We start from the raw sequence: 288358 nt of genomic DNA on the forward strand, positions 1-288358 counted from the left end.
TGTAAAATTCTCGGGAATTTAAAATCAAGGAAACATTCCCACTATTCCCAGGGAATATTGCCGGCAATATTCCCAAAATTCATAAATTCCCAGGAATTTATGATTAACTAGCAAGGTAGGTTTATAAACTGTTTAAGAGGTAAAAGCCGTAATTATATGGTTAAATCAATCTCAAAAACTGAAATATATTTTAGTTCAAAATTGTAATTGAAATAAATAACTGGTAATTTATCATTTTATAAGCTAAATTAATAGGTCATTGTGGTAGTTGTATGATTAAACAAAACTCTAAACACTCTTATGTTAAAAAAAATATTATAATTGATTTAATACTCAAATCAGAAAAATAACCTAGTAAATACCCAGTAGATAAAAATAAAAAAAATAATAAAACTGTTAATTTAACATATTAAATTAAGACTACGTATTATAAACCAAAAGGTTTTATGGGCCCTTCAACCCTTAAAAACTGCATCACCGCATTGAGAGAAATAATTTGCTATTGGATCGATCCATCTCACACTATTGATGCTGCACCCTAATATGAGAGGCAGTTTGCTTGTCCCTATCGAGCTACTTGATGCCATAGGTTTTGTTTGTGATTGTGCTCAGCAGTTGCATTTAGAAAGTCAAGCGTAAGGCTTATTCTCAAGAAAGTTTCTTTGGGGAGGTATAGAGGATGAGGATAAAATTATCAGGCGGAATACGGAATATATAATTATACAGAAAGCAAAGATATCATATAAGTGTTATTCATATCATATAAGTGTAATGTAAAAAATATAATTTAAAAATATATATATTTAATATATATTGTTATGATTATGTTTGACCAAAGGATGTTTGTTTAAACATGAGTTCTAAAAAATATATTTTGTTTATAAATACCTCAAGTTTTTGATGATAGTTCTAAGAATTAAAATCCATTGAGTTTCATAAATTCTAATTTGTGTATACAGGAAATTAATGCATGGAATGACAACTCTTAGATTAAAATGTATGAATATACTTAGGTGACATAGTTTTAAGGCTCTTTAACTTTAAATAAGTTAATGTTAAAAACGTTCAAATCTATACAATTTTCATAAATTCCAATAATTTTGGAATCTTTCCGGTTTTGAGCCAAAGAAATATTCCTGGCAATATTTCCATTTCATAAGTTCCCTCCCACTGGGAATATTCCCGGCCCACATCACTAGCTGCAAATTTGAGTTCAAAATAACATCTGGGTAAAAAATGGCAACACTTTAAAGATTCAAAATGGCAGATTCTAGAAATTCTAGAATGGCTGTCATTTTTTACTCGGTCATCCGTTTGAGGTCGGGTTTGCGGTTCTGTACTCTAAAGACCTTTTATTTGGTATGCATATCAACCTATGCTTACGTTAGGGATTTTCTTCTGACTTCTAGCGGGTCGTCCCCCTGAGGAAGTAGCGGATCACTGAATATGTGATAAAATAGATTTTTATGTCCAGTAACTCTGTGAAACTTTTGTAGCTTTATTTGAAATATTTCAAAAAATATTCAACCGACCCGGGACTTTTTGGACACCTGGTATAGTTTGAAACAAGTTTTGTATTAGGAAGTGATGGAATAAGTTAAATATTTAAATTTGTTCTAATATTTCTTGATTTTGATTGGTCGATATCGACTTACGGTATACCTGGAAAAAGTATAATATAGTCTGGAAAAGTCAGGGAATTTTATTTTCTAAATTTAGTACCAACCCTGTATTTAATTATTTAGTTTTCATTGACATAATTGAATTCTTTGTAAACTAGGGTAATTCCTCATTCTCTTTAAGTGTGAATGTAGCCATTGTCCATAATTTTGGTTGCATAATTTGCCTTTGTATTATTTATCTGTTGATTCTATATTATACTCAAGTTTAGTTTATACGCAACATTTGGTGCTATTAAAAGTAAGTACTGTAATAACAATCACACAGTATTTAAATTATTCAGATTTTGGCTGTGCTGTTTAAGATAGTGTTAATTTTCTTTTCCTACAGTTACCTAACAATGTACATGTTCTCTCACTGATTTGAGAAAGCAAAGTGGCCAATTCGCTCATCAGTGAGACAATTTTAACATTGTCTCACTCTAATTACTTTGTCTCACTCCAGATTTGCAACGTGACGGCACGAAATAGTGAGCGCGTAACATGCAGGCAACGTCGTATGCGCGCGAAATACGTTGGCAGCACTGGCTGTAAATCAGCTGGTCAGCTGTTGTACTGTTGTTTTTGTCACTTCACATTAAATGTTATATTAAAAGTTCACTTCTGTGTAAAAATAGGTTATGTTTCTTCACAAATTTATTTGTTTTATGGTAACTGTAGGAAAAGTATAATGTGCAACTTGAGTTCAAAGTACAATTGCCTCACTCGAGAAACCATTCCTCACTCGCCTACGGCTCGTGAGTAAGGATTTCTCTCAAGTGAGTCAATTGCTCACTTTTCTCACTAGTTGCACAAATAACTATTTATACACTTTATTTTTTTATTTTCTATAAACAGGGTGTTTTTCATAAATCTATACTCATACTGTAATTGAAATTATTGTAGAGCTGCGTTTACACGAGGCCAGTAGGGCAGGCAGGTTACTTGCCTTTAATGTATTTCAAATTACCTAAGGCAAGTGGCCTGCCCGCCAAATAGCTGTGTGTGAACGTGGCTAAAGGTAGTTTTTTAAGATAAAGCATTTTAATTCAAATAAATCTAGTTTTAATTATTGACTTTTTTACTTTGTTTATCATTATTAAATTAAGACATATGCAGCATTATGCTTTATTGCATTTAACAATTTTTCATGACAAATAGGTTATATTCTGCATTCATATATTTTATTGTTAAAAGACAAATTTAGGTACAAACAAATAACATATCATTATAGTTAAGTTTGTTACAGTACGTATTTAATTGTTTTCTAGTTTTAAGGATTTTAATAAAAAGCCAATGTTAACAAAAATAAATCTAGTTTTATTCACATTTTAACAATGTTAAAAGTTGTTCAAGATACAGGTTTTTACTTTTAACTAGATAACCCGTTGCTCGAAATCGAGCAAAACTGAAACTTGTATTAAAAAAATAAACAAAAAACATAAACAGCAAGACCTTAATCAAAGAGTCACTCTAAAAAAATTTATATTTATTATAGAAAAATTATATTTATTATATTTATATTTAAAAAAATTATATTTATTATAGAAATATAAAAATATTATAATGTTAAAAATATAAAAGTAATCTACAATATTTAAATTTACATTTACTCTCATACTGCTTTGGTTATCTCTTATGTATAGTAGGCGGGTGCACTCTATGAGCACGTAGATGTCAACCACAAAGTGAGCTTTTGACCTAATGTGTAGCTCAATTCCTCTCTTGACGCCAACCATCGCTACTCTTATTCTAGCATTGTTAAATTATTTCTTTGATGTGTTCTGTTTTAGGCGTGTTTAAGTTAGGGGCCCCAACCCAAGTCTCCGGTTGGGAACATAAGAGGGTAAGCAAGTGGATCTAACGACAGATCTAGAATGGATTCGCGTTTAACATTATTAGTGTTGGAAAAAACTATACGATTTATTTGGCCAGGTGGGGCTTTGTTTTCAGCTTTAAAAACTGCTGCGACATCTACACAGGTAGCGCCATTGTAGTGAGGGAAGACACTTCTTCTGTCTCTTATTATGTACATAAGCATCTCACTTGACTCCTCGGAGCTCTCGTCCCTACATAATGTCTGCCACAGTCTTCAAAGATTTGCAAATGGGTTGGTATTGTGACCCTATTTCCCGCATATTTTTTCATTGCATTTTTTGTTTGAATTGTGCTTAATTCTCCTTTGGTTCTAGTGACATTCTCGTACTTACTTATATATCTGTGCGTATTCAGGATCATCGCCTTCTTGAGGAATTAGAGGACCCACTCGGTGGTAAAACGTGTCCCGGATCTTAAAATTATAGATCCCCTGTGGAACTTTCTCATCTTAATGAGTTTCGGAGCTGACCATGGTAAAGGCAGAACTGAATTGACAAACTTTATCCAAATAATTTCTGGATATAAGTCTCACTGTCCTTTTTTTTCAGATTTGGAGTTTCTAATAAGAACCTAAATGTAAGGTGAATTGCACAAATGAGGTAAACGAACCTTTCATTTATGGCAACAAAGAGTAAAAACTTAACTGTCTCGGTCAGTCTTTTCTTGCTTAAAAATATGTAAGCCACTACAATTTTAACATTTAACGTTCATTTGTCCGAGATTGGACTATCACAACGGTGGTACTACCACTATGTACCCAACAAATGTTCAATTGAGAGGTTGATGCAAGCGGTCATGTTTGCGTTCCCTCCAGCCATTCACAGTTCTTCGTCGTACTGGCGGCATTTGATTTTAAATTGAAATGAAATAAGAAAGTTAACCAAACAACAGAAAACACTATAAAATGTGTCGCTCGTAAAATAAATAAATAAACTGATATTGCAATCAATGGAGTTGTCGGAGACAGCCCACCACACGCCTTGCCCACCACCAACATACACCCGAGGTGGTGGATTTTTATTTTTTTATTTTGGAAAATCTGAAATAACTGAAATGTTAGTTTTTTGTTGTAAAATGGGGTAGAAGGGAGGCTTGCCTAATTTTACAACTAAAAATCAGTCATATTTCAATTAGTTTTAAGTCAATCCTTTTTGGACTTGGATGCTCACGTCTTGGTGCCGGTGGCCGGTGCGGTGGGGCACACGGGGGGGAAACATAGAGTCCGCGTTCGCCACTAGAACCGCTAAGTTGATAAATTTAAATTAAGTTAATTTTATAATTTTTAGTTATAAAATTAACTTTTTAATTATAAAATTAACTTTTTAATTATAAAATTAAACCGTCATAACCTAACCTAACCAACCAAACTTGCTGATAATATTAAAAATATATAAGATAAAAATGAAATGAATGTTTACTTATAATTTTAGCGAATTTCCCTATAGGGAAGTAGCTATTACCATAGATAAAACATACTCCTTGAGGAGTATGTTTTATCTATGCTATCACCGTAGGTGGCACGGTAAGACCTAGGCCCGGGACCGATTAACTTTTTCATTTTGATGTCCCCAGAGGTCAAAAACACCATTCGTTCAAATTTTTATATATGTATATATATATATATATATACGTCCGTGAACGCGATAACTTGAGTAATTTTTGTCCGATTTTGATGAAATTTGGTTCTAAGGTGTAAAGCAGGATAAACTTTAATCAGCTCGCGAACCAGCATGATCGAAACATGGGAACGGGGTTTTACGGGTGGTTTTATGGGGTAAAAAATGGTTTTTCTAATTTTTGACCCTCAAAACACAAAATTTCCCAATTTCTCTCTAGACCTTTTTAAAGAGCTAAAAAAAAAAGCAATTTAGTATATCAAAGTGTTTTTGCACTGTTATTAATAACGGAGAAGATTCAAAAAATTATAAATTTAAAATTCCAATGTTATTCTTATTGAGAATATTGTAAAATTTTGTAGTTTGCTTGTTTATGGATATATTTTGATAAAACTTGGCAAATTATTTATTTTACTAAGCTATTACTGTAGTATTTTCTAAAAAACCCCACAGTAGTTTCCTTGAAGCAGCAAACCTAGGTACTCGTTAAACCTAATGTTATTTAAATAGATTTAATTAAAAATCAATTCAGAGAAATGAAAATTCGCTTAGTCGGCAGGTTTGCTGCGGCGGGGGTATTTAATTATAAAATCAATTTTAAAATTTAGTATTATAAATTTAAACTGTCATAACCTAACCTAACCAACCAAACTTGCTGATAATATAAAATACCCCCGCCGCAGCAAACCTGCCGTCTAAGCGAATTTCCATTTGGCTGAATTGATTTTCAATTGATCTATTTAAATAACATTAGGTTTAACGAGTACCTAGGTTTGCTGCTACAAGGAATCTAATAAAGTGTGTGTTTTGAGTAAAATAATCATTGCTTAGTAAAAAATGCATATATTTGCCAAGTTAGTGTTATTATCAAGAAATAAGTCCATATGTTTTATTTATAACATCTGTCAGATGACTGTTTATATTATTATGTTTTGTTTACTTTTTGGTTTAGTCTGATTTGTGAGTTCAATAAATTCAGTTGTGTTAATTATGTTTTAATTTACTAAACTGGCGACGAGGATAATTGGATAATGGATCTCAATAAGCCTGATCGTTTTGACCCCCATACAAATCCTGCAAGTGTCGCACAGCGTTGGGGTACATGGATTAAGCAATTTGAGAGGTATGCTTTAGCTGCAGACATTACCAGTGATGTAAGGAAAACTGCACTAGTACTTAATCTAGCTGGTGAGGAAGTGGCTTACATTTTTGACAGTTTACCACAACCTAATGAAATAACGTACAAAAATGTTATAAAACTATTAACTGACTATTTCGCTCCTACCAAAAATGTCCTTTTTGAAATATTTAATTTTAGGAAGTGTCATCAAGCAGAATCAGAGTCGTTTAACTCTTTCTATTCTCGACTAAGAACATTAGCTGTGAACTGTGAATTCAAAGACTTGGATAGGGAATTAATTATGCAAATTTTGATTGGATCTAGAAGTGATGAGTTAAGGAATAAAATTTTGAAAGAACCTACTATTAAACTTCAGGATGTTGTTATTGCAGCTAAGTCAAATGAATTATTTCAAACTCAAAGTAAGGAACTTTCTTTCAGTAGCTCAAGTTTTGCTAATGCACATAAAATTGACCATTCAAACAAAAAAATTTGTTGCATTTAACAACAATCCAGCTCACTCTGTTACACCTAATGTTTGTCTTGGTTGTGGACTAAGACATTTTAGAAGGGATTTGTCCCCATCTTCAGACTACTTGTAATATTTGTAAGAAAATAAGGCATCTAGCACGAGTTTGTAAAGGAGGGAAACCACGCCCCAAAGAATATTTTAGCCAAAAACACGGATCAAAGGGACAGCGGGCTCATGAAGTTTTGTCAGAGGAAACCAATTATGAACAAGAAGAAACGTTTCCACCTCAATCTAATAACGAAACAACTCAATACGTCCAGGAAGTTAACTGCACTAAAGTACCGGAACTGTATACAACTGTCAACATAAATAATCACAAAGTTCTAATGGAAGTTGATACTGGTGCAGGTGTTTCTATCATAGGAGGAGAACTATGGAATACAATTTCTCATAAAAACTGTAAACTGCAACCTTCTCCTTGGAAACTCAAGGATTACAGTGGTAAACCTGTAAGTGTTTTAGGTCAGACTAATGTTTATGTGAAATACGGTAAGTTCAATGGTTTCCTTCCGTTAGTCATAACTGAAGGTAATAGAAATAGTTTATTGGGGCGTAATTGGCTAAAAAGTCTTAACATTGAAGTAAACGGAGTACTTTCAATCAACTGTCATGAATCTGAAGTTCTTAGTAAAGCTCAGCTGGATGTTCAACATCTGAAAAGTGAATTTTCCGATGTATTTTCAAATTCTTTAGGGTGCTATAAAGGACCTCCAATCGAACTGAAAATTGACCAGAATTATAACCCAATTCACTTAAGAGCGCGCCCTTTACCTTATGCATTGCAGGCCCCAGTAGAAGAAGAGCTGAATAAGTTAGTTAATCAGGGAGTGTTAGAACCTGTTCAGGTATCGGATTGGGCCACACCAATTGTTGTTTCCGTAAAAAGCAATGGTAAAATACGAATTTGCGGTGATTATAAGGCAACGTTAAACAAAGCTATCCAAGATCATCTGTACCCTATTCCACCAATCTCTCAGCTCTTAGCAAACTTAAACCAAGGGAAATATTTTGCTAAGTTGGATTTAGCCCAAGCTTATCAACAACTGGTTGTTGACGAGAAGTCGGCACTAGCTCAGACACTAATTACACACAAGGGTGCTTTTAAACCAAAAAGACTACAATTCGGTATTAGCTCAGCTCCATCTATATTTCAACATTTTATTGAGGGTTTGCTTTCGGGCTTGGACAATGTAATGCCTTACTTTGATGATATTTTGGTTAAAGCAGGAACAATACACGAATTGATTACCACATTAAGACAAGTATTCACTCGTTTTAGAGATGCAGGGATTACACTCCAAAGCGAAAAGTGTTCTTTGTTATCTACATCAGTTGACTTCTTGGGATTTGTTGTGAGCTCTGACGGAATTCGTCCTAACCCGGACAAAGTCAAATCCATTCAAGATGCTCCTGAGCCGACTAACAAGGAACAACTGCAGGCATTTTTAGGTTTACTTAATTTCTATCACTGTTTTTTACCCAACAAAGCCAATGTTGCAGAACCTTTACATCGCTTATTGGACAAAAATGTTAAATGGCGGTGGGAGGAAAAACATAAACTTGCTTTCAATGCTTCAAAGAAGCTCCTTTCTTCCGATAGTATACTGGCTCATTACAATCCCTCCAGCCATCTTATACTAACTTGTGATGCATCTCCTTATGGTATTGGTTGTGTGCTTAGTCAGGTTCGAGGGGAAAAGGAAGTTCCAATTGCGTTTTATTCCAGGACAATGAGTCAGTCAGAACGAAGATATGCTCAAGTAGATAGGGAAGCACTTTCCATCATTGGAGGGGTTAAAAAATTCCACAATTACTTATATGGGAGGCATTTTGAAATTAGAACAGCTCATAAGCCACTTCTGGGTCTTTTCACTGTGGATAAACAAACACCAAACACACTGTCACCTCGAATGATTCGCTGGAGTATCCTTTTAAATGGATATGACTTTGATCTTGTATACAAACCGGGGATTTCTATTCCGAATGCTGATGGTTTGAGCCGTCTTCCATGTTCCTCCAATGTTGTTGATCAAGAGATAAAGGAAGTCTTGAATGACGTGCTATACATTGAATCCGATGAGGTTAAACCAATCACCGCTAATATAATAGCAAAAGAAACAGAAAAGGATCCACTTCTATCTAAAGTACTATTATGGACTCAACGTGGTTGGCCAACTCATAACTCAGATCTCAACCTTACGCCTTTCATTTCTCGTCAAAATTCAATTTCTCAATACAAACAATGTTTACTTTGGGGAACTAGGGTGATCATTCCATCCACTCTCAGGCAACAAGCTCTGAAGCTTCTACACATGGGACATGAGGGCATTGTTCGAACAAAGGCGTTGGCTCGAAGCTATTTCTGGTGGCCAAAACTTGATCAAGACATAGAAAACATAGTGAATTCTTGTCAAGCATGTCAACAAAGTCGTCACAACCCTCCAAGAGCAACAGTTCTTCCCTGGGAGAAAACGAAACAACCCTGGTCTCGTCTCCACATAGATTTCGCTGGGCCCTTCCAAAACAAGTTGTTTTTTATTGTTGTCGATTCTTTCAGCAAATGGTTAGAAGTAGTTTTGGTGCCTTCTACAGATTCAAGATCAACTATAAAGGTCCTCAGAAGCCTTTTCGCAACACATGGTGTTCCAGACACAATAGTATCTGATAACGGGTCGGCTTTCACTTCACAAGAATTTCGATCGTTTAATGAAAGCAATGGCATCCGCCACGTCGTGGTTGCACCATACCATCCGTCATCGAATGGTCAGGCAGAAAGGATGGTCCAAACGACAAAAAATTCTTTGCGACGAATACTTCAAGGAGATTGGCAAAAAAGATTGGCTCAGTTCCTAATATCATCTCATATAACGCCAAATTGTTCTACTAATATGTCACCGAGTGAACTGCTGTTCGGAAGGCGTATTAGAACCATCTTAGACAGAGTTCACCCAGATTATTCTTCAAGTGACAAAGAAGAGAAATTCTTGGATAAAGAGCTTCACGATTACCAACAGTCACCTCAGAGGAAATTTAAAGAAAATGACTCCGTATTTGCAAGAAACTATAATCAGCGAGGACCAAAGTGGATTCCTGCTAAAGTCACTAGAATACCCGGGCCCCTGAGCTACCATTTGATAACAAAAGAAGGCATTGAAATACGACGTCATATTGACCAATTGAGACCTCGCTCAGAAACATCAAAAGCATATACTAACTCACACTTGGATAATCCTGAATCTCCAGTAAACCCACCATTCCACCCACTACTCCAGAATCCTATTCAAATGAGAACACCAGAAGCACATCATATCACTCCAGTGCAACCACCATCAATGGTTCGCAATCCTATTATGATGAGAACACCAGACATACAACCAATGCGACCATCAGTGATGCAACAATCTCACAATTCCTTTAGTGGTATAGAAGTTTCAATTAACCCTCATCAAGAAGATGCTGGTTTCAACGTTTCTGGTTTAATTCAAGACTCCACTAGCATGAGCACGAGTCCACAACCTGTTCGGTCACGTGTCTCTAGATCAAACTCCCAAAACACTTCAATGAGCATGAGTCCTCGACCTGTTCGTATCCGTCGACCACCGGCATATCTGAAGGACTACCTAACGGGGGGAGGAGTGTTATGTATCAAGAAATAAGTCCATATGTTTTATTTATAACATCTGTCAGATGACTGTTTATATTATTATGTTTTGTTTACTTTTTAGTTTAGTCTGATTTGTGAGTTCAATAAATTCAGTTGTGTTAATTATGTTTTAATTTACTAAAGTTAGATCAAAAGATATCCATAAACAAGCAAACTACAACATTTTACAATATTCTCCATAAGAATAACATGGGAATTTTAAATTTACCATTTTTTTAGTTTTCTCCGTAACCAATAACCGTACAATAACACTTTGATATACTGAATTGTTTGTTTTTTTTTAAGCTCTTTAAGAAGGTTTAGAGAAAAATTGGGAAATTTTGTGTTTTGAGTGTCAAAAGTGAGAAAAACCAATTTTTACTCCATAAAACCCTGTTCCCATGGTCCGATCATGCTGGATCCGAACTCATTCAATTTTATCCCACCTTACACCTTCAAACCAAATTTCATCAAAATCGGATTAAAATTACTCAAGTTATCGTGTTCACGGACACACACATAAATCTATAAATAATTGAAAACATTATACAAAAATTAGTACCCTTTCAAATTCATTTTTAATTAATAAACGACATGTTTCGACACTTAGTTCATAGTCATGTTTACATTTAGAAATACAATAACAAAAATAATGAAAGGAATAAATAGTCATATGTTAAGTTAACTTAGAATTTAGAGGAGAATCATACTTAAAATCATACTTAATATAAATCTATATATATATATATATATAAATTTGAACGAATGGTGTTTTTTGCCTCTGGGGCCATCAAAATGAAAAAGTAAATCGGTCCCGGGCCTAAGTCTTACCATGAGACCTACGGTAATAGCTACTTCCCTATAGGGAAATTCGCTAAAAGATATAAGATAAAAATCAAATAAAGTAAAATCTTTGACAAGATTAGTGTCCCCAACGGGTTTCGAACTCGAGACCTGCTGAACACTAGTCCGATGCGCTATCACATCGTCTCGTTACGGTAATCGTGTTGCCTCAAGAGAAGACATTAGCCACCATGGATATGACGTCACCACACCTTTAGCCATCGTCCCTCGCGTATGCCCATTCCGTGACCCGGTGCCACCCTAACAATAACAATAAAACAAATACATACTAATTTGAGAGTTACAATCAGCAGGTGATCTTTTGTTTGCAATCTGAGTGACGTAAGAATATGACGGAATAGCACCACCTATGTATTTTCCTTCCACCATGATAACAATCAAATCAAAAAAATATATACTTACTGTTACTAGAAGTCATACCCGTCCTTTGTACGGGGTTGGCATATAAGTATAAAATGATTATTCCAGTTATACTCAAGCTTTGCGTTTGCAATGGGGGAGGACACAGTTTGATAAAATTTGTTTCTTTAAATTTACAGTATACTATAGTATGGCACAATAGTCCTAATGTTCTACTACTTCACCTAAACAATTGATAAAAACAAATTATAAAAAATTGCTAAATATCACTAATTATTCATGAAATAAAGAAATAAACATAACTGTATACAATCCTACTTTGACAGTTCTCATCGCTTATTAGAGTTTTTTGCTGCTTCTCAGTTCAAATTAGCTGTTTTCATAAATGCAAAAAAATAATAGTGCTGCACCCTTTTGGTAAATATTATAACTTTTTAACGCTTTTGCAAATCATAGAAATATAAATGAATACCCCCGCCGCAGCAAACCTGCAGACTAAGCGAATTTCCATTTGACTGATTGGATTTACACTGAAATGTCTACTTAAAAATATAACATTTATTCCAGATTTAAATAGAACTAGTTTAACAAGTACTTAGGTTTGCTGCATCAGGGAGGGTAAAACTGTTTTTTGTCAAATGTGAATAGTTAGTAAGAAATAAAAACATTTTTCAAATTTGATCAAAATATGTTCACAAACAAGCAAAAACTACAACAGTTTACTTATTCTCCATAAGAATAACATGGGAATTTTAAATTTACAATTTTTTGGAATTTTCTCTGTAACCATTAGGCGCATAGTAACGCTTCAATATACTAAATTATTTGTTTTTTTAAGCTCTACAAAATGGTTTGGAAAGAAATTGCTAAATTTGATGTTTTTTGGGTCAAAAATGGGAAAAACCTTTTTTTACCCCATAAAACCCTCCGTAAACCCCCGTTCCCATGGTCCGATCATGCTTGATCGCGAACTCGTTCGAATAAACGTACGTTTACACGTTTATACCAAATTTCGTCAAAATCGGATCATTTTTGCTCGAGTTATCGTGCTGACGGACACATATATATATATATAAATATATATATATATATGAATTTGAACGGATGGTGTTTTTGGCCTCTAGGGACCTCAAAACGAAGAAAAAAAATCGTTCCCGCGTCCAGGTCTTACCATGAGTACTACGGTAATAGCTTATTCCCTATATGGGAAATTCGCTAATACTCATAAGGTTAACATCGGGAACTACAGAGCCACTGGGGTGGAGCCCGAAAGGATTTTTGAGATAAGAATATGCCTATATGTTAACCGGGAATTTGAGCTATCATCATGCCAAATTTCAGCCCAATCCATTCAGTGGTTAATGCGTAATTGAACTTCAAACAAACAAACAAAGTTCACATTTATAATATTAGTAAGTAAATATGGTAATACAATCAGGCGATTTTTTGTTTGTAATCTGGGTGACGTCAGCATATGACGGCAATAGCAGCACATCTAACCCAAACCTATGTATGTTCCTTCCACCATGGGTGCCACCCCTATGAGATTTAAAGGTAAACTTAAGCAATACTGATCTTGTTAATTTCTCAATTGCTCACAATGTTCCAGCTCTTGCATTGCATTTGAAGAAAAATATGACTCTGGATGGTCGATTTTTGTAAATTTCTTGGTATATTTTTTGACAAGCATTTTACATGGGGCAAACACATTGATCATGTTGCTGCTAAGGTGAAAATTTCTGGAAGAGTGGAATTTCTCTTTTAAGAAGGCTGTCAGACTACTTGGACAGTGAAATTTTAAGGGCTGTTTATTTCGGAGTGGTACATCCATATTTAGCTTATGGACTTGTCTTTTATGGGGAGGTTATTTTCGTTCATATTCCAAAAGAATGTTTGTGTTACAGAAGAGAGCTACGTTTAATTGCAAAAATTAGCCCGAATACTCCAAGTCAAGTTATTTTGATTTCACATAGTATTAGTATGACTTTGTACGCTATGTATACATGGCGGAAGGAAACATTTTCCTTCTATTAGTTATTAACACTATTTAGTTAAATTTAGCAGTTGTTCTGTTAATTTGGTTTATTGTAGGACAAATACATGACCATGACACTTGACAGGGTAATGATTTTTTCAGAGTGTAGAGAAATTTCCAGAGAACAGAAAACAGCCCTTATGTCAAGGGAGCTATATTTTCCATAAGTTCATATCGACCTATCAGTCTACTTCCAATAACATCCAAATTGTTTGAGAGGCTCTTCTTGAATCGTCTACTTGAAGAAGTAGAGGACAGAAGCTTGATTCCAAATCATCAGTTTGGGTTTCGACGGGAGCATTCCACAGTTGAACAAGTACATAGATTGGTTAATACAATTAAAGAAGACCTTGAGAAAAAGAACTATTGTACAGCTGTCTTTATCGATGTAAGTCAAGCCTTTGACAAAGTTTGGCACACAGGCCTACTTTATAGACTCAAACTGAATCTTCCTCATACATTTTATATGACAATTAAATCATACCTAACCGACAGATATTTCAGAGTTAAATTTGGAGATAGCATTACAAAATTGTACCCAATTCAAGCTGGCGTTCCCCAAGGAAGTGTTCTCGGACCTGTACTATATACTCTGTTTACAGCCGATCTACCTGAAAATGTGAATACTTCTGTGGCCACTTTTGCTGACGATACAGCTATTTTAGCGTCCCATCCTGATCCAGTGGTTGCTTCACTTAATCTTCAAAATTCCCTAGATGACTTAGAAGAATGGTTGCAAACATGGAAAATAAAAGTGAATGAGAGCAAATCTACTCATGTGACCTTCACTACCAGATTAGGTACTTGTCCTCCTGTAACCTTAAATAATGTCCAAATTCCGCAATCCCACGATGTGAAATATCTCGGCATGACGATTGACAAAAGATTAACCTGGAAAACCCATATCTGGAATAAAATAATGTACCTAAATTTAAAATTTAAAAATCTTTCCTGGCTCCTAAATAGTAAATCAAAATTGACCATTGCAAATAAATTATTACTATACAAAGTAATACTGAAGCCAATTTGGACTTATGGAATCCAACTGTGGGGAACGTCCAGTATGTCGAACATAAACATTATCCAACGATTTCAGTCAAAAGTTTTAAGGTTCATTCTGCAAGCCCCGTGGTATGTTAATAACAATATCCTTCACAAGGACAGTGGAATTCCTACGGTTGAAGAGGAAATAACAAAATTTAGTGCAAAATATCTAAAGAAACTTGAAAATCACCCTAATCACCTGGCTCTAAACCTCTTGGACAACAGCACCAGTATATACAGGCTAAAAAGGATTCATGTTTTGGATCTAAGCACACGTTTTGTTTGAACAATTTAATTTTCCCTTGTTTATTTACATATTTATGTTTTCATTGAAATATTTTTAAGTTAGCTCTGTCAATGGACAGAGATTAACTAACGTTTTATTAAAATTTGTTATTGTATTTGCTAAATGTTCTAAAAATGAACAGATTGTAAATAAAATTGTGATAAAAAAAAATATTTTCCATAAATTACCAAAAGTCAATAAAAGAACTGTAAGGTAAAAGTTAAAAATGTTTTTTTTTATTCGTCTAAGATGTCTAGTCTGCCTTGAGGATTTCGATTAAAATAGGTATGTTTATTGTGAGTAGACCATAGATAAAACATACTAGAACTTTAGAGTAGAGCAGATAACAATGTTTAATCTATGGTAGAACGCATGGTTTTGTACTCAAATCTGTATTGTTGCATGACTTGCTTTGTATGATATGTGACTATAACATTGACGATTGCAATGCATGTTTTTCATGTTTAAAGCAAATAATGACATTAATGAGGAGCCACCATACCAACCACCTGCGAGGTGGTGGGATACAAATTTTTCATATAATAAATTTACATGTGCTATACATTTATTTACCTTCGTTTAGTTATAAATTAAACTCTTCCCGTTGCAATGTTAAATTAATAGTAAATTGTTCAGGGTTTACAATCAAACAATCATATTTTCTTACGTATGGACTAATTTATCTTCTTTTCTTTTATCTGCCTGTGGCGTGGGCATATCATCACCGACGTTTAATAATGTAGGGGCTATGATCGTGACGTCAGTTAACGTCACAGCAGCACGAACAGACATACTTCTTTTGACAATATGGCGAATATTTTGTTGAATATTGGGAGTGTTATTTGTCATTTTTTGGAAATGTCACTGTAAATTTTTGTGTTGGTGCTATTCAGAACACTATTTAACCAAGAGTCCTCTTACGAGGTAGGTGATCCTTACTTTTTAAGCACCGCTAATGAAATTAATTTGGGATATAATGGGCGTTCTAGCTCTCTGAGCTTCTTTCAATCCAAATTACGTAAATATTTATTAACTTTACTAAATTTACTTTTCTATGGAAATGTTTAACCTGTCCCTTTAGTCCTTATGTAATTAAGTGTGTAGTCCGTCAAAATCAATAATCTAGGCCTATTTCATGATACAATAAAAAATGCTTTTAGTGTTAAGGCTAGTTATGAGGGGGCAATGACAATTTAATCATGTGATAAACTCTTTAGCCTCAATGGAATTAAATTTGAGTGAAAAACGAAATATCTTTGATGTAAATTGGAAGTTAAAAAACAAACTGACCTATGATTAAATGATGAAATTAAGTTTAGCCTATTTTTTTACTTTGGATTTAAGTTAGGCTAGTCTTGTTATGACATGACCTATGTTGCAACTGTAACTGTATATTAGTTTGTACAATACCAAATGTAAATCCTAAAAATAAAGCTAACTGATGCATGTAAGTTGTACGCTAACAAAATTTTCACAATAGGCCTATGTTTAAAACTCGTAAATCATTTACTTAGGCTAACTTAAATTAGGCCTAACTTAAGTGTAGTGCTTAAGTGTTAAGGCAGTGGCCTTGGTAAAACTCTTACCAGGCTAATCTAATGTATAAGTTTATCGTACTTCTAGACAGGTTAGAAACAAGCCAATAAACCAAATTGATGGACTCTTGTAGCCTTAATAATTCGAACTACTGTAATATAGGCCTAAGGAAAGAATATCACTATGAATTTTAAGCAGTAGATTAGGCTGGGCTTAATTAGCTTAATGCACCTTATGATTGATGTTTTTGTTCTGTTTCTGTGTAAGGTTTAAGTTACCTAAGTGTAATTTCATTGTTTGTTTGTAGGCCTAAACTTATTTACGTACATAAATAAACCATGGCTTTTTCTTTTTTTAACTTGTATATATGTATATATATTGTTTTATACATTGAACTGTTGTACACGTTGTGAAAATTTTTTTTTTTTCTTTTGTGCGTGCATAAGAAATGTTTTATTTATTTTTGACGAGACGCAATCTATCCCTATTTTGGGTAAAAGATGAAGAAGGAGTAAGTAAGTAAGTAAGTAAATACTGTTTAGTCAATAACAAATGCATTAAGCTGAATCATTGTTTGAGTTGAATTGGTGTTAAGTTAGTCCTAATGTTTTCTGTCTTAACATGTCAAGCCATCTTGGCAATCATTCCGTACTATTTTACATCCCCTGAATATAACTTTACATAGACTTGCTTTTACCATTGATAAGTACTTCTAGTACTTTGGGAAAAGATTTAATTTTGATAGGTATGCCTACTTACAGTTTTTTTCATGCTGAATCCAAAAATGTATTTATTTATTCCAACGGGAAACCCATTACATTTATACATTAAACTTACAAAGAAATAACAATAAAAATCAGGCAAGATGTTATACAAATACTACAAATAATCAACAGCAACAGCAGCAACGTATTAATACAATAAGTCTAATAATAAAATAATAATTTATAATAATAACTTATATAATAATAATAATAAAATAGGCCTAATAATAAATAAAATAATAATAATTAATAAAAAAATGCAATCCATTTTGTTGGAGAGATTTCTAAGTGGCTGTAAAACGAATCAATTTGTTCTGAAACGAAATAATCAGCTCTTATTTAGACGTTGGGAAGGTAGGTTGGGTTTTATGCTGATTCATGACTGTATTAAGTGTTTTGAAGTTAGGTTAGATTAGGAGGGTAAACTTTAGGTTATAAAGAACCAACTCATTAATTTATGCTACCTTCAGACTGTTTTTGCACAATTAAAATATAGGCTAGTGGGTGAAACACAATAAAATAAGTTTTACAATATCTAAAATACTTGCACCCAAATTGATTACATCTTGACCCCCAAATTTCTATCTCCCCCCCCCAAACCAGTTTATTGGTGTACCGTACCTAATTAGTTGGTTTCAATTTCATTATATTTAATGAGAGCCACAGAGAACAGACTGATGATCAAATTCTGTAGGCCTTAACACACTTAAGTTAAGTATACTGTAACATCTTACAATGCACAAAGTTCAATGAATGGAATGCTGTCACTATAATTTTAACTTAGGTAACCTTTAAAAATAAGTTAGGCCTACCAACCGTACCTTATAAGTTAAGTTAAATTACCCATAAAACATGATGTTTCAGCATGACTTGTTCAATAGAAGTTTCCTATTTGTTTATTAGGCTTACTTGAGATATAAGTTTGTATATTTCTAATAGACCTTTAGGCTTTTACACTAAGATGTAACTTATTATACTTACCATCCTGTATAACATATAAGCTAACTCATTTGTGTGCTTCCTACTTCAGGTTATTATAATGATTTAAAAGATAAGTTACGTGGTCATGTCTGGCATATTATATTTTTATAATCACATAGCCTACCCTATTTACATTTTGTCCTTAAAAGGACTGATAGGTTATTTAAAATAATTGTTGATTTTTTTTGGCATTGATTTTAGGGCACGTGTAATGCAGAGGTAAAATACTTCTAGCTTGATGTACGTTTTACTCGCAGAACTTTAAGCAACATGGCTGAAGCAGCTACAAATAACTCTGGCTTCTATCAGCTTAGTGTCACAAGTAAGTTTTTGATACGTAAGAAAATTGTAGGTAGTTGACTTTGAAAACAAGGCAGTGAAAAAATATTACCTTGGAACTAACTTTAGTCATTACCATTGACTTTTGGATGGATTGAAGCTGAGGATACAGTTCCGCAGAGAACCTGCGATACATTAGGTTATCAGATCAAATATCGATATAGCCTACAGTATATCAATTTTAATTTTGTTTTATATATATTGCTTCTAAAATAAGCTATTTTTATTCTAAATGTAGGTCTAATTATTAAATAGGCCTAACAATTAGGCTATTGTATGTTAAAAACAATAACTTAATTCAAGTTTAGATTTACTTTACTGAATTTAAACCTAAATTCAGGGCATTTTATGGAAACTGGTTTGAGTCGAGCTTTTTGTCATCACAGAACTTATCTGTGAAGATTTGGAGTTAGAAAATTTCACGATTGCGGAGGACAATAATGATTAAACCGCTGGTGGGAATGATGATGTCTACAAGACTGTAGAATGCTTTGAGGTTTTGCCAAGATTAGGGAAGATGATGATATTTCTGTTCTGTGACCGGAGGACACGATGATGATGTCTTCATCTATAAGATTTCGAGACGATTATGATGTTTTCTTTACCGCTGGAGACAATGTCTACACTACGGCGATAAATTTATTGGAATTATGTTACTAAAACATAAATGGGTACCTACCCACTGATAAATACTGACTCTTTAAGGATATTGCCGTGATCACAGATTGTGCCTTCTTTAATAACAATTCTTACTGCAGTAGATTTAAGTTTTAAAATTCTTGCTCTAAGCAATTTAGATTATTTAAATTCAATAAATTCTACTATAATTTTAATATGTTATTTAAGATTTTGTGTATTTCAGTTGAGTGTGCTCATCTTCGCAATGGTGGAAGTTTCCTAAAGCCCAATCCATATGTGGAGCTGTCAGTGGACGAGAAACCACCACGCAAGACTGAAGTCGTCAAGTGCACTTACCAGCCCAAGTGGAATGAAGAGTTCACTGTGTAAGTTATATTATTTTGCTTAATGAATTGATCTATCTTATAAACTTATACAAAATCTTTTTGCTAGCCTAAAGTGAGGTTTTAATCCTGGAGAACTCACATGTCAGACAAAAAAACAGCAGAGCTAGCACTTTTTCTTTCAACAGAGTTAGATGCTATGGTACCTCAAGTACTTATTACCAGAAACAGAATGCTTTACTTTCCATACTCGCCCTACTTTCATATTCAGTGCAACAAACATTTAGCCTACCTATATAAAAGACTGGGTGATAAGGCCTACTATACTGAATGTTGTAAATTTATTAATAAATTTTAATTGGGTCAAATTCATTGTTTTTCTTAAACTGTACAAACTGGTTTTCAACATTCTAGATTTTAAAATGGTAAACACGTTACAAACACTAACTGTTTTTGTTTTTATTTATGTGAATGCCTTATTTTGTGTTTTCACTGGTTGGTAAAAAATTTTAGTGATTGTGTGGAAAATTATTCTTTTTAGCGAATTTCCCTATAGGGAAGTAGCTATTACCGTAGGTCTCATGGTAACACTTAGGCCCGGGACCGATTTACTTTTTCATTTTGATGTCCCCAGAGGCCAAAAACACCATTCGTTCAAATTTTTATATATGTATATATATATATATGTGTCCGTGAACACGATAACTTGAGTAATTTTTATCCGATTTTGATGAAATTTGGTTTAAAGGTGTAAGGCGGGATAAACTTGAATGAGTTCGCGATCCAGCATGATCCGACCATGGGAACAGGGTTTTAGGGGGGGTTTTATGGGGTAAAAATTGGTTTTTCTCACTTTTGACCCTCAAAACACAAAATTTCCCAATTTTCCTCTAAACCTTCTTAAAGAGCTTAAAAAAACAAACAATTCAGTATATCAAAGTGTTTTTGTACGGTTATTGGTTACGGAGAAAACTAAAAAAATGGTCAATTTAAAATTTCAATGTTATTCTTATGAAGAATATTGTAAAATGTTGTAGTTTGCTTGTTTATGGATATCTTTTGATCAAACTTGGCAAATATATTCATTTTATACTAAGCAATAATTATTTTACTTAAAACACACACTTTATTAGTTACCTTGTAGCAGCAAACCTAGGTACTCGTTAAACCTAATGTTATTTGAATAGATCAATTGAAAATCAATTCAGCCAAATGGAAATTCGCTAAGACGGCAGGTTTGCTGCGGTGGGGGTATTATTGGTAAAAGAGGAATTGTGTAAGCTGAGCAAGTTGTCCAAAGCTACACAATCAAAGTTGACCACACAATCAAGGGGATGAAACATGTTGCCATACAGTAATGTGTAATGTCTAACAGTGATGTTAAAGTGTATGTGATTGTTAACAGGCTGGTCACACCTTACTCCTTTCTCCACTTCCGACTGTTGGATCACAGCACGTTCCGTAGGGATGCGATAGTAGGGGAGAAGCGACTCAGCTTGTACGATGTGCTGGCACACTACAACGGCCGCTGTGAACATCTTGAGGTTAGTTTTGTCACTAAGGTATTGTTAGGTACATTTTAAGGGCAAGCCAAGTGACTGACTCGAACAAGTATATTTGAAAAGGGATAGTGTTCAGCTTTGTTACAGCTAGGGAAATGAATGCCCAGGGCTAATAAATGCACAATGAAAGTTTGAACGTAGGTTTTCAGGTAAGTAAAAAGCCTAACTCCAGACACTAGGTTTATGGGTGGAAATAAAGGAAAAATCAATATTTAAACTTTTCAAAAAATGCTTTGTTTACCAGATACTCACAGTTTTGAATTTTTTACTAAAAAAGTTCTTCTTTAATCTTTATGAAAATTGGCACGTGTATTAAGGTAAAAAATGCCTATTGTGGAAAACAAATCCAACTTGGCTCAATTAAAAATTTTACAATAACGGCCTTTAAAGTTTTCATTTTTCAGTTACATAAAACAAGCAACTCAATCAAAATTTTACACAGTATTATATTTGAAGCTCTTTAAAATCCAAATCCCATGCAAAGGGTACATTAATTGTAAAAATCAGTAACTGTAATAAATAAATAAACTAGTCATGAAATTTCAATGTAAAATTCAAAATGGCAACCATTTTGTTTTATGTACGACATTCCAGATCCTCAAGACACCTAAATTTATATAATCGAAATGGACACTTGCTAGATGAAGAGGTGAACTAGGCCTACATGTACTATGAAATTATGTAGCCTATATGTATTTACGTAGGTATATGTCCCTTTGTCTTGCAAGCGACAACGTTTTGCTACTTATTTGATCACTTATAGTATCTTTAGGATTTTAAACATTATAAACATGAAGAACAAAATGGCCGCTATTTATACCTACTGGACCCTGTATAACACTATAATAACATTAGCTTGCTTTATTACAGGTTACATAGTTACATAGGTTACTACTTTTTTCCTAGTCAATGCAGTCACCTGACAAGCAAATGTTATGACTTTCATTAAACCTCCTGTGTTTATTTTGCTTAGGTGACTCTGGATTTGATGTCCGAGGCCAAGAATGATCAGACCCCGGTTAAGGTGGGTGACCTGATAGTTCTGCTGGACGGTCTAAAAATAGACATGACATCATGTCCACCCCCTCCCCCCCGCCACATCACACCGTTAGGTATGTACGGTACCAAACTTTATTTGCCTTACAATATAAATTGTAAAATTATAAGTTAGAAAGTTCTAATCTAAAAAGCACTGATGAAGTCGTCAATTTTGTAGTGCGCGAACGCTCACTATCATGTAAGAAATTCGAGATTCAACGGCAATGGCGAGGAATTGATTTTGCCAAGATCGCGGCAGTCAATGGGGTATTCACGACTGTGGGACCCAACCGTTAGAACATGTTTACGATTTCACTGTGATTGCAGGAGACATTTATGAATTTACCGTGGCTAATTGTTAAAATTTTTTTCACAATTGTTGGAGATGTACAATTTATTTTGGCTCTGTTGTCGAGTAATGATTTAGAACAGGGTGTCCACCGACCTGGAAAACCGGGAATTATGCTTGAATTTTGTCTTTTACCGGAAATTTCAATTTGCCATGATCGCATATGAAGGTGACATTTCCGTGACCGCGGGAGACAGTGATAATGTCCAAACAGCCGTGGGATTTGTTAGTGATTTTGCAGCAATTGCGCATGACGACGACGACGTTTCTGTGACCGCGGGAGACGATGATGATGTGAAAACTCCAAACAGGGGTGGAATTTTGCTGTGAGTTTGCTGCGATCGCACGCCAACAACGTTTTCATGACGTTTTCGTGACCGCGGGAAACGATGATGATGTCCAAAAACTATTGCTTGACAATGATGACTGCGGGAAATTATTAGAACTAAGCTACGACTCGCGGAAGATGATGATAACTTTTCTGGGATTGCGGGAGACGATTATAATGTTTCTGTTCCCCCGGAAAGATACCAGGATTTTGTCACAATCACGGAAGACAGTGGTGATGTTTCCGTTAGTGAGGGAGATATTCAGGATTTTGCAGTTATCGCTTACTATGTGAAATCGGCTATGTGAAATTTTTGTAATAGGCCTACCTGCATTAATGATTTATGTAGGCCACTTGAAAAACAACCCATAACTCCAAAATTGCATACTATATGAAAGTACATAAAGACAGGGGTTTGTGTAGTAATCCTTACAGAAAATTTTGTAAAATCAGTAATATACAGGGTGAGTTTGAAATGAGATCCCCCCTACTTTTTCCTACATTTCTTAAGATATCAACTCCGAACCAAGTCAGATCATTGTAGAGTAGTAAGTACTTCATTTTGACTGGGTTTAAATTTTTGGCTTCCATCTTGGATCCGCCATATTGGATACAAAGTTATTTTTTCAAATGTAAAGGTAGGGTTGTGACCCACCGTTTCAAACTAAATTTTTATGCTGAATACGATGCTGCAATCCGTTTTTTAAAAATATTGATCTATTCAAAAGTTATGAGAACTTTTTATAACTTTATTTTTAGCCCATTATAACATTGTTCATTTACAAACTAAGGCCATAATCTCAAAATAGTACTAGATAAAGATAAGTGGACACCACCATTCATTGTTGACCTATTTTCACGTGGTGAACGGATGTATTTATTTTCAGCCGCCATCTTGGATCCACCATTTTGAAATGTGATAAATTATTTTAATACCCCCGCTTCAGCAAACCTGCAGACTAAGCGAATTTCCATTAGCCTGATAGGATTCACACTAAAACGCCTCCTTAAAAATATCATATTTATTCCCTATTTAAATAGAATTAGTTTAACGAGTACTTAGGTTTGCTGCCACAGGGAGGGTAAAAAGGTGGTTTTTTAATGTTAATAGTTTAGTAAGAAATTAATGTATTTTCCAAATTCAATCAAAATATGTTCATAAACAAGCAAACTACAACAGTTGACTTATTCTCCATAAGAATAACATGGGGATTTTAAATTTACAGTTTTTTTTTAATTTTCTCCAAAACCATTAGGCGCACAATAACGCATCAATATACTAAATTATTTGTTTTTTATGCTCTACAAAATGGTGTGAAAAGAAATTGTAAAATTTTGTGTTTTTAGGGCCAAAAACGGAAAAAACCTATTTTTACCCCATAAAACCCCCCATAAACCCCCGATCCCATAGTCCAATCATGCTGGTTCGCGAAGTCGTTCGAATAAATGTAGGTTTACACGTTTGTACCAAATTTCATCAAAATTGGATCATTTTTGCTCGAGTTATCGTACTAACTGACACACATATATATGAATTTGAACGGATGGTGTTTTTGGCCTCTAGGCACCTCAAAATGAAGAAATAAATCGGTCCCGGGTCCAGGTCTTACCATGAGTACTACGGTAATAGCTTATTCCCCATATGGGAAATTCGCTAAAAATGAAGGTGGTGTTGTGACCCATCATTTAGAACTACTTTTTTATGCTGAACTTAATGCCGTAATCCGTTTTTTGTTATCAAGCTTTCTTGATAAAATATTACAATCATTTTATTTAAAATGTCAATATTTTAAAAACCAAATATGACAATGAAAAACGGATTGCGGCATTGAGTTCAGCATAAAAAAGTAGTACCAAATGATGGGTCACAAAACCACCTTCATATTTAAAATAATTTATCACATTACAAAATGGCGGATCCAATATGGCGGCTGACAAAAATACATCCGTCATAACCAAGTAAAAATAGGTCCACAATGAATGGTGGTGTCCACTTATCTTTATGTAGCACTATTTTGAGATTATGGCCTTAGTTTGTAAATGCACAATGTAATGTTAATGTTAACTTTAAATATTTTTAGCCCATCGCTAAAAATAAAGTTATAAAAAGTTCTCATAATTTTAGAATGGATCAATATTTTTAAAAAACGGATTGCAGCATCATATTCAGCGTAAAAATTTAGTTTGAAACGGTGGGTCACAACCCTATCTTCACATTTGAAAAAATAACTTTGTATCCAATATGGCGGATCCAAGTAGGCCGTTAAAAATTTAAACCCAGTCAAAATGAACTACTTACTACTCTACAATTATCTGACGTAGTCCGGAGTTGATATCTTAAGAAATGTAGACAAAATTAGGGGGGGATCTCATTTCAAACTCACCCTGTATAAAAATTGCATACTTGTGTCAGGAAATAAAGTAATCGTAAATTTTGTTTCTTTAACTCTAAGAATGTTGTTTCTCTCATTATTTCCGATAACTAAAATAGCGAACTGTGTTTGGCTAAAACAACATTGTGGGAGTTGGCGCAAAAGTGCGTTGGAATGTTAAGTATGAAAAGTACGACCAGAACTACCTGTAATTACTCATGAATTTTTTCTGGTTGGCCTGGTGGACACTCTGTAGAAAAAAGCGACAACTAATAATAACTTAGACTTAACAGAGACGTATGCAGGATTGAGGAGTTTATGAACTGTGTTCAATGCAGAACACTAAAACTAATACCTCACAATTTCAGAGGTTAGTATAACACAGATAGGATAATCAAAGCATTATTGTAATGTTAGGCCTATCTAGTTAAATTCCAGCATTGGTAAAGCCAAGGGTTTTGACTTTTTCCATATACAAACTAAAATCCCTAAACATTCTGAGATTTGATCCCTGTCCTGTCTATTTTTCATTCCAATTGTAACTTATATGTTGTATGTCTACTGTATTGTAGCCCCCACCAACACTGACACGACCAACCGCAGTGTGCTAAACGGAGGTGTGAGAGCTCGCAGTCGCCCCCCTGGAACGGAGAACACCCAGCCCTCGGCTACCCAGGGCTCGGTGGTACTGCCAGAGCTTCCTACACGGCCTGTACCCTCTGGTGAGTTGACCAACTGCGTTGTTATAGTGTTGCAATAAACAAGTCTGGACCCGATATACCCCCTTATGGCATCCCCATTTTAAATTGTGGTAGAATGGCCATCAGAGGTCAGATTAGCGAGGTTCTACTGTACCTGATAAACAAATCAGTCATCCGTATCCTACACGCTCAAAATATTTTCAATATCCAAGACATTGCCTATGTTTATATGAAAAATCTCCTTATTATATCGGATTAAGGCTTTACAACAGTCTACCCACTAATTTCAAAGAAATTAACAGTATTTCAAAATTTAAAAATGATTTCAAACAATACCTTTTACAGAAAAATTATTATTTGATTTCTGATTATTGGAATGATAAGTAAATGTATTTTAGCTTAAGCTATGTAGATTTTAGTTTTATTTTGGAGACGTAGGAATTGGCTAACTCAGGAACTCGCTAACTCGGTCGTGTGTCGGAACTGGCTAACTCTGGAACTGGCTAACCGTCTCAGTCAGGAATTGGCTAACTCCGGAACCCGCTAACTCGATTTTGTCTCCCGGCAGAATTCGCTAACTCTGGAAGTCGCTAACCCGGCCGCGCCCACTGCACGGAGCGTTGCCAACCTTGTACGACCAAATAATCGTACACTGCCGTATTTCAAAATGTCAGTGTCAATGAAGATACAGTAAATGTTATTGTTTTTTGTTATCAATTCCACTTTTAACAGATAACTAGCCCAAAGTAATTCAAATACAATAAAAAATCAAGAAAAAGTGTTTTTCTTTATTTAACTGTACAATGACCAGTTAAATGTTTATGATTTCGATCTTAAATATAAATGCCATCAAGAAAATAATAGAATATGAAAAATATTGAAAATTCAGTTTAATTGGTACTCAATAATTAAACCTCTACGAAATCAAGCTAAAATACACACAAGTTCTCAAACACGGAAAACAGATTTAATCGTAATGGCGTAATAAACCAAAACCATTAATTAATACAGTCATCAACCATCGTAACTTTCATAACTAATTTATAGATTTTAAATTAAATGTTCGTCGTTGAACCGTCCAACTTACGTGTACAAATATGATGACATAGACTAAGTTTTTATCCAGGCCTAATAGTTTGAACCAAAGCATTGTTTGCCTACTAGTAAATAGTTGCCTAATTCTAAAATGTGTTGAATTTTTTTAGCAATAATGTTACATGTTTCAACCCCGTTTTTAGATTGTACACCTAAGCACCACTAGTAAAAAATAGGAGAAGATATAATATTCATATAATAAAACGTGACAGGGTTATTTTAATTCACGATTCTTAATAAACGAATTGCCGGATTTTCTCGATTTGAGTGTTGGGTTTCCTTTATATTGCTTTCACAATCGATATAAACTACAGTATACCAAGCCATTGCTCGGTTCACCGTTCCCCGGTACTGAGCTTCACAATAGACAATAGCTTTGTTTTGGATAAGATCAAATATTTTAACTATAGCCACCATTCATAAGAATTGTAACAAACAAGAACGCCTGGGTCCATTTAGAACCAGCCTGGAGAAAAACTCCAGACTTTAAAAAAGTATAGGCCTACTGAAAGACGTAAAATTAATATTAATTCAAAACAATTAAGAGGATGACCCGGGTTCTACACTAATAGCCTACGATAAAAGAAATTTACAAGTTGTATTTATGCATGGACTAATTTTTAATGCAATCCATGAATACATTACCACTTTATAATGTATCTATACATTTTATTTAAATTCAATAGCTCTATTTAAAAATACATTACCACTACAATGTAATTCTGTTATGACGTTTAGCGTGTAAATTGTATTATGATTTATGATTCAAGGTTACAAGCCCAGTATATAAAATACGAACTCAATAATTTTATTTGCAGAAGTTCACAAAATAGTATTTATTTGAATAATAGAAACAAATGGCGGACTACGAAAATAGACATTTCATAACATGTAATAGATCCACATTAAATGTGCATTTTTATCTATGCTACAATTTAAGTAAGAAACCCACGTATAAAACATACTCCCTTATATTAGTACATTTTTCATCCTTATGGATCAGCTGAAGACAGTTTTATTGTTAGTTCTGTCCGGTGCACTGTCTTTAGAGGTCGTGTTTTGTTTACAATTGTTTCTTGTTTTCAGTAATTTAAAACCTCGTTTAACCAAATAAAACGTTCTAATCACAACTAATAACACGTCCCCTAGTTATATAACCAAACAGTAAAGAACAAATCATGAAGTTAACTATAAAATAAAAGAAACACAATTTTGTTGACACTAGCGATCAGTGTCACCGGACATGAACTAGACACGAAAAACGAGCTTCAAAGTTTACAATGGGATGTAAAGTTTACTTGTGTTGGTTAGTCTATGGTAAGACTATAATGCATTTTCCACCCTAATAATCATAAGAACAATGTTAAACATACTTATAAATATATTGATTTTATCGTCTACGTTGCTCTTACTCCTAATTAATCGTAGGATACGACATTATGGTACCGATACGATATAGGTACTACACTTTCGGCAACACTGGCCAAAAATATTCGTGCTTGGCTCCCATTGGACGGCCCGCGAGGCTTCTGATTGGGAGTTAGCGAGTTCCGCCGAGGGACCGAGTTAGCGACTTCCGTACGAGGACGGAATTCGCTAACCCGGCTCTAGAGCGGGTTAGCGGTTTCCGGAGTTAGCCAATTCCGAAACCGAACAAGTTAGCGAGTTCCTCTCATCGACCAAATTTGAAGATAGGGCGTTTAACATGGGGTTAGCGAGTTCCAGAGTTAGCCAATTCCGCGGACCCTTATTTTGTAGTGTTTAAGATCTCTGACAATATCACCTGTTTCACCAGCTAACGCTGGATTTGTGAAATTTTTTGTGACATGTAATATTTCATTTAGTATATTTCATTTCAAAACCGGGAAAAAGCCGGGTTTTTATTTTAGCCCCGGTAGAAGATTGCAATTGTAAAACCCGTATTTGCCCCAATCGGAAGACTATGATGACGCTTCCGTGACCATGGGAGACGACGATGACGTCCACACGGCCGCAGAAAATATTCATGATTTTGCCACGATCGCTGACGATTGTTAATCTTGTGGGAGAAAACTCAACTTTGATGGAAGATCCTGCCCAAACTAATAAAGATTTCAAAAAATGAAAAACACTTTGCAAAACTACAGATCAGGGCCATTTTTTGACGCCTTAAGAATTAAAATCGGTTCAAAAATGTGGAAGGAGTTCTGTTTACAAAAATCGGCTTAGCGTATTATATATATAGATTCTTTATTAAAACCTTTACCTTACTTATTTTTTATTAAAAAAAAATAAAAAAAAATTGGGACAAATGTGTAATGGGCCAACTGTTACAGTGAGGAGTGTGATGTCCAATGCAGCTCCCCAGTCTGTTGTGCCTTCAATACAGAATGGTGCTGGTCCCCCGCCCCCGCCTAGCTCCACCACTGAGGCTGCCCCCGCCAACGGGGAGACTAATGCTCAGGAGGAGCCACTACCTGCTGGGTGAGTACCTACATCAGTGGTCTGCGGGCCACACTTTCTTACTTTCTCCTATTATGGTGAAAGTGTTTTTTCCAACATTTTAACATTTGTTTTTGGTTGTGCATGTGCATGTTTGTGTTCAGTTTAAAAATCTTTAATCAAACTGGTTGTTCTGCCCGTGCCTCACCACGGGGAGAGAACGCATTCTTTACCGCCTCATCCAATGCAAACTGCTGGATTATTAAGCGCTTGTTCTTGATGTAAATTAATTTTATCAATGTCCATGTTACAAGGTAAATGTTTTTTTTTCCCAGTCGGGCACATAAAGCTCCTTCCAATTTCTCTAGTTCTTGTGTCACTTAATTATTATATACACAACATTTGCTTTCAAAATCAATAAATTCTAATTGCTGTGTTTTTAAATATATAATACTAACTAATAAGTAAACAATTGAAACAGAATTTAACACGTTCGCTACCGAGCGTCGCATATATGCGACGTCGCGATCATTGCCACGGACCGAGGTATTCAATATAATCTCACATAGATCGGCTGTCACTTTGTTAACAGTACACGCAGACCACGGGAGAAAACCTGTTAAAACAGTGATAATTTACTTTGTAATACGCTGCAATTGTGTTTGTAAATAATATATTCTTGTTTTTTTATATTTTTGATAACCTTTTGTAATATTGCATATATGCAACGACAGTCTATGGGTAGAAACGGGCTGTCGCATATGTGCATCGCTTGTGATATGCAGAAAACCCCCTCACTCTTCACAGGTTATCCTGCATATACACATGGGAGCGTAGCTTTAGTGAAAACCAGATCTTTAACTTTATATAACTCTAGTTATGAGCTGGGTGGCTGTTAAATGAGAGGACCATATTTAATTCAAAGTACTGAACCTTTTATTATCTTAAATCAATCAACTATCCTATACAACAATAAAACCATTATTGACAACAACCCCACTAATGAATGGCTGCTAGGAAACGTCCTGGAGGCAGCTAGAAAATCCCTATAGAGGAATCTACTTCCTCGTAATTTAATCAAACAAAATTTCTGACCCAAAAGAATTTCCCTTATTAAAAAAACACAAATCCTAATTAACTTATAATCCCAGTAAAACAAAGTTTCCCCTTACAAAGACTCGTGACTAAAGAGCCTAACCCTAAGATAGAGCAACCAATACTCACCCAACTCTTCTGGTCACCCTGCCCTGGGCGACTGACCCCTTTCTCTACCTCAGGTGGCCTATTTATTCAACCCAATAGCTACGGAGTGCAAAGCCCTCGGTGTTTACAAAACAAACCTCCAGCACGCTTCATAGCAAGCAAGGCCTGACCACAGGTCATCGACCTAACCTTGCCTAGGCTACCCTCGATTACATGCTGGTCTATATGAATGAAAAATTTTGTACTATTGCGGTTGCAAACGTGTTAAGGGTTTGAACACTTATCTCATAGTATCAGAAAAACGTACTGCCACTTCTCTTTAAGCGTTTATCCTAAATAATTTTACCCATTTCACCATTGTTTTCCAATCTGGAACAGCGCCATGTTGACCAAGGATGGAATGTGGTCCAAACAATCTCTGGGTTTTGCACAAAAATCACTATTTTTAAAATAGGTTTCCACATCAAAATCTCAGTCTTAATAGCCTCAGGCATAATATTTACTGTAGTTTATTTTTGTAAAAAAATACAACCGACTTCAAACGCTCTAAAAAGAATGAAATAATTTCAATAAAGTAAACTTTTGTATTAGGCAAGCTCACGTATTTTAAGTCGGCGCGGCTCTATGATGATTTTTGATACAAAATTGAAAGAGGGTGTCCACATTGCAGGTGACTATCTATAACTAAAGGTGTTAATCTGCATGTCTTTTTCATAGTTATGCGTTAAGTGTTATTTTATTACCGTAATCAGAGATCGGCATTATAGTGGTATTAACGAGTATCTTTAAAAAGATTATAACGCATTTAAATGTTTCTAACTTGGAAAAGTAACGTTTTAATACTAAACTAGCTTCTTTTCCCTATCATAATATCAAACTAAATTATTTTCCTATTCATATAGAACATTTGTGTGTGTTCATAATGCATTTATTCTGGAGTAAACATAAAATACAAGAAAATATTTCCTTTAATATATAAACAAAACAGTTCAGTATGTTTTTTATATATTTATGTTATCCAGCTAAAATTTATTGATTTTCACACACAATATTTAATTTCAATCATATTTGCAGTTTGAGCCGCGCCGACTTGAAATACGTGAGCTTGCCTAATACAAAAGTTTACTTTATTGAAATTATTTCATTCTTTTTAGAGCGTTTGAAGTCGGTTGTATTTTTTTACAAAAATAAATTATTTCATGATTTTTAGTGACTGTATAATTTTTTATATATTAATTACTTGAGGATTTTTGATAAGCAAAACTGTTTGAAACAATCAAAAGTTCCACCGAACAATCATTATTTTAAAACTGCTTGAGTCACCTGTTCAGGTTACATAATCAATGGGTATGGAAATAAACATCTTTAGATATTCCTTAAGAAAGAAAGAGTTGTCCATTACATTAGGCCTAATGAAAAACTAATTGTCTTTTCTAGATAAATTTAAATGTCAGACATCATCGTTTCCTGCAATCGGTGTACTTCTACATTATAAAAATAAATACAGTAACGTCTCATGCCTTTTGGAACAATATGAAAGTTATTCCTCAGCTACCAGCACTAAAAAATCTCTCAAAAGTGGAAAATTGGTCGTTAACACCATAGTACCTTTCGTATAGTACCTTTGGAAAATATTATATGAAAGATTGGTTCAGCTAAAAGTGGTGTAAGTCATGTAGGGGGTTTTTGTTTGCTCAAGATATAGCCTAGTCGACATTGCAAATCATCTTCCTCTAGGACTTTCCGAAGCAGGCATAATAGTATTGATATGTTATAGTAACTGGGTAGAGAATATTAATAAACATTCCACATCTGCAAATGAAATATATATATGAAAGATTGGTTCAGCTAAAAGTGGTGCAAGCCATGTAGGTGGTTTTGTTTGATCAAGATATAGCCTAGTCGAAATTGCAAATCATCTTTCTCTAGGACTTTCCGAAGCAGGCATAATAGTATTTATATGATATAGTAACTGGGTAGAGAATATCAATAAACATTCCACATCTGCAAATGCATGTTTAGTAATTAAAATATTTTAAACTTTTAAGACAATTGATGATTATGCACTGTCACACTTCTTAGGTCGTGTAAGGAATAATTGCATTTGATTTATATTTAGACCTGTTTTATGAATGCTTCGGTTTTCACAATACACCTTTATTTGTCAATATCATACAGCTATTCACTGAAACATATATGTTTTTGTAAGTCAGAATATTCAATACTAAACACAGAATATACACAAATCAGGTCAAAAGTTAAAATACATTTTTTATAGTAACCAAAACAAAATGCATTTTTCTCAATGTAATTCATTAAGGCTCCATGGCAAGAAATAGTTTATTGATCAATATGAAGCAACTGTTTCATGAAGAATTGTCTGTAGCTTCATTTAAATGGTTTCAACTAACAGCTGTAGGAATGTTATTATTATTTATTGCCTTCTCTGCACAAATGTAAACAATCTGCACAAATGTAAACAAAATAAATGTTGAATATTTAAGGTTTTCAGAATTTTTCACTGAAACAAATATTATACTTAAACATAATATATAAGGTACCAAATAGAAACTCTCCTGGTTATTCTGGTGGTGGAACCACACTGATCGGTAAAAGAATCACAGAGAAATTGGTGAACATACATAGAAAAAAAAAAACATCGCCACAAACAAATTGAGAACCTCCTCCTTTTGTTGGTAGTGGGGAAGTCGGTTAAAAATGGCATAGTTTAATTGACATTATAAGCACAGCTGATCATTCGTTGTTGCAACAATTAACATGTGACAGCTAAAACAAATTGTGGCGTTCTCATTGCCTCACCCTATAGAAATGTATGGTAAAAATTAAAAGGTTAGCTCATGAAAAAGTAAACAAACTAACTAAAACAAAAACAAATATAACAGCTGATGTATCTCGAATATTTAAAATATGATTTAAAATGCATGACATTTATTGACAATCTTGCCTTTAGGAGAGGGTTTATCGAAAAACTGATATTTTGTGGGGTAGTTTCACATCAAGACCTTTCATTTGAGTATGGGGTCGATAGGTATGCGGCTTACGATTTTCTCAAAAGTTCAAAAATAGATAGAAATGCTTTTAAACAATTATTTCATGTTCAACCATGTGTTGCAACAGTTGAAAAAATTTTATCTACATACTATAATATAATTATTGTCTCGATTATGATATGCAAAATCCACTCATCAAAAAAGTTCAAAACAATACAATTTATTGACATTTAAACTAATATTTTTATTTTTATGCTATAGTCAAAATAATTACTAAATTTCATTCAAGTGTTGGCAGAATAAATTTTTTCTTTGTGATTTTTGGTTATCAGAAGTAATAGTCTTTACTTTTCGATTTCAAAACACAAAATTATTTAGTAGGCCTAGATGTTTGACAATTTTTTCAATGCATAGAAAGGACTAGCAGATAGTGTTAAGTGATTTATTTACAAGGAAACTGTAGAAGTTTGAGTGTTTGCAAGTTTACGTAACTGTTGTCAGGTGGGAGATGAGATATGATGTGTACGGACGACGCTACTACGTTGACCACAACAGTAGAAGTACCTCATGGGAGAGACCCCAGCCGCTGCCCCCCGGCTGGGAGATACGGAGAGACTCTAGAGGTAGGATGTCTTTTAGCCTGAAACTGTTTTACATGTTGCTTGAAGCTTGTCGCTAGAGAGTCGTGGCATCATCACATGGCTAAAATTCATTGATAATTGGCTGATTTTGAACATGGAGAATAATATGATAGGCTACGCATCTTTTTTATTACCTTTTAGCGAATTTCCCTATAGGGAAGTAGCTATTACCATAGGTGGTATGGTAAGACCTAGGCCCGGGACCGCTTTACTTTTTCATTGTGATGTCCCAGAGGCCAAAAACAACATTCGTTCAAATTTGTATATATAGATTTTTTAATATATATATGTGTCCTAACTTAAGATTTTTTTCAAATTTTGATGAAATTTGGTTTTAAGGTGTAAGGCGGGATAAACTTGAACGAGTTTGCGTTCACCAGCATGATCAGACCATGGGAACGGGGTTTTACGGGGGGGGGGGGGTTTATGGGGTAAAAATTGGTTTTTCTAATTTTTGACCCTCTAAATTTCTCTCCAGACCTTTTCAAAGAGCTTAAAAAATAATAATAATAATTTAGTAATTCAAAGTATTTTTGTACAATTATTGGTTACGGGGAAATTTTAAAGAAAATTTTATTTTAAAATTCCCATGTTATTCTTATGGGAAATATTGTCAAATATTGTAAAATGTTGTAGTTTGCTTGTTTATGGATATATGGATCAAACTTGGTAAATTTATTTATTTTATACTAAGTTATTAATATTTTTAATAAAAAATACACTTTTTACTCTCCCTGTAGCAGCAAGCCTATGTACTCAGAAAACCTAACGTTAATTAAATACATTTAATTGAAAATCAATTCAGGGAACTGGAAATTCGCTTAGTCAGCAGGTTTGCTGCGGCGGGGGTATTTTATTTTATCATATTATTTGTACATCAGTCTTGGTGGTAAAAATGTTTGAACATGGAGACTCTGGGACTGAAGCCCTGTGCTTTACTACTAAACCCGCTCGCTCTTAGAGATAGGAAGTAGAAAGAATGTGGAAAAAATTAACCTCAAGAAAAGGTGCACAACTAGTTTAATAGAGAACATTTTTTCTTGGGAACTAGATGAACTAAAAAAGATTTATTGGTTTCATTTTTATGAATCTAGCTTTTTGCAAAAGATATTTTTTAAGGAAAGACTCTAGGCCAGGACATCTATTATTATAACAAAGGGAAAATATTAGTTAGCGTATGGTACCTGATAGACCATTGCTAACACTGAAGACACAAAAAAGTATGGCATTCCTAGTGATCTAGTAAAGTGAGTCGGTGGCTCAGTCGGTAGCGTCGCAGACTCCAGGCCCAAGGCAGCAGTGTCGTGGGTTTGGATCCTGGTCACTTCCGAAAACATTTTTATCAGTACAGATCACCTTTGTACTGTACTGGCTCACTCCTTGCTTTGCTGTATACAATCCTCGCACGGGCGGTTATTCTATGTAGACGGGCAAATTCAAAGTTTAAAGAGGCCGCCGACCTCTTAAAAAAAAATATATTACCATAGTAGGCCTACAATGCCTATATTATTTTGTTATGCTCTTTGTTAATAGGAATCACGCTGCGATCCGTGTTATTTCTCTTGCTCGTTCAAACAGCCCAGACTATGTTACAAAATGATATGGTATTCTTAGAAATCTTTTACAAAGGTCACATCTCAGTAATAGTATTATTTATCCTATTGTGATAAAAAATAACGACCTCTTCTAACTAAAGTGTTGTGTTTCTACAGGTAGGATATACTATGTGGACCACAACACTCGCACAACAACATGGCAGCGGCCCAACACTGAGAGGCTACAGCATTACCAGCAATGGCAGGGAGAACGGGCACATGTGGTACAGCAAGGCAATCAGAGGTTCCTCTACCCTCAGGTACAATAGGCAATACACAAGCTACATAAACATTATAAAAGGCTTAGCTTTGTCTTTTAAGTACATGTTGAATCAGCCTTTTTAGTTTTCCTTTCCTAAACAGTAACAAAGCTTGAACCAACTGAATTAAAAACTAGTGATTGGTCGGTACCACTTTTTCAATGTTGGTACCGGTTCCTAACCAAAATCGATTCTCGGTTCCGGTACCATAGGTACCTTATTTTAAATTACACTACTTCATTGTTTTATTTTTGAAACAAAATACAGTATCCCTATTTCAATTTTTAAAAACTGATTATTTTTCATTAGTGTAGGTTCGTTATATTAAGATACTAAGTAAAATATAAAGTCAAATTTTAGTAAAGACTGATTTTCACAATAGGTTATCAACGTTTACAAATTTTACTAGGGTTTAAAACGAGCTACTCCGACTTTTTCAAATTTTAAATCAAGACTAACTTTTACCGATCAAAATCAGTTGCGTTATACATGTTTGTTTGTTTTGTCAGCAGCAGCCGAGCCCAGCTGTCAACTCTGGTGCGGCCGCCAAGGTGGAGGAGGAGGATGCTCTGGGACCGTTGCCCAAGGACTGGGAGAAGAGAGTACAACCTGACGGCAGAGTGTACTTTGTCAACCACAAGAACAGAACCACTCAGTGGGAGGACCCCAGGACACAAGGGTAAGTCACCTGTCTGGTAGATTGTAGGATGCTCTGGGACCGTTGCCCAAAGACTGGGAGAAGAGAGTACAACCTGACGGCAGAGTGTACTTTGTCAACCACAAGAACAGAACCACTCAGTGGGAGGACCCCAGGACACAAGGGTAAGTCACCTGTCTGGTAGATTGTAGGTTGCTCTGGGACCGTTGCCCAAGGACTGGGAGAAGAGAGTACAACCTGACGGCAGAGTGTACTTTGTCAACCACAATAACAGAACCACTCAGTGGGAGGACCCCAGGACACAAGGGTAAGTCACCTGTCTGGTAGATTGTAGGATGCTCTGGGACCGTTGCCCAAGGACTGGGAGAAGAGAGTACAACCTGACGGCAGAGTGTACTTTGTCAACCACAATAACAGAACCACTCAGTGGGAGGACCCCAGGACACAAGGGTAAGTCACCTGTCTGGTAGATTGTAGGATGCTCTGGGACCGTTGCCCAAGGACTGGGAGAAGAGAGTACAACCTGACGGCAGAGTGTACTTTGTCAACCACAAGAACAGAACCACTCAGTGGGAGGACCCCAGGACACAAGGGTAAGTCACCTGTCTGGTAGATTGTAGGATGCTCTGGGACCGTTGCCCAAGGACTGGGAGAAGAGAGTACAACCTGACGGCAGAGTGTACTTTGTCAACCACAAGAACATAACCACCCAGTGGGAGGATCCCAGGACACAATGGTAAGTCACCTGTTTGGTAGATTGTAGGATGCTCTGGGACCGTTGCCCAAGGACAGGCAGAAGAGAGTACATCCTGACGGCAGAGTGTACTTTGTCAACCACAAGAACAGAACTACTCAGTGGGAGGACCCCAGGACACAAGGGTAAGTCACCTGTCTGGTAGATTGTAGGATGCAAACAGGTAGCTGCTGGAGTTTTTATTTTATTCTAAGCTTTAGTCTGTTTGATGTGTCACACAAATAAAATTTCACCAAAGTTTGAATTTTGTATCACAAGTTAGGAATAGGAAATAAGGCAAGATTCCTGAGGCATAGTTGCTTTAGGTCTTGGGGTAACATTTAATAGAAATAGTAGTAAAGTTGCAGATATTGAGTATTAATTAGAGATGGGCCGATACCAAAAATTGTCGATACCGATACAACCAAAGTCCTCTCAATGATACCGATACTTCCGATACCTATCAAAATAACAGCTGGAATAAAATAAAACAATAATTTTAATATGAACATATTTATTGTCAACAGTAAATAACCAGAATATCTTTGTTCATACATACACATTTTTGTATATGTAGGCCTATACACATTTATGGATCGTCATCACTATATCAGTTTTCAAACTCGAGAATTAGGGGATCAAAATAAGCCAATCATCAAACTCGAGAACACAGAGATTTTAAGTAAGGACAACATTCAATTCTTGGGATTGGAAATGGATAAAAATTTGAAATGGAACAGTCACGTTGAAAAGTTACTTGCCAAAATCACATCAGGATTATATGCTTTATCTAGATTGAAACCCTTATGTGAAAAACAAACTCTAAAAGTTATGTATTTTTCATATATCCACTCAAGTATATCTTTTGGGATTTCACTTTATGGTGCAGATGCAACTAGTGATAACAATTTAAATTCTATTCTAAAAAAGCAGATGAAAGCTATTAGAATCATCTGCAATTTAGATTTTGAATTTTCTGTTAATAAAGAACATTTTAAATCAGAAAATATAATGACAATTTACGGAATGTACGTTTTTGAAACAATTTTATCAGTAAAGGACAGACTTCATGATTTGGAACGAGTTGGGGATAGTCATAATTATTTAACCAGAAATCGGGAAAACCTTGCAATTGGCCACCATAGTCTAAAACTTTTTGAGAAAAAATCCATATATGCGGGATCAAAATTTTATAATAATCCCCCAATCGAAATTAAATCAGAGAACTCCAAAACAATATTTAAAAATAAATTAAAAAGATTTCTCATCAGCAAGGCTATTTTTTCTTTTGAAGAGTTGAATAGTCTTTGAGGTCAAAAACTAATTTAGGATATGTATTTTTTTTTACAATTTATAAAAAAAATGTAAGTTTGTGAAATTTTGTTTTATTTTCTTGTGTTAGAAATGTATTTAATAAATATTAGGCCTACTTGCAGCTGAACTGTTGACACTATTCAATGTATTTTGTACAAGAGATGAATAAAGTAGTTTTGAATTGAATTGAATATCGTGGTCTAGGCCTATATTTTCTTCCACGACTGTTGATTTGTTCAATTTCCTCTGAAAAATTCACATAATGGTGAAGTTTCAGATGTTTAATGAGGTTAGAAGTCACACAAGACTTACCCCCACGAGAAATATCTTTTTGCACAGATTACATTTTGCCACATCCACTACTTTCACTAATAATATTAAAAAAGGCCCACATATAACATTTACGCTTAAACCTACTCATATTAAATAAAAAACTATATCATTCATTAACTAAAATCAAAAGAAATTCAATTCCAATGTGAAATAACAATAACATAACCTCAACAGTCAACATACGGATGGATCGTACGACATACACTGTAACTGCAACACCTCGATCGTGCATAACGGGACTACTGCATCTCTAAAATGCTAACCGTAATTGGTTTATCGTCTTCCTCCGATCCAAAACCAGCCAATGAGAAAGGTTCTAATAAGTTAGTAAATACACTAGCACTCGGTGCGGCGTTCAACAACAATACAAGTTTCAATGTCGCTAAAACATAGCTTGTGATTGGTTGATTGTCGTCGCAGGGCAGTAGGTGAGCCAATGAGATTGTGTCTATTATAAAATGCCAAGGACACTAGCGCTTGCAGTGGTGATCAACCAAACCTAGTATCCACGTCGCTATAACATGACACGTGATTGGCCGAACATCGTCTCTAAGTGGCAAACTAGCCAATGAGGTTGTGTCTATCAAATTGCAAGGCCAATAGTGCGCAGCAATATGCCGCAGTGGTGATCAACCAAACCAAATATCATCCCTGGAGTTGAAAACTAGCCAATGAGGTTGTCTCTAATAAGTAGGCACTCTAACAGCTAGGATTCGTAACAGCAATTTACCCGCTCTGAACTGACTTAATCCGCACCGATTCGTACCGTTCAGTGGTTCAGTGTCAGTATCGGTATCGAACCCAAAACAGGTAAGTATCGACTATACCTCGATACCGCTGGTATCGAGAGTATTTTGGTATCGAGTGTGACAGAAACTTACCAGTCATGTGACGAGTTTTGGGATTGATTATGAAAAGCTAGATGTATAGTGTTAAAAGAATTAGCCAAAGATGCCTAAGACAAAAAATGAAGACATATTGAGCAAGCTCATCAATCTATATATTAATTTGAAACTGTTTTTCTTTGTGACAGCTAATTTGAGAGAACGGCTGGGCATAGAAACTCGGTAGAGGTGTCTAAAGAAAGGGCTTGGTCTGTAGATGAGCCATCAAAAGAGAAACGTGGTAAATTCCCTTGGGGCTCTGCCCCAGTGGCCTTTAAATTCCCATCCCATGTTATTCTTGTGGGGGAAAATCGGGTTTTTGTCACAGCAAATTTCAAAAACGGCTGGGCGTAGAAACTTGGTAGGGGTCTCTGAAGAAAGGTCTTGGTCTGTAGATGAGCCATCAAAAGAGAAACGAGGTAAATTTCCTTGGGGCTCTGCCCCAGAGGCCTTTAAAGTCCCCTGAGCAGATTTGTTTACATTATGACCATATGTATAATTTTACACGAATTTTTAATGAAACAGCTGTTAATATTTAAATTGTGATTTACTGAATTGGTCAAAATGAAGTATTTGCAATGGTTTTTTTTCTGATTTTAAAATCGATTTTCTTCTGCATCGTGTCATGTTTTGCAATATAATGTTCTATTGCCAAATCAGTGGAAAATCCTAATATTACAGTAACTCTTAAAATTATTTCTTATGAAGTTAACTTATGTCTATTGTCAGAGTTAGTTTCTGCCTTTTTTGCCACTTCTTGGAGATTGCATGTAGGCGTGTTGCACGTAGATGATATTCTTTGGCGTATTGCATCTGTAGACGATACTTGGATTGGTGTAGTTATTACAATGAAAAATGTGAGTAATCCTGGACAATTTGATGTAGGCCTACTAAAAATAAAACTGAATTAACACTGTGCTACATTTCTTGAGCAATCATTGAAAGAGCCGATTTGTAAACAATGGAAACATAAGAAAGTCATAGAACACAACCAAGTGGAAGAAATAGAAATAATGTTTTTTTTTTCTTAATTTATAATCATTATTATAGAGAACCTAATGCGGCTATGAGTGGGAAACATTTGGAGAAAACTCTAAAAAACAAGATCAGCTTTTGAAAAAAGATAAGATATTTACAAACAATTTTGATTATATCTAACTGTTGTGTACATCGTGAGTATTTCCATAATCTTTGAGTCGACTTTTATAAAGTCATCGGAAATTATGATTGTTATTCGTTTGAAAATAACTCATGTAATGCTTCGCAATTGCTCGAATTTGAGCAACAGGTTCACTAGTTAATACTTTAATCTAAAACACCATCTGGTCTAAATTTGAAATAGTATATACAAAATTTTCTTAACAATTTTTTTCACTTTTTCAATATTTAGTTTTTTACTTCCCTATGAATTATATATTTTTGATTTTTCCAAGACCCTCTGATATGAGTGATAAACACATTATTTGTTTTTGTTATTGTTGAACTGTTAAGCCAAAATATAGAATATTTTTATAAAAAATGTGTTAATAGTTCATTTATTTACTTGAAAAAGCCGTTTGGTAACACCATGAAAAAACAATAAAAGAACCTTTTAAGGAGACTACTGTCATGCAGACAACACAATTTAATTATCTCGTAGGTTGTTTTAACATTTGTATTTACACAGTGTTTGTCTGCAGGTTGGAGGTGGCACCTGATGAGCCTCCGCTGCCGCCTGGCTGGGAGATACGACTCACTGAGGACGGTATCAGGTATTTTGTGGACCACAATACGAGAACAACCACCTTCCAGGACCCCAGACCTGGTGCTCCTAAAGGGTAAGTTACAAACAGCTCACAGCATAGTGTTGTAGTTAGTGTAAACCTAGCAGGTTGCAACTTGCAGAAACATTATTTTGATTTTTTTAGAAAACCGGTACATTTACACAACATTTTAAAATTCCTCTAGTATTTTCATACATTTTTATAACTTTGACACTACCATCATATTCTCCATTAAATTCTATGTAAGAAAAAACAGCTTTTGGTGAGCCAAAAGCTTCAGAATTACAATTTAAATTGATTAGAACTAAGAAATTTAGATTTTCCCAAAAAAAGGTTAAAAATAAGCCTACAGACACTTTTTTAAGAAAAGTACTAGAGATTAGCAAATGGCTACAAAAACTGCTCTAAAATCTTAGGTTTTAAAAGATATGATGAGGCATTTGATTTGCTCCCTTTTAAGTACAGCTATTCCAGTTATAACTGTGGAAAACATGGTTTAAGGAAAACAAAAACACACCATAACAAACCAAAAAGACACAAATGATAGATTTTATTATTATAGAAACAGCATGAGGCTGCAACAAAATTTGTATCTAGACAAGTTCAAAACAAATTCCAAGTATTGGATTGATAACCAGACCAAAATGCAAATTCATTTTAATTTATTTTCAAAATGTCCTCCATTCTCTCTGATGCAGACTCTAGCTCTCTTCCGCAAAGAAATCTATGAGGTTCAGATCAGGAGATCTTGCGGGCCAGGGCACTGGACTTCCTCGGCCTATCCACTTGGGATAGTTAGCACTCAGCCAATCTCAAATGTCATTCGTAAAATGAGAAGGTGCTCCGTCGTGTTGATAAATGATATCTTGACGATTTTGTGGTTAGATGAAGCTCTTTTCACAAGACAAGGTGTAGTTTATGAATGACATTCGAGATTGGCAAAGTGCTAACTATCCCAAGTGGATAGGCCGAGGAGGTCCAGTGCCCTGGCCCGCAAGATTTACTAATCTAAACCCCATAGATTTCTTTGCGGAAGAGAGCTAGAGTTTGCATCAGAGAGAATGGAGGACATTTTGAAGATAAATTAAAATGAACTTGCATTTTAGTTTGGTTATCAATCCAATATTTGGAATTTGTTTTGAACTTGTCTAGATACAAATTTTGTTGCAGCCTCATGCTGTTTCTATAATAATAAAAACTATCATGTGTGTCTTTTTGGTTTGTTATAGTATGTTTCTGTTTTCCTTAAACCATTTTTTCCACAGTTATAACTGGAATAGCTGTACTTAAAAGGAAGCAAATTAAATGCCTCATCATATCTTTTGAAACCTAAGATTTTAGAGCAGTTATTGTAGCCATTTGCTAATCTCAAGTATTTTTCTAAAAAAAAGTGTCTGTAGGCTTATTTTTAACCTTTTTTTGGAAAAATCTAAATTTCTTAGTTCTAAACAATTTAAATAGCAATTCTGAAGCTTTGGGCTCACCAAAAGCCGTCTATTCTTACATAGAATTTAAAGGAGAATATGATGGTAATGTCAAAGTTATAAAAATGTGTGAAAATACTAGAGGAATTTTAAAATGTTGTGTAAGTATACAGGTTTTTCTAAAAAAACAAAATAATGTTTCTGTAAGTAGGTGTATGGTATAAATTTTTTTTGAATTGTGGATTTGAGTCACGCTTGTGTTGCTCTACCACCCGAAAAAAAGTTTAACGCTTGGTCCAGACCTCCCTGTATATATGGAAAATACACATCTCAATTATTTGTAGACACCGTCACTAGAACGAAAGACTAAAGTCAGACTAGCTTGGAGGCTTTCCAGTAAGTATAGTTGTAGTGTTTAGTTTTAATTTCACTGATTTTGTATAGCTTATTGTTTTTAGGTTAAGTATTATATATAGGCTAATGTAATCCATATGTGGAAGAATAAGGAGGTTAGGTTAGATACGTAGGGTGTTTAGGTAAATGTAGATATTAAGGCCACTTGAAAACAGAAGGAATTCTATTCTCCCCCAAAACATAGTACAGTCAAAACACTTAGCGTTAAAAAAAGTTCACTTTACCTAAACAAATAATCGTCCTTCGCATTTATGAACTTTAAAAATGTGAAAACTTGAAATGATCAGTTACGAGGTAGTTGTGGTTCTATTGATGTTGTGTTGTCGCAGCCCAAAGGGCGTGTACGGAGTGCCAAGGGCTTACGAACGATCGTTCCGCTGGAAGCTCAGTCAGTTCAGGTACCTGTGTCAGAGTAACGTACTTCCGTCACACATCAAGATCACAGTCACTAGACAGACGCTGTTTGACGACTCATACCACCAGATCATGCGATTGCCTGCGTACGAACTCAGACGACGGCTCTACATCATCTTTAGAGGGGAGGAGGGACTGGATTATGGAGGGGTCTCGAGGTAATGTCTTGGTGGTTTACTGACTATTAGTAAATAAGATTTAGATAGATAGATTTAGATAGTAAATTAGATGGTAAATAAGACCCGCACTTGATATTCAATAAATGATCAATAAATCCCACTAGATATTCACTGGAAATCGGCAACATTTTTTTTCCAAAATTAGTACCTATACCACAGTAATAGTATGAAGAATAGTGGAATGTTCCAATAATATACATACGTATCAAACAAAACTACACAAATGGGTATTTGTATAGAAAATGGGTGTTTGTTTAAGTTGCTACAGTTATGTACAGATTGCCGTTGAAACCATGCTAAGAGCGAACCAATTGGGCACAAGATTTGACTACTTATACAACTATATATTCCATCCCCATGTTAAAGTAGTCACCTGTTTTTTAACTAAAACCGTTGTAGTTGATGTGAGCCACCAACAGATTGTGCTGATGTAAATTACTGGTTTCTGTCGAATACACCAACTTGTTTACCAAGTCAAATTGATGGAACGACTTATAGAAACTGTTATGACCCATCAACTATGTCATTATCTACAACTAGGTTCTATTTTAATAAAAAAATTGGCGACAGCTGGTCCATATGAATGGGATGTCTACTTCAGTATCCAATAGTCAATGATGCAAGTAAGGGGCTCTCTGTTATGATATGAGTATTTGTCGTTGGAATTTAGTTTAACCAACAAAGCTGTGTACAATTTTTGGAATGATAGCTGCTTAAATCACACTGTCAACTTCCAGTATTTAAGACTTTTATTTTTAATTATATTTTATTAGGGGTGGGCGAGTAGTGATTTTTCAATTCAAGTCGAGTAGTTGCGCGTAAAGTAGGCCTGGGCCCTAAATATGTAGTTTTTAATAGCTTTTTACATTTAAGTGTACACCAAATTTTCTAATTTATATAGTTACTAATTACTATTATTAGGCCTAATAGAAAAATTTGGTCTAGCCTATGCCTACTTGTTGGCTGCAGCATTCAATTTACACATCACTTGTTATTGTGTGTTTTATTTATACTTATTATTATTTTATTAATATTTACCTTCTCTTCCTACTCACTTACATTATAATCAACCTAGGTCTACTACCATAACTTTTAATAATTTTTAAAAATAATGTCAATTCAATTAAAAGAAATAGAATTTGTATAAAGAAATTAATTTATAAAACAAATTACTTAATAACTACATTTAAGTTATCTTAAGTTAAAAACATCAATATGCATTCAGGTATTTTAAAATAATCACTTGGAATGAAGTGCTGCCTTAAATTGTTGAAGGTTAGTGGTACTTGGGCTATCCTCTTCACTCATTACATTTATAAGAATGATATAAGTCACTCGTCTCTGACCGACTAAAAAAGTCAAACAAACACGTAGTAGGCCTATTATCTTGAAGTAAAATCCCAATTTAAACTCTTTCTTAATTTAAAATTAAAACACATTTCACTGTAGCCTGGTATAGCCTATTATTGGTCTTTACTAAACTCACCACTTTCTAGGTTATGTTACAAACAATCAACTTCAAATTGAAGTTGTCATGTTGATGCCACCAGATTGAAAATTGCACAATCACAAACAGAACTTCTTCCTGGTGAATTAACAATATTGTGCCGGTTTGTTGCAGAGAATGGTTCTTCCTCCTCTCACACGAGGTGCTCAATCCCATGTATTGCCTTTTTGAATATGCCAACAAGAACAACTATAGTTTACAAATCAACCCAGCCTCATACGTCAACCCAGACCATCTGTTGTATTTTAAATTCATCGGTAGATTTATCGCAATGGTGAGTAGGTTTTTGATGACATGTACTGGTTTTTAACTTGTAAAATTTAATTTAGCATCATTACTATCCTCTTATCTGTAAATATCAAACTTACTGGACAGTTTGCCACTCAAATATGGCATTTTACTGTGGCCTACTGATTTAAAAAAATCCATAGCCTAAAACAGTTTCCAAATGACTGTTTTCACATTAGAAAAATAGCTAGGTAAGCAGAGTAAGAATTCAGTAAAAGTTCAAGTGTTAGCTGTGGATTATAAGAATATAGTTTTAAAAGCATTTTTACGTAAGAGGAGTGAGCTGGGCTAGTGGTAGATTCAAAGGACTTCGCTCCTTGAGGTCCTGTGTTCAAAACCCACTAAACACCAATAGATTCTCTAAGTGCTAATGCCACAGCCCCATAGGCTTAACCCTGAAGGAATGTGATAAACAGTTCCAGGCTATCGTTCATCCTAAGGTGTGAGAGTGGAACAAAAAATATATTTTTACATAACTTTTTTAAGCGTAAAATAACCATCCAGTAACTATTTGGCTTTATACCCTTAATACTTCTGCATCCCAGAAAGGATAAAATATTATATAGGCTATCTTTCTTTAATTTCAGTTGATTAATTGCAATTATTTCCTCAGGCGTTATACCACGGGAGGTTTATTTACTCCGGGTTCACGATGCCTTTTTACAAGAAAATGTTAAACAAGAAGTTGACGATGAAGGACATAGAATCGATAGACCCGGAGTTCTACAACTCGTTGGTGTGGATCCGGGACAACAACATTGACGAGTGCGGACTCGAGTTGTTCTTCAGTGTCGACTTTGAGGTGCTGGGCCAAGTGATACATCATGAGCTGAAGGAGGGGGGAGACAAAGTCAGAGTAGACGAGGAGAACAAAGAGGAATACATGAGGTGAGATTGTTGGACCACAGAAATAATAGCTATGTATACGTTAGGAAGGGTTTCCACAGCTCCCTAAAACCCCCAATCTGCTGGAAAAAGCACTGCCAGCGTTGCCATGCACTCAGCATAGCAACGCTGGTGGCGCTGCCTGCGATTGACAGGCAAAGCTCTCTCAAAACACTTAATGCTTTTTACCATGCGGTTGGCATTCTGGGTTATAGTAGTATGTTTTCTGTGGTTCCGGTTCTTTTGCCAAGAACCGGCGGAACTGACATTTGACGTGAGGTACCAACCCATCACTATGAGTAACGTTAGAGGTATCATAGAGTTTTGCTGCTTTCATTGCTGGTAAAATTATTTTGTACTCATAAGATTATTGTAAATAATGCCATTGTCTTCTAGCTTAAATTCAATGTAATGGGTTCTTCCAAACATTATAACGCAAAAGAAGTATAATGTAGTTTCTTGAAGCTACTTTGTTTACTTAATTAAAGCTCAACTTCTACATTCAGCCAAAACCAAGGTCCATACACTTTTCCACTAGACCTAGTAAAAAAAAACCCTGCAATACTTGCCCCCTACTAACTACTATGAACGCTTAGGTTAATGACTGAGTGGCGGATGACTCGGGGCATCAAGGACCAGACGCAGGCATTCCTGGAGGGCTTCAACGAGGTGGTGCCGCTCGAGTGGCTGAAATACTTTGATGAGCGGGAACTGGAGCTGATGTTGTGTGGCATGCAGGAGATTGATGTGGACGACTGGCAGCGCAACACCATCTACAGACACTACACGCGGAACAGCAAGCAGGTTCTCTGGTTCTGGCAGGTCAGTAGGTCAATCAGCTTGGATTGTTACTTTGATTTTGATCCATCTCAATACCCACATAGGTACTAATGATAGCCAAAATAAGAAATTTCATCTCAAAAACATAACACCAACCTCAAGGTCACAAAATTAGCAGTGGACTAACTATAAGATGTTTATTTTTCAATCAAAACTGAAAGAAACTAGACTCTTGACCCTGAAATAATCTACATATTTGGTTATTATATGGCTAACACTTCAAACACAAAATACGTTTTTAATATACAACAAGCACCTAAATTACGAACACAGTTTTGACACATCACTTGTGGTGCAATTATTTTGATGAATACCATGACGCTTGATAATCTGGCAGGTTTGGGATTATATGTGCCATATTACTGAGCGCTACAAATGCTGTAATGCTAGTATAGGTTTGGAGAGAAAGGGCTTATTGCTTGAGAATAGGTGTGAGAAAGGAGAGGATAAGCAGGCTTACCTTAAGAAATGTAGGCATCTCACTTCATTCACTACAGAACACAGAAGAAAACACAAAACAAAATAAACACTGGATATTTCGAGACCACTGGGATGCCTACATTTCTTAAGGTAAGCCTGCTTATCCTATCCTTTCTCACACCTATTGTAATGCTAGTATATTACTATTACTTACGAGGCAGTTTTTGTGCCCGAATGCATCTAATTAGACTGTTAAGAAACAATAAACGCATCCTTGCTGGATTATTACTTAGTTTTGGTGTTAGCTGTATTCTTAATGAGTCTCCATTTTAAAAATGTATGCCATAAAATGTTGTTTTAAAGTTATTGTGTATGTATCATGCAATTGAACCTCTTTAAAAATGAAACTAGGAGCCCTCAGCAGCAATTGCTGCCCTTCACTTCCAATGTAATTTGGCCTTTACCATTCCTTAAGCTGTGCACCATTCCTAAATACTCTCCTTTGTAGTCGTGGTCTTCCCCTAACACAATACATTTCAACACTGCATTACCATTCTAACCTATAAACAGAACACTATCATCAATAAACAAACAAATACGCAAAGAACACTTGCATAGACTGAGCTTTAGCTTTTTCACATCAGCTAGTATATTTAAAAATATATAATAGAAACATTGTAGCAATGCTACTTCCATTAGAAAATGACTGGATCTTTGACGGCCCTTGGGGCAGAGCAGGGGTAATTTTTTACACTTCTGATATTTTTTTTAACTGTCCTTGGACCTTAAGTTTTTAAAATGAATACTCAACAGCCATGCTAAGCTTTTTCCTGGCTCAAGATATTTCGTGGGGACCGATTCGCTTACAGAATTAAATATATGGATAGAATATGCTATATCTCTCAATTGTAAAATTAATCAACATTTGCAGTTATTGGTGATTGTGGTGTGTTTGTTGCAGTTTGTGAGACAGACAGACAGTGAGAAGAGAGCGAGGTTGCTACAGTTTGTGACAGGCACATGTAGAGTGCCTGTAGGAGGCTTCGCAGAGCTCATGGGTAAGTCTGACCCCACCACACTACACAGCGAGTAGTTGGTTTCAGTATTCTTGATGGACAGAAAGTTGTCATTTACAGAAAGAGACTGGTAAAATCAGCTGGAGTCCATTTAAATGTACAAAATGCATAAAGGTTAATATTGAGTGTCTAAAGACTAGATTTGTTTACTTTGGGTCAAAAATGTTGACTTTCGGGTCTTGGACCAAAATTGGACAGCTTTTGACCATAGTAAAGTTTGTAAAATTCTACTACAATTAAAAATTATTAAGAGATTATTCCCACAATGGATATTTTGAAAGTGCATTTGAAAATGCACAAATAAACACATAAACTCATAGAATTTAAGAGCTACTAGCTATACGCTCCTTCTTCAGTTGCGGACTGTGTTCTTTTAGGTTGTTCTGGTTGTATGAGGAAAAAGAATATGCTGTCTATGGTTGTTGGTCAATACCATTAAGTCGTAGACAGCATGTTCTTTTTCCTCCTTCCACAACCAAAACAACCTTCAAGAAGAAAGACTACTACTAAAGAAGGAGCTAAGTAGCTCCAAAAATTCTTTATTTTATTTGTGTATTTTCTATTTACGTCAGTTAGGTTGTAAACCTTCCTTCTGTTAAACCTATCGATCACAAACTGCTTGAATATCATGGCCTAAATCCAATTTTTATTGAGTTTCAACGTTTTTATTGAAGCCATTCACTCTTTGTCCACTCAGGGAGTAACGGGCCGCAGCGGTTCTGCATTGAGAAGGTAGGCAAGGAGACGTGGCTGCCCCGATCTCACACGTGTTTCAACCGTCTGGACCTGCCCCCGTACAAGAGCTACGACCAGATGGTGGAGAAGCTCAACTACGCCATCGAGGAGACTGAAGGGTTCGGCCAAGAGTAACACCATCATTCTAGGAACTTACCTCGCCACATCCGCTATACAAAGTGTTATTTTTGCATATAGGTAAGAGTTGTATATTTTTATCTCGAGAAAATCTACAGGAACCCGTATATATATATATATGCCGTACAAATTATTTTTTTACAGTGTTAATATTTTGTTTTATCCGCCGCAGTGTATAAATATATGTAATCATTTTAGTTGTTGAGTTTTAAGATGTTTATGGTTATTTTAGCTTTAATATACATCGATTATTTGTTATCTGGTTTGAATATTTACGATTGTTTGATTATCATTTTGACTGTTTGGGATCAATTGAGTGTTTTTAATCATATTTCTGATTGTCGCTGCCGATTTGTCAGGTTCACAGATTCTCAAGTTATGGTAATGTCAGGGATATTTGCCTAACCAATAATGACAGTAAGCTGATAAGTACAGCACAGCTCTAAAAGAAGACTATAAGAAGTCTATAATGATTTTATCTCTGAAATATTAAAAATGGCTTTGGTTATACTTTGCTTTTAGCAAGAAATTTGATAGTACAATATACAAATATGTCCCTTTAAATACAAGTGGAAATTAATTATGTATCCACATATTTTACCGATTGGGCGATTGATTTATACAATGATTTATATTAATGTTTTAAAGTGTGAAATTGTTAAATGAGTTTGAAGTTGCCACCAACACTTAACACATATTGGCAAAATGACATAAGGATATCAGCGCTAAAACGGATCTTCTTGGTTCCAAAGGAACGGTTTTGATCCACTGTAGTGGGATACTGTGTGTTGCAACAGTACGGACGGATGAAAAATAAAAAGTAAGTTACATGATTACTTTTTTAAAGTTCTTCACTTAATTTGGCTCAGTTTAAACTATTTTATTTTATTAATTTGAGTTCAACAAATTTTCTGGCTTAGTTTAGTAATTACTGCCTACTTATTTTATTTTTCATTTATATTAGTGTAATAAATGCTAGAGGAACTTTACATTTGTTTTTTTGAGGGAGCATTCCAAAACTCAGATATTATCACTTTGTTGTAATTAGTCCAATGATAAAGTATCAATTGTATCCGAATCAAAGTTTTCAAATTTTTTAGTGATTATCTGGTATTGTTGTACTATTGGTATTTTAGCCTTATCTTTTCTAATTTGCCACTGTCCTGTATTCTTTCAAATTATTTAGAAATGAAGTGTTAACTATCCTTGTCCTACATCTTATATTTTCATTGACACGGTTTTAAATGTCAAGATACATCATTGACTTTGGATACACAAGTAGATAGACTTTTCGTTTGAATTTAGCTATATAAAGTTGTTATTCAGACAAAAGTTAACTTTTTTCTTTTAATAAAACAAACCGCATATAGCTCAATTGAGTGTAGTTAAATATTGGGCCTCTCTCTGTGTGTGTGTATCTTAAGAAATGTTTACTTTTTCTTTTATATTTTGATGTATGGTTGTTAGTTTAGCTTAAAAGTTGGTGTGTAAAACACAACACTATTTAACACAAGTACACTGTCAGCGGCGCTATTCAACTACCTTTTATGTTAAAACTGGCTTAAATGTGGCAATGTGATTGCTGTGTATCCATAGTCAATAGTTCTAGGTGCTCAATGTAATATATTACAATATTTTATCGTCCTTATAGATGAACTGAAGACAAAATTCTGGTTAGTTTTGTCCGGTTTAGGTGGAAGGCAAACTATTGTTTACAACTTGTTTCTTTGTTGTTTGAACAATTTTAAAGATTTTTTATAGTAAATTTTAGGTATAGCCTAATGAATAAAACAACGATTGTAAAAATGGACCCCTTAAAGAAGAGGGAAACATTTAGTGCAGCACCCTCAAACATAACCAAGATGAACCACACATAAAAAATGAAAAATAAATAAATTCACACATGAATGCAGATTTTACTGGAGGTTGGGAAGTCTTCTTGCAATAACAAAGTCAATGTCGATATTCACACTGGTCTAACCTAACAGCTCACTTCCTTTCAATGGATTAGTTTATAAGATCACTGTTTTATTATTAATTTATATAGAAACAAATGTCACGAATGATTTTTGCAAATATTTCAAAAGCTGCATGGAATAAAATAGTAGTAGCCTAAAGTGACTCTTTTCATCCTGAGTTGAAGTATAACGACTGAGGTACAGTAGACTCCCTATTTGCATTTACATCATCAAAATACAAATAATAGTATTGCACAATGGTGATATGTTAAGTCATTAACCTTGGTTCAGTAATAAAAACTGTACAACAATAAATCACATAAAGAACAGAAGAATAGAAAGTCTATAGTAAGCTACTACTACCGTAGTCAGCATAGGCTACTACTACATGTTGTTTCAGAACAGAAGAAAGTCGATTAAAACATTAGATAACTTCATTATATTGAATTTTAGCCTCCTGATCACATTTAAATACTAAATTACCTCAAAAACCTTGTTCTCATAGTCCGATCATGCTGTTTTGCGAACATTTGAATAAATGTTGGTTTACAAATTTCATCAAAATCAGATGATTTCTACACGAGTTATCTTGCTAACGGATATAAATTTGAACCTTGCCTTAAAAATTGTCAAGATAAGCCTGCTTATCCTGTCCTTTGTCTCTGTAATTCTCAGGCAATAAGCTCTTTCCAATCAAACCTATAAATTTGATCGGATGGTGTAGCCTCTGGGGACATCAAATAAAAATTTTCCCGGGTCATACCATGATACCTACGGTAATAGCTTATTCCCTATATGGAAAAATTGCTGATATTCCCTACATGGGAAATTCACTAATAGCTCCCAAAATAGTTCTCCTTTTTTGCTATAAGAACAGCTGTTACTGTTACATAGTAAACAATTAATAATATTTTTTACTGAAATTCTACATTTTAAAAATAGTTGTTTAGCCTCCGGATTACTGTATTATACTTAAAATGGTTTACAATACCTGCATATAGTAATCCTTTGTTGCTGATTTAGGCAACTAGTTTCGGTTCTTGTTTTGAACCATCTTCAGGCCTCAAGGTGTCAAGTGATCACTTCATTCGAAGGTCGTTAACAGAGTTCAATAAATAAAACATATACAAAACACGATACACGGAACGGACACACATTACAAAAAACATGAAGGGACATTGACAAACGATCATGACCGGGCTGAGGTAAAGTCTAGACTGTTAACAACCTTCGAATGAAGTGATCACTTGACACCTTGAGGCCTGAAGATGGTTCAAAACAAGAACCGAAACTAGTTGCCTAAATCAGCAACAAAGGATTACTATATGCAGGTATTGTAAACCATTTTAAGTGAAATTCTAAATTGGAAAAGGGGTATATTTTCTTGGCTGAATAAACAGACAAAATCAGCCATAAAAATAACTTACTTCATCTTGATTATTTTATTACCCCAGGGAGAAAAAAACTACTTAGCCCCTCAATGCATGTATTGATAGCTATTTTTGCTACAGTATAAAAAAAGTTTATATATAAGCTAAATAACTTCTTGATCAGCATTGTACGTGTTATTAAATTTACGGAAAGTAAATAAAAGAAACGTCTTATAACACTTAAAACATATATTTACGCTTATACTGTTACTCACAAGACGGTAAATATAAAAAAAGATGGTAAGAGGTGATCAATTTCGCCTATTGTGTCTGATGATGATTGGAGTGTCCAATCAAAATCATATGTTTTTATAGGAAGTTTCTTTTATTTACTTTCCGTATGTAAGCTGTAAAAGCTAATATTCTTGTGCTCGCTGGCTTGAAATATTTTGTTACGCTAAATAAAATGATAGAACTTAATGCAAAACGAGGCTTAAGTGACAGTAAAGTTTTCAGCTTTAAAACGTTCCTTACAATCCCTACATTTACTTTTAACAGTCATGATCAGGTCTATCTATTAAGCCGTGTTTACACGAGGCCAGTAAGCCTCTAGTGTATTTTAAGTTATATGAGGCAACTAGCCTGTCTGCCAACTGGCTTAGTGTAAACGCAACCTAAATGTATATCTATTATTCTTAGCAACCTAACAAATTGTGTCTTATTTTTAGGGAACTTTTTAACTTTGTTTAATCATGTTGTGGAACCGTATAACAGCATGTTTATTTTAGACATGGCCGTTATGGACAATTTGAATAATAATTAAGTACACAGTCAATAAGTGAATTTGGAATAAATCTTGAGAACATAATTGTCTACTTAAAAACAAAAAATGTAATTTTGAGCCTAATTGTAGTTATTTAAATTAATTTTGTGATATTGGGTGTACTTTCAATTTTAAAATGTATTCTTTTAAATATTTTTAGCATTAAAAGATACATATTTATATTTTCCACACATTTGTATATCAATTAATAAGCAAATCAAAAAGACCAAAACTGCACATATTGTTTATTTTTGTATGAATATTTTATCTTTGTTTTTATGTTATTACTGAATGTACTATGTATATCTCGGTTGGCACGATGAGTTGTTGTAGCCACAAATGTCTTATCAAAATGTGTATATGTAAAAATAAATTGTATATTTCATATCCATCCAAAGAGAAATTGTAGATATCCTCTCTAAACCTGCTATTTTAATAAAATGTAGGAAGGTGTAATAAACTATTTATTACAAGAACTGTTGATGTACAGTTAATATTGAATACTGTTATGTACTTAGAAATAAACACATGAAAACTCTGTTGCTTCTGAGAGTAATTTTTATCACCCTTTTTGTCTTTGTCTACATTGAAACCCCCTTTGTACCTTGACTCAGTGATTTTCTCAACCATATTATATCTCTATTGTACCTGAATTTTTGAAATGTTCAACATTTCTTTTACCCTCATTTTAAAAGTTGTCAGTCTTACCAACTCGCCGAACCACAACAAAACCTCCAACCACTCTACCATCCGCAATATTCGACTCAATACCAAGTGCTAATTGTAATCACTAAGCATCAGTGGAAGTCCCTACCTTATCCAGGGCGGAAAGTAGGCACAACCTATATAGACTACAGAGTTTATTTAATCTGTGAAACTATTGTTTTCTAATCAATTGATCCTTTTATTAGATGAGGTAACGGAAAAGTATTTATTGGAAGTCAAATATTTGTTTTACTAAATGCTTGGTGGTAAGACAGTGTTACTTTTTTCAGATAACTGGTACATGAAGATACTCCAAAAAGGATTTAAATTGTTGTATAGATACAACGGCATTTTTCTATAAAAATTTTCCAAACTAAAATTAATGCTAGATTTTGTTGTTAATATGTCATTCTGGAGTAAAATATTGGAGTAATAAATACACTTAGTATTACAATTCTTGGTAAAAACTTTTATTCTTTTAAATATATTATTGGTACAATATTTCCTACACAAAATCATTACAGAATAGAATCTGAAAATGTTACACAAATTTTTACAATCGATGGCTGAGGATGTAACATAGAGCAGAAGGGATTCGGTTTTTGGGATTTAGGTGAGGACAGAACTTTTACTTTTCCCATTCAAGTATGGTCTGCAGGCTTTGGCTGAATTTAATAAATACAATTTTGTTATTTTGTACCTATTTTAGTTATCACTGGAAACTGGTTAGTGTTGTTAATGAATTAAATACATTGAACTACAAATATTATTTCTCTTAAAATTCAGAATTGCTAATAATACATTTTACTTTTTTATTATACACAAATTGAAAAAATAGATAGTTCCTGTCATACTTTTAATTTACTAACATAGTAAAATACAAAGATGTCTTTTCATCACAGTACATTTACAGACACTCGTTTGAATAATAAATAGTGAGCACACATGATGTGAACCTATGCTGGATCTAAATTTGAATAGGGCTCCTTCTATTTCTCCAAGCCTTCAGCCATCGTATCAGTCAGTGTAGGGTAATGAAAGGCATTAGCACAAGTTGATTAGGTAAATGGATCTGAGTTGGTACCTCAGCTGGAGATCTGCTCCAGAACACCTTGCCTTATCAAAGGCTCACACAACGACCTCGGGATCAGATGTTGACTGTTCTTCTTCAGCACAATTACATCTCCGTCTTCCAGTTCAAGCTTTCCATAGTCCATCAAACTTCTAACCTAGAATAAAAGGGACGGTTCAATCTCCATGTAAACCAGTTCTTACACGATTAATGATATCTAGCTACCACCTAAGGAAGTAATGGAAATGAAAAAAACTCGTAAAATAAATAACAAAACGTTAAAATAACTATTTTATTAATTATTTTCCCGGACTACAAGCCCTGTTGCCTATAGAAAAGACAGGTTTTACAGTAATTAATTGTGCATTGTAAGTGTTTTCACGCTAGTATAATCTATGACACATACATAACTTGTACATGTCAGCCAGAATGTACTTTTAGATACATCCAACAATCAATAATTTACAATATGTTTCAAGCAGTTCACAAAAGGACTTAAACTAAATCCAACATAATGATAATGATCTGGATTTAAAACATACAACCAAGTTCCAGGAGCCTGTAGTTTATGTGATAGTGAAAATAAATTCGGAAATAGTTTGAAAGCAGATAAGATTCTGTCTAGAACCTTAAAATATGCGTTCCCTTCACATTTACATGTTGGAAGTTGCCATATAAAACTGTCATATGGCTCTAGATATCACATGAGAATTTCGGGGATGGATTTACATGTTTATCCAATGTAAAAATACTCAATTTAGCTAAGTAAATAAGAGGGATAACCCTCTGCCAAAAAAAATATACAATCTGTATTTATACAGGGATATAACAGATTATGTTGAAAATTCACATTATTTTAGTTTAAAACATTTTCGATAAACTACTTAAGTATGGCTCACTGCTATATTGTAAAAAGTTTCTCTTACCTCTACATAGAGTGATTTTGGAGGCTTTATGTCCTGTGTAAGGTTCAATCCATAATTGTTTCCCAAAGATTTCATGTACTTTGCCAGAGATTTAGTGTAATTGTTGAACCATCTGATCTGAAATTTAGTAATGTTATAAATTGTGTGGACAAAAATCTGAAAACTGTTTTATCAACTCAAAACTGTTTTATCAGTTTTAGCAAGTGACTTTGCTGAAATGGTGGTGATCAGAAACCATACACAACCTAATAGCTTCTGTATCCAATAGTCAATGCTAATAGCCTCGAGACCAAAGACCCAGATGGTCACCTCACTACTTGTGATTGGTACATGCGCAAGATGGGCTTGGTAGCCGAGAAGGATGTGTTGGTGTAGTGAAGGTTGAACCAGGGTCGGCTTCACAAACGCTTAGTCTAGAATAATCATAGTTTACTAAATTAAATAATCCCAAAAAGGAGTTAATAGAATCAATGATGGATGAGGAAGGGGTCAGGAAGAACCAGCTGATTTCTATTTAGAGATAGTATTGTGTAGTCATCCACCTGTTGGGTTTCGTAGAAAATTTCACAACATTTATGACAATACAAGTCTTAGTCGATACGAAAAAAAAAACAATTAGGGTTAAAAACCATGGTTTTTATAGTGTCAGATAACCTCACTTTGGTTAGAGAACCTGTTGCGAGCAACTGTCAAAATCATCGGGATTGCAGGTTATATGACTATGACTTGTATTGTCTTAAATGTTGTGAAATTTTCTACAAAACCCAACGGGTGGATTCTAATATAGATAAAATTTGGTCTACTAGATTCCGACTGATGATGGACCTTCGGGCCCAAAATTAATTTGGTATCAATAAAACAGGATTGCTAAGATAAGGCCTTATAATATCAACCAATATTATATTGTCAATTATTCTAGTCAAATAAGAATAGTCAGTTTTTCAGTACAACATTTCAATGGTAACTTTATTTACCATTTGCTTCATCATATTAACAATATTAAAAACATGTGATAGTTAATCTTAATAAATAGATTATACAGCAGAAATATAAAAGATTAATCAATGGACATATATAGTATATGAAATTAGTAATTAACAGTAATTATTTACTAAAAAGGACCACAGAGGTGTAGTCTGTAGCTCTGTACACATACAGACACACTCCTTTGAAAACCACTTTTTGGGCTCAGACTTCAGGGGGGCCCAAAATTTATACTGTATTTCCAAATAAAATTTAAACTAAAAAAAATTTGACATTTAAAAAATAATTTCTCTTATACAGGGTGTCCCGGAACTCTCTACCAATATTTTAGGGCATTGCTTCCGGGTAAGAAACATACCTAAATATCATATTTAAATTGTCCGGAAGTCCTTAGTTACTCACACAGCCGCCATTTTGTTTTTTTCAGTTATTAATTTTTTGCTAAAGAATGGTTAAACATACGAAATGGAAACTTGGCACACTTGACAAAGCTACCAAAAAATTTTGAAGATTTTTCAAATTCATAAAACAAAATGGCGGCCGTTTAAAATTTTGTTTCTTAAATAACTCGAAAACCATTGATTTTACAAAAATTTTAAACGGCCGCCATTTTGTTTTATGAATTTGAAAAATCTTCATATTTTTTTGGTAGCTTTGTCTAGTTGTCATAAATGTTTGTGCAAAGTTTCCATTTCTTATGTTTAACCATTCTTTCAAAAAAAATTAATAACTGAAAAAAACAAAATGGCGGCTGTGTGAGTAACTAAGGACTTCCGGACAATTTAAATATGATATTTAGGTATGTTTCTTACCCAGGAGCAATGCCCTAAAATATTGGTAGATAGTTCCGGGACACCCTGTATAAGAGGAGAAGATCCCTCAATATAAAGTATGAAAATCTGATAAGTAGGAAAATTGTACAAACCTCTGACTCACTCAAGTTTTCTTTAATGTCAGGTGGCAGAATACTTCCGAACTCCCATCGCATTTGTCTGATAAGCTGCATTCGGTTCCAACTGTAAATAAACGGTATCAGCATTCTGACACATACTTTCTCCCATAAGTTTGTCAACAACCCTTATCATGTGTAAGCGGTGAGAGTAAATATACGGAATTGGGATTAGTACAATTTTGTTCAGAATTTAAAGGACTACATACAAAATTTTTATCAAAATCGTTCGGGCCAGTTTTGTGAAAATCAGATTTTTCCGTTATTTTATGGGAAAATAACATAATTTACAATAACTTTTGAACCGTAATTTTTACAGAAATGGGATTTGTACCATTTTGTTCAGAATATAAAGGACTACAACATACCAAATTTTTCTCAAAATCGTTTGGGCCGTTTTTGTGAAAATCCTATTTTTCCGTTATTTTATGGGGTTTTATGGGAAAATTCCCATTAAAAATTAATTTTTTTTTTATGAAAAAACTATCAAAACTTTAAGGACCATAATATACTATGATAAATTAAAACCGGATTTTTTTCTAAAATCCTATTTTTCGTTATTTTATGGGGTTTTTATGGAAAAATAACATAATTTACCATAACTTTTGAACCGTAATTTTTACAGAAATGGGATTTGTACCATTTTGTTCAGAATTTAAAGGGCTACATCATACTAAATTTGTATCAAAATCGTTGGGGCCATTTTCGAGAAAATCAGATTTTTCCGGTTTTTTATGGGAAAATCCCCATTAAAAATCAATATTTCAAAAAAATGAAAAAAAACGCCTGGAGATACCATGGATTAGAACCTACATACCAAATTTCATCGAAATCGGACCACAGGTGTAGTCCCTAGCTCTGTATTCATCCAGACACACAGACATCACTTCGAAAACCACTTTTTTGGGTCCAGGGGGACCCAAAACGAATATATCCACTCAAAACTCAAACTCGAAAATGTTGACGAAAACAATACTTTCTCCATATACTATGGTATAGGGGGAGAAAGTAAAAACTCAATAATACAGGGTGGGGCAGGGACATATCCCTTCTTTTAAGACTGCACTGTGAGTAGTGGGGGTGTGCTGGAGGAATGGGGTTAGGATCAAGACACTGATGCTTTGGGATTTTTTTTACAATATCACTTTCAGTGGTAGACAAGCCAGTTTGAGTGAGCAATGTGCTTTTGCACTCAAGATGTATTTTTTTTTTATAATTAAATAACTTACATCATCAATCCATAAATTGCTGTGGAGTACGCGTTTCAACCATCAGGTCATCCTCAGCTTCACTGTCACTTGGTTGAATCTGTTTCTATGTTGCTTTGATTTTGTAGCAACAACGTCGATATAAGCGAATAAATAGGCTAAACACATTTTACATTCATCACACATACACGACACGTACGAAACATTTAAATAACGATAAAACTATGATTATAACGCCGTGCGCACGGCTGGACGGGCTCAGGTTTGCGGCTACACTCAAACCTTGTTGTTGTAGCCACAAACCTGATCCCGTCCAGCCGTGCGCACAGTGTTATAATCATAGTTTTATCGTTATTTAAATGTTTCGTACGTGTCGTGTATGTGTGATGAATGTAAAATGTGTTTAGCCTATTTATTCGATATATCGACGTTGTTGCTACAAAATCAAAGCAACATAGAAACAGATTCAACCTAGTGACAGTGGAGCTGAGGATGACCTGATGGTTGAAAAGCGTACTCCACAGCAATTTATGGATTGATGACGTAAGTTATTTAATTATTTGATAACTCAATCCGTTGAGCTACAATCTCAACATTATTTTTTTTTTATCTGTCTATTGTTGCTGTGCAGCTAGAGTGCGCTGCGAACTTGTTATCGGATGGCCTGCCGCAAATCTGTTACATTTTAGTGTGGGTGAAGTACTTCTGTGTAAGGGTGGTGTATTGGGAAGGATATTTGGAGCTCAAAGAACCGTCCAAATTCCTGAAAACATTGACCTTGTCAGAAGATCAATTTTGCAAGTCTCCTCAACGTTCTGCTTGTTAGCATGCATCCGCGCTGGCGTTGTCTAATCATACTGTGCCTCGTATTCTCCATGAGGACCTACACCTCCATCTACACAAGATGGTAGTTGGTTTGCTCATGAACTCACATAACGGGACTGGCAACAACGAATGCAGGCATGTGAAATCTTAACTGCGGGTCTGTCTCATGTTGCTCGGGTTTTGTTTAGTGGTGAGGCACACTTCCATTTTCTGGGGCCGTAAATAAGCAGAATATGCTCTATTGGAATGATGCTAAGCCTATGGTAGTTCACAAGAGGACCCTAGATGCCTTGAAGGATGCAATTCTCATTGAAGTTGGCCACATTCCACAACAAATGCTTTACAGAGTTATGATGAACTCCAGAACCAGAAAACAGCAGTGCATTTAAGATTAGGGACACCACTCGCAGGATATGCTGTTTAAAACCAAGTAAAAGTTATATTAAAATAAACTCCCGGATGTAACCTTTAAATCCCAATATAAAGTTTGGTTCTAACATTTTTGGTTGTCTTTAAATGTACCTTCAAAATTAAGGATACTTCCCTGTCCCACCCTGAATATACAGGGAGCAGCAAAATGATCTGACGGTTTTCTTTGCCGCCCTGTCAAGCGAGTGAGTGGCGGAGGGTGGTGGTAATAGAGGCGTTACAAAGCCAACGTGTGGTCATTTTTAGTAGCCACGGAGCCGTGGGACAGCTGAGCACCATGACTTTGTAGTAGAAGTGTTTTTAAAAGTGGCAATTCCTGTGTAGCTGTTCAGTACACGTTTCAATGTGGGTCAAAGAAGAAAAGTCCCAACTCGAAACACCATTTTGCTGTAGGTGGGTAACTTTAGAGCTACTAGTTCAGCATTGAAACTAAAATCTGACTACGTGGTGTAAAACTAAAGAGAGTGAGAAAGACTATGTGGTGTGATTGAAAGTGTGATTCATAATGGCAACTTTGTCACGTGTAAGAAAATCAATCACTAATTGTTCTGAAAAAGAGATGCGCTTTGCATAACCACCGGGCTTCAACTGTTGCAGTTGCACGATTGCCATTTTGTATGAATGAAAATGCAGATCGTATTGTAATACTCTTCTCCTGTGCAGCCAGACAAGTGCAGAGCTGCAGCTTATTTACGTTTAGGCTGCTGAGGACTAACATCCACAGCTTATCTCACTCTCTCGGCGCTCTCTGTTGTCTGAGCTGACCTTGGACAGCCTGTTGACTTTTTTTCAATGCTATATTAGTAGCTCTGAAGTAACCTACCCACAGCAGAATGGTGTTTTGAGTTAAGACTTTTCCCCTTGGACCCACATTGAAACATTGAAATGTCTACGGTACTGCCGCTGAACAGCTACACGAATTGCTACTTTAAAAAAACACTTCCCATACAAATGCATGGTACTCAGCTGTCCACAGCTCCATGGCTACTAAATATGTCTGCATGTAGGCTTTGTAACGCCCCAATTCCCACCAGCCTCCGCCTCTCACTCACTTGACAGGGCGGCAAAGAAAACCGTCAGATCATTTTGCCGCTAGCTGTATGAATATAGGGTTGATAGATTTTTTATTTAAATGATGCAAGATTGGACCTGTCATTGATTGGACAAAAGACACTCGACTAATTTTTGTTAAGAAAATTACTAAACAATAATTTTTTTTTGCCATTGATGAAATAAACATTAGATGTTGCTTTCCGATTAAAATATTTATTTGTTACATCACTACCTATTCTTAAAAATAATAAATTCATAGTTTAGTGCCTTAGTAGTCATTCAATATTCATAAAGAAATACAGAGATTAGATTACTTTTTATGTGTTTATTTGTTACTACTTTTTAGTACCTATTATAGATTGTTTCAGTTAGGCTATATTAATAATTTCATCTTACAGGTAAGCAAGAAGGCATCGCTGATTCCTCTCCAAAGCAGCCTTTTCTAATTTTACTTCAGGAAAGATTTCATTAGCATCTGCGTCAGTTGTAGAATTCCTAAAAAAATATTAAATAATTACTCAAGACAGTTTATAAATTACTTACTACTGCTTACTTACTGCTTACTGCTGTTCTTCTCCTCCGCAGTCATCAAGATTGGGGGTTCAAAAATTAGCCTATATAGAAAGAAAATGAAGGAAACATCACAATAATAGGGCCTAATCCGTGATTAAGGCACTATTGTCAATCTACCCTGATCGCAGGTACATCATCATTGTCACCCGCCATAGCAATAAAATCAACATTTTCTGCCATTGCAAGCACATCATCTCCCGCCACAAAAATCTCCCCGTGATCGTGGCAAATTCATTAACAACTGTGATCCTGGAGACATCATTGTCTTCAGCTGCAAAATCATGAACATTTCCGGTGATCATCTTTATTATGATCACGAAAAAAAATTTTAAACCCCTTGTGATTGGATTTCAGATACAAAATTATTTTGCACTATTATTTAATCAGCAAAAAATACAAAGTTTTAAACATTCAACTTCTGTTGCCTATTATTAATTTCTTCTTTATACTCACATTGCCTCTGAAATCTGCTCACAGAGAAGTCTCATTTCTTCAAACACCAATCTCACATGATCATCCTGGAAAAAGAAAATACGGCAGTTTACTCAATTGCTCAATTTTCAAACATTTTTGATGGGTAGTAAAAATACTCTACATTAAATAGGCCTAATTTAAAATAACTACTTTTAAAAGTGCCAGTACCAAACTTAAAGATAGAATGTTCTATCTTAACATTTTATACACATTATAATATGCTATGAATAATCTAGGTAGGTAACTTTAGATTATTCTTAAAACCACAGTTCGGGTGGCTATGCAATACAAGTGTGCTTGAAAATAAGTGGGCAACAATTAAAGTTAGTATGACTACGATCAGTTTTATAGTATTTTAGTAACTGCAGGGAAAATATAATGTGTAACGCAAGCGCAAAGTGCTGTTTCTGCACTCAAGAAACTTTCCACACTCACCTGCAGCTTGTGTGTAAACATTTCTCTCATACTGCAGCAATGTGCCACTTTGCGCACTAGTTACACAAATAACTATTGTCACATATCTCAACCTAGGATGCAAACTTAGGATTTCTACACTTGGGCTTGAGGTTTACCACTTTTGTTGGTGTGGTAGACCCTTAGGACTGATAGGTGGCCAAGAGGTCTGTGGCATTGTCACTCTGGTCAATAGGCAACATTGTAAACCAAGGGGACAAATCTCATCTAGATAGGATCTGGTTGCAACTGAGGAGATAACCTAAATGTAGGAGAGGCCCACCCAAAGTAAATTATGAGCTCTGGTGGAAGTTTACGAAGCGGATGATTTCTTTATGGGACACTTGTCTCATCGGGTGTTAGGTTGGTATTGACTATATATCTGTAGTTCAGTGATATATCCCCTATTTCGTAACAATATTTCAATATTCGGGAGATATAGGCTAAATCCTAGATTTTGTATGAATTTCCCATTCTTACGGGCTAATTACACTTTTCTCCTGATGATTAACCATGTTGGATCCAACGTGTCCCCTAGTGAATTGGATTGGGGATATTGCTTATTATTTAAATTATACTAGAAGGACGACATATCAGTAACAAAAAGTCCTTTAACCCATTGGGGAAGGAATTAATGCGCTGCCTTCAGTGCCCTCTGTCGGCAATTTATTTTACCGAATATGTAGACTTTTACTCTAATAGTTATAGAAATAAAACCTTGAGTAATAAATTAATAATTCTTTTGCCATTTTGTTCACAGTAAAATTGTCTACAAAAAAAGGGATTAATTTGATAGTCAAAGTGTAAAATAATATTATAAAGATTATAATATAAAACTTTTTAAAAACAAATTTTTATAGTTAACTTGGTTTACAAATTCCAAGATTAATCCAGTCACCAAATGACACTAGGCTATTGTTATAAAGTTTAATTGATTCCCTACATAGAAAAATCACAAGTTGTTTACGTTTATAAGTAATAACATAGAAAAAAATGTTTGTTTTACCTTACCGCAGCTGATTTTGGGTGATATCTGGTTTCCTTGGCAACACAACCTTGTTTGTTATTCGCAAAAATAAATGAGTACTAAATATGCAAAACAAGAAGCAAGATTTTTATAAAAATCATAAAAGTAAGAAGAAACAAAAAGGGGGGAAAATAATAATAATTAAATAACTAGTGGCGCTGCGTAGTGGTGACACAAGCAGCACTCGGAAGTCAGCCGCCGGGCCTGCAGCGGCCATACGAATAACGCTCATAAGTTGGCGCCAATGGGAAGAAAGTTGTTGAATTGATGTCATAGAATAGTTTTAAAATGTTTTTAGGATGTGAGTTGGGGCTATTTAAGAAGTACTCAATCCATAAAGTTCCATGGTGTTCATAAATACAAAGACTGATCAATGTCAAAGTAAAATGAAATGATAGTCTTGCCTATCTTAAGACGCTCTTTCATATTCAAACAATATTTGCCATCTTGTAAAAATTAAGGTGTCTTTCTGTAATTTGGCTGCTTGCTGTTTTACATAAATAATTGAGACACTGACACTACCATACTGATATCTCCCTCTCCAAACAGTGGTGGGGAATCGTGGTTGCAATGCAACACACATCAATGCAAATCAAGTTTATCAATAATCTAGGAAACAATCGATTAGGAAACATACATGTAGGCCTAGGCTTGTTTACTTTTTTTAAAGCAAGGGAAAAATGTAGACTAGAACAGCTTGTTTCCTGATCAAAAAGAATACTTAGTACAGGCCCAAATTTGAGAAGTAACTTGAGCCTATATGATATGATTAAGATAAGCTTCCAACAAGAGTTATTAAAATTAAGTCATTGTTCATACTTACATCAAAAGGTAACAAGCTTCCTCTACTTCTATCCAGTTCTTTGATTAATTCAAATGCTTTGTCCCCGATCATGTTCAACAAAATATAAGTTCTAAATAGTAATGATAGGCCTAGGCCTGCTCTTGTTTTGCCTAGGCCTAGTTATCAAATTGGTATTGGTAAGAAGGAAGTCAATAACATTAAATATAATTGTATTTTCTTATATGGGTTGAGATAAACGTGGTTAAAACAGGCTTATGTTAAACTTTGATTCAAGTTCAAGAAAATACTTCATTATCAAGTCAAAACTATTACATTAACACAATCGCATTCAATACAAAAAACATAACCTATAAATCCGTTTGTTTGACTTTTCGTTTTAACTCAAAAGATTTGGTTATTCCCGCTCCACAGCTGTTTATATTTGCAACTCCTAATCTAAAACACAGTAACGGGTGTCTGTGATGAGTTGGTTGATTTTAGCCATAAAATAATAATATGTCTAACTGTTTACGTCCATATTTTGTTTGTTTCTTGTATTGTAAAATGCATAAGAGTATATAAATAATATAATTTATCAATCTCTAGAAGGTGGATATTCCCTACTTTAAGTAATTCTGGTTTGAAACGAGGTCAGGTTAAACTGGAGATACCTCGTGAGACAGGTATGCGTCAAGGTCAAGGGCAAAATGTAACTAGGATTGCTTTCAGAGCAGTGAAAGCCAGTTGAGCGGACCAATCATGTTTCGCGGTTATTAAAGTAGTAAATGAAAAATGTTTATAGATATAATTCAAAATACATATGTTCCCACACTCACACTCTGCACTGCTAACCTATACTACTTCTTTCACCACTTCCTACGTCGTGGATCTGTTTCCCTCCCTTCCCAGAGCATTTTAGATTGCATATACATTAATATGTAACTGCCACAGATGGTTCCCAGCCTCCGGAGTGTTCGCCTTTACCATTTACTTCACTACTTCCTACGTCTTGGACCGGTTTCCCTCCCTTCTATATTCTGTTGTTTTTTCCTTGTCTCTATGGTAATATTCCTCCAGAAATTAGGGACCTGCGAGTGTCACTGAGTGTATATAAGAGGGTTATCGCTAATTGGCTGATGGAGATAGGCCTCGACAATACAGAGTCGCTTATCAGCCCAGAATATCTCGTTTAGACCTAACCAACTGATAACTGGACTATCTTTTGTACCTTCTACAGCACTCTTACTTGACGGAATCCACGCCTCAGTAAAATTGGGAATCGAAGGAAAAAAATTAATGTGTATTGGTAAACAGGTATTGGATGTAATGCAAGCAATGAGCTCCCCTACTATTGAGTTACATTTGCATATGGTTGTTAGGTTTCACAGTTTTTTTTTTTTTAATTATAATTAAATCGTATAGTAAATTAATTGTTATGCTTATTTTACTAAGTTAGTGTTCTATTTTTTTTTATGTGAAGTGTGAAGAACTTTTATTTTGATTTTAAGCAGCCAAATAAGGACTCTATCACGCACAGGTCATTGTGACCCATGTGATATTTTTATTTGGTTCATGTAATGCTGCAAAATAATTTGTAAATAAATAATTTCTCTCTCTCTCTCTCTCCCTCCTTCCCATAACATGTTAGTATTGTAGATACATCAATGTAACTGCCACAAACGTTTCCCAAACTCCGCACTTCTCGCCTTTTCTACTTCCATCACCACTTCACTACGTCGGACCTAAGTTTGCCATTTATGAGATTGATCCATACGATGATTCAGATTCACCTATGAATCGTTTAAGATCAAATGTTATTTGTTATAACCTTATTAAGCTACGTAAATCAAATCTGTTAAATACTGTACCTAAGAAAGTATGATTTATCTATGACTGTACCTATTCGATCAATGGTCGTTTCCAAATTGCGACTTAAATGTAAACCTAAGACTCTCTCTGTATAATTTGATCATAGTTGTCATCATGCAATTTTTTTCCTTTTTTCCGACCCAACAAGAAAACAACTGTAGAAAGTGTAGTAGTCACACAACAAATATGAGTATTTCAAGTAGGCTGTTGGTCAACACATACACCTAAATACTTAGTACTGACAGCTGTTTCTATAGCTAAAGATTTATGGTCATAAGGCCTCAAAAAGAATACTATTTTTTCAATTTTATTTTTAACTAGCTGTAACCCGCGGGCTTTGCCCCGTTTAACTTCTTAATTTTCAAGATTATCTCGTTCGCATGGATCAATCACGTCCTGGTTGAAGTTTGTTCGCTACGCTCACTCACCTTTAGGTTGGAGCTCGTTCGCTACGCTCACTCACCTTTAGGTTGGAGCTCGTTCGCTACGCTCACTCACCTTTAGGTTGGAGCTCGTTCGCTGCGCTCACTTGCCTTCAGGTTAGCTCGTTCGCTACGCTAACTCGCCTCCAGGTTGAAGTTCGTTCGCTACGCTCACTCACCTTTTGGTTGCAAATTAGCTGTTGTCATAAATGTAAAAAAAATAATAGTGCTGCACCCTGTTGGTAATTTTTGTAACTTTAATGCTATTGAACATCACAGAACAGAACCAACTTGTTTAATTGAAACAGCTAAGATTCAATAATTTCATTTCTCATAAGGTTAACATGGGAAACTCCAGAGCCACTGGGGCGGAGCCCGAAAGGATTTTTGAAATAAGAATATGCCTATATGTTAATCGGAAATGTGAGCTATCATCATGCCAAATTTCAGCCCAATCCGACCAGTAATTTTCGCGTTCACTTGTCACAAACATACATCCATCCATACATCCATACATCTAAACTTTCTCATTTATAATATTAGTAGGATTAAGAGATAGTCATTAGCTCTAAACCAAGATGAAACTTCTTCTATTAAGTTATTTACCAAATAACTTAAATGCAGAAAGTCACTGGAAGTGTTAACAAATGCTGATCGTGTCATCAGCATAAAGAAGGGTTCTACATTGTACATTATGAGGTAAATCATTAATACCAATTAAAAATAACAAAGGACCCAAAACAGATCCTTGGGGAACACCGTATTTCAAGTAAACCTCTTGAGACTGAACACCATTAATATACACAACTTGTCTCCTATCCTTTAGGTAAGATTCGAAAAGTTACAAGGCAGCACCGTGAATGCCATAGAAGTGCAATTTTGAAAGAAGGTCTGAATATCTGCCGAATGTTATCTTTAAATTGTATACGTCCTGTTATGTCCTGTTATGGATTTGTCTTGTATTTTTTTAATATAAAAACATTATAAAATTCTGGATAGCTACAATATCCCTTGACCCTTGGAATTTCGTTCTCACTTCTGAAATGTAATATTTATGCAAATATATTTATGTATATTTATTTAAAGCGCTCACACCATGGTGATGGTGGAAGGAAAAAACATAGGTGTGCTATTCCCGTCATATTCTGACGTCACTCGGATTGCAAACAAAAGATCGCCTGATTGTAACTGTCAAATTAGTATTTGTATTTGTTTTGATTAGTTTGTTATTGTTTTTTATTATTATATGTCAAATTATCATGACATGATTTTATTTGGTTTTTATTGTTTTTATAATAATAAAAAACAATAACAAACTAATCAAAACAAATACAAATACTAATTTGACAGTTACAATCAGGTGATCTTTTGTTTGCAATCCTAGTGACGTCTGAATATGACGGGAATAGCACACCCATGTTTTTTCCTTCCACCATGCGCTCACACTCTTATAGTATAGAGTATTGAGTAAGTAAAAATTTTATGTTAATGTAATTGTAGTGGCAGCCTGTAATACCAAGTTCTTTCTGTTTCTGTTTTGAGTGTTTTGTTCTCTCCGTCAAACGCAAACTCTGCTTGAGGAGGTTATCGTTAGTAATTCATTCTCGTGTAATTCATTATTGACACCATCATTGTGAATTTATAAAAGACTTTCTTCTCAGATAAGTTTAATTGATAAAATCATGGTCAAACGTAAAAATCAAGTTTTACTTGATTCAGAGAGCAGCAACAGTGAATCTAGCGGAAGCGATTTGGAGACGGTAATATTTTCTTTTCATAAAATAACCTAGCCTAGGGCCTAATCCACAAATTCAAGGGTGTCATTTCTTTTTGTACTTGATACTAAACTGTAAAGTATTAGTCCAACCGAAGAGTTCATAAAACTTAAAGTAAGAATGAACACTCAAAAATGTAAACAAGGTCAACAGTTGTAGACTAGGCCCATCCAAAAATAAGAGTTTGATTATTGAATTTAAAGCTGAAATCATATTAAACCATTACTTACCTATGTGGCCACTCAAAACTCAAACCTCAGCAGGTTTTTGGCCTCACCAACAAGTTGCCACTTCTCTCTGTCTGCCATCCATTATGTCTCTGCTGCTAATTCAATCTCTGCTATTGCTAAGTCAATGCTATTAACCATTGACTTAACAACCCAAAATTAGGTACCTAACAAGTCTGAGTAACAATTAAAAAGTGTTCAAAACCTTTAGGCCACTGTTTGGTTTAGCCTAAATATTTATAACTTAACCACAATAAGCTAAGTATTAACTTGTGATCTTCAAATGAGGGTAGGGCCTAAGTTAATTCACTTGCTACTGTATAGGCTACAAGTTAAATTGTTAAAGTGGTTATTTAGGGATTAGTCGTCTACCATAATTTAGTCATATAGATACCGGTAGTTTATACAATTCAATAAGACGTTTTTAAAAGACGATCAAATAACTTAGATCTTAGAGCGCTTGATAGTGTGATCAATGTGTAGGTTATAACTTATGTTACACTTCACGGTGGCCATTAAATGAGAAAAACTAAAACTGGTCAAGCAAACCTAAAACATAACCAAAAAAGTACTGTATCCCGAATTGAGGAGATTTTTTTACATAGCCTATACCATTCCACCTGTTAGATTTTAAAAAGAAAGCCCAGACATAATGTAAGCTTAAGTTTAAAACTTACTTCCTTATTAATTTCAGGAGCTCTTGTCCCTTGCTAAGAAAAAGAAACTGAAGAAGAGTGATGATGAGTCGCCCACAGAATCAAATACAAAAAAAGCAACAGCTGCATATTCTGACTCAGACACTTCATCTGGCTCTGATGATGACTGGGATGCAAAGGGAAACAAAAACACCACGAAAAAGAAGAAGAAAACCAAAACCGCTCCTAAAAGAACTGTATCCAAATCTACTGATGAAGAGTCTAGTGATGAGGAAGAACCTGAGAAAAACAACAAAAGTTCAGAACCAGAAGAAGGTAGCCTGCACTTTATTTTTAAAGTAGATCCTTCACATACTGGTAGGAGGTTGACAACTCCTACTTTGCATTTTCTTACCCTCTCAGGCCTTTTCTGAGGATTTGTAACTTTCTTCTTGCCAATATAAGCTTATGTTACTGGTATGCAAGTTTATGCATTTTCTTTTTATGATCTTTGATTAAAATTGCTTACAAAGTGGTTTTTTTTTTAAATTTAATGTGTAAATTTAAGTTTTGTCTTTGGTTAAGTTATTTGTATAAGCCTACCCTTATTATAGGTTACAGGTATTTGTAGGCCTAAGGCCTATTGACAAGGCCTACAGTGTTTTGAGAATTACAAGGTAGGTACAAGGTAGTTCTTATAATCCTGCTACTAGGAGGTCACGAAAATTGTGGATATTTATAGGCATGCAATGTGGGTGCGATACTCCCTGGTGTGGATTAACGTCCGCACTAGTAATGACTAAGACGATCCTCAGTAGGGTACTATCCCGATAATTAGACCAATTCGTTAGACCTAATTACAAGGCAAATATGTGGTTTGGATTTCACTAAAAACTGTAGGCCTAGGTACATCAGTTGCCATTGGCTGTATGGGCTATTAATTAACAGCTGTGTCTAAGGAACATGTTGGCCTTAGTCACCTTGTCTTGTCTACCTATGTGGACGGGCAAATGCAAGGTTAAAGAGGCCGCCAACCTGTTTAGTAAAAAGAAGAAGGCTACTAAAATGAAGTTCACCTTTAGTTTGAAATTTGCAAATCATCCAATAGTTTTACAATAATTTACCATTCTAAAATGAATTGCAAACATGTTCAATCTAAGTAACTTTGATGTTTAGGCTATTTAATTACATTCACCGGTAAGTTAGCTATGAATTCTTTACCCTTAACATTTTTTTTGTGTCCAGGTGAAGTTTCTGACTCGGACGAGAGTGATTCAGATTCGTCAGATAGCCAGGAGGAATTCAATGATGGTTATGATGAGAACCTGATGGGTGATGAAGAAGATAGACGTAGGCTTGAGCAGATGACTGAAAAAGAAAGAGAGCAGGAAATCTTCAAGCGCATTGAACAAAGAGAAGTGATGAAAACGAGGTAGGCTATAAACAGTTCAAAACAGTCAAAAAAATATTTTTTTCTACTAAAACTTATGATTTAACAAAACTTTACTGTCTACATCTACATTTTTTTGTGTTTTCTGTTGTCTAGCTACTGTGCACTAAAATTGTATACTCTTTTTAGGTTTGAAATAGAAAAGAAACTACGTTTGGCGAAGAAACAGGAAATGAAGAAAAAGAAGGGTGGCACAACAATAAAGAAGAGAGAGGAAAGAATGGACCCAAAAGAGCGTAGCAAAGAGAGGAAAAAGACTGTTGAAGAAAACCGAGGAAAGGTTGATAAAAAAGCACAAGCTATGAATCTGTTGAAAGCTAGAAGAGAAGAAAGGAAAGAACGAGGTTTGTGCTTTATAGTTTTGACTTTGACATCTTTGTAGAATTGTTTTGCTGAACCGAATAAAAACTTAAGTTATTGCTTTAATAAATTGCCTTAGGCCTAGCATGAAAAAAATAACTGACCATAAAACAAACATATTAGGTCGAGCCGAGCTTTTATGGTAATTATATCGACCTCCGGACCTCACGCGAAATTAAAAATTTCTTTTTTCAAAATGGTCGAAATTTCACGCTGATTTCAAAAATGATTGTCGTTTTTTTCGGAAACGTCCCGTTTTCCCGGAAAATGGGAAAAACGGGAAAAATATTTTTTGCTCAAAACCCATGTTGTGGGTACTCAAATTATGCGGAATTTCCTCCTAAACAAGAATATGTAAATTGTATTACGATCGGACCACTTACGAAGTGTGGTCTTAAAAAAAGCCACATTAAGTAAAATGATATTAAGTAAAATATCACCGAAAAACAGGAAAACGGGAAATTTTTTTTTTGCTCAAAACCCATGTTGTGGGTACTCAAATTGTGCGGAATTTCATCCTGAACAAGAATATGTAGTTTTTATTACGATCGCTTTTAAGTAAAACATCACTGGACAGGTTAACTAACCTAACATAACCTAACTTAGGTTTAAATTAGGTTAGGTTAGGATAGGTTAGTTTAGGTTAGGTTAGGTTAAGTAAGGTTAGGTTAGGTCAGGTTAAGTTAGGTTAGGTTAGGTTGGTTTAGGTTAGGTTGGTTAGGTTAGGTTAGCTTAGGTTAGTTTACTTACAATACTTACCTATTCTAACCTAATCTAAACTAACCTATCCTAACCTAACCTAAGTTCGTAAGTTAGGTTAGGTTGGGTTAGTTAATCAATAACATGAGTATTGTAAGTAAACTAACCTAACCCAACTAAACCTAACCTAACCTAACCAAACTTAATCTAACCTAACCTATCAAAACTCGACCTAACCTAAACCAACCTAACTTAACCTAACCTAACCTAACTTAACCTAACCTAAACTAACCTATCCTAACCTAACCTAACCTAATCTAAACCTAAGTTAGGTTGTGTAGGTTAGTTAACCTGTCCGGTGATATTTTACTTAAAAGCGATCGGTTAGGATAGGTTAGTTTAGGTTAGGTTAGAATAGGTAAGTATTGTAAGTAAACTAACCTAAGCTAACCTAACCTAACCAAACTTAACCTAACCTAACCTAAACCAACCTAACCTAACCTATCTTAACCTAACTTAACCTGACCTAACTAACCTAACCTAACCTAACCCTAACCTTACTTAACCTAACCTAACCTAAACTAACCTATCCTATCCTAACCTAAACAAACCTATCCTAACCTAACCTAACCTAATTTAAACCTAAGTTAGGTTATGTTAGGTTAGTTAACCTGCCCGGTGATGTTTTACTTAAAAGCGATCGTAATAAAAACTACATATTCTTGTTCAGGATGAAATTCCGCACAATTTGAGTACCCACAACATGGGTTTTGAGCAAAAAAAAAAATTCCCCGTTTTCCCGTTTTTCGGTGATATTTTACTTAATAGTGGTCCGATCGTAATACAATTTACATATTCTTGTTTAGGAGGAAATTCCGCATAATTTGAGTACCCACAACATGGGTTTTGAGCAAAAAATATTTTTCCCGTTTTTCCCATTTTCCGGGAAAAAAGGACGTTTCCGAAAAAAACGACAATCATTTTTGAAATCAGCGTGAAATTTCGACCATTTTGAAAAAAGAAATTTTTAATTTCGCGTGAGGTCCGGAGGTCGATATAATTACCGCTTTTATTATTGTGATCGCAATTAGCATCTGTGAAGATGTGAGATTGAAAATTAACGATTTCACTACAATCCCTGATGATGTTCACAGTATTGTCACAATCGTGTGAAACGATGACTGCAGAAGATGTTCCAAATGTCACCGTGACATTGGAAGTTCAAGAATCTTTATTGCCATTGATCCATGCATTCAGACATTGGCATAGTCATTAAATTAAATAAATACATAAAGATTCTAACAATTACAAATACTTCTAAATTTAACAGTTTCTATACAGAGGTGAACAAACAATAACATAACATTAAATCTTTAAGGTAATCTGAGGACATGATAAATATTCGTCAATTGTATGAAATGGATTGGCAATTAGCCACTCAAATAATTTAATTTTAAAGTATCTCATAGAAAGTTGGGCAGTGTCAGGCAGTTTATTAAAAAATCTCACATAAGTTAGTTAATTTTGAAGCAGTTTCCTGTGTTGGCTAAATGGTGGCTGTAGAAGGTCAATTTTGTTTAGGCTATTCCAAAAAGAAAGGTAAATTTTTTAAGATGATTACAATATCAGTACAGGTTATGGGGGGGGATTAAGTACAATATTATTATTAGCCAATTGTACCGTTAGTATGAGTATGACAGTTGATATCTTAAAAAATGAATACCCTCCAAATAAACTCAGTTTTGGCCAGAGACTCGACCCAAGTAAAAATGTCTGGCCTGACAACCCCTAACGTCTACTACAGCTGACAAACAATTTCAAAGACAGACAATAAGCAAGGGGTTAGCATTTGGATCAGCAGTGGCGGTTCTATAAGCTTCTCAGGGGGGGCTAACAGGGGTGTTCCAAGGCAAGAGGTCTGGGGAAAGCTATTTGGTGAAATTTTAAACCCATTTTAATGTCTACAACTCTGTCCAAATATCTCTGTTGAGTTTTCATTAGCCTATAAATGTATGTGACAATTTATATTTCCAGGGTCCAATTACTTATATGTCCAGGGTCCCCCCCCCCCCCCTTGGAACTGCCATTGTGGATCAGGGAAAGTTGTCGGGTTGTAGTTTCGGATTTCTACTTTAATAAAAACAAGTAAGATAGTATTTCTATATTTTGTGTTTTGGCTGTTTTGTGACACACTACATAATGCATCACAATCTCGACTTAACATTTTAGGTAGGGAACGAATAGTCACGAACGTGACGCTTAGCAGTTTCAAGGGTTAAATAATTTAATTTAAATACATCTTTGATTTAGGCTATCTAAGAGCAATTTTTAGTAATAGGGTCTTTACTGGTGTCACATATTTATTTGTTAACTAGGCCTAACTCATATTTTTATTGTCAATGTTCATCAAAATGTACTGCTTATTCGCTCATAGTCCTCTTAAAATTTTGCAGAGGAAAAAGAAAAACAACAGAAAATCGAGCAAGACAAGAAGAAAGAAGAAGAAGAAAAAGAAAAGGAAAGAGAAGAGGGGGATAGAGGAGAAGAAGGTGATGACGACGACGCAGCTTCAAGTAAACCTAAACTTAAGGTGAGCTTGCAAAGTGCTTGATGAAACGTCGTATGAAGTGGAACTTTGTGACATGAAATGGTAAACCAATATGGATTGTATAACACCTCCAGTCTAAAAAATCCAAGCAAGTTATGATAATAACCATCCACACAGATGCAAATGTTGCCAATCTGAATATTGGCCGCCAGGGTAGAAATGCCACACTACTGTAATCTGAAACCACTATTCTTTGGTAAATAATTACCAAACTATGTGGTAATAACAACCAACACTGGGTTTCACACTGGTTGTGTCATGATCACACAGATGCAATTAATTGTCTAAAATTTCAACAGAAGTCGGTCGCTTGGACATGGTCAGGTTGGGGGTTCTCTACCGGTACACAAAAACACATGTACGACATTGTATACATATATTATGATTAGATGTAATGTTCTCGCGGGCGGAAACAAGTCCGTATTGTTTAATTGTACCGTTGCAGGGGCCAGCTGGGGAAAAAAACATGTATATATTTTGTAATATTTTGAAGGACTTATTTAATTAAAAATCCATGGAAGAATGCATTTTAGTCATTTTTAATAATTAGTTAAAGAAAAATTTTTTTATTGGCGCTATTTATGTCACTGGTTGAAACAGGATAAATAAAGATTTTTTTATTTGTTTGGTTATATATGTTATTCAAATTTACACAAACGTAAAACTGTTATTATTGATTCAGAAGCTTGAATGTCAATGAATCATAACCATGACATGTTCGGTAGGCGTCTGACATCTACAGTGACGACAGTGGCAGTGGCAGTGACAGCGAAGGGAAGGAGAAGAACAAAGCAAGATCAAGAAGCAGCTCCAGCTCGTCCCATAGTGATTCTGACTCAGACAGTGGCTCGGACAATAGGTACATACGGTATAATTTAAATTATATCAAATTTATTTTTAAATTTAGTTCCCTAATGCATAAAACTCAAATAAAAAAAAAATTATAAACAGTTTTTTTTGCACATTAATTACAGTTAAGAAACCCATTCACTATTTCTTATTTAGTCCCCAATCGCTAGTGGTTTGTAACAAAAAATAATTTCCACTTGCAGGTCTGTGGCCAGTTCAAAAGTCAAGAAAGTGCAGTACATTTCAACAAAAGAGGAACTCAACAAGATTAGACTTTCCAGGCACAAGATGGAGAGGTAATTTGTATTTTGTACCACCACAACCACAAATTTATGCTGCACTCAGTACGATTAACAAGTAGTAAGAAACAATGTTTGCAGGCTTGGAACAAAGATTTAAATTTACTTATTTACTTACTTGATACTTGATTCTTGGTGATCTTCCATTGGTAGCGCAGCTGCGCCGTGGTCGTCAGTTTTTTATGGCCTATCTTTCTCTCAGATATTTTTCAATAGAATTATATGGCCTCTTCAATAAATATTCTTTGAATTTCCTCTTGAATTCATCTTGATCTTCAATGTTTTTGATATTTAGAGAGATCAAGTTGTAGATATTAAGCTTAACTTTGGTCCGCCCTTTACTAAACTTGAGTTGACTTGATTTAGATGAATGTTGTTTTTTTTTTGCCTTGTTGAGTAGTTGTGTATTGTATTGTTTTGTGGAAACAAGTTCGGGTTCTTCTTAACTATTAGGGCATATTGCAAAATAAATATTGCTGGCGCCGTAAGGACTTTTGCTTCAACAAAAAGGGTTTTACAATGGGCAAGGTTATAAGAGTATTGTATATAAAAATATCCCAACTTTTTCTGCAAACTCAATAGCTGTCTATTGTTAAGTAAGTATCATAACTAATTATTTCAGATTTAATTTTATCCTTTTAACATTTATTATATTGACCTCCACATGATCATTCAGTTTTCTTAGCATTGAGTTGTTTTCTGCTTTTGTTAGCTTTGCCCTAATTATCCTAATGTCGGTTTTAAATTAATTAGATAAAACAGGTTGTAAAGTCTGTGTTGTTTGTACTTTTTACAGGTTTGTTCACCTGCCATTCTTCAATAGGGTTGTAGAGGGTTGTTTTGTCAGAATTGGAATCGGCAATCATAACGGAAAACCAGTTTACAGGGTGAGAATCTTACAGTATTGATAGTTATTATGTGTTTGTGTGTTACTCTGTTTTTTTTTTTTTTTTATAATTACAGATCTATAAATAGATCCAACAATCATTACATTCCATAATGGTTTTCCAACAAAACAATTCTTCTGTCCATCCAAAGACAGGATTATTTATTTATTATCTGAATTTTTATTTTGTTTCTTGTGTTTTATGTTGTTATTTATTTTTGTTAGTTTATGTTGTGGTATTTAAAGATAGTGGATAAAATTAAGCAAAAAGGTCAGAAATATCCAAATAAGCTGTTTAACTCATTTTGTTTTTACAAACAAATTATGGTTATCATGGGACCTCATTAGTTGTAGCCAACATCATGCGAATAATCTCCTGTCAGTACTGGGCATTCTCAGCGATACACACACATTGTATCCTCCTGATAGATGTGAAAGCAACCTAATTAATACCAAGCCATTTGGTACACATTTTACCTTTATTTTATGGATCTGGAATTAAATTAGTTTATTATTACAATGAATTCGTCAAATTATATATTGAAGCTCTTGATAGTTTTTGCTTTTAGTCTGTGACGATCGATGATCATAGAAATGTGCTGGTAGCTGTAAAAGTTCATTGTTATCGCAGGTTGCGGAGATCAGTGGTGTGTGTGAAACCGCCAAGATTTACCAGCTGGGAAACACTCGTACCAACAAGGGTCTGAAGCTGAGACACGGAGCGCAAGAGAGAGTGTTTCGACTGGAGTTTGTCAGTAACCAGGTATGTGAGGCCACAATGCCTGTAGTTAGCCCGACTTTAGAATGTTTATGTTTTTCGCTACTTTTCCATATGACAAAATAAATTAAAAATTAAGACCTTGTTTCTTTAACATCTCCCGCGGTCGGGTAGAAATCATCATTGTTTTCCTCAATCACGGAAAAATATGGAACTCTCCTGGAAAAAATACGGTTGTGTAGACATCAGCAACTTCCGTGATCGTAGCAAGATTGTGAAAAAACCGGCAGAAATCACCATTGTCTTCCCCGATTGCAGCAAAATTCTTATCGTCTACTGCGGTCGAGTGGACATCATTCACCTCCGCAATCGTAGCAAAATATTAAACATCTATGTTCCCAAAGACATAATCATCGTCCTCCATAGCTAAATCCTGGACATCCTTGGTAGTGTTTAAATTCTTTTTTCCCGCGATCACAGAAACATCACTGTACACAGAGCCATAATAGCAATATGTAGAACTTCTCCCGCAGTTGTGTTAACAGCACCAATACTGGGACGGGTGGCATCGTCCTGTAATCCAGCTACTAGGAGGTCACGAATTGTGGATATTTATAGGCATGCACTGTGGATGCGATACTCCCTGGTGTGGATTAACGTCCGCACTAGTAAGTACTACGACTAACTGCAGTACTATCCTGATAATTAGAACAATTTGTTAATTACAAGTAGGGGTGTGCGAGTACTCGAAGCTTCGAGCTTTTTGGTCGAGCTTTTCATTATTCGGCTCGGCTCGAGACATTTTGAAAAAGCTCGAAGTTCGAGCCGAGCTTTTAATACCAAGTCAAAACGAAAAAAACACTTAATTTGGGTCATAATTGAAAACAATGTTATCACAATTCTACATTGTTCATGCATTCGAGGTTTGATAAGCACGAACCTCAGATCAGTCAAGACGCAATGATTATCGATCGTAATTTTGAGGAGATAGGAAAGAGACAAACTACCACCTATCGCGTTGTCTTTCTATTCTAACACAGCTATTCGTATCGTAATATACAACGCAGTGCGAGTGCGTGATTGGCTTGTCGCTATGACGACACACGGTTGCCGTGACAACCTACAGTGCGCACTGAGCACTGCGCCTTGTGTGGGAGGGGAGATTATACCAACAAACTATTTCAGGAATTCTATTTTGGGACGGATGAAAGATAAGGAAGAAACAAAAAGTGGTCACGTGTGCAAATGTAGTGGGCGACACAATAAGGCTGTAAACAGTATCGTCTGTCGTTGTTCCTTGTTTGTTTACTTTTTTCAGATTCCTTATCAAACGCCCCTATCTGCTATCTCTCTTTCTTTCTCTCTCTAACAATGTACTGATTAAACAGATTGTGGTTGACGACTTTAGTTATTTTTAGTTCAATCAATCCCATAACCTTTCTAATGTTTATCAAAATAATTAATTATCTGTTTTGTATTTTATTTCCTTTAAACCAACCCCTATTTACCATCTGTATTTTATAGAATAAAATGTTTGTTTATAAAGTTTGACTGGCCACACAATTTTGTACCTATTTTATTTTGTATAAAGTAACAGTCACCTTGATGATTATATGTATCAATAAGTGATGCAAGCTGTAATGAATGCTTTTTATTATCAAAAAAAGTAATGAATTATTATTTTTTTATAATAATACATGGGTCATTGAATACCATAATGTGATGTAGTTTCCTATTTGTAACTTGCAAATAATAATAATCTAGTTAATTCTGGAAAATGAAAAATAGTGATCACATTCATAAACCTTTTGTCAAAACAGCAACACGGGTATAAGGGTTTATTGTTTCATAGGGGTACAAAGGACGTGTGTGTTTCAAGGACAGTGTTGGGCCTCCCGGTGTAGGGGGGAGGGGTGGTGGTGAGACTGCAAGAAGGGGAGGGAACTGGTTTTGGCTATTTATTGATTAGTTGCCGACCCTTCTAGATAACAAAATTGAGTATCTTGGTCTACAAATACTCTTTGTAAGGTAATTTTTTTCCCCCAAGTGAGTAAAAACTACCTTCCTATATAATGACATTTTCTCACTAATTATATAACTTCAAAATTTGAACTATGAAAAAGTAACCAAGTCCAGCTGAAAACATAATCATAAATGAGGATATTTTTGAAATACAGAATAACTAATCAAACAAAATTTTTAACACTTTCATTTCTCAACTTTTTTCCTTGAAAATGTCAACAGTTTTTCACTTATTTTTAATAAAGATTATAACTTATAATTGTTTTAAAGAAGTCCAGATGTGTGAACTTGAAGAGCAGACAAGAGACATACGTCACTGCCACAAAAACTCTTCTCTACTGTGAATGAATGAACTGTACTGTTTATTGTGTCTGTGTGAAGCCCCACCCACCGTCTAACGGGACATGGGGGAGGAAAAGAAAAAGTTTGGCAGAATTTGCCCTTGTTCTAAAGCCTGGTTCACATGCCCTCCCTCACCCTCGGCCTCAGTCGCTTGCAGATTTCCATTACACAAGAGTGTTAATTATTTTGAAATAATGTAAATGTTTGAATTTGACTATGATGAGATCTAATAAAGTTTCCTCTAATTTATAAATAGGCTTAACTTTTTAAGTATTAATCTAAGTCATTTGTCAGTTTTTGTATTTCTTTAAAAGCAATTGCAGTTATACATTAAAAAAATTACAAACGTCTTGGCCTACAAATACATTTTGTAAGGAGAGTCTTTTCTTTAGTGAGTAAAAACGATCGCGGTCAAGGAATGAACTGTGCTAAAACAGCACATTGTCAATGTTTACAAAAGTATTTTACTGAAACCCTGGTATTTTTTAAAGACATTGCATAATAGCCTATGTCGACGTCTGTGGAGAAAAGTATGGCAATAGATAGGTTTTACTTTTAGCCTACAATATAGATTATGTTTTGGGACTAAAATCTCCAAAAGACCAAAAGAGTGCTTTTAACAAACATTTCATAGTTTTATTTAGCAACAAAAGTGTTGACTATGTTCCCGATTATACCAAGAACAAGGTTCGGCAGGCAGAGTGGATTCACTGTGAACCGGCCTGCCTGGCCCTTATGCACGACGTCACTATAACCTCCGTGTAGGGGTGTCAACAATGGATCGGAACAATCAAAGTTTTGAACCTGTCTGTAACCTAGTTTTTTATACTTAAATACTCATTATTTATAAACAAACACGTCCTACATATCGGATCTCGAATCACGATATTTATCGATACCCTTTCCACCCACAATAAGCACATAAAACGATCAAAGCAATCGTCATTTGCTCCATTGAAACACGAAAGTCGATTGGCTGACATGGTAGTGCACTGACGCCTCCTGACCAATGAGAACTGTTGTTACATACTTTTATGGTCAACATTCACCAATCGTTTTAACATTACAAAATCGACACGGACTAAGGCTTATAATATTTTTCAATAAATACATTATGTTATAGTAGCACTTAAAACTTCACTAAACTCTTTAATCAGGTAGATAGTACATATCAAAATATGGATCTACTTTTTGGCGCAATATAAAGCAAGCCTAACCATATGACGATGTTAAAGTTTAATGGTTGAATATAATTTTTCTAATTATGCGTATAATGCAGAGATTATTGAACTGAAAATTTCGACGATGTACTAAAAATAAAAATAATACATCTAAATGTCTGACTTATTGATACAGACATTGTTTAGGATAATTAATTTCGTGTTGGCAGGACATTCGCGCGCCGGTTGTCTCTTGAGTTGAGTCTGACATCTTGAAATGTAGATTCGTAGATTGTGTTGTGCAATGCTGAAGCTAAACAATGTCCCCGGCACCGTCGCTGTTTTGAACTAGATAGTTTCTAAGTTGGCTATGAAAATTGTTAACCGTGATGACAAAACTAATACTGTAGCTATACAGTAAATAAATGCTAAAATAAAATATTTATCCCTGTCGGATGTCGGTATCATCGGAATCGACTTTTGACAATCGAGTCTTGGTACCGATACCAATGTCCAAGTATCGGTGGTATCGATGACGATAATCGAATCATCTCTTTTTACTAGTAGAGCTGTATCGTGACGTAATCGATGCATCGGGATTTTGATGCATGCTGGATCGAATCGGGATTCGATGCATCGCACTCGCACACCTACACCACTGCCACTGCCTATCAGTATCACCCACCCAGTCCCAGTGTCAGCTCAGCTGTCGGCGCTGTCGCTGTCAGTGAAATGGATGACGCAAGCGATGTCTAGGTTGCCGATTATTAGTAGGCCTAGTATGTCAATATTTAAAGGGGTTAAACATTTTCCTTTCTTACTATTTATTTGTCAAATATCATCAATGAAAATAACGAAATCGGCTTAACGTCTACTACTCAATTATTATGCACTTTTTTAAGAATAAAAAGTTTAATAATTTAGATAAGGTGACGCTAGAAAAGCTCGGCTCGAAAAAGCTCGAGCTCGAAATTTTTTTAAAAAGCTCGGCTCGGCTCGGCTCGAGGTTGAAAATCACTATTCGCACACCCCTAATTACAAGGAAAAATGTGGTTCGGATTTCACTATCAACTGTAGGTCCCTTAGTTGTCATTAGCTGTATGGGCTATTAATTAACAGTTGTGTCGTGTCTAAGGAATATGTCGGCTTTAGTCACTAACAAGACTACAAGATCGCGCCACTCATCCTACACTCATCCTTCACTCATGTTTGGGTTAAAATACGCACATAGTGGCGTCCCCTATCTTAAATAATTGAATTGAATTGAATCGTCTGGTGCAGTAACAGAAAAATCATCATCGTCTTCTGTATTTGCGGCAAAATCCTGAACAACTCCCCCTATTGTGCAGACATCATCATTATCCTCTGCATTCGTGGTAAAATCCTTAACGTCTAACACAGTTGTGTCATAATCAGGTAGGCCTACACTAACGTTATCATCGTTTCTACGATCACGGCAAAACATTGAACATTTCCTGCCGTCACAGATTTTTTATTTTAGTCATCTGCGATTGTGGAGAAAAAATAAATTTGTCGATCCCACTATCTTCATAGGCGACTGGAATCTTCTAAAATTTTCTGTTTGGCGTTCGATTTTTCGAGCCTGTAAGCTGGGCTCAACTTGGCATGAAAATCAAGCCGCTCGCAGACCTCTAATATACTCTAATATTTTTGAGGACAACTTATCCAATTTTGATGAAATTTCGTAGGAGTAAACCTACTTATCCATCCAAATGCATTTGTGAACCAGCATGATAGGATTATGGGATTGGGCATTTATTGGGGGCGGTGGTTTATGGGGAGAAAATCGGCATTTCCCATTTTTCACACTCAAAACATAACATTTCACAATTAATTTCTAAAATATTTTGTGGAGCTTAAAAAAAGCTAATTTAGTAAGTGGTATATTGAAGTGCTGTTGTAGGCCTACATTTAATGGTTACGTAGAACATTTCATAAAACCGTAAATATATAAAGTTTCCATGCTATTCTTAAGAAAAATAGTTGAACTGTTTTTGTTTGCTGTGCTTAAATATATTGTGATCAAATTTAGCAAATGTATTTATTTCATACTTACTATATTACACAATCAGATTTTAAAAGTGGTTTGTGTTGCAGGAGTTTACAGAATCAGAATACTACAAGTGGCGGGAGACATGTGCCGTACAAGGCATTTCCATACCCACCGTAGACGACATTGATAAAAAACTCAGTGATATCAAGGAGGCATTGATCTACGAATTTAAGGAGGAAGACATTGAAAAGGTTTGTGGAATTTCTACTTTTTAGCTATTTATTCTTTTTCTTTCAGCTCTAGAAACAATAGATTTTTCACTAACGAAACAGTTTAAACCCTAAGCCCAAGTAAAGCTTGGGGCATCTTGTTAGTGGCCATTAACAGAAAGAGTATTGGACAATTTGTTGACCAATTGATTAGTCCGTCAAATATAACCTAAGTAAAAGCAATAGTGTTGGCATGTTGTTCCACTTCTCCTGGAAAGCCGACTGTGAAAAGCTTTTATTTTCTTGTTGTCTTTGTTATATTTAAGTTTAGTGAAGATTCCATGTTATAGACCATGTTATACTATCTAGAATCTATGACCCTTTTTTTTGTTAACGAGGTCTATTGTAACATATGTTATTTAATGACCAATAAAGATTTATGATTATGATTTATGATGAGTGTAGCATTGCGGTTTTACCGTCAGTGTAGTGTTCCGTAGGGTGCGTAATCCATCGAAATGTGGCTTAGCTGTGGGAAGGGCCCACCCCCTTAAATAAACAGTGTCCGGCTTGGGTGGAAGTTGACAGCATTATTGAGTTTAATAGTTATTGCACAAACAGCACCTTTTTTGCTTGTTTTTACATTAGTATAGGTCCCCTCGTCCTCTATACAGAGGACAAGGACAAAGATAATTATTTTTTGGCTATTTTTAAGGGTGAATATGAACATGTCAGGATGAATTGTATGCAAAAAACAAAATGCAAAAAACAGCATACCGCTAATCTAAAAAAATAATAAGAAAACAAAAAAAATATTCCTGCCTCAATGGGTTAACCACCTCGTGATACTTTTTAGTAGGTTTGTTATTTTCAGGGAAAAGCCTGTGGCTTAGGAATACTTAAGGGGTGGATACACAACTGACTCGCTTAAGAAAAAAAATACCAGCATTTGGTAGCACACAAAAAGTTCAGACCATAGTGTTTCTAATGAAGCACATAGCCTGACAAATTGTTATCAAAGATGTTTGTAGCTTCTTTTGACGTTTAATTTCTGTCCATATAGGCTTTAAATGCTTGTGCATGGAACTTTCAAGTAAAGTATAAGGTGATTTGGTGCGATACAAAAAAAAAACTTTAGATGCTTTGGTTCCTCAGTCTGTTGTACCACCAACTGAGCCACCGGCTCACCAAGTCTTGTGAGCCATAATTTTTGCTATCAATTATTAGTCTTCAAGTACGGTATAAAATTCAATAAATGTTAATTATTGAGGTACAGTAGGTTAATTGGTTTTTTTAATTTTAAACCTTGACAGTCAAATTTGATTTCCTGAAGACTCTTATTAGGTGTAGTTTACGCTTAATAACTTCATAGACTGTTGAAAGACCACAATATAGCCTATTTACTAATGTATAATGATTGCCCTCGAACAATGATATGAAATTTAAATCTGAGTAATTTACACAATTTCAGATTGTCCAAGAAAAGGGAAGATTCAAACAAAACCCTTACAACTACGCTATGAAAAAGACTCAGTTAATGAAGGATAGAGACATGGCCCAGTCTAGGTAAGATTCAATGGTTTGTTGTTTCAAAGTTCTTGGTGATAAAATCTTTTGTGTCCTTTAACAATTTGATTGACAATTTGGTCGAGTGCCCCAGTGAATTTCTGTTTTGTGTACATAAAACATTATTTTAGCCTAAGCTAAAATTGGTCTAGCTTGGGCCTATTTTGCCTTGACTATCACCAACGGTATTTAAAGTAACTTTAGAATCTGATTGGAAGTTACCCTGTCACTGGTTCAAAAAGGAAGTGTAAATAATCTTTTTGTAACATAAAACTAACCAATTTTATCTTCAAGCTTCCCACTATAGTTTCTTGCATGGACATGCTTGGCTGGAATACAAACTGTATAAATATTATTTAATCAAGAGTGGCCTAACATTCCGACTCTCTGCCCAGGAAACAGCATGGTAGATTGTGGTCAAGTCTGGTGTGTAACTCATGGGGACTAAGCTTTCCATTTCAGAACTTGGAGGAGTTAAGGGAATGGGTAGATTTGCACCAGGGATTTCCAGAGGATGGATTTTTTACCAGAAATATTTCTACTTTTAATCATATTACACAGTGTTGTATACAACAAAAATTTTACTATGAGAAATTGAATTTCTGCGTTCATCAGACGAGGCATAATGAACTCAACAAGTGATGGGTAAAGCATTACTTGGGAGAGTGTGAAGATGAAACCCTTATACATGTGTGGGTTGTTGTAGAGGAGACGAGGTGGAGGCTGCCAGGATCATACAACAGCTGCATGATCTGGAGGAGAGAGCCGTGGAGTTGGACAAGATGAGGACCTCCACCATCTCCAGCATCAGCTACATCAATGACCGCAACCGCAAGAGGAACGTGGAGGAGGCGGAGAAGGCTATCATGGTAGTCTTTGAACCTATCCTACTATTCTATCAAGTTTTTTTAATAGCTTTAGGCCAAGGTTTTTTAATGGATTTTGTGGCATCATTGAATATGGGTAGAAAAACCTATATTTGAAAGTAAAGCCTATTGACTAGTAAGTGATTTTTAGAAAACAAAAGAGTTCAGATAGCTTACCTGAAAAAATTTAGTCCAAGTGCTAATCACTCACAATAAAAGAAAAAAGAACGCAAAACATAACACTGAAATTTCATCCTGAAGTAGGACAAGGACTTCTTCATAGAGTAGGTTGAAGAGAAAAGAAACTGCTCTCTGAAAAGTACTACTTCAGGACAAAATATTATGTCATGTTTTATGTTCTTTTATTGTCCCCATATCTATTAGCCCCAGGACTCTCTCAGGTAAGCCAGTTGAACTCTATTCATTTTCTAAGGATAGAACTAGTAATTCCAAGTTGTGGCCAGTTTTAGGATAACATTTAAGGAAGTGAAACCAGAGGCAACTGACAGAGCGTGCTGCTGGTACAAATTACTTATTCGTGTTGAGTACACCAACTTGTTAGCCATGCCGAACGGGAGGGTAATCTTATTGTTAACTCCCAGCGTTTTAATAAACTATAAACTAATAGCATAAGGAAGAAAAATGTATGGGAGGAAATAGAACTTTAGTCTTTAGCTCAATAATTATAAATAGCTTTTTAACTGTGTCATTTTTATTTAAAAAATAATAATTGGCTGCATCTGCTAGTATGTATTTTATGTTTAAAAAACTAGTTGAAACAGCTATTGAATGTGTTTCTGATAAAATTTGATATTCTTCCTTAACTTTTGTTACTTTGATAGTTGGATATGACATCAATGATAGGCCTACTGTAGTTGACAATTTAAATTTATCCTTTTCCTTTTAGTTTGGCTTGGTTGAATAAAATGTAGGCACAATCGACAGAATTGGGCAATTGTCATTACCATTTTCTGTCAGTAGTTAATTTTTATTTTGTATCACATTTCAAAACTGGCTGCATGGTTATAGCTTTAACATGGTAAAAAAATGTTTTGTAATGTGTCAATTGACACTAGAATCTCAAATTCATTGAATTTTCAGAAAATATAATGAATTTGCAATTTGACTTACAAAATTTGACAATAGAATTTTCAGCAAAAAGTTGCCGCATCAATGTAAATAATGTAAGGTTATCGACGCATTTACTTGAAAAACTGTTAGCACATGAAGTACTGTGAAATAATAATTTTATTCCAGCATAAAAAATGTAGAGATGTGGAGTAGTACACAATTCAAAGACAAGCCAACCAGCAAGCTTAAAAAGAATTATCATACTGATTCTGGTATGTGTTTGTGTGTTAATTTTCATTGCAATACAGAGTCAGCCAATTAAAGAATTATGTGCCTTTTGGTACCATAACATAGGTTGATTTTCCTATTTCATTTTTAGGAAGAAGTAAAGGCGAATAAGGGCAAGAAAATTGATGACCCGTTTACAAGACGTAGTACGAAGCCTACAATGGTGTTCAAAGCACCTGATTCAAATCCCCCACCTCCTCCTCCAGATGTAGTAAGTGGAAGTTATAATATTTTTAAGTATTTAATTATTTAAAGGTTTAAATTTGTATTTCAATTTTAGAAAAATTTAAAGTTTATGTAGTAGTGCAATTTATGTAGGCTAGTTATAAAGTTGTATGATGTTAGATTTTAATGTCAAGCTAATGGAAGAATGTGTAGGTTTGCTAATATTGATCATTTTAACAACTAGTACCTCACAGTTTATACATGGTGTCCAATCTCCAGGAAATTCAAGAAAACCGGGAAATCTTTGGGAATTTCATTGAAATATCCTGGAAAACTCCAGGAATTAACCCAAACCTCCTGGAATCCGGAGCCCCATCATCGAAAACGCAGTTTGACCGAAAGACTACCACTGGTGTTGCACGATTGCGGGAAACGATTATCGGTGTCGCCGACACTGCAAAATATGCTCACGCACTGGTATTGCCGTGACTGCGAAAGACAATTACTGGTGTAGCCAAAATTGCAAAATATGCTCACGGCACGGTTATTGCTGCAATCGCGGGAAACGATTATTGGTTTTGCCGAAACCGCAAAATATGTTCACGGGTATTGCGGGAAACAATGAACTATCGTTGTCGCTGAAACCGCAAAATATGCTCATGGGTATTGCCGCAATCGTGGGAGACGTTAACTTGTGTCGCCTTGCTGTTATTAATACTGTTTTAATATGTTGTATAAACTATTATTCCTTGAACAAGTTTTGTTTTAAAGTTATAGTGCCTCAGTGGCGTAACTAGAACATGGCTTTTGGGGGAATGGATGAGCTCAACGTCTGCACTCGTGGTGGGTGGGGGGGGGGGGGGGTCGTCTGGGGGGTGTGCAATACCCTCCAACAAATAGGGGGGTCAACATTTTACTAAATAACATCAAATCAAATCAAATATGTCTTTATTCATAATATGTACAATGTATTTCAGAATGAAATGGCTCATTTAATATTTGTTACAAGTCTACTAAGTGAACTAGAACTAACCTAAAAGCCGTTGTGAGTCTGCTTAGTGCTTACCAAGCATGCCGGCAGTGTTATTACTACCAGTCAGTCAGACTCTCCAAATTTACTCCCTCTGCCTGGGTCTTATTCATTAAATAAACCTTTTAAAATTAGTTTACTATACAAATCAACTAATAATTAATGAATTAAGATTAATAAAACCAAATTAAAAACTAAATCATCAGTTTTAGTTATAAACTTAACGCAACTGTATTTTAAAGAAGTAGGGTTGCTGTGATGTAAATATTGATTTTCATTTTAGGGTTCTTGGGTGGGTTCTATCCCAGTCACCCCCCCCCCCCCCCCCACCATAGTTACGCCACCGTAGTGCCTATCTTACCAGTTATTAAACAAATAAATAATACAATTTCTAACTTTCTACTTTTTAAATACCATTTTAAATACATTAGTTGAGCATTATGTAATAAAATAATGGGTACTTCAGTATTAAACGGAGGCCACCTAACCCACAGAAATATTTCGTACCGGATACCAAAAATAACTACATACTTGGAAAGAACACACTTTAATAGATTAACAGGTGAAGTTTAGAATTAATCCGACGCCTGGTTCTGACGTTGTGCAACCAAGAACGCAGCAATGTCGGTAGGCCACATTTTGTCAGCGCGCTGCGGCGGTTATGTTAGGTTGGGTTATCGTAAATATTATGTGTGTAGGACTTTCCTCGCTTCGTTATGAATCGAACGATACCAGACGAGTTATACTTTCTATTATGATAACCCAAACTAACATAACCGCCGCAGCGCGCTGACAAAATGTGGCCTCCGTTTCAGACACAGTGACAGGCGATGACAGGTAATGGCGCGCGCTCCGGTCAACGACCCTGACATTGGCCTACTTGGAGGGGATTCTGCGAGTAGACACATGACTCATCTGATAACGCTCGACTCACAACAATACTAGAATAGTTCTACTACAACATCTATAACAATTTAACCCTCTATAAGTGCCGCGGCGCGTTTCGTAATGGTGGCCTCCGTTTAATACTGAAGTACCAAATAATGATTTCTTTTTAAAATCTTTAAAAGTTTGAGTTAATGTAAAACGGTGTGATAAAGCTTTAAAAAGTTGGGTTCCGATAGTAGTTCTTAAAATTCAGGAATTTGTCTTGAATTCTCCTGGAAAACTCCTTGAATTTTTCAAACCAGATTTAGTAGACACCCTGTTATAGAAAGATTGTATGCACAATTTCTTGACTAGCATTTTGTGTGTCTTGTAGGCCTCCAAAGAAAACATCGAGAGTCCTGCCAAGCCTGTGCCAGAGCCCAACAACAGGGTTGAGCCTGTCAAACCAACAGCTGACAAAGCCAAGACTGAGGACTTGTTTCTAGCTCACGACTTTGACATCAAGATCGATTTGGAAGTGCCGTTACCAAGTAAGCTCTATTCCTTGGTCCTCAGTACTGAAAAGGCGTTGAAAGTGGTACTTTTCTTAAAACATAAAACTGTCAGATGTTTTTATTGTGCTTGGTGATTTTTCAATTAGTAAAGTAAATCATTCAGGGTAAATAAATAAGATAAGTTGATGAAATTTAGTTGGTTTTTGTTAGTTTTATAAAAGCAATTATTTAAGAACTATATCAAACATGTGAGTGAAATTCTAGACAGTCTATATTGAACCCTTCCAACAAATTGCCAGTCAATCACTCGGCTCAATGCAGTAGCGGAACTTACCACTAGACGCTACACAAAACCAACATATATTGCTTGTGAAGAGGTTAGCCTACTCATGCCAGCAGCACAACTTTTATAACAGTAAAGTTTGTTCAAGTTCAAGAAATTTTACGTTAAAATATCTGGAGCTTGGTCCCAGTCTTTTTCCTTGCATTTGGCAACACAAAGATCTTTAAAACTGTGCAGAACTTGGTGCCTCGATTTCTGTTGTGTGTGTCCCCTTTGCAAGAAGACAAGTCGAGTGACTTGCCTCACTTCACCCTGCCACGCATTGACTGCTACAGTGTGTGGCAAGCCTAGGGCCTAAGCTTTCTCTTCTAGGATTTCGACTATTGTTAACAATATGACATTTTACAGATAACCCAGTAAGTATTACCCCAAAACCTTCCAACGCAATGAAGGATAGTGGGCCTCGACGTTCGTTGAACTTGGAAGATTACAAGAAGAAAAGAGGACTTATTTGAAATAGGAATTTTGGTTAAGTACTTTAATTGAAGTTGTAACATATACGAAATTATTATGTTTGTCAACTATTTTTACAAGAGCACTAACCAAAATAAATTATTTTATTGTGGAGAGTATTGCGTGTCAAATAGTTTTATACTTTTTTAAATCGTTTTGTGGAAGTTACTTTAGTCTGTGTGTATCCAATTAGATTGGATCTTTCCTTTTGGGGTAAAAACACACAAGTGTCAAAAGCGATTTGGAGCAACAGGAGATATATGGTGAATCCAGACCTCTATGTGCTAGTCGCAGGTATTGGCCATGGTCACAATCAAGACACAGGGTTTTTTTTACCTATAAGGGAAAAGCTTATATTACAACAAACTGAGCACAATCTGATGGCAAGGAGGCAAGATAGAAAATAAAAATAAATTACAACATTAAAGTTAGGTTAGATTTTAAAAATGTTTTGTATGGAAAGTTTCCTGATGACTTTGGATCACATTGTACATTATTGACTAATTTTAAGTCTCTAGTACGTTTTGAAAGGGTTCACATTACTAATTGTGATTGGGGGCGCATGTTTTACCCAAATATGAGTGTAAAATGAAGTGAGCGGTGTAGCTTTGTTACAACTAAGACCAGCTGTTTCATTAGCCAGGACCATCTATTAAAAGCCCGATGATTAAGGACAGCTGGGTCCTATTTCAAAACATCTAAAAACTACAAACTTCTCAGGATTGAATCGGCGACCTTTCGATTACTATGTGACCACTATAACCACTTGCTACCCAGCTTAGATCACAAACTAATGTCAAAGACTCATTCCAATCCCCATGAAAATTACAAAATTTCAATGATGTTGGAATTGAAAAATGCCATCCTCTACTTTAGGCCCCAGAATTTCAACCACCCTAAATTTTAAGACCCAGCTTTAAGATGTGGTCTGCTAAGCAGTTAAAAAATTCCTATATGCCATACCTTTAAAGCTTACAACGTAACGAAACCAGACTCGCGGTTCACAAGTCCTTTAGTGTAGGTCACAAGACTTGTATATGTTGAGAGTTTGCGCCCTCATTCCCCTTTCCTTGCGGAGGAATTTGTCTCTTCCTTGTCCCCCTTGGCCCAAGCCCACCGAGCCCATTTACTAAAGCGACCCTGGACTAACTTCATCTGCCCCTCAATCTCAATCAATAAGAAAAACCATAGTTATTTTTAAGGTACACCACCCACAGTCTTTCCTTGTGTACCACTTCCACTTGAAGGTTTACATTTTATTTTTCCCTCCAAACCATACAGCTTGGCCTATTTGTGTTTTTACCCTTTAAGTTTTAAATGTGTATAATATATATTATACTGTTTACTTATTTTAGATCGGTAAACCTGACATAGTAACCTGAATAGTAAAAGTTTTTAGTTTACTGTGCCTAAACTTGCTTCTTCATATTATAAACTGTAAAATAGTATATTTCGTACCTAGGGCCAAAAATGAGGTTTTGCTGGCTCGAGATAGTTTTTAAGTTCGAGGCGAAGTCGAGAACTTAAAACGGTCGAGAGCTGCAAAACCATTTCGGTCCGTAGTACAAACGCTATTTTTCACCACACTATACCTTATTTCCACTATTCACCACAATAATAATGTACACTAACAGTCAACGCAACTACAACTTTAACCCTTCAACGCGCGAGTTTTTTTAATAAAGACCAACCCTGCTGCGTGGGTTTTTTAGGCTTTCCAGCAGGCACGGAACGTTTGTACAATAAACGCATATAACTTTGTTATTTATAATTATATTTTAACAATTCTTTTACCAAATTAAACAGCAAATTACTGGCTTTAAAAAAAATATATATAATAGGCCCTACATTAAAAGTCTAGGACAGTTATAAAAGTTTTTCATACCTTAAAAGTTGAGTTTGGTGTGGTAATCTTCAAAACATTCTCCCAAACATAGTCCAGCTTCACATTTTGGGCACCAGTACCTAGTGTCCCTTCTAATTCCTCTCTTGGAACACACACAACATCTTCTTTGAGCATTCACTTTGTTTGCAGTAGGTGGAATGAGGTAAAGGAAATGTCTTTCGGTTAGCCGAGCTGGTTTGGGTTCAATTGATGGTATACCACTTACATTTCTCTGCACTTGGGATCCATAGGTTTCAAATAACATTTTTACCAGTTCTAATCTGAAGGCAAAATGTTCACTTTTTTGTTTGGTACATTTCCAAATAAGATAGGAATTTAAAACAGTAACATTTAGCAGTCTTTTGAAAATTTGTATATACCATTTCTGCCCCCTCTTTCTTTCAAGATGATAACTGTGTAGCATTTGATCCCTCAAGTCAACCCCTCCCATTTTTTTATTATAGTCAAGTACCAAAACTGGCTTAATTTCTTGCTTACCACTCTTGCTAGTTTTCACTCCCATTTCATGGGAATGGCGGGTTGAAATAAGAGAGACAACTCGTTTATCGCGCCATTTCATGATCATGACATCTTCGCTATGCAATACAACTATTTCACCCTTATCCAACTTTTGACTTTTTACTTCATCAGGTACACACTTCCTGGTCAGTTTCATGGTGCCACAAGTGTCAGTTTTCCTTTCTTTCAATAACTTTGAAAGTTCCGGTGAATTGTACCAATTGTCCATCCAGAGTGTAAAACCCTTATCGAGAAGAGGCGCCATGAGAGATAAAACAATTGCAGTGGATTTGTTTGACTTTGGTGGGACAATAGGATTGTCAAAAACCATGCTTTTACCTGTGTATATAAGAAATGACCAGGTATACCCCGAAGATGATTCACAAATCTCAAAAGACTTAATCCCAAACTGAGCTGCCTTCAGCGGCAAATACTGTTTGAACCCCAAGCGACCTTTCCACAAAGTTAACGATTCATCAATTGAAATATTCTGGGAAAGGCCATATGCTGCCTGAAACTTATTATTTAAATGATCAATGATAGAAAAAATTTTAAACAAACCTTTCTGTCCATTGTACTCACTGAGTTTCGTTTCATCGCAAAAATGCAAGTACTTGGAAATGAGCTGAAACCGCTCCAACGGCATTGTACTTGGATACACATCAGTACGTAACAAACCATTTTTTGAATAGTATGCTCTAAGACTAGGCCTTTGGTCAATACCCATAAGCATCACTAGGCCAAAATAAACATACAGTTCATTTTTGGTAACAGGGACCCACTTCCATGTACGAGAAAACTGATGGAATATCATTCCCTGCTTCCTATGCTGCTGCTCCGCATAGGTATTTGTACTATGGACAATAAGGTCCATGATTGTGTCATCAAAGAAATATTTTAAAATATCTAACTCATTTTCATAATTTATTTTGGGACCTACCTCACCCATACCAATAAAATTTTCCTTTTGAGGTACGTACTATTCAATGACTATTCATAATTCTCAACGGATTCCCAAATCATTTGTGGTACATTTTCAGCAGGCCTACGTCTAGCAGAGAGAGGATTGTCACCTCCCGCACCAGCCACTACATCCTCAATTGTCATTTCAACATTGTCCAATTCCATTGGTTGGGGGGGTGACATAGGCCTAGGTGAAAGAGGCGTTGGTGAAGGCGTAGGGCTAGGCCTAGGCTCACCACCACCAAACTCACTAACAGGAACATTAGGTGTAACTGTCGCTAAATCATCGTCACTTTCTGGATTTTCATCTTCGGGATTATCACCTTGTAACTGTGCAAAATCTATATCATCTTCATCACTCTGTACATCGTCAACAAATTCCGACAGCAGCCAACGATCTATTTCACTACTACGAACCATACCATAACAGAGAACTTACACTACAATTCAATCACTATCCACTGAAATAAAAACTTTTCTGCTCCACAAAACCACTAGAAACTATATTAAAACATTAAAAAATAATATCTTAATCGGCATTCACTCAATAATAACAGAAAACATCTAAATACGTAAACAAACAAACAACGACGTAACCAAGACGACGCGAGTGAAATTTTTCTGCTCAAACGCCTGTAAACATTCGTCACCAAAGGCAACCAAAAGTTTCTAAAACCGGGTATTTCTGTAGTTTCATGTAGCCCTACTGACCCCCCAACGTACTGCAATATCGATCGCGTCCAGATGTTTGCGGATTTCCCCGATAGGTAGGAGCATCGGACGGAACGTCTGAGAACGTACGCAATACGTCAAAACGCAGCAGCGGGCGGAGCAGTACAGACGTATCACGTACGTCAAAACGTCTTGAAGGGTTAAGGTTACGTAGAGAAATAAATGGAGGAATCAGCAAAAATAATAATAAACAGTTGCTAGGCAGCGGTGACAAAAAAACAAGTCTATTGCAATGCTATGGATACAGCTTGTGTATTTAATATACATTATTTGTTTAAGTGAATAAGCAAACAGTTGATTTTGCGGCCCTAGGTATGTAAAAACCTGCTCGGTCCCCAAAATGACGATGACATCTGGCATGGGCAGCAAAACGTAACTTTCAGCATAGACAAAAATAATAAAATATATGGTGCTGCGGTTACCATGGTTACAATAGGTTCTGGCGCACACCGCTGTTAGCGCCGTGTAGTTACATGGCGCTCCCAGAGGCGTGCGCCACAGAACCTATGGTAACCGCAGCACGGCTGATGGTCTATATTTAATGCTTTTTGTCTATGCTTCAGCCACCAATTAATGTATGTGAAACAGATAAAAACATCATAGTGTGGCAAAAATTACTTTTGTCTTTATTTGTACCATTTTACAATTGTTGGCAGTTTTAACATTATTTGTAAATAAATTATTATGCGAATATCGTGTGAACAGTCATATTTTATGTTAATTTTCAAGTCCTAGTGTAATGTATGTAAGTAAATCAAAGAGTATAAAATGTGTAATAAGTTTAGATACATTGTGAATGTGTTAATATGTCCAATTCTACCCAGTAAAACAGAAGAATCATTAATTGCAATGTTGAATACTCATTCCACGTTATTTTATTTTTCACAGTTGAAACCAAAATGCTTCAATTATGGGCAATAGGGGTTTTTCTATCCTTTTTAATGTTTACAAAATACAAAGAGTTCAAAATGTAAGTGCCTGTTCTAGCCAAAACTTGAAATAGTTGAGTTAAGCTGTGTTGTGCAATATGGGAGGTGACATCTAGGTGTTGATGTGTTATTTGTATGCTTTAGTGGTTTAAAGGAATCTCCATTCACCAAATCCATGACTAGTACTGGTTGATGTAATCTCAATTTTATGTCTCAGTTGTCAAAATTATTAAGTACTTCCTCTAAATGTTGTCTTGTGAGAATCGTGTTTTTAAATTTTGTGTGAATATAATGTAATTTTCATTTTTAAATTTTTTAGTAAGGAACTGTTCAAAACCTGTTGTGTTACTAATTAAACCTTTTGTTGTATAAATGTTTATTACCATATCAAAAGTGTAAATAACAGTAAAATTATAAAAAAGGAATTGTTTTTAGGAAAAAACATTTAGCTTGGATTATTTATTTAAGAAAGGAATTGTGTAATTGTAATTAATTTTTAATGAAATAGGATTCAGAAAGCAATAAGATTTCTTGTATTGACGTAGTTGTTGAAGAGGTTTGTAGATTGTGGGCTTCAATAGAACTCTTTCTCTTATCTAGGAATATTCCAAATTTTCGTTTTTAATGGTGGACAAATTATTTTTTAAATACAAATGGCAGAGATAGTGTTTTATTAGTTAAAATGTAAAATATGTGTTTCCCGATTTTACGATAAAGGAAAAATGTGTCAAAATTGTCTTTAAAATAAAACTAATTAAATCAGATCTCGTTTTAAAATAAAACTAGACATTTTGTGTATTTCATCTCAATCACTAGCTGTTGCCATGTGCTGCTTTAATAACTAAGCAAACATATAATAATCAAGAGGTTGAATAATTTATGTTATTATATTACTCCCTCCGGTTAATTATGATCAATACGTGACGACGTGTGCACAAATTACACATTTAACAGGGTTCAACGTTTCTTTCTGAGACAAAATGAGTAATGCACCCTTTTACCCTTGTACCCTTTTACTTTTCAAAGATGTTTTTTCAATTGTTAGGTTATGTTAGTACTAATGATTATCAAGATTATTAAAGATTTGTAGCAAAGACTATTAAGATTAAAGACAATTAGTATGTGATAAAAACTTCTAAATTACAGTAAAATAAATACAGACATGTAAAGTTTTACAACTAAAAGAGTGATTATTATCAATTGAGATGGGAACGCCACCCAGGTGCATATTTTAACTGAAATATGCGTGAAGGATGAGTGTAGAATGAGGTAAGATGCCTTCCCTAGCTTTGTTACTTACCAACTACCTGGCTATTTCATTATCCAGGACCATTTATTAAAAGCCCAATAATCAAGGACTAGCCTACAAACTTTTCTCACAATCGAACTGGCGACATTTTGATTAGCACTATAACCAAACACTCAGATGCCCAGCTATATCTAGTGTATGGCAACCTCGCAACGCACGGCCAGCCTGTTGCCATGGTAATACCAAAAAAAAAACCAAAAGTGTACATTATAAAGATTGTGCAGACACTCCATCATAAATTTGTGCAACAGCTGGTTTGGTTTGTCATGCAGGCCTTGTATTAGAGGGGGCCATGGTCATGCTGCCTTTAAGTAATGATAATAATAATAATGATGTCGACTGGATTTATGAACAGACAGTAAACCGCCAATATTATATACTAGTTGCTCTGCCCGTGCTGTGCTACGGGGTGAGAATGCAGAAAAGAATAATAAGGTTACAACACACTTACCACAAAAAATATAGGCAAAGCTCAATCGTTCTTATTAATTATTTAAATGCATATTTCTTAATGTTTTACCATCACTTTATATAGTGTATTGCAATATATGCAAGAGTGTAATTCATTGACCACATGGAACCAAGAAACAAATCTTCATAATAAGCCAATTTAATTAAATGGTAGGACAAAGCATAACAGCTGGATTAGTAAATTTTCTTCATAAGAAATACATTGGGATTTTGATGGCCTGTGGGGCAAAGCTCGAATCCTTTTGTTACAGGAATTGGTGAAAGGGGGCGTCTACACAAAAAATACTTAATTTTGACACATTGTGAAAATCCGTTCATTATTATCGGAGTAGTGTTTCGTAGAAAACGCTTTCACGTATTATATATACGGTAAGGATTTTTTAAAGGATTGTTAACATATTGTTTACTATACAATATACATACTTTAGGTTATGATACAGATGTTTCGGGATTTATTCTGGTTTTATCAGTAGATACTGCAGTTTTTAGAAAGTTGTAGGAGTGTAAATAATGTGTAGATATTTAATTCAACTGTTGGTTAGTGCTCTTTATTTGTCAATACAAAGTGTAAATATTGTAGGCTTACTATCTTAAAATAAACTTATGGTCTTTTTATCGACTCTTATGAGATTAATCATTGCTTGAGGTAACATTGTTGTAGTTAATTTATTATTTTATAACAATTTTTAAGGAATTCAGTTTGTTCTGATTATTTCCCATCAAATTATTTATTATATTAATTCCTCCTGTAAAACTGGTTTTATAAATAAAGTTTGTAAATTTTATATTTTGTGGTTATTTACTTTTAGTTAATTTCCCATATAAAGAATAAGCTATTACCATAGGTCTTATGGTAAGACCTGGATCTGAGACTGATTTACTTATCGTTTAGGGGTCTGAAGAGACCAAAAACACCACCCGTTAAAATTCATTATATGTGTCCGTCAGCACGATAACACCTAAACTAAATTTGATCTAATTTTGATTAAATTTGGAACAAATGTGTAAACCTGTATTTACTTGAATGAATTTGCAAACCAGCATGATCAGATGGAAACAGAGGGTTTTGGGATTGGTTTTTTTTCATTGTTGATATTCAAAATATAATAATTTATAATTTTTTATAACCATTTTATAGAGCAATGATAGAGCAGAAAAGAACAAACTTCATGTTGTGTTGTTTATTCCAAATCACGTTTACAATATTAAAAGAACAAATAATAATTTAGAATATTTAATCATTGTTATGCACCTAATGGTTACAGAGAACATTAAAAAATAGTTGTAAATTCCAAATTCCTATGTTCTTCTCATGGAGAATAAGACACTGTTGTAGTTTGATTGTTTAGTCTACAACAATGCTATGCTGTCAAAAAAGCCACCTCTCCCTCCTTGTAACAATGCAAAATATTGTGTGTGAAACACTTTGATTGACATTAAATCAATATCAATACATAATTTCGATACAATATGATTGATTACAATTACAATCAAAGTTAACAACCAAGTTTTCAACAGCTGACTTATACTGGCGAGGGACTAAATAGCATATTTCGTAGGTACCTAGGGCCAAAAATGAGGATTTGCTGGCTCTAGATCATTTTTTAAGTTCGAGAACTTAGAATGATTGAGAGCTGCAAACCCCTTTCGGCCCGTGGTATGAACGCTATTTTTCACCACACTATACATACAAAATTGAGAAAATATAATACAATATGCACACTAACGTTTAACACTAAGTTACAACTTTAAGGTTGTGTGAAAACATTTAGAGGAATCATGTCAAACTAATAAATAGTTTCTAAGCAGCGACGAAAATAAAAGAAGTCTATTGCAATGTATATGGGTACAGCGTGTGTGTGTGTGTATAAAATACAGTTTAAAGTAAATAAGCGAACAGCTGATTTTCAGCCCTAAGGCCGCAAAAACCTGCTTGGTTCCTATTATGACATGACAGCTGGAATGGAAAGCAATAAAAATGTAGCTTTCAGACTCCAATACTCCAAATAAATGTATAAAACGGCTTAAAACATTGTAGAGTTGTGAAAAAGCCTTTGGGAGTAAGAGCTACCGGTAAACTAGTCCCCGCAATGCATTTATTATTATTGTGGTGTCTTTGCTGTAGTATGAAGAAAAAGTAATTCATATTGAAAGCATGCACGCACATTGAAAACTGCAGAAACAGTTTTTAATGTTGAAAAATAATCTAAGAGAATGCATCCCTAAATAAGTAAATAATTGGTTTCGTTCATACACAGAATACAGTAATTAATATTGAACCTTGAAGGCAAGAGGAAAATAATTACTGTACAAAGATAAACTTTTTTTGGAATCCCCATCAGTCTGATAGGCCTAATGCAAAATAACACATTTTATTCTGGGTATAAGTATAAGTAACAATATAGTAGTAATAATATAGTATAGTTAAATGTAGTGGTAACTAATGTATCACTTATATCACAGACACTCCATTATTTATTTATTTATTTATTTATTATAAATAACAAATAATTATGAATAACAATCGAAATGTAAACATTATCTACTGATTAAAAATGTTAAAACTAATGTCTACAAGCTACCACAATTAATTATTTTCAATTAATTGCAATTATTATTGCACAAATCAAATCAATTCATAACAATTGCAGGCTGATAACTTCCCATACAAACTTCCCTCCAATATCATACCATAAAAGGTAATATCCCCCTAAGTGTACTCCGGATTGGCTAGTGTGTGAAGCGTCAAGCCGGTGTGATGACTAATTTCCTTCTTCTTCCGTCTGACTTCTGAGGCGGGGAAATTTAGTGTGCTAAGTGCAACACTTCTTTGCCATGTGGATGTGGGTTATCGCCTATCGGTTTGTTTAGAGAAGAAAATCGTCAACAACCGATATTGTGGATCCAGAAACAACAAAACAAATGGTATACATTCGAAAAAAATAATGAGTTTTCTTTAAAAAAATTAATAGTTTCTCAAATAAAATAATCTAAGTGTTTTTGAGGTTGAGTTTGGGTGTTGTTAAAGTAGTCCCATCATCGATTGCGGAATATTATTGATAAACTGCGGTACATTGATTCACTATTTTATTTGAGAAATAAAAATATTTATATATTTCATAAATCCTCCGTAGAACGTCAAAGAAACTGAATAAAATTTCATTTTCACTCGGACGCATTCAGTGATTAACTCGATAACATTGGACAAGAAGAGATTGTGGTTAGGAGGGGACGATAGGCCGCCCAATTGCGTGAGTCGTACTATTAGGAGCTGTCTGTGCGGATGGATTTTTAACGAGAGAGTCATTTTACTCTGTTCGGTTGGTAGTGGAAGCAGTGAACAGTGAACACCCTCTCTTCCACTGGATATTGGGTGACGTTAGGGTTTCTAGTGAAATAGACTGGCACAAGGTGATACGGATATCGCACAAATAAAATGGTAAGTTGATTTATTATACAGTTAACTAATTTTAGATTTAATTTTTTAGATTCACAATTTGGTTTCTCAGTTCTCACTTAGTAAAAATTATTAATCCTCATTGTGCTCCTAAATCCCTCATGCCGGTACCGCCATATTTGCACATCGATTTAGATTCAGCCCTTATCATTTATTTATTAATTTTATAATTTTGTTTGTCTCCGTCGTTCTTCGTGACGCGTCAAAGTCTTGTACATACATCAGGAAAATTTATTTGTTTAGGCTAAATGACCTGTTAAAACTGGTCCAGCCACACTGCCCAGGCTAAATTAATTAGGTCCTGACCATGTTTTGTAGTCTTGAGGGACTTTCATGAATTATTTTGCTAACTTAACTTATTTACATCAATGTCATCAGGGAATACTTGTCTTTACGTGACAGATTTTTCCACAACACAAGTAGCCCAGTGTTCAGACTTGTCATCAAGTTAGATGCCTAGGATTTTATTTAGTTTGAAACATCTTAATTTTTAGGCTAATTTCTAGGCTAACTTATTAGAACCTAAAATTAGCTAGGCTAGGTAAGGCTACCGAAGGTGAAGTTAGGCTTACTTAACTTACCTAGTTGTTAAGTCATTTCGAGAACTTAGGCCTTTAACAATTTGGGCTGCACTTTACTTTAGGTCCTACACTCATTCGAATGAAAATATCGATCGATATATCGATTAATCGATTGTTTCATTCGATATATCGTTTGGTTAGTTAGGTTAGGTTAATCTTACCTAACTAACCAAACGATATATCGTATGAAACAATCGAATAATCGATATTTTCAATTCATTTAACCCTAGCAGTGACCAATGGTCCCGGCGGGACCATTTCACCGTGCACCCTTAGAATGGCCATGGTCCCGCCGGGATCATTTATGTCTAGTGATGTAAAATACCTGGGTATTTAAAACTCGGGGTAAATACCCTGGGTATTTACCCAGGTAAATACCCATAGGCCTAATCCAGAAATACCCGGGTATTTTGGGTATTTTTAAAATCGATTAAAATTAATTCATATTTACCCCTAAATATGTTATTGTTATCATTAGGCTACATGATAAATTAGGATAGTCTATAACACCTTTTACAGTAACTTGAAGCTTTGCTAGTACAGTAGCTTTGAATGATTAAGCACTTTTTTGTTATGAAACCAAGACAACACCTCATCAGATAAATAGTGAACCTAAACATACTCCTACTCCTCATACTCATACTCCTATTAAATTATGATAGTTAGGCTAAAATTTGTATTTTATAAATGGCTTGGAAGGCTAGACAGGCCCAAAGCCTGATTGACATAGGCAGAATGGCAGAATACTGAAAGTACAGTAGACTTATCATCTGGACTCCTCGGGACCGAAGCTAGTCCGGATAACGGATTTTCCGGTTAAACCGATGTCCCCAAAAATTTTTTGTATCACAAGTTTATGAAATTAGTTGTTTTTTATACCATTGATACCAACTAAGGATCTGGAACAAAAATATTAAATCCTGCCATCCTACAGATTGAATTTTAATTATTTTCTTAAGTTGTTTACACATAAGCCATTACTATGTTAAATTTTCCTGTTTTTCTAAATAATGACTATTGCTTTACAAATTATTTTTCTTCACTTTCAATAAAATAAATTCATCTATCTATCATTGAAATTAAAAAAAAAAATTATAAGTAGTCAGGACCAGTCCAACCATGCGACCAGGGTATTTATGCTTTATGCTCAGACCTGGGTATTTATGCTTTATGCTCAGACCTGGGTATTTATGCTTTATGCTCAGACCTGGGTATTTATGGCGATTATACCGAGAAGTAAAATGCTAGTAGTGTCCATATGAAACTTTGTTTAACACATTTTATTATCATTTTACAATCCTTACAGGGTAATAATTGTAAAAAAACATCTCAATCTTCTCTAACTTTAATACAAATTATAAATACCCGGTTTTTGGGTATTTACCCAGGCCTAGGGTAAATACCCAATTTATATTTACCTACCCACTGGGTATTTACCCGGCCCACATCACTATTTATGTCCAAACATTTTTTAACGCTAAAAACTAATTGATAATTATCTTTAAAGTGGATAATGCATATACCATTCAAAAGATGAAATTCTAAACTTTCATTTTATTATATAAACGAACCTTCTAGCGTCAATATGTCAACGTAATTGCAATTTAAATTTGAATGAAAATTTCCGCGCGAATCTACTTCCACTTGTAGTGTTGCGTAACCGCTAAACACATAAAGTTTAGAAAATCATAGCGAGGTTAGTTTTTTCCCTATCTGGATGCGAGTTATACCACTAGATAGCAGTAGAGTTGCTGAATATTTTGGCATAGATTATTTTATCAATACATTGATAGCAAAGAACATATGATTTTTAGAAAACACGTAATTTTACAAAAATTAACAAATGGCCAATGGTCCCGCCAGGACCATTTCTAAAGTCGAAATATATATATAATGGAATATTTATAACTATTAAAATATAATATCCTTTTGTAGTGTAGGAAACGTAGAATAATTTAGTGTTGTTGAGAAATGGCAGCCCTGATCACTGTATAATTTCTGTGTTCTGTCAGCAACAAAAGAAAATTGCCATCTGACCAAGTTACAGTACTCTGTTTGTTTTGTGCGGATCAGCTGACTTAAACGTTTTGAAAGTAAATATTGTTCGGTGAATATCTTGGGAATCATTCAAATTTCGGATTTTGTAGTTATGTAGTGTTTTTTGTTAGTAATGTTTTTGTGTTTTAGGACTAACAGTAATCTTTATGCATGAATATAAGCCTACTGGAAAGTATCACTAATTAGGCCTACCTTACATGAGCTATCTCCGAGTTACTAATTATTCATCTTACGTGACAAACCTTGCGATTTTTCGTATTTTCTTACATAACACATGTTTAAATAAAAATATTTTCCCCATGTGTTATACATTTCTATAAAGAGAATTGAATGTAGGCCTACTATAACATTTTTATAATATGTTTGGCCTACAAAAATCTGTACAAAAATTTTTTACAAAAATGTCTTTGAATTTTGTTCTATGTAAACTGTAAATTTTTAGTTTTTTGTGTCATAAACGGGTAGCCTAATCAAAATTTTTTTACTGCCTACAATGTGACATATTTGTATTCCTTAGTTTATAACCTACAAGAATATGTGTACTATATTATTATCACTACATACCTTACATGAGTTATCACCGAGTTACTAATTATTCGTCTTATGCGACAAAATTTGAATTTTCTTCATTTTCTTACATAACATTTGTAACAAAAATATTTCCCCATGTGTTATAGGTACATTTCTATGTAGGGAATTGAATTTACTACAAAATGTATATAATGGTTTTGGTCTGAAAATTATACTGTAGTAATAACAAGACTTTACTTTTGAAATTTCAATCAGAATTTTTGAATTTTTTTATGATTTTTTTTTTATTTTTCAAAAAAGTTACCAACTCAGATTCAATTTTTATTTATATATTCAGATTCTCCTGCTTTTTCTGAATGAAATTAATACAAACATTGATAGGTTGAGTCCATATTTGTAATTTTGACAGATTTTTAAAAAAAGGTCTGCAAAATCGCCAAAATGGGTTGGCCATTCCCCACTTCTAACATTGGCCACTGCTAGGGTTAACTTATATTTCCATTTTCCATGGTGACATCATTTTACGAAAGGCAGATGATACAAAATTTACCACAACAACAACTAAAGGCTATGACTGAGTATGTAAATAACAATAGATAAACTTAGCAAGTAACACATCAACAATGAAGATAAAAACCATGATAAATTTTGACAACTGCACTTTGATAGATCCAAAAATGCCCTCTAATAATAAATCAATAACTTACCCTATCATAAAACCATACATTTTTTGAAGCCAACCCACATTAGGCTACACTGTAAAATTACGCATAAAACTCACACCTCATCTTGTTATCGGACAAAAACTCACGACGACGCTGCCATTTTAGGTTAGAAGATGTCAAGGGTTCTGTTCTTTTAAAGCTTTGAAAAGTCCAATCTTCTATTTGTGTGACCAGCCTGACAAAATTGATATTTTACTTTTCTTTGTCTATGAGCATATACAAAACAACGTTTTTGGACTTTTCAAATTATAGGCTATAAGTATTATATGCGACCGACAATTTTTGTTGATTCGCCAAACTAGCCTCACGTAAAAATTGTACTTACTTATTTACAAAAAAAATTATTGGCTGTTGGAATAGCCTACATTATATGACATTATAGGCCTACTTAAGATACAAAATAAAAGCAGACTTCATCCTTTTTGCAGTGGTACCTAACAATTGTCTGCTATAGGCCTAAACCAAAATTGCGTCTGCTACATAATATGATTTTTTGAAATTGCTCATCTTTCAGGATATCACAACGAAACATGGCGGTTGCGAGTTCGCACGTTATTTTCATTCAAATTTAACTCATGATTGTATCAATATAGGCTACATAACACGTTCGCTACTGAGCGTTGCATATATGCGACGCCGCGGTCATTGCCACAGACCGAGGTATACATTTGAATCTTACACATAGACCAGCTGTCACTTAGTTAATGTTAACTAAGTACACACAGACCACGGGCGAAAACCTGTAAAACAGTGATCATTTACATTGTAATGCGCTACAATGCAACAATCGTGTTTGTAAATAATTTATTCTTGTTTTTTTGTATTTTTTATAACCTTTTGGAATGTTGCATATTTGCGACGCCCAGTCTACATACAGCGAAGACAATAGTGAAAATTATGATACTGTAGTTATCTTGAAAGACCAAACGTCGCAAACATGCGACAGTTCATTTTTGTAAGTGTTCTTAAGAAAAAGTAAGTAAAAAAAAACAGATTAAGTTATTCAAGAACAGTTTATAACTGAACAAATATAAAAGCTAAATAGGATAATGTAGCATACATACTGCATACATACTTACAGTACTTAATACTTGAATCCTGTATCTTTGACAGATCTAGTCTGATAGGTAGATTGATAGATCTGATAGATACATACATACAGTGATGCAGAAAAGTAAAGGCCAGTTTTTTCAACTATCATATGACGTCACCAATCATCATATCCACAGACCAAGCGACGCAGTTGTGCGTCAGACATCTCTGTAGACTACTGCAGGGAATTCAGTGCCTTCGAATAGACTGTTACAAAGATATAGGCCTAAGAATTTTAATAACCTTAGAGCCCCGACGCAAATATGCGACGACAGTCTATTTTAATGTGACTAGCCGTCGCATATATGCGATGGCAGTCTATGGGTGGCAACCGGCCGTCGCCTAAATGTGCGTTGCTGGTCCATGTGAATGAAAAATTTCATACTATTGCAGTAGCGAACATGTTAACTTAACCCTCCGAGTGTCCATAGTTTAGGCCTTAATGTCCGCCTATTTTTGGCGCATTTGCAAGGTTTTATTAAAACTGATCTGAAAATCTTAAAACAATGTTAATTCTACTGTTCTATATACCATTTTGTTTGGAAAATCATGAGCTTCAATATCATACATAAAACCTAAGGAATATTTGTTTCAAAAGATTTTTTTTAGGTAAAAATAAAAATTATTTTGGAAAAATTTAAAAAGAAAATAAGTTCGCGCTCAATGAAATTGTATAAATTATAGGCCTATAAATATTTGAAAATAGCCACTTTGTTCTAAATTTTATGAGGATTACAAATATATAATAATATAAGGAAGTAGATTTGCAAATAAATAAGTTATGGGCAAAAACAGATTTCAGTACATAGCGTTTAGCTAAGAATGCATAGCCTAACCATAGCTAGGAATCTGGCTGATAATTTACATCAATAATCACTACCTACTTCTTCAGGATCATCAACCAGCCCTTCAAAATCACTTAAATCTTCTTATAATGCACCACGTATATCACTACTTTTGATTTTTAACACTAAAACAATGATAAACATCATAAAACACATCAGTCATCGGTCCGAGGTTAACTAACCTGTTTACAAATACGCACGTCAGCTGTCTGCTACAATTACGATCGGCTCGGAGAACATAAAGCGCTTAGAGACAGACCTCTGGAGAAAGCTTAGAATCTAATGAAAAGAACGATACCTAACTCGATCCAGTTCAATCCGATTCAGTCAGTCATAGAGCCTTCGCCGTAAACAGTGTTCGTGAGTCGCTGCAGCGACGCATGACACTCGGAGGGTTAAGTTATGTTATAAAATAAGGTTCATTCTTATAATAAAATGAAACTTCAGAAAATCATCTTTCCATAAGAGTTATGTCAATTAACTGTGTATAAAATGCAAAGGGGGAACAATGTTATGTTAGGCTTATCGACAAATTTTGTCAAGTGCCACTTCAGCAACACAATTTGAGATTGACATTTTTTGTCGATTCGCCACTCGTAGGGTTAAGAATATTCTCTTACAATGTGCCATGGCGGTTAGTTAAGTTTAGTTAAGTTCAGTTTATGAGAATAACAAACAATGTCTAGGTAGGCCTAGGCCCAAGTTTAATTAGCCCTCAAGAGTGCACAATGCAGACTTAAGCTTTGCACGTAGGCCAAAGTTGAAGATTTTGGAAAAACGTACCTAACTTAGTTTGGTAGGCCTATATACGGAGGCAAAATATTTTACTGCGCTGCGGCATTTATGTTAGGTTGTGTGAAATATGTTTGTAGGACTCCTCGTTTCGTTATGAATTGAACGATACTGGATGAGTACTAGGCCTACTTTCTATTTATGTTAACCCAACCTAACATTACTTACCGCTGCAGCGCGTTGTATAAGGGTGGCCTCCATGTAATATCAAAGGCCTAAAAATAACTTAACTTACTTAATAAGTTAGGTGTCGCTTGTCGTGTCCAGCTCTCTACTTTACACACCGCATTCCTAGACTTCCCCTAAACAATGTTTACACCCACCCTTCCCATTGGTCCAATCTGATAATGCGAGCTATGTTAAAGAGTGTGGCTAAGTTACTTAGCGGTTACAAAACTTAAAGTTATTGAGGGAAATAGTGTGAATAACTTATCTGAAACAGTGAGGGTAAGATTGTTTGGAAACATTTTATTCCATGCTTACTATGATGACCTTAATCATCCAATGTGGACGTTTTTAATAGGAGTGTAACTTAACTTATGTTAGCCTAATTTATATTTAGAACATGTATTTTCCCTGCAATATTTTAGGCCTACTCCCCAAAGCAGAACGTTTTAAACTTTATGCAATGGGCTTGGAAAAAACTCTATGGGCGTAGACCTAAGGTTACGCGTTCCAAGTTGTGTGTAAATAAACTGCGTTTGAAATAAGTTTTCAAAAGCTTGGTATCGGTGCGAAAACTCCTACTGTTTACATTGGTAATTCGGTTATTCCAAGCTCTTCCTCACAATCGATGTGCCCAATTTTGACGTCCCAGCTTTCGTTTATGTATAGTAATGCATGATGGTACCGTTACTGTTTGCAGAACAAAGAATTATTCTTCCAAAAATCTTTCTAGAGAAATATTTTCTGCAAAAAAACAATTTTATTAACTTGTTATGTACCATTTTCTGCTGAAACTTCAAGGCTAGGTTAAGCGTAAAAAGGCCTTAACATGGCCTGTGAAAAAAATGGGCTTTTTGTAGCCCTCTTAGTCTTTCTGCAACAATGGTAATGTTGCACTATCGCCCGTAGTTCTGCTTTGGGGGACCTACCAATAATCAAAACTATATTTAGACTTTAAATGCTGATAAAGCTGGCTTTACGACTACCTCAATGAGAACCAATGCAAAACAATATCTCACAATAATAGTAGATGCATTTTATTGAATAAGCAATGGGCCTTTTAAACTTTTCTTATGAGGTTTTTTTGCATAATTACACCTGAGAAAAACACCTCAAATGGTAACACTTCAGTTCGAACCTAGTAGTATTTAACCTATTACTTTAAGTAACACCATAGATAACTCCCCTAGTAGACTTCTCATCCTTGCGGATCAGCTGAAGACAATTTTATTGGTGCACTGTAAAGGTTGTGTTTTGTTTACAATTTGTTTCCTGCTATTTCAGCCTCTTAGGCCTAATTTATAACCTTGTTTAAACCAAATAAATTATCTAATCATAAACAATAACTTGTCCTCCAGTTGTATAACCAAACAGTAACTTAAAGCATTTAAATAATGAAATTAGCCCTAAATTAACAATACCCCCGCCGCAGCAAACCTGCAGACTTAGCGAATTTCCATCTGCCTGATTAGATTTAAACTAAATTGTCTCCAAAAAGTGTTTTTTAATGTAAAATATTAAAAGGTACTATGGTTTAGTAAGAAATTAATGTATTTTCCAAATTTGATCAAAATATGTTCATAAACAAGCAAACTACAACAGTTGACTTATTCTCCATAAGAATAACATGGGAATTTTAAATTACAATTTTTTTGAATTTTCTCCGTAACAATTAGGCGCATAATAACGCTTCAATATACTAAATTATTTGTTTTTTTAAGCTCTACAATATGGTTTAAAAAGAAATTGTGAAATTTTGTGTTTTTAGGGTCAAAAATGGGAAAAACCTATTTTTACCCCATAAAACCCCCCATAAACCCCCGTTCCCATAGTCCGATCATGCTGGTTCGCGAACTCATTCAAGTTTATCCTGCCTTACACCTTCAAACCAAATTTTATCAAAATCGGACAAAAATTACTCAAGTTATCGTGCGGATGGACACATATATATATATATCTCTATATATAGATATATAAAAATTTGAACGAATGGTGTTTTTGGCCTCTGGGGACATCAAAATGAAAAAGTAAATCGGTCCCGGGCTTAGGTCTTACCATGAGACCTACGGTAATAGCTACTTCCCTATAGGGAAATTCGCTAAAAACAAAATTTCATCACACACTAGCAATCTGTGTGACCAACATGAACTACACACAAAAAACGAGTTTCAAAATTTACAATGGGATGAGAAGTCTAGTGTTGGTTAAGTCTGTGATAACGCCCACCTCTATTGTAGGCTAAAAGTGTGTTTCAGAGTGAGAAATAATTAGGCTAAATATATATCCACAGCCAGATTTTGAATTAAAGATTTGTTGATTTATTTACAAATTAAAACCATTAACTATTGGATACTGAAGCAGGTATCTCATCTATATGGGCCATCTTTCACCAATTTCTTAGCCTACTGATACTAAAAAAGAACAAGGTAGTTGTTTGAGCCAGTCCCAGAATGTGTTCGTTTTTAAATTTATATTTTCTACCTTTTTTTTGCTGGTACTGTACATTTATTTGATGGGTCATAACAGTTACTATAGCTCACAATAAGTTGGTTCATCTTTGTACCAAGGTTATCTTTGGACTTGGTGAAAGGTTTGTGTTTGTCAGAAATTAGTAATTTACATCAGCATAACCTGTGTGTGGATGGCTCACATCAAGTTTCCACAATTTTAAAAATTGGCAAAAACTTAAACATGGGAATGGAATGTCTAGTTTTATCAATAGCCAAAGATAAAACTAATTAGGTAGCCTAGGCCTATTACAAACAGTACCATCTTCAAATAAATAGGACTAATGAATTAAATAACTTCCTTATCAGCACCGTACTTATTATTAAATTACCTGAAAGCACAAAGAAAATATGTCAAATACTTAACACTTGTAATTTAATATATTTACACTTTATGCTGTTTACTCACAAGACGGTAAATACATAGCCTATAAAAGATGGTATAAGTGGTGTTCGATTTCGATTAGAACTAATCATCAAGTGTATTTTGTAGGTACAAGGATTATTTGACGCATTTCTTGTGCTTTCAGACTAGTGAATTGTGTTAGTTAAACAGGTAGCCTTTTTATTTCAAAGCAAGCCAAGTTGTAGACTAACTGAGTAGCAATTAAACTTGAGTGTTGGGTTGGGGTTATGTCGCCTTCCTAGGGAATGACTGAAATAGAACACTTCCCACACGCGGCACAGCTATAACCAGCAGACACCAAATCTCATACACTTCATGCTTACCACTAATTTGTTTGTATTCGACTGTGTCTCCTCTACAAAGTTAAGCTCTATTAGACTAAAAGTAGTTTGACATTCTTGTTTACATAATGAGTAATTAAATGATGATTAAGTTAAGTAGTCTTAATATTTATATGCTGCGAATTTTGATATTTTCAGTAGCTAACAGTTTAATTTAACACGTTTCAAGCGATTGAGTACGCATTACATTTTGTGTACGATTAATTGTTTTAAAAAAGGCCTTTTTATTAGATATCCTGTAGGGAGGTTTGAACGAGTTTGCAAACAAGCATGGTCGGACTATGGAAACAGGGTTTAATATGAAATTAAAGAATGTTGTTTCTATATACCTACCATTTTGTAGAGCTTAAAACAACTAATTTTGTATATTGACATGTTGTTTTACACTTAGTCAGATTGTTCCACTTTGTCGAAAATTCCAAAAGAACTGTAGCTTATGTTTAAATTCCCCTTTCCCAACTTCCTAAGGAAAACTAATAAACTGTTCTAATTTGCTATTTATAAATTTATTTTGATCAAATCTGGCAAATGTGCCAATTTCATATCAAGCTGTAAAATTGAACTAAAAACACTTTATTAACTTCCCTGTATCATCAAACTAAGTAGGGTATTGTTTGATTTTTAAATAGGGAATGTTTCTGCCATGTTTGTGGAAGTAGTTGGGGAAATGTAATCAGGCAAATGGAAATTTGAAACTTAGTCTCTAGGTTTGCTGCAGCTCTGCTTTTAGCGAATTTCCCATATAGGGAATAAGCTATTACCGTAGTACTCGTGGTAAGACCTGGACCCGGGACCGATTTACTTTTTCGTTTTGAGGTCCCTAGAGGCCAAAACCACAATCTGTTCAAATTCATATATATATTTATGTATTAGTCCGTTAGCACGATAACTCAAGCAAAAATGATCAGATTTTGATGTAATTTGGTGTAAACCTACAATTATTCGAACAAGTTTGCGAATCAGCATGATCGGACTGCGGGAACGGGTGTTTATGGGGTTAAAATTTAGCAAATTCTTTCTAAAACATATGTAGAGCCTAAAAAGGTAAAAATTAGTAGGCCTCTATTGAAGCGTTACTAGATGCGACTAATGGTTACGGAGAAAATTCCAAAATATTGTAAATTTAAAATTCCCATGTTATTCTTATGGATAATAAGTAAACTGTTGCAGTTTGCTTGTTTATGAACATATTTGCACAAATTTGGAAAATGCATTTATTTCATACTAAACTAGTAACGTTAAACAAAAAACACTTCTTTACCCTCCCTGTTGCAGCAAACGTACTCGTTAAAGTATTTGCTATTTTAATAGGGAATAAATATGTGATATTTTTAAGGGGACATTTTAATTTAAATCCAATCAGGCAAATGGAAATTCGCTTAGTCTGCAGGTTTGCTGCGCCAGGGGGTATTTATTTTATTATTTTTCTTATGTTGATCCTATTTGAGTGGAGGCTCCAAGGATTGCCTCCCTTCAATATGCTGAAATGAATATTTTAAAACTCTCTCATGGCATGTGAAATTTAATTTAAGTTAATTAATGAAAAACTTGTAAAAATCTTAAAAATGTAAACAAATTAATCAAACCATCTACGATCTTTCATTTAATTTTTAATACATTATTTCCAGTAACCTACACTACTATAGAAGATTTAATACATTATTTCCAGTAACCTACACTACTATAGAAGATTATAAATAGGTTAATGGAGACCATTTGGATATATACTATTGAGCTAAGGCTGCTTAAAGTTAACGAGAAGGCTACTATACTCTGTATGATGGAACCTGTCTCCTGACCTTCTAGCTTGCGTCAGGAGACAGGTTCCATCTTCGACCATAATAATTTTCCCCTTGCTTGGTCCCCATCAAAGTCCCCTTATCATACTGAATATAAATACTCGCTGATCTGTAGAAAACAAAAGAGCTTCAGCTAGTCGAGCATTTTAATTGCTCTATTGTAAATTAGACAATTAATTAAGCTATACATTGAAACTGCATGCTTTATGTTTATAGTAAAACGGATGTTGTGTATCCCTCTCTCAAGCCCATGTTGCCTTCAGGTGGCAGTCTGGCAATCGTGATCTTGGGCTTGACCGCGTCATGTTTTGTCAGCATCTGTATTGTTTTTGTATCATTTCCAATGTGGCGGCGGCGGCGGGGGTCGTACAGATAGATGTACAGAGCGCTATCTTGCCGACTTACGGCTAAATAAGGCAACAGGAATCCCAGCTCTCACTCGGGCTCTTGGTCCCATTGCCTTGTATGGCGATGCCGCTTGCCGCCATGCCGCGTTCTCTCTTGCTTAGCGAACATGTTAATTGGTTTTAATTATAATGCACTATAGAGTGTTTAACGGGGGGTTGGATCTAGATCGAGCTCCACATTCCACAGATCAGTTCAGTTGCAGTATTTGAATATTATTGATTGCAGTAGGCTTAACGAAATTACAATATCAAGGATATGTATGAAATTATTATTGAAAATCCATTGAAACTGAAATTTTATAATTACTAGTAAAAACAGTTTAGCTCCTGGAATATGTACTTGTGCTATCAACAAGTGAACGTAACCGATCCTACTGTTCCTGCCACGAGCCGAGATGTCCGCTGACTATACTGACAGAAACCGGACGGGCGGTGATTCATTTTGAATTAATGTTGCAGTAGTAGACTTCGACTGAGATGTCGAAACGTGAAAAATTGTGCTTCTACACTCTACAGTATTAACAAACCACCTACTCTAAGGACGGTCTATCTTAGGCTTAGGCTTAGGCTATAGGTGATCGCATCTTTGTATGGTTATAGTTTTTTTCCTAAATAGGTCTCGATACTGTGAAACAAAAAGTATCGATAACACAATTACATGGAACATTATTACGCATACTGTACAATTAACATTAGAAAGTTTTGACGAAAACTAATAGGTACGGAAGTTTCTGTTTGATCTGCTAGATTCAAGCAGTTTGATTTCCCACCCTTGTATCCCTGTTGACTTGCCTTTACTCACCTTGTTACTGACTCAATGTGAACTGAACTGTCAAGATCACGATATCGCACAAATCATCGGGACCGCTGTGGTAAGCGACTTGCGTCTCTTGACCTTGAAACGTCAGCACGTCGTTTCCTGTATTCTCGGGTGTCCTTGGTTTCATTAAGTGCTTGTACACACTTTTAATCCATTGTTCGATTATTAACATCTTCGGGATCGTTTCATTGCCTTTTATTCATGTCCCGATAGCTAAAAATGCTAGAACCATTTTAATGGTATTTGTGGAATCGGAGAATTTGCGGGTGACAGGTGGGAACAGAACCGGTTTGGACGAAACTCGATCCACGGTCAACGTCAAACTGGCATTGTGATATCTGTGAAGTCGACTCTTCGTAATTGGAACAACGCTGTCAATCACTAAAACGACTGATATTTTTTTATTTATTTTTGTTGATTCATTATTAATTTATGGTTTGATTTGATTATTGTAGATTCTTAAATTCTCACAGTCGTCATTCATTGAACAACCACGTACAGTTGTTTGTTTTGTGGGATTCTGTAACAACACACTCAAAGATCAGCTGTTTGGACTACGCGTCCCTGCAATTAACATTACGAGAGCACGCCCCGTGGTCGAAAAATCGACCAAAAGTATGTTTTGTGCAAACTTCTCTTTTTTAACCCACACTGTAAATAAAACATGTGATTGGAATGTCTTCCATTTGTTTTGATTTTCTGTTTATATTTTGTTGTTATTTCGTCATCACCATAGCAACCCATAAGACCCATGTTAATTTTTTTAAATTTCAAATTAATTTTTTGTGCTTATTTTTGAGCCTATTTTAATTTATAAAGGGATTCTGCACACCTACAGGAAAATAGCTTTCTAACGGTATGCGTAGATTTTCCCTACGATAGACACGAGCTGAGAAAAAAGGTTTTAAAGAAACATGCTTGCTTATTAATATATAGATTGTTGCGAATGCCTTCCTGCGATGTTATATCGTAGATAACAACTTAGTAGGCTTGAAGTTTGCGGGTCTGACTTAAGGGAGGTACAAATGAGGCAACGATGACGTCATGGTTAAGTTCAAAATTCCTCCGTTAACAGCGTTGCAGTAGAGAGCACAGCGCGTAATTTTTACTTCTCTATTAGGCCTAGTTAATTATAAAATTAAGAGTAAAATTAATCTTAAAATTTTTCAATTAGGCCTATTAAATTAAACTGTCATAACTTAACCAAACTAACCAAACGTGCTGATAATGAAAAAATCGAATGGAGGTTTACTTATCTAAAAAATAGTTTGGTTCATAAAATAAAACTATAAATGCCTAAAATTCAATTTTATATCTTTTTTTGTTATAAAATTAAACTGTCATAACCTAACCAAACCAACCAAACTTGCTGATATGAAAAAAACAAATTTTTGACAAAAAGTTTGTGCTGCCAGCGGTATTCGAACCCGGAATCTTCAGATTATCAGCCTTCACGCTAGCCACTACACACCACCGAGGCCGATGATTAAATTTCGTATCGTTGTGGTAATGGTGTTTCCTCAAGAGGAGATCTGACAGCTGACGTCATCGAAGGCTCTTCTATACCTCCCTTGAGTATATACCGAAGTTTGCTACCCTAACTCAGTGCCTTAATCATCTGTAGTTTATGATTTTAGTACTATATATATATTATGTATTATATTATATTATATATTATATTATATATTATATATATTATATTTCATAAAGTGAAGCATTGGTCGACCGCAACAGCAGTTTCCACTGGTGACTCAGGACTGCGTACCTTAGCAAGGACGACTAGTTACTAGTTGTGCTGGCTGTCCTGTCAGTCAGTTGTGACTACAGAAATATGTGCATTTTGCAATACTTCCCAACGTTTTCTAAATTGTTTTGCACTCGTATTAGTCTTGCGTTGTTTGTTTTGACCTGTAAACTAGTGAAATGTATTACTGTAGGTAGATGGTTTCTTGGTTGTAAAACTTGCACTACTTGATTCCTCCTTGTGGAAATAATTTTGGTACAACGGCGTCACAAAATTACTAAAAATGCAAAGAAAACTAAATTCTAAACTTAAATACCTAATAATTTTTCTTTGAAATGGCGACCATACAAATTTAGGTATTTTAAGCCAATTATGAATGGAGATGAGTGGCGCGATATTGTAGTCTTGTTAGTGACTTAAGGCCGACATATTCCTTAGAAACAGTTGTTAATTGATAGCCTGTAGCTAATGGCAACTAAGGGATGTACAGTTTATAGTGGAATCCGAACCACATTTTGCCTTGGTATTAACGAATTGAAACGTAACTGTATTCCAATAGATTTGCCTCAATGTGCCGGATAACTTAAAACCACACTAAGCTTCTGTCAGCTTTTTCTTTTTACTTACTACCCGTTTCAGGAAACTGGTTTCATCAAATTGGTTTCAAGGAAACCATTTCTTTAACAAATGCACACAGAAGAAAAGGGATTCCATCAGTTTCGTGATATGAATTCGGATGATGATGTTACTTTATTAGTGGTGGCTAAAGAAAACTAAAATAATAAAGTATTGGGATCACCCGTTGATTAGGGATGGTCAACACAGTAATTACATTGTAGCTCGATAATTATGCAGTGATCCTGTCACATTTTTAGATTTTTTAGAATGCCAAAGCCTCTTTTTGAACGTTTGGCAGATTAACTTAACCCACTAATAACAAAGAAGGACACCAACCGGAGGTTAGCTCTCAATAGCTGGTCAATAAAACCAATAGAAACGTGAAACTGAAGCCTATACGAAATCTGTTTTTTGGATTTCATGTAAACCAGTTGAAAGAAACAAATGAAATTACACTTTCATGCAACGCAGTGTGCACTTAATCCATGTGTTGCGAGCAACTAAAGTTTCTCGTTTCATGAAATCGGTTTCCTGAAACGGATTTCTCCAGTGTGCACCCTGCCTTATTAACGATGGTTTGTAGATTCATGGCATGTCTTAGGATCGCTTTCTCAAATAATGGAAATTTATAGTATTGAAAGTTCGTAAGAAAAAAACTACGTGTAAAAAGCCCGTAGCTTTATCATACTCATACCGGTACGTTATTTGATAATTATTGTTTAGAGTTTCTACAATCGCCTGTTACATGAGCTGGCCGATTTCACCGAAACGTGAAATAACATTTTTCAAACATTCAGATAGTGAAACAGAAACTACATGGTCTGGACCAGAGATATAGATACGCGCCGTGGTGACAGTAATTATCAGTATCAGCTATTGAGATTAAGACTGATAATGTTCGTGAATCAGCACTCTCCGCGAATCATCGACTTTTAGATACTCATATTCATATTCAAATAGGCTATACCTTTTAATTTTACTTGTAGTTTTAAGGTCCTCTGCGTCAGTGCTAGCAGTCATAATTCCATAACTGTTATAACTGAAGGCGGTTTTTACTTGGCATATTATTGTGAAATGAACACGTCTCATCCATGCCAAATCTACAAAATTAGAATGTCTTCGTTTTAAAATATTCCCTTTTATGATAAAACTGTTAAGGAAACGTCGGATTGCAACTGGTGCTGTGTTGTATGAGCCATACAGTAATTGGCCTGATCACTGGGCGCGACGGCGGGCGACTGGACATGCGCAGATTGGGCTGGGTCTACACGAGCAAGACGTGTTACACACAGACAAACTTCTACACAACTGGAATGTTGACACTTCATAGTTAGATTTGCCTCTGGTACACACAAAGACAAAATATAAAACTCGAGTGAATCCATCAACAGTACTTACTGCCTTTTAACTGCTGTACTAGCTAATTCAAACAAATAATGCTTTTGATGTTCACCTTAAAAACAATAACAGTTTTAAATGTAACAAAAGTGGTACTTACGTATATCGACCACAAACCTAACCTAAGGGTGGCTATATAGGTTATGAAGATTTTGTTATTTTAACTTCTGTAATTAAAATCTTAAAATTTGGAAGTCGATTTATGGGTGTGGTCGGTATAAAACGTAAGTACCAAAAAGGTTTTATGACCGTCGGTAACTCTGTGGCTCGGAGCCTGGGAGTGTTACGGACTACTTAGTAAACAAATTTGTTGTGCTTAATAAATATTTTTATAATGTTATTTTTGATATTTAAAACAGGGTTAAGCTCAGCAGTAAGTTATTAAAGTACAGGCAACAAGAACAACAACATCACAAGTTACAAGAACTGTTATGCTTGCGTTTAGGTTTAATTTCTCAATTTATTAACAGTTTATTCGATTATTTTTTAACATGAAAATTATTACTTACTTTTATGTTTAGAAGTTAAGACGTCATCTTTTACCCAGTATAGTGAGTGACAACGTAGGCAAATGAAATCATCTAGACTTCATTTTAAATCGTCATTATGACTCAGGGTTATATCAGCGAAATTATCAGGTCGCCTTCTTCAACCCAAGACCAAGACTGACTAGCGATAAAATATCCTACCAAACATCTAAACAAAATCAATTCAGTACCAGTCTCGATATTTGAAAGATTCGTCTAGTTATTTTGAGCCTGGCCACAACTTAAATGGGTCACGGGTTCGTTTTTATTTTTAAACTTAGATCTTTAATCTCGGTGTGATGTCTGTGTCACAAGTAATCACGTTTTCTAATCTTTTTAACGCGCTATTTGGTTGGTTTAAGAAATTTGACTGGATACGAGAAAGTTGTTTTTATGTTTGTCAATCTGTCACTATTCCGTGTTTTTGTTTGACCAGATTAGTTGCGAAATGTTATCTGTGTAGTGTTATCTAATCGCAGCTTATCTAGTTAGGAAGTGATAAATAGGTTTTGGTCCAATGTGTTATACTGTATTAAACAAGCCCAGTAGGCCCTATATTGGAACTCGCCTGTGAGACACAGCATCAGAAGTCAATCTGGTTTCACTGGACAAGAATTTCAATAGGTTATTAGCCTTTATTGATCTGCAGAAGATAATAATGTGGTAATTCAAATATACTGTAAAACACCATTGGATTATAGAGGCAAAATCAATCGTACTTGTTACTAATTTTAATTAAGATCTCGTTTGGCTCATGTAATTATTGTCTGTCAGAATCAAAACTAATAACGATACCGTAATAAAAACTTATAATATATTTATAATAGACGAGTCAAAATATTAGCTCAGGAAAAATGTAAACAAACAAAATTGTTAAGGCAATAGATGTAACAGTTAACGCATATTTAATATTTTAAATGTTATTAAATAAACCCGTTAACTTCGTTGGGAGAGAGTTAAAAAGCCGATATCGGGGGTAGTTCCTCATGAAGACCTTCATAGGTTTGCGGCTTCCAGTTTTCTCAAAAGTTGGCGATTCCTATTATCTTTATAAACACGGGCTTATCTATCTGTTACATTAATGCAGTTTGGGCTATTCCCACAAACATCAGCTCTGTAGTCAATCAGACACAGGCAAGATGCACACCTGCTGCCTAGACTACTCGGTCTGTCGGTCTGTCCTGTCTCTGTCTCTACACTCTCTCACTCACTCAACTGCAAAAGAGAGGGAGAGAGGACCTAGGGTGAATGACTCATCGTCAACGTGGGGGGAGGCTCTCTCTCTCTCTCTCCCTCTCTCCGTCACTCCCCATCTCACGCTGCTGACGTCATCGCCCTTGCAGATTTTCTTTCATGGCTCTCTTCTCCCCCTCTACTTCGCCGAACTCGAGATTACGCATGGAATCTTAATCTTAGTCTTAAATAAAGTAGCCTATGACAGGTTCTGTGGTAGATTTGGTTTCTTTTATTTCTGTTCCAATAGGGTTAGTTTTCAACATTCAATCTTACCTTTTACTCCTTCGTTTTGATTGTCCCCAGAGGCCAAAAACACTACTTCAAATGTTCAAATACATCTTGCCTGTCTGCACAAAGCAAAAATGGTCTGATTTTGGTGGAATTTGGTACTCGCGTGTAAACTTACATTTTATTAGAATGAGCATGGAAAAGGGTTTCTTGAAGTAAACAAATTCCCGTTTTTACCCTCAAACATAAAATTTCACAATTTCTCTCCAAACCATTTTATCGAACTTATAAACAAGTAATTTTACCTTAACTATATAAGTTACGCCTAAGAGTTATATTGAACAAAATCCCATGTTATTGTTATGGAGAATAAGTAGACTGCGACGGGCATATTTTGGTCAAATTTATTTGTTTTATACTCATCTATAAACATATCCCTGAATACCTTCCCTGTTGCAGCAATCCTAAGTGCTTATTGGATCTATGTTTAACCTAATATTAATATAGGGAATAATTTGTATCCATATATAAAATCCCAAAAGTACCCATGCATTTTTGAGAAAACTAAAAGTCATACCCCCATAAACCGTATACTTAAAATGTTCGTCATGAAGAGAAGACTTGCGCAAAACTATCCATTATTTCATAAATTGTATTTCCTTTCTAAAGGGAACTTTCCATATACCTAAAAAATGTTTAAAATACCTCAGGTGTGATTATTTGTTTGTATTACTGTATTCTGTTTTGTTTATTTCAGCTTAACTTAATCAATCAATAATCCTACTTATGAATGTCAAACAGGGTGAAGCCCTTGGGTAACAGCTAGTATGTTTGAGGATTTTTTTATTTAAAAAAAAATCTGTGTTTGTATTTATACTTCTTGTTAATAACCTTACAAATCTCTCTACAATTAATGTTCATTTATTAGATTATCGTAGGTCCAATGTGTCAATTTGTGTATGTTATGAGTATCTGTTTGCAGACTGTGTAGATTGTTAAGTCTAAACCATCAGCTGTCGCTGTCCTGCGTTTGTTGGCCAACTTCCATTACTGCTTGTGACACAATTTGAGTTAATTTTAAATTTGGCACTTTCTATCCACCGATGCGTGTTGTTATGATGTAGTCTATTAATCCCTGATGCTTTTTATCAGGGGGTCGGGCAAGTTAAGTTGACTGTATTTATAGTCTAGTGGTGCTTAATTTAAGTCAGTTAAAGTAATAATCACTTTGGATTGTCATAGTAAAGTCTAAACAAATGTTTGTCACAAAACATTATTTCAGAGGGTTTCTTGGTTTTTTAGCAAAAGTACATCTTTTTAAAATCAAGAATATAGCTACGTTTAAACACGATCTTGAATAATAAATTCGTTTTCTTCAGTACCGGTAGTTTATTAATATTAAACATGGTGATTTATGACGGTTAAAGACTAAAGACATTTTTATTATTAGCCTACCATGATTTTTAGCTTTACAATTTGTAAAATCTGCGGCGTACGTCGTGCATATTTGGCTACCCAAGTAAGGATGTCAATATTGCACTCCTTATGCATAATAATTAATAATAATTAAAATCTTAATTCATTTAAACCAATTCAAATACTCAAATTTTCCAGTTTCACATTTTGCCAAAGCCTACATAACTTCTAAATGTTTTCTCTAGGAAGTTGCAAGAATGTGAAAATTGTGACCACAGCAAACGTCTTAGGAAGAACACCAAAAAATTGTCTTAATAAAGGATATTAATGGTGGTTCCTTCAATTTTTGTTCCATCAACAAAGTCTTCCACTACTGTAATTGCTTTCTGTTTTAACAATGTGAGTTGTCATATTCCCCATATAAGGCAATAGTGACTAGGAGTGTAAGGTGTGAGTCAACTGATATGTTATCATTGCCTCAGCCACACCAATCTAACCCTACTAGGTGTTAGTATCAAACTGTTATGGCTTTGGGCGAAGGCGTGAGTAGACAATTTTTGTAATACTTTTTATATGTATAGAATTTTTCTGCCAATAGTTTCTGTAGCATAACAATTAGGCCTAATTGATGAGAGGTTAATCAATTTTTTCACATTTTCGGTTATATAATCTCATCATTTGTATCAGAAAACCTATTTTTTAGATTCATTCTCAGATCAGATGTTGTAACGTGTTTGAATTTGTTTTTATCTATAAGTATTTTCAATCTTGTTGGATATAGGTTTAAAATAAGTAACTACAATATAATCTTTAAGCCTGGTCGTTCAGGTTTAAACATGCCAAAGTTCTTATGCCTCTAATGCATGGTTCAGACCTCACCTCAAATGTATGTCCACCAATTAAGAAAACAAAAGCTTTGCTAGGAAACTCCTTAAATTAAAAGCTGTACAATGTACAAACTAAGTGAGAACTGAGAAAAAACATTTGACAACTTAATGACAAAACTTATGACTACAGGATTCTATATTTTGTAAAAACCGTAATTTCCTACTTAATTCACAATTCCTTTTGTCTGACTACATTTTTTGCAATATCATTTATATTGTATTTGGATAACCAGTCAATTTGTTTTCTAGGCTTCCGGTGTGACGGTATCGGATGTGTGTAAAACAACATATGAAGAGATCAAAAAGGATAAAAAACATCGATATGTAGTATTTTTTATCAAGGATGAGAAACAAATTGACGTTGAATACATAGGTGAGTAAATGTTCAGGTATTCTAGAGCATTACACTGAAAAGTTACTTTTACAGTTTTTAGAGTCCCTCCCTAAAAAGTCTGGGCGGACAGCTCTAACACAACTAGTTAAATCTTGTGAAATAATGTCTTGCTCATGAAACAGGGAAATGATAAGGTCTATATTAATTAGAGTGATCTCTGTTAAAAATGCAAAAGAACATCTGCTCTGTGTAAATTTGAAAACTTTGGTAGTTCAGACTGCAAAATTAATCTAGGTTGACTTTCTACCATAACCGGACAAAATAATAGCAGCTAGCTTACCTTAAGTACAGGTAGGTTATAGGTTGTACAGAAGACATAATAACACATTTGGCCACTGGGGAACCTTCTCAAGAAAGCTATCTGCCACCCAAATCAAAATGCCAGCTTCATTGTACAAATCAAAATCCTGGTTTAGGACCTTTCTAGAATAAAGCTCGCCTTAAAAGCCTAACCTCTCACTTTCCCTCTTCCTTGTCATACTTTGTGTTATCTTTATCTTGTTATGCACCTTTCCAACCTCTCTATCCATCTTTTCACAATGAACCTAAGCTATTTCTGGTTTAGAGGTTCACTAAACAGAAAAATTAAACTGTGGTGTTTTGTGTAGTATTGTGAGTGATGTGTGCAGGTGATCGCAATGCGCAATACGACCAATTCCTGGAGGATCTGCAGAAGGCAGGGACTGGTGAATGTCGGTACGGACTGTTTGACTTTGAGTACACACACCAGTGCCAAGGCACATCTGAGGTGAGTAGAGATGGTGGAATGGAATACTATTACTTTTAGCGAATTTCCCTATAGGGAAGTAGCTATTACCGTAGGTGGCACGGTAAGACCTAGACCCGGGACCGATTTACTTTTTCATTTTGATGTCCCCAGAGGCCAAAAACACCATTCGTTCAAATTTTTATATATGTATATATATATAGACTTATATATATATATATATATAGATATATATATATATACGTCTGTGAACGCGATAACTTGAGTAATTTTTGTCCGATTTTGATTAAATTTGGTTTAAAGGTGTAAAGCGGGATAAACTTGAATGAGTTCGCGAACCAGCACGATCGGACCATGGGAACGGGGCTTTACGGGGGGTTTTATGGGGTAAAAATTGGTTTTTCTCACTTTTGACCCTCAAAACACAAAATTTCCCGATTTCTCTTTAGACCTTTTTAAAGAGCTTAAAAAAACAAATTTTTTAGTATATAAAAGTATGTTTGTTCGATTATTAGTAACGGAGAAAATTAAAAAAATTGTAAATTTAAAATTGCCATGTTATTCTTATGGAGAATATAGTCAAATGTTGTAGTTTGCTTGTTTATGGATATATTTTGATCAAACTTGGCAAATTTATTTATTTTGTACTAAGCTATCAATATTTTACTCAAAAACACACTTTATTAGTTTCCTTGTAGCAGCAAACCTAGGTACTCGTTAAACCTAATGTTATTAAAATATATTTAACTGAAAATCAATTCAGACAAATGGAAATTCGCTTAGTCGGCAGGTTTGCTGCGGCGGGGGTATTTAATAATATTGAGTAACGTTCCTTAGATTTTCAGTTACCAGTGAATTAAAACTAGTTTTTTTTCTCACCTATCACTTCCTCCTACCGTACATTTCAGCCGGTTGTTCTAATGTAGGGTTAATTTTAGCAAATTTCCCTGTAGCTATTTTTTTATATATTTTACGCCCCATTATTCTGATCGTCCAGCGTTATTTCACTCTCACGTTCCAACAGCTCAGAACATGATCTAATCTTGTTATGTTTTAGGAAATGTCTCCTCTGAGGACGGGATCAGGTTTCAGATCACGTTATAAAAACCTTGCTTATAGTGATGAAGAAATGTCCGCAATACTTTCTTAAATTACATTAACACACCATCACCAAAAACTAACAACTAACTCTAAACAAAGAATTGACGATTTTTTCTGAACATTATAAAGGGTGGGGCAGGGAAGTATCCCTATTTAATGATGGAACTGTGAAACGAGACCGTTCATGGAGGACCACAACCCCCCACCACCGCGCCCGGGACATCAGAATTGGTATCGGAACTTTTTATCACTGTCGTCTTCTGTCAAAACATCAACGTCCTTGTTTACATTATGATCAGCTGGATAATTCAACTGCTGTTAGTATTTCATTTTTGCAATTCAATGTAAAGATTTACTGATTTCATGGAAATTAAATATTTACTATTTAAATTTGGGTTTGCTTACATATTACAAAAGAAAAAATCGAGAAAGCCTACACAATTTGATATATTTCACCAACAAATGAGAAAAATGAATAGACACAGTGCTGTTGTATTTCTTGAGCAATCCTTGAAAGAACCGATTTTCAAACTATGGAAACATAGAAAAGCCATAGAACACCACCAATTATAAGAATTGGGGATAGGTTTTAGGTTATTAGGTTTATTTTAGGTTATTAGCCTATAGTAAAGGAATGTCCCCAAGATGATTCCTATACAAAAAAAACGGTGAAGAGAATGTTAGCCGAAAAGAAACAGCAGGAAAACTCTACTGTATTATAATGATTGCAGCGGTAACTCCTCTTAGGCTAAGTAAAATTTGTACAACAAGGACATTAAAAATATGTATTCTTTTGATCAATGTCAAGTGGTTTTAGAATTACTACACCACTACACCCAAAAGAACTTTTCCTTTTTTTTTATAAAACTTTCATTTATAATTCACAGTTAAGGGAAACAAAAATAATCTGAACAACACCAGACCTTTTAACTCTACATTTTCTCAGGTAAATACAATTGACGTTATTACAACAACTAATTGTGGCAGTCAGGTTATGCAGGAATGAGGAATTCAGGTAGTTCTTTAGTAATAATGTGAACTAATTATACTGTTATTTAAGTAAAAAAAGTAAAATAATTATTTGTAAGATACACTGGCAGCAATGACGAATATAATCATGAACAATCTCATTCGGCTGAGTGGAAAGTATTTGTAGAAAACACTAAATAATAGCCTTTGAAAAATGATAAAATAGTGGGTATTTCCATTAGTTACATAATCTTTGAGTTAACGCTTAACTCATCGGAAATTGTGACTGTTATTAGTTTTTAAATAACTCCTGAAAAAATACTTTGGTTTAATGAGCAACTATAGTTTAACATTAAACAAACTACTTTGTTCCTATCGAATCGACTATTAGTTCTAATGAGGACTGAGGAGGCTTGGGATTTGAAGAAGAAGAAGCCGCACCGATGTACTGTTCCGATTCCAATTCCGCTGTCCCACGGTGCGGTGGTGGGGGGTTGTGGTCCTCCATGAACGGTCTCGTAACTGTGAATAGTGGGGATGCGCTGGAGAAGTGGGGATTTTCCAATAATGTCACTGTCAGTAGTAGACATGGCTTGGTCAGCAAGCCACTGCTGCATAGCAGTGCTGTTGGATGTTAGTTCTGCTGGATGGCATTGCAGCCTATTCTTTCTTAGGTAACAGTAAGAATGAAATTAATTTTTAGGTAACATCGGTCTTATAGAAACAATTACAACGACTTTGCCGCAAAACAGTTTAACACAACTGCCTCTGCCTGTTTTACACAGCCGTTTAGTTGGATAACGCACACGTTTGGCCAGCCCACAACCGAACTGAACAGTTGTTGACTAGAGCGTTGTGTTTAGCAGTCGCGCAGATGTGAACAATGACAATTCCCTGAAACAGTTGTCTACAACTGCCAGTTCTCGACAACCATTTAGCTGTGCAACGTCTGCAGCGCCACAACCATTGGGTTGTTTTCGTCCCACCCCTAATTTGGAGGTCAAAGAACCTTTCGAACTCCTGAAAACATTAACCCCATCAGAAGAAGACCTACACCTCTATCTACACAAAAATGGTAGTTGCTCATGAACTCACACAACAGGACTGGCAACAACGAATACAGGCATATGAAATTTTAATTGCAGGCCTGTCTCATAATGCTCGGGTTTAAGACACACTTCCATATTTCTGGAGTGGTAAGTAAGCCAATAGAGCATATTGAGCTCTATTGGCGTGATGCTAAGCCTAGGGTAGTTCACAAGAGAATCCTAGATGCCTTGAAGGATGCAATTCACCTAGAAGTTGGCCGCATTCCACAACAAATTCATCACGGAGTTATGATAACAGGAGGGTATTGACAATGAGGGACACCACGTGCAGGATATCCTTTTAATCCCCGTATAAAGTTTGGTTCTAATATTTTTGGTAGTCTTTTAATATACCTTCAACATTAGGGATAACTCCCTGCCCCAACCTGTATTAACATTTCAGGCCAAGCAGGGTCAACTGCGTCATGCTGGGAATTCCCTATACTAATTAATTTTCAAATTTATTCAGTTTTCTATAGTTTCGGTTTAAAGGGGTTTTACAAATGCCCAATCTGGTTAAGTTGATTAATGCTTAGTAGTAAATTATTATTACATTTTTGCTTAAGATAGTTTTACTATTATTTTTCGATCCGATCCAACATTCCCCCAAATCTACGAGTGATAGACAATAGACAATTTAAACTATAGTTGATAGGAGGAACTATGCTGACCTTCTTTGCATTCAACAGGCGTCCAAGAAACAGAAGCTTTTCCTGATGTCCTGGTGCCCCGACACTGCCAAAGTCAAGAAGAAGATGTTGTACTCCTCCTCTTTTGATGCCCTCAAGAAGTCCTTGGTTGGTGTTCAGAAGTACATCCAGGTGTGTTCACATTGTTTTATGTAATGAGTTCTTTTTTGTCTTGTATTACTTTTGGAGGAATGAATGTTGGTTCCTTTATGTGAAGAGGTGCTTCCGTGTCGAAAGATAACAGTAGACTCCTGATTTTCAATTTTGTATTTTTGTTATGAAAAAAAAGAGGTTGGCGACCTCTTTTAACCTTGCATTTGCCGGTCCACATATACTAACTGCTCGTGGGTGGAACGTATCCAGCAAAGCAGAGGTGCCCATCCCCCCCAAACCCAGTGGCGCAATCCCCCCCCCCAATTTTTGCTGCCCTCTATTTCAACCTACCCTTCCCCCTCCAATTTACCTGGAAATTTCCCCTTTACCACATAAAACGAGCATTTCAAGTATTTAGTAAACTTGAGGTAACGAAAAACAAACTTGCTGATAATCAAAATTAAATGTTTTATAGGAAAAGTTATTTAAAAATACAAAGTTATATCTAATTAATGGATGAATTATAAGTTTTTCATATTTAATTAGAATCTGTATTATCAGCCAACACGTGCTCAGTATTAAAATAGGCACCGTCTTCAATACGTTCAACAATATACTCGGTGAATTACTCTACTCCAACACAATACTGTGTAACTGTACAATATATTTAGGTAGTGTAAATTTTTATAGGGCTTAAGGATTCAAATAACTTTAAGTGGACAAATAATACTTTGGCATAAAGAATCTTGTTTAAAAATTAGGTCACGAAATAGGGCAGACTAGGAGGCGTTACTCGCCACTCCCAGACTGCCTTCTACAATAATCGCCGGGCAAAATATCCACAATACCTTAATTGCCACCACAAAAGGTTTTGTGACAAAGTACGGTAATCTTATAATTCATTTTGATAGCCCCAGGTTTGCGTTTTATGACTAATAGTGTTTTGTCGGTTCTTTAACTCCACCATCGTCAGGCTTACAAAAGGATCCACTTTTGGAGGTGTCATCAGAATATGTTACAAACATTAAACAAAAAACACGAAAACGATAACAGATAGGCCTATTAATTGACGTGTGTATATTGCCGCGGACAGAACTGGAAGTAAACTGAATCAGGTCATGGCGGACCGACGTGGTCTCTTGATTGTCGTCTGTGTTATCTACAGCTTATATTGGACTAATTGTAGTGTAGTGACGGAGGAGAGTGTTGAAAATATAATGGGATTCATAATCAAATTTTTCATTCAAAATTATTGACAATAATAACCAATTATATATGCTGGATATAAATGATGGTCTCAAAATTCTTAATTACTGCGGGAAAGGAAATTTATTAATTACTTTGGAAGAATTTGAAATATTTAAATACATAATACTAGGGACAGCACACAAATTTTGAATGAAATCACTCGATTAATTATGAATCCAATTATATTTTCATCACTCTTCTCAGTCCAATATCAGCTGTTGAAAACGCAGATGACAATCCAGAGACCATGTCGGTCCATCATAACCTTAACCTGATTCAGTTTACTTCCAGTCTTGCCGAGAACAATTTACACGCGTGATGTAATCGTTTCGCGTTAAATGTTTGTAATGTACTCTGACGACACCTCCAGAAGTGGATATTTTTGTAAGCCTGACAATCAGTGGAGTTAAAGAAACGCTAAAACATATTATGTAGCAAGTAAAATTTGACCCTACCATACAATCATGTTGATTGTCTAACAAGGTGCGTTTTTACCATTCTTAAAAGCAAACTTAATTACGAATGGAAAAATGTTGTTGATGTTGATAGTGAACTACCGTACTTAGAAAAACTTTTTCGGGCTGCTAATACAAAATTATACATTCATTGTGACAATAATGAATTTTTGCCCCCTAGCAAAAAAATATCCCCCCAAAAAAGCCAACCTTAACCTGATTCAGTTTACTTCCAGTCTTGCCGAGAACAATTTACACGCGTGATGTAATCGTTTCGCGTTAAATGTTTGTAATGTACTCTGACGACACCTCCAGAAGTGGATATTTTTGTAAGCCTGACAATCAGTGGAGTTAAAGAAACGCTAAAACATATTATGTAGCAAGTAAAATTTGACCCTACCATACAATCATGTTGATTGTCTAACAAGGTGCGTTTTTACCATTCTTAAAAGCAAACTTAATTACGAATGGAAAAATGTTGTTGATGTTGATAGTGAACTACCGTACTTAGAAAAACTTTTTCGGGCTGCTAATACAAAATTATACATTCATTGTGACAATAATGAATTTTTGCCCCCTAGCAAAAAAATATCCCCCCAAAAAAGCCCCCCCCCCAAAAAATTCCCCCCTCTGGGCACCACTGCAGCAAAGCAAGGGGTGAGCTGGTACAGTACGAAGGTGAACTGTACTGATGAAATGTTTGCGACAGTGACCAGGATCCGAACCCACGACAACGCTTGGGCCCGAAGTCTGTGTCTCTACCGACTGAACCACTTTAATTCTAAACTGCATTTTAAAGTATTTTTATTACCTAAACATGTGTTAAAGCCTAACTATACATTCAAAGTGATTTTTAGCCATTTCCCAGGCAGTTCAGGTTCGGTCCCATGCGTTTACGATTTCGGTTATTTACAATCACTCATTATGGTGGATAAACTACTGCATTGCACTGTACACTTAGTTTTTTCCTAATTGAACCCGCGAATGTGTACAATAACTTTACAGTACGTTATGTGTTTAGTATCATGATTGTTAATTGTTTTATTTATGTTCTTAGTGTAAGTAATATTGTAAGTAAATAGTTAACCAATTCATATCACATGTGTTGTTAAATTCTAACGTACTTCCTGCTATTCATGTCACTTGTCGGCGTTAAACACAGTCATAAACATCGTCCTTCTGCGAAAGGACGGACCCTTCCTCACCAGTTCTTAGAAATCTGTAACCACATACTGAGTGAGGGAGGAGTCTTTTGTCAGTGTATCATCGAGCAACATTGTTCGTTTAGCATAGCTTGGGATAGGATGTGTGAGGCAGTCCCCTCCACGTATTTCACATTTAGTTACAACCGCATTAGTTCATTATAGCAATTTATTCATCACAGTTCATTTATACAGTCCACTAATATCATTTGTTCATTTCCATATCAATAAATTCATAGTTCGTTTTTAAAGTGTCAGTTCTTTTATTATTTACCAAAACATTGGCGCATCACGCGCCGCAACATGGTCCATCGAGCCGCGATTATTTATCAGTGATCGCGTGGAACAATCGTACCGTACGCATTATAGTTTCGTCGTCCGAACGTGACGAACCGTCTCCATCGCGACTTCCGTGAACAGTTCGTCTTCAAGTGACTCAGTGACCAGTGACTAGTGACATAGTGTCCGATTGGATTAACACAGCTGCAGCACCGTAAGTCATTATCAACCTCATCACGTTCAGCTTCAAACAGCATTCATCCTTTTACAAGCTTCTTTGCACAAAAAGAATATGACAGAACAGCAGTTAAAAACATTAGGCCAAAAGCGAGGACAGACCAAAGCCAAGCTTACTAGATTTAAAAAGTATTTAGATGCAATAGTAGATAATGACGTGACCCAATTAAAAAGTAGACTAGCCCTATTTCAACCACTTGTACAAGAATTTGAACAGATACAAGGAGACATAGAACTTCTTGATACTGAATCAGATCACGAAGCTGAAAGGGAATCGTTTGAAAACATTTATTTTGAATTGATTGCCCAAGCAGAAGCTCTCCTCACTGACATCCAACCAATTTCAACCCCATCTAGCTCGGAAGTTTCTAATAACTCTTCAATTAGTGTCAAATTGCCTACTATAAAACTCCCTACATTTGGTGGAAAATACGAGGAGTGGACATCGTTCCAAGAAATATTCCATTCTCTCGTCCATGACAACACGTCACTAACAGACACACAAAAGTTTCATTACCTCAAAACATCACTCCACGGTCCAGCTATCAGTGTCATAGAATCCTTAGAAGTTACATCAGTAAACTACACTACTGCTTGGTCCCTACTTAAGGAAAGATTTGAAAACAAAAGAATCCTCATCAACAATCACATAGCTTCTCTACACAACATCAGCAAAATTGAAAGGGAATCTGGATTAGAGTTAAGATCATTAATAGATTCTGTAAACAAGCATTTACGTGCTCTAGAAAACCTAGGTCAACCAGTGCAAAGTTGGGATACTTTGTTGATATTCACATTGACCAAGAAGCTTGATCACCCTACACTTAGACTTTGGGAGAGCCACATTGTATCGTCAGATGTACCAACATTCACAAATTTCATCACATTCCTAAAATCTAGATGTCAAACATTAGAAGCAATCGACTTGAATCATAGCGATCAATCAACTAGTCCTAGCAACAGAAGTCTACATCACAATAGACATAACATCATAAGCAATAGTCATAGTAAGCAATCAAGTGGCAGTCCACATAGTAATAGCAACCAAACGCTACCTCACTTCAGACATCACACTACTCTAGTTACCAGCAGCAGTAGTGTAACATGTCCATATTGCAATGGCAATCACAAGATATTCCAATGTGATCAGTTCAAGTCACTTAAGCCCACAGACCGGTATTCCAGTATCAAGGAGCTAGGTATGTGCATAAACTGCTTCTCAAAATCACACAAAATTAAAGACTGTCAAGCTGGAGCCTGCAAAGTGTGTAACGATAAACACAACACAATGTTACATTTTGACTTGGACACTGATAATCCTCACATCATCGACCAATCTACAGAAGAACAACCAAACAACCATAGTACATCTTTCATGACAACAACACTTGCATCACAATGTAACAACCTTCAAGTAGTACTGCCCACAGCAGTGGTCGACGTAGAAGATAATCAAGGCAACAAGCACCAATGCAGAGTACTGTTAGATTCAGCGTCACAATCTAACTTTATAACAGAAAACATGGCAGATAAGTTAAGATTGCAGAAACACAATAAGTCTACCATAGTAAGTGGGATCAGTGAACAACAGGCAAACACTTCTAGCTCTGTCGTCTGCAAACTTCACTCTCAACACACAGCCTACAAGACTTCAATAGACTGCCTAGTAATTCCAAAAATCACCCATCACCTACCACGTGTAGAGATGAACACGGACAACTGGCAGATACCACCATCATTAAAGTTAGCAGACTTTCAATTCAACACACCTGGTCCGATCGACATGCTTATCGGGGCCGAACTATTTTTCCATCTCTTGGACATAGGACAAATGAGGCTGCACCAAAATGGACCACTTCTTCAGAAGACATCTCTTGGATGGGTCGCTTCTGGAAAGGTTAAAACAAATCACAGTCCAACTGTACGTTCACACTGTCACCTCACCGTCAGCAACTACGGAGATATGTCTACACCTCATTCTGTCAACGCTACCAACTTAGAGAGATCAGTAGATCAGCAATGGAGATCACAAGCCTCCAACTTCCATCCTAATCAGCGGGCGATCATCAGAGATGACAACCGACACTTCACAAGTGGGAAACTGCGAGGTCCATTGACGTCCATCTCCAAGCCCACAGCAAGGCCATGGTGGCCACAGTCAAGACAGCAACAGTGTCATCAAAACAGCTGTCAGCCACCACCGCACCATCACCATTGATCCTAGTGATATTGTGTCATGTGTCAACCAAAATGGTCAATTATAGTGAAAGTGAGTGATCAGTGTTGCACTTCATGTATATAGTGTAGTAATGTTTCATGGTAGTCTAGTTGTAATCGTTTAGTCGTCTTATTTATAATTTCAATTTCATTCGTTGCATATTTATACATGTATTAACAACACAGCTTAAGTTAGGATTTATATCACGTTATAATGTAAAATATCAAATTTTGCAATTATGTATTCAGTGGTCAATATTGGATGATTTGGATTAGTATCAATCAATCGTGTTTAGAATTGGTTAAACAAAGTAGTCATTTTCAATATTTATGTAAATGTGTACTTTCGCTCAAGTACTTTGTTCATCGAATTGTTGCATTGTTGTTATAATTGTACTTCATAATCAATGTATGTGTATAGTCATTTTAGTAATTCAATTTGAGCCTTTAGTACGAGTTTCATTTTTTGTTAATTGTAACTTCAAAATGCTTTAGTTTAACATTTTTTATAAATCGTATGTTTGTATAGCATTTTGCACATTATATCAAATTATTATTGATTCATTAGTCTTATAGTAGTAGTTTCATTAGTCTTGTCTATAGTAATTCATTGATTAGTCTCCCCTTATAGTCAACATTCAAGTTTTTTATTTGCGTATCATCGCAATTGCCATTTTCATCGAATTGTTTGTAATTGCCCTTGTACTGTAATATATCAATTTTATTGCATTTAGGTTATAATCATTCAATATTTAAATAGTTGAAAGCATTCCCACTTTCAAGGGGGGAGAATGTTTAGTATCATGATTGTTAATTGTTTTATTTATGTTCTTAGTGTAAGTAATATTGTAAGTAAATAGTTAACCAATTCATATCACATGTGTTGTTAAATTCTAACGTACTTCCTGCTATTCATGTCACTTGTCGGCGTTAAACACAGTCATAAACATCGTCCTTCTGCGAAAGGACGGACCCTTCCTCACCAGTTCTTAGAAATCTGTAACCACATACTGAGTGAGGGAGGAGTCTTTTGTCAGTGTATCATCGAGCAACATTGTTCGTTTAGCATAGCTTGGGATAGGATGTGTGAGGCAGTCCCCTCCACGTATTTCACATTTAGTTACAACCGCATTAGTTCATTATAGCAATTTATTCATCACAGTTCATTTATACAGTCCACTAATATCATTTGTTCATTTCCATATCAATAAATTCATAGTTCGTTTTTAAAGTGTCAGTTCTTTTATTATTTACCAAAACATTGGCGCATCACGCGCCGCAACATGGTCCATCGAGCCGCGATTATTTATCAGTGATCGCGTGGAACAATCGTACCGTACGCATTATAGTTTCGTCGTCCGAACGTGACGAACCGTCTCCATCGCGACTTCCGTGAACAGTTCGTCTTCAAGTGACTCAGTGACCAGTGACTAGTGACATAGTGTCCGATTGGATTAACACAGCTGCAGCACCGTAAGTCATTATCAACCTCATCACGTTCAGCTTCAAACAGCATTCATCCTTTTACAAGCTTCTTTGCACAAAAAGAATATGACAGAACAGCAGTTAAAAACATTAGGCCAAAAGCGAGGACAGACCAAAGCCAAGCTTACTAGATTTAAAAAGTATTTAGATGCAATAGTAGATAATGACGTGACCCAATTAAAAAGTAGACTAGCCCTATTTCAACCACTTGTACAAGAATTTGAACAGATACAAGGAGACATAGAACTTCTTGATACTGAATCAGATCACGAAGCTGAAAGGGAATCGTTTGAAAACATTTATTTTGAATTGATTGCCCAAGCAGAAGCTCTCCTCACTGACATCCAACCAATTTCAACCCCATCTAGCTCGGAAGTTTCTAATAACTCTTCAATTAGTGTCAAATTGCCTACTATAAAACTCCCTACATTTGGTGGAAAATACGAGGAGTGGACATCGTTCCAAGAAATATTCCATTCTCTCGTCCATGACAACACGTCACTAACAGACACACAAAAGTTTCATTACCTCAAAACATCACTCCACGGTCCAGCTATCAGTGTCATAGAATCCTTAGAAGTTACATCAGTAAACTACACTACTGCTTGGTCCCTACTTAAGGAAAGATTTGAAAACAAAAGAATCCTCATCAACAATCACATAGCTTCTCTACACAACATCAGCAAAATTGAAAGGGAATCTGGATTAGAGTTAAGATCATTAATAGATTCTGTAAACAAGCATTTACGTGCTCTAGAAAACCTAGGTCAACCAGTGCAAAGTTGGGATACTTTGTTGATATTCACATTGACCAAGAAGCTTGATCACCCTACACTTAGACTTTGGGAGAGCCACATTGTATCGTCAGATGTACCAACATTCACAAATTTCATCACATTCCTAAAATCTAGATGTCAAACATTAGAAGCAATCGACTTGAATCATAGCGATCAATCAACTAGTCCTAGCAACAGAAGTCTACATCACAATAGACATAACATCATAAGCAATAGTCATAGTAAGCAATCAAGTGGCAGTCCACATAGTAATAGCAACCAAACGCTACCTCACTTCAGACATCACACTACTCTAGTTACCAGCAGCAGTAGTGTAACATGTCCATATTGCAATGGCAATCACAAGATATTCCAATGTGATCAGTTCAAGTCACTTAAGCCCACAGACCGGTATTCCAGTATCAAGGAGCTAGGTATGTGCATAAACTGCTTCTCAAAATCACACAAAATTAAAGACTGTCAAGCTGGAGCCTGCAAAGTGTGTAACGATAAACACAACACAATGTTACATTTTGACTTGGACACTGATAATCCTCACATCATCGACCAATCTACAGAAGAACAACCAAACAACCATAGTACATCTTTCATGACAACAACACTTGCATCACAATGTAACAACCTTCAAGTAGTACTGCCCACAGCAGTGGTCGACGTAGAAGATAATCAAGGCAACAAGCACCAATGCAGAGTACTGTTAGATTCAGCGTCACAATCTAACTTTATAACAGAAAACATGGCAGATAAGTTAAGATTGCAGAAACACAATAAGTCTACCATAGTAAGTGGGATCAGTGAACAACAGGCAAACACTTCTAGCTCTGTCGTCTGCAAACTTCACTCTCAACACACAGCCTACAAGACTTCAATAGACTGCCTAGTAATTCCAAAAATCACCCATCACCTACCACGTGTAGAGATGAACACGGACAACTGGCAGATACCACCATCATTAAAGTTAGCAGACTTTCAATTCAACACACCTGGTCCGATCGACATGCTTATCGGGGCCGAACTATTTTTCCATCTCTTGGACATAGGACAAATGAGGCTGCACCAAAATGGACCACTTCTTCAGAAGACATCTCTTGGATGGGTCGCTTCTGGAAAGGTTAAAACAAATCACAGTCCAACTGTACGTTCACACTGTCACCTCACCGTCAGCAACTACGGAGATATGTCTACACCTCATTCTGTCAACGCTACCAACTTAGAGAGATCAGTAGATCAGCAATGGAGATCACAAGCCTCCAACTTCCATCCTAATCAGCGGGCGATCATCAGAGATGACAACCGACACTTCACAAGTGGGAAACTGCGAGGTCCATTGACGTCCATCTCCAAGCCCACAGCAAGGCCATGGTGGCCACAGTCAAGACAGCAACAGTGTCATCAAAACAGCTGTCAGCCACCACCGCACCATCACCATTGATCCTAGTGATATTGTGTCATGTGTCAACCAAAATGGTCAATTATAGTGAAAGTGAGTGATCAGTGTTGCACTTCATGTATATAGTGTAGTAATGTTTCATGGTAGTCTAGTTGTAATCGTTTAGTCGTCTTATTTATAATTTCAATTTCATTCGTTGCATATTTATACATGTATTAACAACACAGCTTAAGTTAGGATTTATATCACGTTATAATGTAAAATATCAAATTTTGCAATTATGTATTCAGTGGTCAATATTGGATGATTTGGATTAGTATCAATCAATCGTGTTTAGAATTGGTTAAACAAAGTAGTCATTTTCAATATTTATGTAAATGTGTACTTTCGCTCAAGTACTTTGTTCATCGAATTGTTGCATTGTTGTTATAATTGTACTTCATAATCAATGTATGTGTATAGTCATTTTAGTAATTCAATTTGAGCCTTTAGTACGAGTTTCATTTTTTGTTAATTGTAACTTCAAAATGCTTTAGTTTAACATTTTTTATAAATCGTATGTTTGTATAGCATTTTGCACATTATATCAAATTATTATTGATTCATTAGTCTTATAGTAGTAGTTTCATTAGTCTTGTCTATAGTAATTCATTGATTAGTCTCCCCTTATAGTCAACATTCAAGTTTTTTATTTGCGTATCATCGCAATTGCCATTTTCATCGAATTGTTTGTAATTGCCCTTGTACTGTAATATATCAATTTTATTGCATTTAGGTTATAATCATTCAATATTTAAATAGTTGAAAGCATTCCCACTTTCAAGGGGGGAGAATGTTTAGTATCATGATTGTTAATTGTTTTATTTATGTTCTTAGTGTAAGTAATATTGTAAGTAAATAGTTAACCAATTCATATCACATGTGTTGTTAAATTCTAACGTACTTCCTGCTATTCATGTCACTTGTCGGCGTTAAACACAGTCATAAACATCGTCCTTCTGCGAAAGGACGGACCCTTCCTCACCAGTTCTTAGAAATCTGTAACCACATACTGAGTGAGGGAGGAGTCTTTTGTCAGTGTATCATCGAGCAACATTGTTCGTTTAGCATAGCTTGGGATAGGATGTGTGAGGCAGTCCCCTCCACGTATTTCACATTTAGTTACAACCGCATTAGTTCATTATAGCAATTTATTCATCACAGTTCATTTATACAGTCCACTAATATCATTTGTTCATTTCCATATCAATAAATTCATAGTTCGTTTTTAAAGTGTCAGTTCTTTTATTATTTACCAAAACATTGGCGCATCACGCGCCGCAACATTATGAGTTAATGTTTTTAGTTCTACAATGATACTTAACATTGTTATTGGTATTTCCATCTAGCGTAGAAAGATTACAAAAACTATAATTAGCTAATAAGAGCTTACTTATTCTTTGCTTGTGGATCTGATACAGTTTGTGTTTTTCTCAGGCCACAGACCTGTCGGAAGCGTCCCAGGAGGCTGTGGAAGAGAAGCTGCGTGCCACCGACCGACAGTAGGCCACCTCAGCTCTAGGAAAAATAACACCAGAGTCGACCACCCGACAAGCATTTATTTATTTATATTTATTAGCAAAATTTGACGATCGAAACGATCGTTCGAGTCGACTAGTCAAGAGAGCTCGGATACCGAAGTACCGTATGAAGGTTGACAACTGTGTGATTTGTGCTTGCTCGTGCTCCTTATAATGTTACTCTTACCGCTATTATTTTTCCTAGACCGATTTTGTACTGATCTATAAAGAAACAAATTAAAACAAAATTACAATTATAATGTTGTGTAGATGTATTTTCATTTTTGATCAAGGCTGGATATATGCTATATATATAATATAATTCTTTTCATTTCTAATTGTTTGTTTTAATGAGTAATCCTTATTCAGTGGTGTGAACAGTTTAGTATTTTATAAAATATTTGCCTCTAAAAATGGGGTCGGTTGCTAGAACTCTGTACACCTCACTGTTGAATCTAGACATTTTCAAAGTTGAATGTTGGCTCAACTGTCATTTTTAGGCAAAAATAGGTTACACTTGATTCATAAACAGTATAATAAACTTGTACTGTTTTAACAAGACAGTAAATATTTATAAGAGAATAGCTGTGTGTTCTACGGACGGGGATCTTGTAGTCAATTGAAACCTTCTTATATTCAGAACAGCAGTTGGTTTGCATATTTAATGTGCTTTTTTCCAGATATGCTGGCAAAACTATTCATGGAATACACATACACCTTCGGAAATACAATATCTGACAGTTTCAAGCCAAAACAAATGTTAACAATTAAATGTCACCCGGATATATATCTTGTTAGTCTATATTTTATATCTAATGATTAAACTAAAAAAAAACACAGCTTTATAGATCTACTAGCTTTGCCCCGTTTAACTTCACAAGTGAGCCCGTTCGCATGGCTCAATCACGTTCTGGTTGAAGTTCGTTCGCTACGCTCACTCACCTTTAGGTTGGAGCTCGTTCGCTCCGCTCACTTGCCTTCAGGTTAGCTCGTTCACTACGCTAACTCGCTTCCAGGTTGAAGTTCGTTCGCTCCGCTCACTCACCTGGTTGCAAATTGGCAGTAGTCATAAATTAAAAAAATAATAGTACTGCACCCTGTTGGTAATCCTCTTAACTTTAATGCTATTGAACATCATAGAACAGAACCAACTTGTTTAATTGAAACAGCTGTTAAGATTCATTAATTCCATTTCTCATAAGGTTAACATGGGAAACTCCAGAGCCACTGGGGCGGAGCCCGAAAGCCCGATCAGAATAAAAACTACTTAGTTTTCCTATTTAATGCCCAAAGAATCGGTGTACCGAATTTCAGCCTCCTAGGTAAATGGGAAGTGGGAGAATTAGTGATGAGTGAGTGAGTCAGTCAGTCAGTGAGGGCTTTGCCTTTTATATATTTAGATGATGCATAGCCCTAAGGTACAATTGAAAGCTACTTCACACACTGGATAAAGTAGTTCACCATTGCAAACTTTATTCCGGTTGGTATTTTCATTAAAACATAGGCATTCTTGTCTGTTCCGCGATGCACTGAGAAATAAGCACTCTAATGTGTTAACAACAGACATACACAGTACACACAAATGTACAGAATTTAATTAGGACATTTACTACGCTTTAATTAAAGTAAAGAACAGGTAAAATAAGTATTTGCAATCGCAATCTTTGTTAGTGTCATAGAGAATTAGATTGCTAATTTACAATAAAACAGGCAACGAACTATTGATAGGCTAAGTAAACAACGTAAATAACATAATTCATGAACTACTAAACATATCATCTATAAGTATAAAAGAGGATGTTTGTATATATATTTGTTTGGCAGTGATAAACTCAGACACCGCTAAACCGATTGCCACGAGACTTGGTACATACGTGTAGAATTTCATGGAATAGGTTTATACACCATCAATTTCATGATCCGTCCAATCGGCTCCGCCCCAGTGGCTCTGGAGTTTCCCATGTTAACCTTATGAGAAATGGAATTAATGAATCATAACAGCTGTTTCAATTAAACAAGTTGGTTCTGTTCTATGATGTTCAATAGCATTAAAGTTACAAGGATTACCAACAGGGTGCAGCACTATTGTTTCTTTTACATTTATGACAACAGCTAATTTGCAACCAAAAGGTGAGTGAGCGTAGCGAACGAACTTCAACCTGGAGGCGAGTTAGCGTAGCGAACAAGCTAACCTGAAGGCAAGTGAGTGTAGCGAACGAGCTAACCTGAAGGCAAGTGAGCGCAGCGAACGAGCTCCAACCTAAAGGTGAGTGAGCGTAGCGAACGAACTTCAACCAGGACGTGATTGAGCCATGCGAACGAGATCATCTTGAAAATTAAGAAGTTAAACGGGGCAAAGCCCGCGAGTTACAGCTAGTAATATACAAAAATGTAAAATGATAATTCAAGGTAGGGTAACCCATGAGACTAATAATTTGTACAAAATAATTGCTAGAATATAGGGGCTATTGCCCCTAAAAGCCACTAGTTTAAAGTATTTTCAATGCTGGTTTATAACTGTCATTGAAATGTTTATGTTATGAGTTGTTTGTTTACAAAAATATTGTTTGTTGGTGTTTGCCTACATACTATTTCACTTTAAAATGTAGGTAGTTTTCCCCTACCGTAAAGTATCTGCGTTATCAGGAAATGTGTTATTTTTTTAACTAAACATCTCAAACACTTGCGTTTAATCAAGTTTTGTCGTAAATGCAATCCGTGTAAGTATTTAGTTTATGCATTTCAAATTTCAACTCATATTTGGGAAATATTTGTTCAGCAGTTTATCGCTTTAAGATATAAGTGGTTTAAGTGTTGATACTTCTTTTTCTGTATGTTTGAATGTGAGTATGTCGGCATACTAAAAAATTTTGGTTAGTAATGAATAGTGGTGGGAATCACCGAATGAAAATAACCGAACCAATCGGTTATTGATGCTGAATAGACTAATTCGGTTATTTTATTGTGATTAAATTAGTCTTACCGAGCGATTCGGTGATTTAGTTATTTAGTTGATTTAGTTTGTCACATCCACATCATCAGGAAACTAAAATTTATTTGGCGATTCGTTCGACTAAAAATCACCGATGGACGCTAAAAGACTAAAAAATGCCGTTCAGTTTCCCATAAGATAAAAATTAGTTGTGTTTTGTGACAGTGAATAATGACTAAAATTGATTCGGTGATTCATTCAACTAAAAATAACCGATTGACGCAAAAAGTAACTGATTGATTATTCGGTCATGAAAACCATTCGGTTATCCCATCACTAGTAATGAAAGCGTCAATCGGTGTAGTAGCCTAGGTCTCTATAAAACTGTCAAATAAACTGCAGCAGAAACCAAAGTCGACTCATACCATACCAACTATCCCCGTAGTACTGATGATTCAGAAACTTGGGCACTGACCAAAGAACCGAAAAACCCTAATGCTGGGTTAGATAATAAAGTGCAGAGAAAATATACAGACCAGTTCTAGATTACGACCCGGAGGTCGAAATAAAAAAGAACAGAGAGATAAGAGAAATGTGTTAACACCCAAATATAGGGATGCTTTCCAGAAGTAGGTTAAGCTTGGATGGACAGGTTATGCATAAACTTTTAAAAAGTATATTCCAAAGGAGTACCACACGATAGACGGGAAATATCAAGTTATGAAATGCATCCTCAGACTGGGATCTAAAGTTTGAAGAGGCAGGTGATAGAAGAGAATCCTCATAAAAGTTTCAGTGGTCACGGAGGTAAGATAAGGTACGGTAAGTACATAAGTAGTACAGTATGCACAATACAGTATAAGTAGTACAGAGGTGGGATGTAGCTACTCTACTCCGGTAAAATTATCGGATTTAAAATGCATATCGCCATATTTTAGGTCTATATTCGAATGGAATAAATAGGTGGTCACGCTACATTTGTTTATAAGGTGATCTTCCCCATTAAAACTGCCAGAATTTGTGTCTATGCGTGTAAAATAGATGTTCTGAATTATTCCGTTTTAGTTGACAACTTAATTCCCGTACGTAGGACGGGCCACCAGCTCGTCAATCCCAGATTTTAAAATTGAAAGAATAACAAATAAGTACAGCGGAGGTATTTTTAACAGTTTAAGACTAAACTTCAAACTCAATTAGGCTTTCCAACATCCCCAGCTTGGAGGAGCGAGCTGGTCTAGTGGTTTAAACGTGGGACTTTGGTTCCCGAGGTCCCGCGGGTTCAAATCCCACCAATTCACCAATGGATTTTATTTAAGTGATGATACCGCAACCCCTTGTAGGTCTAGCCTGAAGTAATGTAAAAAAAAAATCCCCACCTCTACTAACAAAACTAGAATACCCGAAACCGCCAAATTAAAAAAAATCAATAAAAAGTCTTGCTTCTCCTAAGCGGCTAGACAATCCAAAAGAGCTCTCTGGTGAGTTCAACATATATGGTTCAACTCATTTAACAAGAGAGCTTTCAGAGTAGCCTGACTTTTGGCATGGACACAGTTTTTGTTACTTTTATGAGATTTTTATCTGGTACAAACCAAACATGGCAGTGACTTCTGCTTAATAGCCTATTGGGTCCTACTCCAATGAGAAGGTTTTCCCTTGAAAAAGCACAACCGCGCCAGCACCTTCTTGTCAAGCCGAGAACACATCAGTGTAGCAATCCACGCCGACTCCATTTGCTGGAATGGGCATGCTGATGCTATTTACAGTTTTTTTACAGTTTGGATGATTTTTTTGCAGAACACAATTGTAATGGTAAAATTGTTATTTAGTTCTTACTTTAGTCCCTAGTCAACTGTAGTCTTTCAAACACTTTGTTTAAGTACCCCACTTTTTGTTTCTGTATATAGTTCTGTGTTTTTCCATTGATTTTTAACTATTTATTTTCTTGTTAATAGCACATTTATTTCCTATTTAAATAGAATTAGTTTAACGAGTACTTAGGTTTGCTGCAACAGGGAGTGTAAAAAAGATTTTTTTTATAAAATGATAATAGTTTAGTAAGAAATAAAAGTATTTTCCAAAATTGATCAAAATATGTTCATAAACAAGCAAACTACAACAGTTGATTTATTCTCCATAAGAATAACATAGAAATTTTAAAATTACAATTTTTTTTAATTTTCTCCATAACAATTAGGCGCATAATAACGCTTCAATATACTAAATTATTTGTTTTTTTTATAAGCTCTACAAAATGGTTTAAAAAGAAATTGTGAAATTTTGTGTTTTTAGGGTAAAAAATGGGAAAACCCTATTTTTACCCATAAACCCCCCATAAACCCCTGTTCCCATAGTCCGATCATGCTGGTTCGAAAATTTGATCAAAATCGGACAAAAATTACTCAAGTTATCGTGCGGATGGACACACACACACACATATATATATATATATATATATATTTTGATAGTTCTGTTCACTTTTTAGGGCTACTTTTTCAATTAATAAGCGAAATAATAAAAACCAGATAGTACCCTGAAATTCATTTTTTTTTTAAACTGATACGTATTTCGGCACTAAGGCCATGATCACAGTATGAGATATAGCTCATACAGTACTGTGATCATGGCCTTAGTGCCGAAATACGTATCAGTTTAAATAAAAATGAATTTCAGGGTACTCTGGTTTTTATCATTTCGCTTATTAATATATATATATAAATTTGAACGAATGGTGTTTTTGGCCTCTGGGGACATCAAAATGAAAAAGTAAATCGGTCCCGGGCTTAGGTCTTACCATGAGGCCTACGGTAGCTACTTCCCTATAGGAAAATTCGCTAAAGAAAAACATAGTCTTCTTTTCATAATTTTGAGCTATATAAAAAGAAACCATCCTATGCCGGTTCTGTTTTTTTAAACATATTCCATTAGAAATATTGACCATAGAAAATCAAAACAAGTTCAAAAGTGAACTCAAAAGTTTTTTGATCAGAAATGCATTTTAGTCTCTTGAAGAGTTGTACAATTTAACTGATGTGAATGCTGATGTATGTAGATAACTGTAAATTTCATAACCGAACAATTCAACAATGTACTGAGTTAGATTAAGGAACTGTGACGCTATTTATTGTATTGCTGTACATGGAACAAATAAAGAAGTTTTGAATTTGAAGTTGTCTTAATGGCAGAAACCAGTAATTTACAGAGGAAATCAAGATTTATTTGCCTACGAACCTGAGAAATGTTCACAGGTGCACTACTTTGGTTGCCCAAGTTAATACGTTTATTAAACTTTAAAGCACTAAGATTTAAAACAAATTTATAGCTTATACCTCATTTATAGTACAAAATCAATGGCTTAAAGATATTCAAATCCCCTCTAAACTACAACAAAAAGTTGCCAGATCAGCTGATTCACTTTTGCCGTCTGTGTTATTTGTTAGTACTAGCAATCATTCCATTCCCCATCCCATCCCATCCATCCAATCCATTCATTTTGAGCAGAACAGAACAATAGGCATACATACTGCTCACGTAAACATTTTGTAGTCTTAGTATTTAGATTGAAAGAATGTGTTGTTTTATTAGCTAATGGTAACAAATATATGTGGCGTTATAATTTGAAAGATAAACCAGTGTTTGTAAAGTGACTGCAATGTCAAAAACTGAAAATCAGACTCAGGTTAGCAATCATGACAGGACTGGATCAGAAGAAAGAACTGCTGGCCCTGCTGGCGCTTCGAGCCTGTTTATTCCTGATATCGGGAACGATATTAATCGTACACATATAAATGACTATTACCAACCAAGTTTTAGTGAGAGCAAAAACTATAAAACCGAAAAACTGCAAGTCCAATCATCGAGTTGCCTTACTATGTCCACTGACCTGCAGGTGAATAATTGCATTTAAATTACTGTTTTCCTTATTAATTTACCTATATTTTACTTCTTATTTTCATTTATCACACAAATGGGATTTAAAATCATAGTTTAATCTTGCTAGGCAGATTTCAATGAATCAACATTTTATAAATTATCAAGCTGCAAAGGCTGTGGGTTTCTCTTTAATTGGGTCTAGGTCTAAATTACCATATCAACAGAAGAAAAGAGAAGACGGGTTAAGTTAAATTTGGCCTGCCCAAGCTACAAATGAATGAAAATTTCAGCAGATAGGCCTAAAGGTAAGCCGTGTTTATACAAAGCCATTACAGACACAGGACAGTCAGGATGAGGGGAAGGTTACCTGCGGGGCTATAGAATACAGGGGCTAGCTCACGTCTTTGATGTAGCACTTACCGACACGGCCCCGCTCCCCCACCTCCTGTGACGTCACCGGGCTGACAGTCGGGCCTGTTTCCATTACGCGGCCAGCGACATTCTCACTCTTTTACATGCTCCCCTACCGTTGTACAAACATATTTCTCATATGATACTTGTATCGTTTTATTCTGCATTAACTGTAGAATCCAAATATCCAAACAGTTTTTAGTTTATCACAAGTAAATTGGTTTTATAACAACAAACGTAGAGAAACTACAATAATGAAACTTGAAAAAGTCACTAAGCGAGGAACATTTTAATTTTCGGGTTAGGCACAAACTTTCAGCGAGAAAACTGTAGTCAATCAGTTCTTTCATAGTAATTACTTAATTCTTAAATAGCCCTAACAGTTCATTAATAAATCGTCTCAAAAGACGATTGTTACAACTGAGCGCTGGCGGGTAATTTTGCTGCTCGCCTCGCAAATTTTAGGTTGTTGTTATGGCAACACTGCATCAAATACGCGTGAAATCAACTTCGCTCTTTCATTGTTATTCGCGTCTTCTGTTTGTTTCTGAAGAATATAGAAGAAAAATGATCAGAAGATGAGTAGGCTAAGTGGCTAAAATCAGCAAAATAGGATAGGCCTACAACTATTATAATAAAAATAATATCGCATTAAAACGATCTTTTAGGTACTTATTTTCTACGAATAAGTACTTTGTTCAACAGACAATATAAAATTACCTAAACCATTACACATTCCTAAAAGATACCCAACCAAGTGTATTAGAATATATGACCAGGGGTACCGGAATATCAAACAAGATAAATAACATTCTAAGCCTTAAGTCTACACAATTCTTAAAATTCAGTTTTAGCACTACCGTAATTACATGTTTCACTAATAGAAACAGTGCAATTGTTTTATCACGATCATAACATTTTTTTACGATCTTGTTATAAACAGCACGATGTGGACATGTGCGGAACGGTGTAATGTGATCGCCAAGTTTATAAAGCCTAGCTTCCTGAAAAGCAATAAACGACCCGTTGGTTTTATCGAGAATTTCAGGCTAATTATTGAAGTAGAACTATTAATGAATATTTTTCTCGCCCAAAGTTTGTTCCTATCCCAAATATTAAAAAAATCCCCGCTTAGTGACTTTTTGTAGTTCACAAGTTTGTAATCCTCATAATTTTCCCCTTTTAAAAAAACATATTATTGATCATAACTAAAATATTTTTGGACCATCAGATTCTGTAGTTAATGCACATTACAACGATATAAGTTTCATACGGACAATTTAATTGTGTACATTTAGGGAAGCGTTTAAATGAGCGGTTTGTATATGTGCCGCACACTAGCTACACCCGTGGAGGCAGCCCGGTGACGTCACAGCCAAACGGCAGTGGGACCACTTTGCTAGTTGACGTGAGCCAGCCCCTGTATTCTATAGCCCAGAGGGGGTTACCTGCCTCTTGGTAGGCCTATTTCAACCTCAGCGAAGTAATCTGCCCACCTACTGGCTTCGTGTGAGTTATTCTACACACTATTTTTAAACAGCATACAAATACTACTAAAACAGTATTTTTACTTGTATACAAACCAAAAGATTAACTTTCAAAATTACTTAATCAGCCCATCATTGCTCGTCAGTATGCTCCCCGACCTCACTAAGATTACCCTAATAACTTACATGCCATGTCAGCTGATTTTGTGGAAAAGTAATCAGCAATTGCATGCTGCATAAAACAAATCTAGGCCTAACAACATTTTGAAGCCTTATTACAGATTTTTTTGTTTCTCCGTTTTAATTCAAATTGTTCTCTAGCTGTAACCCGCGGGCTTTGCCCCGTTTAAAACTTCTTCATTTTCAAGATTATCTCGTTCCCATGGCTCAATCACGTCCTGGTTGAAGTTTGTTCGCTACGCTCACTCACCTTTAGGTTGGAGCTCATTCGCTGTGCTCACTTGCCTTCAGGTTAGCTCGTTCGCTACGCTAACTCGCCTCCAGGTTGAAGTTTGTTCGCTACGCTCACTCACCTTTTTGTTGCAAATTAGCTGTTGTCATAAATGTAAAAGAAATAATAGTGCTGCACCCTGTTGGTAATCCTTGTAACTTTAATGCTATTGAACATCATAGAACAGAACCAACTTGTTTAATTGAAACAGCTGTTAAGATTCAATAATTCCATTTCTCATAAGGTTAACATGGGAAACTCCAGAGCCACTGGGGCGGAGCCCGAAAGGATTTTTGAAATAAGAATATGCCTATATGTTAATCGGGAATGTGAGCTATCATCATGCCAAATTTCAGCCCAATCTGACCAGTATTTTTCGCGTTCACTTGTCACAAACATACATCCATACATCCAAACTTTCTCATTTATAATATTAGTACCTAGGATTAGTAGGATATCACCAAGTGAATGTGTATCTGGATGGGTGTCCGTTAGACCAGGCCTCTCTATTTCTACTCTCCTCATACGCATAAGATATCTTATTATTAATTGTCTCCTACTCAAGTTTTCAATATTTCTTCTTTGAACTTGAGGCATTTTCTGTTCTTCCTACAAAACTGATTACCGGTTTAACTTGGTCTTAACCTACTGAATATTACAAACATTAATATTTACTCCCAAAAAGCTAATGAGTTTCTTTTTATAAACAGCTGTTTTTGGATTTTAGCGAATTTCCCATATAGGGAATAAGCTATTACCGTAGTACTCATGGTAAGACCTGGACCCGGGACCGATTTTGTTTTTTGTTTTGAGGTCCCTAGAGGCCAAAAACACCATCCGTTCAAATTCATATATATATGTGTCCGTTAGCGCGATAACTCGAGCAAAAATGATCCGATTTTGATGAAATTTTGTACAAACGTGTAAACCTACGTTTATTCGAACTAGTTCGCGAACCAGCATGATCGGACCATGGGAACGGGGGTTTATGGGGGCTTTTATGGGGTAAAAATGGGTTTTTCCCATTTTTGACCCAAAAAACATAAAATTTTGCAATTTCTTTCTAAACTATTTTGTAGAGCTTAAAAAAACAAATAATTTAGTATATTGAAGCGTTATAATGCGCCTAATAGTTACGGAGAAAATTCCAAAAAATTTTAAATTTAAAATTTCCATGTTATTCTTATGGAGAATAAGTAAACTGTTGTAGTTTGCTTGTTTATTAACATATTTTGCCCAAATTTGGAAAATGTTTTTATTTCTTACCAACTATTAACATTTTACATAAAAAACACTAATATCCTCCCTGTTGCAGCAAACCTAAGTATGCTTTAAACAGATTCTTTTTAAATAGGGAATAAATATGATATTTTTAAAGAGACATTTTAGTGTAAATCCATTCAGGGAAATGGAAATTCGCTTAGTCTGCAGGTTTGCTGCGGCGGGGGTATTTAAATTTCTCCTATGTATTTCTTATGGGGAAAACCCGACCTTTGAGAGGGTCTCACGCCCTTCAGAGTAGGAATTTTAAAATTCTAAAACCTTATTGCAAAACTTCATATTGAGACGAATCTTTTGACACCTTAAACGTTGAAATTGGTCCACAAATAAGGGAGGAGTTGCGTTAACAAAAAATGGCTTCACGTATTATATATATAGATAGATTTTCTACTTAAATTTTATTTTTACATATATGATTATAGCCTATTTTTAATTTTGTTAGTTTTAAGAATGAGGTTATGGTAAATATGACTTTATAATGGACTAAGTTTCATCAACAAAAGCAAACAAAGACAAACAACCACCTGTTTTTTACACAAACAATAATAATATGGTGTGCAGTGATTTCTATTCTTACACATTGATAATTTATTTCTGGGTTTGTTTAAATATTACAATACAGTAGAACCCCTCATATCCGGCCACCACGGGACCAAGCCCCTGGCCGGATAGCGATTTGGCCGGATAAACCAACCAACTATGAAAATGAAAATAATTCATACCTAATAATATTTAATCAATACATGCTGTCAAAAGTATCATTTAAGTCTATTCTAGGATTATTTTTAGAAGAATTAACATGTTCGTACAAATAAAAAAAAAATATTTATTTGAAGGTTAAAGTTGTAAAGGAATGAACATACGAGTATTAAGATTTCGGGTAACAAAAACTATCAAATAATGGAAGTAAAAATTACAATAAATTGGCAATGAAGATTTTTAGGGCCTAAATAGTAAATACATTTCTACTCAACTTTCTTATCTATTTTGTGAAATAAATACAAAAGATTAATTTCCCAATCCCCATTTGTAATTAATCAACCAACTGTTTAGAGGTTAGGCTTAGCTCAACTGAGTTTAGTGGCACAGTAAAATGTATCTAAACAAACAGATAAATAGTTCAGATAAATAGTTTAGCTCAGACAAGTCGCAAAGACTAGTGCTTGCTTCTAAACGTCTGTAAGCTTTGAGAAAAACATTTTGATATTGGCTTCCTGGAAGTGGCCGGATAAACAGAGGACCGGTAAAACCAAGGCCGGATATCAGGGGTTCTACTGTAATTTGTTTTACATTTGAGCTTTTTAGGGACCTACATGCCACTAGTATATATATATATATGTTCGTTAGCACGATAACTGGAGCAAAACCTACATTTATTCAAATGAGTTCGCGAACCAGCATGATCTGACTATGGAAACAGGGGTTTTGTGGGGTAGGTTATTCCCATTTTTTACCCAAAAAACATAAAATTTACCTAGCAATTTCTTTCTAAACCATTTTGTAGAGCTTAAAAAGCAAATAATTTAGTACATTGAGTCGTTACTATGCGCTTAATGGTTACGGAGAAAAATCCCAAATATTGTAAATTTAAAATTTCCATGTTATTCTTATGGAGAATTAGAAAACTGTTGTGTTGTTTATGAACATATTTTGATCAAATTTGGAAAATGCATTTATTTCTTACTAAGCTATTACATTTTACATAAAAAACACTTTTACCCTCCCTGTTGCAGCAAAACTAAAGTACTCGTTAAACTAATTCTATTTAAATAGGGAATAAATGGCCTCGTTGCAGAAAGTCATCATCAGAGCAGGTGTCAAGTAGGCCTATTAACACATTCTGCATTCTGCCTCACTTCCAGATTTTTAAAACATTTATTGTAGTCTAATTGTTATTCATTCGCTAATGTCTTTCTACAGTCTGATTCTACTATGGGTCCAGACAACATTCCAGAAGATGTGATGGTAGTAAGGACCTCGGCAATGGGGCCCTATCCTATGTCTCTTCTAGCTTCAAACTCCCCGATGAATAAAAGCATTTCCAGCTCCGCGTCAGGCAGCATCTGCAGAATCTGCCTTGAAGGTAGACTAAGCTACATGTTTTGTTTTTCACCTGTCGGGAATTATGCCAAACTCGAGTTTGTTTAATAACATTTACCTTAGAGTCTGTTCACAATATTTAAACAGCTTAAGGGGAAGGTTTCCTTAATTCTCCCACCAATTTTCGATTAAATTTAATTCAATTCAATTAGTCAACCAGTTAACAATATAGACTTAGATTAGTACATACAAGCATTTTAAAAAATTAACAAGATAACAAAATATACATTTGACAGCAAGCAGGTGCAGTGCAATGCAAACAAACCACTTTGACAATTGAATTATTGCAATATTTACAATCTAGAAATACAAATCTGAGCAACATAGGAAGAGTGATATGAAGTGTGACAAGAAAAACTGGAAAGAGAGGAACAAAACTGCCTAAAGTAATAAGCCAATCTATTACTTGACTTAACAATGAAACAAAACAAAAAGCAGTTGGCATTAATAAGACAAGACAATGTGACTAGCAATGTGACAGTAAACATTAGTGGTATATAAATTATTGAAGTTGTAATAAATATGAAAGTTATAACAAATAAGAGAAAAGAAAAAAAATCAATATTGATTAGTAATCATAACAATAAAACAGTGGTGACATCTAAAATCTGAAAGTTATAAAAAATTAATATATAACGATTAATTTATATATCAGCGTTAGGCTGTTGTTTCATACTAAGGGTATCCTGATAATTAGACCAATTTGTTAATACCAAGGAAAAAATGTGGTTCGGATTCCACTATAAACTGTAGGTCCCTTAGTTGCCATTACAGTAGCTGTATGGGCTATTAATTAACAGCTGTGTCTAAGGAATATGTCCGCTTTAGTCACTAACAAGACTACAAGATCGCGCCACTCATCCCACACTCATCTCCATTCATACTTTGCTTTAAGAAAAAAATTATTGAAAGAAAAAGAAAACTATCATTTAATACACAAATAAAATGAAAAAATGTTAAATTACTCAATAAGTGTGTAGAATATATTTATTTAATTATTTTCCTTCAGGTTTTCTATTTTTATTTTACCCTTAAAAATAATTTTATATTATAAAAGCAGTACCGGCAGCCCTGTTACTCCATTATTCATTAATAAAACATCATTCATAAATAAAATGTATACTAAAAGTTACTTTCATGGCAACAGTTAGCAGTAGGCTTAGGCTAAAATTATCAAACGAGGCATAGTTTTGACCTCGTTTGTTGCTAGTTATCTCTTGATTTTACTTTGTTAGTGTCGTTGACTTGAGATTGGAAACCCCAGTTTCTAAATGTAGCATTCTACATATAAAATACATACATATTAAATCAAATCTATAACCATAAATCAATATATGACTTTTTTGTACTTTTAACAGTATAATTCTTTTGAGTTTAATAACATTATTAATTGCACTAATGTAATCAGTTTTATAGTCAGCTGATTACCTCTGTGAGATATGATAACAATGCAATCCACTCCCAAACATTGTTAAAACCTAAATCTGGATATATTTTAGTTAAAATACATGTTGATAGTCCTCAAATGAAATATGATTATTAAAATAACCAAAAATGAAGGAATATATTGCCCCCCGAAATGTGTGTCTGTGTATTCTAATTGGAGTTTTTTATATTTTTATTCTAACACAATTGTGAAAGCTACTGGCTGTGTCACCATTTTGAAGTAGCTGGGTAGGACCAAGGCCCCACTAGAAAAACAGGCCATGCTGCAGCGCGGCGTGCACGCTACCCTACGTCACAGTAGTGTAGTATAGTTGTACTTAAATTGCCAAACGTAAACAGCCAGCTTATTTACCTAATACAAATGGGATATGGCAGTAAATCTATCCATAAGTGTGACCAGGGCCGCATTTAGCCAAACGGCGCCCCTAGGCACACAAAACAGTTGCGCCCTCCCTGCCGTAATATTGGTCGCGAAACGTAAATAATGTCACGATCATTATCGTTGAGTTGTATATACAAGGATAATCCGTTGATATTTTAACTAAATCAACTCCTGTAAAATGTATAATATTGTATTAAACTTTGCAGTAATTGGCATATGACCTGTCCCTATACTACACCTCTAATGAGACTAACTGAACAATGATACATACTTTCCGTCAGAAAATCTTAATCTTGTAAAATGTGGAAGTGGAACATTTACAATACCATATTGTACCATATTATATAATTATTCTGATATACACAATAACACAAAATACGTTTATGATGGACAACATTCATGTCCCAAACCATCATGTAAATTGTCGTTATCTAAATATCCACCTATTTCATCATCTCTAAGCGAAATACCGGCACGATTCAACAGTGTTTACTAACATAACAAAGCATATAAACAGAACGACTCAACAGGTAAGTTAACAGGAGAGAATTACACAGCTGAATTTTGGCAGTCGCTGCAGGGATGTCGTCGGGGCTCGGGACTGCCGCAAAATGAAATATCACACGCAAAAGAGCAGGTTATTCCCACTGAGCTATAATAATAACTGGAGTCACCACTCTGTGTTTAAAAAACGTACCACTGTTTTTGCTGGGTTTTTTTCAGGTTTCGTGTTGTTAGGTTGGCCGTGTGATCGGTTGGCCGTGTGATCGGTCGGTGGGACTTTTCAAATTAGAGGCATCCTGTTGTTTTGTTGATAGTAAAAAAAAAAATATGTCAACATTATGATTGCAATAAGTTTATTTATTTACTTTACGAGCAACCCATTTTAACAAGATCATAAATACAACAGCGATGGTTCAATATAAGTTAAGTAGGTGGGCCTGTAGGGCATTGACAAAAATAATTACACTAGGCGTAGTTAAAAATAATTACCAGGAAACTTGACTATTTTCACCATTAATCATAGCTTGAAAATAAGTTAGTATTTAGCATAAAAAACAATTCATAATGTTTCAAAATAGGCCTAACTTTAAATACTTGACAGGTTTTAACGTTCAATAACATAAATAAGTTGAAGTCCATCAAATAACGGATAACCACAAATAAATAGCATGGATAGGTTAGAATGAATTGAATTTGACAGCATCCCACCAACCGATCCCAAGGCCTACCTACAAAACACGGAGAACAAACCAGCATAAACAGTGGAACGTTTTTTTATGTTCTATGTTTTATGTTTTTTTCTTTTATGTTCTCTGGTTTTTATGTTCAACCAGAGAGTAGTGACTCCAGTTATAATCTATTTACCTCCATGGTTATTCCCAACACGGCGGCAGTACCAAACAATGCAATCTTTCTTCTTCTTCAATTTGCTAACTACACGCGGCAAATTCAAACTACACTCGGATGAGCCCGTGCGTCAGTGGGCTGGTAGCAGGGCTACCGGTCTGACGCGCGGGGGCGTACGTTGGATTCATTCAAGAGGTTAAAGTTTTGTGCCCCCTAAAATTTGGCGCCCTAGGCCTGGGCCTAGTGGGCCTAACGGGAAATGCGGTACAGAGTGTGACGTCATGGATCCTGCAGCATGGCTTGTTTTTCTAGTAGGCCTTGGTAGGACACCAAGGGAAATAAAAACAAAGTCATTAAGTAACGGTTCTTTATTATTAAACCATAGACTATTATTAAATGTCGATAAATGTAACATGTGAACAATGATTTGTTATTGAATCTAATCCGATTGATAAGTCTTCAATCGTAAATACTTAATACTTTAATACTTTTCAATGAAGTGGTGATAATACAAAGTACAAAGTAGGTATTTTAAGCCAAGTATGAATGGAGATGAGTGTAGGATGAGTGGCGCGATCTTGTAGTCTTGTTAGTGACTAAGGCCGACTTATTCCTTAGACACAGCTGTTAATTAATAGCCCATACAGCTAATGGCAACTAAGGGACCAGTTTATAGTGGAATCTGAACCACAGTTTTGTCTTGGTATATACAAATTTTCAGGATAGTACTGCGGATAGTTGTAGTACTCACTCTTGCGGACGTTAATCCACACCAGGGAGTAGGCTTAGCTCATCCACAGTGCATGCCTATAAATATCCACAATTTGTAACCTCCTAGTAGCTGGATTATAGGACGACGCCAACCGTGTTGCTGAATTGATATTAACAATCCGTTTAAACGGTTAAGAGCCGTGTGTCAGAATTTAATATAGGAAGAAGACAAATTTTAACCTAAAGTAAGTGTAAAATCGTAATTTGTGTCAAGTTAAGAGTCCTTTCATAATACCGTAAAACTCCTACTATGCGAAGTGTATACAAAAGAATTTTTAAAAACATAAAACAACAGTATAGTAAATAGAATTTTTATTTAAGAAGACAGAAGCCTTGATCACAGCAAAATCCTCAAGTTTTGTGATCAAGGAAACATGTGTGACCTTTTGTCAACAAACAAGGACAACATGTGTTGTCTTCTGTGATAGCGGAAAAATCCTAAACACCTTCTGCGATAAAATAGACAATATCATCGTCTGCCACGGAAATGTAAAGATCATGATTTTTTTCCCCGCAAACACGGTGAAAGCTTGAATTTTTCAATCTTTAAATCTGTGCATACGTGTTCTGCAATCACGATAATAAATAGTAAAAGCTCAGCATAACTCGGCCTATTACCCTTAAAATACCTCGAGTTATCCTAATTTTTTATCATGTTTAAGAATGTGGAGCAGTCCCAATTGATTTGGATAGTTGGAGTTTTACTGTACTTTGATATGAGTCTTGACACACCACTCTGGCATAATCCTCTTATGTCCCTCCATGAGAAAGAATGTACAAATTGACACTTAAAATGTTCACTAGTTATGTAAAAAGATGTTAAAAATACTTTCAAATGTTACAGGCGACTGTGTAGAAGAGCTGATTTCCCCATGTGACTGTATGGGCTCCATGGGAGTGGTGCACATTTGTTGTTTGGAAAAGTGGCTCTCCACCTCAAACTTGGACCGATGCGAAGTGTGCAAATTCCAGTTCAAAGTTCAGCGAACTCCTAGACCCATTATACAGGTAATTTAATCAACTGACGTCTTTTTTGTAACAAATTAAAAACCATAGATGATTGTAAGCATACTGTTTTCTTCAACCCTCTGTTTCATAATTCTATTGATGTGGAACTATATACCATGTTTAATTGTATGCTGGTGTCCATTAATGTCTCCCTGCAAATCCTTAGATAACCTAATACAGCACCGTCAAAGTTAACTAACTGAACAAACAAATGTTTCTTAATTTAAGTGCCAGTGTGGTAGCACCTATTGAGCCTCTAAATTTGTCACTTTCTCCCAGGATTACTAGTGAGATACACTATTACTATAATGTTAGTGCCCATTTAAAATTAATAGACTGTGAATTATCAATTGGGGAAAAGTTTTGTTTAGGTACTGACTCTTTTAAACCAGTAGGCTTATCACATGCAGATTTTTTTTTCTTGATTTGATACATTGATGTGATTCAGAAAATTTTGATTTGAATCAATATGGCATGATGCAGCACAGCATGATTTTCTTTCAAAATTATATTACAACTTGCATTACTGTAAATTATCATTTACCTTAACAATAGCAAATAAATGTACTTACTACTTAGTAAATTTGTTTGTGAACAAGATGATAGTTACTGATCTAACCTCCTGCTGATGGACAATGCTTATTTTATGGTTAGCTTAAGAAAATCCAGACTTCAATGACAATTTGAATAACAGATACACCAAAGCAATTATTATTATTATTGACATGTATTAAATAAAATACATTTGCATAAGATTTTCTGATGCATCAGGACAAAATCGATGCATTGGGACAAAATCGATGCACCGGGACAAAATCAATGCATTGAGGCTAAACGGATGAATCGGTATTTTGATGCATGCTGAATTGAATCGAGATTAGATTATTCGAAATATTGATGCATTTTTATGCATCCCACACCACACCACTAACAGATAAAACATAGTCTGGGCTTGCGGCTATGATCCTAGGGTGACTTGCCCAGTGAATGACCGGTTAAGGTTAAAATTCTTTGTCAACTTAACAATGCTCTTAAATGAGAGTATTAATTGTATATATTATTATACCTACTTCTTGGTTGCTATTTAAGGGTTTGCCCTATATCGTCAATTGTCCCTAAAAGATCAATCAAAGGCCTACGCATGTAAAAATTGTTTTTTTGTACACTAAAGTCATGAGTCCAGTAAATGACCGATGCCAGTGAATGACCAGTCCTATGCCAGTGAATGACCGACTTCGGAAGGTTTAGTAAATCACTTATAAAATCAGTAATGTATAAAAAAAGGGGATTTATATTGTTTAAAAATGTTAACAAATTTTAAAAGAAAAAGCCTAATGCTACATGAAAACATAATCAGAATTATATAACATTTAACATGTAATGTAAAAGGAAAACGTAGGCAGGCCTGGTTAGCTGATGGAAAAACGTCTTAAAGTACAAAAGAGGATATTGGATTGGGACAAAATAAGTAGATGACTTCAGTAAGGTCATTCACTGGTTAGGACAAAGAAAATGAATTATAGTTTTAATCTGATATCGATAATTATATTTCTTAATAATTTCTGATCATTTTAATTTTTAATAGTAAATTGTAAATTGTCCAAACCCAGTAAAAATGACCGGGTGGTCATTCATTGGTTTAGCCCAGGAATCTGTTCTAGTATGTGACCGCTTGAATAAAAACTTATCTTATTTTTTGGCTTACGTATGAAAACTGATAGTTTAAGAGTAATATACATTCTTAATACAGTAAATAAATGGTAGTAAATGGTATTAGTATAAATCGTAAATGGTATTAGCCAAATAAATCGCCATTCAACAGTTTTTTTTTTCACAAAAATAAGGTAGGCTAATGAAATATGCCTTACCTGCAGAGTTCTTATAGTGTCAGAAGCTAAAAACGAAAATTCAAAACATGTCCAAGTTAAATCATCAAAATACCCCCGCCGCAGCAAACCTGCCGTCTAAGCGAATTTCCATTTGGCTGAATTGATTTTCAATTGATCTATTTAAATAACATTAGGTTTAACGAGTACCTAGGTTTGCTGCTACAAGGAAACTTATAAAGTGTGTGTTTTAAGTAAAATAATTATTGCTTAGTATAAAATGAATATATTTGCCAAGTTTGATCAAAAGATATCCATAAACAAGCAAACTACAACATTTTACAATATTCTCCATAAGAATAACATGGGAATTTTAAATTTAATTTTTTTTTTAGTTTTCTCCGTAACCAATAACCGTACAAAAACAATTTGATATACTGAATTGTTTGTTTTTTTTAAGCTCTTTAAGAAGGTTTAGAGAAAAATTGGAAAATTTTGTGTTTTGAGGGTCAAAAGTGAGAAAAACCAATTTTTACCCCATAAAACCCCCCATAAAATCCTGTTCCCATGGTCCGATCATGCTGGATCGCGAACTCATTCAAGTTTATCCCGCCTTACACCTTCAAACCAAATTTCATCAAAATCGGATAAAAATTACTCAAGTTATCGTGTTCACGGACACATATATATATAAATCTATATATATATATATATATATATATATACATATATAAAAATTTGAACGAATGGTGTTTTTGGCCTCTGGGGACATCAAAATGAAAAAGTAAATCGGTCCCGGGCCTAAGTCTTACCATGAGACCTACGGTAATAGCTACTTCCCTATAGGGAAATTCGCTAATAAACATAAATTATTAACAATAATAAAAAAATGACGAATAAATATGAAGAATAGAGTAATATCTATTGTCCAAACTATTTTTGTTTCATTCCTGTCTTAATTTAACTCTTATTATAGAGATGATTTAGAGTGAAACGGTCATTCACTGGGCAAAGTCACCCTACTAAGTCACAGATTCTGCGGAGATGCTCTCGGTCTCATTCTGATATAATTTTTACAGTGGTTCTTCAGCAGGCAGAGTCATGATGGACCTCACAGATTCTGCGGAGATGCTCTCGGTCTCATTCTGATATAATTTTTACAGTGGTTCTTCAGCAGACAGTCGTGATGGGCCTCACGGATTCTGTGGAGATGCTCTGGGTCTCATTCTGTTATCTGTTTTACAGTGGTTGTTCAGCACACAGAGTCGTGATGGACCTCACAGATTCTGCGGATATGTTCTATGTCTCATTCTGTTATCTGTTTTACAGTGGTTGTTCAGCAGACAGAGTCGTGATGGGCCTCATGGATTCTGCGGGGATGCTCTGTGTCTCATCCTTTTGACACCTATCTGCCTCACCTTGGTGATTCTGCGGAGATGTTCTGTGTCTCATTCTGTTATCTGTTTTACAGTGGTTGTTCAGCAGACAGAGTCGTGATGGGCCTCATGGATTCTGCGGGGATGCTCTGTGTCTCATCCTTTTGACACCTATCTGCCTCACCTTGGTGATTCTGCGGAGATGTTCTGTGTCTCATTCTGTTATCTGTTTTACAGTGGTTGTTCAGCAGACAGAGTCGTGATGGGCCTCACGGATTCTGCGGGGATGCTCTGTGTCTCATCCTGTTGACACCTATCTGCCTCACCTCGGTGTATCTGTGTGGGATGGGTTCTCTGGCGTATCTTCACAGAGGTGCTTGGGAAGGAGTCGGGCTTGCATTTCTCAGTCTCATCGTGCTGTTTACCTTCTTCCTGTGGGGTTTCACCACTGTCAGGTAAAAATGATCTTTATTCACAACATTTAAAAAAGCTCTTTTAAATGTCCTCCGTCAAAAAAAAAGTGATCAGGCAATCATGAGCTTTTTTATAAAGATTCATGGTTACAAAGCACTTGTAGGTGAGTCGGTGGCTCAGTTGGTAGGTCACAGACTTCGGGCCCAAAGTGCGATGTCCTGAGTTCGGATCCTGGTCACTGCCGAAAACATTTTATCAGTGCAGTTCACCTTGGTACTGTACCGGCTAACCCCTTGCTTTGCTGGATCTGTTCCACGCACAGATCTGTAGTCTATGTGGACGGGTAAATGCAAGATTAAAAAATGCCGCCAACCTCTTTTTTGAAAAAGAAAAAATAAAAAAAACAAGCAGCTCCGCTATGCTTAGCAAACTTTCTTATGAGGTAATTTTTTTTTGAAGTAATACACTACCTGGTGATTTCTTAATCAGAACTTGTGTGTTGAAATATCAATTGACAGATCTGATCAGACTGTTTTCTCTGATTGTTTTGGTAGCATACAGATTTTTATTGATTTAAAGGTTGAAAAACACTTGATTACAGTTCAATTAATCTTTCAACGTTTTTAGGTCATAAATATAATCTTATTTTAAACTTAACAGTCTCCAAAATATTATGGTGTAATCCTGTGATAGATTTGTTTTGGGGCGTATGAAAATACTTAAAAGTGAAGCAACAACACACACAAAGCATTTATTTCATATTTGTTTAGACTTGCTTTGAATGAATTCATATTTGTTGATCACTAAAGTTTGTAAGGATTATTGTTTTTTTTTTTTTTTTTTTTTTTTTTTATAAAGCACTGTTTTCATTCATTTATATTTGTTGTTCACTATTCAGCAATCACGTGAATACTGTACTGTGTGTTCCCACAAGCATGGGGTCAGCTGGGAATTCAAGCAGTGGGTAAAGAATGTACATTTACTGTGTGGAAAAAAAGCACATGTGGTCAAACTCTAGTGGAATTTCAAGCTGTGAGAAAAGAAGCTACTATTGCTGCATAACAAACTCTAGGCGTTGAGAAAATTTAAAACTTTGGAACTAGGTAGTTAATAAATTATTTTTAAGTATAACTCATGTAGGAGTAGTATTCAAAAAATTATAAGCAGACCTGAGTTAAATTATCCTTACAATTTACCTGCTTTGAAAAAGTATGTAAATGATGGAGCGTATGTACAATGTACATACATTTACATACATATTTTACATACATGTAATGTACATAATACATGTATGCAAGTGTAAATGTATGTAAGTGTAAATGTATGTAGGTGTAAATGTATGTATGTACATTAATGTACATTTTTTATACCTAGATGTAAAATACATTTACATACAGTTGTCAATGAGGAGTACATTGTTCTGAAATGTTAACCTAGAATATTAAGCTAATAGCTAAAAGTAATTGGCAAAATGATTGGTCTTAGTGTCTAATCTGCCAGTCATTTTATTATGTTTTAAGAGATTATGTAATATATCGATCAAATACATTAAGTGATTCAACATAGCTATGAGCCCGTTATCTTGTTACTTATCTTTGTACTCACAAAACACATTTATCTCTCTTCACTATGGCATTGTTTTACAAGTAAGATTTATCTGTTATGACTCAAATCTGAGGAGAACTATATGACTCAAGTGTTAATATGAACTATATGAACAATGTTAATTCTGTGTACAGTAGACTCCCTCTTATCCGGACTCCTCGGATAAAGTTTTTCCGGTTAAACCGACTTTCCAAAAAATCCATTAAAACGGACCGTTTAAATGCATACTGGATACAGTATTATACGACTTAAAAATAAGAGAGCATTGTATTTAGACCATTCGTCTACAGATATCAGCCAGTCGTTGACTGATAATAACCATGACACAACATTGCAAAGAAAACAAAGTAAAAAGAAAGACTATTACTATTACCATTACCTTAAGTATAACAGTTGACTAGACTATTTATCCAAAGGTACTAGTTTAATTATTTATCGTTTATTCCATACCTTATTAAAAATATATTTTATTATTTTACATAATAAATTATAAAGAAAAGAAATATCTGATGAAGTGTACATACCTGTATCTTGCTCTTTTATTATCCTAGTGTCATTTTGTCATTCAGTAACAGCACTTCTGATGCTGATCATCTCCATCCGGTTTGGCATCAGCAAGTAACTCAACGAAGAGGTGTTTTATAATTTTTTGAAAGTTTACAACAGTAAAATGACTTTTTTCGTAAGTTAGATGGGGTTTCAAAAAGCATATTTCTATGAATTAACTTCTTTGTAAATAATCTGTAACTGTTTTATGATTTTGAATAAAGAAATTATCTTTTTGCCTCTACTTCCTTATAGTTTCGTTACACAATTTTGTCAGCCATTTGAGCAAAGGGGTGGTGTAAGATGAAAGGGGGAGGGTCTATAACCTTGAGTGTCTCAGGATCTGGCTGGTGAGAGTGATTTATAGTTTGTTTACTTCCTACTACCATTCCTTCCGAGAAAAAGACCCTGCAGTTTTAAAAACATTGACTTACAGTTTAAAAACATTGACTTGTGTTGCTAATTAGGGCACTAAGTGTCTCTATAAGTTGCCAAGTTAAGTTGACATAGTGATGGACGAGACTAGATTTTTCACTTCGAGACGAGACGAGACGAGATTTTTTTAATTCCCGCGCGACGAGATTTTTTTTCGGGACGAGATTTAATGAAAAGTTATAAAAAATTAATATCTACTTTTTAAGTTCAGATATATTTACAAGTTCTAAGAACTTGGCAAAAAATAGACAAAAATATTTAATATATTTTATTGAAAACATTGATAAAAACATCAGTAGCCTATATAAAAGAAACGAATAAGGCCTAACTTATTAAAAATAACTCTTCGGCATAGGTAACATGGAGATGTCAGTTGGTATAATATAGTTCAACTTTGCAAAATATAAAAAACAACAGTATTACTAGTTAAGTATCAAGTAACAATTTTAAGTCTTGTGTTATTAATAGAATGATTTTGGAGTAAATTATATGATTACAGTAGTAAAACATGTCTCACACTGCTTACACTAACAAAACTTTTCATTTGCTATGCAAAAAAAAAATAAAATGATTGAAGCAATATTTCCTTGTAAAGAATAAATAATTAAATAAACGCCTTTGCAATTTTTTTTATTTTAAAATTTTTATAAAATTTTTTTTTTTTTATTTTTTTTTTGAAATTTTAAATAAAAGGTTGCAATGTACGTTTCACAAAAAACTTAGTTTTTTTAAAATTTTAAAAATTTAAATTTTTTTAATTTTAATTTTTGAAATATATTTTTTTAATTTAAAATTTTTAAAAATTTAAATTTTTAATTTCTAAATTTTTTATTTTTTTTATTTTAAATTAAAAGTTTGCAATTTACGTTTTGCAAAAAAACTTAGCAGTTTAAATTTTTTTTTGATTTGAAATTGATCTTTTTTATTTAATTTTTTTAAATTTAAATTTAATAAAATTTTTAAAAATTTTAAATTTTAAATTTAAAGGTTTGCAAATTACGTTTAGCAAAAAAACTCAAATGTTTTAAATTAACAAAAAATTAAAATTTGTTTAAATTTAAAATTTCAAAAATATTTTAAAATTTTTGTTTTTAATTTTTAAATTTGTTTTTATTTTAATTTTTGTTAAATTTAAATTTTAAATTAAAAGTTTGCAATTAACGTTTTGCTAAAAAATTTAGCAGTTTAAAAAATCTTTTAAATAAAAAATTTTTTTTTTTTTAATTTTTTTTTTTAATCTCGTCTCGAAAATATCCCGTTAGCATTTTAATCCCGCCCGAAGCTTCGAGATAAAATAAATCTCGAAAAAATCTCGAAGTTTCGGGTCTTGTCCATCACTAAGTTGACATTTAATTTTCTTTTCTCTTGATTTAATAATTTTACTAATATTATGTGAAAGTTGGTGTTTGTTTGTTTGTTTGTTTGAAGTTCAATCACACACTAACTACTGGTTAGATTGGGCTGAAATTTGGTATGGTGATAGCTCACATTCCCGATTAACACATAGACATATTCTTATCTCAAAAATCCTTTCGGGCTCCACCCCAGTGGCTCTGGAGTCTCCCATGTTAACATTATGAGTTTAACCTTATGATATTTAAAAGGAACTAGTGGCTTGTAGGGACATAAGTCCCTAAAAAGCTCAAATGGAAAAGAAATTATTGTAATATTTAAACGAACTCAGAATCAAATTATATATGTGTCAGGATAGATATCCCAGTACAACATATCTTTTGTGTAAAAAAAACTGCTAAAGGCAGCAAACATGTTTATGAATAAATATTAGTTTATTAAGGTAGCTTTGGTTTTTTTGGTTAATGTTGATAAAAAGGCTTCCCCGATTGAAATACAGTATTGGAAATTGTTTTCGTCAAATAGGAAAAGGCAAAAAATTGTGTGTTGAAATAAACTTAGTTCTTGGTCAAAACCGCTAAATTAGCATTCCTACCCTACCCAGTTATTATTCCTAAGTCTATGCTCATTTTGTAAAGGTTTAACAAAATTAGTCTTAAGAAAAGGCATCCCATTGGCAGACCTTTTAACCCTAAATTTGTTTCTGATCAACATTTAAAAAAAACACTATTAGCCTAGTGTAAGTATATGTGGTGGTAATCCTCCTAAAGGTGCGATTGATTTACATATTCTACCAAAAAATGGGCCTAATCCAACGTCTAATTACTAACTATTTTGCAACTGGTTATCATATGGTTCCATTACCCAGTTACGACATTATCAAACTAACCATTATCAAACTAATCACGACATAAATATTTTTGGTTACTTTTAAGAAACGGAATTTACCTCTATGTTCTACTGTTATATATAGGTTCTCCCTTTACTACCGTGCATGCTATGCTTTATTATTTTAACCTTTTTTGCTTGGAGCAACAAAGCACTTAAGTACTTAATGAACAAATACCTGTACGAACCTACTTCATCTTTTTCCCAAATTGTTTTCTGTGGTTATTCCACTTCATACAAAATATTGATTAAACACTAAACAATAAATCAATAAAACAATAAATCAATAAAACAATAAATATTGATTAAACAATAAATCTCAAATATAAATGTTACTAAATTTACAAAAAAGTGTGGAATAAATTGTTAACATATGTTTTGAAATCAAAACAAAAAGATCTTCATTTAATCTGGAATTGTTTCATTAATCTTGAAAACAATTTATTTCAACTTTGACATAACTAAAAAGTCTTGATTATTATGGGTAACGTTATCCCTTTATATAGTTGGTTTTATATAGTATACATTACATTGCAGAATTGACTGGCAAATGAGTAATCCAAATGTAATATTGCTTAGTTTCTTAATGATAAATCACGATCAGCTGTATTGTAGTAAACAAAATCAGCAGTAAATGGCTTCTAATGCTATTCTTATGGAGAACATTTTACGTTATATCTCGTTTTCTGGTAACTTTATGGGAATTTCACTATTTTTCCCACCGTCACGGGGTCGAGACCTTTAATTTGAGCCCTCTCCCATCATTCTACGACTTCTCAGTCGCCCACAATTTTGCCACAAAGAATCGGCTTACGTAATTAATATATACATAGATAGATAGATTAAAGAATTTTGTCAGCTGTTTCAACTACAGTTTCTTGCAGTTGAGGCAATTCCCAAGTCATAAGTCATAAGTATTTTATTGCATAAAACATTTTTCATTACAAAGGCAATGGTGAACAGATACATGGTCAATCAATAAGTTATAAAAACTATAACTAAAAAGTTACAACAAAATACAACAAGAACAGTACAATTGAGGGAAAGTTACCAGCTCAAAAAAATTAGAAAAAGACAAATTTAAATGAAGATCTTGAAGTTCGCTTGCTCGCGGTGGGCTGACGAGTTCGCCATGCAGCCCTGCCACACGAAGCGCTGACACTATAAGAAATATAGCGTGCCGCTATGCGCCACAACCACCCCCCCTTCGAGGAAAGAAAAGCCATAAAAAACAGTTTTGCTAAAGGTTGGAGAAGGGTATCATAGGTGTGTTTGTTTTTTTTTTGTTTTTGTCTTTTTTTGTGTGTGAGGGAACTTTCGGATGATTTGCTTCCAGATGTGGAAGGCTGAAGGTTCAGACCAGCCCGGTGGAATACTGAGGTCCGTGGATCGTAACCACGCTCTGCACCAGTTGTTTCCATAGTTCTTTTCAATAATTGTTAGGCATTTCCTATTTATGTAGTTCAATCACCAGTCAATCATTTCATTAATAGTCATTTCCAGCATAAATCAAAGCTGGCTATGCAAGCTTCCGGTCTGGGTAAAAGATCTCCGTCCTCTGGTCCCCAACACGCCTTTCATTAATTAATTTGGTAGCAGAAACAGCACGCTTAATTTAGTCTTACACCTCCAATCAATCACTATTAATCAGTTCCCCCCCCCCCAACGGCTACAATTAAAAGTAAAAGCTCTTATATCCGTGAGGATCACGCTCACGAAATTGAAAGATTAGGCCTACGCTTTTGCCGCGATATCAACGAGAACATTTCCCCGCGGGTGACAATGACGATGTCTCCGCGGCCGCAGATGTTCAATATTTTACCGCGATTGCGGAAGACGATAATGACGTTTCTTTTTTAGCGAGAGATATATCTAGGATTTAACCGCGATTACGGAAAAATTATTTACCCGTCACCACCGACGGGTCGCGGGGAGATATTAGGCCGTGATATTAGATTGGGCCACGAACGCGGGAGACGATGATGCTGCTATCTAATGATGTCATAGGTTTGGTTGCATTTGCAATCACGGTAAACTATGATAATGTTTCTTCCGTGACTTATGACTACGGGATGTATTTACGATTTTGCCGCGATCATGGAAGACGATAATGACGCCTCGGGAGATGCCTTGTCAAGTTTATTGCAAAATTGCAAGTTTAGGCGGTAATACATGGGAAAATGTTTTTAAAGATCTTTGGGAGAGGGGGGCCCGGCGAACAAACTTGTGGGGGAGGCCCGCGGGTTCTTATCGCTGCCACTGCAGTTAAACCAATTTGAACCATCCAGAAGTTAATATTGGATAAGTTTGGTAATGAAGGATTTGAAAATGGGAAAAACTCTTTCAAATTGTAGTACTGACTATGCTATATAAGTAGGTTAGATAGTAACAAGTGCAGGGTTTGGTCTATTCTCTTATAAAATAAGTAAACATTTCCAACAGGGTTGAAACCCTAATTAAAATATTCCAGATTTGACAGTCATAATTCTAAACGTCATAAATGTTGCTATTGCAAAAAAACACATGCAGAAACCTAACAAAAATTATATTAAAAATAATATAATTTTTAGTTAACCTCTCTTAATCCAGCCACAGTTTTGTTATATCAGATTCTGTGCAGTATGTGTGCTCTTTCAGAAAATCACATACATTGTTTCTCAGATTTCAGTGGCAAAGCATGAATCGGTGGCGTATGAGCAACCAGACGGTTCACTTGGTAGACTACAGCAAAGTGAGGCGAAAACGTCAGTGTGGTCCGACGCAGTGTAACGCTCACCGTACTACGCCCTCGGCCACCTCCACGCTACCTCACATCTAGCCCCCTCCCTCCTACCCACCACTCAGGGCGGCCACATAATCGCACCATTACCGCACAGGAATATTATGCGTGATTTTTAGTATAAAATTGTGATTTAATTTCCAGATTTGTAAACAAGTAAGTATGCTCTTTTCTATAAAACGGAATATGATGCAATTTTTTCATCAGGCTCTCAAAAGCGCTCAAACACACCCCTGATAGGTGAATTAAAATTTAGTAAAAATAGATTAAAAAATATCTTTCTATCACTTTTTTATGCAGATAAAATTTACCAGATGGCAAACACTAATTATATTTAAAAAAAGATGTTACAATGGCAATCAACATTGACTTTTCACACTGGTCAATCAGAGACTGTGCGTCTGTTACAAATAAATTTGTTGCCTTGCAAATTTTTACAGTGTAATCAACAGATATATCAAAAAGTGCTGGAAACGTTTTTTATTTAATAGTCTGCGTAAAACGCTATTCAAGTAGTTGGTTGAATTATTTCCATTAGTGTCTTTATTCTAAGTTTTTGAAATCTAATTTGTGCCATAAATTACTCAACTACCTAAACAAACTCATGTTCACAGTATTTTTTTAATTGCATGACTCCTGTTCCAAGCCTGGACATATAGATAAAATTAAATCAGTTTTACAGTAGCTAAAAGTTTGTTTTTACATTACTCTGGAACTTTGTGAGCTAAGTCAGTTGGAGCGTTTTATATTCTACTGCGAATTTGTGTGGCCACCCTTAGGTTTTAGCCAAAGTAGACACGTTTTGTTTTGATTTGATCAAAGTGTTGCTCTTTCTGTGATTCTAAGTTGTGTTTGCTCAATCGTCCACTGTTTCAATCAAGTACCTATTGTAAATACTTTATCTGATTGGTTTTGAAGGTCATTGTTTTTTATCACTCCGATGTAACTTGATACTGGCACTGCTTGGCTATTTAGATATTTTAGTTGTAATAGAGTGGTCAGATATCACTGAAAGTGCTTTATCCTTGTTATTCGATTCATAGTTTTTATCTTGAGTGAAACTCAATTTTATTTAGGAATAATTAATGGTGATAAGAATTTTAAAAGAAATCGACGACAGTTGATATTTAATAAAACTTGTTATTGTATTTTAGTCAGCTATATTATATAGTTAATTTATAATCATAATAACAGGATGATAATCATTATTTGTTATTTACGGAGTAACAGGGAATAATGTTTAATGAAATACGTTCTCCTCAGAATATCCACTTGGTTTATAAATAGTGACGTTTATAGGGTGTTTGATGAGATTGGGTTTAGTTAGCATATTGATAGGGTATGGTTTTGTTGGTTGAAGATGAAAAATCAATTTCACAAGATCAAGTCCAATGCAAGTTTGACCTGAAGTTCAGGCCGCTGATTAAGTCAGAGAAATGCGGAAGAAATTCATGTTGAAAGAGTAGCAGTGACTCTGGCAAATACTCGTGTTTCAACTGTGAGCTTTCACAACAATTTAGTTTTTTTAATGAACAGGATTTTACCACCTTGTTTGGGTACCTCATAGTGTATGAGTTGGTTAAGAACCTCCACTAACCTATGTTTATACGAGATATAAAATTGCCGAAGTAAACTCCTTTGAAAATGACAATACTGTAAGTTTGCATTTTTTACTCATAAATGGTTCTACATTTTTAGGAAATTGTTACTTTTGTTTTGACTTTATCTTTTTACTATTGTTGTTATAAAATGGCAAACCCTTAAAATATTCATATGAGTAATATAAGTAAGATCTGGCAAGAAACAAAATGTATACAACATAAACTAACTATTAGGAAGGAATATTTATTGTTTATCTTTTCTCATTGCTTAGTGTTTCCTTAATTGTTTGTGTAATAACTTGTGACATTATTTTGGTTTTTAGTCGAATGTGTGATATTACATTCCCCCCTTTCACCTACTAATTTATGTAAACTTTTTGCCAAACATTAAAAAAAAATAATCCAACTTGAACCATAAAAAAGTTTTTGAGTAAATCCCATTGAATCCTGCCAGGAAACATGTTTAAGTTGCCCACAGGGTTCTGTTGTTATTTTAGACGCTGTTATCTGTTTGAACTTAAATTTTATCTTGTCAAGTCACTTTTAAGCGTGTTTAACTAGAACAGACCTCAAGTTTACCCTGGCTGTATTTTAATCAGCAGGCGCTAACTCGTTAAACTCTACTGCGCTAAAGAGTTAAACAACACTTTGTCCAACTAGGTTTTCAAGCTGTTGCCTGAATATTTGAAATAACAGATTTTAGACTTGAATTTAGGCTAAACCCAATCTCGACATCCTCTTGTTATTGTCAAATTGTTTTTTTAACTTGTAAAATATATATTTAATATTACGAATGATTCCAAAGTATTTTTGTTTTTGCTGGGTTGTTGTAAATTATTACCTTTTCATCCCTCAAGTGCCTTAAAAACTGAGACAATTGAATTTGCAACTGTAAAATAATTGCTTTTGTAATCGTAAAATCATAATTGTACAGTACAAGTTTTACGACAAACTATTCCATTGATTTTTTTATAGGCTATAGAATGTTATGCATTACTTGAATTTTTAGGTTCTACTGCAATATTCATCTAATGTGAAATATTAATGAGTTAAAATACAATTATGGATAAAAATAAAAAATAATCTTTTATTATTTGAATGCCCACTTGTGTTAAAATAAAAATTCAATAGTTTGAATGCTCTAAATAATGTTTTAAATGTATAATTCAAATTTGTCTTCCTCGCAGTTTATTGGTTCAGTTGCTACAATCTTTTGTAACTTCAATTTTAAATTTGCCAACCATTTAAAAACTTTATTTTTTATCAATGATTATTTTCTGGTTTGTGGAATTTTCACTGTAACCAACTGAAAAGAAACCAATTATTTTATTCTTGTACTTAAAAATGACAATCAACCCATATTCTTATATTCTTAATTTTATAATTTGAAATATGATCTTAAAATATGTTGAAAATATGTTTTTACTACTGTTTTAAGAGTATTTTGTGTAGCCTACCGGTACCTTAAGTAGTTTGAAATACAGTATGTATATAACTATATGAATTTGGAAATTTTAAATCATACCAAATTCAATCTTGAATTGGTGGATGACTGGTTTTGTTTTTGATGTATAACTATCTGGTTACTCCAAGACTATATTGAATGTAAACTTCGGATTTTGGATGCTTTTTTTAATCAATATAACCATATTTTAAACACTCTTTCACCTCTTTACTACAAAATTCCTGACAGCTGTTGAAATAACTAATAATTCACTCCACTAATATCCCAGTATAAACTGATTATTAAAGTTTGTTTAGCTTTAAAAACAGTCAGAGTGACATAAATATGAATGTACACAGATTACTGACTTTCATGCTCTTTGAACCAATAATGTAAATTTCTTTTGTCGTTTTAATGTAAATATATTCATACAGTCACCGCAGTGACAAAAAAATGCTGTAAGTAAAGTTGCCTTTTACAGTACGCTTTGTAACGTGCAATGAAATGGGTAACAGAGAAATATTTATTTAAACATTGTGATGGTATGATGTATATTTTTTGTATGTATATATTTGTAAAATGTGTCTGAGGCCTTTGTATTGGATAATAGTGCATTAAACTTTATTTTTTGTAAAAACATATTGAACAGCTTAGTTTTTATTGAAACCCATCCAAAATAACCATCCTCTTGTCTGAAATGTTTTGTTTACTGTCAACTTTTCAGGACGACTGTTGTTCAATTGAAATATTGTTTATCGTGTAATCCAAATAGTGTGTCTTCAGGTCAAAACTAGATATGTTAACTCATGAAAAATATGTAATGTTAAATGTCTTTATGTGTATACTACATCGTCTGTCTTTGATGGGTTGGTGAACTCGAGATAACTTTGCCAGTTAAAAAAGATATATATATATAATATTTTTTAATTTTTTGCATTGTTAGACTCACAAACATTGTTAATAAATACTTGAATCCCAAAAATAAAAATAGGCGAGCACGTTTGCTAGGCATTGTAACTGGCGAGCATGTTTGTTTCAGTGCTCTAGCTAGCCCAAGCCAAAAAAAGAGACATTTATTTATTATTATTTATTTTATTTTATTAATTCTTTAGTATCACATTTATTTTATTTATTTATACACCCCTATAACCATTTTACATTTGGAGTTTCATGACTCTTGATGCAAATATATTATAATGCAACATGCATGGCTTAATAGATTTGACTAAAACTAATATTACGAGAAGCTAGAAAGATTACAAAGACTACAATAGAAAGATATACAATAATGAAAAACAAAGAATAACAACGATTGATCAAGATTTTATAAATTAATAACATGGATTATAAATATTTGAATAACAATAACAGTGATAAATACTTTAGAAAATACCCCTGCCGCAGCAAACCTGCTGACTACGCGAATTTCCATTTGCCTGAATTGATTTTCAATTAAATGTATTTAATTAACATTAGGTTTTATGAGTACCTAGGCTTGCTGCTACAGGTAGGATAAAAAGGGTGTTTTTTTTTTTAATATTAATAACTTAGTATTATTAAATACATTTACCAAGTTTGATCAAAATATATCCATAAACAAGCAAACTACAACATTTTGCAATATTCTCCATAAGAATAACAAGAGAATTTTAAAATAACAATTTTATGAATTTTATCTGTAACCAATAATAAATGTGCAAAAACACTTTAACATACTAAATTATTTGTTTTTTTAAGCTCTTTAAAAAGGTTTGGAGGAAAATTGTGAAATTTTGTGTTTAGAGGGTCAAAAATTAGAAAAACCAATTTTTACCCCATAAAACTCCGATCCCATGGTCCGATCATGCTGGTTCGCGAACTCATTCAAGTTTATCCCGCCTTACACCCTCCAAATTTCATCAAAATCGGACAAAAATAACTCAAGCTATCGTGTTCGGATAGCGCTGGGTTCACAACGATATGGTAGGCATACGGTTAAGTATCGATCGTCGTAGTATGAAAACAGCTACTATCGAATATCGTAAATCGATTGGCTTCCATAGCGCCAACCAACCAACCAAAACGTAAACAAACCAGTTTAAAGCTGCTAACTCATGTTTTCCAATTTTTATTTTATTAATAAAAATGTCATCGTATTTAATTATTAATTGTTTAATGTAAAACAGATTGTAAATAAACTTTGTTAAGAAAAAAACCAAACCAACCAACACCGACAGACAGAAGAGAGAAGACAAGAGATTACAAAAACTACTAGCACTAGCCTAAAAGGAGAGGAAAATATTTGATTTAATTTATTCCAACATTGTTCCTTTTGATCAGTTTCATGGTGCATAGTGCATTATTATGGAGGAAATATGCAAAGGTCATCCAAACGCTTTTAAAAGTAAGGGGGTGGTAATTTATCTGGCGTTAATTGCGCAAGTTACTGGAATATTAATTTTAAAATTCCTCCGTAATTTAAGTTCTTATATATTTATCATGCTGGTTATCAGCCTTACTGTAATTGGATAATAAACATTTTCATTGGCAAATTTTATGCCAGGTTCAGATATTATGTTGTACTTATTTATTTGCATTCACTCTCACTGTAATATTGGGAATAAAATTATGGCCTTCCGTCGTCAAGGCCACATTATGACGTTTGACGACAGACATAGGAGCAGCTGCAGCAGAAGGCACCAAGGCAATAGTTTACTATTCCACCATGAGTATGAGCATAGATAAAACATACACCTAGTCTATGGTATGAGACAGCCGGTGCGGTGAGCCAGAGAGCCGATGCCGATACTAAAAGTCGATGTCTGTCATCCGGTAGAAAACAAGCTCGATATTTAACCGAATGCCTACCATATCGTTGTGAACCCAGCGCTATCCATCGTGTTCACGGACACAAATATACTGTGGAGCTCAGGTTGGTCTCCACAACCCTTAAAATGTCCCACCAATCTAGTACTCTCAAACCCAGGAGCTCGCGCATTTATTAGGTTGTTGTTTTGTTTACATGAAATCAAATAATAGACGTAGACAAATGAATATCAGAGGTTTTTATCCGTGTACCTTTGGAACCAAGCCCATCCGGACCACTACAACCGTCACGTACTCAACGATCTGTAGAATGAAATAGCAAATGAACTAGGATGCAAACATAAGTTTATCCTATCCTACTAATATTATAAGTGATAATATTTAGCATCGGTGGCTGACAAGCGACTGTACTGAGTGCCACTGTGTGTATGTCCCAGCTACCCTCAGGTAACCAGCCATAATGCGGGGACCAGCGCGTACATGCGAGTATGCGACCTGCCCGGCTTCACTGTGTTTTTACCCTAAGAAAGAGTTTCATCTGTTTTCACATCAAGATATTGCACCTATTCAATACACCATATACATCTCACTTGGGAGAGGTATGGTATGTTTTATCTATGGTATAATCAATGTCAAAAAACAATCTAACACTAAGGTTGCATAGTCTCTATAGTGAAACTGAAACTGGTCATAAAGAGGAAGTCAACGTCAAAGAAGGAATTAAAAATTTGGTTGGGTTTTATTTTGGGTATTGTTTGAGCTCCCTCCAAATTTGAAGAGGATGAGGAACTTAGTAGTGTTTAAAAATTATATTAATATATTATTATTATTATATAATATTAATATTATTCTTTAGTGTAGTGAGTGACAGCATGAGATAAATAGATTCTAGCCACAGCTCAGTGGTTGACACTGTTGACAGTTAGTTCATCATGTTTGTTTGTCGTTTACCGTTGTTGTGTTCATGTGGAGACTGGAGACTGGACAGTGACAGTTCACTTCACTCACAGCACTCAGCACAGATTATATAACCCCTACTATAGGGGGTTATATTAGGGTTAACTACTAGTAGGGGTTATTATCTGTGCTCACAGTCAACTACAGTTCGACACTCGATCGACCACATTTGAAGAAAGACGAAGGAAGGGTCAGGCACCGGTGGGACAAGGGAGGGACGATGGCTAACATAGTCTCAGCGTTCGCCGCTAGAACCGCTATCGCTAAGTTGAAAAATGTAAATTAAGTTAATTTTATAATTTTCAGTTATAAAATTAACTTTTTAATTATAAAATTAAACTGTCATAACCTAACCTAACCAACCAAATACTAGTATACGATGCACTACCAACTGTGCCACGAACGACGAATGCCGCTGGAATTGAATTACATCGTCTCGTTACGGTAATCGTGCTGCCTCAAGAGAAGACATTAGCCACTAGAGATATGACGTCACTACACCTTTAGCCTTAGTCCCTCCCGTGTGCCCATTCCTACAGACAGACGTTGTGTTACTTTGATGGTACAGACGAAGAGTGAATTATAAAAGTGATTGCTTTTGCTTTAAGCTTTTGGGAAAAGGAAAAACCCAAAAAGAGGTTCATGCAACCAAACTTTTATGCCCCTTTTGATTTTAGTGTTTTAATTTACAAAAACCTTGAATTGTTGGGAACAAGCAACAGTGGTAACGTAATCAGCGAACTTTTGAGTAGAACTAGAAAAGTAAGATTAGCTTAGTCGTGGATTTGTTTACATAGCAATAAAAAATATCATAACATAGCCTAAACACTAAACCTAATACAAAAAGGTTAGTCCAGGAAAATTATTTATTTTCATTTCACTTACACCATTCAAAATTTTTTAACTTATGTATACTTATGTTAACTGTGCTAGTCTGCTGAGTACTGTAAGTTTAATACAAAAGCAGCAAATAATCTAACAAGGGCCGAGTGAATAAAAACAAGTACAGCAAGTAATTACTTGCGAGTAAATACTTGCAAGTATTCATCCCTCCAAGTAAACTCCTGTGAATAAAAGCGACTCTTTACTTGCAAGTAAATACTTCTTAAATGAGAGGGTATACTCACTGATCTGAGGGTATACTTGCAAGTATTTACTATTTTCAAAGTAAACTTTATACGAGGTACAAGTAAATACTTGTAGCTTATTTCTCATAAACAAATTTACCTTTCTCTACTATTCTGGTATCCCTATGTGCTCTTACTTGTATATATTTACATGTTACTAGTGAACAGCACTGCTGTAGTATGTATAAAACTATAACAGCTAATTTTACATACATTCATTGCAAGGGCGGTTCTAGACCTATATTTTTTGGGGGGGGGGGGAGGTTGCCGAGGGGTCCGGAGGTCCTCCCACGGTAGAATTTTAACAATATGTGCTTAAATGAGAGAATTTAAGCTATTTTGAGGCATACAAAAATTAATTATCCTAGCTTGATGTACAAGAGCCCCATATTATTATTGAAGGTCGAAGAATTTGGTTTAAACATGTAACATGTAATGTTTTTTTGTAATTATTGAGACTTGTGGTTTTTCATTAACACGTAGCTTGAACAACGAATGAATACCGCAAAAAATACAATATAGTACATTTAGTTTAAAATCCAAAAAAACTTTTTTTATTTAATTAATATTTTTGGACTCTTGCATTAAGGGTTCCAACTTTTCCCCAAGTATTTATTTTGCAAAAACACTTGAGTCATACATCATTATAAATAAATGTATAGAATGTATTACATGCATTTTCAACAAGTAAACTCAAACAAGCATGGGTTACTTATAACTTGTTAAAAACCAAGTATTTACTCTTTAGACAAGTATTTACTCGTGGTTATTCACACCAAATTGATAGGTTTCTGAGGGTATACTTCCTTGGCAAGGCTTTACTTACAAGTACAAGTAAATACTCGTGGTTATTCACTTCTGCCCAAGTAAATACTCAAATTATGAAAATTCAAGACAAGTAAACTCTTTTACTTGTTTTTATTCACTCTGCCCAATTAGGGCCTAAGTTAGGCCTATTCTAGTGATGTCAAATCTATTCATAACCTAACCCTACTTTTTATTTGGGGGGGGGGGGGATTCTTCATTCAAACGCAACACAATAGTATATTTCGTACCTAGGGCCAAAAATGAGGTTTTGCCGATCGAGAGCTGCAAAACCATTTCGGTCCGTGGTGCGAACGCTATTCACCACACTATTTTATGCCCTATTACCACTATTCACCACAATTATAATGCACTCTTTGATATTCAACACAACTAACTTACAACTTTAAGGTTACCGTGTAGGCCTATCAAGAAATAATTTGAGGAATCGGCAATAATAATAATAAATAGGCCTAGTTGCTAACTTAGGCAATGGTGACAATAAAAAAATTTGATTGCAATGTTGTGGATACTGATTGTGTATATAATATGCAATAATGTTTTAAGAAAGTAAGGGGGCAGCTGATTTTGTGGCCCTAGGGATGTAAAAACTTGCTCGGTCCCCAAATGACGATGACAGATGGCATGGCCATCAAAACGTAGCTTTCAGCCACCAATTAACGTATATATTGTAAAACAGCTAAAAACATCATAGTGTGGTGAAAAATAATTTGGCTGCACTTTAGTATCTGTCCTACACTCATTCGAATGAAAAATGTTGATTTATAAATAACTTAGATTATTCTATATATTGATTATTTCATTCAGTTTAGTTAGGTTAGCAACCAAACTTGATATAAGTTTTCGAATTAAATAATCGTAAGGTATTTATTTGTGTTTTCTAGTTTCTTTATCTTATGGTAACTTAAGTTAACTCATCTCATCTGGCTTGTTGTTTGTTTTCATTTCCAGTGTTTTTGTGAGTTATGATAGCTGCCGTAGGCTATGATGTATTTTATATATATATATAGGCTAGCCCTTCGAAGATACACTTGTAGTGTTTTGGATAATAAATAGCGACCCTATAACTAACAAATTACTTTATATTCTTTTGCATTTTGTTTTATACAGAAGCAGGAAGTACTTAAAACATGAATGACAGGGTTGTTGCTCTAGTCGACATGGACTGTTTCTATTGTCAAGTAGAAACTAGGCTGAATCCATCACTGAAAGGGAAGCCAATGGCTGTGGTTCAATATAACCAGTGGAAGGGTGGTGGGTAAGTACTTAGGCCTATTTACAAATAAGTTATGGGTTAGGCCTATTTCATAATTTAATATTTTTGAGTCTAATAAACTACTTAGGAATGTTTTATGATCAAAAGCAAATGTCCTCTTTTATTGGACTAGGCCTAAGCCTATCAGTTTTATAGGTACTTAAAAAAAAACTTTTCCATTGAAATGGCGACCATACAAAGTAGCCTAGGTATTTTAAGCCAAGTATGAATGGAGATCAGTGATGCGATCTTGTAGCCTTTACTTTTTAGTGACTAAGGCCGACATATTCCTTCTAGGCACAGCTGTTAATTAATAGCCCTTAGGCCTACAGCTAATGGCAACTAAAGGACCTACAGTTTATAGTGGAATCCGAACCACATTTTTGCCTTGGTATTAACGGATTGGTCTAAGTAGAATAGTACTGCGGAGAGTCGTTGTACTCACTAGTGCGGACAATAATCCACACAAGGGAGTATCGCATCCACAGGGCATGCCTATAAATATCCACAATTCGTGACCTCCTAGTAGCTGGATTACAAGACGATGCCACCGTCCCAGTCATAAACTTTATCCTGATAATTGCTGTTTAAAAATTTGCATTAAGCAACAATTAGGTCTAGCGATTTTTATTTCAAGTCTGTAAAGTAAGAGTTGCCCTATTTTGTGATAATCTTTATCACCAATCTAATTAAGGACAGTTAGTTTTAAAAAGCTTCGACTTTAGTTTAAATATTTTTGAGAGCCACTTTAAACAAAGTACACTACCCAAACAAAAAAAAGTAAACTTTTTTCAACACCCTTTAGTTTCAATTTTGATTATGCCAAGATTCAGGGCCGTCGCGTGGGTGGGGCGACCAGGGCGACCGCCCTGGGCGCTGCGGTCAGGGGGGCGCCGCGGCAAAAGTAATGCAACAAAATTTAAAAAAGTTAGATGCACATAACGTATTTTGGAAAGTTATGTATAACCACGAATACTAGTTCTATTATTTGTGTGTGTAACTGAATGTTGAATATTACGTTGTATGCCTTTATTGAACAAATAAATATTATTTGATACCAATCACTTTATAATTTGCAATGTTTTTCAAATTAAATATCCAATATAGTATTGAATTAAATTTAGTAATAATAGCCTAAACAATCAACTCCACTGTTGAGTTGAAGGCTCTGTCCCAACCTAATTATCTTTGTATTGCAATGTCTTAATTATCTTAATATTGCAATGTCGCAGTTCGCGGTGCTGCTCTGTACATGTAGCTGCCGTATTCTATTTTTATTTCACCCGACCGGCCGACGGTTGACCTTGGGAACCACCCCTACCCCAATCACTCCTTTCTCCTAAGGCAGTCTCAGCTGAGCTGCCAGCTTAGTTTGACGAGTTATCTATATATTTAATACGCTAGGCATATTTTTGTCATAATTGTTTTGAAGCTGCTATGCATCGGTTTACCAAGTTTGAGGTGTCGTTGGATAGGGTGCGGCACGTAGATTTCCCATCTATCAAAAAATCTTTGAAATTCACTGCAAAACACATTATTAGGGTTCAGTGAATTTTAAAGTGAACTGACAGTACAGCAGTTACGTACAGGGGTTGGCTTATTATTTAGGTTATCATCAATTAATCAAAAAAGAATCTTTACTGACTTTCACAAAAGAAACTGCAAAAACGGCAGGTAAACTGCGAACTCAATTAGGCCTTTTACCATCACCAGCTTTAGCAAAAAAACCAAGAAACGAGATAACGCCAAATAAAAAAAAAATAATACAAATCCTTCTTCTCCTTTGTCTGAATTGGCACGATTTCGTGTAACAGGTTCTCTAGTTTACATTTAATGTTTAGGATCTCATATCTAAATGTGATAACGTGGTTTTCTTTTATTCTGTATAAAAATTCTATTCAGAGTAGGTTTGGTTTGAGGTTTTGCATACATTGCATTAATTTCAATTTGCTCTGTATTAATTAATAACATATACAGTATAGTACTTTTTATACATTTTAACATTTTCTTACATTAATAGGGATTTGGTTATCATCAATTAAAAAAGATTTTCATACAAAATTTAAGTAATTTATCCCTAATAATCAATCCCTGATTCCTGACTCTAGTATTTTTGTAAGGTGATTCAGTCCCTTTAGGTGTCTGTTTTTGGGGATTAAAACAAAGATAGCGACGTCATCACTCATTGTGTGTTGGGGGGGGGGGGGGTGAGGGGGGGGGCGCCTGGCAACATCCTGCCCCGGGCGCCAAAAAGCCACGCGACGGCCCTGCCTGGATTATTTAGTCATTGATGTAATGCAAATCTGTATAGGATTATTGCTGTGAACTACGAAGCAAGAGACATGGGTGTCACAAGGCATATGCGGGGAGACGAAGCCAAAAAACACTGTCCGGAGATACAACTAGTGAGCGTACCAGCAGTGCGTGGCAAGGCTGATCTGACCAAGTAAGTGATTTGTTTATGAAGTTGAAGTTTGTTTATATTTGTCATTGACGGTTCTATTCTCTCTAAGAGGTTAGGTTGTTTTTTGTTAACAAATTAGGCTACTTAATTGCACTTAACACTTTGAAAAATAAGAACATTTTAGTGCTCACTATAAGGCTCCATATTATGATGAAATCAGACGTATATTTTGGATACTTCAAAGGATGAACAGATAAATTAAAATAATCCATAATGCACAATTTATACATGTTCAGAATAAATCTGTATAGTTTTAGCCATGAATTTTATCCATAACGAGTTCTAATATGAAGAAAATAGTAATAGTTTCTTTAATTAAACAAGCCTTTGATAAATTAATTGATATATAAAATAACAAATTTTAATACTATGGTGCAAGTCATTTACGTATTTAAAATATTTTAAAACAATTAAAACAGTATCATTTGGTCCAGTTTTCAGTGAAACTTCTAATAATCAGTTATCATTTTAAGAGGTTTTTCAATAAAGTCCTTTGGGTGTGTTTGCAATAGGTAACTGGTTGAGAGATGGGCTGGATTTAGGAGTATGCCGCCTGTAGGTTAAATCCAATTGCCGCTCCCCCCTTCCATTTTATTTTAGACTCACGGTTAGAACATATGAATAGATTCATATGTTATCGTACATATTATATTTATATACATTCATTTTGTACGAGATTTTTTGTTGTCAATCTAGTTTTTTTGTTTGTTTCAAAACAAGTTCTTTTTCTTGACTTGAAGTTTCAATTTCGATCGTTTTTTGTACTCGGCACCACTGAGTCTCTTCCTACTGTCACTCGTAATGACCTGTATCTTCTTTAATTGAATAATTTAGGCCAGTAATCACATCACAATCATAACTATACAAGTAGCAAGAGAAAACAACAACATTACTGTGTTTAATCACTGATGACACCGATTGACACACTTTTTTACCGAAACATAAACAAGAGAGCAAGAGAAGTTAGGAAGGTTTGTTTTGACAGCGTATAGGCCTAGCCGATGTTTTCAAAACGTCGATGGTTTTTACATCGATGGTAGCTTACCTATCGATGTTTTTGTTACATCAAGGTTTTCGTCAAACATTGATTTTTTGGCCAAGTATTGAGATAACAATGTTTTCCATTACTGGAGAGTACAGAGAGCAGACGGAAGTCAAGTAAAGTATTGTAAAATGAATGTAAACAATTTCAAAGTTGCTTAAAGTTTAGATGTTGCTTATGCAAAACTTGCTGTACCTACATTTTGAGGAATATAAAATATTGTATGGTAAAAATATATATATATATATAGACAATATACAAACAAGACATCAAAATTACTTTACGCTTGAAAAGTAAACTTTTACAGAAAAACCTAGAAAGACAGAGAATTTTAAATGATTTTTAACAACAGTGTGTTCTGGCCACTTGAGTGAACGCATCTGTCCTGTAGCAACTAGTAGTTTAGTGAGGTAGGAACGGCTTTCCCACTCTGCTTTTTCTAAAGAACCTATTATATGGGTAAGTGACCCGTATTTTTTTAGTATTTACTCAGGGGAGGTGTAGAAGAGCCTACGATGACAGCTGTGGACTTCTTATTAGCTGAAGAAACGCCATTACCGTAACAATACGGTCTTTGGCTATCGGCCTCTATGGTCTAGTGGTCAGCGTGCCGGGCTGATATGCTGAAGGTCACGGGTTCGAATCCCGCTGGTAGCATTAACTTTTTGTCCAAGATTTTTTTCATTATCAGCAAGTTTGGTTGGTTTGAATTTTATTATTAAGTCATTATACAACTTTAATTGAGCAATTTCTAGTTTTATTTAATAAACAGAATTTTTTTTTTATTACTAAACTTTTGTTATATTTCATTATCAGCAAGTTTGGTTGGTTCGGTTAGGTTATGATGGTTTAATTTTATAATAAAAAAATTATAAAATTGAATTTGAGGCATTTATAATTTTATTTTATGAACAGAACTATTTTTGTGATTAGAAACCTTCATTGCCAAAGTGCTCTCTACTACAGCGCTGTTCACGGAGGAATTTTGAACTAATGCCTCATTCGTACCTCCCCAAAGTCAGACCCTATTTTTTTGCGACAATAGTGCGACTACACCATTGGCAGTAACTACATACATCTACATAAATGGATGTGTTTCGCCTGGTAATGATTGTACAGTTACAATAAAACCTCTTTAATCCGAACTAATTGGGACTGGGGGTAGTTCGGACTATTGAATATTTCGGATTACAGAACATATTGGTGTCTTTACATAACAATAGCTAAAATGGATCGTAATTGTTACGGGAAAAGTTAAAAAATGCTTTATAAAGTAAAATACAGTATTTATTTAATACGATAGTAAACATAGTGAATAAACAGTACTGTACATTAAATACAGTAAACAATATAAAACTACTGTACTGTGTAACTGTGTATAGAGTGCAGCAATGAGGTGTTCGGATTAGTGGACGTTCGGATTACGGGGGTTCAGATTAAAGAGGTTCTACTGTATTTACACATTTTTTAGGATAAATACCGGTATGTGTTTACTACTTTCAGCCATTTCAAGTTGTACATAAGCTGTTTATTAGTGTCTACTTCCTTCTATTTTAGATTGGCAATGGCAGTTTTACAGTTCAAAGTGGTTATAATAGCTATAGTTGGTTATAGTTAGTTGAGTAGGTAAGCTATATTGTATTGTGATCATTTGGTTTATTTATGACTAAGGTATCGAGATGCAGGACGTGAAGTGATCAAGGTGATCTGTGAGTTCAGTGAGGTGGTGCAGCGAGCCAGCGTGGACGAGGCGTACATCGACCTGACGGAGGTGGTGGCGCAACGTCTGGCTAAACACACCAAGGTGACATCAGCTCAGCTGGAGAACACATTTGTTGTCGGCTACTCACCAGACAGCAGTAATGACGAAGGTATTGTTCAAATGAAAAAGTAAGGTTTTTTATGAACCTAATTAAACCCATTGCCGTTGCCTCTCCCCATTCCTAGATTATGATTTCAATTTATGTAAGGGTTGACTTTTATTTTATGACAATCCAGCATTTTTTGGTACTAGGCCTACAGAATTTGTTTGGTGGTTAGGGCCTGTTCTAATACTTTTTTTTAAGGTTCTTAATTTTGTTGTAAAATATTTTTTGACTGATACCAACCCCTGCGCCGCACCGGACTAATTCAGGATTATGATAACACATCTTAGGCCTCCTTTATGCACGTTTTCGGTCGGCCGGAATCTAGGCATATTTTATGCAGTTTTTCCGCCTAGCGGAATCTGCTGGTTTTTTATAAGGTCCGCGGTGGGGGGTGCCATTGCTGCCAACTTTGTTCATTTGGCCATCATCAGTCACAAAAGGCAAGAAAGATCCTTGTTTATTGGGTGTGAACTATTTCTGTGTGAAGAAAATTAGACAACGTGGAAGGAGGTGGGCTGTACACCCGGTGAATCAAAGTCGTAGACTGGTTGGAGCTTTTGCAAACTTATACAGTGTGCTGTGAAATGATTGTTTTATTCCGAGGATTTATACAAAAATTTAAACTTAATTATACTCACCATGTAAGTTTTTTTTGCAATCAGGCATATCACTTCTTTAGCTGTATCCTCGGTCCATTACAATGATCTACTGTTTAAAATGATTAGGCGATTTTGATACTGTGGATGACAGAGCACAGAGTAGGTTGGCAGCGCTGCATTCCGCCCAACGGAAAATGCTGTGTCATAAAAGGATTCCATTTGATCCTATGTAAAAAAAAGCTCCGACAGAACGCTGAAACTCGGCGGAGCGTAAGTCCTCCGCCCTTCCCGTAAGGAACGCCCAATGGATTCTGCCCAACGAAAAACTTTGTGCATAAAAGGGGCCATAATGTTTGTATATTCGTACAGTTTTTATGTCCGTGTTGTGTTTGTTTTAATTGTGTTTTTGACTAGTTGCAAGCTTTGAAAGTGTTGTTTTCACAACGAAACTTGTAATCTACTGAGCAGTTTAATCATTGGGCTATTTGACTATGTAAAACCAATTTTTGTCTTAAAATATTTTGTGGGTTGAGAAAGAAAACCCTCCCAATATAAAGACTAACATTTCTAACACTACTTGCCTCATTTCAAACAACAAAATTACTGCTGTAAGAGACTCCTCATTCTATTATTGAGTCCAGCCTCTTGTCCAAACTACCACACGATGTTTGGTAAGTTTTTATAAACTACAGTAGTATAAAATAAAATAATTCAGTAATCCATTCTTATTAAGACACCTTGAGACCAAACCCTTGTCCAATCAGAAAGAAGTCCAAGAGCAATCATATTTGTACAGATGTTGAATAGCCGATTGATAAACACGTTGCCACTGACAATACAGTGAATGTATGCGAGCTACATGTATTTTGCTGTCTGAGTGTATTGTATTTGATATTTCAGGAGCACGCAGTGTCGGGGTTGACACCTGGCTTGGTGAGGTTTACGGTTGCAGCCTCTCTGACCCTCTGCTGCACAGGTTAGCTACTGCGACAGCCCTCGTGGAGGAAATGAGAGCTGCTGTCTATGATCGGACAGGTTTCCGCTGTTCTGCTGGCATTGCACATAACAAGGTAATCAAGAATAATTTTTATAAGTTATTTGCAACCATGCAAGCAATGTCACAAAATCAGAACCCAATAACAAAGCAGGATTTTGTTGGCGAACCTATGAAAAATGTAAGGTTAACAAAACCCTATGTCATTATTAACGTTTATTTACAACCCGAGGACAGTGGACTATAGAACTCAGTAGCTTGGAAAGTTACATTGCCTTTGACATCCGAACCTCTAAACAGTCTAAACCTAGTGCCGCTTGCAGACATTGACACTAGGACGGAGTCATAAGAGTCATACCTAATAACTACAACATCAGAATAATAAACATAAGTTTTGTGAATAATTATCTTTATTTCCAAAATTAAACATTGTTATTGGTTTTATAAAAATGTAGTTAATATGCATGAAAAACAGAAAATTACAACTTTTTCTCTTAGTTTTAATTGTTGACCCTTTTCTCCAATAACTCCTCACTTTTACTCAAACACATCACCCTGAGTTTGTGGGACTGCTATATATTTCATTTAGATAAATATTACTGGATTCTTGTCCTAGTTATCTCAGTCTTATAAATTATTATAGCCAGGCTTTAAGTTTATCCGGACAAAATCAAAATTTTCCCTGAGATTTAAGAAGTGGCTTGATACCAACAAGCCATGTGTATGTGACAATAATTACAATAACATTGGTTAAGTTTACTTAAAAATTTTAAAACTTTGTTAGTTACGAGCAAAGTGACTTAGTTTAACCTATTTTCAAAATTAACTATTTTTACTTATTAGTTATTGCTTATCCAACAGAGATTTGTGTAACGTAAAGCATAGTATTATAAAAAAAACCCTCTCTTCTTTGGCTGGGATAGTGTTTTGCCAAATGTAATTTTGAGATAAATGTGGGTATGGTCGTGTCTGAATAGTGTGGCAATAAATGTTTGGATGATGTAGACTCGCCTATTCATGGAGTTTGATTGGTTGACTTTATCGTTGGTTAATCAGCTAATAAGTCAGAAACAGAATAAATCGGATCTCATTCCTTCCAACCTCTGTTGACTCATTACGCTTGAAATCATTCTTCAGAATGTTTCAAATACTCCTTGACAGGTAGGATAGGTCAAGTTATACAAGTTATAGTTAGGTAGGTTATGAGTGAATACACATGTAATTCTAGCGTAATCTTTTGGTATAGATCTTGGCCAAACTGGTGGCTGGAATGCACAAACCCAACAGACAGACAGTGCTGCCACCTGCCAGTGTGAGAGAACTGTACAGCAGCTTGCCTGTGAAGAAGGTTCGCAACCTCGGCGGCAAGTTGGGGGACGATGTTGTGGAGAGGCTAGGTATCACGCTAATGTCCGAACTGGCTAACTTCACTGAGAAACAGCTGCAAGCAAAGTACGACGACAAAACTGGGTAAGTGAGTTTAAACTTGTAAAATATGATAAATCCTTTTTTAAATTGGTTGTTTTTACATTCATTCTCATGACTAATGAACTGTATAGTTGAAGTGTTGAAAATTATGTTGGTTCCAAAAAGTGTGGATATTAATAAACTGTGTGTTTTGTTTTGTAAACTAAAAACAACCTAAGAAAAGAGGGATTCAAGTTTTATGAATCTCTTTCTTACAACTCATTAACATCCAGCATAATGTGATTATTTTGGTGTAAAATGTGTCATGACTTTTCTTAGTGCAGTACTATTTCTCACCATCCTGGGCTATTCACTCAAATTTTAATTTATTCCATTAATTGCTCTTTGCCTCTATAACTTAACCACAAATGTTTCTAGTTTTTAACTCCTTCATTCCTCAATTCTGACGCTTAAAATTCCAAAAAGTTGTATCAGTTTTTTAACAAAACTATCTCGTTTCACATTAATAATTTTATTTTTGTTGTATTTATTATGTAGATCAACACTTATTCACATTTAATAAGCTGATGTTTGATACAATTTCTTCCCAGGACTTGGCTGTACAACATTGCCCGTGGGATAGACTTGGACCCTGTGACGCCTCGGCTGGTGTCCAAGAGTATCGGATGTTGTAAAAAGTTCCCGGGAGTCACGTCCTTGCGTACCAAAACCAACGTTACTCATTGGCTGTCAGAGCTGGCCACAGAGGTGGCAGAGCGGCTTGATGAGGACATACACATGGTAAACAAAAATAAACCATGAGTCAAATTACAATTTTTTTGCATTTAGTAGAGGCAGTTGTTTAAGAGGTTTTTTCCTCTTGAAGACCTGTCATTCTCAGTTTTCTATATAGTGCCATCACATCGATTATACACTTACTAATAAACTGTATCAGCAAATTCACATACTATCTCCCATTAGTTTGCCAACAACCCTTGTAATGGGTAAGCAGTAAGCATCTAAGGGGTGAAACTGTGATATTTTGGGGTAAAATCACAAAAATTGCTGTAACTTTTGATATTTTTCACATCATGAGATGTGGAAAATGGAAGTGTCCCTGGACAGGTGAGGAACTAATAACATTTTAAATACCTTCATACTAAACTATTCACATTTTACAAAAAAATCCCCTTTTACCTACCCTTAACGCATTCAGTTAAAATAACGTTGTTTTTTCTGTGACCTAGATTTTAGCATATTGTTGTGCTATCATCAGGCTCCAGTGTAAAATCAAAAAGTATAAAGTCTAGGCTAATGGATGTTGTTGAGGTAAAGTTAAAATTACAAATCAAATCAAACAAATCTCTACAAAAGCAATTGACATTGTCAAATGGCATCTTATTTTTAAAACATTAAACATAGACATGGAAATGGAATAAATAACAGGAACCTTGATCTTATATTATTTAAAAACTTGTATCTAAAACCTTCAAGGACAAGAACTTATCTACAGAGTAAAATAAAAAAATATTTTAATTTTAACCATGAATCAAGGATAGTTTTGAGATGATGGCTATTTCTTGTGTAATGTGCATGTGTGTCAGATCGGATACTATCTTGCTCTATATTCTCTTTTACGTATAATTAGCAATTTAAAATGTATAAAGTTGGAAGGGTTAGGATATTTAAGGCCTTAAAATCTGCTTTGCAATCGTCCCTGGGCTTTGTTCCTCTAATGCACCTAACTTCTTTTCTTTGCCATTTGAAAACGGTTTTGGCTCCTACAAAGTTATCCCATCAGAGAACACCATATTGTAGGTGAGAATGAAAAAATGCATAATAACAATTTAGAATATTTTGTTCACTTGCATTGTCCTTTAATTTTTTTAACAAAAATACAGTTCTAGCCAATTTACTACATAAAAATATTGTATGCTCACTCCAATTCTGCTTCTGATCAATATGGATTCCTAGCAATTTTACCGATTTATTGTCATTAGAATTTATTTTAAGGTTAAAATGTATTTCTTCTGTTAAAAAATAAAGGGATTCTGCACATCTACAGGAAAATATCTTTCTAACAATATGCGTAGATTTTCCCTGCGATGTACACGAGCTGTACATTTTAAATAAAAAAGAAGAAAACAAAATTATTGTTTTTGAAAACAAAATTTTAAGAATTATATATGGACCAATACAAGAAAATGGAGAATGGAGAAAAAGGCACAATAGGGAGATAAGGAATATGTACAATGATTATGATGTAGTAGCACACGTGAAAGCAAGGAGAATAAGGTGGGCAGGACACGCACTACGGAGAGAACGAGGTTCACTACTAAAAGAAGCAAGTATAGGAAAGCCAGAAGGGAAACGACCATTAGGAAGGCCCAAGAAGAGATGGTGGGATAGTGTTTCCAAGGACGTCAGAGAAGTGGGGGCAGAAGTGGAAGAGGCAGAAGATCGAGAGAGATGGAAAGCAGTTGTTGGTGCGGCCAAATCCCGCCTTGGGCATAAATGGCCATGGGAGTGAGTGAGTGAGTGTACACGAGCTGAGAAAAAAGTTTTTAAAGAAACATGCATGCTTATTAATATATAGATATGTCATTTAAAAAAGGAGAGATTTTACTCAGTAATGTATCTGCTCAGCTGCTTAGTTCTTGTACAGGGTCTCGTAATAAAAAAGAGTCTATTGTATAATCATGTTTAGTGCACTATAGACACACAAATTTAATTGTTATAAGTGTATAAAATCTCATTTCTCCTTCAGTAAATTATTCCTAACTATCATCGTTGATTTGGAAAAAATGACTTTGAAAACATATTTGTTGCCAGAACAAGCGAAAAGCTCAACTGTTGACGATTCACTTCAGCCAAGAGGTTGACGGCAGAGATGTGGCAATGTCTCGCTCAGTTGCGTTCCCTGGTTATGAAAGTGAGAGGATTGCTGGCTGTGCCTTCAGGGTTCTCAGCAAACACAACTGTGCCAACCCTACTTCTGATGCTTGGTGAGTTAAAATTTAATTGTTAGTAGAAGCATTTATACAAGTACAGTCTTGGTATTTCCAACATTTGATCATTCAAAATAAAAGCCTAGTCTTCGAGAAACTCTTGATATTTCTGAGTATTACCATGCATTTTGATACTTAATATTTCAATCCCAAGTAGAGTGCAGGCTGATATGGAACTCGTAGTAATTCAAAGTTTCGTCGTCAGAACTGTATACAGTTGTCCAGGAAACTATACATCCTGTTAGGCACAGTAGCTTTGGTGTTTAGTTAGTGTAATTGAATCGTCTGGTTAGCAGTGTTTGCTTATTGGAAAAGCTGCAAAGCCAGGTGTTTAGTAGGCATTCAAACATTTTATCTAAATTATCGGTAAAATAATGACAATTGATTTGTTCAATAAGTTGATTGAATCATAAAATCAAGGGTATGGAAGACACAAAATCATAAGACTATCTTGTTCCTTGACAATTGTTCGGTCCAACGCTCCTCATTTGTCAAATGTGAAATTTCAAATTTATCCCTCAAACACAACATTAACACGTTCACTGCTAATGACGCACTTGTGCGTCATAAGTATATTAGCAGATATATAATACATGATGTATATAATTACATAATATATTTTAATCCACAATTTATAGTATAAAATTTATTTAATTAAAGATATATTGTCACTCAATTAACATGATCATGTTAATGTTTATGTTTTTTAGCCATTTATAAAAGTATTACATATCATTAGCAGTGAATGTGTTAAAGTTGCATTTGCTTGACCTAGGCATCGTACCCAATTACAAAAGGGATCTTACATAGTAAAAAATGCACTCTTTGTCATTTGAATGATTTATTTTTCTTCCAATAAGTCAAACCTTATGATATTCCAAGTTTATTTGCTTGACTCTCCAATTTCAAATCATCAAATATCTACCGTACAAACATTTAATCAGATGAGCATAATGTGAATTGGCTCCGTCCTTCCTATACTATCTCCTCTTGTCCAGATAGTCTTAGCCTAGCTAGTTCAGAAAGTTCATTTTAATCATTATTTGTTACAAATATTCACATAAAATTCATGAAATATGCCTTGCAAGAAAGTATCTTTTACCAGAAACAAAGTTACAGAGTTTTTTTTTTAAATCAAAATGATTTTGGCAGGTTTTTAGTATTCCTAAGGTATGGTGCTCAGTCATGGATATATTATCAATCAATCAATCAATCAATCTTTATTCAATACATACAAAACAAGTGTACATGAATGTGTCATCAACCTAAAACTACTTCACATAATTTAACCTACTTCCCTACTTAGTCATACAGTTTTTTTGCTACAGTGTACAAAATTATCTAAACTAATCTAAAATTCACTATCAATTAAAAACCCCTTAAGTTTATTTTTGAATTTATTTACGCTACCTTTGTTTCTAATACTTCCGGGGAGGGAATGCATGAATTTAATTCCAGTTTGTCTCTTTGTTTGGTTTCCTTTTCATAGCTGATCAATTATTTGCAAATTTCTTTGTAGGCATCCTCCCCTGAAGTACTTGGGGTTATCTGCTGGAAAATTCACAGACTACTCAGGAAATTCTGTTGGGTCAATAGATAATTTTTTCAAAGTCAAACCTTCAACTAGTAAATTGATTGATGCAGAAGTAACGTCCTCTGAAGCTGACCCTCCTCTGGTAAATGATGATGTGAGTGGTAAATGTGATTCAAATACTAAAGAGACAACCAAAGATGATAAACAGGGTGGAAAAACATCCTTCTTTGAAAGATATTTTAAGAACCAACCGAACAAAATAGTAAAATGTAGTCCTAGAGAAGGAAATGTTTCAGAAGATAGAAACAATAAAATCGATGACCCTAGTAAAAGTGTGGAGAAGGTAATAATTAATCATGTTCCAACTATTGTGGAATCCAAGCACATTAATCAAAAAGACCCATTCAAATCTCAAGTCAAAGAACCCACAGTAAAAAGTGAAGAAAGCTGGATCAGCCCTTCAGAAATATTTCCCGACCTTGAAAATATAGACGACAGCATCATGGAAATCCTCCCATCTCCTTTGCAACGTAAAATCAGCAAAATGAAAGAAATAAAAAACACCTCGTCTTCAACATGTAATGTTAAAAGCAGCTGCTCTCGCTATTCCACAGAATCCGACTGTGCTCCGACAATCGTAGAAACTGTAGTTGACATTCATCCATCTAGTGCAATGCCAAACGTTCCCACTACTACGTCCAAGTGTGTAATTCAGGTTAAAAAACAAACAGATGGGTCAGAAGAGGATTTGATTGAGTCAGAGAGTGTGTTCCAAACTTCTCCAGATATGTTTGACCGAGCTGACCAACAAACATCGGCGAGTGAGGAATGTTCATACTGCAAACAACAAATATCCATCTATGAACTGCAGGAACATTTAGACCACCATGTGGCCTTGGAGTTGCAAGAGCAGTGGAACAAACAGCCTCAGAATAACAGGACAGCTTCTAAAGAAACAAAAACCCTCAAACCAGTAGTGGCTAGTGAAAAGAAAAAGCGGGGAAGACCTAGCAAGAAAGATATAGTTGCACCGAAAAAGTTGAGAACCATTGTATCGTTTTTTACTAAAAGCTAACCTACATTTTCTTAGTTCTTTATTCAAGTGGAATCACATTTTAATCTGTCTTTAAAAGTCTGGGCGTTTTTACAAAGTGCGAGGGGTTCAAGTAAGTATTTTGTATAACAAATCTTGTTTAAATCACCGTGCGTATAAAACGTAAAATCAAAATGTGAATATCATTGTTATCGTTTTAGCCTTAAAAGGTGTTTAAGATCTTTAATAATGCAGATTTTCGTGTATGAATTTAGTTGATCAATGGATATACTTATTTGCCAGTTCCAAGCTATGTATTTCTTTATCATGTGAAAATGAAAAATGAAAATACCAACACAAGTAGGCCTATAGGATATGTTAACTTCTAAATCTTTCAATCTTTGCTACCTCAGCATTCAAAATATTCTAAATAGCACTAAGACCACTGTACCTCTTGTTTTCACAAATACCTTTGCAATTGTATGTTTGCCTTGAAAATAACATTTATTGTAGCCTATCTGTTGAATAAGTAAAGAGCATGAAATAACACGTGGGGGCTCATCCACACAATATGCCAGCAGAAATTATGTGACCCAACTCAAATATTTTTTAAACTTCCACTACAAGTCAAAAGTGCTGGCATTGTCCATAGACGGATACGGTACTCTAATACCTTTTTTTTGAGACTTGAAAAAAGTCGAGAACATTTTAATCGATTGGGCTCATACTTGGCTCTCCCCTCATTAACTAATAATTAAAAATACTTATGTGGAGAAATCTAAAAATAACGCATTATGTAAACTAACAAGAGATACAATTTAGAGAAACTACTAACTGTACTACTGTAATTCTATAGAAATTTTAAGTATTCATACCTAATCCAAAACCTTAAAAATTCTTAAGAAAACTATTAATTGCAAAAAAATTAAATAGGTGTTCTTTATATTATTGCTATCTTTAGATAGAAGGTTTTGGCTGTTAATTCTGGTTATATATCTTTGATAACACTCAACTGATTGTTACATCTTTAAAAGAATTGTACCTACATCTTTGCAACCAATCAAAATTAGTTTAGTACTCAAATAGAAAATCAAAATCAAAAATCATATTCTTTATTGCCATTTTAATTCCTGGTTCAATCTATAAATGGGTTTTCTATGTATTAATTTTATATATCCTAGGTACTGTACTTATTTTAATAGATTCCAAAGATGAGGCTGCTGTGTAAGAAAAAATATCTAATAATTTATACTGTTATTGTTTTTGCATGTAGGTTATTTATTTGTTATAAGCTGTATATGTTATTTTTATACTGTGATATTAAAGTAAGTTGGCAGTTTAGTTGTTAATATATTTTTGAAAACTATTTAATTTTTAAGATTGCTATGTAACAGTAGGCTACCGTCCAAGATAAATAAATTCCATTCTAACTTGAATTTGTTTTGTTAACCATGCCTACAGTAGCAAAGAGTCTGGACATGTACAGATTTGCCGATGACTAAAATATGCAAAAATAAAAGCGTAAGAAGAATATTAAAAACAAAATTTTCATTATGTTAAAGAGTAAAACAACAATTAATACGTTCCAAATACAAAAAAAAAAATTTAATTCCAAATTAATTACATTTTTTAGAGTATTTAGTCTTTAAAGTTTTTTTGAGACTGATGAAGAGGGGGGCATTGGTAAGATTTGTTGTCCAGTTTAATGTTTGCATCCTTATGTCTGACTGGTCCAAACTGCATACTGAAACATAATTACATTTTGTGCTTGTAAATAAATTACTAGCTGTACCCGCATGCTTTGCCCCGTTTAACTTTATAAGTAGTATTCGCATGCCTCAATCACGTTCTGGTTGAAGTTCGTTCGCTACGCTCACTCACCTTTTGGTTGCAAATTAGCTGTTGTCATAAATTAAAAAAAAATATAGTACTGCACCCTGTTGGTAATCCTTGTAACTTTAATGCTATTGAACATCATAGAACAGAACCAACTGGTTTAATTGAAACAGCTGTGAAAAATCATAAGGTTAACATGGGAAACTCCAGAGCCACTGGGGCGGAGCCCGAGAGTCCGATCAGAATAAAAACTACTTAGTTTTCCTATTTAATGCCCAAAGAATCAGTGTACCGAATTTCAGCCTCCTAGGTAAATGGGAAGTGGGAGAATAAGTGATGAGTGAGTGAGTCAGTGAGTCAGTGAGGGCTTTGCCTTTTATACTGTATATTTAGATAAACACACAAACAAATCACACATTAATTTACTACGAGGAAAATGTTGGGTGTATAACTGATCCTTAGAATTGACATTGACTTTGATGTCCGCCAATAGACTTCTAATCTAATCATGTTATCAAATCTTATACCTGTTCTGAAGTGTGTTTCATGCCTGGTTACAATTGTGTACTAAAAAAGCTCTTATTTTAGAGTATCGTAAGATAAACATAAATTTAAAAGATAACATGTTCATCGGGAGGGAAAGAAAAGTTTACTAATATATTGTTCTGTTATCCAGCATGTTCAACCATGATTTTGCTTTAGATTAATTTTTATTACAGCCTCAGTCTTCAATATGTTAATATACGTATACCGGGTGTTTAAAAAGTCTGGACACCTCTTTGTCTTATTATATTTTTAACAAAGTTGGTTAGAAAATTCAAACTTTGCACAACTAGGCTACATAGGTATATGTATGAGTCAGTAACTACGGAGAGGACGTAATCCTATAGTTGTGTTCAGTTTTCAAGATTTTTAGCTTAATAAAGAATTTTGTGTTTTTAAAATTTTACTCGACATCTAATACTCAATGGTCCATTCAAATTTGTCAATATTAAATAAAAGTATATTTTTTCTGTATAAAGTAAACTTACTATAAAGGGCTGTTAAGCTATTTTGAAAAATCATCTTTCTAAAGTTATTTTCGCCAAAGCTCCAAGAACTTGCACAGTTCCTGCTAGTGAAAGTGTTCTACCGCAGTACTCACGGGTGGTCCTGGATTGTCCTCAGTTTGCTGTGGATCTTCTCTCGCTGCTCGTGAACTCTCTCATCGTCACGGTACTCACCAGTGGCCAGGCTGTATTTCCCAGGGTCATTGCGGTGTAGCCAAACCTCCTCACATTCTCTTAGTCTTCCCTGTATCACACAAATAGTGTTAGTCTCTACTAAGAATGAAACACTAAAATCACGTCAAAGTCAAGGAAAATCCAACACACAGGCCTCAAGCTCATGTCAGCTTATATCAGAGATTTCACACTAAACATGTATAAATTGGTTTTGATAAGTCATTATAATTAATTTATATTTTTGTCTAACGTGTTTGGTTTTTTATGTCGGTGGAATATAGATATATTATTTCATTAATTAAAAAAGTACTTTTTCAAAGTTCATTATTAAACTAACTATAAGTTCATTAAGGAACTAACTTTTATGCTTTTATTAGCTTTCTCTATGCAAATTTAAAGAGTTTGGAAAACCAAAATAAATTATGAATAGGAGTTGTGTGTTTTTAGTTTTGAGATATAGCAGAAGTGTGTTACTGTGTTTGAGGAAATAGTCTTGGCTAAACATCCAAGAAGACATTTTTGTTTAGTTCATAAACATATACTTTATGGTTTTTAAAACAATCCACTCTTAAGTTAAATACAACATTACCTTAAAAATTGTTGCTTCCGGTTTTTTAGGCTTTTTTTGTTCAGCTTCTAAACGTTTTGTTTTCATGAAGTCTACAAATTTTACATTTGTCAATACTTTCTCTAAGTAGGAAAGTTCCCTGAAATCAAACCATGGAGTAGTAAATACTCGTTCAACCATCAAATTTAACCTATCAAAAGAAAAGAAAACAAAAGATACAGTAGGGTTCAACAATCAACATTGTTAACAGCAATCCTAAAATAGTTATTTGTGTAACTAGTGAGCAAAGTGGCACTTTTCTGCACACGAGAGCAACGTTTACTGCACTTTGCTGCACTTATGAATGATCTCGAGTGCAGCAAAGGCCTTTTGCACTCGTGTTACACATTATATTTTTCCTACAGTCACTATAAAGCATATAAATAATTCGTCTTTCAAACACTATCCAACACGTTTTTAGGTTCAGCTGGCAAAACAAATAGGTGCCCTAGAGAAAGTAGTCCGCGGTCCGTATCACTCCACTATTTTTTCCTCGGCAAGCAATGTGCTCCGCGACTTGAGAATATAGTTCCGTATATTTTTGTAATTTGTAGTGGTTTCCGCGCCTAAAAAAATGCTTTAAAGGTATTTTCTTGTTTATTAAGATCGTAGGAATGTTTTAAAAACGTTTAAAAGAAAAGTCCAGATATACCGAAAAGAGAACATAAACTATAAACACGAAATGACAGGTTAAATCGTAGTTATAATATTCAATCAGCTACTCATAGTTTTATTATCTTTGAGTGTTGCCAACCTATTTCCAAGCGTACACGGATTACGTGCATAATAGAACCACGCTGTTTTGTGTTGTTTCGTTGGAATCCTGATGTGCGCCAAAGTATAAACCGTACGACAAAGTATAAACCTTAAGACAAAGTATACATATGCAGCAATTAGCAGCCTTTTGTACTATAAACAGTACAAGGAAGCCAACTTTGTCGGGTGACTGTAGAAAAAACCTATTTACAGTACTTTGATTAACAATTCAACTGTAATTAAATCCAGCAACTAACATCTCGTGCAACAAAATAATTTGGATGAAACTATGTGGGTTCATACTGATTATAGTTTTATTTTAGGCCAGACTAAGTATTTAACGATCTTAAAAATTTTACAAATAATTTGACAGAATATAAGCAGACAATTTTTAGTGTAGACAATAATTGACCTTAACTCATCCCTGTGAGATGAGTGTGTTAAATTACCATTAATTACTTATAGACCAAAAACATTTCCTTTTATTTTAGAATGAACTAAACATTGAAGAAAACTTATATGGATTTAAAATAACTGTCAGCAGAATCGTAAACGATCAAAATTGTATGAACTTTGGTGGGATTCACAGTCTTATCATCCCTGGAGGTATAATAAATCAGTTCAAGTATAGCTTAGTAGGGGAATGAAAATCTGAAGAAACATGTAACACCCTTTGTTACTTGATTGTTGGACTTGGAAAAATACTGTTGAGCGTTGTGAATCCAGACAAGTAAATTTCAAAAGGACCAAAATCAAAATCGATAACATAGATCTTATTTGACGGTGAACATGACACATATTTAATACAATATTATTATCCTATCTTATCATTCACATAACAAACCACTGTGAATTTGTTTTAGAAGCAGTCTCCTTTCTTCTCCCTTCTGATGTAGTCCCTAACAGTGAAGTTTTACTGTTTAGTGTTAAAATTGTGTTATGTGTGTGTTACCAAAGCTAATCTGGACGCTATCTACCAGGTAAGCTAGCTGATCTATCCTTCTGAATTTGTTTTGTATTTTTTTTCATTAAAAAATATCTTACAGTAAATTATATGTATTTTATCATGTTGAAAATGTGTTACATAAGTTGGGCCCAACTATGTGATACTCACTTAGTTCCGTGAATGCTGAAAATACCCTCTATCTGGTAGGTTCTCAACAAATGATGCACTCTGCGGCTAAGATAGTCAAACTTATCCTGACATTCCTTGTCCATGTCTCTTTGTATCATCGTCTTTGTCATCTCCTCATACTCCTTCATGGATTATTATATTACATTATTTGAATTTTACTACAAAGACACATCAGAGTAGGCCTATGTCTATTAAGATGAGGACGAGTGAATGAATGATGAATGATGAGGATGAATGAATAAGATGACAGCTTTGTTACTGATTAAGATCAGCTGGTTCTTAAACCAGGATCATCCATCAAAATATCAAGGACAGCTGGGTCCAGTTTTGAACCATTAAAAATATTTTGACTTTTCTCAGGATCGAACCTGCAACCTTCTGATTACAAGGCGAGCGCTATATCCACTCAGCTTCTCAGATATAATATACAGAGTATATAACCCATACTGAGAACATATTGTCAGAGTAATGGCAGGTCTGCATAATGCGGCATTTGCCGAATCCTGAATATTTGACATTTGGCAAACTATTTGTGTTTATATTTTATATACGATTGAAAATCATAGTCATATGTTGAATTATAGACCCAAAGATTTTAAAATAGCATATTGTGTACCTCCAAATTAAAGACTTGGGAAAGAGGTTTTTTTACGGGCGGCTCTTGCGCAATTCTTCACAATAATTTTGGCTTCCAATTGATATTAAGAAATCTCTTATCATAATGTTTTTCCCTTAAAACAATTTAATTTTAAAAAGGTATTAAGGCTTGGATTTTGTAAAGTATGGTCTCACTTGTACTTAAGTAGTATTGTACACTCATAATTGTATAACTAACCTTTGCCTTTTCCATAAATTCCTTGTTCATTTGTAGCGCTCCTTTGATGTAGTCTTTGAGCTGGTAGTAGCTGAATACCCGAGTCCGAATAAAATGGCCTCTCCACACTTTCTGGATCTTTGTTGCCATGTTGTTATAATGCTCCCAGTACAGTTTGTGAACAGATTCCTTCAAACATGAATACAAACACAATTAGAAGTATTTTGTAGAGCGGGAGGTTATAAAAAGTTGTTTTCATAAACTGCTTTTTTGAGGGCTTTCCTCAGTGAGAATGAAAGAATTTTTATTTTAATTTTTATGGCAGGCTAAGTAATGCGTTCTTATTAGTTGTCTAATATTCTATTGAAACTAAAAGTAGGTACGGTAGCCTTATTCAAACATTTCTTTGTCAGTATTTATCAGTGACGCTAACAGGATATTTCATCATACATTTCAGGTTCTAACTGTATTCAATACATCACTCTATGAAATAAATGTATGAATGTTTTAATTACCGTTAGTCTCTTGGTCAGCCTTTTTATGTGTAGTAAAAGTGTTTTTAAACCATGATTAACTGTACCTTTATTACTGTAGTAAAGTTGCATTATTTATAGACAACTTATTTAGACAGTCATAATCGTACTAATCGATCGTGTATAATATAATCGTACATAATCAAGTCATTGTAAATGCGACCAAATTTAAAAAAATAATTAACGGACAATTAATTCCGTTATGTTTTTGGCGGTTGTAGGGTGAGTCGGTGGTTTAGTTGGTAGCGTCACAGACTTCGGGCCCAAGGCAGCGATGTCCTGGGTTCGGATCCTGTTCACTGCCACAAACATTTTATCAGTACAGTAGGGGTTATATTATCTGTGGTACAGTTCACCTTCATACTGTACCTGCTCACCCCTTGCTTTGCTGGATAGGATACATTCCACGCACAGATCTGTAGTCTATGAGTGTAATATATTCCCATTACCTGGCTCTTATAAACAATTATCTGAATCATCTGTAAAATGTTTATGTTTACATTTTGTATATTTTTCTATGATTACTAAATTCAGTTTTGTTCTAACATTTTAAAGAATCATTTATTAGTTTTCAAAGTTAAATATGTTTTAATGAGTACGGGCAAATGCAAGGTTAAAAGAAGCTGCCAACCTCTTTAAATTTAAAAAAAAATCACTTAAGCTGTCAAGTTTTAAATTTTTACAGGATATTTTTGCTACAATTATTAAATTAAACCCACAGTTTAAAAATACTCTGTACTTGGTATTCTTGCCACATCAGTATAATGTAAAAATAGGGAAATTTGCTAAAAGTTCTTCTTATAGTAATTACCTTTAAAAGTCGCTCATAACCCTTCCGATCCACATGACCCCTCCAATACTTCTGTATTGTTGTGGCACAGCTGTGTAAATATTTCAGATGTTTCCTCACAAGGTAACCACGGTAACACTTCTGGATGGTTCTTGCAGCTTGATAGTCTTTAAAGACATTGGCCTGGGCAATCCTAAGGAGGTTTTTATGTAAGGAAACCCCATTAAATTTACAAATACCTCTACAACTGTCTTTCCACAGTTAAGAATGAAAAAAGTTATGTGAGGATTATCACACATTTCCTTAATTTATTCGGAAATTGATCTTGGCTTATGGCTCAAATAAAATTATCTTCTAAATTATATTTCAAAATTTGTAACCACTTTAATTTTTAGCGAACAAAATAGGTGGTATTACATAAACATAATAAAAGTAAGAAAAAACAAAAAGGGGGGAAATTATAATAATAATAAAATAACTAATGGTGCTGCACGTAGCGGTGACACGAGCGTCACTCGTAAGTCAGCGCCAATGGGTTAATACAATATTACTGTTTGATCAGTTGATAACATAAAAAGCTAACTCAGTGGAGTTTGAGTACATTTATCCATTTGTGTGTGTTGTTTTTAAATGTTTATCAAGTGTTTAAAATTTGATGACCTTCGTGATGGTTGATGGCTCCATATAGGAGCTGAAACTAGTGCAGCTGTTTTTGCAATTATATGGATTATGGACCGGGTTTCAAACCTTTTCAAATATTATTCGGCAATTCAGAGGCTTACAACTAATTCATTAATATGGTAAATAACTAATGTGTTAAGGGAAGACATAAAGGAAATGTACTCTTGAATAGCATACCCGTTTACAATAAAGTAAACAAGAGGTCGTCCAGTGGTCGAAAACTCGACCAAAAATATGTATAATGAAGAAATTCTTTAGCTAGAATCCGTTAAGGTATGGTGGAATATCTTTGAGGATGAACCTTTTTGGCTGTAGTGAGTGTAAACATGTGTTCATACATGTAAATTTGTAGGTTGAATCAATACAAATAGACTGGCATGTTAATTAATTTAGTATATTTTGTCTTAATTTATTAGAAAACATCCAGTACTTGGTATACTGCATTTGTAAACCAAACTCGAATCTTGCTTCCTTTGCCTATCGTATAACATTATCCTGTTCGGTTGGCCAACTTATCTGATTGCATTAGTGAATTAGGCCTATTAGCAATACAATTTTAGCTGTTAATTATAATTTAAATGGGTCAAAACGTTAGTCTATAAAGGCTTATCTCGTCATGTCAAGAGTATTTAATTCTAGTCCCTAACTTGAAACCCTTAAAAGGTGGGTCTATTTTTATATGTTAGACTAAGAGATTTCCAAACGATCCCAATCACAGCAACTTTATTCATTTTAATTTGGAATTATGAATCACGTCTCTATTTCACAGTATCAATATTGTCTAATGGCCAAGTGATTTTATAAAAGTAGAGTAAGTGTATATTAAAACCAATTCCAAGAATAAATACCAGATAGTTTGTTTGATTTGATTTAACATTAAAATTTGACACGTATGAACACACGATCGCACTACAACCAAAAAGGCCCACCACACCTTAAGCTAAAAAAATCTAACTGTACAGACTTGTTCTCTATTTTCACCCCACGCTGTAAATAAAACATTTGATTGGAATTTGTTTGGATTTTCTGTTTATATGTTGTTGTTATTTCGTTACCATCATTGCAACCCATAAGACCCTTGTTAATTTTTTGAAGCTTTCAAATTCATTGTTTGTGCTTATTGAGCCTATTTTAATTTATAAAGGGATTCTGCACATCTACAGGCAAATATCTTTCTAACAGTATGCGTAGATTTTCTCTGCGATGCACACAAGCTGAGAAATAAGGTTTTAAAGAAACATGCTTGCCTATTAATATATAGATAGATACTTGGTCAATCTACTTGTCAGTAAATACAGTAGGAAATTTAAATAAAAATGATACGATTATTTAGTTTAAATTGTTAATACCACTGCAACTCTTAATTATTTACTACTTATTACTTAAACTTAATGCAACACTTACTTGTGTCGTTGAACAATATCATCAAATAGATTGTTTGCATCCTTGATGTAGTGCTCAATACATGCCATTTTTAAAATTTATATTGAAAAGTACTCAAGAGGAATACATTTCCTTAACCTAATAGGTTCAGCTTTTGACATTTCTTATGTCTTTACTGACATACAGCTGTTATAGTCAATGTAGATAGAGGCCAGTTTTTGTAGTCTCCTTTGAATAAAATTGTGTAGAGTGTAGAGTTTGACGCCATTCCATGTACTGATTTATGTACAATATGAAATAAAGACGATTTGATTTGATTTGACTTGATTTGAGAGTGTATATGTATTTCTGCCCAGTATTTGAAGAGTGTATTTGTTTGACCTATTTGTAATTTCTTGTTATCTCACCAACTGTAGGGAACACTACACCTATCTAAACCAAATTGATTAATACGAAGAGTGCTCAAATTGGGGATTTTAATGAGACACAAAGTTAAAAAAATTAATTTTATTAAAAATAAAGTGTTAACAATATGACACTGTTTTATAACCTGGTAAATATTACTTTAATTAAATTTTTTTTTTTTTTTATTTACCATATGACACTGTTTTATACAACCTGATAAATATTACTTAATAAATATTATTTTATACACTATGGCACATGGCTGCTAATATATCAAACCTAATAACTTGTATCCAAATTAAAATTGGCCTGCAAACAACGTAATGTTTAAAGATTTCTTGGACTCTTCAAAAAGTCTTGATTGTTCTGTGACGTCTCTTGCAAGACATGAAGGAGTTTGTGGTCTGCAGTTGCCGATGTACTCTCCGCCTCTGCCGTACAAACTGGTGTAAACAATCGGCTTGGCTCCTTGTGCAGGAGTCTACAATATACAAGACAGCTGATCATAAAGTAATCCTTTCTTCCGATGAAAATAAACCTCATTGATTAAAAAATATTGGCAGTTTTATAGTTGTAGTACAATATAAAATAACAATACCAACATAACAGTATCTAAAAAGACAAATAGGCCTACATTAAGAAGGAAAATAGTTAAATATTTATTGTTGTAAAAAATTAAAAGAAAATTCATAACATATTGCGACATGATTCATATTGTACAGTTAATCTTATATTATAAATGTGAAAGTTTGTGTGTTTTTTTGTTTGAAGTTCAATCACGCATTAACTACTGGACGGATTGGGCTGAAATTTGGCATGATGATAGCTCACATTCCCGATTAACATATAGGCATATTCTTATCTCAAAAATCCTTTCGGGCTCCGCCCCAGTGGCTCTGTAGTTCCCCATTTTAACCTTATGAGTATTCATGTTGAAAGTGTATAAACACGTTTGCTGCGTTGTATATTTTCCTGCATTATTCCAATGGTGCGTTACGAGATCTATAGGTCTCGTCCGCTATGATTACCCAGGTGCGATACGAGACCCTGAGATTACGTTGCGCAGTAATCTTTTGCGCATCATAACCTCGCAAAGAAAGGCGAGAGAGCGCTGAGTGTTTGTTTATATGAACCAGTACAATGTTGACAATCTTCAGCCAGCCCAGGAAGTAAGTTAAATACGACGTCATTGTACGAGACCCCGAGATCTCATACCGCACAGCTGTAATAGTTCATTATTTATTTGTATTTATTCTTTTCCTACAATAACAAATTAACAAAAATATATGTTATCTGTTTGTTTACAAATACCTTATAATTGTAACCGTAATAAAAAAAATATTTTATCTTTCTTTTATCTCTTTTTATATTAATGCGTTTCCATACGGCTGATTTCAGGCTAAATAAAATACAAATGAAATATGTTTACAAATTACTGTAGCCTATTTATTTCGTTATAATTTTGGGGTTGGGCTATGACCTCAAAATGAGTGCGTGCCAACGGTGAGTCGAGTGGGCGGGGGGGAAGGGATGGGTCCAACCTTGAAGCTATTAAACTTGCACCACTTCACCAAAAGGGCTGGGAAAGGGGATTCCAATCGCCAAACAAAAACCAATGATACAAAGTTGTTTATCGGAAATTGCTTGTCCGGTTTCACGATTATTTAGCATTGATTTTTGTATGATTTAGTAGGGACCATGAGAAATATTTGAATTAATGTAATGATTTGTTTTTTTACATCTAAATAGAACATTGCACAATCGTGATATTTTAGATCTTTTACCAGTGACCTTTAATACGCATCCGTTAGTGCTGCTTTAGAAGAGAAACACGCCGATAGTTAAAAAAGATTTATGTTCCCGTAGTTGAAAACGATTAATATGTAAACCTGTAAAACATTAGATAACTCATAAGGATAACAGCATAAAACCGCCATTATTCTTATTGTTTGTTCTTGAATTATTTCTTTGGTTTCCTTCTTTCATCCAACCATTCAACAAAGGTTATCATGGTTACTAATCACCCCATTAGCCTCATGTAGTGCTTGGAACAACTATTTTTGATACGAGACCCAGGGGTCTCGTATCGTAATAAAGTAAAAGTTTATTACTTCAGTGCGTTACGAGATCTATTTATCTCGTTCATTTCATGTTTACGAGTTGATACATAAAGAAAAATACATTATATATACGTACAAGTTTCATTTCTTTACGGTAACTGTACACCGAAATATCGATGTCGTAACTTTTGGAAAGAAGCCAAATTATGGGTTCCGCACTACGGGCTAGGTACGATACGAGACCTCGGGATCTCGTAGCGCAGTGAACGTGTTAAAGAATTTAGTCAGCTGTTTCAACTAAAAAGTTGGTATATGTAAAAGCATTAAAAAGTTATACGATTTACCAACAGGGTGCAGCACAATATTATTTTGCATTTATGAAAACAGCTAATTAAAAAAAAAACTAACTAAACAGCAACAAAAAACTGTGATACACAATGAGAACTGTCAAAGTAGGATTGTTTACAGTTATGTATATGTTTTTAATTTCATTTCAAATAATTTGTGAATTTTTGATAATTTATTTTTCTCTATTGTTTAGGTGAAGTTGTAGAACATTATGGCTATGGTAGATGTGTAATACTATAGGGTACCGTAAATTTAAAGAAGCAAATTTTATCATACTGTGTCCTCCCCCATTGAAAACGCAAAGCTTGAGTATAACTGCAATAAGCATTTTATACATATATGCCAACCCCGTACGAATGACGGGTACTCTGCTAGTGATTAATAAATAAATTGTAAAATCACACTAACTCAAACATAGCTTATGGTCTTAACCTATCCTCACCTTGAAAAATAATCGTGTAACAAAAGGAAAATATGTTTTCAAAACAGAGCCATCAAATATTTCAGTGTTTACAATTCCAGGATGAGCAGCTACAACTTCCACGGATGACTTAATAGATGAAAGTTTGCTGTTGAGATAGATCGTAAACATGACCTGGGCCAACTTGGATCTTCCGTAAGCTGTCATTCCGTTGTAGGTGTCTCTGTAAAAAAGCATAAGTTAACATTAAAAAATTTGTTAGAACTTCTTAAAATTGTTAAGTGTACTCTTTTGTGTCCTTTATTGGACCACATAAGTCAATGTTTTCTGTTATTCATCCATATTTTCTCAGTCCTATTTTTTTTATTTGTTCTGATACAGTATTAATTATTTCTTTTAATTTGTTATATGTCTATGTATTACAATACACAAATCTGACTCGCCACCGTCGTTGCTCTACTATGTGCATGTGAATAACCCCAGCATCGGGGGTGGGAAAACTCTCACCTACACGCTAGCCTCGCTGCTCCACTATGTTTTTACCTGTAGGCTATGAAACATAAACATAACCAAAACCTTTTCTACACAGTTAATGTACCTACTTGTTATTTATATCCTCATAATCCATGTTTAGGGGCGTCTTGTGTTCCAATGATGAGACATTAACCACCCGAGGTATACAGTCCTGGGAGACGGAGTTATGCAGAATTGGCAGCAGTAAGTGACACAGCAGGAAGTGAGACAGGTAGTTAACTTGCCACTGAGCCTCAAACCCATCCTCAGTCTCCTCGTAGTCCGACGAGATTATGCCAGCTGGAATTGACACATTAAATATACATTTTAAAATACATAACAGTTACTGAAAACACAATTTCAAATTTAAATATTTTTATTTGTGGATAACTGCAGCTTGATTAATGCTTAGAATTGTTTATAGGAAAGAACAAAAATGTTTTATTTTCACTAATTTATTGAGTCTTAGGCAGATTGTACACAGGGAAGAACAGAGTATTGTGCAGCAAAATTTGTGTTTGTGTATTTTGTAGTTTGTGTAAATTGCTTTAAATAGAAATAGAAACTAAATTATTTGGAATACAATATTGACAATTAATTTATGAACAAAATAGTTGTCCCAAAACAGTGTGAGAAGAATGCAAAAAAAGCTCAGAAAGCTGTAGGCCTACTAGATATTATGGTATTGGTAAGAAATATGTGGCTTAGTTGTTGGCAACACAGATTGAGCAGTTTCACGTGTAGTACTTTGGCTGTGTAGGTTGTGGGCGGACACTTTTGGTCTTGTTGTCATGGTTTGTACTCAAACCATTTCAGTAGCGTACATGGTTTGGGCCTGACAACGAGGTTTGCAGTGGGTGTGTATTTCCAAAAAAACAACAAGTTACTGATTAGGCAAGGAGATTTCCAGTAGCGGCTTTTTATTCCACACGACACTGTTCCTAGCAAAACACAATTCAATCGTTCGTCAAAAGCGGTAAATAGTAAAACTCTTAAAACTAAGAAACACGGACGACAAAGGTTAGTGAGAATATGGGTGTAGTGAGTGTAAAAATGTAAGAATGTGAAGGTGGGAGATAATAAGCAAAATAAAACTATAGTCATGACAATGGGGGGATAGGAAAAATGTGTTAAATGACAAAAAAATTGGCTGATACATTTGTTTTTACTTTCAAAGCCCAATGCAAGATTATTTAAGCAATAAGCTGTAACTTGCATTCTAAATTTTAAAGTAAAAATACGTCAGCCACACAAGTTATAATTGAACGTCTTATCATACGGTACCATTGTTTATAAGAAGGTCTATAGACGTTGTTTCCTTGAGTACTTCTTCAGCGAAGCTTCTTACAGAAGATAGTGATTTTAAATCGAGGCTTTTCACTGTGACTCTTCCACATGTTATTCCTTGATTTCGAATATCACTCTCAAACTTCTTTCCATCCTCGGTCCTTCTACAGCCTGTGAAAAATATCACACTTTTAATCAGAAACCAGTTAGACAATTCAAAAGGTTTAATTTTACTACTGGTATAAAATAGTAAGATAATCTAAAATAAAACAACAATCTTAAAAACCCATCCAGTTCCACTAGAGGTTTATATTTATATTTAAGGCATTTTATTGCTATCTACCTGTGTTAAAATGTAATAGCCCAGGTAAAGAATTTACATCCTAAAAATGGTGTGAATATTTTGTAGTTTTGTTAATTAGCTGGGGTCTGGGCCAGTGCCAGGTAGACAGGAGACATGTTCCATCATACAAACTATAATTTTAATCTTTAAGTACAGTTTGAGTACATTTAAGTACAAATCAGGTGTGGCAGTTGATTCAATTTTCTAAAGGGTGGAAAGATGAAGGTACATTACCCAAAATGACGTGAAACCCAGCGGAAAGTAAATCCCTGGTGACAAAAGCTCCAATTCCTCTATGTCCTCCAGTAATCACAGCTATCTTGCCTTCATGATTACCAAGTTCTGTCACAAAAAATGTGTACTGAATGTCAGTGAATAAAGAAAACCAGTATCAACTGTGAGTCCTAATTGACTACAAGTAGAAGTAGGCTTTAATAGTGTATCACCTTTTTGTAAATTTTTTGTAATTTTGAAAATCCTTTGGTCTTACAACCCGTCCCGATTCTGTCGGGACAGTCCCGACTTCGGTCCAGTATGCCAGTCTTTATGTCTATGTTACTCCGGGGGAACCAAAGGTGGCAACCCTGCTTCCAACAGAGAATATATAAAATACTAGCTGTACCCGCGGGCTTTGCCCCGTTTAACTTCTTAATTTTCAAGATGATCTCGTTCGCATGGCTCAATCACGTCCTGGTTGAAGTTCGTTCGCTACGCTCACTCACCTTTAGGTTGGAGCTCGTTCGCTACGCTCACTCACCTTTAGGTTGGAGCTCGTTCGCTACGCTCACTCACCTTTAGGTTGGAGCTAGTTCGCTGCGCTCACTTGCCTTCAGGTTAGCTCGTTCGCTACGCTAACTCGCCTCTGGGTTGAAGTTCGTTCGCTACGCTCACTCACCTTTTGGTTGCAAATTAGTTGTTGTCATAAATGTAAAAGAAATAATAGTGCTGCACCCTGTTGGTAATCCTCGTAACTTTAATGCTATTTAAGAACATCATAGAACAGAACCAACTTGTTTAATTGAAACAGCTGTTAAGATTCATTAATTCCATTTCTCATAAGGTTAACATGGGAAACTCCAGAGCCACTGGGGCGGAGCCGATTGGACGGATCACGAAATTGATGGTGTATAAACCTATTCCATGAAATTCTACACGTATGTACCAAGTTTCGTGGCAATCGGTTCAGCGGTGTCTGAGTTTATCACTGCCAAACAAATATATATATATATATATATACAAACATCCTCTTTTATACTTATAGATACCTACCAAATTGCTTTTTAAAACTTTCTATTTATAACTTATATATATTTTTAATAAAATTAGGAGTATAAAGTTTAATGGTAATTAACTTAACTTAAGTGTTAGGGTGAATTGGCCATGATATTTTGATATGACCAAAAGTATCTATGATATTTTGAAGAAAATATACAAAACTTACCGAAATTGCATCTTCTAGCTGTAAGGTTGTCTTCCAAAACATAATATGGACCAAACAAATAAAAATGCAAAAAATTGTTAAATTTTTGTGAATCCATTAGTTAACACCAATAATCAACCTGAAAAAAATGGATATTAGTTAACTCTCGAGCAGGCGCTTCACCAGTAAAACAGGAGCGGGCACATGCGGATTTTTATCCCGCAACACTAAATAGCACAAATTTAACCCATTTTACTTGTTGTTAACGCCATATTGTAGGCTATTTAAATGTTAATTACCTAATTAGGAACCAAATTTCATAATTAATAACATTAATTGTTCAACTAAATATGAGTTCAAATCAACATATTTTGAGTAATTTTCTAGTACAGTAACTTATTTAAAGGTATCACCTTTGACTATCACTGTCGGTGTTACGAGATGGGGCGTGTGCGGAGTTTTGTTCCACATTAATGCAATTATACATATATATGCAAACAAAACATATCTACATCTATAAAAGAGGAAGTATGTATGTATGTACCCCTCCGAAACCGGATGTATGTTGTCTATGGACTCCGAAACACAATGTTTTGTAGGTTTGAATAATCACAACATGCTGTATTAGTCATAATTTGAAATCGTGCCATACTGTTTCCACAGAATGCAGCACAGAGAACTATTTTACTTTTGGATAGGTCCAAAAATATTAAAACCCAATTGTAGCACACCTGTGCACTCAACAACGTTTAAATTCTCCACTATTTAATATGTAAACATAAAAAGTAAAAACCTTTAACCAAGTATTATAAACAATAAAAGGGATGGCAATGCCTTAATATTTTTATCTTTTGTATAAATCCCAAAGTACCCATGAACTTTTGAGAAAACTACAAGTCACTCCCCTATAAACCATATTCTTCAAATGTTCGTCAAGACGAGAAACCTTGTACTAAACTATCCATTATTTCATAAATTGCCCTTTAAGGTCGTAATTATACCTCAGCTGTACAATTTATTTGTTTGTTATTTTTTCAATTCATTACCTTATTAAAATCAGGTGTGATTAAGTTTGAATTACTGTATTCTGTTTTGTTTATTTCAGCTAAACTTTACCAATCAATATAGTTTTATTAATACCAAAGATTACATATGCTACGCAAAATAGATATTGCAGCCAAGCCATTTTTGTGATATCAATTTCCATGCAAAGCCTAGCGAGAGTCTTCACAACCTAAGACTTCATTGCCGACATAACCAGCTGTTATTTACGTATTTTTTGTTGTTGTTTATTGTTATGGTTAACCTTTATTTTGTGGTTGTTTGCTTAATGTAAGTAACACAAGGTTTATTAGAAGATGGATTAGCAAGAGTGAAGAAGTGTTAGTATTATGTGTAGTGAATTACAATCGTATTATGATGTGGATATTTTCATGAACCCAATACCAGGTATTAAGACGAGTGTATGTGATAAATGACAAACGGCAATCAAAAAACGGAAAGGCCTTCCCGACACTGCTTTACATTCACGTTTATAGTGTACAAAGTATTCGACCTATTGTTTAATATAATGTTTAAAACAGGCCATACACAATTGGGATGTCGGGTTAATCGGGTCAGTTCACTTTCATGTGATTGCGAGAGTGTGACTGACCTCCAGTTTCCAACTTAAATATCGTGTTTACGTGGTAAAGATAACCACTTTAATTTATGTACAACTAAGGTTCTGCTGTTGTTAAGACTATGTGTTCTTAAATTTATTTTATATAGTCGTCAGTTGAAAGATTTGTTATATACAACGATCCAAATTTAAAATCTATATTTTATATCTTATGCTGTACATTTTCTTCAAAGCTCAGTTGCAAACGGCACTTAAAAAACACCAATAATGTGACGAGATAATACATAGTTTGAAAACAAAAACACTGATCGTGTAGATAAATGTTCTTCCTACAAACTATGTTTAAAAAGGTCAAGTAGCCAGTGAATGGTTAGGAAGTAGTTGACTAACCATACATTCCTCATCGTGAGTTAGTAGCAAGATATTGCGTGAGTCTAGAAATCCGGAAGCAAACTTTGTGTATAAAAATTTTGAAAACAGAAAAGTGAGAAAAGTCGACGAACTTACAAACAGTCACTAATTATTAAAACTTGTAAGAATTATAAATTTCTAAATTGTTAAGTGTTCTCTAAATGTACGTTAAAATTTAATGCAGAGAAACTACTATAACATTGTAAGCTTATTAGTTATCATATCACTGTGACTGCAATTTTTGAAGATTTTTATTAATTCATGTTTATATCAGTAAACCTTTAGTATCCTTTAGCTCTTTGTTACGTGGTCACTTTAATTTTGAAGAAAATAACTGCCATTTTTGTAGAAAGATAAAGTTATGGTACATTAATGACAGCTGTGTGCTTTCAAACTAGAGATACGATGACCGACGGGTCGGCGAGCGCGTTGCGTACAGGCAAGTTAATCCCAAGCACGCGAACATTACCGAACTCACCCGAACTTGAATGGTAATGCAGATCGAGACTTGACACAGCGCCTCTGTTGAGGGACCACCCAACTACGTGAAGGTGGCCCCATCGAAAAACGACTTGGCACAAAATTGCCGTAAGGTGCTATATCTATTTTGCGTAGCATATATAATCTTTGTTAATACCTATGAATTCATACAGGGTGAAGCCCGTGAGTAACAGCTAGTTTGATAATAATTATTAATTAAATAATACAATTTAAACTTGTTTACATTTTTGTATGTATAAAATAACACACATTTTGAAAAATTGTATGTGTTATAAAAAAATAAATAATAAAACATCAATCGTGAAGTTTGGTTATGTTTACTCAAAAATTGATACTATACATTTAACAATACCCCCGCCGCAGCAAACCTGCAGACTAAGCGAATTTCCATTTGCCTGATTGGATTTACACTAAAAGGTCTCCTTAAAAATATCACATTTATTCCCTATTTAAATAACATTAGTTTAACAAGTACTTAGGTTTGCTGAAACAGGGAGGGTAAAAAGGTGTTTTTTTGTAAAATGTTAGGCCTAATAGTTTAGTATGAAATGAATGCATTTTCCAAATTTGATCAAAATATGATCATAAACAAGCAAACTACAAAAGTTTACTTTTTCTCCATAAGAATAACATGGGAATATTAAATTTACAGTTTTTTTGAATTTTTCCCGTTTAACCATTATTAGGCGCATAATAACGCTTCAATATACTAAATTATTTTTTTTTAAGCTCTACAAAATGGTTTGGAAAGAAAATGCTAAATTTTAAGTTTTTAGGTCAAAAATGGGAAAAACCAATTTTTGCCCCCCATAAACCCCTGTTCCCATAGTCCGATTATGCTGGTTCGCGAACTCGTTCGAATAAACGTAGGTTTACACGTTTGTACCAAATTTCATCAAAATTGGATGATCTTTGCTCGAGTTATCGCGCTAATGGACACATATATAAATATATATATAGGCTATATATATATATAAATATATAGAATACATAGAGTTTGTAGGTAGATGTGAACATAGCAAAATGTCTAAATACAATTATTCTTCCTGTGTCAACAGTAGTTATTTTCTTTAATTTCAACATGGTTGTATATATATGAATTTGAACGGATGGTGTTTTTGGTCTCTAGGGACCTCAAAACGAAAAAGTAAATCGGTCCCGGGTCCAGGTCTTACAATGAGTACTACGGTAATAGCCTATTCCCTATAGGGGAAATTCACTGAAAATGAAACGTAATATAAGTTGAAGTATATATAAAATGAAAATTGAAAACTAGATTTCTGTCCCAACTAAAAATGAGTAATGCCCTAATCAAAATCTTGTTTTGGTTGTATTTCTTCTATTCTTTCTTCCCTTTCGACACTATCAAGCACTCCTCATAATTTCTCAGCCTCTTCTAATCCATTAGTGGTATCAGTCTAATATAAAACAGAAACACCAAATAGACATATACTTCACTTACAGACACAACTAAAATAGTCACCCTCTAACACAGAAGAGCGCACTATGAAATAAACTCCGTGCTAAGCACAGGCAGAAAATCTCAGCAAACTGACACCGTGTCACTGAAATGCAACTGAAAACCAAATAGGGAGGAATTTGGGGGTAGAAATCGCTTAGGGGTATTCTCAGGATGAGGTGTGTGAAGTATGGAGCCGGACGAGACTGCCGACACCCATTATGCATATTTATTTATTTTTACAGAAACTACAAGTGCGGAGGAAAACTCCACAAGCGCCCGCTCGAGGGCTAAAGAAAAAAACCTCAAATTCTAAATTTGCCTCAAGCTTTCCAGCTAACTAGAAGCAACAATCAATATTAGCTTAACAATTAAATAATGAAATAGCTAGAAACAAAAAACCCTAGGTCTGGTGTTGGTCGATTATCGACCACTAAAATGTGAGTTCTCAGTTAACTAAATCTTTGTTTTTAATTTTTTTAGAATAAGGTCCAAAATGTGAAAAATATAGCCTAACTTAGGTTAAATTGCAGCAAGAAAGTTTCACGGAAATTTGTAAAAAATTTGCCTAGCCTAACAACCCTATATGACAACTATAGAATTTTCCAAATACATCAAGAATAACTGATGTAGGCTAGAGATCGATAAAAATAAAAATCAATGAAGAGCAGTTATCAATTTACACACAAAGGTGAATCAAATCAAATCAAATCATTTATTGCCGTAAAACATACAAAACATACGTATGGCATCGTCATATTTTACAATAAATTTATATTTACAAAACTGGACACCTTAAATAAGTGATAAATTCTTCAACATCATACACACTTAATTCTATCAAAAGAGATTTCAAATGCACTTTGAATTTCTTATCATCTAAGCATTTTACATTATGTGGCAGCAAATTAAAGATTTTCTTACCTAATTCAAAAGTAGATTTAATGGTAGTCTGATAATTACATTGGTGAATTCTGATAAAATGGCTCTGTCTGGTAAAGTATGAATGTACTGAATTGTTGGCAGGAATATTATTAAGTAAGTAAGATTTTCTTTAATGTACAACAAAGAATCCAGTAAGTATAATGAAGGTACAGTTAACACACCAAGTTTTCTAAACAAAGGTTTACAGTGAGTTTTTCTTTTTACTTTACAAATGATTCTTAAAGCTTTCTTCTGCAAAATCAGTAATTTTTTAACTGCTGCTGTCACACGTGAAAGGCGTGAAATTAAAGGAATATCCTAAGTTACTGTTATAACTTACTAAGGTAGATTAGATTCTAGATTTTAACCAAAATATTGTACTGTAAGGGTAAAAAGAACTGTTACTGAATTAGCTTAAAAATTTTAAACAATAACTTATATACCGGTACCTACAATTTTGTTAGAATTAGTGTTGTTAAATTTTGTTGTATCGTCTAAGTAAGTTAAGCTGAGAAGAGATTAGAGGTTAAGACTTAAAGCTTCATTACCATGATCTTAGTTAATGATAGTTACTAGATTGGTCGATTGGTGATAATAAACGATAAAGTGATAACAAACCACTTACAACTTTGTGTTGTGTAGAATGACTAATGAGTAAACAGTAAACGAGTAAACCAAAGTGAAGGAAGAGAAGAACAAAAAAGAGTAAACAAGCGTCTAGACAGCCAGTGCAACTCCGAGGATCGTGGATCAGAACACCCACCACCACCGCATGCACAATTTGTTTTTCAGGATTAATTTTGCCTCAGGATTAACAGTGTCATTTAGAGGCTTCTGATTGACTATAATGAAGGTTTACTAATTGAAAAATTAGTTTTGTTCATAGAATAAAATTATAAATGCCTCAAATTCAATTTTATATTTTTTTATTGTGAAATTAAATCGTCATAACCTAACCAAACCAACCAAACGTGCTGACAATGAAAAAATCTAATGAAGGTTTATTAACCGAAAAAATAGTTGTGTTCATAAAATAAAATTATAAATGCCTCAAATCCTATTTTATAATTTTTTAATTATAAAATTAAACTATCATAACCTAACCAAACTAACCAGACTTGCTGATAATGAAAAATCGAATGAAGGTTTTATTCGAAAATATGTTTCTGTTCATAAAATAAAACTATAAATGGGTCAAGTTCAATTTTATAATGTTTTAATTATAAAATTAAACCATCATAACCTAACTAGGTGTACAATGCAGTTGTCTGCTTGCAATATTGAGCGGAGCCAGCATATTCAATATCAATGATTTTTTTGCATTTTAAATAGAATGCCTATTTGCAGAGGTATCCAAAGTCAATCATAAGTCAGGATTAAGTGAATGAATCGTCTACTTGCAGGAACCGTATTCTATGTTTCATCTGGTTCTCATAAATTAAATGTCTACTTGCAGTATCCAATGCCAATGATATATTTGGTTCGCATAAATGGAATGCCTATTTACAGATTCTAAAGTCAATAGTACGTATGGTTCACGTAGACGGATTGTTTACTTGTAGTATCCAAACCCAATGGTACATGTAAATGAATAGTCTACTTGCAGTATCCTCAATAAATCAATGGTCCATTTATTTTGTTCACATAAATAAAATGCCTAATTGCAGTATCCGAAGTCAATGGTAGGCTTAGGCCTACTTCTGCTTTCACTTATATGGGATGTCTATGTGCAGTATTCAAAGTCAATGATACGTCGGGTTCAAGTCAACGAATTGTGTTATATTTGGTTCACATTAGTGGAATTCCTATTTGTAGACTGCAAATAGGAATTGAACATGTTCCAATCAGATAGATATTCAAAGTCTACATTAATTGCACGTCTTGCTCACATAAAATGCTGTAAGTTATTTACAGATTCCAAACGCAATATGGTGCATCAGCCTAATTCCGGCAACCCTTATTATTGGTTTAAGTCCTGTGGTCCGAATATTACCATTTCAGATTTATACCTTCCCATATGGTTGGTTACATGACTGTGCCAAATTTCCTGCAGATCGCTTAAGCCTGTCAGGTGGAGCCTGACCTGTATTTGTAAAACAAAGGCAGTGAGTGTAGTATAAGAGCTTCGCTTCACTCCGCTCAATAATTTCGATACTGCAAATGAATCATGGTAGGCCTAAGCAATACCTGTATTATTAAAAGGCAATAACGATTATTATTATATTATTATTACCCATTGTATGTAGAATTTGCTTTTCTTTATTTTTTTTCAATGTCTTCTTTCTTCATTATTAAAAAAAGAATCATTTATTTGTACAGAAGACTTATTTGCATTGAACATTCATAAAACTCACCAATTCTATTACCTCAATAACTGTTTACCAGTATTATTGTTGTGAGGGATTGGGGTTAGCCTCACTTAGTATAGGCCTATAATTTAGGTCTAGTTTTATTTTAGCAGTTAAAAGTAAGAAATTGTCGTCAACCACTTTCAAAATTTCCCTATTGTGCAATAAAATTTATCAATACAACTATTTTATTGTCTAAGTTACACCATTTAGTCTTAAACCTTACCTGTAAACCACGTGGTTGTGATTTCATTTCGTAAAACGATTTTGTATTTTTAGCTACAAGAACATTTTTTACAAAGTTTCTTGCAAATCAAGGGCGGTGTGATTTTTGTTGGTATAATTATGTTGTAGTGTTTTTTTAATGACCTCGTTTTATCTTCTCCTTCTCCAAGCAACATAAACTTAGGCCTAATTAGTTAACTATTCATTGTTGTTAAAAAGAACAGAACCATTTTACAATTAAATATAAACGGCATGGAGTTTAATCACTCAATATAGAACTGATTGTTAATCATTTCGTATTACATACAATATACTATAATATGCTCTTTAGTATTATCCAATTTTTTCTTTTGTACTGTATTTATCATGTGGTAGATTTGTTGACTAATGTTGAGGCTCTTGTTTACTTTTTAGTGTTTACTCGCAAATAATGACATGGCGACCAATTAACCCATAAGGCCCATGTTAAATTTCCAAAAGTTTGCATTCATGTAGGGAAAAGTCCTATGGTCCGATTTGTACCGTTTCAGATTTATACCTTCCCATGGTTGGTTACTATGACTGTGTTAAATTTCATGCAGATCGCTTTAGCCGTTCAGGAGGAGTATTTGTAATAAAAAAGCAGGAGTGTAGTATAAGAGCTTCGCTCGCTTCGCTCGCTCCGCTCAACCAAACCAACCAAACGTGTTGATAGTGAAAAGGTCCAATACAAAAATAGTACTACGAGTGGGATTCGAACCCGGATCCTTCGGATTATCAGACCAGCACTCTATCCACTACACGACCGAAGCCGTTGACGTCAATCCGTATCGTTGCGGTAATGATGTTCCCTCAGCCAATCAGAAGCCTCAAAATAATACTGTAGGCAACACTAAACCTGAAATAAAAATTCAGCCCACCGCACACCGGGGCATAGCCTCCTTCGCGTATAACTAACCTAACCAAACTTGCTGATAATGAAATACCCCCGCCGCAGCAAACCTGCTGACTAAGCGAATTTCCATTTGCCTGGATAGATTATCAATTAAATCTATTTAAATAACATTACGTTTAATGAGTACCTAGGTTTGCTGCTACAAGGAAAATAATAAAGTGTAGGCCTATTTTTAAGTAAAATATTAATAGCTTAGTATAAAATAAATAAATTTGCCAAGTTAGATCAAAATATATCCATAAACAAGCAAATTACAACATTTTACAATATTCTCCCTAAGAATAACATAGGAATTTTAAATTTACAATTTTTTTAATTTTCTCTATTACCAATTACCGTACAAAAACACTTTGATATACTAAATTATTTGTTTTTTTAAGCTCTTTAAAAAGTTTTAGAGAGGAATTGGGAAATTTTGTGTTTTGAGGGTCAAAAATTAGAAAAACCATTTTTTACCCCAAAAAAGCCCCCGTAAAACCCCGTTCCCATGGTCCGATCATGCTGGATCGCGAACTCATTCAAGTTCATCCCGCCTTACACCTTTAAACCAAATTTCATCAAAATCGTACAAAAATTACTCAAGTTATCGCGTTCACGGACGTGTATATATAAATCTATATATATATATAAATACATATATAAACATTTGAAGGAACGGTGTTTTTGGCCTCTGGGGACATCAAAATGAAAAAGTAAATCGGTCCCGGGCCTAGCCCAAGTAGCAAAAATCGTTGGCCCAACGTTTCTGTCGATCGTTGGCCAACGGTATGTTTTGGCACTCAGTCTTACGGTTGGCCAACCAACCAATTTTTGCGGAAGGGCCAACCATCCTATTGGGCATAAACATAAAAAACACAAAATAATAAAGATTTTGTATGAAAAGCATAATTATGAGTTGAGTAAATTGATTAAATAGTTCATAAAAACTTATTTTGAAAAAAAAACGAGATACAATTTTTTGGCCGGGACGGGTACCCCCCCCCCCCCCCGGTTTTGTTTAACCCGGTACCTTCGACTTGTGAGCCTCACGCCTTAACTGTGCTTGTTGATTAAGAGTGTTTTCAAGTGGTGAAAGAGTAGCCGACAGGTGCAATATATTTTTGATGCTACAGTATAATATGATTCTGTTAATCTGTTTAGGCCTTAAGTAGTTGAATTGTTTTTCTGGTAGTTGGAGAGGATACTAGTATTTGAATATAGATAATTTAATTACCATTAGATTAGTAGGCTACTGTTATAATTGATTGTTATATAATTAATTAATCTTTTCTCTATAACTATTAAAAACTTGCTTAAACAAATTAAAGAATATAAAAAAAAATAATTATAATAATTATTATATGTTAAGCAGGTGTTCCCCATTGTATCTAGTATCACAACATCATCTGACTACATTCATTATTGATCCAAATTTTTACAATATTTGTCTTATATTCTGCTGCCATAACATTTATGTACTTTTAAATAAATCAATTTGTTAAAATTCGTTTTAGAATGTTTTATACTTAAACCCAACGAATGCCCAACGAAGGCCCAACGATTCTTTCCTTTGTAGGGCCAACGAATACCAGTTTCCGTTGGGCCAACGTTGGCAAATCGTTAAAATTTCTGCCAACCATTTCCCAACCGTGCCGACCATTTCCCAACGTTGGGCCAACGATGTGTGCTACTTGGGAGGTCTTACCGTGCCACCTACGGTAATAGCTACTTAGGGAAATTCGCTAAAACTCGAATGAAGGTTTACTAATCGAAAAAATTGTTCTTTTCTAAAAATAAAATTATAAATGTCTCAAATTCCATTTTTCAATTATAAAATTAAACTGTCATAACCTAACCAAACCAACCAAACCTGCTGATATGAAAAACAATTGTTGACAAAAAGTTAAGTTAGTGCTACCAGCGGGATTCGAACCGGGCACCTTCGGACTATCAGCCCGACACGCTATCCACTTCACCAATCACCACCAAGGCTCATGACTCAGCTCAGATCAGTGATCGTTGCGGTAATGGTTGGCATCACGCCATCGGCACAGAGCGGTGGTGGAGCTCAGTGGGGGTTTCCCGATCTGATCCACGATCCTCGGAGTTGCACTGGCTGCCTAGACGATAAGAAGAGTTAGTCCGTTTTTATAATTAACCCTTGCCGACAGACCACCACCGCCCACCTCCCCCCCCCCACCACTGCTCGAGCGAACACCGTTACCGCAACGATGAACAGACGTAGGTCTCGGTGATGTAGTGGATAGCGCACTGGGCTGATAACTCGGAGGTAGCCGGTTCGAAACCTATTGGAGGCATTAACTTTTTGTTTTTGACTCGATTTTTTTCATTATCAGCAAGTTTGGTTGGTTTGGTTAGGTTATGATAGTTTAATATTATAATTAAAAATATATATAATTGATTTTGAGACATTTATAATTTTATTTTATGAACAGAACTATTTTTGTTATTAGTAAACCTTCATTTGAAATTTTCATTATCAGCAAGTTTGGTTAGGTTATGACAGTTAAATGATTTAAAATTTAACCTACAAACGACACGTTTTGACAGTGACAGTGATAACAAATTCCCACGAACAGTTCGGCTATGCATGGTATGATGGGTATGATGCGTTCTGATTATAAAATATATTTTTTTTTACATTAAAAACACATAACACTAACACATAATTCAACATTTATACAGGTAAATGTGCCGGCCGGCTATAGATCTCGACTCTAGATGTCGGGATCTATAGCCGGCCGGCACATGTACCTGTATAAATGTTGAATTATGTGTTAGTGTTATGTGTTTTTAATGTTTAAAAAAATTTTGACGAATCTGCAAGATGAATTAATAAGTATCCATGGACCTGAAGATAGGGCTTTAAAGCTCTGAAATGCGCATCGTCCTTTAGTGACTGGATTCAGAACTGTTTGACTGTATAAGCACAGAAAACGTACTACTATAACCTACTATAACCGTACTACTATAAGGTTATAGTAGTACGTTTTCTGTGGTATAAGGTACGTAACCTAGATAATATTTTTATAATCTGGTACTACTGCCACCACTGAGCTATTATAATTCTAACTTATAAAGCTTATGTTACAATTTTAGCTCAGTGACTGCCACTCAGTGCCAATACTGCCAATCGTGCCACTGAGCTGATTCGGATTCCCATAGTTGGTGGGTGTTGGTACCATCGATCTCTATTATTACTGAATAGAGATCGATGGTTGGTACCAACGTAACAACAACAACAGCTTCCCGACTTCCGATATTCCATGCCATTGCTACCTCTGTCCTATACAACACTAGACTACAAAAATGCATTCAATTCATCTCAATACGCAATCTTACGTTCTACCATAGATAAAACGTTAGTCTATGGTTCTACATTAAGTAAAACGTGTGAGTTTTATATGCCTTTAATAATTTACTTATTCGCCTTTTTATTACATAGTTTGATTATATTGGGCTAAAAACACCTTGGAAAATCCCCTTGCAATTGTGGAGGTGAACTATTTTGTTCCAAAAACCACAATACATACTCATTATTATCACAGCCACCTATACATATCCCAAGGAGATATATAATCCATGGTATAAAGCAGAGCAGATCAGCTAGCAGACACGGTTCAGTTGTTGCGTGTGGCGGCGTGGTCCGTTCTGCTGAGTCTCTGAGTGCTGACTCAGCTGACTTGACCTTGACAGTGACAGAATGTCCAATGTCAATCTTCAATCCTCCTAGTCCTAGTCCTAGGTTCAGGTTGACTGACACTGACTGACAGATGCAGAAATGCATTAGATTAGAGGGTGGAGCCGGCGTGATTAAATTTCCATTGTTCGTTATACAGCTGAGCTAACAATAATACAGATCAGTGACCATCCATAACAAATCGGACTGGTAAGTTAGTTGTTAAATCTTATTTGTTTCCCATATAAAGTAATTACAGGCTTGTCAATTTGGGTACCTAATACTGAACTACTACTTACTACTTATGTTATGTATATTGCATTTTTTCCTTATCTACCAAAATTAGGCTATTTTGAGCACTTTTTACCTTTGGCACTTGTGGGGGAAACGCCTAACTTATTTCACCCTGAAAATTGTCTTTGAAAATCAAGAAAAGGGGTACACTTCCATATCTGTTGGCACAAACAACCGAATGAAAATATTGATATATCGATTATTCGATATAGGTATATCGTTTGGTTAGTTAGGTAAGGTTAACCTAACCAACCAAACAATATACTTATCGAATTAAATAATCAATATTACTCATTCGGTTGTTTGTGCCAACAGATATGGAAGTGTACCCAAGAAAAGCACTAAAAATCAGCAATTTTAGGCGCTTGAAAAACTTTTTTTACTTAAGTTACAGTAAATGGTATTTTTGTTTATTATTTAGGCCATTTCAAACACATTTTTCCTCTTGCACGTTTTTGGCAAACACCTACCGTAACTGATTTCACCCCAAAAAACAAGTTGGTTTGAAAATCTCGAAAAGCATTAGACCTTTAAATTACTAGGCCTAATAGGCCAATTGGAACATAAGGCTATAACCTAACTTAACCTAACCTAATTTAAAACCTAGGTAACCTAACCTTGTTTTACCCAAAATCGGTAATATTCTGCAATGCTAACGTAAGCATGGGTTAGGTTATATTATATTTATTAGGTTTACCAAAAAATGGTAGTAATTTTTTACAACTTAAAAACCGGGTTTTCTGGGTAAAACGGCCTTTGCCGAAAAAGTTTTGAAATGGCATACCTAAATAATACGAAAAAACACTTAAAAAGTAAAAAAAGAAAATTTTCAAGTGCCAAAAATAGTTGATTTTTAGTGCTTTTTACGATGTTTAAACGTGATTTCAGTGTGAAATAGTCGTTTCCCCCAAAAGTACAAAATGTAAAACATGCTTAAAATAACCTAATTTTGGTTAGATAAGGTAAAAAAATTGAACTTATAACATAAGTAGTATAAGTTCAGTATTACCGTACCTCAAAGGTAAATACAGGTAGGGTGGTACTGTAATTTAAAACTTATAGTTCGGCCGCTTAGAAAACGACCTGCGCGCTAATGCTAAACCAATGCGGGAGGAGATCGCTTTCTAAGCGGCCGAACTATAGTACTGTACTAATGTAACATTTTAGGTACCGGTAACCAATCCAAAAAATAATTAGATCAGTTTATTAAGGCCTATCTCTATGTTAAACAATTGTCAGGGATTTATTTTTGTTACAAATCAATAAGTTATTGCACAAATAGCGAAAGAGACACCCAGACACCTGATCTAATTACTCAATATTCGACTGGATTGGCTTCAATGGCTTCATCCAACCTCACTTGTTAATTAATTTATTGTGTATATCATTTGTTAAATATTTTACCTAATGAATGTCCTACAACAGATGTTTTTATAGAGGTAGCTAGTGATGGGAAACCCGATTGCTGTTGCTAACTAATTTTTCATCGAAAACTTTTAAAAATCTTTCTGTTTTTTTCTCTTAGATTTAAGCTTTACAGACAATTGGACGCATAAGTTGGGTTGTGCTTTAACATTATATGGTATAACTACTTGTTTGTCAGATCATGATGGTCAGGTACTTGAGATGAATACCCTTGATCATGACAAAAAAATCCAAGTAAAAACTTGTAGAGATCTTGGCCAGGAAAACATCAATTTGTTTAAATCAAAACTGAAAGATGAGAATTGGATGGAAATTTACATGTCTCCTGTTGAATATAAGTACTCTTAAGTTCCATCAGAAATTTGTTTATTATTTTAATGAGTGCTTTCCACAAATTGCTGTTAGAACAGGCTCCAAAAAGAATTGCTGGATGAATACTAGGTTAAGAGAAGAGAGGGAAACTATTGTTAGGCTAAGTAAGTGTGCAAGCAATCAAGATAAAGAGTGCAAAGAGCTTAAAACTCGTCAACAAAAATTTAAATTTGATCTTTTCAAAACAAAAAAAGAATATTATAACAAAAAAATTAAAAACCAATATTTTAATTTATTCTTGAATCAAATATTTTAAAAACAACATGGTCAATTATGAACAAGGAAGTCTTTAACGACAAAAAAACAAAAAGAACTAGAAAATGTGTCATTAAAAGTTAACAAAAAGATAGTTAATAATACAAAAGAAATGACAAATATTTTTAACTAATTTTTTACAAAATCTTCAACGTTACGTTCAAAATTTTTTACATTGGACAGACACCTTTTCAAAAAATATATGGCATACAAAATTGTATTTCGAACCAGTAACTGATACCGTAATAATAACTATTACACAATCTTTAAAAAATAAAACAACATTTGTCTATGACGATTTATCAGTACAATTTTTAAAAGATGTGAAAGAGGAGATTAAATTCATGTTAATGCTCCTAACTCATCATTTGTAACAGTAATTTGTCCAAATAAGCTTAAAGTTGCTAGAGTGGTGCCCGGTTATAAGAAAAACTCTAGCTAAGATATTTCAAACTGCAGGCTAACTTAGTGTCAATTCTTCCGGCAATTTCAAAGGTATATGAGAAGGCAGTTTACAACAGGTTGAACAGTTTCTTGAACCAGTATGATCTAATTGATAATGAACATCATGGTTTCCGTGCTGGTAGATGGACTGTTAAACATACCGGTAAGCGATTAGTATCATTGAAGCAGTGATAAATTCACTAGATAAGGGTTTGAATTCAGCTGGCATTTTCATGGACATGTCCCAGGCATTTGATAATGTAGACCACCATCAATTAATAGCTAAACTTGATAATTTGGGGGTATTAAAGGAGTCACTCTCAAATGGTTTAAATCGTACTTAGAGGAACGTTACCAATTTGTGGAAATACCGTATCAACTTTGTCAAAAAATAACATCATCCAAAAAACAAGATCTAATTTATCAAAGATATCATCTGGTGTCCCACAGGGATCGATTCTTGGTCCTCTTTTATTCATATGTTACCTTAAAAATCTTCCAAATTCTCTAAATGACCCAGGTAGTAAGATAAGTATATATGCAGATGATATTAATCTTAACACAACTTGGAAATGCCTAACTGATTTAGAAATGTCTGCTAAATCAGAATTTAAAAGTCTGAATCAGTTTTTAAAGGACCATAATGTAGCACTTCATGCTAGTCATTCTTTTCAAAACAAAAAGAGACAAAAATTATAGATACAAATTCCATTGCTCAAGTTAAAACTTCAAAACTATCGGGTTTGATAATATATGAGGATTTAACACGTTCGCTACTGAGCGTCGCATATATGCGACACCGCGGTCACTGCCACAGACCGTGGTATACATTTGAATCTTACACACAGACCGGCTGTCACTTGGATAACAGTACACACAGACCACGGGCGAAAACCTGTAAAACAGTGATCATTTACATTGTAATACGCTACAATTGTGTTTGTAAATAATGTATTCTTGTTTTTTTGTATTATTAATAACCTTTTGTAATATTGCATATTTGCGACGCCCAGTCTACAGCGAAGACAATAGTGAAAATTATCATAGTTTTCTTGAAATAGACCAAATGTCGCATATATATGCGACAGTTCATTTTTTGTGTTTTGAGGTGAAAGTAAGTAAAATAAAAAACGATTGATCAAGAACAGTTTATAACTGAACAAATATAAAAGCTACATAGAATAATGCAGCATACATACATACAGTGATGCAGAAAAGTAAAGACCAGTTTTTCCAACTATCATATGACGTCACCAATCATCATATCCACAGACCAAGCGACGCAGTTGTGCGTCAGACATCTCTGTAGACCACTGCAGGGAATTCAGTGCCTTCAAATAGACCGTTACAAAGATATAAGCATTTTAATAACATTAGAACCCCAACGCAAATATGCGACGGCAGTCTATTTTAATGTGACTATCCGACGCATATATGCGACGGCAGTCTATGGGTGGAACCCGGCCGACGCATATGTGCGTCGCTGGTCCACGTGAATGAAAAATTTCGTACTATTGCAGTAGCGAACGTGTTAAGCTGGAATAAACATGTCGAGTATTTAATTACAAAAAATAAATTCTGGGATATTCGTCCTAAGAACAGTGTCATATCTCTGTGAAGGATCATATATATTAAAACGTGACAGGGTTTTAGCGAATTTCCCATATAGGGAATAAGCTATTACCGTAGTAGGCCTACACATGGTAAGACCTGGACCCGGGACCGATTTATTTTTCGTTTTGAGGTCCCTAGAGACCAAAAACAACATCCGTTCAAATTCATATATATATATTTATATATATAGGCTACAATAAAAGGTAGGCTAGATTAAAACTGAAAAAGAAAATTAATTATTCTGACTAATTTCTATATCTGGCCAGGGGATAAAATTCCGGGGGTAAAAATCTGGGCCGTACATTTTGAGCTGATCTCATGAAGGCGCTTTAACAAGTTTGGACATTAAATTCCGTCCCGTACACTCTAGGTTTTATAATTTGATGTGTTCTGATTAAATTCACAAGCGTGAAAATATATGTTTCATTACATTTAATTTATTGAACATATAAACATTGTTAAATGTACAACATCAGTTTTGCGATTCAAAAGTTTGCGGCCGGAATTTACCCCCTGGTTTTTGACGTCAGTTTCGTCAGGGGGTAAAATTCCCTTACTCCGTTTTTTTACATTGATATTTTTGTTGAATATTGAAATATCAATGTTTTTTCTGTAACTAGAATGTACAGTATTTATTAGTCTTAATGAAAATTTGAATTTTGGTCTAAACAAGAAATTTAATTTTGTATCTATTCCATTTTAAAGGCTTGTGAAATATTGAATTAAAAAATATCGCCAACTGCAGGGAGTTAGGGGAGACGATGGAAATTGGTCATATTATGGTGTATGGTCATATTATAGTGCTTCTTCTAAATGCTGCCAAAAATCAATTAATTAATTAGAAATAACTTTTAACGGTAACACTCCTGCTCCTGCATGATCAATTATGAGCCATTAGTAAATTTAATTTAACTAAATTAACTAATTTAACTTATTTTAACTAAGTTAACTTAACTTAATCTAACTAAGTTAATTTTAACTTAATTTAACTAAGTTAATTTTAACTTAATTTAACTAAGTTAACTTTAACTTAATTTAACTAAGTTAACTTTAACTTAATTACCATTCTTGTAAATGTGAAAGAAAAACTGTTCATCTAAAATATCTAGCTAGTAGCTAGGTTTACTAACTGAGGCAGAAAGCAGATAAAAACTAAATACCCCCGCCGCAGCAAACCTGCAGACTAAGCGAATTTCCATTTGCCTGATTTGTCTTGATTTTCAATTAAATCTATTCAAATAACATTAGGTTTGACGAGTACCTAGGTTTGCTGCCTACAGGGAGGGTAACAAAGTGTGTTTTTAAGTAAAATATTAATAGCTTAGTATAAAATAAATAGATTTGCCAGGTTTGAACCAAATATATCCATAAACAAGCAAACTACAACAGTTTACTTATTCTCCATAAGAATAACATGGGAATTTTTAATTTACAATTTTCTCCTTAACCAATAATCATACAGAAACACTTCAATATACTAAATTAGTTATTGTGCTGACGGACACATATATATATATATATATATATACTAGCTGACCCGGCGAACTTCGTATCGCCTAAGTTATAGGTTTCCCCTAAGACAGACCGATGGAAAGAAAGTACCGTTACGTTTAATTTTCAAGATGATCTCGTTCGCATCGCTCAATCACGTCCTGGTTGAAGTTCGTTCGCTACGCTCACTCACCTTTGGGTTGGAGCTCGTTTGCTACGCTCACTCACCTTTAGGTTGAAGTTGGTTTGCTACGCTCACTCACCTTTTGGTTGCAAATTAGCTGTTGTCATAAATGTAAAAGAAATAATAGTGCTGCACCCTGTTGGTAATCCTTGTAACTTTAATGCTATTGAACATCATAGAACAGAACCAACTTGTTTAATTGAAGCAGCTGTTAAGATTCATTAATTCCATTTCTCATAAGGTTAACATGGGAAACTCCAGAGCCACTGGGGCGGAGCCCTTTTAAGAATTTCGAAACGGGAAATAGTTTACGTCCGATTCGCATACCTACAGAATTTACACACCAAATTTCATAACGATCGGTGAAGTCGTTCCGGAGGAGTTTGCAGACAAACACTGTGACACGAGAATTTTATATATTAGATAAATATATATATATATATATATATATATGAATTTGAACGGATGGTGTTTTTGGCTTTTAGGGACATAAAAATGAAAAAGTAAATCGGTCCCGGGTCTAAGTCTTACCATGAGACCTACGGTAATAGCTTATTCCATATATTCCCTATATGGGAAATTCGCTAAAACATAAATTATTGAAGTTTTTGCGATAATGTTATTGGTAAATCAATGTTTGATACCGATCCGATGTCACCATTTATGGTGAACGTTGATGCTCATTCCTATTTAGGTCTTATCTGTTTGTTATTATTTTGTTTGCTTTATAACAATTTTCACTCTAAACTGACCTGTTAGATAAAAAAAAGTAAACATATATGTTGAAAATATATTTTTTTCTTTCAGATTAACAATGCCAGAAACATAATAACATAATAATCTGAGGCAGTTTAATACTGAGGATTAAACAGTTAGGTACCTGTTGTAGAAGGTACAATATGGGTTCCTTCTTTAGAAGTGAAGAAATGACCCTTTGCCAATTGTTTCTACAAAGCGAAGCAGCATACTCCTGTGTATCAGAGTTAGGAGAACTCGGACTGGTTCAGTTTCGGGACTTAAACGTAGAGACTAATGCCTTTCAAAAGAAATTTGTCAACGAAGTTCGACGCTGTGAAGAAATGGAGAGAAAACTTCGATATCTGGAAAAGGAAATTAGAAAACATAATGTTCCAATTTTAGACACTGGTGACAACCCAGAGGCTCCACAACCTAGAGAAATGGTGGATCTTGAAGCAACTTTTGAGAAGCTAGAGAGTGAATTAAAAGAAGTTAATCAAAATGCTGATGTTCTGAAGACAAACTATTTGGAACTTACTGAACTGAAGCATATTCTACGTAAAACCGAAGGATTTTTTCATGAAGATGGTGAGCTTCACTCAAGTGAATCGATTACCAAACCCCTAGAATTGATTACTAAGCCTCTGATAAATGAAGACTCCGCAGCAAATCAGAATACTGCGGGAGCTGGTCAGCTCAGTTTCTTAGCTGGTGTAGTGTTGAGGGAACGCATTGTAGCTTTTGAACGCATGTTGTGGCGTGCTTGCCGAGGAAACGTTTACATGCGCCAAGCCTCAATCGACACCGCCCTCGAAGACCCTGTGACTGGAAACAAAGTGATGAAGTCTGTCTTCATTGTCTTTTTTCAAGGAGAACAGTTGAAAACTCGTGTAAAGAAGATATGCGAGGGGTTTCGAGCCACATTGTATCCATGTCCAGAGACACCTGCAGATCGTAGGGAAATGGCTATGGGTGTCATGACAAGAATTCAAGATCTCAACACTGTTTTAGGTCAGACGCAAGATCATCGCCATCGGGTGTTGGTAGCTGCTGCAAAACACATCAACATTTGGTTCATCAAAGTACGAAAGATCAAAGCAATTTACCATACACTAAACCTGTTTAATTTGGATGTCACTCAAAAATGTCTTATTGCAGAGTGTTGGGTACCGGTTCATGAGGTTGAAAACATCCAGAAGGCTTTGCGTCGTGGAACTGAAAGTAGTGGGGGTGCTGTTCCACCCATCCTCAATCAGGTAAATACACTAGAAGAGCCTCCTACATTCAACCGGACAAACAAATTCACTAAAGCCTTCCAAGCATTAATCGATGCTTATGGTGTGGCTAGTTACCAAGAGGTAAATCCAGCTCCTTATACTTTAATTACTTTTCCATTTCTTTTTGCTGTAATGTTTGGGGACATGGGTCATGGACTAATCATGACTTTATTTGCTGCATGGATGGTGTGGAAGGAAAAAAGCATCGTCGCAAAAAAGTCAAGCAACGAGATATGGAACATTTTGTTCAACGGTCGCTACATTATTTTGCTTATGGGTTTATTTTCAGTGTACACAGGCTTCATATACAATGATATTTTTGGAAAGGCCTTAAATATTTTTGGATCCCGCTGGAGGGTTGTTTATGACAAACATTACATAGAAACCTTGAAAAATGCAGATCTAGATCCCAAAGATTCTTACCTGCAGACACCTTACCCAATTGGAATGGATCCTGTTTGGATGATGGCCGAAAACAAGATTAGATTTTTCAATGCCTACAAAATGAAAATTTCCATCATCATTGGTGTTATTCATATGTGCTTTGGAGTAAGTCTGAGCGTTTGGAACTATAAATTCTTTAAAAAATCTTCAGACATTTTTACTATGTTTCTTCCACAAATCATATTTCTCGTTTGTCTGTTTTTGTATCTAGTATCACTCATGTTTATCAAGTGGATACTTTATGGTCCCACAAACCCTGTTGAAACTGGACCAGGGTGTGCTCCATCCATCCTTATTACTTTCATCAACATGGTTTTGTTCAAAGAAAATGATACGTCAGAACCTTGTAGTCCTTGGATGTATCCGGGTCAAAAATACTTCCAGTATTTTTTGGTGCTCATTAGTTTTTTGTGTATACCTTGGATGATGCTCGCTAAACCATTGCTTATGATGAAAACAAAGAATCTTCACCCCCAAGAAAATGAAGATGACTTGGAGAATGTGATGAGAGAGGGATTATTGGCAAAAAAAGAAGTGCATGAAGACATGACAGAGGTCTGGATCATCCAAGGGATTCACACTATTGAGTATGTTCTCGGCTCAATTAGTCATACTGCTTCTTATCTCCGGCTATGGGCATTGTCATTGGCCCACGGTCAGCTATCGGAGGTTTTGTGGAACATGGTTATGAATATAGGGCTAAGCAGTAGTGAATCGATGGGTTTACTTGGTGGAGTTGTTTTGTGGGCAGTGTTTGCATTCTGGGCAGTACTTACTTTAGGCATTCTTGTCCTCATGGAAGGATTATCTGCTTTTCTGCACACACTACGTTTACACTGGGTTGAGTTTCAAAGCAAGTTTTACAAAGGAAATGGTTACCTCTTTACTCCATTTTCTTTTGAGAGAATCTTAGCCCAGTCTCCTAAATCGAGTATCGATGAATGAGATAAGGCAGGATTCCACAACCACCATCCTTAATTTTCTGATAACTATTACTATTACAGTATTGTATTTGTGATTTAAAGTTTTGTTGCTGTTGTAACATTCTTTAAGCTGTATGTTTTTTAATGTTTATTTTAAGGTCGAAGCTGTGTTTAATTGTGTTTGGATTTAATATTTTGTACTATATGTGTTTGTAAACTTAACCTCTTTATATCAATTTAGTGAGCACAATTAAAAAGTTACTTTTTAAATCTAAATAGTTAAATCTATTACCAATGAATGTTGTTTTAAAAACAAAAATGTATTTTTTAATTTCTCACACTTTTGTGTTTTGCAAAATGATATCTTTAACCTTAGAGTAGTATTTTGCTTGTAGTAAAGAAAAAAACGCAACAGCCTATCCACTTTTACCAAAGAAAATTATTAAAGTTTTGATGGCTGTTCGTAAAAAAGTCGTGTTTCATTATTTTCCCTTTGCTATATACAAACTTAGATAACGATGTAACACTAAGAATTATATGATACAGTAGCACACAGACAACAATCATACTAATCTTGTTTCTCACAACATAATTAACAAACCTAGATAACATTGGTATTTGTGACAAAGTGTTCTAGCTTTCAAACCAGGTGGAAAAGCACAAACCAGATCTTAAAGCCAGGTCACTTTTGTGTGGGTTTGAAAGTATATTCTTCCTGGGGTTATGTGGTTGTGGTTTGTTTGTCTATGGTTGAAGGTCAGTTTTGACACCAAGAAGCATTCATCCATCCCAAGTTTGTAGGTATCAAAAGTAAATTAGGTTGTTATAGGTTGTGTGTGATCCTAATTAGAGATCAATTGAAATAGTTCCTTTGAGAATAAGAATTGTTACTGCCATTGCACATGTAAATGCAATAGACAAAGTCAATAAGTACTTTAAGACCTAAAATAAATCAGAAACAAAAATCCAGGTGAAAACACTAAAAGGCATGACTCCTTAAGTTAACATCAAAGAAATGCATTTGTGTATTGTGTAACATCATTTTAACAAAATAACTTGAGGTTAGTTTTTAAAATAATTACACCATGCAAATAATCGAAACTGTAAAATTGCAAACATTAACCACTTATTTTCCTTCTACAAATATATTATCAAATATGACAATATCAATCGACAAATTCAGGATATTATGAATTTTAAATAATTGTAATTAAATGAAACTGTCTATAAAAGGTAATAATTAAGATATGACTTTCTCAACTCTATCCATTGTTACATGTTTTGCACTAAGAAGTAGGAAATGTTATTCTTTTTTTTATAATTCTTTGGAATCATATTAGCTAGCTACAAATTTAAATATTTATCAAAGCTATATTAAAGTTTGAATGAACAATGGTTTAGAATACCTTATTGTTTCACTTTGATATTAACATATTTTCTTGCCTAATGTTTACTCATCAATAGCCTAAATGATGTACTGTTTGTTTCATTACACTCTTACTAGTCCAAGCATATGAGAAAAAAAAGATGTCTTCATGAAAAAATTCCCGAAGTTTTTTTCTCGGTGGTTTCTTATGTATTTTTTGGCGCTGAATCCGATTTTAAACTTTGCCACCTCGCCAGAGGTGAGCTAACTTCAGAAATCGCAAAAAACCAAATAAAATACTGTACTTGTTTAACTTTTTTGCGTATAACTCACAAACGGAGTATTTTTTTGCAATAACTGTCATTTAATAAATTAAACTACACTAAATTCCGTACAATATACGTATAATAACTTTATTTCTAGGATGTTCCAAACTGACGCTAGAGCGCGCTCAAAATTCATAATTTTCTTTTACCTATTGGTAAACGTAGGAAACACCATTATAAATCCTTGGATTAGACACCCAACGAACTCTATTTTATGAATATTGATTATTTTACTAGGTGGCGTTTGCAGAGGCATCCACAAAATTTAGCGGAGTCATCAAGAGTTTATATTACATATATTGTTTTGGTCATACTACAGTAATACCAGTCGTTTTTAAAGCATGCGTCGCGGGTCTAAAGTAGCATTTTTACTCTTTAGGAAGTAAAAATAGTTTGTATCCTCTATGGAGTAAAAATCAGCTGTTGTCAACTCAGTTGTAAATTTCTATATTGTAAACAATTGCATGTATCGAAATATGTATCGATTCGTGCTTCGTAATTATTTTAACCTACAGTCTACAGTCTCTTTCATAGCCTTTTAGCATTGCAGATACATTAATCCATTCCCACACTCAACACGCTCACTTTTACTACTTCCTTCTAAACCCCCAAAGTCGTGGACCTGTTTCCCTCTCTTCCCATAGCATTTTATGATTGCAGATACATTAATGTAATTGCCAAAGATAGTTCCCACACTCTGCACTGCAAGCCTTACTACTTCCTTCACCATTTCCTACGTCAGAGACTTGTTTCCTTCCCTTCTCATAGCATTTTTGGATTAAAGATTCATCAATCTAACTACCACGGACGGTTTTCACACTATGCTCATACTTTACTACTTTCTAAGCCATTTCCTACATCGTGGACCTGTTTTCACCACTTTCCATAGCAATTTAGTATTTTAGATACATTAATCTAATTGCCACAAACATTCCCCACACTCCGCACTGCTAGCCTTTACTACTTCTTTCACCATTTTCTATGTCGTGCGGATGCTTCCATCCCTTCTCATAGCACTTCAGTATTGCAGATACGTTAATCTAACTGCTACAAACGGTTTCCAGTTCCCACACTCCACACTGCTCACCTTACTACTTCCTTCACCTCTTCTTACGTCGCGGACCTGTTTCCCTCTCTTCCCATAGAATTTTAAGATTGTAGATACCTTAATCTAATCGTCATAAACAGATCCCACACTCCGAACAGCTCACCTTGACGCCTGCCTTCACCACTTCATACGTCTCGGACCTTTTCTCTCCCTTCCCATAGCATTTTAGGATTGCAGATCCCTTAATCTAATCGTCATAAACAGTTCCCACACTCCGGACTGCTCGCATTTACTACTTCCTTCACCACTTCCTACGTCACGGACCTGTTTACCTCCCTTCCCATAGCATTTTAGGATTGCAGATACCTTGATCCAATGGTCATAAACAGTTCCCACACTCCGGACAGCTTGCCTTGACTATTTCCTTCACCACTTCCTACATCGTGGACCTGCTTTCCTCCCTTCCCATGGCATTTTATGATTACAGATACCTCAATCTAATCGTCATAAACAGTTCCCACACTCCGGACAGCTCGCCTTGACTACTTCCTTCATCACTTCCTACGTCGCGGACCCGTTTTCCTCCCTTCCAATAGCATTTTACGATTGCAGATACCTTAATCTAATGGTCATAACCAGTTCCCACACTCCGGACTGCTCGCCTTTACTACTTCCTTCACCACTTCCGACGTCGCGGACCTGTTTCCCTCCCTAACCATAGCACCATAGAATTGTAAATACCTTAAAATCTAATGGTCATAAACAGTTCCCACTCTTCAGACTACTCGTATTTACTACTTCCTTCACCACTTCCTACGTCACGGACCTGTTTACCTCCCTTCCCATAGCATTTTAGGATTGCAGATACCTTGATCCAATGGTCATAAACAGTTCCCACACTCCGGACAGCTTGCCTTGACTATTTCCTTCACCACTTCCTACATCGTGGACCTGCTTTCCTCCCTTCCCATGGCATTTTATGATTACAGATACCTCAATCTAATCGTCATAAACAGTTCCCACACTCCGGACAGCTCGCCTTGACTACTTCCTTCATCACTTCCTACGTCGCGGACCCGTTTTCCTCCCTTCCAATAGCATTTTACGATTGCAGATACCTTAATCTAATGGTCATAACCAGTTCCCACACTCCGGACTGCTCGCCTTTACTACTTCCTTCACCACTTCCGACGTCGCGGACCTGTTTCCCTCCCTAACCATAGCACCATAGAATTGTAAATACCTTAAAATCTAATGGTCATAAACAGTTCCCACTCTTCAGACTACTCGTATTTACTACTTCCTTCACCACTTCCTACGTCACGGACCTGTTTACCTCCCTTCCCATAGCATTTTAGGATTGCAGATACCTTGATCCAATGGTCATAAACAGTTCCCACACTCCGGACAGCTTGCCTTGACTATTTCCTTCACCACTTCCTACATCGTGGACCTGTTTTCCTCCCTTCCCATGGCATTTTATGATTACAGATACCTCAATCTAATCGTCATAAACAGTTCCCACACTCCGGACAGCTCGCCTTGACTACTTCCTTTATCACTTCCTACGTCGCGGACCCGTTTTCCTCCCTTCCAATAGCATTTTACGATTGCAGATACCTTAATCTAATGGTCATAACCAGTTCCCACACTCCGGACTGCTCGCCTTTACTACTTCCTTCACCACTTCCTACGTAGCAGACCTGTTTCCCTCCCTTCCCATAGCATCGTAGGATTGCAATGCCTTAATCTAATGGTAATAAACAGTTCCCACACTCCGGACTGCTCGCATTTACTACTTTCTTCACCACTTCCTACGTCACGGACCCGTTTACCTCCCTTCCCATAGCATTTTATGATTGCAGATACCTTAATCTAATCGTCATAAACAGTTCCCACACTCTGGACTGCTCGCCTTTACTACTTCCTTCACCACTTCCTACGTAGCAGACCTGTTTCCCCCCCTTCCCATAGCATCATAGGATTGCAATGCCTTGATCTATGGTCATAAACAGTTCCCACACTCCGGACTGCTCGCATTTACTACTTCCTTCACCACTTCCTACGTCACGGACCTGTTTACCTTCCTTCCCATAGCATTTTATGATTGCAGATACCTTAATCTAATGGTCATAAACAGTTCCCACACTCTGGACTGCTCGTATTTACTACTTCCTTTAGCACTTCCTACGTAGCGGACCTGTTTCCCTCCCTTCCCATAGCATCATAGGATTGCAAATGCCTTAATCTAATGGTCATAAACAGTTCCCACACTCCCGACTGCTCACCTTTACTACTTCCTTCGCCACTTTAAACGCCACGGACCTGTTTCCCTCACTTTCTATAACATTTTATGATTGCAGATTCTTTAATCTAATCGTCATAAACAGTTCCCACACTCCGGACAGCTCGCCTTGACTACTTCCTTCATCACTTCCTACGTCGCGGACCCGTTTTCGTCCCTTCCCATAGAATTTTAGGAATGCAGATACCTAAATCTAATCGTCATAAACAGTTTCCACACTCCAGACTGCTCACCTTTAGTACTTCCTTTAGCACTTCCCACGTCACGCACCTCAAGCTAGTGTTGTCATCCTACTAATATTATAAATGAGAAAGTTTGGATGTATGGATGGATGTATGTTTGTGACAAGTAAACGCGAAAAATACTGGTCGGATTGGGCTGAAATTTGGCATGATGATAGCTCACATTCCCGATTAACATATAGGCATATTCTTATTTCAAAAATCCTTTCGCGCTCCGCCCCAGTGGCTCTGGAGTTTCCCATGTTAACCTTATGAGAAATGGAATTATTGAATCTTAACAGCTGTTTCAATTAAACAAGTTGGTTCTGTTCTATGATGTTCAATAGCATTAAAGTTGCAAGGATTACCAACAGGGTGCAGCACTATTATTTCTTTTACATTTATGACAACAGCTAATTTGCAACCAAAAGGTGAGTGAGCGTAGCGAACGAACTTCAACCTGGAGGCGAGTAGCGTAGCGAACGAGCTAACCTGAAGGCAAGTGAGGACTGCTCGCATTTACTACTTCCTTCACCACTTCCTACGTCACGGACCTGTTTACCTTCCTTCCCATAGCATTTTATGATTGCAGATACCTTAATCTAATGGTCATAAACAGTTCCCACACTCTGGACTGCTCGTATTTACTACTTCCTTTAGCACTTCCTACGTAGCGGACCTGTTTCCCTCCCTTCCCATAGCATCATAGGATTGCAAATGCCTTAATCTAATGGTCATAAACAGTTCCCACACTCCCGACTGCTCACCTTTACTACTTCCTTCGCCACTTTAAACGCCACGGACCTGTTTCCCTCACTTTCTATAACATTTTATGATTGCAGATTCTTTAATCTAATCGTCATAAACAGTTCCCACACTCCGGACAGCTCGCCTTGACTTCTTCCTTCATCACTTCCTACGTCGCGGACCCGTTTTCCTCCCTTCCCAAAGCATTTTATGATTGCAGATGCCTTATTCAAATCGTCATAAACAGTTCACACACTCCGGACTGCTCGCCTTTACTACTTCCTTCACCACTTCCTACGTCGCGGACCCGTTTTCGTCCCTTCCCATAGAATTTTAGGAATGCAGATACCTAAATCTAATCGTCATAAAGAGTTTCCACACTCCAGACTGCTCACCTTTAGTACTTCCTTTAGCACTTCCTACGTCACGCACCTCAAGCTAGTGTTGTCATCCTACTAATATTATAAATGAGAAAGTTTGGATGTATGGATGGATGTATGTTTGTGACAAGTAAACGCGAAAAATACTGGTCGGATTGGGCTGAAATTTGGCATGATGATAGCTCACATTCCCGATTAACATATAGGCATATTCTTATTTCAAAAATCCTTTCGCGCTCCGCCCCAGTGGCTCTGGAGTTTCCCATGTTAACCTTATGAGAAATGGAATTATTGAATCTTAACAGCTGTTTCAATTAAACAAGTTGGTTCTGTTCTATGATGTTCAATAGCATTAAAGTTGCAAGGATTACCAACAGGGTGCAGCACTATTATTTCTTTTACATTTATGACAACAGCTAATTTGCAACCAAAAGGTGAGTGAGCGTAGCGAACGAACTTCAACCTGGAGGCGAGTAGCGTAGCGAACGAGCTAACCTGAAGGCAAGTGAGCGCAGCGAACGAGCTCCAACCTAAAGGTGAGTGAGCGTAGCGAACAAACTTCAACCAAGACGTGATTGAGCTATGCGAACAAGATAATCTTGAAAATTAAGAAGTTAAACGGGGCAAAGCCCGCGGGTTACAGCTAGTTTGATTATATTTATGATTTATACCGTTTCTGTTCTAATATCTGTGGAAAATGCTATCAGCTATTTCTTCATCTGCTGCATTCAAACAAAAGTCAACAGCTGATCATATGTCTTTGTTTATGTGTCAAATACTGCTTCCATAAGGATTACATTGAAACTTTGAGACCCAGTGGGGCGGATTCCTGAGAGTTATTTTTAACGCCATATAGATGTTGGCACTCACCGATATGGTATTTATCACCATCCAAAATTTGAAAACGATTGATTCAGCCGTCTAGGAGGAGTTTGCGTAATTACGAAATGCATAAAAGTCGACGTATAAGAGCTTCGCTCGCTCCGCTCAATAATTATATGGCATCATTAGGTCACATTTAGTGGTAAAAAAATGTAAGTGAAGTTTAAAGCCGGTAACCATAGCATAAAAAAATAACAAAACAATTTTCAATTTAAATATATTAAAAACTATTATTATAAATCATAGAGTCGATTAAAAATATAGTTTAATATGCTGGGGCTGTAGTATAGATATCATTTTCCCCATTTATGTACATTATATAGACAGTATCATTATAAATGGACACACTATATACAGAAAATAGACAGGTATGTTGACTGAAAGACGAGCTTCTTTTTATTAAATTAACATGTACAACTATAGCTTTTATTTTCCTATTTTCACCTCACTTGCCGTCTTTATTTTGTTGACTGTCTTTAGTGCATTTACTTTACCTTGTTGGAATAGAGCGGACGTCGAGTCATAAGACAGTTATAAGACATAACGACCTCTATACCTATCTTTGCCGGTTTTCTAAACCCAATTCAACAACAAACGAAATTACCGAGGCAGGGGAGAGACTCTTGGTGGCCTTGTATGGTTGTAACCAACCATATCACTAACAAGCTGAATAAGCTGCGATACAATAGTTGTATTACATAAGCTTATAATATGAATGGCAATATATTATCTTTTCTACCAACTGATGCTGCAGCTGAACAACACTCCCAGAGGGTGTTTTACCAAGTTCAAGAAAGGAGTTGTCACCCGAGGATTGGGGCTGGAGGAAGACTGCAAACTCATTTGTTCCTATAACTACCTTACGGAGCCCAGCCCCAGATGCTCTCTTGAAACTGGTAGCATGCTCATGCAAGAAGGTAACTGCGGCTGCCGACGAGTAGGGCTCTTTTGCTCAAAAATATGTGGGAAATGTGAGGGGAACTGCTTTAAAGCCGAACCAACCATCGTAGGTGATGAAGTAGAAGATGTTTCCTTGGATGAGGACAACATCCAGGGTCCTTCTACAGAACATCCATCTCAAAGCTCAGCCCACATCCGAGGACCCCTAGCCAGTCAAGAAAATAAAGACGACAAGTGAGGAGAAAATAGGAAAATAAAATATATAAAATAATGTACATATGGGGAAAATGTTATCTATACTGCAGCCCCAGCATATTAAACTATATTTATAATTGACACATCGATTTATAGTAATAATTTTCAAAGGTATCTTATATATTAAAAAAAAACAATGGTTTTTCTTTTCCGACTACGTTTGGCTCTTCTACCCGACCGATTAACATGATTGAGGTCTCAAATTGAAGGTATGCACGCACAGATTAGCCATCAAGCATCGGCATTTATTTATCTATTATCCCACTCGGCTTAAATGTAAACGAAATTTGCTCTCCATGTATTTCTTATGGGAGTTAAATTTGGTTTCTCTTTTCCGAGTTCGTTTTGGCTCTCCTTCCCAACCGATTTTCATGATTGAGGTCTCAAACTGAATGTATGCATGCACAGGTTTCACACCAAGCACCATCATATATTTACCTACTGAATTACTTGACTAAAAAACATAAATTGATTATTTTCAAATTCTTACATCAATTTAAGATGTAGGTATTTCACCAGTTATATAATCCCATATATTTTGGTCTCAGAACTTTCAGTGAAATATCGGCTTTTATTTAAGCGTTTACTGTATTGTTCAATCAAAAATCATAAATTTGATTATTCCTCGGATATCTATATATTTAATACTCGACATGAAACTTTGTGAACAATAAGGCTTTTTTTGTTTTAAGATTTAACCCCACATATTATATATCAAAATGTTCGTCTGGGTGTGTAGATGTGCAAACTGGCTTTAGATTTTTGAAATATATCTTTTTAAGGGCGTGGGCAGCCCTCAAAGTTCCTTCCATAAGGATAACATTGGGATTGATTTGAATGTTATTATATTCTGAAACAGATGTCAATACATTAGTTTAAAAAGTCCCAGCTGTTTTGTTAGCGAATTTCCCTATAGGGAAGTAGCTATTACCGTAGGTGGCACGGTAAGACCTAGACCCGGGACCGATTTACTTTTTCATTTTGATGTACCAAGAGGCCAAAAACACCATTCGTTCAAATTTTTATATATGTATATATATATATATATATACATGCGATAACTTGGGTAATTTTTGTCCGATTTTGATGAAATTTGGTTTAAAGGTGTAAAGCGGGATAAACTTGAATGAGTTCGCGAACCAGCAGGATCGGACCATGGGAACGGGGCTTTACGGGGGGTTTTATGGGGTAAAAATGGGTTTTTCTCACTTTTGACCCTCAAAACACAAAATTTCCCAATTTCTCCTTAAAAAAAAATCTCTAAAAGGTCTAAAAATTTTAGACCTTTTTAAAGAGCTTAAAAAAACCATTAATTTAGTATATAAAAGTATTTTTGTTCGGTTAATAGTAACGGAGAAAATTAAAAAAATTTAAATTTAAAATTCCCATGTTATTCTTATGGAGAATATTGTCAAATGTTGTAGTTTGCTTGTTATATTTATTTTAACGCTGCGGAGCAGCTTGGGTCCTCTAGTTTAAATTGAAAATTGTTTTGTTATTTATTTATTGCTATGGTTACCGACTGTAAACATCACTTAAATTTCTTTACCACTAAATGTGACATAATGGTACCATATAATTATAAAATAATTAATATTCATCAAATAGAGTTCGTTGGGACGTTGGGTGTCTAATCTAAGGATTTATAATGGCGTTTCCTACGTTTTCCAATAGGTAAAAGAAAATGTTGAATTTTGAGCGCGCTCTAGCGTCAGTTTGGGACTAGTGTACTTTCATTTAGTAAATGACAGTTATTGCAAAAAAATACTCCGTTTGTGAGTTATACCATTGACTATTGGATACAGAAGTTGCTGTATTAATAGTCAAAGGTTATACGCAAAAAAGTTAAACAAGTACAGTATTTTATTTGGTTTTTTTGTGATTTCTGAAGTAAGCTCACCTCTGGCGAGGTGACAAAGTTTAAAATCGGATTCAGCGCCAAAAAATACAAAAGAAACCACTGAGAAAAAATCTTCGGGAATTTTTTCCCGGGAAATTCCTTATATGATTGGACTAGTTGACAACAGCTGAGTTTTACTCCATAGAGGCTTAAACGAATTTTATTCCCTAAAGAATAAAAATGCTAATTTAGACCCGCAACGCATGCAGCAATGACGACTGTTTTTACTGCAGTATGACAAAAACAATCTATTACTTATTTAATACGCAAGCAAGTTTTTTGTGACAATTACTCCTCCGAAACTACTGAACCGATTGACATGATTTTGGTGTCATTGGAAAGAGCGTAACGTGAAGTTGTGCAGGAAACTTTCTTTTTTGCTAAATAATTAAAGAATGAGGCCCTGGGGCCCTTTAAAGTTTCATATTTCTCCATAAGATTAACATGGGAAACAAACATTGTTATGAAACTCCAGCTGTTGTCAGAAATGCTGTTCTGCTATTTAATTTAATTTGTTTACAAGGAGAATTGTTTCTTATGGTGCCATGTGGTTAATGAATTATACTTTAGCATATATATATATATATATATATATATATTTTAAATGCTATACACTATATAAAATGATAGTATTGTAATACATTGAGAGATATCATTTGAATAATCAATAAGCACGATTGAGCCTTTGCCTATATGTTTCCTATTAAGTGTGTTGTAACTGTTTCTTATAGTATATTATAATATCTCAAAGTAAAACCGAACTATTCTTTTCTGTATTTTCACCCCGTAGCGAAGCACGGGTAGAGCAACTATAAACAACTATACAGTACAGTATAGTATAATATGAACCCTTGATGACTCCGCTCAATTTTGTGGATGCATCTGCGAACGCCACCTATAATAGTTGAAAAATTGTTGAATTTTGGAATGGCAATTAAAAAAGACAATAGGTCGTTGTTATTATTATTAGTTAAATAAGTTAATGTATTTCATGAATACAATACCAAAGAAGGCAGGAATACCAAAGATGCAGCTTATAGAGTCATATCAAAGTCAAAGACTTGAAGAACGAAGACTAAAATCATCATTGATCTTATGAAAGAAGTCTACGTAATTCATTTAGAAATGAAATTTAAGAAGTCAAAGAAGAGTGGTAGGAGGAGGTGACGTTTACATACAAGCGGCTATTTACTGGTGGCTAATGGTTATAATGTGAACCCTACATATCCGCTGGCTGCTGGCCATATTTACCAATCAGTGGCTGGTGGTAGTAGTGGCTGCTAACACGGCCGCCTTTAACTCCAGGCCTTCGAAGTGGCAACGTCGCAAGTGGTGTTGTAACAGCTGTTTTGTTTGGATTTTTAAGGAGCTAATGGTGTTTGTGTATTTACGAAAGATTGGTTACTGGACTATGGCAATATTGAATCCGCTTAAAAATGTACAGATATAGATTTTTAATTCATATTGTTTCGGTTTTTCAACTCTGTATGTTTTATTTTCAATATTTAATAAATTTATGTTCATTGAGCGGAGCGAGCGAAGCTCTTATACGTCGACTCTTATGCATTTCGTAATACGCAAACTCCTCCTAGACGGCTGAATCAATAGTTTTCAAATTTTGCATGGTGATAAAGACCATACCGGTGAGTGCCAACATCTATATGGCGTTAAAGAAATCTCTCAGGAATCCGCCCCACTGGGTCTAAAATTTTCAATGTAATCCTTATGGAAGCAGTATTTGACACATAAACAAAGACATATGATCAGGGGCCCATTTCATAATAAACTACAAGTTACAACTTGTAACTTGTATTTTCCATTAGATTTGCAATGGGCGATCAGCTGATTTACTAATAATATTATTTTGTACTTTATTATGAAATTGGCCCCAGCTGTTGACTTTTGAATGCAGTAGATAAAGAAATAGCTGATAGCATTATTATTCCACATATATTAGAACATAAACGGTATGGATCATAAATATAACCAAATGACGACACTAGCTTGAGGTCCGTGACGTAGGAAGTGGTGAAGGAAGTAGTAAAGGTGAGCAGTCTGGAGTGTAGAAACTGTTTATGACGATTAGATGAAGGTATCTGAATTCCTAAAATTGTATGGGAAGGGAGGAAAACAGGTCCGCGACGTAGGAAGTAGTCAAGGTGAGCTGTCCGGAGTGTGGGAACTGTTGAAGACGATTAGATTAAGGTATCTGCAATCCTAAAATGCTATTGGAGGGGAAGGAAACAGGTCCGCGACGTAGGAAGTGCCAAAGTAGTGAAGTACAGTAGTGTAAGTAGTAAAAGCAAGATGTCCGGACTGTGGGAACTGTTTATGATCATTATATTAAGGTATATATGCAATCCTATGATGCTATGGGAAGGGAGGGAAACAGGTCCATGACGTAGGAAGTGATGAAGGAAGTATTAAAGGCAAGCAGTCCGGACTGTGGGAACTGTTTGTATTAAGGTATCTGCAATCCTATGATGCTATGGGAAGGGAGGAAAAAAGGGCCGTGAAGTAGGAAGTGGTGAAGAAAGTAGTAAAGGTGAGTTGTTCGGAGTGTGGGATCTGTTTATGACCAATAGATTAAGGTATTTGCAATCCAATAATGCTAAGGGAAGGGGGGGACAGGTCCGTGACGTAGGAAGTGGTGAAGGAAGTAGTCAAGGCGAGCTGTCCGGAGTGTGGAAATTGTTTATGACGATTAGATTAAGGTATATGCAATTCTAAAATGCTATGGAAAGGGAGGGAAACAGGTCCGTGACGTAGTAAGTGGTCAAGGAAGTAGTAAAGGCGAACAGACCGGAGTGTGAGAACTTTTTATGACGATAGATAAGGTATCTGGAATCCTAAAATGCTATGGGAAGGGAGGGAAACAGGAAACTCATACGCCTTGGGGCCAACCTATGTATTAGACAAAATTCCAAAATCATATGACAATTTACTTATTTTTTATTTACATTTCTATTTATTTACTATTTGTTCACAACTGTGATCATGGCCTAAGAGCCGAAACATGTTAGTTACTCGATAAATTAATAACTTAAAGGGTACTAAATGTTTAATTATTTATTTCATTTACTAATAATAATAATAATAATAGTAGCCCTCAATAGTGAACAATATATTTATTCAATAAAAATGTATATATAATATATATACGAATTTGAACGGATGGGGTTTTTGGCCTTTAGGGACCTTAAAACGAAAAAAAAATCGGTACTCCGTCGGACTTACCATGAGTACTACGGTAATAGCTATTTCCCTATATTATGGGAAATTCGCTAAAAGTCGTAAATGGTAGTACATGGTAGTACCATAGAGGTTAAACATACTTCCATGGGAGTGTGTTTAATCTATGGTAGTACGTAGAGTAAGCTAATGTGTTATGTACTGTCTGACTGTGTCAATTTCTGTCATAGACCCCTACATACAAGAGCATACTGTCTGTTCTGTAATCTGTTTTAATGTTTACTGTTTTACTGTTTATTGTTTCTGTTTCTGCTCTGCTTATTTAAGGTTAAGTGGTTAATTGGTTTAAGGTTAATTGTAGCGGCATTGGAAACAATTATAAGCGGCAAGGCAACGATTCAGAATTGGGAATAGAAGTCGAGGCCCCAGATCAAGTTTTTTCTTCAGTAAAGTTTAGTACAACTATTTTATTCGGTTATTCTTAATATAGATTCTCAATCAAAGGTAGCCTAGCCTTGTCTTGCTGTGTACCTACTACCTACGCCTATTTTGGATGATGGGCACATCAACAAATAATGCACAAATTCTAGATATGGACAACAAAGAGGAATGTTCTGAAAAGTCAAATGACGAGGAAATAGAAGATTTAGAGTGGTCTCCAGATCAAGAAATTCTCCTTTTATATTCACTTCATGGATTGAAACCTGTTGGTAAGAAACAACATTATATAGCCTAGTTTATGAGTCTAGCTTAGGTTTTTAGCTTGTTGATACTGACTTGTAGAGTTAAGTTTTTTGCACTCTTTCAAACATTTCCACTTAAAATAAGTTAAGTAGTATAACAATCGACTACCGGTATCCTACTTAGTGCATCCTAATTTGTTTAAGTTAGGACCTAAGTTACTTAAAAAAAGTTGAATATAGGCTATTAACACGTTCACTGCTGAAAACCTTTATACAGGCCCGGGCGGAGCCCCGGCACGCTAACTGAATCAGCGATCGCTATTGGCATTGAAATATCTCAGTAAGACGAATCACAATAGAGCAGTGGTAATTGTTCTGCGTTACCCTGAAAGTGGACGTAGTTCACTGAAACACCCAAAGGTAGCAGCACTGCCTGGATCAATAACCAGAGTCTTTCCTAATAATTTATGGCTCGAATAGAGGAAATCCCCGAAAACGGGCCAAAATCATTGCCAGACAGGATTTTACGGGAATGTTTAGTACCAACCTACACCAAAATAAAGGTTGCATTCTATGCTACAGGCTGGCAAAAATTAACGTTCCCTTGATAACACTAACTAAAAAACTCAACAGCGTTTTTATAGTAGGCCTACTACGAAAACAAATTACTACTAATTGTAGCCTACTATTTACTTAGGCCTATTCATACTTGTGAAATCCCCCTTTTCAATCAATTCATTTTCTTCAAGTGGGTCTTTAACACATTGCGTGCGGGTCAGTCGCCGGCGACTGATTCCTTATCATTGAGATAAGTGGAATTTTCAAGAGTAAACATGACGGCCGCATTGAAAGAGTTAAAATGGCTGCAAGTGTCTTTACTTAATAAATAAGAAGTTGTAAAGGTTTTGTAGCCTAACCATGATAATCTAACTTAACTTAGATGGTCACAGCTACCAAAGCCGTTTGAAAACCCTTTATTACGAGGAAAGTGCAAAAACCTGTTCCACTAAAATAATGAGTCAAAAAACTACTTTTAGGTATTATTAGGCTACTCCTGATCATAGTCGATCGAATAAAAAGACATTAGGCCTATATTCAACAAAAAATTCCTTACAATGAAGCTGGATTATTGAACACTTTTTAAATTATCTCTACACCTTTAAACAAAGTTCCTGTGTTTTAGGTCCTCATAAACATTTCCGCATGATAAAGATTCATGAGCGTCTTTCAAGTGCAATGAACAAAAGAATTTCTCCATCTATCATTTGGAAGAAACTTAACTGTTGGTATGACATGGAAGCATTGGTAAGTGTATTCACGACTACAATCGCATACACACATAAGGTAGACTATTATGCTTTAAGCTTTAAGGTACTTGCCCTAAGCCCCAGTTTGTAAGGTGAGGAATTAGTGGGAAAGTGCCTCGGAGGACATTTGTCAGATTAGAGCTGAAATTATTGAAATTTGCTAAGGTATCAATTGTAAAATGATCTTTCTGGACCAATTAGTAGCTATAAATCTGCAATCAAATGAGTTAGGGGGAGGTAACAATATTCTATATTTACCTGAAAGCATATAATATTCTATATTGTACTAGGTATGCGGCCTCATGTAGGTATGTCTGCCAATTGAGCGGAGTGAGAACGATATAAAAAATAACCTTCTTCACAAATACCTACAATTTTTTATAAAAAAATATAGTCTACGAGATTACAACATAAAACATAAGTTTATGTTATTGATCAATACAAACCTCTTGATTTTAATCCATCGTTATAAGCAATTTTCTTGAGTCTTTCTATCTCTTTATTCTTTTTTGCCATTTACTGTTTATGCTTTTGACTCCCTCTATATAAAATGGCTCAATCGGCAAGCCCTCGGTGGTTCTAAATGCTACGTAGTTTAAGCAGAGGAAAAATTTTGACTTTCATAGGTCCACCAAAGCCTGATATACAATAGCCTACATCCTTAACTGCGATGTACCGTAATCGTAAAGGCAAGATTTACTGGAAATTGCCTTTGAGAATATTTTACACAATTCAATTTAGAGGAAGCAGTTTTTGGAGGATTGTCAACAAACAACCCGTTCGGGTCCAATGTATTTTTCAAATCCATATATAAATCCCAAAGTACTCATGAACTTTTGAGAAAACTACAAGTCACGCCTCCATAACCATATACAGTACTTAAAAAAAAACTATTTTTTGATGTGTTAGTTAGGCCTACTATTGCCCCTGCCCCCAAAACCCAAATTTGGGGGGGTTGTCCCAAATTTTTAAGTGTAAACCCCTATTGAGTGATCATTTTAAAGGTCTCATTGAGTTAAACACAACAGCGCAAATTCAAGGTCGATATCTCGCTCATGTACAAAATGGCTGACCTTTTAGTGTTTCTTATGGTCATATCCCAAAAGTCCCAGTACGGTTTAATAAATCCTAAATGAAACTAGCTACAGTTAATATTTCAGACATGACTATTGCCCCTGCCCCCTCGGACCTCGACCTCGGATTTGTTCTGTTGTGTTTAACTCAATGAAACCTTTAACATGATGGGTCACTCGATAGGGGTTTACATTTAAAAATTTGGGGCAAACCACCAAATTTGGTTTTTGGGCGCAGGTGCAATAGTTACTAACACATCAAAAAAAGGTTTTTTGTAGCCAGGAGTCATGTCTGAAATATTATTACTGAAGCTAGTTTCGTTTAGGAGTTATTAAACCGGTACGGGTCTTTTGGGACAGTCTGTAAATAATTCTGTAAGACAACATTTTTACCAGAAAATTGTGGATGTCTGGTAAGTTGCAGAAAAGTGGGAGAGGTCTTAAATTAAAGAAAATAGCGGAATTCCCATAAAGTTACCAGAAAACGAGAAAGCCTATAACGTAAAATATCCACCATAAGAAAATCATGGGGACTGAAAAACTTGTGCATTCTAACCAGCTGTTACTTATTTATTTGCAATGTTAACATTAATTTATTCCGAAAGTCAATGTTGTTAAATAATTCCATTTTTATAATGAGTGAAGTAACTAGACAGGGTAGGGGAAGACGAAAGAAGAGTATCCAGGAATTCAACTGACACAAGAAATGCTGAAAGAGAACGTCATGTAATGCATAACTATGAAATAAATCCACAAACTGGTTTACAACCTGCCTTCAGAAGAACGCTGGAAAATGACATGAGTGTTGTTTCTCACAATCTAGGTCCTCTTAACAGCACTTGCATGCATTGTGGCGCATTTCACTTCGCAGAGGAGGAGGCCACAAATGGACAATTCAACGCATGTTGCCACAATGGACTCATTAACATGCCACAACCTCAAGTAAATGACAAACTAAAAGAACTGTTTTTACATGATTCTAACTTCATAAAAAATATAAGGCAATACAACATTGCAATGACTTTTGTGTCGCTTTCCGCTATACAAAAAGAGAATCAAGGAAATGGGCCTTTCTGTTTTAAAATTCAGGGACAAATTCATAGATATATTTCTGACTTACTACCACAAAATGGGGAGTTTCCTTCATATGGACTCCAGCAAAAGGAAAACCAAAATATAAAACAATAAATACTGTCAAAGTTAACAATCATACTATCTGTTAACCCCTAAGCGCAATCTTACCAAAAAGCATCAGATGTGATTGTAAGTCAGGAGCAAAACCACAACCTGGTTAGGGGCCATGGCCCCTACAGGCCACTAGTGTAATTATATTTGCCACTTGTTCCATTTTCATATTCAGTTTACCAATTCTGAAATTGCCGCCACCCTCTCCCCCTGTAATGAGAGTAAGAATGAATGAAAAAGAACTTGTATTACCTTTAGAAAGGTTTTTAATAACTTGAACAATACTGCATTGAATTATAATGGACTTGTTTACAAACACAACAAAACAATAATAAAGAGTTGAAGACACATGTTTTTTACTACATTCTTCCTCCCTAATGTTAATGAACGTAGTCATTTAAATAATTAGGAGGTCTTCTGCTTCTGAAACTTCTTCTCGGATATGTGTTATGGTTCTCTCCTCTAGAAGCTTCTTGTCTAGGTTGTAAATTCTCTGCAGTAGTATTCATTTCATCTTCTTGGTTCTGTGTTAATGATGGACTAGGAAAGTATTCAGGTTCAGGTTGAGAAGTGGGTAATAGAATATTTTCATCACTCTCAAAATCGGTTTGCTCTATGTCGGTTTGGTACTCACCAACCGGAGCAAGATGACGTGTAGACACGGTAGTTTCTCTTCCGTCAGGCAACTTAACATGAGCATACTCGGCATTCCCGTGAAGAAGTTGGACCTCTTCAACAAGTGGCTCATACTTGGACGTACGATTAAATCTCTTCAAGTAGACAGGGCCGGAATTGAGAAGCCATGAAGGAGCTGAAACACCATTGTTCCCAGATCTACGTGGATGTAAGAACATACGCTCGTGAGGAGTTTGATTTGTGGCTGTGCAAAGTAATGATCTCACTGAGCTGAGTGCATCCTCTAAAACTGTCTCCCATTGGTTTATTTCTAAATTAAGTGATTTCAACGCTAGTTCAATTGTTTTCCATAGAATGCCGTTATACCTTTCTACTTGCCCATTACCTGCTGGATTGTACGCAGTGGTTCTACTAGTTGAGATTCCAAGTGAGTTCAAGTAGCTTTTTAAGTCTTGGCTCAGAAATGATGTTCCTCTGTCCGAATGTATGTAACTAGGAACCCCAAAAGTAGAAAATAATGTTTTTAGTTTCGACTTAACTGTTGACGATGACATGTCTGAACAAGGGAAAGCGAAAGGGAACCGTGAAAACTCGTCTACTATTACTAATAAGTAACGGTTTCGACTTGATGAAGGCAGCGGGCCTTTGAAATCGATATTCAGCCGTTCAAATGCAGAAGTGGCTTTAATCAAAATCCCTTTGTGTTTGAAGAATCTAGGCTTCACAGCAGCATACACATTGCAGGAGTTTGTTATTCGTCTGATTTCATCAATCGAGTAGGGCAAGTTTTTACTTCGAACCCAGTGGTACAAACGTGTCACACCTGGATGACATAGATTCACATGTAAATCAATCAACAGTTTTTCTTGATTTTGGATTGAAGAACATACTCTAGTCAGGGCATCTGCAGCCATATTATCTTTACCGGGTCTATATACAATATCATAATGAAAGCACGACAATTCCAGTTTCCACCTCATTATCTTTTCATTTTTCACTTGACGGTTGTTATCGAACATAAAAGAAACCGACCTCTGGTCAGTAATCAGCTTGAAATGTTTACCAACCAAATAGTGACGCCATTTCCGCAGTGCTTCCACAATAGCTTGTGCTTCTTTTTCGACACTTGAATGTCTTTGTTCTGCTGGAGAAAGTATCCTTGAGAAGAATGCGACTGGACGGTTCGATTGAGTCAAAGTAGCAGCAATGGTACTCTCAGATGCATCAGTTTCTACGATGAACTGTGCTTCAGGGTCAATGCAGCTTACTACAGATCCGATGATTTCACTTTTTATAGTTTCAAAAGACTGGAGCCCTGCTTTGGACAAAGGGAATGTAGTACGCGCAAGTGGAATCACTTTGGTAGCATAATCTGGTATAAGTGAAGCATAATGTGAAAACATACCAAGGGTCCTCCTCAGTGATGCGGTGTCTCTGGGTGGAGGTAAATTTTTCAAAGGATCTAGTCGACTGGGGTCAGGCTTGATAGTTTTTTTAGATATATGATAGCCCAACAAGTTGATCGATCGCAGTGAAAATGAAGACTTCTCATTATTAATAGTTAGGTTGTATTTGGATGCAGCTTCGATAAACTTTTTTAAGTTTATATCGTGTTGTTCTTGTGTTTTTCCACAGATTGTGACATCATCAAGATAGGCGTAAGTGTCTTGTAACTGTTCTGTTTGGATGACTTGGTCAATTACACGTTGGAATGCTGCCACCCCATTAGTGACCCCAAACGGGATACGCTTAAACTGGTAGAGTTGACCACAGGCCTCAAAAGCTGTGTAGTGCTTTTCTTCATTTCTTATCTTTACTTGGTGGTACGCACTTTTCAAGTCGATAGTACTGAAAAACTCATAATTTGCAACTTTGTTAACGATATCATCGATTCTAGGTAGTGGGTAAGCGTCCAGTAATGTAAAACGATTTATAGTCCTGGAGTAGTCAATGACCATTCTTTTTCTATGATTTTCAGTAGTAACTACTAATGCTTGAGCCCTCCATGGAGACATACTAGGCTCTATAACATCGTCTTTAAGCAATTTACTTACTTCGTTTTCAATAAACTTTAAATCATCGGTGCTATGGCGATGATACTTGATTGCGATTGGCTTACATTCCGGTTTTAAATTAGAAAACAAAGATACCGGTTCTACAGTTGAGGCTGCCACGCTACATACGGTTAGTTGTGACTTGTTGCCACCAAAGACTACTTTAATACTTGCATGGTTTTTCAAAATATCATGTCCAACAATTATATCTGCACAAAGATCTGGTAACAATGAAAGATTAACTTGCTTGTAAAAGTGATCAAGAATGACAAGATTTACTTTGCATTGACCCGTTATGTCGGATGTGATTGATGTAGTAGCCATTGAGACAGTACCCCTACCTGGTTTTATAGGAATACCTAAATTAAGAGCAGTAGATTTGTTTATAAAACTTAGAGAGCTTCCCGTATCTATCAAAGCAGAGACAGATTTACCATTAACTAGGGCTTGTACTGTACTCTTTGTTAACCCACCGGGCGAAGCTGCTAGGTCAATAGAGTTCATTACTTCTTTAGATTTATCCAATTGCTTGGTTTGTAGTTTACCTGCCCTGCAGACCTTAGCAAAATGCCCCTGTTTACCACAGTTATGACAAATTGTATTTTTAGCTGGACATTTGACCCTAGGATGTCTTAGATTACCACAAAAGAAACATTTTTCAGTCACAGCAGCTAGAGAACACTTTTCTAAACTGCTTGAAGTTGCATCAAGATTCTGATTGCTCGCTTGAGTTTCTTGGGACGAAGTTGCATTTACTATAGATTGGAAAGATTGAAAAGCTAATGATTGTTCATGTGCAAGTTCTAGGGATCTGGCTTGACTATATGCCTGATCTAGTGTCAACGAAACATTTTCTAGTAAGCGCTGGCGAATTGCAGAAGATTTTATTCCAGCAATAAATGTGTCACGGATATAATCATCCCTATTCTTTTCAGCTGTGACAGCTTTAAACTGACAGTCTTTACTTAGTAATTTTAAAGCCTGGAGATATTGGTCAATAGTCTCCTCAGGTTGCTGCTGACGTGCAGATAGTTTATGTCTGGAATATACTTCATTTACAGGTTTTACATAGATACTTCTTAGCACAGATATAGCATCGTTATACGTACCGCTTTCACTTATGTACTCGTTGATTTCCGCAGTAATAAAGTTTATAAGTATTTTGAGTTTATCGGAGTCGGATGGTTGTGGTGTGATGCTGGTAACAAAATTCTGAAATGTTTTGTGCCAATGTGTCCATTCCTTACTTGCAGATGATGAGTTTGGATCTACACTAAACTTGTCTGGCTTTAGGATCGTATCCATTTCACAAAATCAAGTTATTAAAATTGTAATGAGAGTAAGAATGAATGAAAAAGAACTTGTATTACCTTTAGAAAGGTTTTTAATAACTTGAACAATACTGCATTGAATTATAATGGACTTGTTTACAAACACAACAAAACAATAATAAAGAATTGAAGACACATGTTTTTTACTACACCCCCCTTTCCTACCAGTTTTTAAACACAGATGCTACACAACAATTGCAGGGACATCAGAAATTTTAGACTGTTAAATTTTTACAGACACTTTCTGTTATTTCTATGAATAAATGCTTATCTTAGCTCGAGGATGTGACTTTGTAAGAAATATTCATATCACTCGAGCTTTATGGTGCGGCTTGACTTGAAAATCAAGCTGCTCACTTACCTCTAGTATTTTGAGCTAACTTAAATAGAAGTCGGAACCCCATATGATTTCATGGCTTAAGTCTGTAGGCAACATCGCTGGCAGTGTCCCTTCACTGCTCCCTGTGTTTGGGGTCTTCCATAACGTGCTGCAATACTGCTGGGATTCCGCCTAGGTACCTGGCCTAAGAACCTTTGATCAAAATCAGGATCCAGAAATAATGAGCAAATATGAGGAATGTACACATTTTTACCATTTAGAAAACATGTCTCGATGTCACATTAGACAGTATCATGCTTAATCTTAGGGACTGATTTATTATTGTAGGTGTTGGCATATAAAACTCCTTCTCACAATCTTGCTAAACTATTTATTTTTTTAGGATGAAGCTGAGGCAGAAGCAGATGCAGCCAGTGCGGTTGAAGTAGACTTTGAGCTACCACTAGATGAATACAGTGAACTGATCGAGCAAAAGCTGAGAGAACTCCCCCCAACAATACGTAGGCAAAACACTGAACCAGAGGCTAATATGGAAAACATAGTGGAACTACAGAAAGATAATCAGGCAGAGTCGGATACTTCATCTCAAGACCAAAAATTGGGTTTGTCTGATGGAGAGAGTAGTAAAGAATCAGATTCTTCTAAAGGAATTACAACCCCTAAAAATACTGGAAAAGAAATACCTAAAAGAGGTTCCAAGAGAACTTTGACTCCTGTTAAAGATAACACACCTCAAAAAAAAGATAGTTCTAAAGAATCTGGCAAAAAAGATACTTTGAAGAAAGAAGATTCAAAGAAAGGCCAGGTAAGAGACGAAGAGAAAATAGAAGCTGTCAGAAAGTCAGTTTTGGATAGTAAAAAAGATCTCAAAAAAGAGGACGGTAATAAGTTAAATAAAAAGGACTCATTGACCAAAAAACTCCCGGAGCAAACAAAAAAAGAAGTCGAGGCTAAGAAATCAGACCAGAAAAAAACTTTAGACACTTCAAAAAATCAAAGGGAAACTCCAAAGCCACTGCGGAGTGATTCCGCAAAAAGGGGTGAGACTAAAATAACTCGTTCAGAAACACCTAAGCAGAAAGTAGATTTGAAAAAAGAAGTTAATTCAGACAAGAAGAAAGAAATGGAAAAGAAAACTGAAGGAAAATCTCCAGAAAAGACACCTGAATCTTCCAGAACAGGAAAGTTAAGAGGTAGAAAGGACGTGGACTCTGAAAAGCTGGAAACTCCAACAGGTAGGAGACTAGTGTAGGTCTAAGCCTGATTAGTTTTGATAAATTTGAATGAAGTGTTTCTTATATGTCAAAGCATTTTTGTTACTTCCATATTTTTACGTTAGTGCATTTGAACCTCACATTATGGTACAAAGTAAATGGATTAAGTAAGGGGAGATAGTTAAAATCAATAACGCAACTATATCAAACAATAAAACTATTTGCGATGTTTCAAGCAGCAATTTCTCGCCCTAGCTTCATTAATAACACATCAGCTGGTATAGCTTACCCTGCACTGTTCATCAAATCGTAAAGCAACCTACAGTTATATTGTTATTAATTATCATAATCAAAAGATTGTCATTTTAATTAACACGAGTAGTTGTGTGTAGTTGCAATATTACATTTGGATTACTCATTTGCCAGTCACTTCTAAAATGTAAGTTACTGTATACTATATAAAACCAGGAATAACGTTACCTATAATAACTAAGACATTTTAGTTACGTATTGGAAAGTTGAAATAAATAATTATTTTTCTGTGAGATCTTTCAAATTTGTGTATTTTTAAGTGTATGGTAAGTAGTAGAATCATGGGAGCTGGCTCAAATCAAAAGAATTGAACTTAGCATTCTGAATAAACTGCTGAATAAACTATGAAGTTTTTCTTCTAATTTAAAGGTTATTGTTGTACTTTAGTATTCACAAACATGTTTAGTGCCTTTAGCAGAGTTAAACCTCTGGAGTAATTTAAATTATTTATTGAAAATAACATCTACAAAAACAAACAAAGACAAACATCAAACTGTTTTTACACAAAAGATATGTTTTATTGGGATATCTATTCTGACACATAGATAATTTGATTCTGAGTTTGTTTAAATATTACAATAATTTGTTTTACATTTGAGCTTTTCAGGGACTTATGTCCCTACAAGCCACTAGTTTCCATTTATTCTACTTGGTGGTGTTCTATGACTTTCTCATTGTTTCATAGGTTGCAAATCGGCTCTTTCAACGATTGCTCAAGAAATGCAGCACAGTGTTAACTCAGTTTACTTTTTAGTATATCAAATTGACCAGGCTTTCTCGCTTTTTCCATTTTAATATTTACGCCAACCCAAATTCTAATAGCCTGGTAAATATTTCACTTCAACCAAGTCAGTAAATGTTTTTAGCACACGTTTACCTTAAATAATTTCTACTAAAATATTTATAGCGATTAAATTATTCAGTTTATTATATTGTAAACAAATATGTTCTTCATAAGGATAACATGGGAACTTTAACACCTACTGGGGCAAACCCAAGAGATTTTTTTTTTTTAAATGTAAGGTCAGTGAGAATTTCTATAATGCCCATAGAGTACGTCTTAAGTTATCACCAGTTAATGTTAATTATGCATAAAATATAGTAGGCCTACGGTATGTCTAATTAGGTTTTATACCAGTAGGGACTTAAATATCTTTATCAAAGTACTAGCTGTAACCCGCGGGCTTTGCCCCGTTTAACTTCTTAATTTTCAAGATTATCTCGTTCGCATGGCTCAATCACGTCCTGGTTGAAGTTTGTTCGCTACGCTCACTCACCTTTAGGTTGGAGCTCGTTCGCTGCGCTCACTTGCCTTCAGGTTAGCTCGTTCGCTACGCTAACTCGCCTCCAGGTTGAAGTTTGTTCGCTACGCTCACTCACCTTTTGGTTGCAAATTAGCTGTTGTCATAAATGTAAAAGAAATAATAGTGCTGCACCCTGTTGGTAATCCTTGTAACTTTAATGCTATTGAACATCATAGAACAGAACCAACTTGTTTAATTGAAACAGCTGTTAAGATTCAATAATTCCATTTCTCATAAGGTTAACATGGGAAACTCCAGAGCCACTGGGGCGGAGCCCGAAAGGATTTTTGAAATAAGAATATGCCTAGATATGTTAATCGGGAATGTGAGCTATCATCATGCCAAATTTCAGCCCAATCCGACCAGTATTTTTCGAGTTTACTTTTCCCATACACACATACGCACATACAGCAACCACCTCTTTTTTAATAATAGTATAGATTATTTTTGTAAAGACATAAAAGTTAAAAGGCCAACAAGTGGTCAAAAAGATTTATACTAAACTATCACGGCAATATACAAGCACCGCAAGCCTGCAGATTGGGGAACGCAACACCCATCACTGTTGGAGCGAACAATCTTGGAGTGAACGCACATTTCAAGATTATTAAATATTTAAATTATACTGATCGTTCACTCCAATGTGCATTCGATCCAATGTACAGTAAAATTCAAAATTAATATTTTCTACTGGTTAGTCTACTTCTAGAACTGACTGTACCCGTTGGATTGAATGAACTGTGGAGCGAACGAACAGGCAAATAATTTGTAAAATTACTTTTTGGAGTGAACGATCTTGGAGTGAATAAAACATCTCGGTAACTAATAACCGTACAAAAACACTTTGACATGCTGAATTGTTTGTTTTTTAAACTCTTTAAAAGGGTCTAGAGAAAAATTGGGAATGTGTTTAATTTGAGGGTCAACAATGAGAAAACCCAATTTTTACCCCACAAAATCCCCTGTAAAACCTAAAAAGGTCTAGAGAGAAATTGGGAATGTGTTTGTTTTTAGGTCACAAATGAGAAAAACCAACTATAACTCCATAAAATCCCCTGTAAAACCCCGTTCCCATGGTCTGATCATGTTGGTTCACAAACTCATTCAAGTTTATCCCACCTTACACCTTAAAACCAAATTTCAGTTAGAGTTGTAAAACTTCTTAATGTTCCAAAGTTATAAAATAACCAACGTATTAGGGGTTTTCAGTTATTCAATAAACATTAAATTGATTTTTCATTTACAGGAACAAAGCGAACAAAAGAGTCTATGTCAAAGTCCACTGAATCGTTAACAGACGAACCTCCTAAGAAAACAAAAATGCCAGCAGTCAAGGGCAGACCCACTCGTAATTCGATGGAACCACAAAAGCCTGCGAGCCCTGCACCTTCCCCTCAGAAGAGAAGAACCAGAATGTTGTAAGACATGTAACCGTTGTCGCATCACACCTTTGATAAAGCCATCAAAGAGTAAACAGTAGAAACCCTCACCACCATGGGACCAAGTCCATGGCCGGAAACCAACCTAACTTATAAAAACAATAATTTTTACTTAATGATAATAATTTGGAATCAATAAATGTAGTTGTAAGTGTCAGAGACTAACCATCACAAGAAGACTTCTCATCCCATTGTAAATTTTGAAGCTAGTTTTTCTTGTCTAGTTTATGTCTGTTGACACCAGTAGCATAGCAACAGTGGAACAGTTGCTTCAGGGCGGCAAGCACTAGGGGGCGGGGGCGGCGCCAGGCTAGAATTTTTTGTGTGCTAATAATGAACTATGAATTCGGTTAAAAATATTTGTACAAAGTATGCGGGTGGTGATGTGGTAAGTTTTAAACGGAGAGTTGAGTTAACCCTCCCAGTGTTACTTGACGAAAATTCGACAAGCAGCACACTTTGTGTAGTGTTACTTGTCGATTTTTCGACACGCAGACATCGTTTACGGCGAAGGCTCTATGACTGACTGAATCGGATTGAACTGGATCGAGTTAGGTATCGTTCTTTCCGTAATATTCTAAGCAAGCGCTATTCATTTTAGTTCCGAAAATATTGTAGCAGACAGCTGACGTGCGTGTATTTGTAAACAGCTAGGCTCCCCCGGACCGATGACTGATGTGTTTTATTACGTTTATCATTGTTTTAGTGTTAAAAATCAAAAGTAGTGATATACGTGGTGCATTATAAGAAGATTTAAGTGGTTTTGAAGTGCTGGTTGATGATCCTGAAGAAGTAGGTAGTGATATTGATGTAAATTATCAGCCAGATTCCTAGCTATGGTTAGGCTATGCATTCTTAGCTAAACGCTATGTACTGAAATCAGTTTTTTGCCCATAACTTATTTATTTGCAAATCTACTTCCTTATATTATTATATATTTGTAATCCTCATAAAATTTAGAACAAAGTGGCTATTTTCAAATATTTATAGGCCTATAATTTATACAATTTCATTGAGCGCGAACTTATTTTTTTTTTTGAAAATTTTCGAAATTATATTTTTTTACCTAAAAATTTTTTTTTTTTTTAAATGTTCCTTATGTTTTATATATAATATTGAAGCCCATGATTTTCCAAACAAAATGGTATATAGAACATTAGAATTAACATTGTTTTAAGCTTCTCAGATCCGTTTTAATAAAACCTTGCAAATGCGCCAAAAATAGGTGGACATTAAGGCCTAAACTATGGACACTTGGAGGGTTAAAGCTGCTAGGCCCGCCGAAACCCGATTTAGTTATTGTTATTACACAATGTCAAAAATCCTGTAAATGTAGGAAAGGATTTATGTTTGTACTGTTCAATTATACCTTTGATAATGCCTAAACGGGCGTTATCTTCTAATTAAAGTGCTTAAACGTCACCGACATCTACCCGCCATTTGTAAATTCGGGTCCTTTGCTCAGTTCCCGCTGTTTACGTGCACTTGGTAAAGCTGTTTTGAGGAGATTTCTAAGTAAGGATAAGTTCCGTCCAATGAACTTAATTTAAATTCATATTTTTATTTTCAAACACCCTAATTAAATAGATTAAATATAATCAAGCCAATTAAAATATCTATTCATGTTTTGAAAATTATTATGTCTAGATTGCATAAAAACGCTACTTTACAGTTGACACAAGGTTCTAATAACCATACGATTCGATTCGTCGAATATAGTCCAGCTACTAGCACCCTATGTACTTAACTTAAAATATCAAGAAAAGTGTTGTGTTGAAAAGAGGTTGATGAAATAAAGAAAGCTGACATAATTATCCCAGAAAGATTTATTTACAATTCTAAATCCAACACAATCATTAACTAAAAAAAATTAACATCCCCTTTCCTTAAAAATGAAAAATACTTAGTCCTAGAGCTAATGTGTACCCTATTATCTGAATTTCAAAGTTGTACACCAATCAATTACGTTACTTAACCCCACTTTCTCACTTTACCTAGACACATCAGTTTATTTAACCAATACTAAAAAAATTCAGATATCTTAAGTTTCCTTTCAATTAAATTAAATCTTTCCACATGGTAACTCACTGACCGTAAATACCCTTTATGTCAAACAAATTATTTCTGTTAAACTATTAAGTTACGTTTTATTACAGCCAAATATGCTTAATAGACATTTAAGTACACAGCAAGTTCGTTAAATCAAATCTCTTTCACATTGAAATTACACATTATTAATACATTCAAACAAGTAAATATGCATTTTAACATTAATACAGAAGATTAAACTTCAGACTTTCATCACTTTCCTTCTTCTGTAACATATTTTTAAAATGAACAATGTACTAAATACCCTAATATTTCATGATTGCCACCATGTGGTCCTCACCTGTTGATTTAATTTGTACAACTTCAAATAAAAATTTGCTAATAAAACTGAAATCAATCTTTTTCTTTCATATGATTTTAGATATCTCTTCCTGGAATAATGCTAGAAATAAATCCTTAGCTCTAAAACGAGGTTGACATGTAATTCATCTGCTCCTGGTACAAGACTGGACATTGACGAAATGAGACTGAATCAGTTTACGCACCTATACTTATAACCTCTGACCCCTTACATCTTCAAACACACGTCTATTCTTCGAATTGTAACAAAGAAACAGTTGACTACTCATCCCACTGCTCTCTCGAAGCCAAAAATTTTGACCATTAAAAATAAAAACAATATTTGATACCTTCACTTTTACAAACAAAATATTATTTATTCTCGTTATTCTGTCACGACTGTGACACAGTTATTATTTTTCAAAATGTTATCCGGGGGAGGACCTCCCGCCTACCTACTGGGGTTGGCTTAGGCCATCCCTGCTCCAAACCTGGCTACGCCACTGAGTGACACTGATCGCTAGTATTGACAAAATTTTGTTTCTATTATTTTAGTATTAATTTCTTTATTTGTGCTTTACTGTTTAGGTTATATAACTAGGGGACCAGTTATTTTTCACGATGAGATTGTTTTATTTTAGTTCTGCTGCCTGTAAAAGACCTTTGTCCTCTCTCAGGCTGGGAATTTAATCTCTACAGGACCATAGAAAACAAGTCCCTTTAAGAAGCTAAATGCTTATGGAGAATAGACTGGAATTTTGCCACCAAAATGAGCTTCGCGTAGCCGTTCTAGGATCAATCGGGCGTCGGACACGCTACTCAATCTATCTCTCTTTCTAAAATGATTCTTTGTCTCCAGTCAGCTGACTTGGCCACACGCTCGTGATAGTCTACCTAGTGGCAGCCGTGGGAACTAACTAAAATTCAAATATTCCCAGAATTAATTTTTAACAAAGGCATTAATTGCGCTTCTTAAAGGGTTTGTATTAATTGACAGGACTCAACATGGCTTTGTTGACAAGTCATTCAGTGTCCATAATCAGTTAATTTTTACTAATTTTGTAATTAATACTATCAATACTTATTCATTTTTTTTATTTCGCACAGTTGATTCAATAAAAAAAAATTTGTTTGCCTTAGTTTTATAACTGAATGTTGTGCCATGCGAGTCATTTTTGGAGTTTTCCTTTGCCGAATTTGGTTTATCTTTTTTTGTTTTTCACTCATTTTTTCAGTCCTCTTGTAGTTGGTGCCAAAAATGCAGCCATAATCGGTAACTATGAAAACCAGCCATGAACATTAATATGTTTCATTCCATGTTAATGAAATTCAGTATACAAAGAAATGAGGTGTGATGTTGAAAAGAACTGATTTAAGAATATTATACTGTAAATATTTAGAAATAATCCTTAAAAATAAAAAGTGTTTTATTGTGTATGTGTTAGATTATCCTTACCTGTGTGATCTCATTAATATTTTTTCAAACAAAAACTTTTTTGCATATCAACTGCAAAACCTTACTCTCAGTGAGAGAGATTAATTAAATCAAATAATATTTAAATTAGTGTAATTTTTGCACACACTGAGAATTAAGCTTCAGACAAGTCAACCGTACGTGCTTTCAGCTCTGGTATGTAGGGGCAGGAATATACTGTGACGAGCAAGGAGGAGCCTAAACGGTGAGCATTGTGAGGAAATTCCTATGGCACAGGGTCTTCCGCTTCCTTAACCTCAAGCGTTGTAGTAAATGAGAGCGAGGGGGGTCATTGCCCTAGACAACAGCACTAGCTCTAGACACCACTTAAGTGTACCATTGATTGTTTCCTCTGTATCTTTTCTCTGTGTTGCACATCTAATGAACCCAGCATTTCAAAATATATTAAGTGTTAACAAATTTACATGAAGCCAAGTGTTACGATTAGACAGGAATCCTAGTTGATATCTAGCATAAAATAAAATGCTGGGAAATTATTTGTTCACTACTCTAGGCCTTAACAAGCAAAAAGCAAAACAAATATTTACCTCAGTAGATGTTGAGTGAAAATTTTGAAACGTACGTTTTAATGTCACTGGCCTTTAACTTCGTAGATACTGTATGTGGAGTCCCGATAATCCGAAGGTCCGCTTAATCCAAAACCAAAAAACATTAAAAAAAATTTTTTTACTAAACTTTTAACACAGTTAACTGAACCTCTTCAAAGTATTCTGTAGCGAGATAAACTTGTTTTATAGAGTATTTTAGTAAATATTTCGCCATTTTTTTATTATCATTTTTCATTTTCGTCCTGGGTTCCAATCCCGCCAAATCACAAATGGATTTTATTTAAGTGATAATGCTGCAGCCCCCAGGTCTAGCCTAAAGTAATGTGAAAAACAATCCCGAGCTCGTGCCTAGCGTCCTAAAATAAAAATAAATTTCTATAAATAACTATTCTGTAGAGTTGTCATGCCTATTGTTATTACATTTGCTTATTAATTGTTCAACAGTTTGTAAGTTAGTAAAAAATAAACGGTATCAGCATTCTGACACATACTTTCTCCCATAAGTTTGTCAACAACCTTTATCATGTGTAAGCGGTGAGAGTAAATATACGGAAATGGGATTCGTACAATTTTGTTCAGAATTTAAAGGACTACATACTAAATTTTTTATCAAAATCGTTCGGGCTATTTTTCTGAAAATCTGATTTTTCCGTACCAAATTTCATCGAAATCGGACCACAGGTGTAGTCCCTATAGCTCTGTACACATCCAGACACACACACAGACATCACTTCGAAAACCACTTTTTTGGTTCCAGGGGGACCCAAAACGAATGTATCCATTCAAACTCGAAAATTTTTACGAAAACAATACTTTCTCCATATACTATGGTATAGGGGGAGGAGAAAGTAACAAGTTGTCATGCCTGTGCTAACCACTGAGCTATAATTCTAACTGGAGGTAGCACTGAATGTCAAAGATGCGTGTCGCCAGCCGCCATGTTTGCGTGAGGTGGGTGTCCATAAGAAGCCATATTATTGCTATAACTATTATTATACTTGGCTTAAAATACCTACTTTGTATGGTCACCATTTCAAAGAAAATTATTAAAGTATTAAAAGTATTCAAGTATGACAAAAATACTCACTGCTATACCAACCTAGTTATAAGAAGCCATGTTATTGCTATGGTAAGAAAACTTACTGCTATACCAACCTAACAAAATCAGCGACTCGCAGTGTTCTCAGACGTACGATAATTATCGTTTTGTACGATAATTTAGCCTCCCGTACGATGTACGATACGTCACCGTACGATAATGCTATTTGTACGATAATTTGGGCAATTGAATAGTACTCTTTTACAAAATTGGTTTGGGAGGTTATACCCAAAAATTTGGAAACATTTTTGCTGTTTTAAATCAAAACTCAGTATTTATTAGAGATGGGATATAAAAATCAATAAATAAAAAATCAATCTTATGAAAACTATAAGTTAACTGTTAGTATGAATAAAATTAAAACGAAACCATTTCCATGAAATGTGCTTCTAAACTGCTTGAATGCTTCTGCTTCGCTTCTTCTGCTTCTCCTACACAGTGTTGCCACTTTGAGGGTAATTACCCTTTTTTAGGGTAATTTACTGGTCTTAGGGTAAAGTTTAGGGTAATGGTAGATTTAGGGTAATTTTAGGGTAAAACTAAAAGTTGGGATAACATTGGAAATTTTACTAAAAACATGAAAAAAACTTCAAAATTTGGCAAAAACGTTCATTACATACTATGGCCAAACCATCATATTCGATTCAACCGGTTTAAATCGATTGCTATGATGAATTTTTCATCAAATTATCCAAATCGATCTTATCAATAGTAGGGAAAATTATCTGTTTTAGAATGTATTCGATTCTATAACACGTTATAGGCCTAATAAAATATGAAATATTATTAATTACTGGGTTTGATATTTAATTATGTGATTAAATTGGTTTAAACTGGATTATTTTACAAATTTGTGTCAAGAAATTACTACTACGTAAGTTATAGATTAAAGCTTTGGTGGTACCGTACTGTATTTTAAACATATGATTGTCCAAAAACAGTAGTAATGGGTCGATACAGTTAAAAAATACGATAGTTCTTGATTCGATATTTTTCGTTATACGATAGAGCTGATCAATATCAACATTTTGTTCTTCTTTCGGGTGGTTTTTTAGAATCGAGTATAATTTTACGTAAATTGATTGATATTGGAACTTCATTTAGTATAATTAACCACCTTATGTAAGATTTATATGATTTTAACAATGTTTTATAGCATTAAACGCAAATATTAACATTTAGGGTAATTTTTAGGGTAACTCAAAGTAGATTTAGGGTAATTTAGGGTAATTTTAGCCCGCATTTAGGGTAAAATCGCAACAACGTGGTGGCAACACTGCTCCTACACCACGAGAAAGTCTGTTACCATAAGAACAGACCTTCCGTACATAATCTCGCCCATTTGGCGAATTATTGGTGTAGTAGTGCACGCCATCGATCTCTATTTTAGAGATCGATGGTGCAGGTGCACGGGTGCACGCACGGCCGCCTTTAACTCCAGGCCTCGGCCTTCAAAGTGGCAACATCACAAGAGGTGTTGTAACAGCTGTTTTGTTTGGAAGTGAAGCAGCTAATGGTATTTGTGTATTAACGAAATATTGGTTACTGGACTATGACAATATTGACTCCGCTTAAAATGTACATAATAGATTTTTAATTCATATTGTTTCGGTTTTCAATTCTGTATGTCTTTTTTCAATATTTTAATAAATTTATGTGTATAAATTTAAATTGAAATCAATAAAGTGTGAATTAATGAGCTGATATCACCTGTCTGCCATGTTATCTTATGAGACGTCTGTCACTGAACAACATACCACTTGTGGAGATGCCAATTCTACCAGGCCGCGGCCTGTAGTTAAAGGTGGCCATGAGTGCATGGTGGAAGGAAAATACTGGTGTAGTGTTTGTGTTGAGGTTGAGAAATATTCACATAATATCAGTTACCTACTATGATTACAACGTGCAAAACTAAAAATAATATGGTTTTATGGCGATTTTGAGATTTATAATAAAAAAATATATAAGTCTATTTGGTATTTCAATACTCAAGCCAGTTACGATTGTTATTTAAAATTGTACGATAATTTTTCGTGAAATACGATAATTTAGGACCGCGTGTACGATATTTGACTACGGCCAATCTGGGAACACTGGCGACTCGCTTTTGACAGACTTCTGCCATGGCAGTGCTACCTCCAGTTATAATTTTAGCTCAGTGGTGCTAACTCACGGCCGCCGGCCGCCTTTAACTCCAGTTCCAGTCCAGTACATTTGTATTTCTAGCTCACTCCAAGTTTACGTTCTCTCTCATACATAATCACTTCCACTTCCACCTCTCTTCTCACATGTTACACTAATTCCAAAGTTTGTTTTGGTTTTTGGTTAGGTCATTAGGTGACTTGTTTGTTAGGTTATGTGTAAAAGTATGCAGTACTAGAACTATAACTAGGTTAGCTTTTGCTTGATTATTTCACTTTTAACTAAGATTCCAATTGTTTGTGATGCCGTAGTAGGTAGCCTATCTTTTGAACTTAAATCATGGAAGATTATCACAACGTGTTTATTGGTGGAGTTTCTGGTGTTTTTAAAGGTAAGTTACAGTATTTCAACTTTGCATTTAGCAGGTAGCCTATTTGTTTACTTTAGGAGCTTCTAACGAATTTTGAAAAAAATGTTTTTCTCATTAGGCCTATTTTAAACACTACTTTTGAAACTTTTGGGGCAAACGCCTATTTCACCCTAAAAATCAAGAAAAGTGCTAAAAATGTTTTATTTTACTCTTTAGGCTATGTGTTTTTACTATTATTTGGGACATTACGGTAAATCATTCAGTGAACTTTGTGGATCCAAATACCGGTGCCCACACGAACACCATAGAAAGACAGTGGAAGGAAGTCCGCCATTCCACCCCAGGGTTTGGCATAAAAAAGGACATTTTGAAGGATACTTAGCGGAGTACCTATTTATATCAAAATACAAATATAGCGATCAAATCCAGCCAGTTCTTTTTGGTTGCTGTTAGGTTGTACCCGCCAATGCAGTAAAGTTGTCTTTACCGTCTGTAGGGTAAGATAGGTATATAACTTAAGTTAAAGTTAAAGTTATTAGGCCTATATCGTTTGTGGACCGGTACACTGACTGACTGAGTGTACCGTACAGTCAGTACCGTACATGTACAGTCGTCTGTGTACCGGTCCGCTTACAATGATAGGCTATAATCACTTTTGTTTAGACCGGCCAAAAGTATAAATTCTCAATGTTACTTGTGTCAGTGTATGTATATAATGTGAACTTCAACGATAACCAATGCTATTAACAGTAATTTAACAAGACAGAAAATTTGACAATGGGGCTGAGGGCCCCGAAACTATAGTCATTATAAAAAGACAGACTTGGATTGAGGACGTAAACAAGGTATTTAGCCTAACCTATTATTATTATTATTACCCTGTGAAGTAGTTTTTTTTCCGTTCCTTTCCGGTTTCTGTGAGCTTGTTGTCATCGTCAGATTTCAGTAGACCTTCCTCCTCCATTGGGGTCAGATCGTCTGCGTTCCACGAATACTGAGTAGGCCTATCTAAGGTCCACCTCCCCAGTGACCCGATTAGAGAGGTAAGGGGTGCATACGACTGGGTTCCCCCTGGTTCCCAGAAGGCTCCGTTAAGACACTGAATATTCGGCCCCCAGTGCCACAAGACTCTCAGCACGGATCGAATTACACCTTAGTCTAGGGCCCCCCTCACTTGGTTCTGTAGGTGGACCAACACCCAGGGGCAGAAGGTAGCTCTCCGCAGCTAACAAGTGAGAGTTGGGGTTTAGGTGTGGCCAATCTGCCGAACCAACCCCGCATGCAAGGTTTGGCCGGAACGGCGCGAAAGTTTCTCCCACTCACTAAACCCCCATACCCCTCCCTAAAGTTAAAGTTAGGTTGGATTATATTAAGTTTTATGGTAGGTCCTAAGTGATAAGTTAGAAAGGTAAAAGCACATTAATTGTCTTGAAAAAAAATTTATAAAAAAAACACAATTTTTAGCACTTTTTGCGATTTTTAAACACAATTTTCAGGGTGAAATAGGCGTTGCCCCAAAAGTGCCAAATGTAAAACGTGTTCAAAATAGGCCAAATAATGAGAAAAAAAAAACAGTTTTTTAAAAATTCGTTAGAAGCCCTTTTAAAGTATACAAATACCGTAACTTAGGTTAGGATTATTCTAAGTTGATTTTATTTGAGTTAGTTATGATTGCTCTACAGTTAATAGTTGTAAATATGCCAAATATGTTCACAAACACTTGTAAGTTAGTTATAGATGTTATTGGCAATTAGTTGTTTTGCCTTTGATCATTGAGACTCGGCTAGTTTCAGTGGCCGTCGCTGGCGCGCTCGGTGCTCGCCTTTGCCCTAGCATGTCAACAGCTAACTGGTGTAAAAATTGGATGATGCATACAACTTTCCATAGCAGAATATTATTTTATTCGTCGTGCTATTGCCCCACAAAGTTGACTATGTGGAACTTAATACTACTCCTGCCATCACTTATTTAGTTTAATAAATACTACATTGATGTCTGTTTTATGACATTGCGTGTTTTAAGGACGAAATATATGTTTAAATTTATTTTCCAGGGTCCAGGGGGGGGGGGCTTTAGCCCTGTAGCCTCTTCCCCTTGGAACCGCCGGTTTATAGTTGGGCAGTCTATACATTTTATGATATTTATTTGGATAGGCTATAGCATACAGAAACATTAGGTTACCCAAAACATTAAAAGTTAAAAATAAACCCCCGTTCCCTTGGTTAGATCATGCTGGTTCGCGAACTCATTCGAATTAATGTAGGTTTACAGGTTTATACCAAATTTCATCAAAATCGGATAATTTTTGCTCGAGTTAAACGGACACATAACTTACGTTATACATAAGTTATATGAATTTAAAGGGATGGCGGTTTTGGACTCTGGGGACCTCAAAACAAAATAAGTAAATCGGTCCCGGGTCCAGTTCTTACCATGAGACCTACGGTATAATAGCTAATTCCCTATTCGCTAAAAAAAAAAAGTTCTGAGTGACCATAGGCATAGGCCTACTGTAAGTTTTCAAAGTTATGAAATGGATTGACCCTCTTAAAAACAAGGGTTGTTCATAGAATAAGTTAAAGTCTCCATCAAGATTCCGTCTCAGTCATACTAGTTTTTTAGCTTAAATCTAAGACCTGCCTTGTAAGGTAGGCTACCGTAACTAAGTTATACTTCATACCGTAGTTCATACCCTATAGTTCCTAGAAGTTCTATACATCATCTATTAATTTACCCAGTAGGTCCATTCTAGCCGGCTCCCATACGTATGGGACAACATACAATTCATCTTTCAATAGTATTTGAAATTAATCTTTGAGTGAAAATTCACACTCTCCTAAGTGTCAATCTAATTATTTGTCTGTTTTAATAACATAAACTTAACGGGACTTTGCCAGCAGGTCACGGAAAAATCACTGATTTAGGGATTCTTTTTATAGGCTAGAAAAAAAAATGTTATCAAATATTTGTCCTGTGCTTCCTTTACAAAGCACAGGTCCAGCAGGTAGAGTAGAAATAGACTGTAACTAAATGTGTTGTGATTGCAGGCCTCAAAGCATCTCATAACAAAGGTGTTCATAACGTAAAAAATCTTCAAAAGCTTAAAGAGATCACACAAAGAAATGAAGTAACCTTTTTAAACTGGGCTGATAAACTTGAAAATGAAATACTCATAGGGTATAGCAACCAGTTGGTCAAAATATTTGATTTAACATCAAATACCTTCATACTGAATGAACACAAAACCATTGGAGAGGGACCAATTCGAGGGATCTTCAAGGTAAACAGGTAAGCTGATTTTTTTCAAACTTTCATTAACCCATTTGCATCGGATGACTTACCAGTAGGTCAAGTCCGTGATGTACAGTATCACGGCTGACGTACTGGTTTAGATTTTTACATACATATTTTATATTATTTTCAGCTATAAAATACTATTAAAACAACATAAAAAATAGTCTAATATTTTTTTTCAGGCAGGTATATGCACCTATTTTTTTAAAAATATATAAAATAGTGTAAACATATCCTAAATACATAATTATATATACCGGTATATACATATAAACAGTGCTCGATTTGTAAAAAATTAGGTGCCGGAACTGTAACCTATTTAATGTGATTTTTACCTATTTATGCCAATATTTTTATCTTTCCAAAAGAGAGGTGCCGGTACACCGTTCCGCCGTGTTCCCCCTCAAATCGAGCACTGCATATAAATTTTATTATTATTTCCAGCTATAAAATACTATAAAACATTATAAAAAATAGTGAAATTTATTTTTCTTTATTTTTTATGTTTCAGTGATATTGTAAATAAGTAACAAATGGGTTGACAATTAAAAAACACTTGAATGCTTTGTATTGACATGGGAATAACACTTAATTTCCTAGATCTTTAATTGATGTATTTTGTAGATTTTTAATATAGGCTGTAGAACCTACTTAACTCAAACCTATTAATTCCTAGCCTAGTTGTTGAAATCAATTTGTCCAACCAATCTTAGCAATATTTACGGTTGGTCAGTAATCATCAGAATTTGATTTTAATTACAAATTCCTGCATAATATTATACATTTTACAATTTTTCTTTAATCGTATGGCTAGGTATATGAATAGCTTTGTCTCATTTTGTACTCGTTGTATACATCCAGTGAAATAAATAGCCTACAGCAGTTATAAATAGAACATGTTTGAAATTTAGATTTTTTTCTAGTTCGCTGGTAACTGCAGTCGAGTCAGGAATAGTGAAGGTTTGGGGTGAAACAGACTCACTTGTGGAAACTGGAGGGCCCATCAGTCGTATGAGACATAGTCCCAATGAAGACAATGTTTTTGCCACAGGCGGTAAAGAGAATGACCTCAAGCTCTGGGATGTTGAAACTGGCAAAAACACTTTTACAGCAAAAAACGTAAGTATACCTATAGGCATAATTTTATGGTTTAGGCGTAAGTAAGAGCAATTGGCTGTAACTCTGCTTGAATAAATAAATACATTTTCATTACGAAACATGGACCTCACATAACGTGGAAACTTCACTAACAACCCTCTCATAAAAAACCCTATTAGGTATGTGTATTACAACTACGGTATCATTAAAATCTATTTCAAAAGTTATTAACTGAACCTACTTATTTTATCATATAATAACTAGAGGACCCATGCTGCTCCGCAGCGTTAAAAAAAATATCTTATCCGAGAAATAATCAAATTTATGTTTTTTGATTGAGTAATACAATATCTTAAACTTAACTGATTCAAACAATAAATAGCTCAAATTTACTGATTATTTTGAGTCTAAAACATATTAAAAAAACATAAACAATACTGGAGCAATTGATTTTCAATCATAGAAAAACCTTATTAAAAATAATTTATATGTTAATTGTTCACCTTGCGTTTCCTTGAAACTTGTCCGATTTGAATAAATAATAGCTTAAATGAAAGCTGATATTTAACTGAAGGTTCTTAGACCAAAATAAATAGGATTATATAATTATAACTGGTGAAATATATCTTAAATTGAAGTAAGAATTTGAAAATAAATCTAATTTATGTTTTTGGTCGAGTAATATAGTAGACAAATACCGTATATGACGATGCTTAATTTAACTCACATAAGAAATACATGAGGAACAAATTTTGTTTACGGATAAGCCGAATGGGACTGTAGATAAATATATTCCAATGCTTGTTGTGGAATCTGAGCATGCATACCTTCAATTTAAGACCTCAATCATGAAAATCGGCCGGGTAGAAAAGCCAAACGAACTCGGAAAAGAAAAACCAAATTTTTGATAGGTAGGCCTATATAAGATATACAAAGTTCATGATACTTGTTATTTTGAAGGTGCGTCATGACTGGTTGGAACTCCGAGTGCCAGTGTGGGTCATGGATTTAGCGTTTGTGCCAGAATCTAAGCAAGTTGCTGTAGCCACTAGATACGGTCATGTAAGTCATTAATATTTTCTATCTGAGAAGTACAGTATTTGTTTGTTTCTTCTTTTTTTTCTAGTAAGCCTTTTTTGCAAAAGGAAATTTTCCATTAAAGCCTACCTGGATGGAAAAGAGTTCAATATGGATTAAGAAACATAAAACTTATACACAAAAAATCTGAATACTTTTTGCACAACAAATATTTTTATATACCCCATAATGTAAAGTTTTGTACTTTTCTGCTATTTTGTACTCTTTCCCATTCAGGTAAGCCTGCTATCCACAACAAAAACCCTAAAAATGAAATTGAACTAATTTTTGCTGTAGGACTATAGGTAAGTACTGCCAAACAGTCATAATGATCTAGCCCAGATGGATTTGTGTCTTTTTATTTCAAAATTTACAACCAGGTATTTTTATTTATAATTTGGTTGAATCCCTTCAACTTTATTTATTGTGTGTTGGTTTCGATCTTCAGCTATGCTATATTTATATTAAATTTTAAGATTATGTTTAACACAATGAGTGACATTGTTTTGATTGTCAGGTGAGACTGTATGACCCCTCCACTCCTACTCGCCGACCTGTTTGTCAAGTTGAGGAGAAAGACGTCAGTTTCACCTGTATAGCTCCTGCACCCCGGCCCAAGTAAGAATAGACAATATCACAATCATTTTTATCATTTATTAGATGTAGACACCACCTCACCTAGGTAATCTTGATAGGTATAATGAATCCCAAGGGACCAAAGGAAAAATTGGTTGCATGGAGGATTTTATTAGATTTGTTACATTGAGGACTTTTGAGGTTGGTTGTGAGTTGAAAATATGGCTATATCGAGGTTCACAGAACAACTGGGTTTTGTTCGACCTGTTTAAATCGTATAAGTCAAATCAAATTCTCCTCAGTAAATTCTCCTCTCTCGCAACCAAGGATGAGGTAAAATGTATGACTGATAGTCTACAAGAAATTAAAACTAATCTAAACAGTCTGAGCAACAAAATCAACCTCTTGGAGCCAAGACTTGACACTCTAGAGAGCGAAGTACTTGTCTTGAAAAACAAGGCTGCTGATGCGGTCCACGACACACCGGTAGAAGATATAATTGAGGAAATTAATGACAGAAAACGTCGAGCACGCAATGTGATCATCCTTGGCCTAAAGGAAAGTGATTCTACCGTGTCTACAACCAAGAAAGAGTATGACCGAAGCTTTGTGGAGCGTATTCTTGCATGTTGTGATCTTGATTCGTCACTAAGTGGAGCCCGGTTTTTTAGACTCGGAAAAGCATCCAAGGATAGACCCCGACCAGTCAAGCTGTGCCTTTCGTCTGAATCTGAGGCAATATCACTTTTCAAAGTTTTTGGCTCTAAGAAAAGTGCTGATGAGGGATTGAAAGATATATCTTTAGCTAAAGATCGAACTGAAAATGAAAGAAAACATCTATCAGACTTGCGTAAAATCCTCAAAACTCGCACTGAGTCTGGTGAACCAGATTTAACCATAAAATATGTTAATGGTATCCCTAAGATCGTTCCAAAAAACGAATCTCTTCCAGCGGCAGAACAAAATTAAATGTGTATTTTCAAAATGTAAATGGCTTACGTACTAAATTGGTAGATTTAAAGAATGCTTTGGCTTGTAATATTTATGATGTCTTATTATTGTGTGAAACAAACCTATCTTCAGACATTTCTAGCTCTGAGTTACAGTCAGCCAACAACTTCACAATTTATCGCAGAGATAGAAATATCCATTCAAGCAATAAAACGTCTGGAGGTGGAGTGTTGGTGGCTGTTAATAACCGCCTCCAATCACATGAAATCATACATGATTCAACTATTGAAAATATATTTGTTTCTTTACCATACCATAAACTCATACTAAATTGTGTTTATATCCCGCCAAGTCAGCCTATCTCCACTTATATTACCTATTGTGATTCCATAGACGTGATAGCTTCTTCTTCACCTTCATCCTCCTTGATTCTGGCTGGCGACTTCAACATTCCCTCTTACGATGACATTCCCTGTGTGTGTACCACTGACGATCGAGCTAAGAGGGATCTTCTCGGAAATATGGAAGAGCTCCATTCCTTGGATCAATTAAATCACGTAAGAAACTTCAGACAAGTGACTTTGGACTTGATTTTTAGCAACATTAAGTCAGTCTGCGTCTATCCTGCAGAAGATCCCCTTGTTCCAGCCGACCAACATCACCCTCCACTATCTTTCTCACTGTCTACTAGACGAGGATCTCCACCTACTGATTATGTTACTTGCCCAAATCTACGTAAATGTAACCTACTAGCTGCCTCAGAAATGCTATCAACAGTGGATTTATACTCTTTACTCAATCAATCCAGTATCCATGGGAGCTTCAAGAATATGGTTTCCTTACTAGGAGATATCTGCATCGCATGTAGTCCTTTAAAACGGATTGGATCCTCGCCCTTTCCCAAATGGTTTTCTAAGGAGCTTATTAATATGGTGATACAGAAGAAAATAGCACACAAGCGTTATAAACTAACATTCAATCCAGTGGACTACTCACACTTCAGCGATTTGCGTGAGGCTTGTAGGATTCTCAGTCGTGCATGTTACAAAAGTTATCTGAACCATGTGGAGACATCAATTCCACATAACCCCAACAGCTTTTGGAGCTTTGTTCGTTCCTCTGGTGGAGCGCCTGGGATTCCATCCAGAGTCTCTCTGTGTGACCGCTCTTCGGAGGATCTGCAGGAGAGGGCAGACATGTTCTCAGAGTATTTTTCGACGGTGTTCTCACAGCCTGTAGTCTCATCTCCATCCTTTGACTTCAGTACTTCATCCTCCTTGGCACGGATTTCTTTCTCTATACCCGAGGTGTTGAACGCTCTCCAACAACAAGACACTAAGAAGGGTGCTGGTCCAGATAACATAACACCAGCTTTTCTCAAGTTTTTCAGTGAGACTCTGGCAGGGCCCCTGACTATTCTCTTTAATCTATCCCTCCAGCAAGGAATATTTCCTGATATCCTCAAAATTGGACACATCGTTCCCATTTTGAAAAGTGGTGATCCGTCAAAGGTTGAAAATTACCGCCCTATTACAATTCTCTCATCCGTGGGGAAGATTTTTGAATCACTTGTCCTTTCTCGACTCAAGTTTTTCTTTAAGCCACTGGTTTGCCCTAGTCAACATGGTTTTACCTCTTCTAGATCCACGGTGACTAACTTGCTGCTTTTTGAGGAAAGTATATTATCGGCTATGAGAGCAGGGAAGCAGCTGGATGTGGCCTTCGTTGACTTTGCTAAGGCTTTTGATAAGGTAGACCACTCCATTCTGATATGTAAACTGAAAGCCTACGGGATTCATGGCTCACTGCTCTCCTGGCTTACTGATTATCTAATGGATCGACGCCTAAGAGTGAAATTGCCTGGTTTGCTCTCCAAAGAGTTTCACCAAGTGTCAGGCGTTCCCCAAGGTTCCTTACTGGGTCCATATTTATTCATTGTCTTCATAAATGACATAGTGTCGAGTTTGCAAGTGGAAGCTCTGCTCTTCGCTGATGATGTCAAAATTTTTACGATGGTCTCCAACCAAGATGATTTTTTACGACTGCAGTCTAGTATTAATTGTATCATGGATTGGTGTAGAACAAACAATATGAAACTAAACTTTTCTAAGTGCTCTGTAATGACCTTCGGCCGTCTACGCTGTCCTCTGCTATTCCAGTACACATTGGAAGGACAACCATTAGAAAGGGTGTTTTCCATCAAGGATTTGGGTGTTACCTTTAGTGCTGATCTATCCTTTCATGAACATGTTTATGATCTCTGCAAACGATCTCACAGGCTATTGGGATACATCTTTAGATCTACTCGTGGAATGACAAGCCCTGTTGTTTTAAAAACACTTTATTCGTCCTTTGTACGCCAACTCCTAGAGTATGCCAGCCCAGTTTGGTCCCCTTACCAAGTTGGTTTGACTGACGAGCTTGATGCTGTGCAGAGGAAATTCCTAAGGTTGGTGGGAGTACGACAGGGGCTTCGTTGGACGGAGGTTCCACTTGCTGATCTCCAGGCTGACCTCCATCTCCATGATCTTCAAGTCAGACGTGAAGTGGCAGATGTAGTATTTCTCGCCAAGCTGATCAATGGCCTGTTGGACTGCCCAATGCTTCTCACTCAGGTGGACTTCCGCACTCCATCAGTGACCCGATCTCTGGATCTGTTCGGCAGGAGGCATCATGCACGTGGTTACGACTTCCACAGCCCACTTGCAAGAATGATGAGGCTTGGGAATCGATTCTGCCACACAGTCGACTTTTTCCACGAGAATACTTCCTCTGTTCGTAGAAGAGTTCTCGAAGCCCGTCACACCATTGAACACCATTGAAAAGTCTTATTGTTGCTGTTGTTGTCAATGTCATTTGTTGTTATTTGTTATATTTATTTATATTGTTTGTTATATTTATTTATATTGTTTGTTATATTTATTTATATTGTTTGTTATATTTATTTATATTGTTTGTTATATTTATTTATATTGTTTGTTATATTTATTTATATTTTTTGTTATATTTATTTATACTATCTAGTAAGGAACTTCCATGTGTGCCTGATAGCTTTCTAGAAATTCTTCTTTGTGGTATGTCAATAGTTTATTAATTAGCCACAGTGTTGTTGTTGTTGCATCGTTTGTTATACTACTATTTATTTGCTTGTATGTTATGTATTTGTTAGCACTCAGTATCCATTATTTTTTTTAGTATGTAAATAGTACCTAGCCATCTTTCTTGTATTGAAATGTATAATGGTTTTGCCGTTGGAATGAAATAAAATAAATAAATAAATCAAATCAGTTTTATTTCCACAATATATACAAAATTTACAATTTTTCAAAAAAATAAAAAAATAAGTTACTGCATGTCACAGTCAATTGACAATATTTATTTGATTTTTAAATATAGAACATTCAGTGAATCCTGCCAATAATTCACAGATATGAATATCACAGTCTATAAACTAAAATCCTATGTAAACCTATATATAAAATGGATTTTCTAACAAGGTAACCTTGATATTTTGAGTGTTTTGTTGGTGGCCACAATATTTACGTGCGGAATTGCAAATTACGTGAACTGCAGTGATTACAATACAGGATTTTTTTGCCAGCGTTAATTTCTGGGAAACATATACGATAGTTATGTCAAAAATGCAGAATTTTTCATTTTGATGTAATAAAGTATTATGCTATTATCCATCTATATTATTAAAAGAATTTGTTGGATTTTGTGTGCAACAAATCGACCCCTAAATATTTATTTTTATAGGCATATTGGGTATCAATTTAAAGCTCTTATCTTCTAGATGTGCCTTTGCGGGTTTGGATGATATATAGTGAAAGCCCTTCGTCCTACAGGCTTTAAAAATGTCAGAGTTTGTGCTGAATTCTGTTGTCAATCATCTGAACTGTTTAATTTTACATTTCTTTACATTAAAACAGATGGCCATAGTAAAATTTTGTTTACATTAACACAAAAATGGGGTTATTTGTAGTTGGTGATGTTTCAGTGAATTCAAGTAAAATATTGTAATGCTATTTGTATAAAATGTAAAGAAGAAAATGACTTACGTTGGATTTTGTGTTGTGATAGGATTATGTTGCGACACACTTTTCTCGCACTAGAAAAAAATATTAAAAGTGCAGTCACACAGTTTTGCCGAGGATAGCTCAGCCTACAATGGCTGGGTAAAGTTCCAGGGTCTGCTACTAGGAAAACCACTAGGCCAAAAGCCGGGTCTAACTGGTATAGGACTGGCTCATATACGGGCACTGTAAACAAGTAAAAAACAAGTCACCAAAACAAACGTGCAATAATCAACACCAGGCCTACACCGATTCTCCACTCTCCTAGGGGGTCGTTGCTGACTACGCAACTCGGGCTTCGTCCTAACTATCCAATAGTCAAGCCCAGAGTGCCTAAAACGATGTGAGTTACACGACGACTTGTCAGTAAAAACCACAACGCGAGTTTATCACCAGGCGGGATACACTCGGCCACTATAATCCAATACATAACTCTAATGCCCAAGCTATTAATCAAACAGTTCACTCAGTAATCTATATAAATAAAATTAGAGTTTTGTCTGTACATTGCTTAGAATAATGAACTTTTTGGTTATTTTTACATTTCATAGGTCAGAGAAACCGAATCAAACCTTATCTCAATTTCTGTCTGTCTGTCTGTCTGTCTGTCTGTCTGTCTATCTGTCATTCTCTTGGTAACGCTAAAATACGCACTTTATTACAACTACTCCTCAATAACTATAGCACTGTCCCGCCTGAAACTTATTTTCCAAATACTATACATATATGAGATGGTTTTAGACGTATTTCATCGAATATGAGACAGTTAGATATTTAACAGTAAACCCTTGAAAATCAAGTTTTTGTCGATTTTTGACGTGGAATTTCTGGAAGCCCATGTTAACCTTATGAGAAATGAAATTATTGAATCTTAACAGCTGTTTCAATTAAACAAGTTGGTTCTGTTCTGTGATGTTCAATAGCATTAAAGTTACAAGGATTACCAACAGGGTGCAGCACTAGCACTATTATTTCTTTTACATTTATGACAACAGCTAATTTGCAACCTGGAGGCGAGTGAGCGTAGCGAACGAGCTAACCTGAAGGCAAGTGAGCGTAGCGAACGAGCTAACCTGAAGGAAAGTGAGCGCAGCGAACGAGCTCCAACATACAGGTGAGTGAGCGTAGCGAACGAACTTCAACCAGGACGTGATTGAGCCATGCAAACGAGATCAGATAGTAAAAATAAAAGTAAGCCTACCGTTATAGGATCGACCGGCAGACACAGAGGTAATTTAACCTTTTATTGATTGTCATACCGATCCGGAACAACAAAAAACAACATAAAATGAAGCTATGTATAATAGTTTGGCCAGCATATCTTAAAATATGCAAACCAACTGCTGTTCTTTATATAAGAAGGTTTCAACTGAATATTATAAGATCCCCGTGCGTAGAACGGGTACACAGCTAGTAATACCATATAATAATACAAGTATACTATAGGCAGAGTGACTAAACCTCTAGTAGCTGGTCTCAATAAATACCAAGCAAAACTAAATGACAATTGCACTACTATTAAAATATTTAGTAGAAGTGAAATATAAAATACTTTCCAAACACTAGATAAATATATCTGATAGCCGATACTACGCTATCCAAGCTACTAAGATAACGTGTTGGATTAACAAACAAGCTGTTCGGGTTGAATTAAAATCGTTAAATGATTAACCAATAAAAACCCTACTGCTACTACTACTGCTGCTACTATCAATGCTATTTTAGTTAGCTGGGCTTCTGTTAATAGGCTAATAAAATTAGCTACTTGCCTACTGGCCGCGTTCTTCCAACTACGCACGCCAACTTGTGTAGCCTATAACTCTAACTCTTGCAATAAAATCAGAGATTAATATTATCAAAGTATTAAATATCAACTCTTAAACCAAAATGTAAGGAACGTCGTCCACTCACCACTAGCGGGTCTCTACCCAACTCAAACTCCACTGTTCACCAGTATCACCACACTGTATATGGTTACCACCAAACACCAATTTCCACTGTCCACTCACACTCCACGACGTCTCCACCAGACACAAGCTTACTGCTCCAAATCCACGACTCGAATGTCCATCCTAGGCTATCCTGTAGTTCCAGGATACCCAAGCTTATCCGAACTGATAAGCCCGGTCAAAGGGCGCTTGCTAGCTTCGCCGCCGCCGCCTCAACATCTCAACCTCAACAATCGCGCGGCCAAATAACAAAATTTACCCCCCTAGGAAAAATAACTCGTTACATTGTGCTTTGCCAGTCTTCCTACAACTTACTCCGTGTCATGATAACGCTATTGTGTTGTTTCGTGTATGTAAATGTCTTAACTGTGTGTTTCTTAAAAACGTTTCTGATTACTGTGTGTGTGTGTGCCTGTCTGTATGCATGGATGTGTACAGAGGTGCACACCAAACCTCTAGTTCGATTTTGATGAAATTTGTGTTGTAGGTTAATCTATTATATCTCTAGGCGGTTTTTTTTCATTTTTTTGAAATTTTGATTTTTTATTGTGATTTCCCTATAAAAACCATAAAATAACGGAAAAATTGAATTTTGATAAAAGTTTAGTATGTTATAGTCCTTTAAATTGATGAAAAAAATTATATAACTCCCATTGCTTTATAAATTATGGTTCTAAAAGTTATTGTAACTAATGTTATTTTCCCATAAAAACTATACAAAAAACTGAAAATCGGATTTTTGAAAAAAGTGTGTCTTGATTGAAATTAGCATGTTATGGTTCTTATAATTCTAAACAAAATAGTGCAATGACATAACAATTGTGGTTCAAAAGTTATTGCAACTTTTGTTATGTTCCCTATAAAATATCATAGTTACTCCCACTGCTTATCCATGATACAGTTGGTTGAAAATCTCAGATTGCTAATACTGTTTATTACTGATACTGTATACTAATTGTGTATACTTTAGCCCCTTGAGTTATCAGGTAAGCTTGCTCAACAATGCTTCTCTAAAAGTATGATAACTAACATTATCTAGATTTATCTACATTGCAGCCATGTAGTAGTCGGGTGTGCGGCCGGCAACATGTACCTGGTGGATCTGAGGGGTAAGGGGCTTCTGCTCAACAAGTTCAGAGGCTTCATGGGAGGAGTGCGTGCCGTCGCTTGTCCCACTGTTGAACCTTACGTACTCAGCGTTAGTCTGGACAGGCACTTCCGAATACATCATCTCAACACAAAGAAACTGCTTTTTAAGGTACAGTTTTACAGCTAATTTCATTACTGTGTATTCGGGTGGAAAAATTGTTGTTTTACCCTTTTATCTAGCTTTGCAACAGTGTTGACAACAGGATATAAAAATATTAGCTTTTTGCTGCTGAGTAAAAATATGTACACCATGGCGTAATTTACATAATTATTGTCTTGTCTAACAGAGGATCAAAGTGTTGTCAAGTTCGGTTTAAGAAATATTTGTATATGACTGTTTCAGTTCAACAATTTTTATCCATTGATGGACACAATCTTAAATTTAGTTCACTTACCATATATTAAACTGTGGTAAAGTGGTGTAACTATGAAAATAGTCGAATAAAAATTGTAACACATGTTTAGACCTCATTAAATTAAAGAAATCAGACAACATAACCCCAACTCTCATTGAAAAATGTTCATGCAGTCTTCTATAGTTTGCTTCAAAAGGCCAAAATGCTTGAAATAGATAGTTTAATCAATGGAGTCATTAATAGCCTACCCTAAACCTTTCAGGAATACATGCAGTCAAGGTTGTCAGCTCTTCTGATCAAGTCTAGTTTCACAATGGAAGACATCAAAGAAGAAGCTCCAGAGATAAAAGAAGAAGATGCGGAAGCTTTTGAGGCAGACGAAGAATATGAACAGATGTTCAATGAGATGGAAGTTATAACGGACAAAGTGGAACCAGTTATAAAGAAAACAAAGAAAGGAAAAAAGAAAGTTAAAGAAAATAATGCAATTGATAGTATAATAGAAGATGAAATAAAAGAAAAATTGACCTCTCTTCATAAAGACGAAATTTTAGAACAAGAAAATCCAACTAGTAAAAGATCGAAATCAGGAAAAGTAAAATCAAAAAAATTGAAAAGGTTAAAAGAAGAAGATGATGTTATTGTTTTAGAATAGTATATAGTTATAATAAATATTTTACCGATGGATTACAACTAATTTTTTACTAAAAGTTTAATCTTCAAGTTTCTAACAACTTTGGCCCACCATTTGCTTACCAAATTACTTTATCGTCTGGCCACATGACTATCTTTTTAAATTGAATTGATTTATATGGGAACCCACTTTGTCAACAAGTAATTTCCTCTTAAACTGTGCTGGTCATGTAAAATTAAATAAATAACTATAGTTCGGCCGCTTAGAAAACGACCTGCGCGCTAATGCTAAACCAATGCTGGAGGAGGTCGTTTTCTAAGCGGCCGACCTATAGAATCTACTTGCTTGTAAAGTAGTACCATAGATAAATCATACTCCCTTGTGTTGCTTAGTCTATGGTAGTACGCTGTAGGGTGAAGTATGAGGTGATTATTTTATTTCCTCAACTTTGTTGAGTCCAAATGAACAACTGGAGGTTTTTATTCCTCTGATTTTTAATTGACACAATGCAGTATGCAAGTGAAGCACGGCCAACTTTAACTCCAGGCCACGGCCTTCGAAGTGGCAATGTCGCAAGTAGTGTTGTTACAGCTGTTTTGTTTGGAGGCAGTTGATGGAATTTGTGTGTTTTTTAAGAAGACGAAAGCTTGATGACTGGGCCATGAAAATATTGCCTCCATTCTAAATGTACAAAAATAGATTTTCAATTTATATTGTTTTGGTTTTCAATTCTATATGTTTATTTCTAATCTTTTAATATATTTAAGTTCATAAATTTAAATGAATAATACAAAAATGAATGAGCTGGTGTCACCTGTCTGTCATGTTCGATCGTAAAGTCAGTAGCTTTTTGATGGTTCAAAACCGGACACAAGCTGTTCCTGATCATTGGGCTTTAAATAAATGATCCTGACTAATGAAATCGAATCGCTGATCTTAGTCAGTAACAAAGCTACACAGGTCACACACACCATTCTACACTCATCCTTCACTCATATTTGGGTTAAAATATGCACCTAGGTGGCGTCCCCATCTCAATGATTGATTGATTGATTGATTGATGTTATTAATTATGAGACGTCTGGCGTTCAACAAGACTACCTGCGACGTTGCCAAATCTACCAGGCCGCGGCCTGGAGTTAAAGGTGGCCGTGAGTGAAGAGTGCTCCTTATGTATATGTAAATTAAGCAAGAAATAAGAAATATGAAGGATGAAAAATAAGTATTTTGTTGCATCAATGTACAATAGTACCTATTGTTGTAAATAAGATGTAATACCAACGGCTGCACTTTACTTAAGGTCCTACACTCATTCGAAGGAAAATATCGATTGGTTAGTTACGTTAGGTTAACCTTACCTAACTAACCAAACGATATATCGAATTAATCTATATATCGATCGATATTTTCATTGGAATGAGTGTAGGGCCTAAAGTAAAGTGCAGCCATACCAACAATTATTATTGTTTGTAAACAACAAATAATGTAAATATTTCAGTGACAGATTTAAAAAATCATTCTTAAAACAGCTGATTTTTATGTAGCCAATGGTAGGCCTCGTTGATGAAGGGGCCCTCAATTGTTGTTTCCAAAATTTAATCCTTCACAACATTACCTGACATGATAACTCTATCTATACTATAGTACCAAATAATTGTACTGACTCAAATAACTGTAGCCCTATCAGGACAACATCCTAGGTTAGGGATCCATAACACTGTAAACCTCCCTTGTTCAATAATATTACATTACTACAAACACAATGTTTTTTAACAGTTTCTTACACCTGTGGCAAAAGTAAGTTTTAATTTTAGTGAATTTCCCATATAGGGAATAAGAAAAAGCCATTACTGTAGGTCTAATCGTAAGACCTGGACCCTGGACCGATTTACTTTTTTTGTGTCGAGGCTCCGGAGGCCAAAACACCATTTGTTCAAGTTAATTTTTGTATGTGTCCGTTAGCATGATAACTCAAGCAAAAATGATCTGATTTTTGTGAAATTTGGTATAAAATTTAAACCTACGTTTATTCTAACGAGTTTGCAAACCAGCATGATCGGACTATGGGAACCGGGGTTTATGGGGGAATTTTTTTTTTTCAAATAATGGGATTTTCTCATTTTTGATCCTCAATTCATAGTTTAAAATTTTTTCCAAACCATTGGTTAAGGAAAAAGTTTAGAACTCCCATGTTATTTTAATAAAGAATAAGTACACTTTTTGTTTGCTTGTTTATGAACGTATTTTTATTAAATTTGGAACATTTATTTGTTTTATACTAAGCTATTAAAATTTAACAAAAAAAATCACTATTGCCTTCCCTGTAGCAGCAAACCTATTTACACGTTGAATGATTTTTTAAATTGGGAATAAATATGACATTTTTAAGTAGATAGACATTTTAGAGAAAATCCAATCAGACAAATGGAAATTTGCTTAGTCTGCAAGTTAGCTGTGGCAGAGGTAATTTTTTAGTTTTTCAAATCAAATCATCTTTATTTCCAGCAGAAACTCGGTATAACAGTGTTTTACAGTAATTTGTTTTAGGAACAGTTCACATACAGCACCTCAATACCAATGATAAATCCTGCTTAAACTGGACTCTCTCAAGTCAACTAAAGCTGTTTCATAAAAAATAAATCTAAGACATTTAAACAAAATAAGTTTTGAAGAAGAAGGAAGTGTGAGCTTGCTGCTGCAAAAGCAATTGCTGATAAAAACAATATTCTAATAATAGCTGATTGTAAACCCCTTCTATTTAGTCATGACTTGATTGTTTATAGAGCTCGGTATGTGTTTTGCTGATTTTGAAAAATTCTGTCAGAACTATCTCAAGGCAACAAACAAGACTGAAGTTGAAGGCCAGCCCTTCGGTCCTACTCTTCCTCATCTTTGAAAATGATCTTCCATCATTTAGTCCAGTCAATGAATGATCCAAAATGGGGGGGTAGAGTGTGTGAGCAGGTAACTAAATGATTCCTTCAGAGACTTGTTCAGGGGCTTAGGGTGTTAACATACCAAAAGTCCTGACTCCTAGGTGGTGAGCCAGGGGCGGAAGGGGGAAAGGGGTGGTAAAGGTACGCATTTTCGGTTTTTTTTTTTATTATAACTCGAAAACTATCAACTTTTTGTATACTATACTAAATTATAAAATTGAAGAAGATAAAATTTTCTACAAGAAAAGTATATACCTAATGTGTTTATTTTGGTTAAACAGATTTACGAGTTATTACCTATTTAATTAATATCTTATTAAAATACTCCTTCCATATAAGAAATACATGTAAATTATTATGCGAAATGGGACGAATCCTATCCGCCCAAAGGAAATATAACCAATATTCTGGAAATCTTGACAAAATTTCCAGTAATTTGACAATTTAATCATAAAATTTTGTCAAAAATTAAGGCAAGGGCGAGGTAACAAAAATGTCGTGTGTAGTGTATACAATAATAATGTACCATAATTTTGCCATTTTTACGATATTTAGATTTCTGTTATAAAGAGTTGGCAATATGTTTTGCATTTGTGTCCTGACTGCGATCAGGCGACTGTGACGTCATATCGTATGATTTCAATAAAGCTCCCGGATTGGCTACAACCCATCACGCCACTTTTCCCTCCACGTTTAACCGCCGTTCCAAAAGTTTCCTTGCTGACCAGTCCTCAAGATTCCAACAAACCGTAAACATGTAGTCGGCCGGGTTTTATTTAATTCCCCAAATGGTGTTTTTATTTCTAGTCATTGCACCCCAAACGTTCCAGTGGCGACGAGGTACGAAAATGACTCAACGCGTAAAAAGTTTTTAAGTGATTTAAGTGACAATCGAAGTGCACCGTAGGAAGGTACGTGTGTTTTTAAAAGTGACAATTGAATTTCTAGTGCACCGTAGGAAGGTACGTGTGTTTACAGAAGAATTCGGTCAAGTTAACTTCGAACAGTGCGTGTGAGTGTAAACATTAATGCCGCTTGATGAGAACCTTATTGATAACTTTGGAACTTTATTAAATTTCAAGATGTCGTTCATCGGTGCGATCGGTCCTTTTGATGATTCAGAAGAAACGTGGGACTCATATATCGAGCGTTTTGAATTGTTTGTTACATGTAACGATATTACCAACGCTAAAAAGGTTAGTACGCTTTTGACGGTTGTCGGAGTGAAAACTTATAACCTGCTTAAAGACTTATGTACACCAGACAAACCTGCTACTAAGAGCTACGAGGATATTGTACGGATCATTAAGGGACATCTTCATCCAAAACCTTCTTTTATTGCCGAAAGGTACAAGTTTAGTCTACGAACACAATTAGAGCATGAATCAGTCGCTGATTACATCGTCAACCTGAAGAAACTCTCTGTCAACTGCGAGTTTAAGGACAAACTACCGGATCATCTTCGGGACAGGATCGTAAGTGGGTTGAGGGACGACGCCACCAAGAAGAGGTTGCTGGGCGAAGAAAATCTCACCTTCGAGAAGACGGTCCAAATAGCCACATCGATGGAGTTGGCAGCGAGAGACACCGCGGCCCTGACCTACCACAACACGGGGGGAGGAAGTCGTCTCCACAACGTCGCTTCGAAGCAGCAGCAGCAGCAGCGGAAGCCGTGGCAGCGCTCAAAAAGTGAAGTAAAGTGCTATTGTTGTGGTAAATCTGGTCATTTAAAAAGTGAGTGCCGTTTTAAAAGTTTATCTTGCAATTTTTGTAAGAGGAAAGGCCATTTAGAAAGTGCGTGTCTGATGAAGAAAAACAATGGTGAGTCACAATCTAAATTTGCATTTAATGATAAGCGTAAAGATGGACAAAAGAACTGAACACCTAAGTTTACCTCTGGTAACAAGTCTCATAAGTATAAGCAAAACTATGTAGAGAACACAGGTGTCAATGACAATGACGATGATTATAGTGATTTAGCTAATTTATTTTCCATAAATGATGAGGAAAGTAAACAGAGGGATAGAATAAAACCTATCACGGTTAATCTTAAAGTAGAACATACTGTATTGCCATTTGAGGTTGACAGTGGAGCATGCGTGTCAGTAATTTCTGAAAAGTGTTATAACGATAATTTCTCTGATCTCGAATTAATGCCCACTAATTTAGTTTTGAGCTCCTATACAAACCAGCCAATAAAACCTGTAGGAAAACTTAACGTAAATGTACAGCATGAATCTGAGCATAAAAAGTTAACATTGTATGTTGTGTCTAAAGGGGCTAATCCTCTAATGGGAAGAGACTGGATTAGGGAACTAGAAATATCGATCCAAATCCCTAAAGAAAATAGTTTGAACACGGTTGAAAAGCTAGATCAAAAACCTGTAATTGTCAGTAAACTGTACAGTAAATTTCCTGAGGTATTTACTGATGTGTTAGGTTGTTACAAGGGAGATGCAGCTAGATTAGAGTTGAAGGAAAATGTAATTCCTAAGTTTTTCAAACCCAGACCTATACCATTTTCGATCAAAAGTAAAGTGGAGTCTGAGATTGATCGATTAGTAAATAATGGGATTTTAACTCAAGTTAGCAATAGTGAATGGGGAACTCCAATTGTGCCTATTTTGAAAAAGGACGGAAGTATAAGAATATGTGGCGATTTTAAAGTAACGCTCAACCCCTATTTAGTAGTCAATCGCCACCCAATTCCAAGGATTGAGGACATTTTTAATAATTTACAAAAAGGGGAGACATTTTCAAAAATCGATCTTTCTCAGGCTTACACTCAGGTAAAGTTAGACGAGGAATCAAAGAAGTATTGTACAATAAGTACATCGAAAGGATTGTATATTTACAACCGAGTTCCATATGGTGTAGCATCCGCCCCGGGAATATTTCAGAGTATAATGGAACGCATTTTAGCTCACATTCCCGGCGTTGTTTGCTTCCTAGACGATATTTTGGTAACAGGAACTGATGACAAACAGCATTTAGAGAGGTTGATTCAAGTGTGTGAAACTTTAAAGAATCATGGTTTAACAGTAAGTCAAAATAAATGTCAGTTTTTCTGTAAATCTGTTGAGTATTTAGGGTACATATTAAGTAAACAAGGACTAGGCACATCTCCTAGTAAAATTGAAGCTATTGTAAACGCCCCAGTGCCTACCAATGTAACTCAGTTAAAAGCTTTTCTAGGTTTAGTCAATTATTATTCTAAATTTGTGCCAAGTATGTCTACCATTGTATCCCCACTGTATCATTTACTCAGAAAGGACACTCCATTTGAATGGAATTTATCATGTGACAAAGCGTTTCAATTAATTAAAAGAGCAAATTAGTTTCAGCTCCTATTTTGGCGCATTATGACCCAAATTTACCTTTGAGGTTAGCTACTGATAGTTCTGCCTACGGGGTCGGAAGTGTGTTAAGTCAAATGCAATCAGATGGATCTGAAAAACCTATTTGTTTTGCGTCAAGGACATTGTCTAAAGCCGAATCAAACTACTCTGTAATAGACAAAGAAGCTTTAGCTATTGTGTTTGCTGTTAAAAGATTTAATCAGTATTTGTTTGGTAGAAAATTCACACTAGTAACAGACCACAAACCATTGTTGTCAATTTTTGGCCCTAAAAAGGGACTTCCGGCTTTTGCCGCTAGCAGATTACAGAGGTATGCTTTATTTTTAGCCAGCTATGATTTTGACATACAATATGTTTCCTCTCAGGGAAATGCTTCTGCAGATTGTTTATCTCGCTTACCTTTGCAAGCCAAACATGTTAACGATCAGTTTGAGGAAAATCCTTATGTAGGAACCTATTTGCAATTTTTAGCGGAGGGAGATATTCCAATTAGTTTTGTTGATATTAAGAGGGAAACACAAAAAGACACCGAGTTAAGTAAGGTATTTGGCTATGTCTTGTACGGCTGGCCTAATGAGGTAAACGAAGAATTACGACCTTATTTCATAAGGCGGAGCGAACTAACTATTGAGCATGGCATATTAATGTGGGGTTATCGGGTTGTCATTCCAAAAATGTATAAAAGGGGACTGTTACAAGAATTGCATTGTGGACATTTAGGGATAGGTAGTCAAAATGAAGGCTCTAGCCCGTTCTTATCTATGGTGGCCTTCAATAGATAAAGACATAGAAGAACTTGCCAATAGTTGCTCGCAATGTCTCATGGAACGTCAAAGCCCGTCAAGGTCATATTTACATGTATGGGAATACCCAAAATCAGCGTGGCAACGATTACACATAGATTTTTTAGGCCCTATTAATTCAAAGTTGTATATGGTTGTAGTTGATGCTTATAGTAAATGGATAGAAGTAGAGGAGGTCAGTTCCACATCTGCCAAAGTAGTCATAAATAAATTGAGACCTATGTTTGCAAGGTTTGGAATTCCGGAACAGTGTGTCACAGACAATGGCCCTCCTTTTACATCCTGTGAATTTAGCAAGTTTCTTAAAGCTAATGGGGTTAGGCATACGCTGACACCACCTTACTTTCCCGCTAGTAATGGCCAGGCGGAAAATGCTGTAAAAACAGTAAAGAAAAGAATAAGAGGGGCTTTGTTTTCAAATCAAAATCCAGACTTAGCTTTAAGTAGATTTTTGTTGGCATATCGAAATGCAGTACATAATACAACCAATGAAACTCCAGCCAAACTAATGTTCGGTAGAGTATTGCGAACTACATTAGATTTGATACGTGCTTCTGTTAGTAAAACGGTTTTGTCAAACCAAAACAAACAAATTGTAAACAAAGGGGGCAGTCAAACTAGAGAACTGTTAATAGGACAGCCTGTTTTAGTCCGTGATTACAGGGGAATAAATAAATGGACACAAGGTGTAGTGATTAAAGTGTTAAGTCCTGTATCTTATTTAGTAAAATTAGACTCAGGTATTGTATGGAAGCGCCATATTGACCAGCTGGTCGGGTTAAACACTAATGTAAATTTGAATGATCAACAGAATGATATTACTAGAGAGGTAGTGTTGCCTCCAGCTGAACATATGTTTGACCAGGATGTTGGTAACAATGCTCAGTCAGCTGGTCGGGCTTCACCCATGAGACCGGAAATGCCGAGTACACCTCGTACTCCAGGACGTAGTAAACGTAGTAGTACGCGCTCATCGCTTACTCCACCGGACGTGACCTTTACATCACCTGTACGATCAGCTGATCGACCCAAACAAGCATCGCCATTGAGGCGATCTGCCAGAGAAATAAAACCTCCTGAAAGGTTGAATTTGTAAATATTTATTTCTGTGTTTTGTTTCCAATTTTATCAAGGTTGTTTTGTTTTAATGTTTATTGTTTTGTCTTATTTGATTGAATCATACAATATTGTTTTATGAAAAAGTGTTTTTTGTTTTAGGTTATTTAATGATTATTTAATTGGTTTGATGTGTTGATAAAATTGCGTATTTTAAGAAAAAAATATTTTAAACTTAAAGGGGGAGGAAATGTAGTGTATACAATAATAATGTACCATAATTTTGCCATTTTTACGATATTTAGATTTCTGTTATAAAGAGTTGGCAATGGCTTTTGGTGTTTTTTATTAAGAACTAAAAAAAAACCTCAAACCATCCCGTTTTTAATTTTTAGTCCAGTCAAGGAATGAGGTGTAGAGTGTGTGAGCAGGTAACTAAGCGATTCCTTCAGAAACTTGTTCAGGGGGCCTAGGGTGTTAACATACCAAAAGTCCTGACTCCTAGGTGGTGAGCCAGAGGGTGGTGGGGGTAAAGGGGGGGGGGTTAAAGGTACGCATTTTGGGGTTTTCAATTGAAAACTATCAACTTTTTGATAGTTTTACATCAAAACAGTTTTATTTAGTTTACAGTTTTCTTTTTGAGAATTATTGTGATATCTGGACACACAAAAGCATTTTTTTTTTATTCTGGTCGAATAAACGTTATTGAGTAAACAAAAAACATCCATAGAAGGAAGATAAATCTATAATAGAGTAAGTTTTATCATAGATAAACATGGTTATATCTAAAACGGTATGGTAATTGGGACTATTTGAGTGTAAACTTTTTGGTATATCGACGCTATGAGACTCATCAACTTATCCAAAATAGGTGCACTAAGTTCCAAAAGAGGGTGATGGAGTTTCTATTGGCTAACCCACTTTACTCAATCCATGAGTTTTTTGAACTTCCTGACAACTTGTAAGTAT

General features: G+C 35.2%; 12 protein-coding genes across 14 annotated transcripts; 9 read left to right on the forward strand and 3 right to left on the reverse strand.

Annotated features, from left to right (window-relative positions):
- Positions 1 to 8714: 8714 nt before the first annotated feature.
- LOC129000365 (uncharacterized protein K02A2.6-like) lies at positions 8715 to 10460 on the forward strand. The gene is made up of 2 exons (XM_054427329.1): positions 8715 to 8971; positions 9047 to 10460. Exons 1-2 carry the CDS (start codon positions 8715 to 8717, stop codon positions 10458 to 10460), a joined length of 1671 nt encoding a protein of 556 aa, XP_054283304.1.
- A 5371-nt stretch (positions 10461 to 15831) lies between these two features.
- Positions 15832 to 62999, forward strand: LOC128999457 (E3 ubiquitin-protein ligase Su(dx)-like). Its single transcript, XM_054425992.1, has 18 exons — positions 15832 to 15960; positions 18519 to 18639; positions 19519 to 19660; positions 21024 to 21162; positions 22154 to 22292; positions 25840 to 25989; positions 29379 to 29526; positions 34200 to 34321; positions 36052 to 36194; positions 36704 to 36873; positions 41796 to 41933; positions 44047 to 44289; positions 45932 to 46091; positions 46719 to 46993; positions 47587 to 47812; positions 49212 to 49308; positions 50024 to 50259; positions 62900 to 62999. The coding sequence occupies exons 2-17, from the start codon at positions 18588 to 18590 to the stop codon at positions 50194 to 50196; spliced, it is 2517 nt and encodes an 838-aa protein (XP_054281967.1). The 5' UTR covers positions 15832 to 15960; positions 18519 to 18587; the 3' UTR covers positions 50197 to 50259; positions 62900 to 62999.
- On the reverse strand, positions 55510 to 66185 carry LOC128999456 (DNA replication complex GINS protein PSF1-like). Its single transcript, XM_054425991.1, has 6 exons — positions 65852 to 66185; positions 63528 to 63592; positions 62898 to 62996; positions 58963 to 59053; positions 57054 to 57170; positions 55510 to 56284 (listed from the first exon to the last, which is right to left on the reverse strand). The coding sequence occupies exons 1-6, from the start codon at positions 65921 to 65923 to the stop codon at positions 56141 to 56143; spliced, it is 588 nt and encodes a 195-aa protein (XP_054281966.1). The 5' UTR covers positions 65924 to 66185; the 3' UTR covers positions 55510 to 56140.
- A 3487-nt stretch (positions 66186 to 69672) lies between these two features.
- LOC128999623 (RNA polymerase-associated protein RTF1 homolog) lies at positions 69673 to 99113 on the forward strand. Its single transcript, XM_054426212.1, has 15 exons — positions 69673 to 69863; positions 70800 to 71076; positions 71986 to 72172; positions 72320 to 72534; positions 75703 to 75839; positions 76583 to 76716; positions 76910 to 77002; positions 77802 to 77892; positions 78523 to 78654; positions 84252 to 84398; positions 85828 to 85922; positions 86629 to 86791; positions 88239 to 88358; positions 90604 to 90760; positions 91416 to 99113. The coding sequence occupies exons 1-15, from the start codon at positions 69786 to 69788 to the stop codon at positions 91520 to 91522; spliced, it is 2133 nt and encodes a 710-aa protein (XP_054282187.1). The 5' UTR covers positions 69673 to 69785; the 3' UTR covers positions 91523 to 99113.
- A 2387-nt stretch (positions 99114 to 101500) lies between these two features.
- LOC129000966 (cofilin/actin-depolymerizing factor homolog) lies at positions 101501 to 139176 on the forward strand. 2 transcript variants are annotated; one of them, XM_054428072.1, is made up of 5 exons: positions 101501 to 101767; positions 123158 to 123281; positions 123932 to 124050; positions 127877 to 128008; positions 138756 to 139176. In XM_054428072.1, the coding sequence occupies exons 1-5, from the start codon at positions 101765 to 101767 to the stop codon at positions 138822 to 138824; spliced, it is 447 nt and encodes a 148-aa protein (XP_054284047.1). In that variant the 5' UTR covers positions 101501 to 101764; the 3' UTR covers positions 138825 to 139176. The 2 variants fall into 2 exon arrangements, with proteins under 2 accessions (XP_054284047.1, XP_054284046.1); XM_054428071.1 differs by lacking the exon at positions 101501 to 101767 and adding an exon at positions 122531 to 122563.
- Positions 139177 to 145244: 6068 nt separating this feature from the next.
- Positions 145245 to 171238, forward strand: LOC129001189 (E3 ubiquitin-protein ligase MARCHF2-like). The gene is made up of 5 exons (XM_054428402.1): positions 145245 to 145659; positions 151194 to 151356; positions 156167 to 156330; positions 159770 to 159987; positions 167435 to 171238. The coding sequence occupies exons 1-5, from the start codon at positions 145423 to 145425 to the stop codon at positions 167589 to 167591; spliced, it is 939 nt and encodes a 312-aa protein (XP_054284377.1). The 5' UTR covers positions 145245 to 145422; the 3' UTR covers positions 167592 to 171238.
- A 3812-nt stretch (positions 171239 to 175050) lies between these two features.
- Positions 175051 to 192875, forward strand: LOC129001488 (DNA polymerase eta-like). 2 transcript variants are annotated; one of them, XM_054428799.1, is made up of 9 exons: positions 175051 to 175121; positions 177422 to 177569; positions 179878 to 180012; positions 182744 to 182943; positions 184440 to 184609; positions 185780 to 186003; positions 186552 to 186741; positions 188773 to 188945; positions 190468 to 192875. In XM_054428799.1, the coding sequence occupies exons 2-9, from the start codon at positions 177442 to 177444 to the stop codon at positions 191555 to 191557; spliced, it is 2310 nt and encodes a 769-aa protein (XP_054284774.1). In that variant the 5' UTR covers positions 175051 to 175121; positions 177422 to 177441; the 3' UTR covers positions 191558 to 192875. The 2 variants fall into 2 exon arrangements, with proteins under 2 accessions (XP_054284774.1, XP_054284775.1); XM_054428800.1 differs by having other exon boundaries at positions 175107 to 175206.
- Positions 192876 to 193153: 278 nt separating this feature from the next.
- LOC129000366 (spermatogenesis-associated protein 17-like) lies at positions 193154 to 201368 on the reverse strand. The gene is made up of 7 exons (XM_054427330.1): positions 201295 to 201368; positions 199231 to 199402; positions 197908 to 198075; positions 197052 to 197194; positions 195164 to 195281; positions 194496 to 194644; positions 193154 to 193259 (listed from the first exon to the last, which is right to left on the reverse strand). The coding sequence occupies exons 1-7, from the start codon at positions 201360 to 201362 to the stop codon at positions 193154 to 193156; spliced, it is 924 nt and encodes a 307-aa protein (XP_054283305.1). The 5' UTR covers positions 201363 to 201368.
- A 569-nt stretch (positions 201369 to 201937) lies between these two features.
- LOC129001135 (retinol dehydrogenase 14-like) lies at positions 201938 to 213635 on the reverse strand. The gene is made up of 7 exons (XM_054428334.1): positions 213535 to 213635; positions 208092 to 208209; positions 206885 to 206992; positions 206305 to 206478; positions 205110 to 205320; positions 204529 to 204730; positions 201938 to 202159 (listed from the first exon to the last, which is right to left on the reverse strand). Exons 2-7 carry the CDS (start codon positions 208186 to 208188, stop codon positions 201977 to 201979), a joined length of 975 nt encoding a protein of 324 aa, XP_054284309.1. The 5' UTR covers positions 208189 to 208209; positions 213535 to 213635; the 3' UTR covers positions 201938 to 201976.
- A 6609-nt stretch (positions 213636 to 220244) lies between these two features.
- Positions 220245 to 229875, forward strand: LOC129001199 (V-type proton ATPase 116 kDa subunit a 1-like). Its single transcript, XM_054428411.1, has 2 exons — positions 220245 to 220382; positions 227059 to 229875. Exon 2 carries the CDS (start codon positions 227151 to 227153, stop codon positions 229653 to 229655), a length of 2505 nt encoding a protein of 834 aa, XP_054284386.1. The 5' UTR covers positions 220245 to 220382; positions 227059 to 227150; the 3' UTR covers positions 229656 to 229875.
- A 13618-nt stretch (positions 229876 to 243493) lies between these two features.
- LOC129000100 (cylicin-2-like) lies at positions 243494 to 256835 on the forward strand. Its single transcript, XM_054426995.1, has 4 exons — positions 243494 to 243865; positions 245022 to 245143; positions 252147 to 252999; positions 255841 to 256835. The coding sequence occupies exons 1-4, from the start codon at positions 243709 to 243711 to the stop codon at positions 256014 to 256016; spliced, it is 1308 nt and encodes a 435-aa protein (XP_054282970.1). The 5' UTR covers positions 243494 to 243708; the 3' UTR covers positions 256017 to 256835.
- Positions 256836 to 263854: 7019 nt separating this feature from the next.
- LOC129001543 (WD repeat-containing protein 74-like) lies at positions 263855 to 279294 on the forward strand. The gene is made up of 7 exons (XM_054428871.1): positions 263855 to 264096; positions 267123 to 267363; positions 268293 to 268488; positions 269428 to 269529; positions 270062 to 270162; positions 278153 to 278354; positions 278864 to 279294. Exons 1-7 carry the CDS (start codon positions 264045 to 264047, stop codon positions 279254 to 279256), a joined length of 1287 nt encoding a protein of 428 aa, XP_054284846.1. The 5' UTR covers positions 263855 to 264044; the 3' UTR covers positions 279257 to 279294.
- The last annotated feature ends 9064 nt before the right edge of the window (positions 279295 to 288358 follow it).

This window comes from Macrosteles quadrilineatus, unplaced genomic scaffold (genome assembly GCF_028750875.1).
Source record: "Macrosteles quadrilineatus isolate MER2022 unplaced genomic scaffold, UCM_ALF_1.0 Scaffold_8__2_contigs__length_117827958, whole genome shotgun sequence".
Classification (NCBI taxonomy): domain Eukaryota; kingdom Metazoa; phylum Arthropoda; class Insecta; order Hemiptera; family Cicadellidae; genus Macrosteles; species Macrosteles quadrilineatus.

Coding starts and splice junctions, on each gene's coding strand:
- LOC129000365 (XM_054427329.1), top strand. CDS start 8,715: ATGATTCGCTGGAGTATCCTTTTAAATGGATATGACTTTGATCTTGTA. Junction 8,972..9,046: donor CTATTATGGACTCAACGTGG/TTGGCCAACTCA, acceptor TCAATACAAACA/ATGTTTACTTTGGGGAACTA.
- LOC128999457 (XM_054425992.1), top strand. CDS start 18,588: ATGGCTGAAGCAGCTACAAATAACTCTGGCTTCTATCAGCTTAGTGTC. Junction 18,640..19,518: donor CTATCAGCTTAGTGTCACAA/GTAAGTTTTTGA, acceptor TGTGTATTTCAG/TTGAGTGTGCTCATCTTCGC. Junction 46,092..46,718: donor TCGGTAGATTTATCGCAATG/GTGAGTAGGTTT, acceptor TTATTTCCTCAG/GCGTTATACCACGGGAGGTT.
- LOC128999456 (XM_054425991.1), bottom strand. CDS start 65,923: ATGATCGGGGACAAAGCATTTGAATTAATCAAAGAACTGGATAGAAGT. Junction 63,593..65,851: donor GAAGCTTGTTACCTTTTGAT/GTAAGTATGAAC, acceptor TTCTTTTTCCAG/GATGATCATGTGAGATTGGT. Junction 56,285..57,053: donor CAAAATCACTCTATGTAGAG/GTAAGAGAAACT, acceptor CTTTTATTCTAG/GTTAGAAGTTTGATGGACTA.
- LOC128999623 (XM_054426212.1), top strand. CDS start 69,786: ATGGTCAAACGTAAAAATCAAGTTTTACTTGATTCAGAGAGCAGCAAC. Junction 77,003..77,801: donor TCCAGGCACAAGATGGAGAG/GTAATTTGTATT, acceptor TACTTTTTACAG/GTTTGTTCACCTGCCATTCT. Junction 78,655..84,251: donor TGGAGTTTGTCAGTAACCAG/GTATGTGAGGCC, acceptor TTTGTGTTGCAG/GAGTTTACAGAATCAGAATA.
- LOC129000966 (XM_054428071.1), top strand. Junction 124,051..127,876: donor AGTGCCAAGGCACATCTGAG/GTGAGTAGAGAT, acceptor TGCATTCAACAG/GCGTCCAAGAAACAGAAGCT. Junction 128,009..138,755: donor GTGTTCAGAAGTACATCCAG/GTGTGTTCACAT, acceptor TGTTTTTCTCAG/GCCACAGACCTGTCGGAAGC.
- LOC129001189 (XM_054428402.1), top strand. CDS start 145,423: ATGTCAAAAACTGAAAATCAGACTCAGGTTAGCAATCATGACAGGACT. Junction 145,660..151,193: donor CTATGTCCACTGACCTGCAG/GTGAATAATTGC, acceptor GTCTTTCTACAG/TCTGATTCTACTATGGGTCC. Junction 151,357..156,166: donor CTGCAGAATCTGCCTTGAAG/GTAGACTAAGCT, acceptor CAAATGTTACAG/GCGACTGTGTAGAAGAGCTG.
- LOC129001488 (XM_054428799.1), top strand. CDS start 177,442: ATGAATGACAGGGTTGTTGCTCTAGTCGACATGGACTGTTTCTATTGT. Junction 184,610..185,779: donor CTGGCATTGCACATAACAAG/GTAATCAAGAAT, acceptor CTTTTGGTATAG/ATCTTGGCCAAACTGGTGGC. Junction 188,946..190,467: donor AACCCTACTTCTGATGCTTG/GTGAGTTAAAAT, acceptor ATTTCTTTGTAG/GCATCCTCCCCTGAAGTACT.
- LOC129000366 (XM_054427330.1), bottom strand. CDS start 201,362: ATGGCATGTATTGAGCACTACATCAAGGATGCAAACAATCTATTTGAT. Junction 195,282..197,051: donor TTCAGCATTCACGGAACTAA/GTGAGTATCACA, acceptor GTTTGATTTCAG/GGAACTTTCCTACTTAGAGA. Junction 193,260..194,495: donor AGGACAATCCAGGACCACCC/GTGAGTACTGCG, acceptor ATTATGTTTCAG/TATGCAGTTTGGACCAGTCA.
- LOC129001135 (XM_054428334.1), bottom strand. CDS start 208,188: ATGGATTCACAAAAATTTAACAATTTTTTGCATTTTTATTTGTTTGGT. Junction 206,479..206,884: donor TGGGTTTCACGTCATTTTGG/GTAATGTACCTT, acceptor TATTTTTCACAG/GCTGTAGAAGGACCGAGGAT. Junction 202,160..204,528: donor TTACACGATTATTTTTCAAG/GTGAGGATAGGT, acceptor TGTATATTGTAG/ACTCCTGCACAAGGAGCCAA.
- LOC129001199 (XM_054428411.1), top strand. CDS start 227,151: ATGGGTTCCTTCTTTAGAAGTGAAGAAATGACCCTTTGCCAATTGTTT.
- LOC129000100 (XM_054426995.1), top strand. CDS start 243,709: ATGATGGGCACATCAACAAATAATGCACAAATTCTAGATATGGACAAC. Junction 243,866..245,021: donor TCATGGATTGAAACCTGTTG/GTAAGAAACAAC, acceptor CCTGTGTTTTAG/GTCCTCATAAACATTTCCGC. Junction 245,144..252,146: donor GGTATGACATGGAAGCATTG/GTAAGTGTATTC, acceptor TTATTTTTTTAG/GATGAAGCTGAGGCAGAAGC.
- LOC129001543 (XM_054428871.1), top strand. CDS start 264,045: ATGGAAGATTATCACAACGTGTTTATTGGTGGAGTTTCTGGTGTTTTT. Junction 264,097..267,122: donor AGTTTCTGGTGTTTTTAAAG/GTAAGTTACAGT, acceptor TTGTGATTGCAG/GCCTCAAAGCATCTCATAAC. Junction 278,355..278,863: donor CAAAGAAACTGCTTTTTAAG/GTACAGTTTTAC, acceptor TAAACCTTTCAG/GAATACATGCAGTCAAGGTT.